Source organism: Mus caroli, unplaced genomic scaffold (genome assembly GCF_978045245.1).
Source record: "Mus caroli unplaced genomic scaffold, Mus_caroli_1 scaffold_1, whole genome shotgun sequence".
Lineage (NCBI taxonomy): Eukaryota > Metazoa > Chordata > Mammalia > Rodentia > Muridae > Mus > Mus caroli.
Window position 1 is genome coordinate 48,481,036 of NW_028227256.1, and position 243,793 is coordinate 48,724,828.

The 243,793-nt window shown below is 42.6% G+C and overlaps 1 protein-coding gene across 4 annotated transcripts; it reads right to left on the minus strand.

Moving 5' to 3' along the window:
* Positions 1-77,300: 77,300 nt before the first annotated feature.
* On the minus strand, positions 77,301-242,722 carry Myo1b (myosin IB). Of its 4 annotated transcripts, none has more exons than XM_085837047.1 (31): positions 242,524-242,722; positions 210,094-210,237; positions 193,190-193,305; positions 163,454-163,548; positions 152,591-152,695; positions 148,722-148,768; positions 141,603-141,666; positions 129,241-129,339; positions 126,802-126,905; positions 125,207-125,354; positions 124,830-124,948; positions 122,119-122,205; positions 121,434-121,499; positions 112,240-112,344; positions 109,845-109,907; positions 107,454-107,654; positions 106,190-106,416; positions 104,094-104,294; positions 102,199-102,292; positions 101,076-101,225; positions 98,648-98,716; positions 96,844-96,930; positions 96,490-96,576; positions 94,652-94,738; positions 91,688-91,762; positions 90,294-90,428; positions 88,098-88,204; positions 85,558-85,690; positions 84,787-84,939; positions 83,318-83,445; positions 77,301-78,625 (listed from the first exon to the last, which is right to left on the minus strand). In XM_085837047.1, the coding sequence occupies exons 2-31, from the start codon at positions 210,226-210,228 to the stop codon at positions 78,502-78,504; spliced, it is 3,411 nt and encodes a 1,136-aa protein (XP_085693173.1). In that variant the 5' UTR covers positions 210,229-210,237; positions 242,524-242,722; the 3' UTR covers positions 77,301-78,501. The 4 variants fall into 4 exon arrangements, with proteins under 4 accessions (XP_085693173.1, XP_085693176.1, XP_021032261.2 ...); XM_085837050.1 differs by lacking the exon at positions 242,524-242,722 and adding an exon at positions 222,457-222,563; XM_021176602.3 differs by lacking the exons at positions 96,490-96,576; positions 242,524-242,722.
* Between the last annotated feature and the right edge of the window lie 1,071 nt (positions 242,723-243,793).

A 243,793-nucleotide genomic window follows, 5' to 3' on the forward strand; every position in this document is an offset into this window, starting at 1 on the left:
AAGCAGACAGGAACTGAAGAAAAGGTAACTAACCAAGTAGTAGACATAGAATAGTTTAAATTGTTAAGTAAGTTATGAGCTAGCCAATGAGCCAAAGCTTATGGCCTAGGCCTTTATTAATAAACATTGAGTCTCAGAGTCATCATTCCAGAAGCAGTACTGGGAAAGGAAAATCCGATATAATATACTTAACAGGAATAAGACAAGATTCTGTCCCAAACCTTGAAATTCCCAGAGACATTTTAAAGTTGGTCTTTTAAAATCAAAGAGTCCCTTTGCAACACAGTATTCATACCTATTTGCCAAGTCAACCTTTTAAAAGGACCACAGCCAGGCTGGTGAGATGGCTCAGAGATTAAGAGCACTGACTATTCTTCCAAAGGTCCCCAGTTCAAATCCCAGCAACCACATGGTTGCTCACAACCATCTGTAATGAGATCTGATGCCCTCTTCTGGTGTGTCTGATGACAACTACAGTGTACTTACATATAATAAATAAATCTTTAAAAAAAGAAAGAAAGACCACAGCCATCTCCCACAAAGCCTGCTTCTCCAGTTTGTCTCTGTCCCAACGACCTCTCAGCTGGCTACCCAGTCCCTGTTTTCTCCTTTGTGGCTCATTCTCCAGACATTTTCTTCAAAGACAACTGAAGCTGGGCGGCCTGGCCAGCGGTTTCCCACTGGTCTCCTGGCTTGTATATGACCCCAGACTTGATGAGTACCATCCCCAGTAGAAGTGGTTGAAGTTCAACCTACATGTTTGACCTGCTTGTGCTATTTCTGTGTGCCAGCATTGGCCTCCTTAACAGCTGAGTTAGTCTGTAGTTACCAAGAAACTTTGCTTTTCATGTTGCTGCCATGGAAACCATACTAGACAGTGACTGTGACTGTGCCCTGAGAGGGAGCTGTTCACATTAAGCCACCTCCTTTCTGAGGTACTTAGACTTGGTTTTAACCAAATGCTGGGATTACAGACATGTTCTGTCTCTGGGGATTGAACCTAGGACTTCATCTATGTTAGGCAAGCACTCGAACCTATATAGAGATGTTCAACAGTTTAAAGAGTATCCTTAGAATTAAACATATCAGAAATTTTCTGATTGTGCCCTGAGGAACCTTAAGGGTCTAGGAGACGTATCTAAGATGGCATTCAGGCAATGAAGAAGGAGTTACACACACACACACACACAGAGAGAGAGAGAGAGAGAGAGATGAGCTAGCTAGCTTGACGTGTTGTGAATAAGAATCTTCCTCGCCTTTCACACATAATTATCTACCAGTGCTCTTTAGAACAGGGTTTCTTTACTTTTCTTTCCTTTTCTTTTCTTTTCTTTTCTTTTCTTTTTCTTTTTTCTTTCCTTTCCTTTCCTTTCCTTTCCTTTCCTTTTCTTTTCTTTCCTTTCCTTTTCTTTTTAACTTTTCCTCCTTCTTTTTATTAGATATTTTCTTTATTTACATTTCAAATATTATCCCCTTTCCTGGTTTCCCCTCCGAAATGCCCCTATCCCCTCTCTCCTTCCCCTGCTCACCAACCCACCCACTCCTGCTACCTGGTCCTGGCATTCCCCTACACTGGGTCTTAGAGCCTTCACAGGACCAAGGGCCTCTCCTCCCATTGATGACTGACTAGGCCATCCTCTGCTACATATGCAGCTGGATCCATGAGTCCCACCATGTGTATTCTTTGGTTGGTGGTTTAGTCCCTAGGAGTTGTGGGGGTACTGATTGGTTCATATTGTTGTTCCTCCTATGGGGCTGCGAACCCCTTCAGCTCCCCAAGGGTCCTTTCTCTAGCTCATTCATTGAGGACCCTTAGAACAGGGTTTCTAATTTCTAACTGGATACAGCCAGTTTCAAACTAGGCTTCCACAGAGCTGCTCGGTGGTTTGCAGCTTCATCTTTATACTTGCTGTTTAACCAGACAAGTCACTATCATTTGCATTATCAATATAGCATGAATCTGTGTAACACTGGTAAGACAAAGAAGCCAGATCCTCTCAGACCCCCTGAGAAGCCCTGGCAGACCAGCATCTGGAAGCATTCAGACAAGCAGTAGTGGCGAGGCATGGTGCCCAGGAGACAGGAGGGCTGCAAGCAGGAACTGGGTGGGGCTGGAGCTGCCTCTGCTACAGACAACTTTCCAGCGCAGGGCTCAAAGCCCTTCTCCTCAGCTCCCGCACTTAACTACCTGCCAATTGCCCAAGACTCATTTCTTTCCTGGCTTCTGTCAGCTTCAACCAGAAGGAAACTGTTAGGCTTGAGCCAGAACATTGTGCTGAGTGGTAGCAGCAGTGGCAGCATAAGGCGAGGCACAGGGCAGCAGCCACCCACAGGCAGCGCTGCCAACGGCAGGATGGTGGGAATGGCTCCTGCTGCTCTGCCTGTGAAAGGACAAACAATATTCACAAGTGCTGCTTATTCCTGAGTGTACAAAGAAAATTCTACTTGTGTGTGTGTGTGTGTGTGTACACAATTATGTGTCCCCATGCATATAGAAGCCAGAGGTCAACCTCAAATGTCACTCCTTAGGACACTGTCCATTTTTATCTTTAAGACAAGGTCATCCATTCAACTAGGCTGGATGCCAGTGAGTCCCAGGGACCTTACCTGTCTGCCTCTCCACTACTAAGATACAATGGTATACTTCCATGTTATTAATTCTTAATTTCAGTGTAAAATGTGCTTAAATTCAGTGTGAAATATTACAATTTCTCAGTAGCCAAATGGTATAAGCAAACCACAGTTCCCATTGACCACTGAATGGATAAGCAAGATTTGATGTTTATGTTCAATTGGATAGTATTTGGCTTTAAAAACAGAAGGAAGTCTGAAATATGCTACAGCACCCACAGACCTAGATGACATAACACTACGTGAATATGGCAGTTTACCAAAGGACAAGTATGATACACATCCATGCAGTACCTGGAGTGACCATGTCTTAGAGTCAGAAAGTATACAATGGTTACAGGAGTCTGGCATAGGGAAAGCCTGGAGTGTTAATGTCTAGTAGAGAAGATTACAGTCTGGGCAAAGAGAAAGCGTTCTGAAGACAGGTAATAGGGGCACCACACAACAATGTAAAGATTCTTGATATCAATGGACAATATACCTAAATGATTAAAATGATAACATTTTACATATGCAATAACTACAATAGTATTATAGACATTGTTTATTAAGTATACCAATCATACTGGTCAGTATAGCAAATAACAAAAGCTTATATAAGCTTCTGAGTTTAATATATTGCCAATATTTTGCCATTTATACTTTTTTTCTTATGAAACAACAGCACATATGAAACTAAACCTTCCCTCCTTGTTCCACACCACTCACGGCTCTTTCTTCTTCCTGTATTCATTTTAGCATTTTACTGTGTAATAATAACACATACTAGTACTATAAGAAGTTAAATTAGACAAGAAATAGATAATATTTTTGTAATTTTCTTTTTTGTTAACTCAAGAAATTTCCCCACATTCCTCTATGTAACTCATTCATTTTTTTAAACCCCAGAATCTTATGCCATTGTTTGAATCCCTCACTGTTGGTCATTCTGGTTGCTGGAACTCTTTTCTGTCAATGAAAACGCTATGTTGAGCATGCTGCTTGTGAGCCGTGCGTGCATATGAGGGAGCGCCCCTGCTATGTAGTCTTAAAGTGAGATTTCTGTTCTATACAGGGACTCCGGTTCCACTGCACTGCATGTTCATTCCCAATTCTGGGTCCACCTTCACTGACAAGTCTCTGGATCCTACTCTTCCCTGCACCAGACATGGATGTTGTCCTGCCACTGCTCCATCTAAGGGTATAAAGTGTGCATCCTCAAGCAGCAAAACTGAGCTGGTGGGTGTAAAGTTCCTGGAATTCTGCTTTCCTATGGGATAGATACACTTTTATACTGTATTATACTGTAATCTCTGGAACATGATGGCAGTGAATGCTGTTCATTTTCTAGCACAATGTCTTGTACACAACAGGTAGCTAAGTATCTGCTAAAGAATTGAAGGGGCCTGCTCCCAGAGCTGATCCTGTGCCACAGTGCTCCATACTCAATTACCATCGGGAGAGAGCTGGTCTCCCAGGAGGGCAGACACACCTGTGAGCACAGGTAAGACCACCACTTCTGCTCAAATTCCTGGTCCAAGAGGGACCAAACCAGAGCCATCAGGACACAGGAACCAAGGAATAACCAGGGACAGGATCCTTCCAGTTTCCATCTGCACCCTGGAGCTGGCCCTGTGTCACACAGCTCTACATACCAAAATTCATCCCAGAGAGAACTGGTCTCCCAGGAGTACTGACACACAGGCTTGCAACAGGGACAAGCCACAGTCAGAGACAGCAATACCAGCTAACACCAGAGATAACCAGATGGTGAGAGGCACAGGCAAGAACAAAATCAACAGAAACCAGGGCTATTTGGCATCATCAGAACACAGTTCTCCCACCAAAGTGCTCCCTGGATCCCGCAACACATGAGAAAAGCAAGACTCTGATTTAAAATTACATCTCATGGTGATGATAGAGGGCTTTAAGAAGGACATAAATAACTTCCTTAAAGAAATACAGGAGAACACAGGTAAACAGCTAGAAGCCCTTAACGAGGAAACACAAAAATCCCTTAAGAATTACAGGAAAAAACCGGGCGTGGTGGTGCACGCCTTTAATCCCAGCGCTCGGGAGGCAGAGGCAGGCGGATTTCTGAGTTCGAGGCCAGCCTGGTCTACAGAGTGAGTTCCAGGACAGCCAAGGCTATACAGAGAAACCCTGTCTCGAAAAACCAAAAAAAAAAAAAAAAGAATTACAGGAAAACACAACCAAACAGGTGAAGGAATTGAACAAAACCATCCAAGATCTAAAAATGGAAATAGAAATAATAAAGAAATCACAAATGGAGACAACACTGAATATAGAAAACCTAGGAAAGAGATCAGGAGTCATAAATGAATCATCACAAACAGAATACAAGAGATAGAAGAGACAATCTCAGGTACAGAAGATACCATAGAAAACATTGACACAACAGTGAAAGAAAACGCAAAATGTGAAAAGTTCCTAACCCAAAACATCCAGGAAATTCAGGACACAATGAGAAGACCAAACCTAGGGATAATAGATATAGAAGAGAGTGAAGATTCACAACTTAAAGAGCCAGTAAATATCTTCAACAAAATTATAGAAGTAAACTTCCCTAACCTAAAGAAAGAGATGTCCATAAACATACAAGAGGCCTACAGAACTCCAAATAGATTGGACCAGAGAAGAAATTCCTCCCATCACATAATAATCAAAACACCAAATGCACTAAACAATGAAAGAATTTTAAAAGCAGTAAGGGAAAAATGTCAAGTAACATATAAAGGCAGACCTATCAGAATTACACTAGACTTCTCACCAGAGACTATGAAAGCCAGAAGGTCCTGGACAGATGTCATACAGACCCTAAGAGAACACAAATGCCAGCCCAGGCTACTATACTCAGCAAAATTCTCAGTTACCATAGACAGAGAAACCAAGATATTCCATGACAAAATCAAGTTTACACAATATCTTTCCACAAATCCAGCCTTACAAAGGATAATAGATGGAAAACACCAACACAAGGCAGGAAACTTCACCCTAGAAAAAGCAAGAAAGTAATCTTCTTTCAACAAACCCAACAGAAGATAGCCACACAAACATAAAAATAACATCAAAATTAACAGGAAGCAACAATCACTATTCTTTAATATCTCTTAACATCAATGGACTAAGTTCCCCAATAAAAAGACATAGACTAACAGACTGAATACAAGGCAGGACCCAGCATTTTGCTGCATACAGGAAACGCACCTGAGTGTCAAAGACAGACACTACCTCAGAGTAAAGGGCTAGAAAACAATTTTCCAAGCAAATGGGCCCAAGAAACAAGCTGGAGTAGTTATTCTAATATCAAATAATAGCAACTTTCAACCAAAAGTTATTAAAAAGGATAAGGAAAAGACACTTCATACTCATCAAAGGAAAAATCTACCAAGAAGAACTCTCAATTCGGAAAATCTATGCTCCAAATGCAAGGGCACCCACATTCATAAGAGAAACTTTACTAAAGCTCAAATCACACAATAATAGTGGGAGACTTCAACACCCCACTCTCATCAATGGACAGATTGTGGAAACACAAACTAAACAGAGACACATTGAAACTAACAGAAACCGGGTGTTGGTGGCACACACCTTTAATCCCAGCACTCAGGAGGCAGAGGCAGGAGGATTTCTGAGTTCGAGATCATCCTGATCTACAGAGTGAGTTCCAGGTCAGCCAAGGGCTACACAGAGAAACCCGGTCTCGAAAAACCAAAAAAAAAAAAAAAAAAAAAAAAAAAGAAAAAGAAAAAGAAAAAGAAACTAACAGAAGTTAAATGGATTTAACATGTGTGTGTGTGCATGAAACATTTCATTGTAAAACAAAAGAATATACCTTCTTCTTAGCACCTCATGATACCTTCTCCAAAACTGACCATATAATCGGTCACAAAACAGATACAAGAAGATTAGAATAATCACATGTACCCTATCACATCACCACAGACTAAGTCTGGTCTTCTATCGCAACAAAAACAACAGAAAGCTCACATACATACGGAAGCTGAACAATACCCTACTCAATGATAACTTGGTCAAGGAAGAAATAAAAAAATTAAAGACTTTTTAGAATTTAATGAAAATGAAGGCACAACATACCCAAACTTATGGCACACAATGAAAGCAGTGCTAAGAGGAAAACTCAGCTCTGAGTGCCTCCAAAAATGAAAGAAAGAAAGAAAGAAAGAAAGAAAGAAAGAAAGAAAGAAAGAAAGAAAGAAAGAAAGAGGGGGGAGAGAGAGAGAGAGAGAAAGGAAAAGGAAAGGAAAAGGAAAAGGAAAAGGAAAAGGAAAAGGAAAAGGAAAAGGAAAAGGAAAAGGAAAAGGAAAAGGAAAAGGAAAAGGAAAAGGAAAAAAAAGCATACACTACTAGCTTAACAGCACTCCTGAAAGCTCTAGAACGAAAAGAAGCAAATACACCCAAGAGGAGTAGATGGCAGAAGACAATCAAACTTAGGCCTGAAATCAACCAAGTAGAAGCAAAAAGAACTACACAAAGAATCAACAAAACTAGGAGCTGGTTCTTTGAGAAAATCATCAAGATAGATGAACCCTTGGCCAAACTAACCAGAGGGCACAGAGACAGTATCCAAATTAGCAAAATCAGAAATGAAAAAGGAGATATAACAACAGAAACTGAGGAAATTTAAAAAATCATCAGATCCTACTACAAAAGCCTATATTCAACAAAACTGGAAAATCTGGCTGAAATGGACAATTTTCTAGACTGATACAAAATAGCAAAGTTAAATCAGGGTCAGATAAACTTTCTAAACAGTCCCATAACTCCTAAAGAAATAGAAGCAGTTATTAAAAGTCTCCCAACCAAAATAAAAAAAATTTTAATTAAAATAAAATAAAAATTTAAAAATGCCCAGGACCAGATGGATTTAGTGCAGAATTCTATCAGACCTTCAAAGAAGACTTAATACCAATACTGTTCAAACTGTTCCACAAAATAGAAACAGAAGGAACACTACCCAACTCATTCTATGAAGCCACAGTCACACTGCTTTTTCTCCCTTGGAGATGGAACAGTTTCTGTCTAGTCAGGAACCTGTCACAATTTCCTTTCATAGAGGACTTCATAAGAGATTTTTGTCCTACTTCTATCATGTTTAATGTTCCAAATAGATTTTTTAAAAAGATTTATTTATTTATTTATTATATGTAAGTACAGTGTAGCTGTCTTTAGATACCCCAGAAGAGGGCGTCAGATCTCATTCCGATGGTTGTGAGCCACCATGTGGTATCTGGGGTTTGAACTCAGGACTTTTGGAAGAAAGACAGTGCTCTTAACCACTGAGCCTTCTCTCCAGCCCACCAAATAGATTTTTAAAACTGGTTGAGTGCATTTTACTTTTAGCTTCAGAAGATATCATGTATATTTAAGAGGCACTTAACTATTATAAATTATTTTGATAACTTAAAAAATGTCAATACTGAGTTGTATGTTTTAAAATAAAGTTTAATAGTTTAGTGAAAAAAGAATAAATGCTAATGTAAACCAAAGAAAGAAAGAAAGAAAGAAAGAAAGAAAGAAAGAAAGAAAGAAAGAAAGAAAGAAAGAAAGAGAGAATTGAAGGAATTTCAAGCCTTCTGAGAGGTGTTATAGTAAATATTATTTAAAACCTAGCAGTCAATGCTGTAACTGTTCCTGACATTAAAGTTCATGAAAATCAAACATTTTACCTAGGACACACGGTTAAGAAGTGAAGGGACCTGGGACCAAATTCTGGCCAATCACAAACCCAATTCCTACCCTTCACAGGGCATCCTGCTTTTCCTCAAAGCTCAGCCAGAGGACAGAACAATATATAGTGTACCGAGGACTATTGACACTTTGAACAGCTCTTTGTTGTAACTTAGCTACCTCGACTTGATTAAGTCTCTCAAGGAAATAAAAGCATCTTTCAATGTTGCAAGGCTCCCCCCTCCCTTTGGAAAGTATCAAAAGCATTCATTTCCAGCCCTTGTATTAGGAAAAAATACTCCTCTTTAAAGGAAAGCTGTGGCCAGCTGTTGTGGCTTCCGGCTCACTTTCATCCTCAGTGTTTTTATGAACTTACACATCCAGCTGCCATAATGTATCTCTTCTGGATGTCTCAAGATCATCTGAGATGCACTCCTGCAAAATGGAATTCTAAGTCACCACCTCTCCCAAGTCTGACTCATCCACAGCCTTCCCATCACCACAGCTGCATCTCTGTCAGACTGTCCTCTTAAAAAAAATCTCATTGTTGGCCTTATTTCCTGGGCCACTGGGGTCTTGTCCAGGAAGTCCTTTCTTGTGCCTATAACTTCAAGTTTTTTCTTTATTTTTTTTTTCCTCAACAGTTTCAGAGTTTGATCTACTTGGAGTTGCTCTGTGCAGGGTAAGAGATAAGGATCTAGTTTTGAGACAAGTAATTTGCAAGATAGCTCAGCAACCTGGAACCCACCAGCATCAAACTGTACACACACCCCTTTCCAAACAAAGTAACCCATAATAACCCCCTATTAACCGCTTTGTGGACAAACACATGCTGGAACAGATCCTAGAATTGGAGGTAGTGGGCCAATCCAGCCTGGAGTGGTTTTACATGCAGGTAGGTGTTCCAGGGCAAATTGTCCTCTGAGTGAACTTTTAGGGGAAAACGCTTATCATGCCTATGCATGTCTGGACATGCATATGATTAAAATCAGATGCTTCGTGGGAAAGGACATGTGCAGTAAACAAAGGCTTAGGTAACCTAAGCCTATCAATCCAAACAGCAAAGCACTCTGCCTAGCAACCTTCTGGGTAATAATCAGTTCATCTCTAGAGAGCCCGCTGCTGCTCTCTTGCAAGCTGTCTTACCCTGCACTTTTGCTTTGCTTCTGAAAAGAACTCCTCCCTGCTTTGCTATTTATGTCTACTTCTTCAATTCGTTGCAAAAGATGCCCAGGAACACTTAGTCCAGACAGAACCTGAGGGTAGTAATCTCATTCCTCTACGTGTGGATATCCAATTTTCCCAACACCAGTTGTCAAAGAACGGTTGTTTCTCGAATGTGTATTTTGCGTAGCTTTCTCCCTGTGCGTTTGCATCTAGAATGACTCTGTCCCTTTTGTCTACCTGACTGATTTTTTTACCAGTACCACACTGTTTTCGTTACTGCAGCTCCATAACATGACTTGAAATGAGATATGAAGATGCTTCTGGGATTTGTTGTTGTTGTGTTCTCAAGATTGCTTTGGCTTATGTTTTTATCAATTAATTTTTAATATTTTTAGGCTGGGTGTAGTGGCACATGCCTTTAATGCCAGCACTCAGGAGGCTGAGGTTAGCCTGATCTTTCTATCAGGCTACCTATTTCTCTATGCTGATTTTGTTTCCTGCCACCTTGAGTGTTTATCAGCTCTAGGAGTTTTCTGCTAAAGTCTTTAGATCCTCCTACCTGTAAAATCATAACATCTACAAATAAAGATATGATACTTTGACTCTTTTCTTATTTATAGTCCCTTTATTTGCTTCTCAAGGATAATAAATGACAAATGGGACCTCATAAAACTTAAAGGTTTCTGTACAGCAGAGGGAACAGTGAATCCTATGAAGCAACAGCCTGCAGAATGAGAGAGGAATCTTTGCAGAGAATTAACGTCTATACTATGCAAAGAACAACAGCAGCAACAACAACAACAACAAAAACCCGCACTGAGCTATAAGTAAAACAAGCTAATCAGTGCACGGGCTAATGAAACAGACAGTTTACAAAATGGAAATACAAACTGCCAGGAAACATATTTGTAAAAATGTCAACTGTGCTATCAGGGAAATGCAAACTGAAATTATACCGAAGTTCCATCTTACTCCATCAGAATTACAGTCATCTAGAAAACAATGAATGCTGGCAAGGACACAGAAAAGAGACCCCTAACAAATGCTGGAAACCAGCATGGGGGCTTCTGGAACAACTAGAAATAGAGCTTTTGTACAACCCAGCTATGCTGCTCATAGGTATTTACCCCAAAGACTCCAAGTCAACAAGTCACACAGACAATTGCTTATTGATGCGTATTACAGCAGAATGCATAATACTAAGTTTCCTACCCAGTCTAGGTGTCCAACAACTGAGGAATGGATAAAGAAAATGTGCTATATTTACTCAATGAGATTTCTTTTTCCCCAGTCATAATGCAGAATGAATTCTTCATTCTTCATTCAATTCATGTCATTTGTAAGAAAATGAATGGAACTGGAGATCATCATTAAACAAATTAAGCCAGTCTCAGAAAGATATATCTTGTTTAATTTTTCTCACCGATGGTTCTTAGGTTTTAGATAGCCACATAAAATCACTTAGGTTTATATTAAATGAACAGAGAAGTGAAATTATCTACAGGAGAAAAGTAGGTTCACCAGAGGGGGAGAGGCAAGGAAGACGGTAAAGGAAAATGGGGCTGAGATATGTATTAAATAATTAGTGTATACAGGGCCATATATACTCAATACACAGTATGAGCTGGGCTAGGGATTCATGCCAGAAGATCTCCCTGGCCCATTAGAATTGTTCTCTCCCTTTCCCCCAGTCTTCAGCATGTGCAAGCACTGAGGTGGGTTTCTTCTCCTCAGCAGTAGCCCGGGGCTTTCCTCCATAGCCAGTGGATTCAGGGCTGTGTACACCCAATGCACCCATGCTGCACCCTCAGGAACTTTTTCCCTTTCCATTCAATATCTGCAGCTTGTACACAGTTCTTAGGTCATGGAAAAGAGATTCGTGTGTTCCGTTTTATTTACTAATTTTCCCCCCTGATTAAAAATAAAAGAACCTAAGCTTGGCCTGCATTGCAGGATGAGGCAGGAGGAGCAGAGTTCTGCCAGATGGAATCAGGGAGGAGGAGTCGGCAGTTCTGTTGACAGTGTGGAGTGTTCATGAGGCAACTGAGTTGGGGAACAGTGAGGAGTGCATACAGACGGTAGAGAGATGGAGTCCAAGCTTCTGCCCGGTCTGTAGAGGGCTAAAAAGAGCATTACCCCCACCCTATCCCACCCCTACTGTAGAATTAAAGAAAAAAGGAAGAATTTTCTTAAACTAAGTTGGGGTCACATAGAATCCAATTAGCCGATGATTTAATTAGTCTATGATTTAATAAGAAAAATACTGGTCCTAAGGAGATGAGACCTAAGTACTGGCTCTAGTCATCAGGGAAGAGGTCCTGGGTGATACACACAGATAGAGGAATGCAGATACAATGCTTAGTAAATTGTCAAATGCTAAATGTGGAGGGGGCAGAGTATTGTAATCACACACAAGCTCTGTCCCACAAACCTCCACCCTGTGAGAAAATTTAGGGATAGGACGGATGACTTAAGCCGGTTTCACCTAATGTTGGATGAAGATAGGGTTGCCATGCTGGGAAGACCAGAAATCCTGAATCCTCTTGCCCCAGTAGCCTCAGGCTGTTGCTGAAAAGATGAAACCCAGTCAGTATTTGCATGTGGGGAAAGACTGTGGGGGGAGGGAGAGAGAAATCCCCCGGGGTACTTGAGATCTTTTGAGTCTGGGGGAGGGCCATGATACCCCTACACACACACATACACACACACACACAGTACAGACAAGGCCTTCCAAAACTACAGGCAGTTTGGCTGCCAATGGAAGGAGAGACAGGAACACTGAAAAAAAAATATTATTATTGGGGCTTTACACCTTCTGCTCTTGGAAATGAATACATTGAAAGCGCCTAGTGGGGAAACCCCCACTCAATTCCCGATTCGGAGTGAACCCAAGAATCACGAACAGACAACCATCTTGATGTAAAAACATGAGGTAGTTTAATGGCGGAGCTCCGGGTCAAAACGCAGGAGACAGTGGTCTCGAGCTCCGGGTTGAAACATATCTCACGCAGGAGACAGTGGTTTCGACCACGAGGCTTGGAAGCTAGGGGTTTTTATAGAAAAGGGGCTGGGGCTGGGGAAGGAATTGGCACGGTTTCACATGATTGGTCCATTTAAACAACAGCAGCCTGTTTAACATTTAACTTAGGTCAGAAGGGCAGGAGATAGGGAGGCACCGTGTCAGTCCGGCATGTCATTCTCTTTATCTTTATGGCCAAGCAGCCTCAGGAATGTCTTAACGACCGGCTTGCCCAAGCATGTCCTGGCCTGTTCTGCTATGTTCTCAGCCCCAGGTTTCAAAGCTCACAAACAACTCTTTGGGCTATTTGACATAAATTACATGAATCACAGGTCTCAAGTTTTATTTTCTTTCAAGATAAGGCACCTCTTGGGAGAAGTATTTGCAAAACATACATCTAGTGAAACCTTTATAAAGAACACTCAAAATTCAATAATAAGAAAACAATTATCTAATTTATATTTTTTTAAAATAGGTTTTAAAAAAGCTGAGCAGACATTTCATATTCAAAGGAATTTAAGGGTAAAGTCTGAGAAGGCTAGGGTGACTCCATGACAGGCTTCCAATTGGTAGTTCAGGAATCTAGGCACAAATCTCTGTTTTCAAGAACTGGGCAAGTCCAGGCAGCTTCCATGCCACCTGGCCTGATGCAAAGGCAATGGGTCAGCAGCAGTTTCTGTACTTCCTCGGCAACAGTTTCCAGACTCCCCCAGCAAGAGTTTCCAGTCCCCCAGGCCCCAGCAATGGTTCTGAATGTCCCTTGAAATAGAGCAAAGATTAAGATAGAGGTCACCTACCCGTCCCTGGAATTCCCCTACTGTGCTTTAAATCAGGCCTTCGATCTCACTCTCTATTTGGGGTCTCTCCATTTTTGTAGATGGTAGACACCAACATGCTGAACTTCTACAGAATAAAACACTCTTTGCCTTTACATACGATTTGAGTCCTGGGTATCACTCTTCAGTGAATGATGGACCCTTACAAGTCCACACACATAAGAAACTACATAGCAAGCATCAGGGTCACTGGGAAAAGGCAGCATAAACATACCATGAGTCAGCACTCCACACTACTCAATAATGGGTGTTTAAATCCTGCCAGCAGCAAGTGTGGTTGTAAAACAACAAAAGGCATCCACAGGGGTGGGGGTGGGGAGAGGCAGCACAGGGCACCCACATTGAAAACCTGCTTGTTGGCATTTTATCCCGTGTTTCAGCACCTTCCCATGGCTGCTTCCCAAAGAGCCATAAAAACTATGTTCACATGAAAATCTATATGCATATATTAACTGGTCTTATTTAAACCATTCATGTAAAAAAAGAAACACTTGTATGTGTTACTTTTTGTCACTGTTATTATTCTGTTATTGTGATAAAATACCATGGCCAAGGCAGCTTACAGAAGACAGAGTTTATTTAGACCCACAATTCCAGAGAAGTAAGTCTCTCACAGTGGGGAAATGTGGCAGCAGGCACTCATGATGACTAGAGCTGGAAGCTGAGGGCTGAGAGCTCTTATCTCAAATCACAAACAAGGAAGGAGGCTTGAAAGCTCAAATTCTTCCCCTGTGATGCACTTCCTCCAGCAAAGTCCTGAAGTAATTGTTGTCTCTGAGGCTTACTTCCTCAGTCTGATAACCTAGGCCTAATCCTTGAAACTTCTATGTTCCATATAACCTTATCTAGGCCTAGAATGTTTTCACTCTCTGAGGCTTACTGCTAAACAAGCTCACCCTTTCTAGTTCTTCCTGAACTCTGGCTTGCTGGTCAACTCAGTTGATTTTTCTCAAACTCTTCTCCAAGCTGACTGATTCAATCTGGCTTCTTTCAATTTCTTACTGTATTGCTCTGCTAGGCCTTGTACTAACTTTGGCAATATGTTTTAACTTTCAGGCTCCAACTTCATTCTCTGGCTTGTTCTGTCTTCACAGCTTTTTTTTCTCTGCAACCTGTCTCTGTACAACTATCCCAGTAAAACAGCCCCTTTCCTTTCTCTCTCTGCACTGCTCTTTCTTAAGTAGCCTCTTTTTCCTCTCTTCATAAAAGCTGGACATGTCCTACTCTGTCAAATCTTTCTCTGATTTGTCACTTTGTCTTCCACTCAAGTAAGCATCACTTTAAAACATGGGTGCTTCCTTCTACAAACTACCTTTACCTTCATTGTCTGGGATTAAAAATGTGTTCTAAAGGTGTGCCTGTATCTAGCCAGAGGGATTAAAGGTGTGTGCTAAGGACTGACCCACACTACAGCTAAAAACAGGTTTGTTTGTTTGTTTGTTTGTTTGTTTGTTTCAGTAAATAGCACAATCTCAGTGTCTTAATTGGGGTTTTATTGCTGTGAACAGAAATCATGACATGACTAAGGCAAGTCTGATGAAGGACAACATTTAATTGGGGCTGGCTTACAGGTTCAGAGGTTTAGTCCATTATCATCAAGGTGGGAACATGGCAGGAGCTGAAGGCTTCATCTAAAGGCTGCTAGCAGAATACTGGCTTCCAGGCAGCTAGGATGAGAGTCTTAAAGCCCACAACCACAGTGACATACCTACTGCAATAAGGCCTACTCCATATCTACTCCAAACCTTCTAATAGTGTCACTCCCTAGGCTGAGCATATATAAACCATCACACTCAGGGTTCACAGTATGATCAAATGTCCTGCAAAATCTCCTAAACATCCCCAAATAGTGTCACCAACTAAGAATGAAGTATGCAAATGTCAAAGGGTATGGGACTCTAATTTTCTTCAATGTGAAGAAACTTCTCTGTGTATCCCTGGCTATCCTGGAGCTTACTCTGTAGACCAGGCTGGCCTTAAACTCAGGGATCTGCCTGCCTCTTCTTCCTGAGTGCTGAGACTAAATGATTGTCCCAATGAAAGAACCTAGTGGGGAAACCCCCACTCAATTCCCGATTCGACGTGTACCCAAGAATCACGAACAGACGACCAACTTGATGTAAGAACACGAGGTAGTTTAATGGCGGAGCTCCGGGTCAAAACGTATCTCACGCAGGAGACAGTGGATTCGACCACGAGGCTTGGAAGCTAGGGGTTTTTAAAGAGAAGGGGTGGTGCTGAGGGAGGAATTGGCGCAGGTTCATGTGATTGGTTTACTTAAACATCAGCAGGGAGGAATTGGCGCGGTTTCACATGATTGGTTCATTTAAACATCAACAGGCTGTCAGAAGGACGGGAGATAGGGAGGCACCAGGCCAGTCAGGACATGTAACTATGGGTCTGTCCGGGCATGTCCCGGGCTGTTCTGCTATTTTCTCAGCCCCAGGTTTCAAAGCTCACAAACAACTCTTTGGGCTATTTGACATACATTACATGAATCACAGATCTCAATTTTTTATTTTCTTTCACCACCACCACCCAGCTCAAGAAGAATTTTTTAAACCTGACTCACATGATGAAATACTATTCATCAACAAGAAGGGACCATTGCCACAAAGCATTCATTTCAGTGAGTAAAGCTACATGCTATAGAGTTCCTTCTAAATTTTGGCTACATTCTTCGAAAGGTAAATTTAAAAAGACTAAAGCTTATAAGTGGTACTCAAGGACTGTGATCAGGCAAGTAAATGGCTAAAAGAAATGCAATTGGATTTGGGGTATAACAGAAACATCCATGTCTTGATGTGGGGGTGGTTATACAACAGGAGTATAACTGAGAATTTCTGGGTAAAGCTCTCTGCACAGGCGCACGAATGACTATGAAGAGTTTGGGATGCCTTTGATCTGACAGCACAATTAAAATTTCTTTAGAGCTAATTTTGACCACCCCTAAGAACCATCCCTTGCCCTCCTTTATATCTGACCTAACAATCTGAAGAGCAATGAAACACCTTTGATGTATTAACTCCACAAAACCCTATTCCCCATCATTGGAGGACTAAGGTAAACCACAGGTTTGTAGTTGAGTCTCCTCTGCCTGCTGGAACTTCCCACTCAATGTTTCGACCTATGTACTTTAACCTAGCCTTGCTTCATGACTTTCTTTGCTCTGCTACTATAACACTTCATGAAAACACTTCCACTTTGAACCAAGGAGTCTAGCTCTGTATTTTCCAGGCCATGGCCACTCAATTTTGTATTCTGGAAAAACTCTCTCTTACTCCCTTTGAGGTGATAGGTGTGAAGGTTTTTTGTTGTTGCTGTTGTTTGTTTGTTTGTTACATCAGCATAGCAATTGGAAAAGTTCATAAAACTGGGTGAATTCTGCTATATATAAATTGTCTTTGTCACTGTTCTATTGCTGTGAAGAGACACCATGACCAAGACAGTTCTTATAAAAGACAGATTTAACCAGGCTTGCTTAAACTTTAGTCCATGATCATCACGGCGAAGGCATAGGAGGAACATTGTGGGACTCATGGCACTGGAGTAGTTAGTACATGAGAGCTAAATCTTGATCCCCAGAGAGGGGGAGGGGGAGGGGAGGGGGAGGGAGAGGGAGAGAGAGAGAGAGAGAGAGAGAGAGAGAGAGAGAGAGAGAGAGATTGATTGATTGGATCTGGGGTCAACTTTTAAAACCTCAAAGCCTACCCTTTCTCCAACTTCATCCTTTTAATCCTTTCAAACTCTGTGGTTCTACTCCCTAGTGACTAAAGACTCAAATGCATGAGCCTATGAGGGTCATTCTTACTCAAACTGCCACATGAATTATGTTCAATATGTATCTGACTTCTTTTAAAGAGGAAAACATGTAATGAATAGCAAGATACAACCCAGGATTTTGACATTCTAAGTTCCTGGGTTGAAAAGCCTAAAGAATTCTTAGAGTAATGTCTGAGTTACTTTTCATCCTCACATACCCCAGCTCTTACAGCATAAATGACTTTGTCTGAACAGCAAAGCAGAGATACAGGAGCAGGGGGAGGTGGAGTGCTACATCCTTGATGTATCATCCCTTAGCTGATGTCACGGCAGCCTTCCATGAGGAAGGTGGCATGCAATGCTTGGGAGGGAAGTTTGGGATGACATCTAGTTTGGGATGACTCTGTTGCAGAAACAGGGCATGCCTTGTTATGGAAAACTACCCAAGAAAATAACTCTCAAATGCACATAAGCAGACACTGAGTTCTAAACTTTCCAAGGAACCCAGGTCTCCATTTGTCCAGTCCATACCACCAAGCATAATAGCATCAAGCCTTGTAGCAGAGGTGCAAGCCAGCTCCACATGTAGATCTGTTGTTGCTTCTCTGCTTTGTAAATTCACAGATCACTGAACATTTGCTCAACTGCAAGTTGGAAGACTCTCAAGGTCTATCTACACAATTGCTCCCAAACATATCAGTGCTTTACTAGGGTTCACGATTTACTTGTTTCTTCCCTGTGTTTAGTTAACAGGAACCCTAAAAGAACTAGCTCAACTCTTTTAAGTATAAAGATAAAGAGGAAGAATTTTGATGAATTCAGTTTTGACTTGAAAAATATGGTCAGCATCTCTCTCTCTCTCTCTCTCTCTCTCTCTCTCTCTCTCTCTCTCTCTCTCTCTCTCTCTCTCTCCCTCTCCCTGGAATCTTCCAGAAGGAAGCTTGCTCAACTTTGAGCACCAAGTAAGCAAGGTCCAGGCGTGTCTGCTGCATGCTCAGCACTGCTCCCACGGCAAGGCTGCTCTATGACTATTTTTTTAAATGCAGCCCCGTGTTTCCCATACTTTCTTTGATCCACAAATTTGTTCTTCCTCTAATGTTTATTTAATTGCCTTCCTATCAGTGTTCTCAAGAATTGCTGATTCAGCTATTTTAAAATATAAATACCAATTTTCCCAAAAAGAAAAATCGTTATAAAAATCACTTGATGTGACCTTTGTAGACTCTCTTTTTCTTCCACCACCTAGAATTCATCAAGGCTATGATCAGTTAAATAGTTTTCAAATTTGGAGGACCCACCTTCCATCCTCACCTTGAGTATCAGAAAACTCACACAAATGATATTCTGATTTCTTACTGTCATTTCGTGCTTTTGAATGACAGCGGGAAAATAATGAGAGAAACCATGAATTTTACACACACACACACACACACACACACACACACACACACGAGCACACCTTGAAAGTTCAGCTAAGCATTGTCCCCTTTCCATTGATTTTTACCACTTTTAGGTCCCAAAAGGGTCTGGAAATAGAAACTGTCAAAATAGACAAAGAAAGTCAGTGATCAGGTCTGCAGGTCAGTCAGACAGCAAGGATGTTGAAAGTCCTATAGCCAAGCTCAGTTATTTAGAAGGCTGTAAAATAACCCCCATAGGCTCATAGGGAGTGCCATTATTTGAAAGGTTTAGGAAGTGTGGTCTTGTTAGAGGAAGTATGTCACTTGGGGTGGACTTTGAAGTTTCTGAAGCTCAAATCAAGTCCAGTGGCTCACTCTCTCTTCCCGCTGCCTGTAGATCCAAATGTAGAATTCTCAGCTCCTCTCCAGCACATGTGATATGTTTTGTAATTCGGCAGCATGGTACAGTGTGAGGGGATGCCTTAGCAGACCCATGTTGAGGCACCCCCTTGCCCCCCAGGTACCAGCCATACTAAAATGAAATTTATTGGGGGCGTGGGAAGGGAGGATGAGAAGGGAGTGGAGGCGGAAAAAGAAAGGTCAGAGAAAGGCAGAAACGGTGAGGAGAGATGGGGAAGAAAGGAAGAGACCAGCTAGGAACATGTGGGGAGAGAAGGGGGGCTCGGGCAGGGGAAGAAAGAGCAAGAGAGAGAGGGGGAGGGGGAGAGGGGGGAGGGGGAGGGGGAGAGAAGCAAAATAGTTCTTTTATAGCAAGCCAGGCTGGTACCTGGCTGTCGCTAGGTAACTGTTGGGCGGAGCCTAGAAGAAATGCTAATACCGCGTCTGCCTGTGTGCTCCATGCTCCCTGCCATGCTGATAATGAAATGAGCTAAAAACTCTGAACAGTAAGTCAGCCCCAATGAAATGTTTCCCTTTATGAGAGTTTCTGTGGTCGTAGTGTATCTTCACAGCAGTAGAAACCCTAAGACAGGGATGCTAAGGAGTATGTCCAATATACTTCAAAGAGGAAGGAGAGGTAGGACACCAAGGATGTAAAGCACCCAGCTTTCCTCCTCATCTGCCTACTTCATCCTTTGCCTCAGGGTTGGGAGCGTCAAGCTAAATTTCAAACAGGAGTTCACTCTAGAGTAACACTTAATGGCAACATGCAAGCCATAGTGAATTGTGTGCACACTCACAAGCACTGAAGCAAGGGGAAGTTTTAAAAGACAAATGAGGAGGATCACACAAATTGCTTTGATACAAAGAAATCTTGTCTATAGGTATAAATAAATAAAGGGTGGTAAAAAGTCAAATACCTAATCCATAGCAAATGTCCTTAGATGAACATTTTTATATGTGAGCTGGGAATGATTTTGTGCAAGGCTGTGGCTCTGCAAAACCCTTGGTATTTTTTTCTTGTTTTCATGCACAGGTGCAGGAGAGGCCCTCCTGCTGAGTATTCTGACTTTATTTGTTTGTTATTTTTTCACAAATGACTTCATTTTGATTCACTTTCCCAGAACTTTCTCTTTCTACCTTAGGGATTCTGTTGGCAATAAATATTTGCACGTGGTGTGGTGAGAAACAGTTCTGTCCTCTGCTGTGATGCCCCACTGTCTTTGTGAATTACACAGAGCAGGGAGAGGCCTGTGAATTGGATGAATAGCTCCAGGCTCACTGTCCCTGGAGATTCAGGGTGAATCCCTCCAGATTCAGTCAGGGGCCAGGATCACAACGTTAAGCACTACAGTAGACCTTCCACAGTGTGGGAGGGGCTGAGTGAGTATGTGCAAGGGTGAGGTAAGGGATAAGAAAAAGAGTCACATCCAGTCATACAGAGTAGACACACTCAGAAAGTGACCAACAGTGGCAAGATCTGGTCTGGGGAAAGCCCTTGGCTCGCTGCTTTTGTAGGTCAGTAGCCTGGTGTCTCCAGGGGTGCCTGGGAAGCTAGCTGCAGCTGGGCAGCAGATCCAGCAATGTGGAGAACTAGATTCAGAGCAGAGCAATGCAAGCTCATTTAGCACACGGGGCCCTGAAAAGGTTATCCCTGAAAAAGTAGTCCTGTACATTTTCTTTCTTTTCAAATCATGTGTATCTTACTAACCCTAGTCTAACTCCATAAAGAGGGAGACTTGGAAAACAAGGATCTAGGCACAGTCAAGTTGCTAAAGCATAAGCCACCAGAGTCCAGATAGCTGGCAGGCTGAAAAGTTAGGCCTCCTTGAAGTCCCTCTAGTCATCATGGCCAGCCCAGTTCCAGCCCTGCATGGCTTTACAAGTGCCTCCAGCTCTCTGGCCTTTGTGATCCCATTTCTTTGCAGAAGAAAATGAAGAATTGTCTATTCACGATGTCATTGATCATCATATTTCCACAACAGTGTCAGTGGCCTGCCATTTAGTGCTCTACTGGACACCAGCAGATGGCTCCTGTGTGCCCCCTTAACTGCTTCCGTGCCAGAAACCCTGGACTCAGAGATATCAGTTCAGACCTAGCTGAGCTCAGGATGTCACCTCAAGTGAATTGGCTCCCTTATATGCCTCAGTTTCCCTACAACTTAAAACAATGATGGAGGATGCTTCATAAGAAACTTTCTCGTTCAAATATTCCATAACTGGACCTCTGTGGAAACTTTATGTCTGGGGTTGCAAGTCAGCAATTGCCTGGAGAGCAGGAACTTCTGCCAAAGAAAACCTCCAGCGGGTGGAAAAGAAAAGGCATCGGGCGGTTCCTTCCCACCAGCAGCACCACATTCCGCTGCTGCCTCAGAATGCTGCTGAGTCACTTACAGGAACAGCCTCCTTTCCCAGCTCCAAGCTGCTGCTGTCTGGGTGCAAGCTGAAGTCTCTGTGGTTGCAAGACACAAAATCAGAGGGCCAGCAATAAAAAAATAAAAAATAAAAAGGCAACATGCCTTTTGTAGCTGGTACACTAAGAACTAGTCCCTTCTCCAGAAAGAAAATCATATTTATGGCTTATGAGATCTCAGGTGTTTCATCTCAAACTCATGGCTTCAGAAGATTCCTTATTTTCCCATTGGGGGAAAAAATGTAGATATTTTCATTTTAGTTGTTATTTTCAGTTGTATTCATGGCTCATCTGTGGTACTCGAGGTTATAACACATGCCACGTGAACAGGATCCTATCGGTGATATACCCTAATGGTGATCTATACCCTTTGGGCATGTTCCCATTGTTCAATTGTAAAGCACTTTGATGGGCCATGCTTTACCCCAATCTTAGTTCTTTGCTGGGCTGAATATAATAAAGACTCACAATCCTCTGTCTGGAGTTGCTGTACGAGAAGTCAGGAGAAGGGTGATAACCCCACTGCTTGTGGAGTCCTTTGCCTAAGTTGGTCCCTGCTGCCTGATTTCGATTTGAGAGGCTGTATAAACGACACTGTGTAGACTATAAAAGGAGCTTGAAGAGGATCAAAGGTTGAAGAGAAATGGAAACACAAGTGGTGTCTTCTTCAGAGTGAGCGTAGTAGCCTCGGCGAGAGGGTGGTGGCTGCATAGAGCATCGCTGTCATAATTTTGCCATGGAAAATCAAGGGTGATGCTGATAATAGAGGTGTGATCCTGAGAATCCAAGATGAGGACAGGAGAAGACAGGAATACAGAAGGAAAGGGAGGAGGCACAAGCTGCGCACGGTCTGAAAAATGCACCAAGATGCTCTCGGATGGGAGTTCCTGCTCCGAGCCTGGGACACAGTGTTTCCTCTAAGACATCCCAGGGGAGAGGGTGAGGAGTGGGAAGCTTTATTTCAGAGAATCCATTTCCCTTCCAGCTCCCAAGGGGTGGTGACATTTGAGCTTTCCTTAAAGGCCAGATTGAGGGAGTTAGTGAAAAGCCAGAGTCTGAGGCACGGTCGATCGATCGATCGACTCCCTACTGCTTGTGCCAGCCAGGCCTGGCTGCGGCTTACCTTCCTCTTCTGTAAAGCTCGTTTATGAGTACACCTATGGAGCATGACAACAGAAGCAGCAGCACTCTATTAATAAACGAGCAGAAATTCCCATTCCTCATAGCCTGCCTTTAGTGGACTAGAATGACAATGGTAATACCTATCCCATAGAGTGCCATGTGTCAGGTCTCAGAAAGGACAATCTTGTCCCAGCTCAAGCTGGACCATAGAAAGACTTCTGTAGGGTATATAAAAACAGTGTTCCTCAGAAACTTGTAAAATGTTTCCCATCCACCAAAAGAAGTCATTTTCTTTGCTTCTGGCAGAAGGGACGTGGCTCTCCACTAACATATCCCTGTGGTTGCATCTCAAAGCCCATGCTGGCCTCAGGCCCCTTCACAAGTACCCATTATATATTTCAAAGCACCCCCCCCCCGCCCCCAGCCTTCTGGCCCTTCTCACCTCCTTGTGTACCCTGAACTCCCAGGCCTGCTCCAGTGCACAGGTTTCCCTCCCCAGCAGCTACTTATCCTCCTTATAACCTACCTATCTCTGCCAATTCTCCCTCCAATCCTCTTTTCCCACTGATAGCCCAGTCATGTCCAGTCTGCTTCTTTTTCTTTCTTCACTAGACTCTCCCAGATGACTCTGGGTGTTTTCTTTTCTTTTCTTTCTTTTTTTTCTTTTTCTTTCTTATTCCCAATTTAACAAACCTTTCCCCCAATCACGGAGCAGCTACTTGGTTTTTTTCTTTACTATGACCCTCGCATACATGGTGAAGATTAAGAAGTAATATGTCAAATTCACAAACTAATGATGCATTTCATAAATGTTTAACAAACACTGGTTGTTATTATTTACTGGGTAAAAAAAGTTGAAGGCATTGACATCAAAAGTAGGAAAGAATTTAGTGATCTAGAAAATAACAAGCAGTTAATTGAAGGAGGGATTGAGGAAATCCTGGGGGTAGCAAAGGTGAACAGCAAGGCACATGGGTTATTGGCAAGTGTTCCTGACCACATAGCCTGCTTATCTCAAGAGGTAGCAGGATTCAGGCTTTGGAGTTTGAATCTCAGATCAGTTACTCAGTAATTTGCTTAACATGCACTCTTCAAAAAGTAACAAGCTCTATATGCCTCTTTTCCTTATCGTAAAATAGCATCTTAATTAGGGTTTCATTGCTGTGAGGAACATGACCAAGGTAACTCTAATAAAGGACAATATTTAACTCGGGCTGGCTTACAGTTTCAGAGGTTCAGTCCATTATCATCATGGTGGGAAGTATGTCAGCAGTGCAGGCAGATACGGTGCTGGAGGAGCCAAGAGTCCTACGTCTTGATCCAAAGGCAGCCAGGAAGAAACGGATTCTTCCGCAGTGAGCAGAGACTGAACTCTAGGAGCCCTCAATACTCACCTACACATTGACGCTCTTCCTCCAACAAAGGCAAGATTCCTAATAGTAGCACTTCCCATGGGCGAAACATATTCAAACCACCACAAATGGAGATAGTGAAATGTGCTTTGCAAAGTTGGTGGATGATGGAGTGAGTTAACCTTTGTTGAGTCCCATAGCCCTAAACTCAGGAAGCATTTAATAAACTAAGCTGCCATTAACCACCCCATTGTCTTCCTTAACTCTCTAATTGTCATGGTGCTATATTAAGCAGTATTTGATTCTTGCTCCTGACTTGCCTTCTATTCTTAGCTTGAATAGTTTTGTGTTTGCCTTTCAGTTCTAATCTAAAGTTCTCTTTGTAAAGTGTCACTGCTGCCAGGATATAGCAAGAGTCACCCATTTGGCTTTTCTTCTGTAAAGTGTCTTTTTCTCCACTCACAAGGCAACAAGAATAATTTTTTTCAAATAGCACTGTCCACAAGTTTGGAATCTCTGCTGCCTACTTTATATCCAAGTTTCTTTTGTCATTCAAAACCACTTCATTAATGTTGCTTTTCCTAAGCATCTCCACAGCTACACTGTATTCTACATTACCCCCAGGATGGCAAGCTCAAGTGCAAGGTCAAAAGAGGACCCCAGTTACCAAGACATCTGACTGCCATCTGCAGCAAAGTGGTTGCTATCAGCCGGGGTCTCATGAGGAAGCAGATGGTATGCTCAGATTGGGTAATTTAAAGACAGTTAATGAAAGGCCTATTTAATGCAAGGACTGTATACAAAGATATGGGCAAAATTTAGTGAAACAAATAATGGAGAGTAAATACCTTAGAACTTGTAACAGTTGGAAGCCATTATCACCCACTAAGCATATAGGTTCAAGGGCAGGGTGGAGTCAGCACAACTCAAAGAAAAGTGGTTGCATGGGGAAAACTGTGTAATGAGAACTGTGACCATCAGTAGAGGCATATGGACAACCCATAGAATGCAGCAGAGAGAGAATTAAGATAGGAAATAGTCTCTCTTGACATTCCCTTTGCCCTCTACTTTTCTCTGAGTCTAACTAGAAGCCAAAGAGCAAGGCAACCTTTAGAACAGCCCCTCCACCCCCCAGGACAGTTTCTTGTGACATAGGCAAAGATGGAAAACTATAAAGAAAGGATTGGGAGGATAAAACATAGATATTGGGCATAATTATAAGTATAAATCTATGATGGCCTTGCAGTTTACTATAAACAGCCTACCTGACCACTACTTAGAGTTCTCTAATGGAACAAAACTGATAGAGATAGGAGAGAGAGAGAGAGAGAGAGAGAACGCTTTATTAGTGTGACTTACAGGTTGAGTCTGAATAGTCTTACAGGTCGAGTCTGAATAGTCTGTCAATGCCCATCTCCTGAATAAAAGCACAAAAATCTGTAGTTTTTCAGTCCAGGAGACTGGATGTCCCAGCAGTCCCAACCTGGTGCTAGAATCCCCAAGGATCCCTAGAGAGCTTCTGGCTTTCATTGGCATCCTGAAGTATTCAATAATACCAGTGAAGGAACACCTTGGTACTAGGATAGATAAACTTGCCACAGAGAGTGAGGGCAAGCCAGCAAAATGCAAAAGTTTCCTTCTCCAGTTCTTTCATGTGTACTGCCACCAGAAGGTGTGGTCTAGATTTAGGGTAGATCTTCCCAACTCAATATCCAACCATCCATTAATCCAATAATACAATCAAGAAATTCCTCATAGGCATGCCCAAGGTGCTTGGGTTTTAGTTGATTTCAGTTGTAGTCAAGTTGACAGCCAAAATTAGCTATCACACTGACCAAATACAGGACCATTCTGTGAGCCTGGCCCCCTTTACCTCCAGGCGAGTACCCTTCTCCCCTAACTCCCCCCTCCCCAGCCTTTGTCACCAAGGTCAGTACTTGTTCCCAAGTAGTTTTTTGTGAAAATAAGAAAGCCACTTTACTTTCTTTTTTTTTTTTTTTTTCATGGTGTTTTCAACTTATTTTCGAATGTGTGAGTAACAACAAAGAAGCCAGTGCTTTGTATGCAGACACTCCCCCTCCTCTGTGTGTGTGTGTGTGTGTGTGTGTGTGTGAGAGAGAGAGAGAGAGAGAGAGAGAGAGAGAGAGAGAGAGGGAGGGAGAGGGAGGGAGGGAGAGGGAGAGAGGGAGGGAGAGGGAGAAAGAATTAATGAACATGATAAAAAAAATCCATTCTGGGGATATACCAGTATTTACTGCATCAATCTTTCAATTTTTTGAAGGCTTAACACTTTTTTTTGATTTTTAATATTTTTATTACATATTTTCCTCAATTACATTTCCAATGCTATCCCAAAAGTCCCCCATAGCGCCCCCCACTTCCCTACCCACCCATTCCCATTCTTTTGGCCCTGGCATTCCCCTATATTGGGGCATATAAAGTTTGCAAGTCCAATGGGCCTCTCTTTCCATTGATGGCCGACTAGGCCATCTTTTGATACATATGCAGCTAGAGACAAGAGCTCCGGGGTTCTGGTTAGTACATCATGTTGTTCCAACAATAGAGTTGCAGATCCCTTTAGCTCCTTGGGTACTTTCTCTAGCTTCTCCATTGGGAGCCCTGTGATACATCCAATAGCTGACTGTGAACATCCACTCCTGCGTTTGCTAGGCCCCGGCATCGTCTCACAAGAGACAGCTATATTTGGGTCCTTTCAGCAAAATCTTGCTAGTGTATGCAATGGTGTCAGCGTTTAGAAGCTGATTATGGGATGGATCCCTGGATACGGCAGTCTCTAAATGGTCCATCCTTTCATCACAGCTACGAACTTTGTCTCTGTAACTCCTTCCCTGGATGTTTTGTTCCCAATTCTAAGAAGGTGCACAGTGTCCACACTTTGGTCTTCATTCTTCTTGAGTTTCATGCGTTTATCAAATTGTATCTTATATCTTGGGTATCCTAAGTTTTGGGCTAATATCCACTTATCAGTGAATACATATTGTGTGAGTTCTTTTGTGATTGTGTTACTTCACTCAAGATGATGCCCTCCAGGTCCATCCATTTGGCTAGGAATTTCATAAATTCATTCTTTTTAATAGCTGAGTAGTACTCCATTGTGTAAATGTACCATAATTTCTGTATCCATTCCTCTGTTGAGAGACATCTGGGTTCTTTCCAGCTTCTGGCTATTATAAATAGGGCTGCTATGAACATAGTGGAGCATGTGTCCTTTTTACCGGTTGGGACATCTTCTGGATATATGCCCAGGAGAGGTATTGCTGGATCCTCCGGTAGTACTATGTCCAATTTTCTGAGGAACCACCAGACTGATTTCCAGAGTGGTTGTACAAGCTTGCAATCCCACCAACAATGGAGGAGTGTTCCTCTTTCTCCACATCCTCGTCAGCATCTGCTGTCACCTGAATTTTTGATCTTAGCCATTCTGACTGGTGTGAGGTGGAATCTCAGGGTTGTTTTGATTTGCATTTCCCTGATGATTAAGGATGTTGAACATTTTTTCAGGTGTTTCTCTGCCATTCGGTATTCCTCAGGTGAGAATTCTTTGTTCAGTTCTGAGCCCCACTTTTTAATGGGGTTATTTGACTTTCTGGAGTCCACCTTCTTGAGTTCTTTATATATATTGGATATTAGTCCCTTATCTGATTTAGGATAGGTGAAGATCCTTTCCCAATCTGTTGATGGTTTTTTTGTCTTATTGATGGTGTCTTTAGCCTTGCAGAAGCTTTGTAGTTTCAGCCACTTTACTTTCACTTGAAGGCAAACTATTAGAAGAACTGATTTTCCTAGAATAAAAGATTATTTCCATCCACTGACTGAAGAATGTTTCTTATCACCGTGAGGCCAGTCTACAACAGCAGCATTGTGAATGAGCCCCTTTCTTCAGAAGGACAGTGTCTTACTTAGGTTTCCATTGCTGTGAAGAGACACCATGACCAAGGCAACTCTTATAAAGGACAACATTTAATTGAGGAAAGCTTAGAGGTTCAGAGGTTCAGTACATTATCATCAAGGCAGGAAGCACAGTGTTGAAGCATCCAGGTAGACACAGTGTTGAAGGAGCTGGAAATTCTACTGTGTCCCACATGGTTAACAGGAGGCTCGAAAAGCCCACCCCTACGGTGACACACTTTCTCTAACAAGGTCACCCCGCCTAATAGTGCCACCCCCTGGGCCAAGCATATTCAAACCACCACAAAGAGTATAAGAAGCACTCCTAAAAACAGTACTCACGGTCTTGAAGTGGGTCTTTAAAACACACTGCAAATGAAGAAAAATCTCTACAAGAAGAATCTAACATTTGATCTTAAGTAAAATCAATTCTGCTCAGTGAATGTGAGGTGCCAGAAGAAAGAATCAGAAAATCTGGAGATAGAGAGAACCATCTTTAAGGCTCCCACATAGTCTAATGGGCACTAACCCCTCCCCACTAAAAACAAACAAAACCCAGAAGATAACTGAAAACTATTTGAAGAAATCATTGGCGAAATTTTCTTACTGTGACTGACAACACCACAGATGTCGTGATATTTGTGTGGCACACAGCCTCCACCACTATCCAAGGTGGCTGTGGGTTTCTAACTACTACCACTATCTCCATCTCTTTCTTCAGCATCCTCTTTCTGAATTACCTGCTGGTGTCTTTTTATCAGCACAGCCTAGGCCCTCCGAGTGCATGCACCTTACCTACTGCTTACACTGCCTATGCATGTACCTTTATCTTTAAATATCCAAAGAGACTCATGAATACTGCAGGATGTAAAGCTGCTGACAGAGCTACATGGAAGAAGAAAGAGATGGCACTCAGGGAAGACTGATGATGCTGTGCAAGAGGAGATCACCCAAGGTCAAGGAGTCCAGCAGGTGGAAGCATGCCAAAAGGATATTCCAGGAAGAGAAAGGCAGAGGAGACACCCCAAGTAGTATGTCCATGTCAGGACTGGGTGGTGGGAGAGTAGTACTGTGTGAAAGGGCAGAAAACAGAATTGTAGAGCTTCATGCTGTTATCTTCAAGGGCCATATCTTAGGATTTCAGTCTGGGAGTATTACACACTACCTTCTTCTGAGCTATCCAAGCCCCAGCCCAGAACTCGTACTGTCTATCTCATGTAAGAACTGTTTGTTTGTTTGTTTGTTTGTTTGTTTGTTTGTTTGTTTGAGATTGGGTGTCATATAACCTAGGTTAGCCCTTTGGTATGTAGGATGACCTTCAATTCCTGATCCTCCTCACTCCAACTTTCATAAAGCTTCGCACGCAGTTTCAGAAGGGCTTTTTATACACCTGAGGCTGAGATCCTCTGGTCTGAAACCTGAGCACTGTGAGTGCTAAGGTTAAGCACCAGGGTCACTCAGGGATAATGATGTCATTGGCTCAAGATTAAAGCCAATGACACGGAGCATGAGAACCCAGGAAATTAATGAATAGAGCCCATTTTACACTAATATGCTTATTTCATACTTTTTTTTTGTTACTTCCTTTACACACAAAATGTCATTTCAACTTAACCATACAGGAAAAAAAAAAAAAAAAAAAAAAAACCTGAGACACAAGGACCCAGTGTTGCCCTGATGGTACTAAAGCAAAGGTTTTAATCTACTTCCATTCAGTTCCAAAGCCCAGATTTTAGTGTGTTTTGAGATAGTCTCATGTATCCCACACTGGCCTTAACTCACTGTGTGGCCAAGAATCCTTCCACCTCCATAGAGGACATCACCACGCCCTGATTTACGCAGTGATGGTGTTCATGTGTGTTAGGCAAGGACTCTACCAAGCCACATCCTCCGGTCCAAAGCTCAGACTCTCAGGCAATCATGCCTCTGCAAAGCTCAAGGTTAAATGTGACATGATTATTGCTGGCCACTTTGTTCTTTGTGTTTAACATACGTAAAGAATCAAATGAGAATGCACTGGAGAGTATATAGAGCAAATCCTAAGAATTTTCATTTTAAAATCCACAAAAGGTTTTAATGTTTCCATCTTAATATACTGAGGGAGGGATAGAATAAGCAGAGAAGAACAGAAGAGACTAAAAATCAGCTAGAAAGTGTCCACTTAGCTTACATGGTGAGGTGAGACTCCTGAGTCCTCCTGTAAATTCTTAGGAAGGACAATCTGAGGTTTTTTGAACCACACAAGGCCCAAGGAAAGTCAGAGCAGTAATATGATAACGCTTATAGACAGAAAATGGAAGTAACTACATACTTATTTGGCTACAGTTCAGTGTTGTGCCTTTGAGATGAATGAACTGGCTTTGTTGTTGTTATCTGGCTGAGCTCAGTTACTGTAGTTGACTGCTGTTGGCCACTTGTTACACTTGTTACAAGACTGAACTCCTAGTTAGGCTTTCACTTAGCCAGGTACCACGCTAGGCTCTATTCAGCTACTTGAGAACTGAAATTCAGAGGTAACCTCAGGCTTCAACTGAAGGGTCTAATAAACCACGGATAAACATTTCTGAGCTTTTGAGAATGTGCTTGCCAGGATATCCCAGGGTTTATATAGGTTAATTCCACCACAATTTGTCTTTGTATTTGGTAATACAGTTGTTTATAGAATTGTGTACCCTACTTTAAAGGATTGCTATATGGAGGAACTGGAGATGAGGTGGTCCTGAAGCAATAGGGCTGGACAGGGCTTTGAGGGGCATGGGAGGGGAGCAAGACTGGATGGGAAGTCGTTCGGAGTGCTAGAACCCCCACTTCAGAATCCTGACTGAGGTGTATTGGCAAGAAAACCCTAAGGGCCAGAATCTTGATGTCTTTGATCAGTTGCTTTTCTGAAAAACGGCCCTCCCTCTGCCTGGCCGGCATATGCAAGGTTGAGAAACCTTATTTAACGCCTTTCATAAAAGCCTCCCTCTCTGTGCAGCATCTGCTTCTGGTGAGCAAGAGATTACATAGGGGTTATGCTGGCCAAAGGACCTGCCAGCTCCCGGCTCTGTGGGGAGATGACTTCAAAAGGGAGAGGCTCAATTAAGGAAGCAGTCTTTCCTTGTTGTGGCTCGGAATTTCATTTCCAGCGCAGGCTCCTCTGGCTGATGATAAGAAGCCCTGGATAAGAGCCTGCTTGTCGCGTCAATGGCTTCCTTCCTGAGCAGTGAGAAAGAGAGGAAAAAGAAAGATTAGTCCAAGCATCAAGCTCCCGATTTAGTTTCCCTTCCGAAAAATCAACCCATCAATCAATAAGTACAAAGAGCCTTTTAGCATCCGAGGCTGTTTGGGTTTCTCCGTGTGCGTCGCCCGGCTCTGTTGTGTTTTATTTGTTAAGGTTGACCCTCTGCGTTGTGGGCCATTGTACCCTTTTCTACAGAAGGCGCTTAATGGATTAAAGCTGTGGTCAATGAGAACCAGATTCATGACAGTCACCTTAGAACTTAGTGAATACTGCAGCTGATTTTTATTGTCTTCTGTTCTTTCTGTGTGTTTTCTATTCCCCTCCTCCTCCAATGGATTATTTTTATGAGACAGGAACATTAAAACCCTAGAGAGGTCCATAGTCATTCTTTCACAGAATAAAAAGGGGGGGGTGCTGAGAGATGGCTCAGCGGTTAAGAGCACTGACTGCTCTTCCAGAGGTCCTGAGTTCAATTCCCAGCAACCACATGGTGGCTCACAACCATCTGTACTGGGATCTGGTGCCCTCTTCTGGTGTGTCTGAAGACAGCTACATAAAATAAATAAATATATTTTTTTTAAAAAGGGGGGGCTCCCTCCTCTTCACGATCCATCTGCTGAGGATGGGGGTGTGTGTGTGTAAGATCTCAGTCCTTCCTTAGACAACTGGAGTGAGGACACAGTACCAAGGAGGCACCAGGCTCTTCTTCCGAGGGTTTCTCTTTCTGTTGCTGATGTTGTGAATGAGTCCTCTGTGGATGTTTGAAAACAGCACTGAACAATTCTATTTGGTATAAATTTGAAGGTTTTGTTTTTCCTTCAAAATACAAGAAAGCCTCGATTGAAATCGAGATTCAACTCTGCTTAAACATCTGTCAGTGGAATCCCAGGCCAGCCCATACTTGACAGAGATAGGATTCTCACTGGTAACTCTCTCAAGGAAAGAATTATGCTATTTGCAATGGTTTTCAAGTCTCATTGACAGTCCTGTATTTGATTTACTGTGCTTCAAGATCACATCTTGCTCATTAAAGGGGAAAGCATTTGCAACACTGGGTTCAAGGCATTATCATGGTTTAATATATTATAAATTCAGAACTAAAATATTTGTCTCATTTACAGAAAGCACACCGCTGGGGAGGGGAGAGAATCAGAGTTGTCATGTCAAATCAGTTCTCAAAGTAGAAAGACTTAAATATTATAGAATATAAAATAACTAAAAATTCAAAAACATTTTTGTTAAGCTGTCCAGACAGCCTAAAGCAAAATGAAAATCTATTCAATTCAACAAATATTTATTGACTAGCTATGCTAGATGCTTCTGGGAACACTAATAAATTAAACATGAACAAATGCCAGGTTTTACATTTAGATTCAATCAATTGCATAAATCCACAAAACATGATACATGGATGGATTTACTATATAAAGAAATTTAGAGATTGCCTTTGCTAAAACTCACTGATTTTCTCACTTGTGTATATAAGGTAGCTAACATCAAGATAAAACACAAAAACAAAGCCTAACATACCAGCCTTCATCTTACATTTTCCCTGTCAGACTTGTGCTTAACTCTACACACAAGCATGGTATTGCTCAAAGAATGTCTGTCTGATAGCTGAATTGTCTTACTGTCTTTAGATAAGAGTACCTGAGGTACTTACTTTTAGCCTCTACAATGTCTAAATCCAGATCCCCATCACCACCACAAAAATACTCCAATGTCCCCATGGTCCTAAACCTATTGGTACCTTGGAATCCAGGACCACCAGAGCCTCATAGACAAATCACCCTATTGAGGCCTCACCCAGCAGGAACACACATCTCACAGAAACCAGCCATAAGTCTCAAGCCATGAGCAGCCACGAGGACTTCTTCACACTTTTCAGAACCAGAACAAAGACAATGACCAATCAAGCCATGATTTGACCAACACTGCTTAGTTGTGTGTATTTCTTGGCCTCTGACCCAACTTCCTCTCTATTTAAAACTCACGACTGTCCTTGGAGTCATTGAACCTCTTTGACTAAGTCCTTCTCTCCTTTGACCACTATTAACTAACTCTTAAATATTATAATGGCATGTGTGGCTAAGCCTAGTCTGTTGGGATTCCTAGAGCCCTAAAATTCTGATAACAAGTAGGAGTGTATGGGGAAAAGAGCCTTGAGCCAATTTGCAACTGGGAAGCAAATAGATTATAAGGGCTTGTGTGGTGGTTTAATATGCTAGGCCCATGGAGTGGCACTATTTGGAGGTGTGGCCTTGTGGGAAGTGTGCCACTGTGGGTGTGGACTTTAAGACCCTCCTCCTAGCTGCCTGGAAGCCAATCTTCTCTTCGTGGCCTTCAGATGAAGACGTAGGACTCTCTGATCTCCTGCACAATGCCTACCTGGATGCTGCCATGTTCCTACCAGGATGATAATGGACTGAACCTCTGAACCTGTAAGCCAGCCCCAATTAAATGTTGTCCTTGCCTTGGTCATGGCGTCTGTTCACAGCACTAAAACCCTAAGATAGATTGTCTGTATCAATCACACACAACATCTGAGTAACCGGACCCTGCTTCAGAATTGCCACTCTGTGGTACAATATACATTCTAGGCAGAACCATATACTACCCTACTACTTAATGTAGACTGCTACACAATAGGATCCATGCTGAAGGCACATATGTGGTTGAGGGTCTTGAGAAACACACTAAAGAGGAACAGGTGAGGGAATACAATGTATATAACCTTGAGTTCTCATTTAGTTTGGGAAGCAAGGAATCACAGAGCCTTGTAGGCTAAGATGCAGTCTAAACCAAGGGTAGATGATTGGTGAACGAATATGTGAGTCTTGTGTCCTCTAACTCTCATCTGGGTGCAGTGTTGTTCTTCATTCACCTGGTGTTTCTCAAAGATGAGATTATTCATGAGCAAATGATAATGTCCAAATTATTCCCTAGCTTATCAACCACATTGGACCAAACACAGTTTTGAAGTATTGTAGCACAACTGATTAATATTGCCTCAGAAGTATAGGGGAATACTAGGGCCAGCAAGCAGGAGTGGGTGGGTTGGTGAGCAAGGGCAGGGGAAGAGGGTATAGGGGGTTTTCAGGGGAGAAACCAGGAAAGGTAATAACATTTGAAATGTAAATAAAGAAAATACCTAAATAAATTTTTTAAAAAGCTCTTAAAAAAAAAAGAAAAAGAGTAAAAAAAATTGCCTCAGAAATGCATGTCATGCTGACCATAAAGATAAGCATGTTTCTAAAAAGGAGATCAAAGTTAGAGATATAAATTAAGAAGTCACCACTTTATCAACATGTACATAAGTCCATGAAATCATTGTGCACTTGAATATAAAATTCAGATCAAAGTGGACACTTGGGTCCAGAAACCCACGGCCTTACTTTCCCTGCTTCAAAAGAAATTGGGGTCTAAGAAGCAGTAAAGGGGAGTGAACTTCTCTGAAGTTTGGCTAGATCTGAGGAGAGAAAATGTCCTATTTTCTTTACCTTCCCTTGTAGCAGTGAAAACGGTTATAGACTTCAATACCACACCTACAAATAATTACAACAGCAACATGGCAAGATATCCCCAATGGTACAATGGTGACATTTATATCTCCAGGATACCCAACAGCTGCCTAATTGGATTTAAGGATTGCTCAATAGGAGGGAGTTCATGCCTAGTACTGTGAACCTAGCTAATTACCCATGGCTGGTGAGGCCATGGAACTCGGAGGAGAAACTACGACTACCACTTTCCTAAAACAGTTTTATTTCTAGTCGCCTTCTAAATACTTATCCTTATATCTATCCACAGGTAAGTGTGGCCCTTACCCTTAACCAAAGAATCTTCTTTTTATAGCAGATAGAGACTAGATTAGATTTTATTAAATAAGATCCCAAACCAATGGAAATACAGAGGACAACTGACCGTGGTGTGCCCAGCCCCACTGGATTCATTTACAACACAACTCGTATACCTAAGGCTCCAGGAATATGGCAGAAGAAGGAGCAGAAAGACTGTAGGAATCTTCTTAGATAGGACAGGCACACTGTGTAGGAGGCACAGAGGTCCTTGTGCTCACAGATAAGCTCTAGAGAAACCTGGAATGTGAAACACACAGGGTTGTCTCTTCAAGGGGAGAGATAATATAGCCTGGGTTCCACCCAAAAGTTTGAGACCGGAGGTGTTTAATAGCCTACTAGGCTACTTCTGTGCTATCTGTATGACCAAGACCACAGGAGAAACCTCCCCCAAGACCCTTAAGACGTCATTTGTATTTATTCTATAGAACCCAGGTTGATGAAAGACACTACATGTACTTTACAAAGAGTTTTGACATAGTCGTACCTTGAGCTTTCTTGTGCCCATGGGACTGGGTTGATTATCACCAGGAACCTTTTTTCCAAATTATGCTGTGCTTAAATATTAAATATTGTAAAAATACAAAAATAAACTGTCTTGTGTCAGACTCTCAAAGTTTGAACCAGCACCAGCTACTGAGTCATACAGGATCAGACTCTTCTTGCCTCCCTTGGATTAACACTCTGCTGGCATTGGTGGTCACAGAGAACTGCACAAAGCAGCATTCATAAAATCTCAACAATGTGGAAGCCTAAACAAGACCTGAACAATGACAATACCATTCCTCCTATGTCAACATGGATGGGGGAGATCTCACAAGGCTCCACTTCTAGACAAAGAGGTATTTGTTAAGCAACACTTAATGGAATCAGCAGGTTGAATTTATATATTTCTATCTATATATACATGTAATGATACTTGTTAAGTGGGATAAAGGAGTGGAGGGTGGGTGGACCTGGGAGGAGTTATCGAGGGGAATGGAGGTAGAAAGATGAATATAATCAAAATACAACATGAAATTCTCAAAGAATTAAATTCTAAAAATCAAATACAGGACTGGAGAGATGGCTTAGTGGTTAAGAGCACTTGCTAATATTGCAGAGGATAGCCTTGCCATGCATCAATGGGAGGAGAGGTCCTTGGTCCTATGAAGGCTCAATAGATGCCCCAGTGTAGGACAGGGAGGTGGGAGTGGGTGGGTGGGTGGAGGAACCCCCTCATAGAAGCAGGGGGAGGGAGGATGTGATAGAGTGCTTCCTGGAGGGAGGAAAACCAAGAAAGGGGATAACATTTGAAATGCAAATGAAGAAAATATCCAATTAAAACAAAACAAAACAAAAAAAGAGCCCTTGCTAGTCTTACAGAGAACGCAGGTTCAGTTTCCAGCACCCATATCAGGCAACTCATAACCCTGGGAAATCCAATGCCCTTTTCCGGCCTCCTTGGGCGTGGCCAGTACACTGTGTCCATAAATACACACAGGCAGAAAAACATTTGTACACATAAAATAAAGAAATCTCTTTTTATAAAAAAAATATAAAATTCAGAAAAAAACTTCTCTGCAACTTCAGCCTCTAACAAAAGAAAGAAGGTGTAACACATGACAACACACTCCCAGCTCCAGTCAAAGGGAATTGGGCTCTTCCTCAAAACATTGGCAAATAAATATATACTCAAGTGTCTTTATTTGAAACAAAGCGCTTAGAGTGTACACCAAGCATTTGCATGACTTTATATTTTAATTAACTCTTTAATTCCTGTTAATTCCCATTCTGATTCTACAGGGTAACAATAATCCTACGATTGGCTCCAGTAGTCGCATACTCAAAATCCAGGAGGAAGGAGAGTGGATAATGGGGTGTTTCAATAATAAGTATTACAGCTAGGGGATCCTTCAATGGGGACAAGAGGCCTGGGACAAGATCTAGCCAAGAAATCATTGTACTTTAGTGTCTAGTAAGCACTAAAGAGAACAGTATGAGGGACCTGAGTGAAGCAGTTAGGTAGGGTTTTCCAGGACTGCTAGTAGACATAGGAGAGAAACAGGGAGATGGATCAGAATTAGAACTCATGAGTTATGCAAATAGAAGGCAACATCCAGCTCATCGAAGGTCCCATGGAAGGTAGGTGGCTTGCTGTCCGCCCCAGCTGCTGTTAACAAGGTACAGGCAGCTTTGGCTTCAAGCTGATCTCCAGAGACAAGTGGGTAAGAAAAGCCTCAAGGTATGACTTGACCCAATTCCAGAAGCAGGAACAGGAGCCAGTGCTGGTTCTCACTGGGAAAGAACTTGACAGGAATTTCTACTGTGTGGGTTAGCCTTGTTTTCCTAAGTCATTTGAAGTAAGGAAAGATAAATATTCTCCCTTTGGGACACATTTTCCAGTCATGACTCCTTTTTCTACACTTATGGGCAAGTCCATACATTTTCCAGTGCTACCAGGCCCAGGGAGGAATTCTAATTCCTCCACAAACATTATATCTCAAAAGCAAACCTTACATATCTACCTTGTGCTTAATCATTGTCTCTCAAATCAAATAAACCAAAGGCTATGACAATCCTTACTGGTTCACTAAAATAAATGCTTACTGTTTCAGAAAAATACCATGAAGCTGGCCAGAAACATTTGTACAACAGAGCTCTAACTTAAAAATTTTCCTATATTTATGATTAACTTCCTGGGGTTCTATATTTTCTTAGACAACTTAACTAGTTATGAATAATTAAAACTCAGTCAATTGTTACTTTTTAAAGATATCTACTTACTATGGATCAGAATTAAATGGTGACATAGAATTTAAATGCCTCTATTTCAATAAGCAGGTTTAATAATCACTTTGCTTCATTTGCTTGGACAGATATTAACCTATATTAACCTTTCAAGCTGTGCATCTTGCTAACACCTAGTTAGTGCTCCATGAAAGCCACATTGCCATCTATAAAACAATGTGATTATAATAAATATGCAGGAATCATTTGGAATTGCATGAATATGACCTCATAGTTCTGAAGACTTCTGATAAGTTCAATCCAATAAAACTTCAACTTTAATTGAAACTGAACTCTTTTTTTTTTTAAATGTGTGAATATGTGCATGGTATGTATGTACAGGTAAACAGGCCTGTGTGCATGCACAGAAGCCAAAAGAATGTATCAAGGGTCCTTCCTGCTCTGCCTCTCTCTGCCTTCTTCCCATCAGACAATCTCTCCATGAACCTAGAGTTAGCCTGATGTGTTGTGGATTGTCCTGGGGCTGTTTGTATTCTGATGTTAATTCTGCTTCCTGAAGAGGGGCTGTCCCCCTACATGGAGCAGATCACTTACTCAGGTAATCCCATGTGAACTTTCTCCTCATTTTAACTGGTCAAATAAAGGCTAGAGTCTGTGATTGGGCAGTGGATGGGAAAGGTGAGACTGGAAGTTTTAGAGAAAGAGAGAAGAGAGGGAGGAGAGATGACAAGACTGGGGAGGTGAGTGGAGAGAGAGAAAGATGGAGGAAAAGGAGGTAGAAGATGGAGCAGAACCACCACGTGGCCTGGAGAAGTGGCAATTAGCAAGAGATCTCACAGCTGGGGAATAGAGTAGTGTAGTAATATATCTGCCCAATCTAGGCATGCCGCTTATAAATATTATAACTGAGTCGTGTGTTCTTTGAATGGGCATATTGGGATTGGAGATTTACCAATACAAAATCTGGCTGGTACTAAATATTAAGGCTGTCTGGTGTTTTCAATTTGGGACAATTTAGGTGGGCAAGACAGAGGGCAAAACCATGTTGCCAACTGCCAGGGCAGTTGGTCAGTCTGTGTCCAGGCATTTTCAGGAAGGACAGGACAGGTGTGGGCAGCTTAGCAAGCTAGCCACAGGAATCAGGGTGAGATGGATGGAGGTGGAGCCAGTGGTGGTGTGATCTCAGAGCTAAGTTGTGAGGGGCTGCAGCACCGAGTAAGGAAACCAGGCAAATTACACTCAACACTGATGGACAACAGCTCCAGTTGTCCTCTTGTCTCCACTCCCTCCAGTGCTAGGGTTGCAAGTACATGCATAACCACAGCCAACCTGGGTGCTTGGAGGTTGAACTCAGGTCCTCTTGCTTGTGCAAGCACTCTTACCTACTGAGCTATCTCCCCAGCCTCACAATTAAACTTTCTTAAACTGGTAAAGTTAAAAATTTTTCTTTGTTCATTGGTTTTCTTTTCCTTTTTCATTAATTGATTTTCTTTTTCCAATATTAAGCACATCTAAGTGTTGCAGGATATTTGATCACATTGTGAACCCTAAGATTGTGAACTAGAAAACCTATGTCTTCTTGTGGCGTGGCTCAGTCCTAACACAACTTTAACCCATGAACTTTCTGTAAACAAGAGCTAAGTAAAGTCAAAGATTGGTCAAGAGGTGGAGCAAGTAACCAGTTGACAGGGAGTGAACATGTGAAAACCCAGGGGAGATAAAGGAGGGTCTTTGAGTTGAAGGGTATTTTATACATCATGGAGAAGGAGAAGAGTGTCTTTCCCCTCTGGAACATTGGCAGAGTAGGAAGGTCAGCTGGGTGTTTTCTGTGCTGCTCTGAGCTATCAGGCTTTCATCCCAGCTGTTAGCTCTTGAGTCTTCATTAGTAAAATCAAACATTTGGGATTTTGCTGTTTTAAAAACATCTAAGAGTTGTTGGGTTGTTGTAGGATATAAAAACAAGGTTAGACGTGATTATTTGGAAGCTTAAAACAAGAGTTTAGTGTGAAAACCAAGTACCAATAAAATAGTACATTTCTAAACCAAAGCTGTTGCTCAATGAGTATCATGAATTCAAATAGGGAAGGCCAATGACATAGTTCAGAAGTGAATGCTGTTGCTGCTAAACCTGAAAACCTGAGTTTAATTCCCAGAACCCACATGGGAAGAAAATAACTGACTCTTGTAAGTTGTCTGACTTTCACATAGTTGTTGTGATATGTGTACACACTCACATACACAAGCACACACACATACACGTGCACACATGCACATACTTTTTAAAGATAGAGATATCGTCTTTAGTCAGTGTACAGGCAGCAACTCAGAAAATGAGGGCTTGAGCGGGGTCTTGGGACACATTACATTAGAATCAGGAATGTAAGAAGCACAGGATAAATGAGTGGAAGTGGGGAACAGAGGATGGAAATGAGAGAAGTGAGGAGTAAACGTGGGTATGGAAATGACTGGCTTTGTCCACAGAACTTTTACAAGTCCAGTGTGTCTGGAACCGAGTGCTTGAGACAGGCAGCTGGCAGTAGTTAATATGCTTTGGTTGAGTTTAATTGCAGCCACACTGGGGAAGAGTCTTGAAAGCCAGCCTGTAGGTAATGGAAAGACTTTGAAGTTTCTCCATCAGGGCCTGGGAGCATGAAATTACATCTGAAATTCAGGCTGTAGTTCAAGAATAACAAGGGCCTGGCTTGTGACAGATAGCAATTGGTCCAGAAAAGTTGACCTATGTACCAATTTATTGAGGCAAAGTGAATCCCTAGATATCTTCTGGGGAAGGAGTCATGATGCCTAGGAGAAAAAGGAGTCTCTGTTGTGATGGCTTTCTGAATGATGAGATGTGGGTTGAAGTGTTAGGCTTATAGGGAAACTCCCTAAGAGGGAGGGTCAGAGCTGTATGCTTTCTTACTCCTTTCAGAAAAATGGAAGAGCTACTTAAAGGCATGAAGAAAGTCTAGGAAATTTACTAAGGTCTGGCTTTGCTGATGTTGAGCTACACAACCAGTCCCAGCACACACTGCCCAGCTCGCAATATGGGGTGAGAAAATCTAATGCCCATTTTGTTCAAGCCACTGTTACTCATTTGTTATCATAGATAGTCAGTGCTACCTGAATGTCATTCTTCACCTTAATTTTCTTGTCCTTTGTCCCCACCCCTACCCCTGTCCTTGCACTTTGTGCTTCAGAAGACAAAATATGGTTCATTGTGTCAACAAGTCATGTTGTATTAGTGGTCTCTAGAGGATCAGTTAAACAAGATGCGTGTGCCTATTATGAAAATCTATTTGTTGTATTCAATTATGTAATGGGGTTGGGGAGTCCAACATTGGCCATCTGCTGGCAAAGAACCAAGCATCTCCTAGTTATCTAATAGGAGAAGTAGTCCCATCCACACCTACCACCTGCCCCACATACCCATCCACACCCTCACTGAGAGCTGCAGACACTAAGTCCTTCCCCTTGAAAGTCTCACAGCCAGCTACACATTCATCAGAAGGGGGCATACAACCAGATGCAGACTGCCTTCCTCCAACTTCTCATCTGGCTGCCTGCCACGGACTGGACTCAATTGGTCTCTCACCCTGCAGGAGAATCAGGGTCCAGGTACTCAGGTGTGCAAGGAGCCGGTGAAAAGTGACAAACAGACACTGACACAGAGAGTATCTGTGTGTGCTGTATCTGAATGTAATTTCTCAAAGCGAGCATCAGACTCATATTACAGAAGAAAACAAAGAAGTTAGGTGACACATCAGCCAAGGTACATTGAAGTTATCTTATGTATAATGATACAAAACAGATAAATGCATACATAAACACTGACAGGAACTAGGCAGTGTTTACTAGGCAGTGTTTACTAGGCAGTGTTTACAACTGAGATAAAAGGCGGTCCTTTCTAAAGTCAGCCCTACTAGGAGCCAGGTGAGGATTTCACACCCTAGTCACAATTTATGCTATTCCTCTGATCCTCGTGAAAGCTTGCACCAGGGGGTTCTGCTCTTGACCTTTTCATGAATAATGCAATACAGTAGTTTCTCCTTAAACCACAACCCTCCTTCTTCCTAGGCCATTGTAAATTCTTGCATATGGGAGTGACTCAGCTGTTATTCTAAGTTTACTTTGTTGAACTAGCCCTGAGATTTTTAGCTCTTATCCAGTAAAATACTGCAAGAAAGCATGCAAGACCCTCCATACTATCTCAGGGACAAATCTGGTTATGGGATACCAGAGACTCTCCAGGAGACAAGTTTCCATGAAACTTTTTGCCTCAGGACTGAGGCCAAGCTTTTGGACTTGCCACGCAGACTTCACTGGAGTGGGTGTGGCAGCTGCCAGCCCACAAGAAAAGGCAACCCACATTTAGAGTAGGTCCCACATGTCAGTCATCTCTGGAAATGGCCCCAAAGGCACACAGGGGTGCATGTCACCAATCCTTAATACCGTTTCATCCAGCCAAGTTGACAACCCAAGCCAACCATCATGTCTACCTCACCTTCTGGTCCAGTGTGTTGTTCTCTTTATCTCCTTTCTCAACCTCTTATGTTAATTCCCATTTAGCTTTACAGCTTGCTAGTGATGGCTCTGTCAAAGCGTGTATCAGTCTCCACAAACCAAAAGGAAAACATAAAAAGTTATTCTGGGAATGTCTGGCATTCAATATGCTCCTCACAAAAGAAAGGCCCAATGATACCTCATGCTAGGTGTGTATATCCAGGTGAGCTTTCCAAGACTGCCTAATGACTGCCTCATAATCCAGTGGGAGTTGCAGAGGCACTGAATTTCACTATTCCCAAGAAAAAGCCTTTAACTAATACAGTTGAAATGAAAAATGAAAAACTTCATTCTTATTCCTCAGAGCCTTGCTCTGATATCTCCATTCAAATACGGGCAGACTTGGCCTATCCCTTTTCTGTTGTTATTTAAATGCGTACTTCTCTTCATCACGCTAAAATGTAAAACTGACAGATCCCACCCATGAGTTTATCTCGGTTACAACTTCACAGCAGCTCAGGTACTGAAGTGCTTGCTAGGTAGCCCTACAATCCAGAAGTGGTGCTTTTGAAATCTTTATGCTAATTGAATCCTGAAATTGAACTCCTTTCACCAACCCAGAATCAGAAATTAATGTAAATTATACACAAGTTGTATTTATTCATCTTACAGAAGCCGTGTCTACTATATAGAGCTTGGCAGGCATAGGTGATATATTAGTGATAAAATCAAATGGGATAATATAAGAGACAGAATGAGTTTAACGCTGGTGGGACATGTCAGCCCTGAAGCTAACATTATCAACAGTTTTGAGCTTTGAGGTCAGAGTACATTTTTATATGCAATTTATGTTACATTGAAAGATAGTAACTTTCTCTTGGTTGCATTTTCTTTGGAAGTGAGAAGGGAGGAGTCCACAAAATTGCACACATGCTTTCTGCCATTGCAGTTGACTTATTAGGCCCTTACATCACTCAACAGAGAAAATACATGCCCTGTGTGCTATCAAATAGCTACTGATGTTTGTGACACAAAAATTAAAAAAAAAAAAAAAAAACAACAGAACTCTACTAAATGACTCTAAAAGGACTCAAAAAAGCCCAAATAATGTCTCCTATCAGACACCATAGCAGGTTTGCCATGAAGATGATGCATGCAATAAAGTCCAGTGGCTTTGCAGGCCTTGCCACTGGGGGTCAGCTGGAGCCACAACACGCTGCATCTGGGGTTCTATTTTTAGGACTAAACCCAGTAAGATTTCTATTTTGGCTATGAAAAGGCCTTTCTCTCATTCCCACTCATTTAAGTTTTTATAATACAAGTACAGTTACTTAGTAAAACTTTTTGAGACATGAGAATTCACTCAGAAAGTCATTCCATGGTAAAGTATCTTTTTGGCATCACTCTTAATGAGCCTACTCTCCACTTATGCTGCTCTTTAAAGATGATGAAAACTGGTAGGAAGGAAATTAAGAGAAAGAGAGGGAGGGAGGGAGGGAGGGAGGGAGGGAGGGAGGGAGGGAGGGAGGGGGAAGGGAGAGATTGGATTCTTCAGAACATCTGTGAGAGGAAGCCCCTGGCAAGCAGCACAGAGCCACAGGAAGCTAAAGGCCTTTCTTTGCAGCTCTCTCTTCAGATGTGCAGTCAAGGAGGCTGGATTCCTAGATCATCCTCTGTTTGGTGATGCTGAACAACAAGACCCTAGACATTGAAAACATATTTTCTGATTTGGCGGTTTTGGATTGTCACAAACATTACAGCTCCAGCCCAGAAGAGTCCTAGGCTTCCTCTCCTGGAGTCCACAATTTGCTGAGATAGTTTCCAGGCATAGGGCAGGAGAGGTCAGTAAAAACCAACCAGCTATTGTCTAGAAACAATAGGAAACCAAAGCCTGCCAAATGCTACATATTCTATCATCTACCTTGTTCTCTTAATAAAAGTTTAATATCTTAAGTCAGGTGAGATTTAAAATGTATTAAATTTTAAAATGTGGCCAGAGGAAACAGAAGTTTCTGGTCTAGAGTCTGGGGTTATATAATATTAGTATTAGACCACTTATACCATGATATTTCCAATACCTAGGACAAAATAAAATATGCCAGCAAGGTATGTTTACTCCTGACCTTCAGGCAAGAGCTACAACTGTAAGTCTTTATCACAGAGACGCATGCATATCAAAGGAAATATGTTGAATTAAGAGAGGGGCATGTGATGGTTTGTATATGCTTGGTCCAGGGAGTGGCACTATTTGGAGGTGTGGTCTTGTTGGAGTAAGTGTGGCCTTGTTGGAGTAGGTGTGTCAATGTGGGAGTGGGCTTTAATACCCTAGTCATAGCTGCCTAGAAGCCAGTCTTCCACTAGCTGACTTCAGATGAAGATATAGAACTCTCAGCATCTCTTATACCATACCTGCATAGATGCTGTCATGCTTCCACCTTGTTGATGGACTGAACCTCTGAAGTGTAAGCCAGACCAATTAAATGTTGTCCTTTATAAGACTTGCCTTGGTCATGGCGTCTGTTCAGAGCAGTAAACCCCTAAGACTGCATTTCTTCAATAGTGGAAAGGGAATGCTCTCAGAAGATGGCCTATGTCTCTGGCCTGACAGTGTTTAATTACCAAACAAGTTAGGGCCTTTGGGGAAAATTCATACATTAGAGGTACATTAATCCTACTAAGTCACTGAGCATCATTAAAGGATTGACTGTCCCCAAATATTTTAATTAGTCTGGGGCCTGAAAGAATATAGCCATGTCTAACATAGGGCCCAGATAGCTGGAGAGTTGGCCTTCCTGGCCCCCTGCCTGTGGAAATCAGTATTTGTCTAACCTTGGAGGTTGCATATAGTAAAACACTGGCAGTGTGCACTTTATCAGGACTCAGCACAAAGGGTTCTAGCATAAGGCCAGCATTTCAGCCTTTTTCACTAGTTCCTCCATGAGGAGCCTTTTTAGACTTTTGCTTTGAATTGCCACTTCCTTCACACAAAATAGCATCAATGAACTAGGATATTACCACCAGGTGAGAACCAAGCCACACACCATTTTCATATGGAACTTACTGTCTATCTATATCATAGTATATTTATTATTGTATGTTCTGTTATAATGTTGTATATATTATGTCATATGTTACATATATACTAAATGTATAAAATATCATATAATTTGTTATATATTGTATATAATATTACATATACATGTATGTAATCATTCCATATGTACATATGTAATACACTGAACATATGTATTATACTGTATAATATACATATGTATGTGTACATACATGTATATGCAATATAATATTATATACAATATTATTATAGATATAGCATATATATGTAATATGATATGTATTAACATGCCATTAGATCAGGTTGGCACTGCTGATACTTAGGGCCAGATACATTTTTTGCTGATAGGCTGACCTGCATACAGTACAAATGTTTATAGCAGCCTACACAGAGAGATGCTTTCCACCCACTTGCTGCCAATAGCCCCACTCTCACCTGGAGTAATGAAGGATATAAATTAGGAATCAACATTAGTTTTATTGCTTTGTGATTTTGTTTGTTTGTTTGTTGTTTTTTAAGTCTAAGCTTCATGTAGTCCAAGCTGGCCTCAAATTTTCTATGAAGCTGAGGACACCCTTGAAATTCTGATCCAAAGTGCTGGGATTCTAGGCATACATTACCACACCCAATTTATGTCATGCACGACTCGGAATGCAAGACTTTTGCATGCTAAGCAAGACCCGGCTGAGCTGAATTCCCAGCCTACATTACTTCAATCAACACACAATAAACAAGAAGGAGGCGCGTGGAGGTGTAAAGAAAGTTAGAATGGCACTTTTGGCAAAGTGCAGAAGCGATGGTTAAAAACAGAAACTAAAAGAAAGGCTGGGCTAGAAAGTGAGACCGGGAAGGCAAGGGTCTGCAGGGCCACTGCAGGGAATGTTGGGAAATCAGACAGAGGGACCACGGAGGTCATGGCCCTCAGATATTCTGCCCACTCTCCCCTTAGGCCTCTCAGCAGTGGCCTGGTGACAGTTTATTGGTTTGTTTTACTTGTAATTCTGTGGATTTTTTTTTCCCCTGATGTTTAATCATTAGCTCCATTTCTCTTAGCTGTGGATTTCTGGGAAACCATTGGCAGAACCTGTCCTGGTTGAAGCGGAGTTGCTAGGCAACCAGACCTTGGCATATAGCTGGGATACCAAAGTACCTGCCAATCCCTGTTGTAATCCACAAAATTCATCTTCTCCTAGCTGACTCTCAGCAAATTAAGAAATGCTCTAGACACTCACTTGCAAATAGCCACACCCAGACCATACCCTACCCCACAGTGTTGTGTTATTTGTGTGAAATGTATCACAAAATTTTATTTGAAAATAAGAAAAAGAACTTCTTGGCTTAAAATAAAAACCTTAATTTTTTTTGAGAAAGTATTTCTCAACCACTCTATGTGCATATGAAATTATGAAAAATACTGACAATTAAAGAAGTATAAAATAACTCCAAATAACAGCTCTCATTGCTATAAAATAACTTCTGAGTTCCTGACTTCTGTAGTTATTCATGCTTTGCCTAAAACTTGTCTTATACAGATTTTCAAATTCCAGCTCTGAATTATTGCTCTACATTTAGGCAAGGCATTAATAATTTGTAGTATGACTTTGGATTTTATTATTATTATTATTTTGTTTTGTTTATATTTTTTACCTTTTCTAATTGGATATTTTCTTTATTTACATTTCAGATGTTATCCCCTTTCCTGGTTTCCCTCCCTCCCATAAACACCCTGTCACATCTTCCCTCCCCCTTCTTCTTGTTTTTTCAAATTTTTTATTAGATATTTTCTTCATTTACATTTCAAATCCTATCCCCAAAGTCCACTATACCCTCCCCCTTCCTGGCCCTGTCATTCCCTTGTACTGGGGCATATAATCTTTGCAAGACCAAGGGCCTCTCTTCCCAATGATGGCCGACTAGGTCATCCTCTGCTACATATGCAACTAGAGACACAAGCTCTGGTGGGTACTGCTTAGTTCATATTGTTGTTCCTCCTATAGGGTTGCAGACCCTTTTAGCTCCTTGGGTACTTTCTCTATCTTCTTCATTGGGGGCCCTGTGTTCCATCCAATAGATGACTATGAGCATCCACTTCTGTATTTGCCAGGCACTGGGAAAGCCTCACAAGAGCTAGCTATATCAGAGTCCTGTCAGCAAAATCTTGCTGGCATATGCAATAGTGTTTAAAAACCTTAATTTTAAGGCAGTGTTAAATGCTAAAGAGTATCATTTGCCAAGCAGGACTGAGAAAAGAGATGTAGACACAAGGAGGAATACAAAAATTACTATCCATCTGCTTTAGAGGACCCTGAGGATCTGGTGACACCCTTCGAAAATAATGGGTTTAGTGAGAGGAATCCCCAATCCTGCTGACACACCCACCCAAGTCTGGTATCCAGTGGATGAGCACCAAATGGGGTGGCCTGTTCAGATATGTGGGATAAGATGTTGTCTCTACCATCAGTGCTGGAGGACACAAGACCTCAGCGGGAATGTGGAAGGATGGAACATTTGTTTCCTTCAAAGGGAATGATCAAGAGATGATTGAATGCACACAAGGAGAGAAGGTATTTCATCGACCTCTAGACATCATGATGTGCATACACATTTACTCTTTACAATCGGCTGGAGGGGAAAATATGATTTAGCTTCAAATGTCTATCATCTAGGATGGGGGCACTGCAAATAAACATTATATTTCTCATCTTGTATAAGGCTTTTTATCTAAGTTCTGGTTAAGAGAAGTATTTCCTGGGCAACTGAGACCGTTGACCTCTGCCTCTCCTTGCTTCTGTCTGAAGAGTTAACAATGGCTGGACAGGGGCAACTATATTGCATTATAAGGTGTCCATAGACATGAGAACCGAATCATAAGAAACAAAAACATAGAGCGCTATACCTGCTCTGGGCCTGCTATCACACTCATAAGGGAGAGAGAAACAAGCCACCATGCTTGAGTTTCCATTATTTGGGGTTCCCTGTCATTCTCAGTTTTACCTAATTCCCAATAAAGTGAGCCGAGACATAGCGATACATAGCTGTCCTAGTTAGGATTTCTACTTCCCTGATGAAACACCATAACCAAAAGCAAGCTGAAGATAAAGGCTTTGTTTGGCTTATGCTTCCACATCACAGCTCTTTATTAGAGGAGGTCAGTGCAGGAAGTCCACAGGACAGTAACCCGTAGGCAGGAGCTGATGCCATGGAGGCGTGCTGCTTACTGGCTTGCCCCCCATGGCTTGCTCAGCATGCTTTCTTTTAGAACCCAGGACCATCATCCCAGGGATGGCACCACTCACAATGAGCTTGGCTACAGCTGGATTCTATGGAAGCATTTTCTCAGTTGAGGCTCCCTCCTTTCAGATAACTCTAGCTTGTATCAAGATGACATAAAACTAGCCAGCAGAAGTAACTAATACAGTTCAGAATGTTCTTCATTAAGTGTGAGAACCCATTTCCTTTATACTCTATGACATTTAATTTATCATATACATTTAGAGATAAGTGATAGGATAAAGATGTCATTGCTGTTGTCTATTTCTAAGACAAAAAGATATAGATTCCCGTGACAGTGGGGGGTTGGGAGACTTTCTTATTGACCCATACTTAATCTGGAGAAATCAACTCCATTATTGAATTTATTTCTTGGGTGAGGTATAAAATGCCTGGTACAGGATGACCCAATTTTGTTTGATCTTTTTGAATAAATGTCTAATGATCACTTCCCAGCTATTGTTCATGCACTTGGGAGAAAGTAATGAAGACAGAACTCACACAGAAATAAATTACACAGAAACTCCTGCCTTCAGACAGCACTGTAAATGAAAAGATAAAAAATTATTAGTTATTAGTGACTGTCAACTGATAGTACCTTAGGTGATGCTAAAGAAAATTAATGAAAGAAAGGGAGTCAGGATGGCCCAGTGGCAGTAATGGCAGCAGTGGGGAAGAAAGGTGCATTTCTGTTTATTTTTTTAGATTTATTTCTGTTGGAAAACCCTGCTAGTATGGTCACAGTCCACCATATCTGGATAGCTCTCCAAGTCTGGAGCAAAATAGACTTCTTTTGTCAGCTGGGCTTCCTTTTCTCTACCTGGCCTTGGTGCAGATTGTCTCTGAGCACAGATGCCTGACCTTATTTGGAAGATGACTCTGTGCAGAGCTCCCTGCAAGTGCTGCACGAGTCAGCACACAGGTCTGCTTTTTCCTTCCCCATATGATAATCAGATACTGCATTCTGACCAGTCAGCCCTTTCCATGAGTACTCTTATACACCCTACCCCTGGAACAATAAAGCAGAGCTGTTTCACTGGAGCTGACCTCTGGAGTCAGAAGTTCTACCATACTTACACCCAAGGAACCCTGCCCACCACTTCTGCTCCCTCCACTCTCCATTGGTGGCCAATGACCCCCAAGGAAAGGGAGACCCACAGTTTCTTTTATTTTATGTGTATGGGAGTTTTGCCTGCCCATTTGTATGCTTACCATGTGTGTGCCTGGTACCTGTGGAGGTCAAGAGAGGAGGCTGGACCTCTTAGAGCTGCAGTTACAGATGGTTGTGAGACATCATGTGGGTGCTGGGAACCAAACCTAGGTCCTCTGCAAGAACAAGTGCTCTTAACCACCTAGCCTTCTAACCAGCCACACACTTTAATTTTTTATGAACACAGAGTCCTAGTATGTGTTGCACTGGGTATCTATTTTTTTTGGGGGGGGGGGGGCGTTTTCGAGACAGGATTTCTCTGTATAGCCCTGGTTGTTCTGGAACTCACTTTATAGATCAGGCTGTCCTGGAACTCAGAAATCCGCTTGCCTCTGCCTCCCGAGTGCTGGGATTAAAGATCACCGCCCGGCTTGACTGGGTATCTTTTTGCTTCAGCTTTATCAACTTTGGGATTAAAGGCATGGTACCACTGCAACTACCTTCCTCCCTCCCTCCCTCCTCCTTTCTTATGTAATGGTGTTAAAGATTAAACCCTGGGCCACTGTTAGCTTGACAAGTATTCTATCACTGAGCAATATGTTTGCCTGACAAAATTGGATCCAGAATATGCAAAAGCTGCTGCAAATTAGATATAAAAACACAGACAGCAAAACAAAAATATACACATACACGTACATACACACAAACTCACACAAATAAACACACACACACAAACACATGAAAGCACATGAACACACATATATACCAAAATCACGCCCATAACAGACATACCCATACAAACATTCACATGCATACTCATAAATACACACACATATAACCAAAATACATACATATAGACAGATACATATACACATATCCATATACAAATATAAACATGAACATACATAGTCATATGCACATTCACACACATACATACATAAACACACACATACATACACACATATGCATATACACATATAAAAACACACACTATATATACACATATACACATGAATAGACACAGATATACATAGATACACATAGATATAAAAACATAAGCCAGGCGTGATAGCACATGCCTTTAATCCCAGCACTCGGTAGGCAGAGACAGGCGGATTTCTGAGTTCAAGGCCAGCCTGATCTACAAAGTGAGTTCCAGGACAGCCAGAGTTATACAGAGAAATCCTGTCTCGAAAAATACCAAAACAAAAAACAAAAAAAACAAAAAACAAAAAAAAAAACCCAAAAACCAAAAAACATAGATACACACAAGCACACACAAACACAGATAAACATAGGTATAAAAGCATACATATACACACACACATATACACTACATAAATGTACACACTTATACACACATACATACATATACACACATACATGAACACAAATACACATACACTTATATGTGCATACACAGATTTACATAAATACATACAAACATATACACATATAACAGAGACATACATATGCACATGTACACGCATACAACTGAACACACAAACACACATACAAATATACATGCATACATACACACATATACACACATATGCTCACATTTATACAAGTTCATACATGTGCACATGAACATAAATACATAAACACACATGTTCATACACTCATACATGCACACACAGATGCATACATGCACACAGATGCACACATACACACTATACTGCCTGGTTTTCTGTTAACTTGATGCAGGCTACAATCATCAGAGAGGGAGGAACTTCAGTTGAGGAAATGCCTCCATGAGCTCCAGCTGTAAGGCATTTTCTCAATCAGTGATCAAGGGTGGGAGGGCCCATTGTGGTAGTGCCATCCCTGGGCTGGTGGTCCTGGGTTTTATAAGACAGCAAGCTGAGCATGCCACGAGGAGAAAGACGGGAAGCAGCACCCCTTCATGGTCTTTGTATCAGCTCTTGCCTCCAGGTTCCTGCCCTGCTTGAGATCCTGTCCTGGCTTCCTCCAGTGTTGGACTGTGATCTGGAAGTGTAAGTTGAATAAATCCTTTCCTCTCCAACTTGCTTTTTGGCCAGGGCATTTCATTGAGGCAATAGGAACTCTAATGAGACACACACATGTATACATATGTATACCTACACACACAATACCTATGGACAATGAAATGCATACAATATGCATATATACACAGAAATGCACACAGAATACACATACATACAAACATCTACACTCATACACACACACATATATATCCAAACACATATACATACACACATATCAACATATAAATACATATACAAACATATATGTATATACATGAGTATATGTTTATGTGAGCATTTATGTGCATGTATGTTTGTGTATATATACGTGTATGTGTATTATGTATTGTGTTTGTGTGTATATGCATGTATGTATATGTTAATGTATTTGGATGTACTTTTATGTTAGTATGTTTTATTGATGTGTGTATGTGTATCTATGTGTGTGCATGTGTGAGTATTTTTGCATTTATATTGTGTTTATATATGTATCTTTATGCACATGTATGTATGTGTGTGCACATGTGTGGTTATATAGGTTATAAATGTGTGTATCTGGCTGTATCTTTGTATGTATATGTTTGTATATATGTATATATGCATGTGTGTATATGTATATGTATGCATATATGTGTCTGATTGTGTATGGTATTGTACATCTGTATTCACGTATATGTATTTCATTGTGTGTATATGAATATGTGTATACATATGTTGAGTATGTCCATATGTGTTTGTCTGTTTATGTTGTACGTATACATATGTGTGTTGATGAACATATATGTGCATATATGTTTTGTGTGTGCATGTTCGTATATGTGTATGTATGTGTATATGTGTATACATATATGTATGCATATGTGCATGTTTATGCATATGTTTATATGTATGTATATTTTATATGTATTTGCATGCATGTGTATATTTATATGCTTATGTGCATATGCATATGTGTTTGTGTGTATACTTGCATATATATGTACATGTGTATATTTCTATATGTAAATATGGACATATATGTGTTTGTGTATATATATGTTTGTGTATGTGTGCATTTATATGCATAAGTTTATGTATGCATTTGTGTGTATGCTTATGTGTGTACTGTGCATATGTGTATATATGTCTATGTGTATTATTGTGTATATTTAGGTATGTGTTTACATGTGTACATATGTATATGTGTCTATATATGTAGGTAGTTGATTGTATATTTGTATATGTGTGAAACTGTCTATGTATACATATTTGTGTGTATGTGTGTGAATGTGTATATTTGTGTGTGTGCATTTATATGTGCTTGTGTGTGTATACATGCATATGTATATGTGTATATATACATGTGTGTATATATATGTCTGAGTTTGTAGGTGTATATATACATATATATATGTATAATTTGTATGTGCATGTGTATGTAAATCTATATAGATGTGTTGTGTGTCTATATGTATTTGTTTGTGGATGTATTTATGTGTGTGTGGTTTTGTGTGTGCATGTATGTATATTTGTGTCTACATGTATTTGTGTGCATTTGTGTATATGTATGTTTGCATATGTGTATGTGTGTGAATCCATGTGTATATATGCATGTGTGTATATATATGTCTGAGTTTGTAGGTGTGAGCTGCCATGTAGGTGCTGGGATTTGAACCCAGGTTCTATGGAAGAGCAGCCAAGACTCTTAACCTGTGAGACATCCTTATAGCCCACCATAATCATTTAAAGCATTAGAGGCCATGACTTTCAAAGGGAGCAGAAGAGACATAGCAGGGATTGGGAATAAAGGAAAGAAGGGAGGAAATGATGCAATTACAGTGTACTTCATAAGAATGTCATAGTGCTGAATATATCTTGAAAGAATCAAATTCTTGTGGATTGGAAGTGATGTTACTAAAGTTATTTGGATCAGAACCTGTGTTCCAGTGGTCGTAAGAGCCATGCTTTGTCATTCATTCTTAATAAGTCTATTAAAAATGTCATATTAATAGTGAAAAGTAGAAAAAGAAGAATTCTTTAATGTGGTATTGGAAAGAGGAATAAAAAGATGCCATGACCCCAACCCATGCCAAGTCCATCTTTGGGTCCTGACATGGGCTTTAGGTTTAAGTACAGGGCCAGAGATGTGCTTAGTTAGGAGTTTCAATCAACATGTGGTGCCACACATTACTGGGTTCTCCTGCAAGGTGGTCTGAGCTGTTAGAGCTAGAGAGTTCTCTCCAAGAGACACATGTTTCCTCTACCTGGCTTCAGGCATCAGGCTCCTCCCCCCAGCCCCACAGGACATTCCTGGGGCAAATTGCAGTTCCTTGGGGTGCCCTGCTCAGTAGTCTGAAAATAGAAGAGAGGGACATGAGTAGTGTTCCTTTAGATTATCCTCATGTTGGTCAGGATGGTCACAGTGGCATAAGAAAGGCAAAAAAACATCAAGGAAGATCCATCCCCAAACTGAACCAAACCAATGGGAAAGGAACAAGGAACCATTCATTGAGATGGGAAAGCTGTGGGTGGAGAACATTTGTGGAGGTGGGAAAAAGGAATTTGTTCTGGGACAGACATCTGAAATGCTTGTCCACCATGCTAGGGGAGCTTTTGGTAAGCCATTACAATATGTATCTGGAGAATGGGTTGCAGACAAAAACTTGTTCGTTATCAGTTTATTCAAAGTCATGATGATGCTGAAAATTTAACACAGAAAACAGACTTGGGGACATTCTTGATTAAGACCTTCATGCTCTCTATCTATGAGCAGCATGTTGATCTGGGTTTGGCCCTTCACACACTTGTGTGTGTTCCCCAGCTAATATATTTACCCTGACTTCAAAACAAAAGAACCAAGCCTTTATCAAGAGTCTTCAGAACTCAAGGCACCATCTCCAAGTATTGACAAGGCTAGCATTAACATGTCTATAAGAGTGCACCTGGATGATAGGATTTAGCAGACAGTATAAACAATGCAATAGTCTATCTTGTCAGGCTGCCTAATTGATTCATAGGCATTTATTGCCCTGATACATTATGAAGCCGGTTTACATACTGCTAAGCAACATCTTTGCACAGGAAATCACATAAGTGTGTTTTCTCACCGCTTCTGTGAGGCCAAAGGACCACGTTTATCGCTGCCTTGTTTACTTGCTGTTTAAAAATAAGCCTACTGCTCATGAAAGGTCTTGCCACAGATTGGACGAAACTTAACCCAAAGTCTCTGAGATGTGAGCTTTGTTATGTCAAATGACCCCTGTGAGTACTGTCTTCCCAAATCAAGCAGTTATGGAAAAATTTACTCAGTGTTTTGATTGTTTTGCTCCCTCTCCATCTTTTCCTTTTAATCTCATAGTAAAATAAAATGCTAATACAGGGAACCACTTAAAATAAATGCATGGAGTGGTGCATTATTAAAACCTCAACTTCCTAAGTCACAAATCTGTACTTCACCATCCCCCGATGTGCTTTAGTGTACCTCAACATGATCCCACCCCTCCTCACATCTAAGTGACCCTGGAAGGGTTCATGGAACCAGCAGTCCCTGAGTGATCTGTGCCCATTATGCTAGACATAAAATCTTCCCTTCACACTTGTTTCCTTGAGGATATTAACTACATTACTCCATGGTTTATTTGCATGAGGCCTTAGCGGCCAAAGAGGTAATGAGGTTGGGGATATAGATCACTAGTAGAGCATCTGTCTAGGATGCATGAGCCAGCAATGTGGGGAGCAGAGAAACCACAGGTCCTGAGTGAAAGTGTGCTGTTTACATAAGGGCCTCATAACCTCAGACCTAACAAAATGGCAAAGCTTTCTCTCCAGGGTAAGGTTCAGAGGAATGGTGTACTGGCTAGTTTTGTGTCAACTTGACACAGCTGGAGTTATCACAGAGAAAGGAGCTTCAGTTGAGGAAACTTCAGTTGCCTCCATGAGATACAACTGTAAGGCATTTTCTCAATTAGAGATCAAGGGGGAAAGGCTCCTTGTGGGTGGGACCATCTCTGGGCTGGTAGTCTTGGTTCTATAAGAGAGCAGGCTGAGCAAGCCAGGGAAAGCAAGCCATTAAAGAACATCTCTCCATGGCCTCTGCATCAGCTCCTGCTTACTGACTTGCTTGAGTTCCAGTCCTGACTTCCTTGGTGATGAACAACAGTATGGAAGTGTAAGCCAAATAAACCCTTTCCTCCCCAACTTGCTTCTTGGTCATGATGTTTGTGCAGGAATAGAAACCCTGACTAAGACAGAAATTGGTACCAGCATAGTGGGATATTCCTGTGATCTGACCATGTTTTGGGGAGGACCGTGGAAGGACTTTGGAACTTTGGGCCAGAAGATCCATTCGTTGTTAAGAGCTCTGTCAGATGTTGTGTAGGAGCTTGGAAGATAATGTTGAGAACAGTGCAGAAGATGGAGGCCTGGCTTGTGAAATTTCAGAGGGAAGATTTAAGACTCTTTTCAGGGCCATTGCTGTTTTGATTGTGAAGATTCTGTAGTTTTGGTTAGCTGGGGCTGAAGAATCAGCTGTGATTAACAAGATATCAGGACTACTAAAGCAAAAACTTTGCATTACTGGGACTATTGATGCTGGTTAGCTGGAGCTAAGAAATTAGTGGTGATTAAGAAGAGACCAGCATCAGGTGACATCTTCTGGGAAGTATTTTCTGAAAACACAAAGAGGCTGTGTTCCAGAGATAGCCAAGGTTGTACTCCTGTTGCAATGGGACTTGGTAATGTGTAAGGATCACCCAGGTGGTACTGGTTTTGAAGGCATGAAGGGGTCACACAGAACAGCTGAGGCTCGGCACTGTGAGAGGCCATGGTAGGCCATTGGTGAAGGTGCAGCCTCAGTTGCAATTGACTGCCCAGGACTGAAGGGGTCATGCAGTGTTTTGGAGATGCCAGTACCATGAGATGACCACCAAGAGCAGCAGCAGCAGTGGAGTACAAGCATCTGGAGCCTAGAGGATGACACGTGTGCTACAAAGGGCATGGCTGGAGAAGTGACCCAAGCCCTTGGAGGAGCCCAGAAGATCATGACTTGGATCCCAGACATTGGACAGTTGGAGATTGATTTTTGCTTTTGATTGTGACTGTGCCCTGATATTTTCCCTCTTGAAGGAAGAAACTATTTTAGTGGAGCCCACAGTTAAGAGACTTTTAATTGTAAAAAGACTTTGGATTTTAAAAGAGATGGATATTTTAAAGATATTGAAATTTTAAGAATATGTAAAGACTGGGACGCTTAAAGTTATTTAGACCTTGGAGATGAATAAGAATGTGAGGGTTGAGGCTTACTAGTAATGCGTTTGTGTGTCAAGTTGACAAGGGGTCAATTGTACTGGCTAGTTTTGTGTCAACTTGACACAGCTGGAATCATCACAGAGAAAGGAACTTCAGTTGAGGAAATGCCTCCATGAGATACAACTGTAAGGCATTTTCTCAATTAGAGATCAAGGGGGAAAAAGGCTCCTTTTGGGTGGGACCATCTCTGGGCTGGTAGTCTTGGTTCTATAAGAGAACAGGCTGAGCAAGCCAGTAAAGAACATCTCTCCATGGCCTCTGCATCAGCTCCTGCTTACTGACTTGCTTGAGTTCCAGTCCTGACTTCCTTGGTGATGAACAGCAGTATGGAAGTGTAAGCCAAATAAACCCTTTCCTCCCCAACTTGCTTCTTGGTCATGTTTGTGCAGGAATAGAAACCCTGACTAAGACAGATGGTAAGTATGCTCAGAAAAGGTCTACGACTGCTTTCTCCTTTCACATATTTATAGCCTGCAGACTGCCCTACAGTACTACTCCTAGTGAGATCAACTAACCTTGCCTCTTGTTCAGCTGTACACCATAAGCCCTGCCTGGGTTCCAGGCTTGCTTTGGTCATGGTGTCTGCTCACAGCAGTAAAACCCTAACTAACGCAGAAGTTGGTACCAGGAACTGGGGTATTGCTGTGAACAGCAAGTTACATCCAGCCTCTCAGTGCTGCAGTTTCTCCATCAGAGAGCCTAGTCCTCCACTAGCAGTCTTCAGATAAAGATGTAGAACTCTCAGCTCCTCGTTCACCATGCCTGCTTAGATGTTGCCATGCTCCCACCATGATGATAATGGACTGAACCTGTAAGCCAGCTCCAAATATGTGTTGTCCTTTATAAGAGTTGTTTTGGTCATGGTGTCTGCTCACAGCAGTAAAACCCTAACTAACACAGAAATTGGTACCAGGAACTGGGGTATTGCTGTGATAGACCTGACCATGCTTTTGCTTGGAACAATGTGAATATTGAGATTTTGGATTTGAAAAACAGTGGAATGCTTTAAATGGGGCTTAATGGAGCATCCTAGTAGGAATATGGAAGACTTTGTTGCTGAGAGTGGTTTAACTGTGCAGACCTGGCCCAAGAAGTTTCAGAAGAGAAGAGTTTCAGTATGTGGCATAGAGACTGTTTTTGTGGTCTTTTAGAGAAGAATAAGGCTGCTTTTTGCCCTTGTCTGAAGAGAAGCTTAAATCCAGGCATGGTGGTACATGCTTTTAATCCCAGCATTACAGGAGACAGAGACATGCAGATCTTTTGACTTCAAGGTCAATCTACAGAGCAAGTTCTAGGAAGGCCAAGCTTAGGCAGAAAAGGAGTTGGAAAACAGAAAGCTGGAATAAGGAGGGCCATGTTCCAGCCCCAGCAAGCAGCAGAACACCGCAGCTTCAGCCATGTGGCTATGGTTTTAGAGTGAAAAAAATAAAAGCAACTACTGGGACAATTGATGCTGGTTAGTTGGGGCTAAGAAATTAGCTGTGATTAAGAGACCAGCATCGTTGAGGTGAAATCTTCTGGGAAGTGTTTTCTGAGAGCACAAAGAAGCTGTGTTCCAGAGATAGCCAAGATTGTACCTTGTGCTGCAGCTGTACTTGGTTAATTGAAAGAGTCACCTAGGTGGTACTGGTTTTGAAGGCATGAAGGGGTCATGAAGAGCAGCGGAGGATTGACACTGTGAGAGGCCATGGAAGGCTATTGGTGAAGGTGCAGCCTCAGTTGTAGTTGATGGCCCAGAACTGAAGGGGTCATGAAAAGGACTTGAGGCTTGGCACCATGAAGAGAGCCTATGAGAGGCTATTGGTGAAGCCTAGTTGCAGTGGAAGACTGCAACCAGGAGATGCCAGTACCATGGGATGATCACTAAGAACAGCACTGGCAGAAGAGTGGATGAAGCTGAGCTTAGAGTGCTACAGAGGGCAGAGCTGGAGAATTGATGTCATCCTTTTAGAGGAGCCCAGAAGATCATGTGCGGATTCCAAACATTGAAACAAGAAGCTGTAACATTGAAGCTGCCTTGGAGACCCTAAGATTTTCGATATGCTAGAGTCATAGGATATCTCCTGAGGAATGCTGCTAACATGGAGTGGAAATTTGTTGTAGTCAACAAAAATGAAGAAGGAATTGGAGATCTGAAAACTGCTTTGATATCAGACATAGTGATGCAGAGTTTGGAGTTTATCCAGCTGGTTTCCTGTCTTGCTTTGGGGATCACAGTTAATTGATTGGATGGATCTTAGAAGATACTTTAAACTTTGGAATTTTAACATTGTTGCTACTACTATAGACTATGGGGACTTTGGAATTTAAACTAAATGTACACTTTTATTATGCTATGGCTAGATGTGGCCCCCATAGATTTATGTGTTTGAATAATACTATGGGGGTCAGGGAGTGGAATGTCATGGTTTGAATATGCTTGGTACAGGGAGTGGCACTATTTGGAGGTGTGGCTTTGTTGGAGTAGGTGTGTCACTGTGGGTGTGGGCTTTAAGACCTTCATCCTAGCTGCCTGTAAGCCAGTATTCTGCTAGCAGCCTTCAGATGAAGATGTAGAACTCTCAGTTCCTCCTGCACCATGCCTGCCTGGATGCCACCATATTCTCACCTTGATAATAATGGATTGAACCTCTGACCCTGTATGCCAGCTCCAAGTATATGTTGTTGGTTTTTTTTTTTTTTTAATAAGATTTGCCTTTGTTATGGTGTCTGTTCACAGTAGTAAAATCCTAACTAAGCCAGCCTCTTTCCCCTTTTCCTCTTTCTCCTTCTCTTTCTTCTTCTTTGTTGATACTTTTCTACAATTTTCTTGGTTGGCTAGTCCAGGCCAATACTTTCAGGATAGATGACTTTTCAGTATTGCTTTCAAATCTGCTTTTAAAGGAAAGTTCTTAAATTATTCAATAATTTATCTTCTTTGATTATCTTCAGTATTTAATATATCATCTCAATACTTGTATCTTCATATCTTTTTCTCTCTTTTTTGAAATATTTATAACTTGAACTATTTTCACTTGAAACAATTTCAGAATGCTAAATAAATTATCTTTAAAAATTACACATACACAGACTCAGCTGCCGTGTTTGTGGTCCGTGTTGTCACCAGCAACAATGAGGAAGGCCATGATCCGAGCTCCTGCTGATTGTAGAGAACAAGGAAGCTACTTTGGCCGTGATTTGAATGACTGCAGATGCACAGCTGAGGAAGAGGGACACAGAAGGCTTCTGTGTCATCCTCAACCCCATCCCAGATCCCCATAAAAGTAACAGCCTAAAAAGGAAGCCATCAAAGAGAACTCTTAAAAACAGTGATAAGAATGCTGATGTGTAGCTCTTCACAGCGGATAGCCTCTGGTTGAGGTGTACGTGGAGAAGGACTGAATTTTCTTTTGGGGGTTGGGCCACTGGGAGTTCGACCATGCCCTGGTTAGTGTATGGACAACACAAAATGAGCTGTTGTTGTTGTTGTTGGGGGTAGGTCACAAAGGGGCGGTGCAGACATGGAAGTGTGCAGACAAGGTGAGTGTGAAGGGCTGTACAAGGCAAAATACCCAAAGAATCAATAAAATATTTTGTGAAAAAAATTATAAAAATAATACTCAGGGCTCTGGTGGCGCCCCAGCAGAAAAAAACACTCAGGACCACTAGCCCACACATGGTGCTCAGCGGCACGGAGCATGGTACTCATTTATTTTTTAATTTTTAATTTAAAAATCCTTTCTCTCTGTCTCTCACAGCTGTACTGAGAGACCATATCTTTTGGGTTCAGACCCCATCTTAAAGAGTCTGACCTAAAGTTTAACTCAAGTTAACTAACAGGTCGGTACCTAGCACCCCAAGACCTGTATCTAACAGCACCAGTTTCCAGACTATTTCCCAACAAATCTGCACCCCCAGGTTACAAGCCTGCCCTTGGCACTTCACTTCCTAACAACCACCAATCAGGAGGAAAACAGAAGTTAAGTTTATGGTTTGGCTTCCAGCACCAGCCCCCAATCAGATGGGTACCAGGCTAGATATCCCCTTCTTGCCTCTATAAAAGCTTGCCTAACACTAGGCTCAGGGCTATACCTTCCTGCTATGTCAGGGTTGACAGAGATCCCAAGCTGGAGCCTGAATAAAGAGACCCTGATGTTATTGCATGGGATCAGCTCCTTGGTGGTCTTTTGGGGTTCACAAATGTTTCCTGGCACAACAGTGCATATCTGTACAGGTGGGCATGCCTATGCACATGTGTGGATGCCAGAGAGGGTGTCAAGTGTGCTGGGTCACCCCCTGCCTTCCTGTTTTTGAGGCAGAGTCTCTCTGTGAACCTGGACTAAGCATTTGCATCAACTTGCTTGTTGACAGGCAGCAAGCCCCAGTGATCTTCTGTCTTCAGGGCAATGGTGAAGGGGTTATGGGGTTCAAATTCAGGGCCTCATGCTCATGCAGCAAGCACTATAAATCACTGAGCTACCTCTCAAGCCCCAGATATTTACATATTTTTAGGTAGAAAATATTTTTTTTTCTCAATTTTAGGTAGAAAACAATTTCTCAGTTCAAATGTTACTATGATATAGTCATGATGTCTAATAGCCATGTGAGGCAACTGGGCTGGGTTAGTTGAGATTGGCTTTAAGAATACAAAATACAACTTGCATTTTTAAAAAACAGTTTCAATTTGTTGCTCAGGTGTGTCTCAGTCCCGTGGGCTCAAAGTATCCTCCTGCCTCAGCCTTTCAATAGCATGTGCTCCATACTCAGCTAACAAGTAAAATTTGAACACTTGACACCAGTAAAAGAGCATAAAACACTTCAATTTTTACATTCATTCCATGTTAAACTAAGGGTGTTTTTTTTTATAGTTGTCAAGTAAAATTATTAAATATAATTGATTGTATTTGATTACTTTTTAATCTGGCTACTAATAAAAGTCTAATTACACACATGATTTGTATTTTATCAATAATACATGTTATGTTTATTATACTGGGTATAGTTTCAGTAGGACAAAATTTTGTGGAAAAAAGTCACTGGCTTGTTCTAATTAATTTCTTATAATAATAACACTTTATTTGGACTTTGAACTTTTCCTCAGAAATGCAAGCTTATTTGGGGGTTGGAGCGGGGGTGTACATTGCTTTGTCCTGTCATTTTTAAGGGCTGGCTGGAGCTTGGGTAGTTTAGGAAAACAAAACGTAAGGTGAAAAGGCCTCTGGGTAATGTGGGTTCTAAGGACACAAGATCAGCACTTGGTGTTCAAAAACTTCAGCAATTTTCCCAGCTCACTGCATTGTGGGAACAGTTTTTCCAAGGAATAAATACTCTATTTTTAACATTTTTATTATACAACTTGTCACAGGCCGTCTCATGAGACTACCAGCAATCACTTTCAAGCCGAATCCAGCTGCAAACAACTCCCTGCGTTTGACCAGTGACATCTGGCCCGAGTCCCCTCCCCCTCCCTGGTGGTCTTGATGTTTCTGCTCTGAAACTCCTTTATCAAACCTACAGCTCTGGGAAGGAGGCAATGCCGTGTCCCAGGCTCCCTTTCTTCACAGACTACAACCCTTTCATGTGCATTCCACAGACATCAGACTCCATGATTGTGTGACATTGTCCCTAGAGGGCTGACATAAATATGTTGGTATAGAGAGAAAAGCCAGCCAGTACTTTCCAGCTGAATCCATCCTAGCCCTTGCCCTGAGCACAAACTTCTAATTCAGGCTCAAGTTCTGAAGAGACATGGGCTGCGTGAGTCTTAATGCCCAGGCACCCATTCAATAAAAGATGCAAAAACAGTGATCTAGAGGATTCCAGGGTCACCTCTCCTTACCAAAGTATCAGACTTCCAGAACAGTTAGTAGTTGAACCCTAAAAGCACACTGGTAATGTTGGTTACCTAAAAACAAAACCATGGTAAGTTCTTTTCTAAAGGGAAGAAGCATTTAATGACAAGCTGTTCTAATATTGTGTTTCCCAAGTCACCACATAGGTCTCTTTAAAACAGTCTATATGAGCCAGACTTGGGGAGGCTTATCAGCATCCTAGCAGTCTCGGGTGGAGGCAAAGAATCAGGAGTTCCCAGCCTTGGCCAACTAGTGAGACACCATATCAAAAAGCATAAACATGAAAAATAATCTATCATCAATCTTCTCTCTCTCTCTCATCTACTGTCCTATTCACCTGTCTTCTGTATGTCTGCCTGTCCATCCATTCATCTATCCATCAATCTATAAATCACATATGAGATAAAGGTTCAGAACAGTACCTGTTTGCATAGTAGAGAGCAAGAGCTTGCTTGATACCTTGGTTCTTCCACATTTCATAGACACATTGTCCTTTTTATAGTCCACACGATTGTATAATATTTGTTAAAAGATTCTACAAGGTCAATTGCCTAATAGAACTTCATGGTGTAGAGAGGTGGAATATTGCATCCAAAGGCAAATTATCTTGGCTATCTTTAATTCCCTCGATAGCCATTCATTGCCCAGCTCTGTGTGTGTCCCAGCATTGTGTGGCTATTATGGAAATCCTTTTGGGATACATTAACTTAAACAGACCACTAGCTTTTACCAACCCCATAGCAAAGACTGTAATAGATCACATCTGAGGTCTATAGCCAAGAGCTCCCACTTTGCCGTATTTAACCTGTGGGAGGTTTCCAGCAATATTTGAAACACCTTGATTCATGAGATGTTTTTGTTCTATAATTATAAAAACTTCACAAGACAGTTTCTATGTTTTAACATGGTATTTGGGCTAACCTGAACCCATAGTTCTAGGTCCTAGTCACTTATATTTGGCTCAAGAACAGAACCTCCTCTTGTTCCATTTGAAGCAGAGCTGTTTCTCATTGACCAGTGGGTGTTCTGGTGCTCTTAGCAATGAAACCAAGACCCAAATAAAAACTGTTTGCCTTTGCAGAGAATACATTTGAAAATGTTAATTTAAGGGCTGGAGAGATAGCTCAGCGGTTAAGAGCACTGACTGTTCTCCCAGTGGACGTGAATTCAATTCCCAGCAACCACATGGTGGCTCACAACCATACGTAATGGGATCCGATGCCCTCTTCTGGTGTGTCTGAAGTGTACTCATATACATTAAATAAATAAATCTTTAAAAAAAGGAAAGACAGCAAAATCTTGCTAGTGTATGCAATGGTGTCAGCGTTTAGAAGTTGATTATGGGATGGATCCCTGGGTACGGCAGTCTCTAAATGGTCCATCCTTTCATCACCGCTACGAACTTTGTCTCTGTAACTCCTTCCCTGGGTGTTTTGTTCCCAATTCTGAGAAGGTGCACAGTGTCCACACTTTGGTCTTCATTCTTCTTGAGTTTCATGCGTTTAGCAAATTGTATCTTATATCTTGGGTATCCTAAGTTTTGGGCTAATATCCACTTATCAGTGAATACATATTGTGTGAGTTCTTTTGTGATTGTGTTACTTCACTCAAGATGATGCCCTCCAGGTCCATCCATTTGGCTAGGAATTTCATAAATTCATTCTTTTTAATAGCTGAGTAGTACTCCATTGTGTAAATGTACCATAATTTCTGTATCCATTCCTCTGTTGAGGGACATCTGGGTTCTTTCCAGCTTCTGGCTATTATAAATAGGGCTGAAAGGACCCAAATATAGCTGTCTCTTGTGAGACGATGCTGGGGCCTAGCAAACACAGGAGTGGATGTTCACAGTCAGCTATTGGATGTATCACAGGGCTCCCAATGGAGAAGCTAGAGTAAGTACCCAAGGAGCTAAAGGGATCTGCAACCCTATTGTTGGAACAACATGATGTACTAACTAGAACCCCGGAGCTCTTGTCTCTAGCTGCATATGTACCGAAGATGGCCTAGTCAGCCATCAATGGAAAGAGAGGCCCATTGGACTTGCAAACTTTATATGCCCCAATATAGGGGAATGCCAGGGCCAAAAGAATGGGAATGGGTGGGTAGGGAAGTGGGGGGCGCTATGGGGGACTTGTGGGATAGCATTGGAAATGTAATTGAGGAAAATATGTAATAAAAATATTAAAAAAAAAAAGAACTTCTCAGTCTGTTTATTGTCATGTATAAAGAATATATTATTATAAAAAAAAAAAAAGGAAAGACAATGTTAATTTAAGCAGGATTGACACAAATTAAGAAATACTTTAAAATGTCTGAGTGAATGTACATGGCTATCTCTCTTTTATCATCTTAAATGATAGTCTTGTTTTGACTATGCTTATAACTATAAGAGATGACAGAAAACAAAGAGCATTTATATTGAAGTGCAGCCTAGAGTCACCGATATTTGTAGCATGCATGTGTATTTTGTGCACAATGCAGAGATTTCTTTTTTAGGAGTTTTTACACATTTGTGCTGGCACTACTATGCACTTTGTGTAATAACCCTTACTGCGACATTTGATGGGTGAATGAATGCAACAGTTCAGAGATGGGGAGAAATATGGTATTTTCTATTAGCACGATTATGAGTTCATTTGTTTTGTTTTCAGAGTCTTCCTCTGTCGCACAGGATGGCCTAGAACTCAAAACTTCCCTCCCTCAGTTTCTTGAGAGCTGGGGTGACTCAGAAAAATATGATTTATCGGGGGGAAGTTCTTACAATGTGCCTTTGAGTCTTCTACAGGATCCATGTGGCTGGATGAAAGGCTTCTCCACCCCACTTTATCATGGACAATCTCCCACGTTAGCAGAGGTGCCAGGACAGGCAGCCTCCGAACTGAAGGAGGCTCCCTAGCGTGTTGCAGGGTCATAGCCAAGTTCTTGCTCTTGGTAAGACTGACAGGTACCTGAGTAGATGTTTATTTTTAAAGACCTGGTGGCTCTCGCTGTGTGAGGCCTCACTCAACACTTAATCGGGTTTTGCTTGTGTGGAAATCTTCTTTCACTACACAGATAAACTGTATTTCAAAAGAAGACATAATGCATCGCTGGAGAAGAATCCCAGAAAAGCTTTTAAAAGATTACCGGGTTCTCATACACATCCCCAGAGTCAATCTGTGTGGCTGACAGGTCCCATGTTTGCTGTGGCAGAAGGCTGGCAATAATACTGCTATAAAATTAGCCACGGAGAGAGAAAAATAATCTACTGTGTAAGGACTATTTAAATGAGGGCTCTGCCAATAACTTAGGGTAGAATACTTCTTTAAGATGAGGCCCTGTCCCTAAGTCAGCAAAAATAACCAAAAGTGTTCCCACTCGAGAGCTTCAGAGTTTTAACTAGGAAATTATAAAGAGATGGGATATTTTATGTATTTCCAAGGGTTTTAGAGGTTGACTGTATGTTTTCTATGATGTCTACTGTCAATGAAAATGGTATTTTTTTTTTTTTATTTAGTAGAGATACTTGAATCTATTCTTAAGTCAATTTGTCACTCTATGCCCAGTCCCTGTGATAGGAAAATCGAAGAGAAGAATCTTACTAAGGGTGTAAACATTTAAAGTCAGCTAAATGCTTGAAAGGAGTCACTTCACCACTAGCAATTTTTTTTTCTTTTTGCCAAAATGTTATTTAAAAAAATTTATATCTTCTGAGAAGGTGACAAGAGAGAAGGTTATTAGGAAGTCTGACCCTAGTGAGGAAAGGCCATAGGCCAAGCCCCTACATGAGGTGGATGGGGTGAGGAGATTGGGAGCCCATATTGTCCTGTGCACTTCACTGGAGGGGATGGCAGGGACTGGGGGGATGGAAGCTCATACAAATACTCGGGGTGCTTTGTGATTTAGGAGGGTCACACTGTCTGAGGTCAGCTTCATAGTTTAGACAAATCATTTTTATTGAGTTCTAAAACACAAACTGGAAGAATCAACATAGGGATGTAGTTGGCCTGTTTATTAATTAGCAACCGTGCGAAGGCATCCAACTGGCAGAGCCTTTGCCTCTCTGCTTCCTCCTCCTCCTCTTCCTCCTTTCCAGCCATGCAGTCACCCTCAGCCCTGCTTACCTGCTCACACCACATGCTCACTTCCCATCCGCACCATGCCATCAGTTCTTCGATCTCTCACCCATATTCCTGTCAACTTGTCAGAACTGCCTACAGCCACCGAGGCTACTTTGTGGAGAACCTCCAGTACTTCCTGGCGAGGAAAGGAAGCTTCCAGTTCTTCCCAGGAAGAAGTGATGACCCCTCAAGGGGTCAGCCTCCTGCCCTTTCCTAGTTGAATTCGGTGTGTGCACACCAATCTGTTACCATGGAGGGTTTTTTTTTCCCGTTTCTTAAAATATTCATAACTCAAATTGTAATATCAGAGGGACAGGATGTGTTGTTTTAGAAAAGGAATTCAAAAGGGCTGCGACATGTTGCAACACAGTTACACAAATATCTCCAGAACATCCTGATTAGATGCAGCTCAGATCTGCCTGTTCCAAAGGTGAAAGGCTACGGAATTCTGGATTCTTTTAACTGTGCAAAACCAACTAAACCATTAGAGAAACAGTAATGTGGCTAAAGAATAAAAGGCACACGGCTGTTTAAAAGCGTGTCGCTGAGGGCAATCTTATGACAGAGGCTGCTAAGTCAAGAAAAACCTTCCTCTAGCAAGGCAAGCTCCCAGGTTAAATGGGATGAGTTGCCACACCCGAGATTCTTCCAACTCTGATCCCTCAGCTCCAAAAGTGAGCGGAGGAAATGGCTCCCTTACAAACTTGAAATAAGGCACAGAGGAAACTGTAGATGACAGTCTTTGTCTTGGAGGCCCACAGCACCAGCCATGTAGCTTCAGGAACCATTTGTAGCTTAGGGGACAGCCTGCCCACCTGTCTATCCATAAGCTGTCATTCACACCAAGTGTGGAAGGACAGGCTTAACGTCCTAAAACTTTTAGCATTCCACTTCAAACCTTGGTTGCTGAAAAACGTTTGCAAGTGGGTAGCCAGTTTTGTGTAGTAGCCACACCTGGTCGTATTAACATTTTTTTTTTTTTCTGTAACATACTAAAGTAATAGCCTATGAGCACAGGAGAATGTAAATACATGTGCTACATATCAAATGTACCCTCCAGGACATGATACAAATATGTCTTTTGTTTCTTTTCCTTTTATCACATAGCTTCCAATTTCTTTTGTTGTTGTTGTTGTTTTGAGACAGGGTTTCTCTACATAACCCCATCTGGCACTGGAACTTACTACATAGACCAGGCTGGCCTCAAAACTCACAGAGATCCACTTGCTTCTGCCTTCTAAGTGCTGGGGTTGAAGTCATGAGCAATCATACCTGGCTCCAACTTCTCATTTAGACCAAAATGAACTGACCCCCTGGTCCTCCTGCCTGACCCTCTCAAATGTTGGGATTGCATGTGTTAACATCAGACTTGGCTGAGTGAAAAGCTTGCCATTTCTTTGAGCAGTATTTGTGCTGTTTGTTAATTTTTTTCCCAGGTGGAAATGGACTTGTCAGAGCCTCTAGCAATAGAGGCACAAATGTGGTTCTGACATGGGTGTAGATATGCAGATTAATACGATACGAAAATATTGTCTTAGATGAGGTGCCACCTTATTAGCTTAGAGAAAACTTCTGGAAGAGGAAAAGAACAAAAACTGGGGGATCTGGGGAGGGGGAGGAATCTCACTTTTCTTGAAGGCAGATTGTTAGCGATAGCCACGTTTTGAGAAGTTTCTCCATGTTGGTTCAAAGGTGGAGGTTTCCTAAAACTAGAGTAATCCCCATTTCGGACTCATCTCCTAGGTTCCTGCCTCTGTTCTCTGCTGACCCACTAAAGGCTGGACTTGAGAGGCGATGATCTATCCTGACCTTCTTTCCCTCACTGCTCACCATTCTTTGCTCACTCCTGGCAATGGACAATCTCCAGCCCAAAGGAACTATTCAACAGCCTGCCGCCATATTCTGTTCTGAAACTCTCCCAGCTCTGATTCTTACAAGGAAGGTCCTGTGTAGGACCTCCCCCACAAAATACTAAAAGCCCATGCTATCTTAAAGCTGCTTGTTCCTGTGTCTGGTCTGTCTTTCCTTCTGCCTGACCATTTACAGAAAACTTGCATTTTAAAGAAATTTGCATTTTGAAACATCTGCCAGGCTCAAAGAAAGGAAGTCAAATGGCCACCCTTGATTTGCCCACATTCTGGCAGAGGGAGGGGTGGTCCACAGGAATGGGCTTGTCCCTTAAATAGCTACCATGCAAAAGCAATCTGGAGAGAGGAGGGGAGGGCAGTTGAATTTCTAGATGGCTTTTTGGGAATAGTGTATTGGTGTCACAGTTAGGGTTGCTATTGCTGCGCAAAGACACCATGACCAGAAGCAAGTTGGGGAAGAAAGGGTTTCCATTTCCACTGTTCTTCATGGAAGGAAGGAAGGCAGGAAGGCAGGACAGGAAGAATTCAAAACAGGAGCTGATGCAGAGGCCATGAGGCCGTGCTGCTTACTGGCTTCCTCTACATGGCTTGCTCAGCCCATTTTCTTATTGAACCCAGGACCACCAGCCCAAGCTTCGTTCTAACCCTCACTCATAAATCTTGAATTAAGAAAATGCCTCCCCCACCCCAGGCTTGAGACGTTTTCCCAATTGCAGCCCCCTCCTCTCTGATGACTCTGGCTTGTGTAAAGATGGCATAAAACCCAGCCAGGACACTTGGATAAGGACAGATGAGGCCTGGCGAGCTCAGGAAGGACGAAGAGTTAGAATCAGAGAAGCGGTTAGTTGAGTCATTGCCCCATTCCAGAATTGCAGCTTTTGTTTCCACATTGGGTCCCACGTCTGCGCCTGTATTGTGTGGCAGCACCTCCCATCAATATGGAAAGGAAGTGGTATAGGCTCAGGGCCCAAGACCAAGTTCCAGCAGAAAGGAGTTTATTTGCCCTAGAGGGGCAGAAGGTAAGGAATAAGGGAAAAGGCAGGAGACAGGAGGCAGGGGAAGGGGAAGGGTTCAAGGGAGAGGGGGTATTTGCCCTGGAGAGCGGACAAAGGACTGTCTCTGGATAGAGGAGTCAGATGTGGCCAACAGGAAAATGGCAGTTTATAAAGGTATAAGGGGAAACCAATATTAGGATAAAGTGTTTAATTTAATTGGGCATGTTAATTAGGTTAATTAGGCGCTTTTGCTTGCTGGAGTTCAATACTTTGGATAGCTGGACCTTGGATAGTCAGCCTGGGGGGGAGGGGGGAGAGAAGTGGCCAAATAAGGAAAGAGACCTTGGGGGCTAGCTTTAGGAATGCAATGTAAAGGTTTTTAGCAAGGCAGAGGGAACTGGGGAGAAGGGCAAGGCCTGCCAGAGCCACATGCTCCAGTGGGCTAGTGTCCCATTCAACTACGCACTGTGAATTCAGAATGAACCCTTCCAAGTGTGAGTAGGAACAACTTTTCCTAATTGTCTATGGGGACTCTTAAGAGTGGAACAAAACCAGTTTAGTCTTGCCAGAGCCCAACAAGCCCCAGCAGCTATTCAGTACCTCTGGGCCTCAGTTTTTCTTCTCTGTTAAATGAAAGGATTGTAAAACACAGATGTTTCCTGGGTGTCTTTTGAGTTCACATGGTCCGCACTGTCTAATGAGTACCTTAAATAGTACTTGAAAACATTTGTAATACCATTCCCCACCACATTTAAATGTGAATTCAAGTGTACTTCAGTCTTGAACTTAGACAAATATAGCTAGGATTGGAAGGTCACTAATCCTTCTAATCCCAGCATTTGAGAGGCTGAGGCAGGAGGATCACCACAAAGTTCCAAGCCTATGGTATAGAAAAGGATCTTTTCTTAATAGAGGATATGTGCATGTGTCTACACATATGTGTGCCTGGCTTATGTTCTTAGCACAAAATGCTAAGAGCATAAGTATTATCATACGTGTGCTCATGAAGAAAATTAAATAGTACTTTCTACTAAAAATATTCAGCATGATCTGCATAGGTGAAAGTCTTCAGAATTCCATTTCACTAGCATTCTTGATACTACAAGTGAGTCTTGTCTGGGTGTTTTAAGATATATATTTTAAAATTATGTGTATTTGTATGGATATGCGCACTTGAGTACAGGTGCCCATGGACTCCAGAAAAGGATGTTGGCTCCACTGGAGCTGAAGTTACGGGATGCTGAGCCACATACGTGTCCTGGGAACTTAAGTCCTTTGGAAGAACACTTCACTGCCCTGTTTTTGTTTTGAGCCAGGGTCTTGACATGGAGTCTAGGTTGGCCTCACATTTACCATGTAGCCAAGCTGGCCTTGAACTCACGGAGCATCCTCATGCCTCAGTACTCTGAAGGGCTTACAGGGGTGTGCCACCACACCTGACTGAAACACAATAAATACAAGAAAGATGTTTTTCAGTTAACAGTTTAAACTGTTTTCAGTCACTAGACTTTTTTTTTTATTTTTCATCCATATGCTGAATCAAGATAGAAGCCTTGTCTCTTCCCAATGTGCCTTCATTGAGAGAAGGATTTCTACCATAAACACGAAATCTTGGCAATGGCAGACTTGCCATGACTGGGTGAAGTGAAATCTAAGATACAACTAAATATCTCATTCAGGGATTTGATCTCTCTCTCTCTCTTTCTTCTCTCTCTCTCTTTTAAAGAATTATTTTATTTACATGAGTACACTGTAGCTGCCTTCAGACATATCAGAAGAGGGCATCGGATCCCATTACAGATGGTTGTGAGCCATTATGTGGTTGCTGGGAATTGAACTCAGGACCTCTGGAAGAGCAGACAGTGCTCTTAACCGCTGAGCTATCTCTCTAGCCTCAAGGATTTGATTTCTAAAAGCAATTTCTTCCACAAAAAGAGTGGATGGAAAATAAATTATTTAATTCCACTAAAATAGAATTTCAATCTCTACATAAATCTAAAGTCATTACTAGAATGTACCGTGTTGTGGTAGAAAACAATGAAATGCCCAAATGGTTATCTCACAACTGTATATATAAAGATGGGTTTGTTTGGGGAGGTGAGAGGTCCCCCCCACCCCCCGCCATCTGTCTAACATGACTTAAGATAAGTGCTCCAACAGAAATGGTCCCTTAGACAGAGATGTGAATGGCGTGTCTACATCTGACGGATAAGACAGCACTTACAAATTCTTTTAAACAGGCTCTGCCTGAGTTCCTGGTGTGGTTTGGGGACAGTTCAAGAGAGCACACATGGCATAAACATCTGTGGAGATTTTTCCTGGTGGAAAGAACACCCCGGTGGGTGGATTTCCGCCTTTTTGGGGTTTCAGCAGTAGCTCGCTCTCAAGCACCCCTTCTCGGAATGTTACTGCATCTCTCTTTTCAGGGCCAACCCTAATTTGCACTAGGAAATAAAGACAGCTGTTCCAACGGGCCCGGGAAAGCACTGCCAACGGTATATCCCAATTATTGCCAACTTTTGTTTTGATCTCTGCATTCATCTGCCCATAATACTATCGCACAGTGAGAACTTCTGCCTCCAGAGGCAGGCAAAGCTACAAGGTGCAAAGGCACAGTCCAGCAAAACTACTTACATCCCAGGAACATCTCCCTTCTCTCTCCTTACAGCTTCCTAAAACACACACACTGCTCACGGGAGCGCTTTTACTTCTGTTTAAGCTGTGTGTGCGTGCTTTAAATTTGCAAATCCCTTATGTGTATAGAAACTTACTAAGTTCCTGACATCAGAGAGTATTGGCTAGTGTCTGGAAATGGCCAAGGCCCGCTTGCTCCCCTGTCCCCCGTGGGCCCTAGGACGATGAGTCTCTACGATCACTCTCCTTCAGAATCACACTGTCACATTCTAGGAGCTAGGATCAAGATGTACCAGAATGGCATCATCCTATTAATGAACGATGCTCGTTCACAGTGAGCTTGATTAAGGACGGCTTTCAGGGTTCTAAAACACGGGCTGCCTTCTGCTAGTCAATGCCAACCCCACCCCACTAGGCTTTTTTTCAGCATGAGTTTATACTGATGAAACATTTCCTATATGACCGACAATGACTTCCTAAGGCAATTCAATGTTATTGTCACATATGAAATAAACAGGGTTGATGCTTTCCTTCGTTTACAATTTGCCCTCTTGAAGAAAACAGGACATATATGCCCTTAAACACTACAATCCTACTTCATCTTCCCCTGTGGTACCCCTCCCTGCCCTGTCAGGTAAGTTCTCAAATTCAGAAAACCCCAGCATGCACAGTTAGTTTTATAAGGCAATTCTGAATTTAGCTAGCTCAGAATTGCAAAGCAGAGTGTGGCCTGTGTGATTAGTGAGACATAATTTGGAGATTTTTTTTTAAAATTAAATTAATTTTTTAAAATGTGTGATTAGTAGGAAAGCCAAAGAGAGATGTGGATTTCACTTCAGCAACCATCTGTTCTCATTTATAAGCCCAGGAAAAACAACTGTAATATTAAAAGACTCAGAAAACAACCTCCAAGGTCTCTCATTATTCACTTCCAAAGGAACTCAGCCTAAGAGAGCAAAGCAGACAGTTCAATCTAAAAACAGTATTCACGCACACTTATATAAGACAGTAATTTTAGGGAGACCTTATCTAAAATTGAAAATTAAACAATTAGTTCTACAGACAGACCATACGGAGTCAATGGGAAACCACACATATAAGAAATAAGTAAATCACACAAAGTTAGAAGGTGTTCATTTACTTCACAGAAACAGTTAATATCTTCCTCAAATTTCCCCCACTGAGAGCTCCCATGTTCAATTCCCTATGGCTTTTCATAATTTTAGAAGATGAACGATTCCTATTTCCTATATTTGAAATTATGTACATGATTTGTTCATTTAATTAGCATACTTGTCAGCTGTAATCCATTTTCCTGTCAGAACAACTGAAGATGACTAAGAGTTATGAACGCCCCTTTTAAAGGACTATATTATACAGTGACAATGTGGACACAAAACAACAGATGCAAGGATGTAGACACACGGTGTGGGGTGGGAAAGGTTGGCCTTTTCAACAAAAGGTGCTGCCTGCTGGGTATTCACTGTGGGTGGTGGGAAAAGCAAACACAAGTCTTGATAGTCTATACCATTAAAAAAATCAATTCCAACCAGATTGATGGCCTAAATGTCACAGGAGAAGAAAACATTGATAATCTTAGGTAAGCAAGTGTCTCTTAAACAGGAAACCAAGCTCTAGTCAGAGAGAAAGTAGCTGGTAATCAGGACTCCATTAAGAAGAATCTCGGGCTGGCAAGATGGCTCAGTGGTTAAGAGCGCCGACTGCTCTTCCGAAGGTGCCGAGTTCAAATCCCAGCAACCACATGGTGGCTCACAACCATCCATAATGAAATCTGATGCCCTCTTCTGGAGTGTCTGAGGACAGCTACAGTGTACTTAAAAAAAAAAAAAAAAGAAGAATCTCTGTGCACCAAAAGGCCCTGATCAGGCGACAGAAAAGTAACCACAGACTGTGAGAAGACATGTCACCACCAGGACCTCACCAAGACACAGGAAAACCGACGAAAATGCTTGACTAGGGATGACAAGCGGGGATCACCAGAGCCAGAATTAAAGACGGTCACTAAGCAGGCGCAGCAGCCCCTTCCCAGAGCAGATTCTTCAGAAATCAGCTTTGAGAGTCACTACAGCTCTGATCCAGCTGTTCTGAGGTAGTCAGTCAGCAGGGATCTGTGCACATACAGCCCAAAGTGCAGCAGCCAGGAGGTTAAACTGGGTCACGCACGCACGCACGCACGGACGCACGCACACATGCTCTTGCAGACCTCAGTCTTGTTGACCTCTTACAAGATCTCACTTGAAAATGGGAAAGCTTAATGTATTAAAAGACGACATTTCCATCAGTGGAGGATTTTGGTTGGGGTGAAGTTTCTGGGTGCTGTATCCCAGAGCCCGTTCTGAGTGTTACAGGCTGTGGTTACTTCAATGTGTACCTTTCTCTGTGTACGGCATTCCAAGAACTACTTTAAGCTAATATGCCCGATTTATTAATTGCTGAAGAACTCTCATCTCCAAAAGGAAAAAAACAAAAACAAAAACCCAAACTCGTTTAGACTTTTGCTGAATTTTATGGAACTGAACTGAGGGGAATCTGGCCACCACAACAGCGGAAAAGTTAATGAGAAAGCATGGTTATGGCTTATGCTACGTTGTGACTAATTCCACATCATTTGGAAATGATCTTCAAACCAGGAAGGAGAGAGGCAAACCCTCCAAGGACTGGAGGAAATGTGCTTGAAACAAGCCACCTTTCTCCTGCGTGGCTGTCGAGAGCAGAAAGAAGTGCTGACTCATGAGGTGTGCCTCCCTCCCGGGAGAGACAGAAGTGTGAGTTACACAGTTGTTAGGATCAGATGCAGAGGCAGCAGCAAAGCAGAAGACACAGCTCTTCAAAGAATCTTGATGACTTACAGCTGCACTGCACCAGGACAGAAGAGCCAAACGGTTCTTTCCGTCTTTTCCCTTCCACTCGTCTATTCCTGTTTAAGTGAGAATGCTGTAGTATTTACAAAAATGTAACATTCAACTTAAACACACAGGCTTAAACACTCAGAACACCTCAAGACCCCTTAAGAGACTCAACAAGGAAGCCACTTAGCCCTCCACTAAAGGGAAGACTTGTTACCTGAAATTTCACCAAAGCTATGAAATACCTTACCCATTATTTAAAAAGAGATTAAAGAATTATATTGTTCTAAAAGCATTTTAAGCTATGCTTTAGTTATCAGAATATTTAATTCCATGAGCTTTAGAGACATCAGCACACTACTGAAATGATATGAAAGTAAAAGCCTTCATTGTCTTAGATTACAGGAGAACCCTCGATGATGAGGGCATACTTCATGAGAACACTTGGGCTACTTTTTGCTCTGACAATACAAACCATCACCCCTGGAGATAAATCAGAGACATTTTAAAAGTCTGAAATAAATACAGGAATCATTTTTCTACAGCGCATCTATGTATCTCCACATTCCTTCCTCACACAGTGGTTGGCAGCAATCTGTAAAGAGTAACTCCGTTAGTCCACTGCCCACAGTAGCAACTATGCCCTGGATCCCTATTGTCTGGTTTCTCAGGACAACATCTATTAATAACTCCCAGGAGTTACTTCAGGGCTGAAGAAACTTCTGGGTGAGGCTCAGGAACAAGCTGGGGCTATGGGGCCTGGCCAGGGTGTCTCAGAATTTGAGTGCCACGACATACTTTCTCTCTCCAATGCAGAGATCAGTGACATTCCCTAAAGGGCCCAGTAACAGTGATGTGCCAACTTCTGCACAGACAACAGAGGTTTTAAATTTTGAAACATGACCTCATTGCTGGCCCCGCACTCAGAGACCCAGTGGCCTCTACCTCAAAGTGCTGGAATTAAAGGTGTGCACTGCTAAGCATGGCAGGAGAAGGTTTTAAAACCTAGAAAGTTGTGTTGATACAAGGTGACTCCAGTATTTTCCTTGGTGGTTCTCAGAGTTGGGGTTCTTTTGAGAAATAGTCTAACCCCAGGACCGAGGGATTAATACTCTAAATCGAAATTTTCTGAATATTTACTCTCATCAATCACTTTCATCGTCCCATGAACTGGGATTACTCTCCACCTTCATACACAAGGAAGCAAGGGTTTTCTAACACGTAAAGGCACAGTTCATATAGAGTGAGTTCTGTGTCCAAGAGAACTTGATAGAGCAATGTAACAGAAGACATATGAAAAATATCCCCCTAGTTCCCCTGTAAATAAGGTCTTCTAAGCCCATTCACAGTGTTGTTTAGGACTAAATAGAAACTGTTTACCTTTGCTGAATGCTACTGTTGCAAAGCACCCCAGTGAACCAATATGGAAATGTAGTGGGAAATTTTACCAAGCCAACTCATACTTTGGGCCCACTGCAATTAGGGTTCTACTCAAGAAACAACTCGGTGATGATGAGTGGAAGCTGGAGAAGGCAGTATGGGGCACCTCACAAGAAAGGACTGAGCCACTGTGAAGTGCTTGTCCTCTGTGGCGTCCCTGCTAGAAGGCAAGAATAACATGTCTGTGGGCGAACGAGCTTGGCATTTGTCAACTGAGAGGAAGACAGAATTACACTCTCCCTTGAAGCAAACATGCCACACAACGCAGAAGCAACCGAAAGGCTAACCTTTGGAGGCAGAAACTCAGCAGACAGATGGTGGTTTGACACATGGACAGTTGGTAGCCTTTCGTACTGACCAGGGTTTTTTGACTGTTGTAAGTATATTTAGCTAACTATAAGTATATGCTTTCAAAATACCAGTGATTAGTCCGAAGTTTCCATTTACCTATAGCAGGAATTATGAATTTACCTACTTTAGAAACTGTAAAAAATGATTCTATCCCTTTCCTGTACCAATAAACACGAAGACTTCGGAGAATTTCTTTATCAGAACTTTTTTTTTTCTTTTTAAGTACAAAAATCAAAAGAAAATCCCCAGAGAACTTTTTCATTGACTGATAGTGGTACAAAAAGATCAGTGGAAATCTGTTAACACAGAGACCATATAATATCTGAATGGAAATCCTTTCTGTGACACATCACTTTGACACTAACATATGAAAATAGCTTGAGATACAAAAATACAGTTGTGATCCAGCAAATGGCACCAAATTAGAACAATTTTATTATTAACATAATCCCAATGTATTTACATTATCCTCCCAAATAAGAAACAATTTAATTCCAGAGTTTAAAATGTGGTTTCCAAAATGAATCCTTATTGTTAATTTTGAAGGAAAAAAAAAAAAACAAAACCAAAAAGCCCTGAAAACTAATTCTAACTTAATTTTGATCTGACTAAAATACACACCTTGTACCAATCAGCTCTCTCATACCAAAAATGCATATTATAAATAAAACTTTCAAAAGTGATCTTGGATGTTTTATTGCACATCAAAGAGAAGATCTGCCAGTCTGAACGGCTCTCAGCCTCTTCTTATCATGCAGTTTCAAAAGCTAATGACTCTGGGTGGATACACTGTGGACATCCAGGGTCCTATCTCATGCTTCTCTGGAACAGGAACAAAGCATTCTACAGCCCTGCTTCCGTTACTTTTTCTAGAGTGAAAATGGATCTGAACCAATAAATGTGTATGTTTAAATGTTGGTTATCTCTTTTTCAAATAGATTTATGAAAAACAAACAAACAAACAAACAAACAAAAACAGAGGAATTCCACCCAATCATCTATCTCCAAACCTCTCAGGAGTATTCTACCCAATTACCTATCTCCAATCCACCCAGGACCTCTACTTCTCAGTGGGTGTACTGTTTATGTCACACTACCGGGTTCCTACCAGTGGCCGTCATTTATTGTCTCATTTGCCCCAATCTCTTCAACCTTCTTAGCTGTTGCTTCGACAGCACAAATCAGCCAGAAGGCAACAGCTTTAAAAATAGAAATCTCCGAATAAGTTCAGCACAGGGCCCAGCAAAAAGTAGGCATTCAATAAATATCTGATAACTGACTGTTAGCTCCCCTCCTATGCTGACATGTACTAGTGATTTATGGGTAATATGTGGGTTTAGGGTACACAAGTCTAGGTAACTAAGGAGAAAACACATAAACCATGGAGACAGACACTGTTAATTTCTATAATTCTGCCCAGGACAGAATGTGGACTTAGGAATGAACTATTCTGATAATTAAAACTCATTAGTCAAATACTTTTAATTGTGCCAAGAGGACGCTAGCAGTTAGCCTTTGGCAATTCCCAAACATACAGTGAACCCCAAATAAAACAAAGTAAAATTGCACTGTTACGAGGAAACAAGTCCGTGAGAGCAGAGAGGAAGCCTCACTTAAGGGACAGCGACTTCAAGGAGTCTGTTGTTCTTTCGTTTGCAGGTTGGCACGCTCCCATTTTTCTGGTTGCCTTGAATAAACTTCACACATACTTTGTCCTGTCTGAACTGTACCAGGAACCTAGAAGAGAACCAAACACACTCAGGCGCACACAAAAGTGGCAGTGGGGGGGTGGGGGCAGTCGAGGGACACTAGCTCTCCCTTTCTATAACAGACATCGACTGTGCTGGGTACTCATTAACCCTTTCCGTCCCATATTTGATGAGAACTGACTGCATTTTGCTCCCACATGTCATCAGCTAGCTGCAAGAAAAAGAAGCTCGCCATGTTCCAGTAGGGTAGGATAAGCTGACAGTAATTACTTGGTGTTTCAGTGGGGACATCAAGTAACTGTACACTAACATGCTGTAACCTGCTTTCCCTCATTCTTACATGGCAAAAAGTTGTAAAGGGTCAAATGAAATGTTCAACAAAGCAAACACATGAACTACAGAGAGCAAAGCCATCCACACACACCCTAAGCCAGTGATCTTTTCTTTCTTTCTTTCTTCCTTCCTTTTTTTCTTTCTTTCTTTTTTTTTTTCTTTTCTTTTCTTTTTTTTGTTTTTTGTTTTTTGTTTTTTTGAGACAGGGTTTCTCTGTGTAGCCCTGGCTGTCCTGGAACTCACTCTGTAGACCAGGCTGGCCTCAAACTCTGAAATCTGCCTGCCTCTGCCTCCCATGTGCTGGGATTAAAGGCATGTGTCACCACTGCCCAGCTCCCGGTGACCTTTTCAACCCATATCCTAATCAGCCATCAGGGGACCTTTTACCACATTCCCCTGGGGATGGAGGGCAAAGACAGCCCACACTACTGGTGCATTTCTAAGTGACTTATCTAACAATCGTGCAGTTGATAATACTGACATCTATAGCAACAGCAAGGATTCACGGCTCTAATGTATATATTAGCTCCAGTTAAGAGGCCATGCTTTATAAATACCATTTCCTGGGGTGAAATGTGTCACAGGCCTCTAATTCATATACTGTTTTATTTGTGTGTGTTCATGTGCACACTTGTGTAGGTGAACCACCAGCCCTGGGTGCAGTTCCTTGGGGTACTATCCACCTAGTTTTTGGGGAAAAGGTTTCTTACTAGAACCCACAATTACACTAAACTTGCTGAGCAGTGAACCCCAGGGATTCACCTGCCTCCCCAGTGCTGGGATTACAAGTATGAGCCATCCCAGCCATTCTATGTAGGTGCTGAGGACTGAATTCAGGGCTTGGCCCTTGTCAGCATTGAGGTAGGTCTCTAGCCCCTTGTACTGGCTGGTTTTGTGTGTCAATTTGACACAGGCTGCTGTTATCACAGAGAAAGGAGCTTCAATTGAGAAGATGCCTCCTTGAGATCCAGCTGTAGGGCATTTTCTCAATTAGTGATCAAGGGGAGAGGGCCCACTGTGGGTTGTACCATCCCTGGGCTGGTAGTCTTGGGTTCTATAAGAAAGTAAGGTGAGCAAGCCAGGGGAAGGAAGCCAGTAAGCAACATCCCTCCATGGCCTCTGCATCAGCTCCTGCTTCCTGACCTGCTTGAGTTCCAGTCCTGACTTCCTTTGGTGATGAACAGCCACGTGGAAGTGTAAGCTGAATAAACCCTTTCCTCCCCAACTTGCTTCTTGGTCCTGATGTTTGTGTAGGAATAGAAACCCTGACTAAGACGCCCCTCAATGTTGTAAAAGGACAACAGCATTGACCTTTCAAATGGGTTCTTGCTTTTCAACTCAAAGAAGAAAACTGTGATCCTACATTCTCCTATCAGGGATACGTCTCTAGTATATAATATTATTATTTTCTTTTTGAGACAAGGTCTCATTATGTAGCCTGGGATTGTCTGGACCTCACTATGTTTATTTCTCTGGCTTTGAACTCCCAAAGTTACAAGGTGCTATGATTGAAGGTATGAGTCAATGTGCATGCTTGGCTCCATATGTAATTGCACTTGTGTGCCTTCAAAAAAGCTTTCAAATTTAAAACAGACTCTAACATTTCATAAGTTTTATACTTTCTTCAAGCTCATGGGGCACAACTAAGATTCATTAGGGAAATAATGATAGCTAAATGTATTTTATACCATGAACCACACACTGTTCTTGGTCATTTACAGGGACTGAGCTTTAAGACAACTGGGGAGAGGTTAACTACTATTATTTATTTCCATTTCATAGAAGAGCAACCTGAAAAGCATTCTCCAGACAACAAGAATATGGATATATTATTCCCCAATGTTAATGGCATCCGGACTTTCAAAAGTAAAAGGAGTATGGGTTAGTCACTGTAACGACTTCATGCCACAACGTCCACATTCTGCATTTTTTTTTTTTTTTTTTTTTTGGTTTTTCAAAGACAGGGTTTCTCTGTGTAGCCCTGGCTGTCCTGGAACTCACTCTGTAGACCAGGCTGGCCTCGAACTTAGAAATCCACCTGCCTCTGCCTCCCATTTGCTGGGATTAAAGGCGTGAACCACCACTGTCCGGCTTGCAAGTGCAGTCTACACACAGGATTGGCTGTTTGGGCGTTTAAGGACTAGGAATTTTGACACAGTGGAGCCTCTCAGTGACTTCAACTCTCATTTTCACATCTGTGGAATCAGCAGGTAAGACTCAGCCAATTTATTCACAATGACCAAAGAAACCAGTTTTTTTTTCTTTTCTCTCTCTCTCTCTCTTTCTTTCTTTCTTTTTTTTTTTTTTTTGGTTTTTTGAGACAGGGTTTCTCTGTGTAGCCCTGGCTGTCCCGGAACTCACTCTGTAGACCAGGCTGGCCTCGAATTCAGAAATCTGCCTGCCTCTGCCTCCCAAGTGCTGGGATTAAAGGCATGCGCCACCACTGCCCGGCTTGAAACGAGTTCTTTTAAAGCAACCACTTCTACTTCTGAAAAGGCTATGAGGAAGGGCACAGTCACCGAACTGCGTGCCGTTCATGACAAATGCACTACACATCTGGCAGTGGGCTGGAGTCAAGCCATGTAGGGCTGGAAATATAGGACAAGCCATCTCTGCCAGGGCCTGAAAAGTCTGTGTCAATCTGAACTGCTGCATTAGGGAATTTCTAAGGCCTGCTTTGGCAACACCAGGGGTATGAAAGAGACTGCCTGGAAACTCTTCTCTAGGCTTCTTGGAGCATCTAGGGAAGGAACCCATGGGGGATATGAGAGGTTCCATGCACTGATCTGCTTTCATCAGACCAACCATTAGGAAATACAACAGGAGAAGGGTTATTATAATGGTATCAAATAACTGTCTTTCATGTGGCCACATTGTAAATCACTCAGAAGACTACTCACTTAAAAGCCTGTGACATCTACAATGTCACCTACTGTCTGGATGGGCAGAGCAGGGTTAAGTAATCATACTAGCGCTCCCAGGTGGGAACAGCCAATTGAGGGATCCTACTGTTGACCACAGCTGAGAAACACAAACAGACTGTCCCCTCAAAGCCTCTGTGCATATGGGGAGAAACCAGATTTTCAGAAGCTCGGACAAATGCCATATTAAAGAAAGATTTCCAAGTTTTGCCAAAGAAGTCTTCCTTTTCCCCACGTGCACTGTTACTAATGTCCCCAGGAGCATCTGTTTCAGACCAGCAGTGAGGGAAATGCTCAGGAGCAGAAACCCCACAGGGTCTGGACTCAGGGGGAAGCTCCTCTTTCTATGACTATAAGGCTACTCTATCCAAGTGATAAGGGGTGGTGTAGATCAGTATGGCCTTGAATGTACAGCAGTCCTTCTGCCTCTGCCCCATGAGTCCTGGGAGTATAAGCAGGTAGGTACTGACAGTCTTGCCTTGGAAAACTCTTAATTAAAAAATAACATCTTCTTGGGACATTAGTATCCAAACTTCAAATGTGGATGCAAAGATTTTAAAAGGGAGTAAATTTCACGTTTACACCAGTCTTAGTATTACTTACAAACTGTTGTCAGTGTGAAATGCCTTTTCTATAACTCTGGTTATCAATGTATGAAATGAAGGTTATTCCCAGTCTGACTCAGAACCACTCTTGCTACTCAGTATGCATACATGCAGCACGCACTGCCATAGCTGGGGCCTAAGAGAAAACCTTGCTCACACCTCTCCTGTCTTTCCTCCCATCACACTCAGGATCCAACTACTCCTATTTTCTGCTTATACCCTAGCTTAAGCAACATCACCTTGCCCTCGACAACACCTCTGTTCTATCCCAGCCTCTCACTCGAGGTAACTGCCCACACTGTAGCCAAAGCCGTCCTTCAAAACTAGGTAAGGCCACAGCTGTGCTCAAATCCCCTTGTAGTCTTTATCATTTTCAGCAAGAGCTCAACTCTACGTTTAACCAAGTTCTGTGTAACTGGATTCTACTTTTCTCTCCAGGATCTTCTCCCACAATCTCTCTGCCATAGATTGCTCTTGTCTGGGAACCTTTGGATCTGTCTCCCGTTTGTGCTGTACAGCACCTTTCTGCATTGCTGTCTGGGTTGCTCTCTTAGTTAATTTACAGCTGAGAAGTCTCCCCAATATCTCTGTCAAAGCAATACCCTACCTTTGCTTTCTTTTTCTTTTCTACACGCCCAAATCATGGTACCTGCTGATTATTGTTCTTTTATATATCTGTCTCACTACTTAAGTATAAAGCACTAACTACTTGCTTTGGTCAGTGTGACCTAGGGCTATCCTTCATCAGTCACACATACTGGACATACACTGCTCCCTAAAACAGTTGGATGAGACTGGAGAACCAAACTGCAACAGTAAAGCTGAAAGTCCGAAAGTGTACTACATAATACAAGGACGTACTCATCGGAAATCTCGATGTTGAGCTTCTGTTTAGTTTGGCTGAGAGTCGTGCGATACAGCTTGGTTGCCATTTCAATCAGGTGGTCACTGCTGAAGAGAAAGTCCCCTTTACTAGCCGCTTCTGAACCCTGCAAAGAAAGGCAAGACAAGGGTTAGGAGGAGGATGGCACACTGGGGACATCCTCTCAGATGAGCAGTAAGGACAGGACTGGTACATTATACATTATACAAGTCTGTTACCTAGAGACAGTCAGTGGACAGGAGCAGCCTTCTACTGCAGACCCCCTGGATGAGAAGCCACAAAATTCCTTTGTGGTGGGTTTACACAATCAAGTTGGAAGAGCACCCACCCAACTTATAACTCATTCTCAAAGCACACTGTTCAGAAATCACTCAGTGATTTGGTTTTTAAAAGTAACAGCAGGGACCAGTGAGATGGCTCATGGGTAAAAGCTCTTGCCGAGAAGCCTGATAACCAGAGTTCAATCCCTGGAACTGACATGGTGGAAAGAAAACTGACTCCTACAAATACACACACAACCAATAACTGTAAACAAAAAATAAATTTAAAAAGCAATCAATTTTTTAAAATAGAAGTAACAACAAAGATATTTCAAACAAATACCCAGGGCCCCCTAACTTCAGGTGTACAGGAGCCGCTGGGGAAGTAGTCTATGCAATAGAATTCTTCTGTGCATAGACTAGGCCGCAGCCATAGGCAGCAGTTCACCAATCTCCCACGGTGGTTTTGGGTGTAACGGGCTGAGAACAGCTATTGCATGATTTGGTATGTTTCCATTTAGATTTAGATCCATAGAGGGGTCGACAGACTAAGGTAAGCAAGCCTTTGGGTTTTTTCTATCTATATATGACTGATAGATGCTAACATTTATTTGGTACTGACAACTACACGACAATCCTTCTGCTAAGCATTTGTGTACATTGTTCATAAAGCCCCCTATCAATGCTATGAAGTGGATACAATTCAAAGATGAGATTAATGAGCAGTTACAAATAGCATGGCTCCAGTCATCAAAATAATAAATTTAGTGCCTACATTTCAACCTCACAATTTAAGCCAGTGAAAACGTAGGTTTAAAAAAAAATCATTGGACAATGTTTCACTATAGTTGCAGCCTTCGATAAACCACCAGTTATCAATGGATAAGAAGAAAGATGACATTTTTAAGCTGGCCTACAGAAGAAACACCAGAAGAGACTTAGTTTGAAATGTCTTTACGTTGTCATGTATTATTTTCAGAAGTCAAGTGAGCAAGCTGATAAAAATGTAGTTCAGTTACTGAAAAGCAGTTCCTGAGGTTTTAGATGTGGGTGAATATAGCCAAATTTGACAAGTCAATAGGAAGGAGCCTAAGTGGCAGGCCTAGTCAGGTGGGAGCATCTGCCCAGTAGCTGAGAAATCGGACACATGAAGAAGCCCATCTGTCAAGTCACCAGGTGACACTTACCTCCTTGAGGTGCACTGCAAAGAAACCATCGTTCTGGGAACTCATGGAGACCTTGGTCACATCCACCAGGGGGACCTCGGACTTGATCTGCCCAGACTTTTGGTCAGCAAGGAGAAGGTTATTGTTTGTTAAGAGGAAAATCCGAGATGTACTCTGAAACAAGAGAGAGAGAGAGAGAAAAAAAGTATGGACCAGTGACCCAAAACACTCCAAAATGGCCCAGAAATATAAACCTTTAGTTATTTCTAGAAATATATACTTTAATCTGCTGTCTTTCCACAAGCATACCTATGTAAACTGAGACACACATAAATAATGAATTCTTATACCTTTTTATGTATGTGTGCATATGTATGTTTGTGTCCACAGCTGCACACGTGTGGAGGTCAGACTATCTTCCCCCACTTATTCCCTCTCAGTGAACTGGGACCTCTCTGCTTCAGCCAGGCTGGCTAGACAGTAAGCCCCCAGATCTCCACCCTCCAGTGTGGGGTTATAAGAAAACACACCACACACCTGGCACTTTTATGCTGAAGCCTGGGATTTGAACTCAGGTTGCTGTCCTTACAGAGCAGCTGCTTTTAATCCACTGAGTCATCTCCCCTGATCTCATATTTTCAATTTGTGAGAATTTCAGAGAACAGAAATTTACATTTACAGGTAAGGAGCAATTCCTCCACAGTTAACTCTACTAGAGTGGGAAATGCAAATCGTATAATTCAGAAACAAGAGCAGGACTCTTTCAGGTCACAGGCGTGTTAGCATTTTTACCTTCCCATTAGCCCGATTAATTTTGTTCACAACCTCAGCAATAATGATCTTCTCTTCAATGGCATCTTTGAGTTTCTTATATTTTGGGTTCTTGTTGATTTCCAGGTAAGCTCCTTGGAATGGTTGCCCAACACTAAAGGAAATAAAAATTCTTGTACCTTAGAAATAGTTTCAGCCGGGCGTGGTGGCGCACACCTTTAATCCCAGCACTTGGGAGGCTGAGGCAGGCGGATTTCTGAGTTCGAGGCCAGCCTGGTCTACAAGTTCCAGGACAGCCAAGGCTACACAGAGAAACCCTGTCTTGAGAAAAAAGAAAGAAAGAAAGAAAGAAAGAAAGAAAGAAAGAAAGAAAGAAAGAAAGAAGGAAAGAAAGAAAGAAAGAAAGGAAGGAAGGAAGGAAGGAAGAAAGAAAGAAAGAAAGAAAGAAAGAAAGAAAGAAAGAAAGAAAGAAAGAAAGAAAGAAAGAGTTTCAAGCAGAAACACCCAATGACAGGAGATAAGTCAGGTCATCTTAAGGAATAGTTAAAAACTTTATGCCAAGTGACTTCAATGTATTTACACATTGTATTGCACCTGTATTAGACAAGTTAGAAATGAAACCTTAAACTTAGGTCAAATAGATTTTGATGTAGCCAGTGGAGGTTGGTTCATAGGGCTTTGATAAAAATCTTCTTACATGTACCGACTAGGAGAAAAACCACTACGTCACTCTGCCACAGGCGAGCCAAGCATGTGGCCTTGTGTGCAGGAAAGGGCACTCTCATCTGTAACAGAAAGCTAACAGCTACCCACACAGTGGGCACCAACACATGTAAACAAGGTAAGCCAATGAGAAAGTCCAACGTCATTACTATCACCTGCTCCAAAGACAAAGGTCATTTTCTTACACACAGAGAGAAAACCAATCACCCACTGGGAAGGACAGATCTACAGCTTGACAATCCTATTAAAAACAAAAAACCCTATCTTGTACTTGATTTTCCCACGGACCTCTGTAGACTCATGGCCACCTCACTAGGATGTGCCTGGAGGTGACAGGCACTCATGCAGAGCCAGAACCATTTGCTTCTGCTGAGAGGTCACTTAAATGCAATTTCCTTGGAGACCCTGTGACTCCCTCAGGGCAGTGTTAAAAGGCACCAAGAAACAGATGGCTGGCCCATGGGATTTCCAGTTTCATTTTTGAGTTTCTTCCTGGAAACTGAGCACAAAAGACTTGAAATGCTTGGCGTGTGGGCGGAGGCTCAGGGAAGAAAAATCTACGTAGGTGGTCAGCTCTTCTCAGCTCCCAGGACATTAGAGGCTGACAGCTCAGGCAATGCTGCTTTACTGAAGGGGGAGGCAAATTCTTCCCCATCTCCCACGAGTGAAGTGAGTGGGCCAACTTCTCAGACATACCTCCCCGACAGGATTTGAAGTTAGCTTTCTTTGTGTTCATAGTTAATCATGCTTTTAATAATTAAAAGTGCTAAGAGCCTAATTTTAGCCTGTTTCCTTGGTGATATATTCTATATGTTCGCCCCCCCCCCCCCCATTTTTGGAGTCTTCTATGTGAAGTGTTTAAGAAGTGTGCTGTCTAATTTAAGGACATATATTGATCAGCTGCTGAAGAAAGCACACAGCTTTCCCATTGGCTTAATCTGCACATAGTAGGCACATTAGATGATTTTGGATTTAGTCACTATGTTTGACTTAAGCATCCAAAAAGCTAATGGGAGAAACTGTACTCAAAATATTCAAACTCAAAGGGCCACTCGGCTCATGTAATCCCTCTAAAGGTAGACTTTTCAAATGTATATACTGATAGAAATAGTAGATATACGTGAAATGTGATTTGTATTTCTAGATCTTTCTGTAGGCAAAGCTACAAGTCACTGGAGATACTGGTATGAAAGTACTTGTTTGTAAAGACCAGATGAAATGGGAATGTGAGGAGAGATGAATGTAGGATACAGGGTAATATTTGCATACGCCAAGTCCTTTGTCAAGGACCGGACTTGTTAAATTTGCAATGTGTTTATTCTTTTCTTTTCTTGAGTACATGGCGTCCAAACAAACGAACTGAACTTTTGAACAGGCCACTGAGGTTATGACCAGCCATTTAGCAACCTAAGGACAGCATGGGCCCATGCTTATGTAACAAGCGGGAGTAATGAACTGCCTGCCTCAGGCCCTGGCCTTACTAACGAGTTTCTGATCTGACTTGATATTGGCAGAAAGATGCCAACGGTGATTACCGTTCAATGCAAAAAGAGCCTTGAAAACAGGGTCCTACACTGACAATCATGTGCATGCCCTCCTATTTACTAAACGATGTAAGCTAAGGTCACCAGAGCAAAACCAACAACGGTAATCCTTACACCTTCCATGGAAGCTGTGCCCAGGGTCAGGTGCACTTATACCCAATGGCTTCTGAAGTCATTCACAAAACTAAATATCACTCGTCTCTTACTAGAATTAAACTCCATTAGAAAAGATGCAGCTATATTTGAGAAAATGATAGAACACTGGCATTTTTGAGTAAGCACAACTATACGTACCTAGAAGGATATAAAGCCTTCTTGTCTTTGAAGAGTTCACTGGCCTCGAGCTTCTCTTCATAAATAAGTTTCTGCTGGTCTGTGAATTGATCCCTGTATTTTTTACACTGTGAGATATAAGAAAAACATACATGAAGAACCACTTACACAAACAAATTTTCACTTGCTTTTTTGTTTGTTTTGTGAGACTGGAAAGGGTCTCGTTGCAGAGCCACGGCTGGCTTTGAACTCACAGAAACCGCCCACCTCTGCCTCCCAAGTTCTGGGACTAAATCCATTAAGTAATTGTTATGAACCATTTGCATTGTAGAATCTGGGATGATTCCTCAAAATATAACGGAGCCTGAGTGGCCTGTGCCCAGGAAGTCTGGATTCATTCTGCTACAATGCAAATCCCTAAGGATCTCCATGCCTGAGGCTGTCACTTCCCAACATAGACTCACAGGAAATAGCATTGTATGGCACAGTTCAGCAATCCCACACAGCTTTTCACACCCCTCTAACCCGGAAGTGTGCACTCTTACTTTTTAATCCTACTGTTTTCATTTTTAAATGCTGGTAGTGACTGAACATGTCTGGAGACACTCAAATCCCAGCACTTCGGAGACTAAGGCAGAAACAGTATGAATTCAAGGCCTGCCTGGCCCACATACCAAATTTGAGGTCAGCTTGAGTGAGACCCTGTCTCAAAAACAAACAAGCACAGACATATGATAGTAGTCCTCTACCACACTGACTTCATGATCTACAATTATGTTATCGACAGTCTGAACACTGATGTCTCTTTTTAAGTTTATTTTTATTTCATATTCATGGGTGTTTGCCTGCATGTATGTGTGAGGGTGTTGGAGTCCCTGGAACTGAGACAGTTGTGAGCTGCTATGTGTGTGCTGGGTATTGAACCAGAATCCTCTGGAAGATCAGCCAATGCTGTTAAATGCTGAGCCATCTCTCAAGCCAGAAAAATCAACCATTAAATCCCCCCTACTACCACTTTATACTGTGCAAGAGGACCTGGGAATCTCTCAACTCTGATCCTGAGGATAAAGTGCAGGAGGTCAGGGCTGACCAGAGGAGTGGGACAGATTTTCCAAAGAATTGGACAAGAGGTAGGGTAGTGTCTTTGCTGAAATTACTCTAGGAAGAAATGAGGGTATCATGGGTGTCTCTCTCAAGGATAAGACTCCCTTCAGGAGTGAACAGATCTCTCACCCAGCTTCCACCCACAGGAGGAAAGGGTAAGCAGAGACAGCCCCACATTAGCACCTCCTGCTCTTATGTTTGTAAATGGTTTCCATGTCAGATTCAAAGGGGAAGCTAAGGAATTGAGAGGCTGTTAAGTCTGCTACAGAACAGAACTTGGAATCCATGAATCATGCTAATTAGCAATAATGTTCCTCTTACATGTGACCAAGGAGAGAACTGCCTGGGAGGTATAGTCACTAGTCATAGCCACAAGCCTTTCTAATACTGACTTGTAACATCTAATAATCAAATAATTCAACATTCCATATAACAACTAAGTTATTCAAAGAAAGTCCTGCCACAAGAAGAGGCAACACCAAGGCTTGCACTTTGGCAGAAAGGTTGGCCAGCAGTGGTATCTGTCCCCCACTGCACCTGAGTTCCCTCACGTCCACATGGTCCAAAGCTCTGTTCCCGTAAGAACCTCATAGTACTAAAATATAAGGCAAGATACAACAGATTTTTCAGCTTCCCCTAAGTTAGGACAGAGGAAGTTTTGTCCTTGAGGGACAGCAATGCTCACTTTCTGGCCTGAAGTGTGTATGTTAACACATGTATTTGTATATTTGTTTAATAAATCTGGTAAAGTAAATACATTCTAATTAGTAGGATTTAACTACCTTATCTGAAGAGCTTCAAAAATAGTTATTTCCATCACCTGCAGAGTTCCTTCAGACAGAGCGGGGAAACAAGAAAATCCCCAAGCACCTGAACCACTTGAAAGGTAAAAGAAAAACAAGCTGACTGCATCAGGAGCGGCTGGCACAGGCATTGCTTCAGCTCCTGCAGGAACTCTCACAGAAAGCCAAGTACAGAGGCTCCATCAAGGCAGAGTCCACAGACAGCCCTTGTCAAGGTGACAGATGTGTTAAGATCCAACTCTACATAGCAACCTTCAAACACTTAAACTAAGAGTAACCTCGGAAAAAAGTGAACCATTGCATAGTTTACCCTCCACAAGTGGAAGATCCTTTTTAGCTCCTTGTGAGTCGAATCCAAGAACAGGTAAGGTCTTGATGGCCAATTTTTATCTATCGGTGACAAGGAAGGCATTTTATTTTTCATTTCCAACAAGTATTTTTGCACCTGTATTGGGGTTGATAGAAAATACCCAATGAGGAAAATATACCAGAAAGACGGTGTGATGCATATTCGTGATCAACCAGATCAGTCTTTAAAAGAATTGATCAGTTTTAGTCAATAAAATTGTGTATCACCTTTGATAACTCTATTTAAATCTTTCAGACCTTCTAGGGGATGTGTGCGCCACCGAACAGTGATCAGGAAAGATGACTACAGATACAATTCCTCTCGTTAACACAGGTTAACACCTACACCGCAGTAAAGCTGCTCTGGGCAACAGGGAGCCACTCACAGGATGTGGCTACTTAACGCTTACATTTTAGGGAACTCTAAGTACAGCAAGCCCCTCAGTCGCAGTGGTACATAAACTACGTGTAGATAGTGGTCATTCTCTAAAGTTACAGAATATATTTGTCACTGTGGAAAGTTTTGGATGAGCTATACTACAGAACAAAATTGGTCCCTAACTTGAGATGGTTCAACTTGGGAATTTCTGACTTTACGATGGTGGGAGAGCAATGTGTACTCAGTAGAAACCACACTTGGCACTCTGATGTCGGGGTGCATCAGTGGGTACGGGGCAGGCGAGCACAGGGCTCAGCTGGTCACGCCATTGGGACTGGACCGTATGGCTAAACTGTGAAGCTCAGTAAGTTAGGTATGGTAAATGCACTCTTGGCATAGATCTTCTCAACTTATGATGTGGTTTACTGGGACACAACTCTTATCAAGTGACAAAGGGTCTAACGTGGGCCGGGCACTGACTGCAAAAGCCCTATGATGAAAAAACCTCACATGGACAAAGGAGAACCACAGAAATGACTCGTTCATCTTATAAATAAGGGGAGTCCTGGCTGACTGTAATCCACCTCAGGTAGGGCTACCTAAGAAGGCAGCTGCAGCCATGTTTACTCCCTGACGCCTTGCTCTCAGCAACCCATCTGCCAATCTCGCCCTCCAAATAGAGCCCGTAGCAGTTTAACAGGGCAAGAACCTGCCTTTCCTCACTTCACCTTCCCAGTTTTCTATGTCAAATAAAATAAACGCTTTATCAACTATATCAATCACAGACTGCCAACAGTTTTCACACAGTTCTACTTGAACTTGGAGAAGGGCGCAAAAGGCTACGAAAGTCTTTTTAAAGCTATGATTTATGTGGGGTTTTAAAGGTCATATTTTATTGAGTTGGTTAATTAAGTTATTGAGTCATTAAGTGGTTAATCTAATAATGCTAATTAGCCATATACATAGTATCAACTTACAATTCTTTGAAGTGTAAACTCATAGATTTTCTTTCCAGCATTTGCTCTAAAGAATTTCCTGTATTCCCTGCGTACCTTTAAAAGGAAGTAGACCGAGGGTTAGCATGAGGCCGGCAGGTGCTCACAGTGACGTAACTCTTTACAAATCAAAGTATAGAGAACATGCATATTTACAAATGTCCTTTCTAGATTGATGCATACTCAACCAGTGACAGTGACGGCAGAGGAAAAACAAACCGAGTGAACTGACACATTCCATCCTATTGGATCTTACACAGCTTCATGGTGGCCTGAGCCCCTTGACAGGAATAACTGCAAACTTCTCACAAATTGAGCACATTTTGTAAAATGTTATATAACGTAATTTCTCCTTCAGATGCTTTTGGGAAGATTATCTGAAAAACTAGATTGAAATTTCCAAAAATCCTGCCTAAAAACACAAGACTTCACTAGTGCACAACAGACATGAATGCGGCTAAAAATAAGAAATGTAGAAGCCTTTGGGCTATCATTATCTTTCATTAGAGCACATCAAGCGTTATACTTATTATCATGGTACTTAAGACATCCTGCCATTTTAAATATAAACTTTCCCAGAACTAATGTCAGAATCTACTTCCCATATTAATGTCTAATAACTAAGTAAGGTGTTTACAGAATTAATGAGTGATACCGTTAAATATGGAAGCTCAGGGGAACATATAAAATATTTATTATCACCTATTTATGAATAGGAGTTAGAAATCAGCAAAACATTAGTCTATCTGTTTATCTTGATGTTCTATATATTTTTCTCTAGCTTCCTTTTTTTTCTGGGCTTAAATACATATACTTAAAATATGTATACAACGGGAATCTGTGAAATAGAAACCTATGAGCCAAATTCAGTCTGCAGATAAATATTCTATACATGTGTTTTAAAATTCAAAACTTCACACAACAATTTAGGTTGCAGGCTTCTCTTAAAATGTTCTAAGCTCCAATAACAGTGATCCCCATTTCTATAGGACAGTGAACAGCAGTGGGTTTTGATGAAGAGATCTGCAGGCTCCACACTGCACATACCCAATTGCTCCTAACCAGTCTGCTGCCTTCCTCTTCTGTGCTACCTGCCTGCCTTAAGTGTTTGAGCCCCAGGCCGTTCAATACAACATAGAATATCTAAAGTTTACATTTTGACATATGCAATATATAGGCAGTCCTTCCTTTAATTCATGTGCTAGCTGCCATTTCTCTTTCAGCCATGGGATTGTTAGATTTATAAACATTTCAGACCTCCAGCTTATAAGGGTCAAGGGGCATAGAGAAGAAAGGCAAGTTAAAGAGAGGCCTGTTATGTGGGGCATACACTTAAGGCGTTGCGGGAGGTCTATGCCATGCAGCCGTATGTATCTCACGGTATCTGAGCTCTGTCAGCACATCTTCTGATATTCCACAGGACAGATGGCTGCTCCCCAAATAAAGCTACACACAGTGAAAACCTGGCACCATCACAACTTCTCACACTGGGGACCTTCCTGCGCATGAGGAATACTGAAAGGGTCCGGTTGTCCTTATTTATGCAAGCAAATGAAATCATTTCAAAGGATAAAAGTACTGCTCACATCAGTGTAACTTCTTTCCATGACAAAAAGGACAAATTTACTATAATCTTAAACTTCAAAAAATACTTAATCTTTTTCATAATAATAATAATAATAATGGAAACATAATGAGATGCTTCTGCTCTGTTTCTAACCGAAGGGGGATGAGTGACAGTTAGAGCAAGCCCGGTTAATTCTGCAGAAATAACATTCACCTTGTCTGAATTTCCACTACCACTACTGCACACTTCCAGTGCAAAGATAGTTTGAAAGCATACCCACGGAAAGCACCCAGAGATCAGGATGGGGAGCGAGAATCTGGGCTCGATACTGCCTGCCTCCTTGCACTCATGAAAACTACGATGCGAATTAAGACACAAATAAAACGGGAAATGTTTCCCTTTGCTTGGCTTCCAAAAAGAACATGTAAAGAACGTATTCAGAACTTGTCAAATAAAAACATCTGTTAAATGCATATTGAAGGTACATCTGAATTATCTCATGAATACTCAGAATAATCAAAGGATGAGCAACTTAACCTTTTTTGGAGGAACTTTCAGGGGAAAATAGAGATTATTGAGAGCAATATTCAGGGAGATTTCTGAAGGCTGCTAAGATGCAGAGTCAATGGCTTCTTAGCTCATCCTCAAATATGTAGAAGAAGAGTTAATGCTACTGGACTAGATCAGAATCCTAAAGGGGAATGGTCTGGAAAGGACTTTGATCACCTCCAAGGGTGATTAGGTGCCACACTGTGTTGGTTAATTACGGAGCAGGAAGACCAGATCCATCCCTTTCCTGAAGGGTTTCAGTGCTTGCAGCCAAATTTCCTTCTTTACCTGTGTGTGCTTTTTCTTCCCAAATCTATCACCTGCCTTCATCACACAGTCTCAAAACCTTGTAGTTCTCTCAACTTCATGATCTCTGTCGTCTCATTCACTCTGCTCTGTGCTGAGCCATGATCACTTGGAAGAAAGCTCCCACTCTGGCCCTTAGTGGGACAGCACAGGCAGATAGATGGGAACAAAGCCTGCCACCCTGACGCTGGCCACTGAGGTTGGAAGATCAGCTTCCAACTCAAGGACTGCATTCTGCCTCATGATTTAAAAGCCCATAAATAGATGAAATAAAACTCAGGAAACATGTCTAAGATAAAATATACTTACTGCACAATACTCATTATTTAAAGAGATTAAAATCACATTAAAATGAGAAAATTAGTGGGTAATTGTTTCTTGGCCTTTTTTTTTCCTTAACATGAAACAAAATTAGTCAAGATGACATGTCATAAGACTGCAGACAGCAGGAAGCGCCGCCAGTTTTCTTGGGTTAGTAGGTGCGCGAGGCTTTACCAGGGCAGGAGAAGTCATGGAGAAAGTACCTTCAGTCCAAGCCAGTAAGCCCAAATCACAGCAACTGCATGCTTACGCCTAGCCTCCTCCTTCAAGCGTTTCAACTCCCTCCGTGCCTAGAATGTTTTAGATAGTAAATAAGAGACAGCCCAATGCAGACCGCACAAATGACCAGAGAAAAGATCCCCCCACCAAACAGGAGAGCCATTATTTGAGAAGAACTGCAGCATAGCAGAGGAACACTCATTTCAACTCAAGGATCCGATGTGGAGGGGTACAGCGGCCTGGATTTCAGTGCATGGAGAGTCACTTCCAGGCAAGGTCAACTATGTGGCACCCAAAAGCATTGCATCCTCATTTCCTTTCCTCTTCATTCTCCCTTGTCCCAACTCCCTCTGCGGGTTCTGTCACATTTCCTCAAAGCCCGTAAGGCATGGTCTCTCTAGACTTGACTTTACTATGATGCTCTCTGATATTTTTATTTGGATGAATTGAAAAAAAAGAACTGTGTAAACAGCAATTTGGAAAACCACAAAAAGTAAAGGTTGTGCATGTGAAGTGCAAGCGAAAGAGTAAGGCTAACAAAAACACCGGCGTCCTTTCCGGTTTGAGCTAGAAGCAGGATGGAAAACTGAATTGCACTAGGGGCAAACCCAGCTCAGCGGCAGACTGCTTACCTAACATTCAGAAGGCCCTGGGATCAGGCCCTCACACTGCCCAAAACAAATACATTTTGACCAGGATCCGAAATAGTATAACACACTAAAAACTGAAATCAGGCAAAAATTGATAGAACTGTCAGGTTAAAAAGATGACTGGGAAACCAATCTCAGGCACGATGTTGCCCAAGACAGAGCAGGCCGGGCACTGCCTTTTGAGACATTTCATTCCTGAGACTGGAGAAGGAACAACAGGACCAGCATTTCTGCTGGTTCACTTCCCTAAACTGGCTAAGGAACTAGGCTGAGTTTTACAGACTTTGGAAAAAGCACAAAGGAACAATGTTGGTCAGTCTCTGGGAACCTTTCTGTGGAGCCTCCAAGGCTGAATTCTTCTCAAGAGATGGGCTTACAACGCTGACAGGGTAGGCATTAGTAAAAACACACACGACTTGGTAGAGTTCTGTGTTTCTAACACATTTTAAGCAAAGACGACTTGATTTTCTAGGTTAGAAAATCTCTTGTTCCTTGGGGTGTGTGAAATGCTCACAGAGCCCAGAGTCGGCCTGGGCCAGTGAGTTGCAGGGGGGCCTTTGTTTCTGAAAACAAACAGCAATGCTGACATTCCTGGGACTCTTCCCTGGCAAGTATGGCTAGCCTCACGTGAACACAGATTTCTGTGAAATCTCGGATGATCCTTCCCTGTACCCGTGACACCATTGGCTTACAGTCACCAACAGATGCCACATTCAGCCTGAAATGCAATTTCATTCAAGGATTAATTCTTGTAAAGCATGCGTTACTGGCATTATTCTGTCAACACACTATACAAACTGATTCAAACCCCAATTCAATGAACATTCTCCACATGCCCCCCCTGCATACAAGTATCCCTAAGATCTGGCCAGCATTCAATGATGAGAGACAGTGGGCACTAACCATGCAAGTTAATTTAGAGAATTAAAAAAAACAAAAACAAAAACAATCTATGCTTGAGCCTTATTAGTGATGTTATGTTTTTTGCTCTGTGCATGCCAAAGCTTCCACGGCATACTACTGTCTAGCACCCCCGTTTTTTTATTAATTTGGCTGCTAGATCATGCACTGAGGTACTACTAACTGCAGTCATTCATCCCTGCTATGCTAGAGATCAGGGTTGGTTCCTGCAGAATTCCCGGGCTCAGTGATGGGAAGTGTGCATCCAGTACCTTCGATCCAAGCCAGTAAGCCCAAATAACTGCAATAGCGTGCTTATTCCTAGCCTCGTCCTTCAGCCGTCTCAGCTCCCTTCGCGCCTGTGGTGCGTTTGAAAAGGAGTTACAGAAAGAGTTAAGGCAGGGAAGATTGCTGCTGCTTCCCAATGGAGACAGAAAAGGAGACAGACACCAGTCACCACCGATGCCGAACGCGAAAGCAGGTGCCGCCACCCACACCGAAACGCTGCAAAGAGCAAGAGGCAAATGTGCTCAAGCCAGTGAATCATTTTCTGCCTAAGTCTGAAGGTCTTCGGTTCTGCAGTTACCCCCAACTCAACCACACCCTCCTCAGGGCCTCTGGCCTACCTGGGTGCCATGCCAGTACGCCGCGATGGTGGTAGCTGCCTCCTTACAGCGCTTCTGATGCTTCAGCTCCCGCAGAATTTTTCGAGCCTATGGTAGAGAAATCATCCCCATGTACCCGTTTATATGTGTATGAGTGTGTGTGTATACTCACATACACACTCCCCCACACACACTCACACACACTCATACACACACATACACTCACACACACACACACACACACACACATATTAATTTAACTTACACACAATTAAATTAACTTAACAGTGAGTAGAAAATAGTTTCCAAAAAGGTAACAGTGCAAACGCACATGGCCCAGTGAGAAGCTGCTGTGAAAAGCAGTGCATGTCTGGAGACACTGGCACGTCAGGGTGGCCTTCCACCATGGGTGGGACATGATAGGGAGAATATGGCCACACCAAGGCAGGCTGCCATTCATAGAAGGTAGACAGTCATTCTCAGATGATGGCCAGAGTTCTATATGATTCTCCAAAAGTCCTCTACGTCTCTTTGCTCATTCTGTCAGAAGTCACTGTGGCTATCCTTTCAAATCAAAAGATTTTTGTTTCTTGTCCACACCAGTGATGACTTTTTAGTAGTTGCCCAAGCTAGGAAGGCACCTACCTGGCTTGGGAATAAGCTTTGGGTCCTGCCCTGGGGGTCTCTATCCTACAAACTGACCAGTCCCAGAGCCTACAGCCTACAGGTCATAGGCCACATTGACTTGGATAAGCCCTTAATCTGGACAAGGCCTATACCAAGGCCAATCTATGCAACTAGATTTGTAGCCCAGCCTGTACCATTTCAAGAAGCTGTAGACTGACCACAACCTCAAAGTATTCCTTTTGCATCTAAAACATTCTAGGTAGGAAAGCAGTCAGAAGAATCCTGGAGTAGGACTGGAGGGTTCTGGGGTCAGTAAACTTTTTCTGTAAAAAGTAAGATTAGTGAGGCCTTGAAATGGCAATAAAAGGAGAAGATTGTGTGTGTGTGTGTGCACGCGAGTACCAATGAAAGAGGAGGTCAGGAGAGGACGAGTAAATATCACAGCTATCAGACTCCGCTATTATGGACCATGGACCAAGAGTCTAGAATAAATCAACATGGTCATGTCTTTATGTATGGATATCAAAATACATAGTTCATATACTTTTCACATGCTCTGAACTCTTTTCTGCTTTTTGTTTACTATAAAAACATTTGTTTTTATATTTGTTTCACACTATCAAAACCGTTCTTGGCTTGCAGGTTGTATGAGCCAGAACACAGGCTGAAGTTTGCCTGTGGCCCAAAGTTCACTGACCCGTGAGCCAAGCCTTAGCTGGAAGGATCTGGAACCAGTGTAGCAACTGTGCCGGTGACCCTCTTTCCTCTTATGAGAGCCCTGGCTACAGCCAGGAGCCTTCAGTCATTATGAGGCAGCTGCAGGGGGTCATCACTGGAAAGATGTGTGGCTAAGACCCACAGGACTCAGGCAGTGGCTGTGAGACAGCTTTCTAGACAATATGCTTTTCTCAAAACCACCGGGCATGAGGATATTAAGATGATATACAGTGTTATTTCAGGGACTTCCTGCTTAGAGAACAAAGTCTTGAAAAAAAAAATAAAGCGGATTAGAAGGAAGCAGCCAAGACATGGTCACCGGGGTTCCCTGCATGGCCCCATACTATTTACTCTTTCCATGAGGCTGTTTACAGAACAGGTGGAGATGAGGAAGCTTCCCCTGCAGAGTGAACCTGAAGACGTCACCCTTTATGAAGATCCCCAGCTCCCACATGCATAAAGCACACTTACTGAAACTCACCTTCCAGCCCCGGATGTACGACTGAATCACCAGGGCTGAACTCTTTATCTGCTGATACCGCTTTTGTTGCTGCAGAATAAAGGGAAGCTGTGAATAGCTGTATCTGCATAGCTAAAAGGTAGACCTTGCAAGGCCAAAGAAGGGGATCTGTTCACTCTGAGCGGTGGATGCCTGATCATCCACAACCCTAGAAACTGAAAGGTTAGACAGTCCAACACTATTACAGTAAGTCTGCAGTCCACATGAAGGATGCCGATCTTCCATGCTGGGAGGCAGCCTTCCCCACACTGCCCACCATCAACAGAGCATTCTGAGTTCACCTATATGCTTTGCACCTACTTTTTGAGAGTAATCTCTTCTTGGCATCATTTTCACCAAGCACCTTACTGGGTCAGCCTACCTCTAACCATCAGGTTACTTTTAGATTTCCTATTCCTACTCTACTTCAAGTTGGGAAATCAGGGTATCAGTTAAAACAAAGTGTAGACAGAACCCTGAGAATGTGTGAGTCTAACTCCATCCTCACCCATGAGGACAGGCTGTGTCAAAAGTCAACAGTGTGAAAGGCACTCAACTACACTTTGGCTCAACAAGCTCCATGACCACTGGCCTTGCTATAGAGTTGATGGCTTAACACAGTGAAGCTGCTAGAGCACTCCCTAGAAAAGTATACCCTTCCTGTTTTTATTGGTTTGGAATGGATGTTGGGGAGTTGGCAACTCTGAGGAAAATGCAATGAATTTAAAAAACACTAGTCAGGCTGTTAACCTTTCACTGTGGCACATGATAGTTGGCTGCTATTCTCATGACATCTGAGAGCCTAGGCTTCATCTGGATCTTCAGAAGTATTGGAGAGAGGTAGGGAGTATAGATTTTGGCTTGAAATATCCCTCCAAAAAAGCTGAGCAAATCAAAGAGAGCAAACCAGTAAGCCGTACTCTTCCATGGCCTCTGCATAGTCTCCTGCTTCTGAGTTCCTGCCCTGTGTGAGTTCCTGTCCTGACTCCCTTTAATGATGAACTTGGGATGTGGGGGTGGAATGCTAAGTAAACCCTTCCCGCCCAAGTTGTTTCATTTACTGTGTTGATCACAGTAACTAGACAAGATACCTACTTTCCCTTGCTAAAGGTGAACTTTATCAAGTCAGGAACCAGGTTGTGGGTCCACTCTGCTAAGGCTGTTTGTAGAATTTAAGGCAGATTAATTCAGGACCCGTTCAAGCTTAAACTTTTTAATGACTCCAAAATAAGCAGTGATAAAAAGTCTTTCTTGAAGACAGGTTATCTGTTAGTCCTCTCTTTCTCAGGCAAACAGAAAAGAGCATCACGAATGTGCAAGGCTAAGAAAGCATCACGAATGTGCAAGGCTCAGAGAGACCGCAGCCACCAGGCAGAATGACCACCGTCTACTTTGTCTTAGCTGAATGGACACAAACAAATCCAGCCCTCGAGTGTAGTCATTCTATGACTTGGACTGTGGCTGTGATCTTCCTCATTAGAACAAGCAACTAAAGACCCCACTGAAAGACCAAGCACATTTCAAGCTTTTTATCTTTTAAATATATTAATGGTTCCCCAAATTTGGGAACGCTATTATGTATTTCACGAAACTATAGATTTTATCTTGATTTTGTCTTATGGAAAATGTCTCCTCAGAAGCGGAGGGAAGCGTGTACTAAATAAGACCTGGCTGCAAATTTAATACATTTTTTAAACTTTGCATAGAAGCATAGAATGAAAACATTCATAAGCTGTGCTCTTTCTTATCAATGCAATTCATTTGCAAGAATACAACCTAAATAAATTTACGTGATGGTGGCGGAGGTAAATCTTCAGGTCCTTCTCAGACCTGTGGGATGCCTCCGACAAAGCAGTCAACCAACTGATAATGTTTCCAAAAAGACGCTCTATATTAACTAAGAAAATGTAATTTATTATCAACTCCTCCACAGTAGGGCCAGATATCCGAGGACTAGTGAAAATGCAGTCCTTTAGCCAGACCATAGTTGTACTAAAAGAGATTTCCGGCACTCTAGAAGTCCTCTATCTTCAATGCTGCACAATGTACGCAGCCAGCCAGTCATTTTAGAGAAATGATCCCATCACAGTGAAAGGATATGACACAGTCTCCTCAAACCGCTGGCAAGACCAGCGATAGATTTCCTGCTACATGCTTCCTGGAGATCAGTGCAAAGTAGGCTGCAGCACCAAATCCACACTCTGGAAATGTTTAGGCGCAAATCCATGCTCTGCCACTGACAGCTATGGGCAGGGTACCCAGCAACTCGGTGCCTTGTTTTCCCATGTTAAAAAAGGAGTAACAACCATTTCCAGAGACTGTTGGGAAATTTTAGCAATGTAAGTTACAAACACAAGAGGCACTTAGAGAATGTTGAGAAGTGAGCCTCGGGTTGTAACAACAGACTCACCGCATATCTCCTGTACCAGGCAGCAATCACAACTTGGCTTCTTTTCATGAGCAGAAAATGTGTACGACATTTCCATCCTCGATAAATCTTCTGAATGAGAGTGGCCAGGTCCTCCAGCCGCTGCTTCCTTAGGTCTTCAAGTTGGAATAACTAATAAAAAAAAAACAATAGACAGACTTAGCCAAAGTCGTCTAAACCTAATGGTGCACATGAAAGGAATTTGCAGGATGTCGAAACCAGCTACTTGAATGATATATGCTATAGATCACCGATGCATGAGGTAAGTACTTTGATGGATTCATAGAAGATCCTGGTCAGTCTGGGATTTAGATTCTCAAGTAAAGCATGCTCAACCAGGAAAGCACTATTGCTAATCGGTCCACAGAGGGCCAGAAATGCATGCTCTGTGAACAGACACTGGCAGCCATTTTTTTCTTCAACAACCCAAGTATTTCTCAAGTTCTCTAAATGTCCACTATCACTAAATCATTCGTGATATTAATTATACTTTATGCCTACCTGTTTTATACAAAGACTCCCAGAGACTCTAAGGAGGTCCACGAATTTGATACACTTTGAAAACTGTTTCCTTCCATGTTTTTCCAGCACCTTGGGAGCTGGATTTCTAAAAACTACTGTGTAACGAAGATGCTGCAAACAATGATGGGTCCTTCCAGTTGCTACAAATTAGAATCAGGGAGGGAGGGAGGTTTGATACAATAGTTTTGTCTTCCTTTCTTTCTTTCTTTCTTTCTTTCTTTCTTTCTTTCTTTCTTTCTTTCTTTCTCTTTTTTCTTTTTTTCTTTTTCGGAGACAGGGTTTCTCTGTAAAGCCCTGGCTGTCCTGGAACTCACTCTGTAGATCAGGCTGGCCTCGAACTCAGAAATCCATCTGCCTCTGCCTCCCTAGTGCTGGGATTAAAGGCATGCGCTACCACTGCCTGGCTTGTCTTCATTTCTTAAGTTTTTTACAATCTATCAGATGGCTTTGGTGTTATACAAATACCATCTCTTACTTGCTCCAGCTCTAAGACACTTCACTCAGATAAATTTGATTGTGGTGCCTCGGCAACTAGGCCACATGCACGGGAGGGATTCAAGTTCAGAGTGTAAAGGTTACGTACTGTCCGTGGGTTTCGGATGAATATCTTGGATCTCCCGAAGGAGTACTCTTCCATAGGAATCTCTAGCTCATTAAACAGAACCTCCACGCCAGACCTAGAAGAGTAAACAAATTCCAAATCAATATTTTTCCTGAGTTACAAAAGTGACTTGACTTCATTTCATATCATATCATACCACATCTTTATCATTACCACACAAATAAGCTACATTTGAAAAAATGATGTTAGGGGTGTGTGCGCATGTGTGTAGGTCAGGGACAACTTGTAGGAAGTGATTCTCTCCTTCCATGAAACTTAGGTGGTCAGCACTTTACTTGCTGATCCATCTCTCTAGGCTCAACACCGCGACACTGTTTAGAGTCACCACTCTGCTGGCAATCATCTTCTTTCTACCAAAGGATTGAAGATTTGCTTCCCCAAACTAAGCCAAATTAGTAAACACTATAAAAGCAAATCTAGCTTCAGACTATATACTGAAAAATAGAGGTATTTCTTGATTTCATTATCAATACAAAATAAGTCAATTAATGTATCAGTGCGGGCCAGGTGTGTGTGTGTGTGTGTGTGTGTGTGTGTGTATGTGTGTATCACTTGTATGCTTGGTGCCTGTGCACACCAGAAGAGGGCACTGGATGTCCTGGAACATGAGTTACAGATGCTGTGACATGTCATACAGACATTGAGAACCTAACCCGGGTCCTCTGCAAAAGCAGAAAATGCTCTTAACCATCGGGCCATCAACTCAGCCCCTCTCTTGAAACATTTTAATATTCCTCTCATTCTGCAGAGGCCAAGCACAGCCCAAAACAGTGATAAGTGCCAGACCAATGAGACGCTACAGAACACAGGCTTCATGTAGCAGGAACAAGGCCTTGACTTTGCTTTCAACATCAGTTTCTAAAACTAGGCTGGCTCCACCAACCTGTGGACTGCCTACCAGACAGGAATAAATAATGTTCCTTGTTATAACATGTTTAGCACAATATCCTAGAAAATAGTGGTGCACAGAAACAATACCCTGCATCAGAAATCAGACTACACTTCCATCTTCTCTATAGCTCAGACTCCATGTCTCATCATCACTCAATCTCCTATGAATGGTTGGATCCAGCTAAGAATGTGGGCATAAGCTTGGCACAGCAAGGTGAAAGTCCCCACGTGCCTGTCTCACCCATGAAGCAGGTATGCTGGCCCTCCTGCAGTATTCAGACTTCTACAGCCCCTCACAAACAGCAATTCTAACTGCTGAGAGTGGAGATTTCTCACAGGCCTGATTTTCTCCTGTTAACAGCTGCTCTCTAGCACACAAGTTCTCTCTGAATGTGGACAACTCACAGGCAACAAGGAACCTCTGAAAAGAAGGCTTGCAGTGCCCAGTATTTTGCTCTGGACTACGGGGATCAAGCAAGACTCATGGCCAAGCTGTATTCTTCAGTACAGCTTGACAAGCACAATGCTGATACTGAATCCCACCTGCTTCTCAAGTCTACTGAAGGACTGAGGCACATAGAGCCACAGGTAAGACCTTTACCTCACCCTTCTGTTCTTTCTAGGAACAAATTCTCTTGGTGAAAAGCAGACAGCTGAGAATAGCCATTCAAGAGGTCTCTTCTCTAACTGTCTATAATCTACAAAGTTCACACATTATCAGTTCACCATGTGTATACCCATAACAATTATAGTCATTCAAGTTCCAAGTGCGGACTTCATATGTTCCATTTTAATGTCAAAGAAAATCAACACCTCTATAGCAAGGTGAGGATTACTACAATGGTATCCTAATGAAAGCAGGTTTCCAACTTTACATACAGGCACCAAACAAAACAAAATCAAAAACACAATACTACTTGGATATTTTAAAAGCTGATGACTGCAAGAGCCAGAGAGTTCCTTACCTTGCTGGACCCTTCCAGTGAGGCCACGTTTGTTTGCAAAGCATCTTGTATCTTTCCAGGCAAGGTTCATAGGCCTGCCTGAAGGCATAGCCTGCCCGTCTCACTCGAACGTTCTCCAAAAGACCCAGGTACCTGATCTGATGGCATACGAGACTCTCATTGAAAATGTGAGCCGCCTTTTTATCATTTGGCTTGATGCACCTAAAACATTTCAAGTATTTTAGGTTTTAAACTCTGCCAACGAATCTTACCCAGTGATGTACGTCTCATTATTCCACAGAAGCCATTTACCATTCTTGGAAAACCAAATCATTTCTAATTATTTCAAACGATTTCATAGTAAACTAAGAATAAATACAATATTGTATATACTGCAAGTAAAAAAAAAAAAAAAGAACGATTAAGAGATTCAGTGGCATTGATGATTGTCAATGACATTTTGTTGAATGAAAGAAGTTTGAAAATGATGTACACTACATAACCTGAATCAGTATTGCTGTTTCCTCTGTGAGGTGGGGACCCACACAGAAGACAGGAATAAGGAACCCTTTAAGATCATGGATATATCTATGTATGTGTATGCATATATTCATTCTCCCTGAGCCTAGCCACTCAACTAGAGTGGCAGGCCAGTGACTCCGGGAGGACCCTGACTCCCCAGCACAGGGATGCTAGGCAGCTCCTGCTGTGGCCAGCTGTTTTTATGTGGGTTCTGGGGAATTCAGACTCAGATAGGAATGGGCTAACACACATATGTACATATGAATGGTGATAAGGCCATAGAAGACAAACCACTATGCATTCCTGGCCTTTGTTTCTTTGTAACAGAGCTCTTTGTTGCTTAGGAAGGACACCATCCCCAGCCTCCTTTGCCAGTACTTGGTATAGTAATATGACCAAATTTTAGTATCAAAGCAAAACTAATGAGCTCTAGGTCCTTAAAAGGAAGACGTTTACTCCTCCCTCCTTCCATTTGGCTTAGCAGTGGCTGTGGGTGTAGACACGGTGTCATCCACCTTTGAACAGAGAGAAGAAGAATACACTTTGGAAATGGCAGAGCCACAAAACACAAGGAACTTTCCTATTAATTAGCACAGATCTCTTACACTGCAGAGTCCTTACACAGAAATAAATGCCAGACTTGTGGAAATCATTATTAGTTTGGGATCACATAGCAGCTATCCATATCCTGACTACTAAAAAACAACCATAGTTGTGGCTACACAACTGTTAAGTGATCTTTTTAAACACACACTGCACACAATTAAATCTTATCTGGTTCTGTCTTGGATGTTTTATACTTTTCCTTTTACTACTTAAATCTACTCTATTCATTAATTTAACAAGGGCAACAGGCAAATCAATGGGAAAGTCTACCAAGTTGTGAAGTCTCCTATACATACGCTGAATTGGTTACTGATAAAGAGACCAAGGACAGTAAATGGTAAGAGTTTAGCATGTCTGGAATCAGGCTGCCAAGATCCTAGCAGCAATCCTGGGAGGACCACCTCACAACCTTGGGGGACACATAAAAACCAGACAACAAAGCACTCCCCAAGGTGATGGTGCCAAGGTCAACATCACAATTATAGACTAACGGAACTGTTCACCTCAAACCTGTGCGTATCACTTCGTGTAAATGGCGGCTCGAAAAATGCGAAAACTCTACTCAACCAAGACCAAGGAAAGCAAATGATCAGAGACCGATTTTCAAGACATGAGATTTTCCTCCCAGTATGTGCTCTAACTTGAGTAATTCGAGGCAGGGTGATATGCTTATTTGTGTTTCTAAGTGATACAAATATCGTGTAAATGATACACACATACAAAAAAATGTCATTCACTCTGGTTTCTCCCTAACTGAAATTCCAAGGGCAAGGATCTGATCAGACAGCAAATCTCCTACTGCTTCGAGAGTAAGTACACTCTATAAATTCTAACCCTAGTTGAAACTTCCTAAGTCCCAAGCAAATCACATCTAAGATGACCTTAGAAGTTGGAAAAACAAAACAAAACAAAACAGAAAAAAACCTCAACATCAACCAAACCAGTGACACTAGGGGCTTCATGAATATGAACTCAAGTCCCAGAAGCACCTGATGTAGTTCGGGTTCTTGGTCTGCAGGTTTCTCATCAGCGTGGCCACAGACGCCTTGAACTGGGAGCCTGCGGTGGGAGGTCTCTTCAGGTTGACCTTTGCAGGATTTCCTTCAGGAAACAGAGACTTGATGAGGGAGTGGCCAGCCTTCCACATGGCTTGAGACAGGTCCCGGTACAGAAGGTCATTGTTCTTGTCAACAAATCCTTCCACCTGGTAGAGCACCTGTGAGTGATAGTGACCGCACACGGGACTCACTGCTGGCTCACGGCACAGGACAGTGTCAAACAATGACGACACCCAGACTCCAACATCAGAAACCCCAGTACACTTGTCACACACTGATACTAAGTTTGCTTCCAGCTTTGAGTTCCATCTCTTGAAGATGCAAAAGGAATAAAAATAAGGTCTAAAATGTCCTTCAGCATTTGTAAGAATAAACTCCAAAAATGCTAACATAACACTTTTAAAGAATGTTAGATGGTTTTTGGTATGGGTATATGTCTGAATTTTTTTTTTTTTTTTTTTTTTTGGCTCACATGCCAGTCTAGTCTGTTTCAAAGTAGAAAGGGTTCGGAAACAGATAACACGGGCATTTTCAGACATCCTAAGCAACAGAGAAACGGAGCAGGAATGTAGCTTTTAATACTATGGGCCAATGAAGCAAAACAAAAGGCATCCTGAAATCAAAGGCAATCCAGGATTATCTCATTTTGAATAAATGCATAACTAAGGAATTCTCCTGTGAAGCTTCCATTCATATTTATAAAGGTAGCAATAACTCCAATCAATAATCCTTTCGAATAAAAATTAGCCTACTGTTTAAACTGTTTTATTGAGATCAACTTCCTCAAATACAGAGGAAAAGAATTTTTAACTAGGTATTTCCCCCAGTTTCTCTCAAAATTTCAACTGAAGAATTCTTGAGTTTTGCTAAATGTTTTGTGCTTTTAAAACCTTACAGTAGGCCTTTCTTCTGGCTCAATTTACCAACCCTTTATCTGTATTATTTGATAGAACAGCTTAAGAGCTAAAAATAATAAAATGACATAAAGACACTTTGTAGTGTTCATTAAGACTGCTGGTTTGTTTTCCATCTTCTTGTGTTAACAAGACGTAGCTCACCGTGGTCCAGGCTCAATTACCAGTGAGCACTGGCTGCCCTCACTAGTCTCCTATAGAAGCTGTGCTCAGCACACCCTCTCCCAGGAGGCACAGGAGCCCTGGGGACAACATCGTGGGCCTGGGGTGCTCCCCTGTACCTTGCCAGCGTAATGCTGGATTCTGAAGCAGCTGTGGGGCAGGGTTGTGTCGTTGAGAAAGCGGGAACACTTGCTCATCCTGCTCTCAAAGTGCTGGTGGGTGGCACACACTTGGTTCAGCTTTTCCAGGAAGGTCTCATCTGTAACAGTGCCGGGTCTCAGGCACTCTTCATCCAGCATGGCCAAGATTCCATTTGTGTTCTGGGAGGAAAGAAAGAAAGGTGTTTCCTTCCTTCTCTCCTTCCTTCTTTGCTAAGCTGCTCTAATAATTAGTCCTAATCATAACATCAAACACAACTGACGTAATTACATGTAAGATTCTGTTCAGCTGTAACAGAAAACAGAATCACAAAGGCCCCCAGAAGGCAGCTCCTTTTCAGAGTGACCCAGATGTGTTAGGGTTGGAGTATCTACCTTTGTGTCTCCGTCCCCAACAGGACCCAGAGTCACCTCACCCTCAGTACAAAGGAAGTTCACACAGTCAGAAAAGTGTGTGTGGGCCTCAAATCCAAAACCCAATCGGAGTCACAAGCCAACATGGTAGAATGGTGTCTACTTCAAGCTACTAATTCTGGCTCCACCTCTTGTCTTCTATTTGCTTCACAGCTTAGGAAATACATTGGTCTCATGGTACCAGACTGTTCACAGATTCAGAGTAAAGCTGGGTTTCTGGGGGACGGGAGTAGTGCTGTGTTTTAGGATGTTGTTCTCATGATCATGCAATCCAGTGCTGTTCAAAACCATTTTAGAATAAAACTCTTGTTCAACATAAAATATCTAACTGAGTATTAAATATGAGTGAAACTTTACTTGTATGCTCAGACTCTGTGATCATATTTACTTCAAGAAAGGCCAGCCCTAGACTGAACCAGAAATCAGGAATCTTCTACTTTGCTAACAAAGGCAGTGCACTTCCTGTGACTGTCCCCAAGGCCCCTAAGTTGCAATTCCAGAAACAATCCAAGCCACTGACCCTTAACCCCTCCCACTTCCACCAAGGCAAAGGTCCTGCCCTCAGAAGGCTATGATCTCCTCTGACCAGCATTTACTCATTCCACACAAAACCCAAGGGAAGAGCAGGCCCTCAAGTATGTTCACTACATCCCCAGAATAGACATTGTTGTTCACTGGTGCTGGAAGGAAGCACTTCCTTTGAGCTCTGGGTTCTTCCATGAACACAAGTTTCTTCAATCATTTGTACAAGGCATTTTCTGTGAGGTAAGTGGGTACATTTACATGCACTGCATTTCTCTCCTTTAAGTGCCTGCTGTTTGTGAGAGAAACATCTCATCAGGAAAGGGAAACCTCCACAGCAGAGTCCTCAGGTAACAAAATTTGCTTGGGAAAAAAAAAAACTTCAGGAAATATATGATTTCTGGATTTGAGGCAAAAGCTTGGAATTCTTTATGTAGATTGACAACATTCCCCTCCTAATGCTGGCCAAAGTTTCCAAAACAAAGTTTATTTTTTATCAGGAAGGAGAGATGATTTGGATTATTTACTGCTTTCCATGCTCAACTAAGTCAAAGTTCATGTTTTCGAGAGTATCTTGCATATTGATGGGAAAACACTGGCCAATCGTGTAATTTCCACAAGAGTTGATTTGAGCACAGCATGTTTGTTCAACACTCAGGAGCAAGAGAGCATTCTGGAAACACAACACACATCTCCTGGCAGGAGAAATAAGCCATGTACGCTGTCTGAAAAGACTACATTAAGGTCAGAAGTACAAGCAACCAACCCTACGGCGAGCAGAGGGGTTTCCTGTTTCCACATAAATGTGGCTTCCGACAGGTAACTCACTACAAGAAACTATACCATGGCCCCAAACCAAAAACTTACAATCAAACAGCTTCCTAAAAACTGCCCAGTAATTTTCCCCATTTTTATACTTTTCAAACTCATACACACTCTGAAAAATTCCAGGTTCTTGGCCACACTCACAGCATCCTCTCATACACTGAATCAAACCAAGGCCAGAAATGACCTGCTAATGTAGCTCAGAGGTTTGTCCCTCTTCCCTCTTTCTACCCTAAACTCAATGGTACAGTAGCACTGAACTGTAGGCATGAAATGGGCACACTGATGTGTTAAACCCCTAAGTGTCTGCTCTGGTCAGCATACACAGTACACAAATGCTAGTGGCCAAGAGGCTGTGACAGGGTAACAATATCAGGGTGTCCTGGCTAAGTACAATAATAAAAGCTGTCCATGCCTTCACTCAAGAGTAGAGAATGAGTACATAAGATGACCATAAAGTCTTCAAACAGAGTAGTTCCCAACACACAGAGAAAAGTGTAAAATAGGGATGCTTAGTGTAGAAAGGCAGTGAGATCATTTGCACAAGGTTAATTATGCTACTAAAAATTCCTTTAATACCGAAGTACTCACATTTTCTATTAGGTCACAAATGATAGCATTGTTGAAGTAGTCAATGTGAGTCCATTCTATGTCCTAAAAACAAAACCGAACAAAATCAAATCCATACAGCAATGCTGCAGTGCCACCTGAAAAATGAACCGCTCCCTGCACCCCCCACCCACCCACATTTCACTCTTAATCCGAAGTTCTCTCTTTACAGAACCAGAGCTGTCAACATCATCTTCCAGTTCTGAAAGCTTCCTCAACACAGCAGTCCACCACTGACATGAACCGATTGAAGCAATTGCCCTTGACCTGCCCCAAGGCTGCTTCCCATTCCACTCTCCCATCTGTCACTGTTTCCCATGCACTTCATGGGCTCTAAGCCAAATATTTACTCAACAGGCCCTTGGGTCAATATTGCTCTGTATATACTTATGATGTTTATAAGGAAATAAGGCAGAACTTGATCCCAGCAACTAAGATCTAGAGTTTTTGTCATTCACGAGGCAAAAGTAATTTTAGAATTAATACTAAGTTCTAACTCAGTTAACTATTTCATATAAAAACAGCCCAATGTGGGGAGAAAGTGTGTACCTCCACAGAGCACACCATGGGAAACCTACCCACAGAGCCTCTAACACTAACCAGTGAGGACTGCCTTCCTTCTCTGTCTGCCTAACTCCATCTCTGGACACAGACATTAGTTTTCTTAGGAGAAGAAATGTAATTCATATAATAAGTGAGGAATCTGCCTATATTCTCTCAGAAGTATTTCAAGTTATCCATACATTAACTTCCTGGCAGTCTCTGTAAGATGAGAAGACCGGAAGAGAATGATTCTTGATTTTGAGGGTATTTATATTACCAGAATGTTGCCAGAAAAGCACAAAACTTTTCTGAAGTAAAATGACCATTCTAAAACAAACAAACAAAAAGAAATGTTAACAGTTTGGTTTAATGGGTTGTTTTACTAAGCCACTGGGGGCTAGCAATTCGCTTAGAAAAATACACGCAGGAGTGCATGCATGCCTGTAACATTGGCACTCAAAGAGTAAGGCAGATGGATCCTGTATTTGGGATATCTTCAGCTACATAGTGATATACCTGTCTGAAAACAAGTATCTGAGCATTCATATGTATTAACGTGCACTTCTATCTATCTATCTATCTATCTATCTATCTATCTATCTATCTATCTATCTATCTACTTACCTACCTACCTACTTACCTACATACATACCTATCAATCATCTACCTAAATTTATACGTCTGTCTGTCTATCTAACTATTCATCTTAGGCTGAGACAGGACTATCTTGAGTTTTAAGTTCATTGGGGTTACACTGCTAATTTTGTCTTTAAAATGGAATCTAGTGGACTGTTAAGATGGCTCAGGCTGAAATCAATCCCTGGAACCCACACTGTAGATAGAAACAGCTGACTCTCACAAGTTATCCTCTGGCCTCTGCATGCACCAGCGCATGCTCATAGCCGTATGTTTAAAATGTTTTTAAAAAGAAGGAAAACAGTTAATTGTATTCCTAAAATGTTACAGCAAATCAAAAAACAAAAAAAATATAGACATAAGAAAACAATCTCTCAAAAAGTATATGTTTACTTAAAAAAAAAATAAAAGAGTAAAACCAAGTTTGTGGTTTAAAATTGAAGATGAAAGGATTTTACAAACAATTATTTCTGGGTAATTTAAGATGCCATTAAATGAGATAGTCCTTAAACAACACCAAGAATATAGTGATCATATAACAAATGTTATGTATAAATTATGTTATAAATTTTTAAAATCAATTTTTTTTTAAGATTGAGCAAAATCTCTAAGAATTCTCAATCTCCCTGTAGTGACACTGATTTTTTGGTATACAGTTCTTAGTGTCAGCTCATTCATAACCTAAAACCACAACCACAGTCAGTACCCAAATTCCCTCTTGTCATACCATTCAAAGTCATAAAGCCCCAGCAACCACTGACAATGGCTTTCTACAGACAATCCATATACAGCTCTGTCACTTTAAGATGGATAGAATCGGGTTTTTTTCATTTAGCATGATTCATACGATCCATGCTGTGTGTGTCAATCACTCATTCCCTTTTATGTCCCAGTGCTAATTCAGTGTGTGCATCTAATTTATTTATTCACCTCCATTTTCTTAACACAGAATTATTTTACATAATTACACTGGAACCTAAGAGATCGAAGGACACTAGCTAGTATTTAATGACAACCTACTATGTACCAGGTACTGTTCTGAGCACTGGTAGAACAGACAGCACAGCCGCCATACACATAAAATATTTGAAGGCATAAAATATTAAACTTAGAGCATTACTCTTGGGTTATGCAGATGGCCTTCAAACACAGATTTTTAGTTATAATGGAGAAACCTCTTAGACTGGTTCAACCTTACCTCCCGAATATATTCCTCTTGCTCTTCTTTGAGGGTAAGTTCGATGAAGATTTGTTGAAGCTTTTCATTACAATAGTTAATAATAAACTGCTCGAAGCTGTTATCCTGTGTGGTAAGAAGGAGGAAATTCATTGTAACCATATCATTAGCTCTCCCTAAGGAAGACACTCAACACCTCAACCCATCTAAAATGCCACCCAGCACCCTTTACACTCAACTGTGGCCCCACGCAAGCTCCCAGGACAGACGTGCCTTGCAAGCACGTGGGGAATGGCTCATGAGTCAGCGTACAAAAGAGATATGCATGGAAGCCGCAGTACTTAAGGATGGGGAGTTTTAGATGGTAGAGAAGCATCCCATTTGTGGTTTAAATTTCCCCCTGAAATTCAGTAAAGACAGTGAGATCCATAATCCCTGTCAACAACTCCCAAATGGTTCATTCTCGGGTCTTCCTACCTCAACCTCCAACCAGAATCAGGTCCCTCACTCAACGACCTGTTTGTACATGTGTGCGCAGAGACGTACATGTATTGACCAGCTTCACATATGTATCTGACTGCACACTGCTTAAGGAGAAGGGCCAGGCATACCATCTTGCTCACTATGATTCACGCCATAGTATACCTTGTAAATATGGGACACACACAGAGCAAGTGAATGCACCAAATAGATCCATGGAAATCAAAGCATCAAGCCACGCCCTCAGCCGGAGACAATCTTTCTGTCCTCAAAAGTTCACATCGACACTCTAATCCCCCCCAGTCAGAGACAATCTTTCTCTTCTTAGAAGGCCAAATCGGCTCTCAGGTACCCAGGCTTCCTCTTCAGAAGTTCTGCCTCATATTAATTATCTCTTATCAATTCTCTGATAGAAGCTCCGTGATGAAATAATATTGAACAACCTACAGAGCTCAATGAACACACTGGAGGTTCATGCTTTATTAGAACTTTCCAGAATGACACAGATGTGGTGTTGAAGTTTACAGCCCATCTTTGCCAAGAGGTACTGGCAGTGGGCAAAAGAACACAGACTCCACCTCGGGTAAATGTGACTCTGCTCCCCCTGAGGCGGCCACGCCTGATCTAACAAAGAACACCTCAGCATGGGTAGTCTGACGCACATCATTCCCAGTGTGTAAGCAGAAGGACGGGCCTTTACATCTCTCTACAAATGACAAAAGCAAGCAAGTATCTAGAAGCTGATTTTTAAAAATTAGCTTTGGTCCTGCCTTGGGCGGACCTGAATGGGGTCACAAGAGAGCCTCTGACAATTTCCTTGTCTGGAATCTTGCTAAGGATTTGTAATCACCCAGAATGCAGTGATCAGAGGAAGCTTCTAACTCCAAGATGTAAACAACCCATAGGATTCCACAATCACCAACTAACCTCGCTGATCTAAGTTTAGTTAGGCAGCAACGTTTCTCAACATCCTGAAGGTTTTTACGAAAGAAGCAAGCATGCATTTTCACCTCCCCAGATGCCTTTTCACACAAACTCTTTAAAACCACAGTTAACAATTTTTATTAGGAAATAAAGTCAGTCCACTGCAGCTGCCAGATGTCTTTACTCTTTTAGGCAGCAGCACAGTCATTTCCTATGAGAAACATCAGGCTCTTCTGGTTTGGTAAAATATACCCTTCTATAATGCCATGATCACAAATAATAATAATAAAAAAACAAACCCAATACTGGAGTGCTTAATACAAGATGACCTCTCACAATGGGGAACAAATATAAAGAGCAAATCTTCTGCTTTAGAATCTGTGCTGAGGAAGCCATTTCAACCCAATGATGCTAAAGTTTCAAGTGTCCACTGATGAGGAGGGGAGAGAGGAAAATGACTCGTGTCCTTGGATACATGATGTGCTCTGTGCACTTTCCAAACAAGACTATGAAATACACAATGAACAAGTAAGAAACTGGAGGCAAAGCTTCACAATTACAACGCAGCTTATGGGTTGAATTCAAGCGAAACTATATTTGCCGTTAATCTTTCCTATTTTTCTGCACACAGCCACACAATTAGTCAGCAACCATTGGCTACAAAACTCGCAGAAACTGGAGAAGCTATTAGCACAGGCACATGCAACAGACCAGCACTGCAAACAGTTTATACTTACTGCATTCTGGTGCAAGGGGACAGACACAAAATGCAGTCAGTTCTTAATTAGCAATAGATTTTTCAAAGAGTTATTCACTGCTTTAAGTGGTGTCTGCAACACTGGGGCTGTTTTGGTTTTTGTTTGTTTGTTTGGTTGGTTTTTGAGACAAGGTTTCTCTATGTAGCCCTGGTTGTCCTGGAACTCACTCTCTGGATCAGTCTGGCCTTGAATTCAGAAATCTCTCTGCCTCTGCATCCCGAGTGCTGGGATTAAAGGTGTGCACCACCACCGCCCAATGAGGCTATATTTCTAATTGGTAGAAAACCTTAGATGAAGACACATCAATCTAATGGAGAGGTTCTGAAGCTGCATGTGGGATCACAACTGTGCCCCTGCTAAGGAAGAAAGAACTCTGCAAGGCGAAAGGGGCCAGCCGAAATGCTGATAAATAATAAAACATGCCCAGTCTTAGGGTTGCAGAGTCCAGCATTTCTTAATTCAGTGTAACATCAGTGTAAAGAAAATGTACATTGTAGGGTCAAGGTCTATATCTAACCCAAAGAGTAGGGGACAAAGGCATTTGGAGGATCACAGCAGAGTGACAAAACCCTTCAAGTTTCAGAAGAACCTCCCATCCATGACCCTGAGTGTGCTCTGCGGAATCATGCCGGCCTCCTTGTTCAAAACCACTTCAGATGGCAAGGCAACAGTATCCACCTAGAGATGGTCTAAGAACAAAAACTGAACTCTCTAATGATAAAAATCACCTTCCCAAGCCCCCAAACAAAACTAGACTACCCAACCATCAAAGTGGAAATTAAATTATTTTCCCACATTGAAATCAGCATCTACTGCAATGGAATTCTACACACTCCAAGGATTTTTTCAAAGAAGTACATTCAGGGCTTGTATTGAATGATCCCTTCCAGTGAAGCTCTGTCCAGACAGCTGTGGGGAAGACAGGAGAGCAAAAGGTTCCATGCTAACTCACAGTGTGTCCTGACTGTATACAGGGGAGCAAGCACCCTCTGTATAGGGGTAGAACAAACTAGCACTTTAAACACCAGGGCTTCTTAAAAAGTCTTGTAGACTCTGAGACCGTTTGACTGTGCTCGCAGAATGATTCACAGCTACTTTCTGCTCTCCAGTATCAACCACAACTGTTCCATGCAGCATGTTTTTGAAAGACATGTCCAGAGATATTGGCCTATTACACTATATTCTTTGCAACAGAGGCAGTTAAGGCTATCTTGTATTTCTAAAGGCAATTATGTAATTATAAAAAGTTTTAATCTTTATAAATAATAAATAGTAAAATTAAGAGGTAAATGAAAGAGACAACTTCATACCTGAATATTAAGGATAGGGAGATGGTATATTTTACAGACAGACATTATGTTCTGAAAACCAGGCAGTTCAACTACAAAGACCATGATTTGTTCAAGCAAAGTGTGCCATTAATGATATACACTGTCAATGTTTTTACAGGTCTGCTCCTCCCTCCAGGACAAACATTTGGCATTTGGATATAATGTATTCGGTGAGGTTTTATCTTTATATAATGAAGGCATGACACATGAAATGCTTCATTTATAGATAAACCCACAGCCTTGTGGGTGCACTTTAGAGACCTGGGACGGACATACCACTGCTGTAAATGCGTCCTAGCAATGGCATCCCTGTTGGAAAGCCTCAGGCAGCCCCCAAGTATCACCAAAAATATCACCATTTTGACAGAAGGGAATGTATTTATTCACAATTGTTTTTTAAAGCCACTATGCCCAGAAAAAAAGCCTCCAAAGCAATAATTACTTCTTAAAAACTGAACACCAGGGGAAAAAAAAACTTTAAAATGTGTAAGAAAAATATTTAATATTAGCTATTATTAGCTAATTTAGCTATTTCACCCTTCTAAACATCAACAAAACTGAGTAACAAATTTTCCTTCATATATGTAACATTTTTTTCTAGGTAGATAACAATCAAATACAGTAAGATTAAGGAAAAACAATTTAGGAACACAGTTTTTTAAAATATTTTTAAGTAAACTATGATTTTTAAAAACTATAACACATCATATTCATATCTAATTCACAGCCACTTTTTCATTTTTAAATCCGCTTCACCTTCTTCCTCAATCATGTGTTCTCTAGCACAGAGGGGAACTAGAATAGAAGGTACTGACTATAGCCAGAATTAATTGGAAAACATGTTCTATAACCACGATAGGGCAAGCGGTACAATTAACTTAGCCCTTGGCCTGGATGAGAATATTTCAGCTGTACAGGATATGACATGACCAGAAACTGAGGCCTCTAGGTTCTAGTGAATGTTACTGTTTAATTAAGTTTTTCCAGTAAACTAACTGCCAATTTAATAACTTCCTTCCAGATAAGCCTAAGGAAGATTTCACATTGTTCAATTTGCTTTTCAGTGTAATATAATTTTTTTTTAAGTAATAGCACTTACTTCTTTTTTCCCTCCATTTTATTAGTTCTTTGAGAATACCTTGTATGAACCAGGCATTTTAATAATATACACCCCACCTCCCCCTCCTCTCTTCTCCCTGGCTAGCCCATTTTTTCTTTAATGGACAAATTATAAAAATGTCTCAGAAATCAAAGACCAAATTCTGAGTTAAAACAATGTTCAAACGTAACTGTGTGGGGCATCTGGATATGATTTTCTTCCTTTGGAACGTGGATTTCCTATCCCACCAGAGTGTAGAGCTATACAATGTTTTCTTCCTTTGAGCTTCACCTTTCTCCATTTATGGTCTGTTAATCTGTTTTACACACTGACATCAGACCACATGCAGCCAGCAAGGCAAACTTATCCACCCCTGGCACGAAGTGCTTGTCAGGAAATCCATGTGTCATCATCCCAAGGCTTAATGCCCCCACTTCCCCCTCTGGTTAGAGAGGAACCAGAGAGATGAAAGGCTTCTACCAGCTCAGCTGAAAAGTGCATCCATGGCGACTGACAGGGCAGTCACTGAGGCAGAACTGGGCAGTTAGGCAATGCTCTGGACCTTACTGCACAGTTTTAAAGTAAAGCACACAGTGCTCTAAAAGGCAGAATCTTTCACTTCCTGAGGTCAGTTTTGACAAAGAACCACTCATTTTGCACTGATATGAATTATGAATACTTTGTTTACACTTATTCCTCCCACCGAAGCTTCCAGTACTCTTAAATTCTTAATTGGGTTTTCTGTGGTTAATACTGACATTTTCATATGTAATGCAATATTGCTGAAAATCTGAGAAAGCTTAGGCAAGTATCAGAGAAAGGTTTGTGAATAACTTATTAAGAGAAAAAAGAGAACATTTATAATTTAAAATAAAACATAGACAAAAATATCTAAAATTATATCAGCCAAATTTTCATTTTAAATGAATCCAAATAAACATATTTATAAAATAAAGACAAATGATTAAAATCATGCTAGCTGATGATTAAACTGAGAGATTTAGACAGAAAAATAGAGAAAACTATTAAGTACAATGCACAGATCCTGCCTCTCTCAAGGAATAGGAATGGAAATAGAAAACAAAGCAAATGGGTGCAGCGAGACAGCCTATAGCCCTGGCACCTGAGAGACAGAGGCAGGTAGAACTCTGTAAACTGAGATTAGCCAGCTCTACACGGACAGTTCCAGGCCATCCAGGAATCAAACTCAGCCCACCAGATCTTGGTGGCAGCTATGTGGTGGCAGCTATGCTATACTGACAGCCTGGTTTTTAAATACATTCATCCACTCCACATCTATTAATTAAAGGGGTCATCTATACAAAGGTCTTATTTAAAAATTGTACCTATCACTATCCTCTTTTTTTAATATTTATTTATCTATCTATTTATTTATTATAAGTACACTCACTGTAGCTGTCTTCAGACACACCAGAAGAGGGTATCAGATCTCATTACAGGTGGTTGTGAGGCACCATATGGTTGCTGGGATTTGAACTCAGGACTTCTGGAAGAGCAGTCAGTGTTCTTAACCGCTGAACCATCTCTCTAGTCCATCACTATCCTCTCAATCTAAGATATTTCTGGCGTTTTGAGCTCGTAATGCTTAATTTTTAAAAATGCACTTATTTCATGGAGAAGAAAACTGAACTCAATGATTTTATATGCCTGTGATGGTTCTGATTGTCAACTTTACACAATTCAGAATTACTGGGAAAGGAAATTCAACAAGGGATTGTCTACATTAGGTTGCTCTGTGAGCATGACTGTGGAAGATACCACGACTATGTTAATCATGGTGGGACCATTCCCTAGGCAGAAGATTCTGAGCTGTTAAAGAGAAAGCAAGTTGAGCACGGTCAAGAATTCATTGTTCTCTACTCTTGACTGTGGATGTTCTGTGACTAAATACTTCAAGTTCTTGCTACCTTGACTTCCTCATGATGATGATGGGCTACAACCTGGAATCACAAGTCAGATAAATTTTTTTCTCTCTTAAGTTGCTTTCATCAGGGTATGTTGTCACAGCAACAGAAAAGGAAGCTAAGACAGTGACTGACATTTACTGTGGGTATAACTTAATGGATTTACTCACTCAGATACTTTTGTTTAAAGAGTGCACTCATAACATGAGCTCCAAGTGTGCTACAGAGCTCCAGGTCAGTAACAAATCTGTCGATACGATTTGGGCTCAACCTTGACTGTACAGTGGAGTCACTGGGGAACTGTAGAAATACTGCTGCCAGGTCCTATGCTCGTGATTCTGGTTTGGTATCTAGTTCAATCTAAACATAGGAAATCTTGAAAGCTCCCTAGGTGACTCCACTGTGTAGCTAAGTTTTTGAGATATTCAAGTAGAGCATCCATCTGAAGAGCATTTAGAAACACAGTGCACAGATCTTCAGAACTAGAGTCTTGAGCTGTGACTGTGTTGAAAAAGTGACACTGTAACTTGCAGTAGGAAGGCAAAGTCCAGCAAGAAAGGTGTGGTGAAAAACCTGAAAGAAGTGAAATCTAAAGTACGTAGAGAAGATTCTGGGATTCTTGGAGGATAATTCATCCAGAACCAAGTTTATGGATGTTTTGCCTACTGACATTCAACTTCTGTTCTGATTAGGTACATAGAGAAAGGATACTATAAAATAATATGTTAATCAAGGTGGGAGGGCCTGCCCACTGTGGGTAGTGCCATTCCCTAGGCAGTCAGTTTTCTAACTTCCTGTGTGGGTATCCCCATCTTCAGCAGCAAAGACTTTCTTTAAAGTCTTAAAGCTAGATTGTAAATTCCAAGCAAATAACTAAATGTCTGCCTGATTTGTTCCTGGTATGTGGCTTACATCAGGCTGATCATCTTAAGTGGCTTGTGAGGTATAAGTGGTTTCCTTTGAGAGCGGTTAGGGCCCATTTTCTAAAGCTAATGACATCTTAGGATGCACTAGAGGGGAAGCTAACTGTATGTCTCAACATAACCCCATTATCCTATCAAAAATAGTTTCAATTAGGTCTGGTGGTGTATGCGCATAACCCCACCACGTGGGAGGCAGAGACTACTACCTACTCTATGTAGTAAATTCCAGGCCAACCAAGGCTGTGTGTGACATGGCATTAAGAATCTGACTTAGTCATAAGCAATAAATGAATGTGTACATAGGCTCTTTATACCCATGATGCCATGGCTAAAATTCTAAAAATGCACATGCTATTTATGAGCAATAAATTGTTTTCTAGGAAAATTAATGTAAATACACTATCTTTAATTTTATGAGCATCATTAACTGTAATAAATTTCTATTAAGATCAATGTTTACCCATCAGCCAACTCATGAAACTATTTAAATTTAGATCCGTGCTATACCAGGTAAGAGATCTTTCCCCCTGCCAATGGTAAAGAATGACTCTAACATCTGCCTACTTAGTAACAGTATCCTGAGATCTTGCTAAAGGAAATTAATTTAAGCACAGTGATTTCTGAATATACACAAGAATTTTCCCAATGCACAAACCTCAACCAACAAGAGACCTGCAGCTTCTTTCGTAGTTTTAGCCTAAAAGGCACCAACAAATGGGAACTGTGCTGAAGGCTGAGCATTCCTAGCTGAGGACGGTGGCCAGCATGCACACCTCCATCTAAACGCATCTCCAAACTGAACAGAATCTGGAACGGATGTAAGAACAGTGAGACAGGGAACTGGAGGCTTGTGACAACATTGGGGTTTTCCCAACAGGGAACCGATGAGTCTGGAGAGAAAAGTAACGAAATGACCTTGGTCTTAACCCTACTAGGAAAGGAAAGAAATAAAGAAAATATTGGGAAACCAGGGAGTTGGACCATACGTTTATCATTTAGCAGAAGTCAAGTGTGGTAGATAACCAGCCTAACTTTCTCATCTGTGAAATGGGAATAACAGCTACCTCCATGGAGCTGTTCTGAAAATTAAATCTGACAGCATACACAGTTACTATTGTATTCAGATAGCCCTACGATGCCAGAGCCCTGGCTGTCCTGAAACCCACTCAGTAGACCAGGCTGGCCTCAAACTCACAGACATCCTCTGGCTCTGTCTCCTGAGTGCTGGGATTAAAGGCATTTGCAACCATGCCTAACTTAAGTATAATGGTCAACCATTTAATTTGGAGCAAGCAAGCTCATTCTGAACTTCTGCTTTGGAGTTCATTGTTGTAAGATCACAGCAGGCATGGCATGGACAAGACCAAAGGTGGTATGGAATCCCATCCCTAACCCCTAACTCACAAGAATTAGACAGCTTTATTTAGGCGATGGAAGTCTCTGGCTTCTCCCTTCCTGGTGTTTTTTATGCTTTCTTTTTCAAGCAACCTATGAATGACTGGATGGCCATAGGCACCAGTGCTCATGTAACATGGAAGACACGTTATCACATAAAAATTTCAAAAGCCTCTAAATGGTGGTTCAGCACTTCACACACACACACACACACACACACACACACACACACACACACACACACACTATGGCTATACTTGCAAGGATCTTACTTTCAGATTCAAGGCACAGTTATTTATAATGAGTTGCCTATACAACGTGACTTCATTTCTAACTCTTCCACTTTAATAACAGTAGTACTCATTTTAAAAAAAACTTACCTCAAATATTTCAAAGCCATAAATGTCCAGAACACCCATGACCTTCTTTCTCACTTTTGTTTGTGCCTTAAAAAAAATATTTCAAGTTAATAAGAAAATGCAGTCATAATATAACACCAAGAGGCACAAGCTGTTTTGAAGTAAAACAATTGTTCAGTTGTTTGGTTAAAAACTTAGAAGATAAGAGTACCGGTGTGGAATCCTTCAGAAACTTAACAATAATGACACAGGCACCCAAGGACTTGGGGGTGCCTCACGTTATGAAACAAAAAAAAAAAAGAATCAACTCTGACCAAGCACAAAGCTTTTCATGGTCACCTTGTTCAATACCCAATGAAAATCATATTAACTCTCTCCAAACGTATTTAATGAAGATCATATAGGTACCTAAAAGAAAAAGTCATCTTTTCAGTGAAGTGTATACAACTACCTAAAAAAATGCTAGCTGCTCTGCAAAGACCACAAGACCAGTCTGGTCCCCAGTGAGACCCAGAGCACATGGTAAAGCAAGAGAAACAAAACCCCTGGCAAAGTTCAGTCTTATGCAAGATCGAGCTATCGTAAAGAATCACCCTTTAAAGTGGCGACTGAATATTTGCTGATAGAACGAAGCTTCTCTAATATAATGTTTGCACGGTGACTACCATTTATTTATTACAAATAGTGTCTTACAGAGATTCAATACCTTAATGCTTTCGTTGATACGATTTACCAACCATGAAAACAACCGGCTGTAGAGGTTTTTAGCCAGGGCATCACGGGCATAATAAGCCTATTAAAAAGAAAAAAGAACAACTTAACACTAACAAATGCTACAGTGCTTAATTTCTATAAAATATTTAAAATACTTTAAAAATATTTAGCCTGTGTATTTCAAATTTCTCCTTGATGGAATTTTTATCATATATTGGCTAGACAGTCAAACTTTGAGAGAATTAGGTAAAATTTTCACCCAGACTACATTTTTGCATCCCAGGAAATTAATTCCAATATCACAGAATGTTTTGCCACAAAAATATTCATCCTAGTGATATAGAGCAAAGGAAAACCAAGAGAGGATCTGAAGAATAGGAAAATCAACACCCATGAAAGAGATGTAATATAGTGACATACAGGAGGATCACTGTAGAGCTGAGCAAATGAACATTTACATCGAAGGTAAGAAACTGAAAAGTTGTATCCTTAATACAGTCATCCCCCCTCCCAGACACACACACTCATACAAACGAAAGGAAATAAAATAGGTCAGAATATAACAATCGATAAACTTCTTCAGTGACCTAACCCAGTTCTCTAATTGAATTGAATAAAAAAAGAAAGTATAATTGATAATATAATCAGGATAATATGTAGAATATTTCAAAAGATTCAGAGAAGGGAAGGACATTTTACCTATGGAGAGATACAAAGTTCCTGAAAACTGGGGCCACTGTACCCACCTCTCTGGAGGTATGGTCAAAAATAAATAAATTAATAATAATAAAAAAAAATCACCAGGCTGCCCAGGTAACTGAGTGTCCAAGTCTGAGATCCTCTCGCACATATTCTCCAAGCCCAACTTGCTTTTCCTGGCCACGTTCTGAATCCTGACCCAAACTTAACAGTGCAGCCGAGCCTGGCTCATCCAGGTCCTCAGGCTCCAAACCTGTCTTTCTTTTTGAAATACCATTCTGTCCATTCTTTATCCAAACCCTCTTCTCTCTCCACAAAGCTTTTCTCGGTCTCGATTTCTCTAATAGGGGCTCCTGTCGGGGCTTGTACTCTGAGGCATGCGTTCAATATCTTCCCATTAAGCCAACTGCTCACTATCTGACCGTGAAGAGTCAGCTGGCAATCATTTACAAGGAAAAGCACACGAGTTCCACTGATGGACAGGCTGCTATAATCCCAACCTCCATATGGCAAAGCATTTCCACAGCCTCGGAAACACAGAGAGAGTAAAGGGGAGCAGAAAGGAACAGAAAGAACAAATGGTTTCTACAGTGGCTGTGACCATGCAGTGGTTCCAGGGCAGCCATGGCTGGCTGCAAGGAGGGTGAGACCAGAAGCTACGGTTGACTAAACGAAGCAGGCCCGCACGAGCAGTAGTAAGCCATTTAATTCCAGCCCAGATCAGCACCAACTGGTAGAAAAATGTCCAACTTGCAGAGCATAGGGTTCACACCACAAGGGCCTCCCAGTGCCACTCGAGTGCATTAACATTATCATCCTACACACATCTGTGGAAGCAACCTAAATTTCTGCAGGAAGACTTCTCTGGCAGGTGAAGCATAGTGGAAGTACAATGTGGAAGAGAGTCCAGTTTGACCACTGGGGCTTCTAGCCTATTCTCTTCTCCTAAAACATGGAATCAATCCCCAGTCACTCCTCTTTTACCTTGAGTTAAGACATCAGCAATTCTGTTGCCTCTATTTTCAAAGCAGATCCAGCGAGACCACGCCCCCTGGTTCCAAGGCAACCATCTGTCTCTGGATTAGTGGGTGTCCCTCTCAACTGCCCTTATTTTCCCTCAGGCTCTGCTCTTTCCATCCAGCCAGAGGGACCCTTTGAAATATGAGGCAGATCATGCCCACTTCTGCTGGGTGCTCACTTTTCAGTCTGAATGACCTTCCTTCCTGCCTGCCCTGATGGACATGAATCTTCTTTATTCTGTTCTCCTCATTCTCTTTATCATTGAGTACTTAGCGCATGCTGCTTGCTAGAATAGCTTCTGTATCTATTTATCTAACATTCCCCTACCTTAATTTTCAGCTCCCTGAAAACAGAAACTCTTATCTGTTTATTTTTCCCTTAGTGTTTCCAATACGTAATGAGCGTAGTAAAAAATGCCTTTTATACATGTAAAAAGAGCTTGGTTAGAGTCTCCACGATACCCAAGACTGCACCTGATAACCAAAATCCAGTGACATCATTCACTCAAGATAATGCACACAGTCTTAGAACCCCATGATACTTACTGGACAAAATATAAGCAGAGACCACGAGCAATGCTCTGCACTGCACATCTGGAGAGACCCCATGACACCCACTGGACAGAATATAAGCAGAGACCAAGAGCAATGCTCTGCACTGCACATCTGGAGAGATGCCACCAGGACCCTGACTCAGAGAATTTTGTTTGAGACTAGTCCTGACCTGCAGCTAAGACACATCACACATGTGAGATAGGCTTAGGACTGTTGTCAAAGATTTAGAATGAGAACCTTGTGTGATGATCCTCAGCACAATAAGATACAACTTTTGTTATCCTAACAACACATATCTACCATCTTGCTCGCAACACCTAGAACAGTATGTGGAATACAGCCTGGCCTTGAGGTAACTGTCTGCAAACATTTCACATAAAAATACCACCACTTGAGCAAAGCTTTCCTCTGCATGTTACAGTTTACCTACCTGAGCCACATTCAGCGTGGTTGAAACTTTCTCCTGCTTTGCTTCAACTGTTCGGAAACTGAATGCTCTTTCTAAAACCACCTGATCGATGCTGGTCAACTCGCAAATTTCTTTTAACTCTGTTGGGGGGTAGAGAAGGACAGACTCTATAAGCTACTCATGATCATTATCAAGTCCGAAGCTGTTCTTCCTAAATCAAGTGTATAAACACGTATGAATCAGAAGGGTGAGAACTTCACTGTGGTGATATTTATGTTTAGTTTCACTAGTAAGTTCTTTGAAATCTATGATAAGTCCAAGGTTTGTTTCCTAGATTAGAAGCTGGGCAGACGTTCAAAGAAGGTTCCCTGAGCCAAACTGCTTGACCACTAACTTACCATTTTTATCTTTGATTTTGCTTTCATCCAAACCATTCACTCGTGATTCAGGCTTGAACTCGATGTTCCCCAGTTTCAAAACGGCTGCCACTACCTCCAGGACAGCCTCGGCCTCATGATCCTGAAAGCCCACGATCTGCATAGCATTCTGGAAGAGAGAAGCACCTGTTTGCTTTCTATACTTCTGTGCCTGTTGCTGTTTGGTTGTGGCTGTTTACTTGTTTTAACAAATAATGAAATTCAATGAATAGTGTTACAGGTTTACTTCTGGGGTAAAATAAATAAATAAATAAATAAGTAAATAAAACACAAAGCAATGATCTCGATAGGTGGATCCAAACTGTGACTTAAGAGCCTCCAAGGCACCATGCAGAGTTACTGTACACAGATAGGAAGACAGAAAAGGGCTGGGAGCTGAGCCTCAGTGCCCCTCCCCCCCCCCTTTTCAAATCAACCAGCTGGTTTCCATAGATGCCTTTTTTTTTTCCTTCACACTGGTCTTCTGTTTCTAGAAACAAAACCAAGCAAGATGTTTCTACAACCTCCAGCAATAGAAACAACGTTTCTTATTTTATATTCAAGAAACAACGTTGCTTATTTTATATACAAGAAAAACATTGGCTTGCAAAGGTGCAGTGCCCCAAGGGTGAAGGGGAGACACTCATTCATTCACAAATGTATACGGAGTGCCAACTATGTGCCAGGCAAAGTGGTTACAGAACTGGCATTGGACTCAGGTCTTAAACAAAATCATGTCCAGACTATTGCTTCCATATGCGGGTGTTTATACAGTTTTACACAATGGCATACTGAGAGATGCACTCTTCCCGAGAAGAGCTGCCATTATTATCTTCTGTATGTGTGTAAACTGTTCTACACAGCAGTGGGAGTAACGGACACTTTCTGTTATGGAAATTTCCAAACATATCATGAGTAATAAGCACAAGGGGAGGACCCCATATCCCTTCATTCACCTTTGACCATTAACGGGTGTCAATCTTGCTTCACCTCCTTCCCCTCCTCCCTGCCTGCCCCCAGCCCCAGCTGTCTCGTTTGGAAGTAAATCCTAGTTACCATAATGTCATCATGGGAGTCATTTTGAAAGTGTGTGCCACATAAAGAAGAAAGCAGAGTGTCATGTAAAAGTCGCTTCTTTTCTAATGAACAAGGAATGCAGATTCTTCTAACGTGTTGTCATTTGCTAAATCTGCTTAAAAAACGGGATTTTTGGCCTAAAAACACTTTCAAACTAACAGGACCCAAAGGCAGATTTCACATTTGAAAATTAACTCTGGCTTAAAAAAAAAAACTACTTAGAATTTCAGTACACACTGAGAGTCAAGTCCCAGGACAATAGATGAAGGCTCAATTTTACAAATGGTAAAGCATCATGCCCTAGTAAACTTGGCCTTGGAAACCTTATACGATTATCGAGCTAGTGTAAAAACCAAACTGATAAACACATAATGAATTCTTGGATGTATCTAGAACCTTGGGGAGCATAGATTATGATGTAAAGAAAACTGAACTGTAAGCAGTTCTGACTGAGCAGTACAGGGTTACCCATTTCAAAGCGTAATGAAGGCACTTCTTACCCTAACAGTTCTGAAATTGGCAGCATCATCCACACCATTAACTTTGGCAGAGTCCAGACTCAGATAGTTGTATCTGCTGAAATCCCGCTCCAGTTTAAGCTTGTCTGTTGAGTCATGCATACAAATTGATACATTATATCAATAAATGTACACCTCTTCACAATTTCACTTTTTACCGCCCAGATAAAATGTCCTTTGTGTTACGTATCAAGTCAACAATAAAAACTGACACGCAAAGATCAAAATTCACGTTTGTAACCGCTGCTGGGAGATACCGCAATGTAGGATGGGCAGGCACAAGGGAATGGAAAATGCCCTTCATAGAAATTGGCTTTGGATTCCTATGAATCTATTATTCTGGAGTAATAGATCCCCAAAGATGATAAGACAGGTTACAGACTCTGATCTTTCTGTGACTCTTTGTTGGGGGAACTGTTATTGACAGTCAGAGGCTCTCACTAGACCAATAGATTGCAAGGCTACAAAGCAGAGCAATCTTCCCACATTTATCCTTCCCACACTTTACTAATGTATGCATAGTGGGTGATTCAATGGGCTCTAATGTGCATTTGTTGATTACCAGTGAGCATGGTAGTGAGGGTCAACTTTCATTGCCAGTTTAGAATCACCTAAGAGACATAACGCTAGATGTTTTGAGGTTGATTTCACAGAGGGAAGACACACTGGAAATGTGGGTGGCGCCGTCTATGGAGCCCAGGGTAAACATCGTGAACACCAGGATTCACCTCTCTGAGCTCTCGGTCTGCCCAGATGTGAGCAGCTTCACGGCCCCATGCCTACAACGGCAAATGCCGCTGCCTTCACACCTTGCACCATGAGCCGAGGCAACCATTCCTCTCTTACATTGCTTCTCCCTCAGTATTTAGTCACAGATATAAGAAAAGTAACAAAATGGATGGACCTGGAGGGCATCATCCTGAGTGAGGTAACCCAATCACAAAGGAACTCTCACAATATGTACTCACTGATAAGTGGATATTAGCCCAGAAACTTAGGATACCCAAGATATAAGATACAATTTGCTAAACACATTAAACTCAAGAGAATGAAGACCAAAGTGTGGACACTTTGCCCCTTCTTAGAATAGGGAACAAAACACCCATGGAAGGAGTTACAGAGACAAAATTTGGAAGTGTGACGAAAGGATGGACCATCTAGTGATTGCCATATCCAGAGATCCATCCCATGATCAGCTTCCAAACGCTGACACCATTGCATACACTAGCAAGATTTTGCTGAAAGGACCCAGAAATAGCTGTCACTTGTGAGACTATGCCAGGGCCTAGCAAACACAGAAGTGGATGCTCACAGTCAGCTATGGAATGGATCACAGGGCCCCCAATGGAGGAGCTAGAGAAAGCACCCAAGGAACTAAAGGGAACTGCAACCCCATAGGTGGAACAACAATATGAACTAACCAGTACCCCGGAGCTCTTGTCTCTAGCTGCATATGTATCAAAAGATGGCCTAATAGGCCATCACTTGAAAGAGAGGCCCATAGGACTTGCAAACTTTATATGCCCCAGTACAGGGGAACGTCAGGGCCAAAAAGGGGGAGTGGGTGGGTAGGGGAGTGGTGGGGGGGTATGGGGGACTTTTGGTATAGCATTGGAAATGTAAATGAGCTAAATACCTAATAAAAAATGAAAAAAAAAAAAGAAAGTATAAAAAAGAAAAAGAAAAGTAACAAATGGAAGCGCTTGTCTCCGTGAGTGACAGACCTTCCTCAGCAATTCTTGTTTGAACTGTTGGTGATGTAGCTAGTAGCTACTGAATACTGATGATGTAGCCAATAGCTAATAAATAATTTCCTTGTGAACTCTTTAATTCTCTAAAAATCTCCAAAAGTCAGATTGTTAACTCTTGTATAGCTACAAATATCTTCCCTATGACTTAAAAAATTATTACTTATTTACTGTACATGTGTAAGTACACGTATGTATGTACACTCACTTGATCATGGCAAGGGTGCACAGGTGAATTGGTTTCCTTCTTAAACCAGGAGAGTCCCAGGGATGGAACTCAGGGAGTTAGGCTTGGAGGCAAGTGCTTTGCTCACTGAGCCACCTTGCCCGGCCCACTCATTCCCCACGCTTTTTAAATCCTTACTGAGAAAATTCTCATACAACTATAGACCTTTACTACATTTTACAACTTTCTTAAATTGTACAGTTCTCGATTTTGATTTTAAGTTTACAAGGAGCCCTTCTCCAGCTATAAGGCTTTAACACATCTGAGGCATGTGAGTTGGTTCTGGTGAGATAGAGAAATAGGAAAGAAATGTTAGGTGTGGTAGAAGCAACCAGAGCAAGGCGAAATGAAAATGTCAACAGGGAAAACATACAGACTGAGTGCTGTAGAGAATGCTTCAGGATATACTCTGACAATAAAAACCTAAGGCCAGAACCGCAGACTTACAGAGGAGCTCCTCAGAGGCGCCTGAGAGCAGCTGATAGAACACATGGAAGTTTCTTTCACCTCTTGGCTGCTTAACAACACGAGATTTCTCTAAAAGATCTGAAAGGAAAAAAAAAAAACCAAAATTAAATTGTATAAAATGTATTTTACCTTCATATATATATATATATATATATATATATATATATATACACACACACACACACATATTGCTTTCTCTCTCTTTCATTGGTTTCATACTAATAAAATAAAACAATAAAAGAAATTATATTTTAAACTCGACTTGAAAAAAGGACAACTCTACTGAAATCAACTAAATTACCAGATTAAGCAGTTACATCCAACAAGTCCATTCAAGATAAGAGCTTTTAATACTAATATCCTCTTTGTAATGGTCATATTAAACTCTTTAAAATGTAATGTTACAAATATAAGTACTGAAATACATCCATTCAGATCCACATAATTATAATGCTAAAAAAACCCAAGCCTCACAGTCCAGTCCGTAAGTGCTCCTTGGATACTATCTCGTTTATAAGGCATCATGATATTGCTGTGCACGCAGGCTCATCTGGGAACTCATATCTGACATCAGACCATCTGACCCAGGTGCAGCTCCTGGGCTCTATACTCACCCTGCACCTTCTAGAAGAATTAGAATGGGTTTTCTAGATCCTCAAGTTTTAGGATTGTGTATTATTTGACAATACATTTACCAACTCCAGATACTTTTCCATCTCTTAAACTTAAGGTCTCATCAAGTTTTCATATTTTTACCCAGAAATGAAAAATAAAAAATAAAAACCAAAGGGAGTACTTGTGACTGAATTACAGACAATAGTCTCCTCCTGCCTCAAATCCTGCTAACTCCTCACCAGATACACAAAAGAGGGTTTGAAGCTGGGCAGTGGTGATGCATGCCTTTAATCCCAGCACTTGGGAGGCAGAGACAGGCAAATTTCTGAGTTTGAGGCCAGCCTGGGCTACAGAGTGAGTTCCAGGACAGCCAAGGCTAAACAGAGAAACCCTGTCTCAAAAAAAACAAAACAAAACAAAACAAAAAAAAACAAAAACAAAAAAAAAGAGGGCTGAGCTCTGCTGGAAAGGGCCAATTTTAACTCTAAAATGCACCTTTATAAATTTACACTTCTAGCTATAAAACATTATAGCAGTGACATTCTAAACCATCATTTCCGTGTACTCACATTACTGGCACACCAAGTCCAAATCACATTGAAATCCAAATGTTATTTAATGGGTTTGAGGCATCTACAAGAGCATTTGAGGATGCAGGCTGAGGAGAATTTGACAATGTAGCTATGTTGAATGGGAAATATGCAGCACTCTAAATATACTAGGTTGTTTTTAAAAATGAAGAGACAGGACTCAAGACCTATACTAAGCCAACTGGAAAAACAAACAGAAATAGTTAAGCACCGAAGTACTAGGATGAAATCCTGCAGACCCTTTGGGTTCACTTCCAGCGGTCGCGAAAATTGAGAGACTGCAATGCCTCCAGACTGTGGGTGAAAAATAATGAAGACTTGACATTCAGAAAAGAAAAGGAGGGTAGAAAGTGAAAAGCACAGATCAGTGTGTAAATTAGGGGGAAAGCAGCCGAAATCTTCATCTTCTCTCAAGAAATGAAACGTCAAACAATTGAGTACACGTGAGTGCAGAAGAGGAAATGGTTAAAACTACAGTCTAGTTTTACTTGTCAAGCAGTCAAGCTTCTAAGAGATCAGAAGAACAGTACTAGAACAAAGAACCCAGGGGCGCACTCTTCACAGAGGAGCTAGTCCTGAAAGGAAATCGGCACTTCTAGGAGACAGCAACTGACTAGGTGGGAGATACAAACAAGGGCTGCATTCTGTTTTGTCCATTCCCACACCAGTTCCACTAAGCACCAGGAACTAGCCAGGCGGGAGCAGACAGGAAAGAAAGCTTGCTTCCTCTTGGCTTATCCACCATACATTAGTAACTGTGCCACACAAATCAACACAGAAGTCTTTTCAGGTGACAGGCTAAGCTGATGGCTCAGGGGATAAGGCACTTGACAAGCACGTATTAGAACCCGGGTTCAGATAGCAGGACTGCAAATAAAACTGGATGTGCCTGTGCATGTCTGTGCTCCTGACATCTCCAGTGAGACAGAAGGAGCGAGGAGAATCCACACAATCTCTCAGCTACCTGGGATTGCATCGGTGAATATGATAACCTGTCCCAAACAAAGTAGAAGGAGAGAATCAACTCCCCAAATCATCTTCTGACCTCTACACAGGCCCACATTCACACTCACACACACACACGCACACACACACACACACACACACACACACACACACACACACACATGTTCAGAGAGGAATGACAAGTTGCTTATGCTTATGAGGAATGACAAAGTGAGGGTGAGGAAGGCAGAGTAATTAACAACTCCAGCCTCTTTTCAGATCCCTAAGTGTTATAAATAAATAAAAAAATCTCCCTCCACAGTCTGCTGCTTGCCTAACGGTAGTCCCTTAGTCATGGGGGGCACGAGTGGTAGACAGTACCTAACGCATCATTTCTCATGTTTCAAGACATAAAATAATACCTTCAGAAAGCATGTGGCACATTGGCCACATTTTGCAATTATACCACACTGCTTGGTCTGGTCCCTGGCCCCTTGGAAAATGTTCAGAGAATGGAGAAAGTAAAACAGCCATGGCCTCAGATTCATTGCTGATACCATTGCTGAGTTAAAGACCAGTTGACAAAGAACGTTGACTGGACCTATTTGATCTATACGAGCCCGGACATGGTCAGTAATGATAGCTATTCTCAACCATGACTGATAGTGTATGTATTTAAAAGGAAAGGTATAGAAAGGAAGCAGAGGCAGGATTTCTACTTCCTTTCCATTAGTTAGCACATGCAGCATCTCCTGAAGTTAACCCTGAGCATCTCCTCTGAAGTTAACTCTGTCATCTCTACTTGACAGGTGAGAAAAGGAAGCTTGTGTCTCACAGTGGGAACCCAGAGCTTTGGTTACTGGGGATCATGGCTAAGCTCTGTAAGGTTTCAGGGAAAAGAAAAAGAAAAACCCTTAAGCATTTGGAAAATGCCAGACTTGATATAAAATCCCTGAATTCGCTAAGCAACTCCTCACAAAACTAGGAAGCTTTTACTACAAAGCAGTTGAAGGTTTTATGACTTACAATGCTTACTATATCACCCCAGAGCCTATTTCAGTTTCTTTATGAGTTTTCATGAAGTTATAAGCTTCTAGGTAGAAAAGTAATTAGAGGAGATGTTTGCCCCCAAATAATTTACTAATGCTTGAAACATTCCCTATTGGTGTTTTGTGCTAAATGAGCATATACCAGCACAAGGAAACAGCATGGAACCATAGCAAATAATTACTCAAAGTAGAGAATATACCCTCAGCTCACTGTAGGGACTTCTCACCTGACCATGGTAATTTACTTAAATATGCCCCAAATGACATGAAAACAGACCACCACCAGGTCTTCTGCCTGCGGAACTCCTGCCAGTACTGGCTGGTCCTCTGGTAGGGAGATTTAGAGAACTTATTACGAGATACCAGATACTGAGTATAGCAGAGCATGTGAAAAATCTCCAGATACCCCAACAGAACTGCACCTTGAGATGTAAAGTTTGACATAAAGCCACGTTATGTAGAGATAAACTTATTAGTTCAAGCAGAAAGAAATAATGGGGACAAAGGAATCCTGGAAGCAGAACTTGCTCTCCTCGCCAACAGGCCACCACCAGCTGACTACTGACACAAAGAATCTGGCCTTCACTTCAAGGGCCTTCTGAGTCTGAAAAATTACCAGCTAACCCCTAAGATGTTCATATGCCTGCTCATGTCTTAGAAATAAAACATCCATGATTGCACGCTCTGGAAGATGGAGGCTTTCAAAATAGACAAAAGAATCAAAATGAGTAAAAAAAGAATGAAAGGGTTGGAAAGGGGAAGGAGGAGGAGGAGGAGAAGGAGGAGGAGGAAGAGAAAATCTCATTATCCTGGGAAATAACAAAAGGATTAGGAAGCCTGGAAACAATGTCTTCATTTCACACATGATCTCTCCGTACTGAATGGGAAAGCAGAAGTTGCAGGCGCTGTCCCCGAGGCCTGCTCCTCTCCACTGAAGTGTCGGCTGCCCTTCCCTTCCAGTCACTGTTCAGATGGACAGGAGAGGAAGGTGAAGACCAGGTATTATTTATAACTGCCCTCCAAGCCACCAGGTGTTGTTAGGTCAGTACAGAGCATCAAAAGAGGAAGTGGTCAAGTTCCCAATGCAGGCTTCTGAAAGTATCACCTTCACCTGAGTTTTACCAGCGAGGACAGATAATGCTGAGAGCCCCAGAGACTCCACACCTTTCCCCCGGTGGTTCAAGATGAGCACTGAGAGAGAACGCCCAGAGTTTCGTCTCATGCACTCAGGCCCTGTCATTAAAGCAAAAGACGAATTCAAACTGCATGTGGTTGCAATAGAAGGAACTATCATTATTATTCAACTTTAACCATTTCTATCCTGTCTAAAATAATTGTCTGCCTCTTCTCCAACTACGCAATAACCAGGAACTGCTGAGCAGAACTCAGTATTTTCACTGGAAAAGGCAAAATATAAACATCTAGTAGGGGCATAGATTTCAAATAATTACAATTCCTTTAAAAACATGAAGACTGGAGATTGGCTCTCCAAGACTCACATAAAAGCCAGATAGGCATGGTAGACTGCTCATAATAATATCTTAAAATATCTTAAAAGGCAGAAGTCCCAGGACAAGATGAGGACTAGCCATGCTTGTGAACTCGGAGTTTGACTGAGAGAACCTGTCTCAATGAAGAAGGTGGAAGAACAACTGAAGATGAAGATGATTACACACACACACACACACACCATACATACACAGGGGAAAAAAAAAGATCAAAATGTGAATGAAGCCTGGCCTAATTTTACAAACAAGATTAATATGCTAGCCTAATTGTGTAATGATTTGTAGTCCTCCAGAAGGCATATTAAAGGCAGATACTACCTACAGGTAGGTAGATGTTCACCAGCTACCAAGAACTTGATGACTGATTGATCTATAAGGTTCTTCACATTCATCTCACACATATGGTGTCAAGAAACAAATGAGACCAGTTTCGTTGAGAATGTATTGGATTGGGCAGCTTCATTCCTAACCAATGATTTGCCATCAATAAGATCAAAAGTGGTATATAAAAGAATAAAGCTATATATGTCTTACACAATATAAAGAGTACAGCCACGTTGCATATACTGCAATGGTAAGAATGTACCATTACATTCTTAAACAATAAGCCACGAGGAGTGTAGTGGCTATTCCTGGTTGTCAACTTGACTTATTTGGAATGAACTACAATCCAGAATTGGAAGGCTCACCAGTGACCCTTATCTGGAGGCTTGGAGATCCTTATCTGGATCTTGGTATGGAGATCTTGAGCCATAGTGGCTATGGATTCCAGAAGATTAAATCTCCGAGTTTAAGGAGAATTAATCTGGGCTACACCTTTTATCTGGGATTAAAGGTGTGCTGGAACACACCAGCACACCTTTAATCTGGGCTACACCTTCTGCTGGAGACAATATAAGGACATTGGAAGAAGGGAGTCTAGCTCTTGCTCCTTCGCCTGCTTGCCGTGTGAGACTGAGTAACTGCTAGATCCTTGAACTTCCATTCACAGCTGCGACTGAACCATTGTTGGGAATTGGGCTGCCGACTGTAAGTCATCAATAAATTCTTTTACTATATAGAGACTATCCATAAGTTCTGTGACTCTAGAGAACCCTGACTAATACAAGGAGGCAACACATAAAAGCAGCAAACAACTGTACCATAAATTCACAAGAAATGCAAGAGGAGAGGAATCAAAAGCTCAAGGCCATCTCCACCTTCTGAGTAGGGCCACTTCATTCCTCTGCCTGCCTGTGCCTTGGGAGCATATTTCCCCAGGGAAACTCCCCAGCCTCACCTAATCCTTCCTCACTACTCCTCTCCAGGGCGGCAGGAGGGGCAACTGCACTGCAGGCCTAGGCATGAGGTGCAGGTGTGGCCTGTGCCCTTCTGTCCAGTGAGACACATGGGGCAATGGCCACAGGGAGAAGCCATGGACACTGGCTGCAACAAGCCTCAACGCTCCTGCAACTCAGTGTAAAATAGTAAAAAAGAATGGAGTTGCAGCTTGGTGGTACAGTATTTAGGACCATGAGGTGGTGGTACAGAATTTAGGATCATGAGGTCCTAAATTCAATCTCCAGGATTACCAAAAAATCAAACATATAGATAAAACTATACACTAAATCTGGAGCGTTACTTCTTAAATTATTCTAAAGCATATACTGACATGTTAGTGTGTGTGTGTGTGTGTGTGTGTGTGTGTGAGAGAGAGAGAGAGAGAGAGAGAGAGAGAGAGAGAGAGATAGGCCAGATTTATTCAGCTGCTGGTTATTCAGCAATAGATAGGTTGCCTCTATGCTTACAGACTATGTATTTGGTGGAAGGCAATGAACAAATTGGTATTTAATAATGGAAAATAAACATTCATTGAATGTTCACTACATGCCAGGCCCCAAACAAGCACTTTAGAGCCAATGAATAAGAGATCCTCACATAGCTAGACACTACTAATCTCACTTCAAGGATGAGGACATAGAGGACCAGAGAACTGCAGTAACTTGCTGTCTTTGAAGAGACACCAGAGAGATCATGTGATAAACAAGGAAGAGATGTGCTCATGAAGTAGATGCCCAAATGATGAAAGTGGACAGCCAGGGCTGTCTATGTCTCTCCAGTTAGTCACGTGAGGCATTATTTCACTAGGTTCCTGACACCCAAATGGGATGAGGGCAGCCAGAGTTTTCACCTTAGTTTAGGCATTAGATGGTTCACTTAAAAATAGAGACTATTTTCAGAGCAAATTCCTCTGTGCTATTCTTTGATCAGATAAAAACCCTTGAGATTTATATCATATGTTTCTACAGTCTAATTGCTTCCAAGCAGCACAGATTTAAGAAGGTGCCTGGGAGTATTAAAAGAAAGGAGGAGAGGGGGGAGCAGGAAGAGGAGGAAGAGGAGAGGGAAGAACAGGAGGAAGAGGGAGGAAGAGGAAAGAGGAGGGAGGAAGAAGAGAAAGAGAAGAAAGAGGAGGAGGAGGAGAAAAAGAAGAGGAGGAGGAGGAAGAGGAGGAGGAGAAACCTGGTTTCTCAAAGAGGAACCTAGTTTTGTAACTGTGGGGCACGAAAACATTAAATACAAGCACTGGGACTAGTATGTGACCAACAAGCCAACTAGGAACAAGACGCTCCAGGTGGGTGGAACATCTTCCATGTGTGTTTTATCTTCTCTACTAAAGAAAGCATTTGTCACCTTCCATTTTAATTACACCTCCTTCCTCACAGCACTGCCCTCAGGGATCTGTAACTTCAGGTGAGTTCCAGACCTAAAATTTTATTGCATATCTCTTTTAGAAAGAGGGAACTGTGTTGTTGTTGGCCTCTGTTTTCCACTTCCCAGGTATACAACTGTCTAGAGGGCTCTTGCACCTCTCCTAGGGTGATAATTTTAGCCAGTTAACAATTTGTGCTTTTACCAATGGTTGCTGGGAAAGGAAGCAATGTATATCTTCTACAAAACAGCAAAGTCTGTCCTCTTTTCCAGGCTGCAAGAAGCTACGTGTCATGGTCATGGCCAGGGTAAATCACCCACTGTTTTATATGCACTGGAGCCAGCCCAGCAGCTCCTGTGACCACCATGACTCAGCCCTGTCTATATGGGGTGAAATTTCCTGTTCTCTCTAAAGCAAAGGACACTCTTAAACACCAGGGTGTTCCCATTTCACCATTTTCTTGTGGGAACAACCAGTAACCAAGACCATATGAAATTTCATTCACACAGACATATTAATCTTAATGGAAAAGAAATGTTTAGTATTTAGTCTCCATGGAAACTGTAAGAATCTCCTGATTCTTGTGTCAAGGAGGACATTTCTGTTTAAAACGTGAAACGTGAACTTAAATTTCAAATCCAAAATTATTTTCTCATACTTATGATGAAGTAACCTTTAATTATCTTCATAGACTTGTCAAGAACAGTACTGACTGCATCATCCCAGAATATTCATCCGCAGGCTCTGTGATGAAAGGAGGAACCTAATGCTACCACCAATGTAATAACTAGTTAATGTAGTAACTAGGGTTAATCATATAATAATTATATGTGCCTTATAAAAAGAAAGTACTAAAGATTTGTCTATAGCTTGCCAAATTAAAATTAGTTGTTCCTAAAGATGGTGGTATTAGACTCAAGTCATCCCATCTCCCAGACAGCTCTCATCAGCTGCCATGCACTGCAGGAAGTCTGCCTGGGCAGCCTGGTAGGGGTCACAAACATTTGCTTCTGGTTACAGGATACGCACGCTGCACCAATGAGTACTTTGCTTCCATATTTGGCATATAAAATCATCTAATCTAAATTGCAGAATCCTACGCAATTTCATTTCATATTCGAACTTTCCCTTCAAGGCATTTTCCTCATAATGATACATTCTCACAAACATGCACAATCAAAATGAGTAGCACACAAAAGTACACAGTCAGGCAAACCAAAAGGAAAAGTTGAATCACGTAAGAACTCCAAAAGACCGAGGGGAAAGGACCACAGAACTCACTATCATTTCAAAGATGAGAGAATGATAGCCCTGTCTGTGAATTGTGATGAGACTTTTGTTTTAAAATTTAGCTACTTGGGGGGCTGGGAGATAGCTCAGCTGATAAGGTGCCTGCCACAAGGGCGTGACAACACAAGTTCAGATCTCTGGGACTCAGGTAAAGACCCCGACTCTGGGACATGCACCTACAATACCCTGGGGACACAGAGATACAAGAACTTTGGCACAAGCTAGCCTGTGGTCAAGCAAGGTCGATGAGCTCCAGGTTCAAGAAGATTTCATCTCAAAAAATAAAGTAAATAAAGATACTGACCTCTGACCTCCAAACGCTAATAAAGACATTGACTTCTGACCCTCATAAAGTCACGAAGAAGCCATAAGTGTTCTCATTCTTGTCCTTTCCTTCCTTCCCCCAACACACTGCACAAATTTGGCTACATGGTATGTTCAAATCACTCAAAACACCAATTTCTGCCCAGCTCTCTGCTGACCCTAGGGCTGATCAGGAAGAGCTCACAAGCAGCATGGGGTCCGAGGGTTGGGGGCTAACCATCTCCTCTTTCACCAGACCATGGCTCATTTCCCCCACTTTATATCTCAGCTTCAGCAACACATTTCACTTGTGATGGAGAGCTGGCTCAGTGGTGAAGAGGGCTTGTTGCTCTTCTGGATAATACAAGTTGGTTTCCTAGCCCCCCACACGAACCAGGTCACCTCACAACAATCTGTCACTCCAGCTCTAAGGAATCCAACACCTGCTTCTGGCGTCAGCACTCACATCTGCAGACGCAGACATACATGTATGTATATACAATTTAAATTCTTTTAAAAATAAAAATAAAAGGAATATCATTACTGTAACAAGCCACGAAAGGTGTTCTGAGCACTTAGACAGCTCTATCATTTCCTTATCTAATCTATATGTATATTTATTTTCATTTTAACAATTCCTGGAGCACTCTGGGGTGAGCCTGGGGGTCTGATCCTAAAACCAACCAGAGCACTCAAGAGGACAGCAAAGTAATGGCTGAGAGCACATAAACACCCGTGTTATAATCAATTTCCAAACAAATGACATCTAAAAATTTTTAAAAATCAAAAAAGGAGAAGCATCAGGGTAGTGTTGTGGCTCCCTGGCTCCAAGGCAATGAAGGCACACAATAGCCATTCAGAGGCACATGGCTCACTCCTGACAGTCTACAAACACTGGCTGGCCTGGGAGCTACTGAGCAGCCCTTACCCAGCCCCGCTGATTTCCGTACTCCAGCCACCCTCAGAAGGAGCTAATGACTCAACATTTTACTAACAATTTTTTTTTTTTTAAATCTAGCTATCCAGGAAGAGAGGTGACAATTCTCAAAATAACATCTGAGGTAAAGGTCTACTCACTTGTTGTATTAGATAAAGGTTCCTTTAAAAAGCTATTAATTTAGCTGGACAGTGATGGCACACCTTTAATTCCAGCATTTGGGAAGCAGAGGCAGATGGATCTCTGTGAGTTTGAGGCCAGCCTGGTCTACAGAGTGACCTCCAGGACAGCCAGGGATACACAGAGAAATCCTGTCTCAAACAAACAAACAAACAGACCACCACCAACAACAACAACAACAATGATAACAACAAATCAATTCTATTTTAGGGCTAAGGTAAAACTCAGCACACTTGCCCAGTGTGTGTGAGGCCCTGGGTTCAATCTTAGCACCACAGAATTAATTAATAACTTCCTTAGATTTTATTTTTAATCACAGAATATATTTTGTTACAGAAAAAAATCACCCTGGAAGGATTTTTTTTTCACATTAGATTAGCTTAAAGACCTGTGAGATATAAAAACAACAAATACTTTAGTAGATTTCTAAACAGTTTCCTAAATATAGAAGTAGATGTTCACAGTCAGCTATTGGATGGAATGCAGGGTCCCCAATGAAGGAGCTAGAGAAAGTACCCAAGGAGCTGAAGGGGTCTGCAACCTTATAGGAGGAACAACAATATGAACTAACCAGTACCCCCAGAGCTCATGTCTCTAGCTGCATATGTAGGAGAGGATGGCCTAGTTGGCCATCAGTGGGAAGAGAGGTCCTTGGTCTTGTGAAGATTCTGGGCCCCAGTATAGGAGAATGCAAGGGCCAGGAAGTGGGAGTGGGTGGGTTGTGGAGTATGGGGGAACAGGAGGGTATAGGGAATTTTCCAAGAGGAAACTAGGAAAGGGAATAACATTTGAAATGTAAATGAAGAAAACATCTGATAAAAAAAAATAAGATAAATTAATCTTTAACAACAATCTAGCCAGCCACTATGATAAATGAGTTTTGAGGTCTGTTTGGGTGAGACAGTTAAGATTCTCTCTCAACAGATGGTGGGGAGAGAGAGGAATGGTTGAGAGAGGGAATGGGTGAGTGGATTCAGGATGGAGCTTTGGAGAGAGACTGGAGAGAGGGCCAGAGCGCCAGGAGAATGAATGGAAATTGGCGCCTGGAGCAGAGGGGAAGCAGCTCTAGGACATGCCAGAGACCAGGGATGAGGGAGGCTCCCAGGAATCTATGGGGGTGACTTTAGCTGAGACTCCGAGCAGTGGGCATATGGAACCTGAAGTGGTCACTTCCTATAGCCAGGCAGACCTCCACTGGAGGGATAAAGACACCAACCCGCCCACAAGACTTTCCAACCCCAAATCTGTCCTGTCAACAAGAAATGCAGGGACAAAGATGGAGCAGAGACTAAGGGAATAACTGACCAATAACTGGTCCAACTTTAGACCATCCCATGGGCATGCACCAATCCCTGACACTATTAATGATACTCTGTTATGCTTGCAGACAAGAGCCTAACATAACTGTACTCTGAGAGGCTCTACACATCAGCTGACTGAAACAGATGCAGAGGGCCACAGTCAAACACTGAGTGAAGCTCACAGAGTCTTACAGAAGAGTTGAGGGAAGGACTGAGGGACCAGAGGGGATAAGAACCCCATAGGAAGACCAACAGTATCAACTAACCTGGACTGTTAGGGTCTCTCAAAGACTGAACCACCAACCAAAGAGCATCACAGGCTGGACCTAGACCCCCCTCCCACCACCGCCACACATATGTAGCAGATGTGCAGCTCAGTTTTTACGAGGATCCCCCAACAACTGGAGCAGGTGCTCTACCTAAATCTATTGCCTACCTGTGAATCCATTCCCCTAAATGGGTTGCCTTGTCTGGCCTTAATGGGAGAAGATGCACCTATCCCTCCAGAGACTTGATGTATCAGTACCCAGGGAGAGCTTCCACACTCTCAGAGAAGGGTAAGGAGAATGGGGTGAGGGATTGAATAAAGTCAGGGACTGGGAGAAGGGGGACAGCAATCAGAATGTAAAGTAAATAAATAAAATAATGGAAAAGGGAAAAAACTCAAAACACCAAAACAATATATATGTATATATGCATGCATACATTATGTAAGGTATATATGTGCATGCATACATACATGTATATACACATCTATACCTTACATTATATCACAAAGCAATTTGGAATTCAATGGCTAAAATTTTTTAGAAAAGTAAACAGACCTCTTCTCACCTCTTCAAGACACAGTATTTAAATTTTTCCCACTATTTTAAAATGCTTGTTTTATTATTCTCAACTGGCTTATAAAGAGTCAAGTAAAAATACTCACAGTTACTTATCACTCCTCCCAGCGGATCGCCTTTAAAGTCAAATTCAATATCCATGTATTTGCCCTGTCAAAGAAAGACTCTGTAAGTTCATCTCAAAAGCCCGTGTTTTGGAAAACAGCACACCGACTCATTTTTAGTCTTTTGTTTCAATGTAATTAAGAAAAGGTACTTCATATAAGCATGACTCAAAGCCATGTGCCTCCGTGAATAATTCACACTGTATACCCTAGTCCTAGAGCCCACCAGGATCGTGGCTGACACACATGCACACAGACCAGCACACACATGGAGGGAGGGGGACAGGGGTGCTCCTTTCCATCACGTGATTTTTTTTTCCACTTCAGACCGTTTTCAAATCAAGACTAAAAGTGTTGGTATTTTGTCTAAACTCCACTCCCACAGTTCCTGGCAATGGCCAGGTAGGCTTGGCCCACTATAAAAAAGGCTGCTTGGCCCCTCACTTCTTTCTTACTCTTCTGTCTCCTTTATTCTTGCTTTCCACTTGCCTTCCCCCCCCCCCATTCCCCATTCATGGCCGCCCTCCACTTCTCTATTCTTTCCTTCACTCTGCCTTTCTCTGCCTCTGCTACCCTCTTAACTCCCCTCCCCATGCCCTAAATAAACTCTATTCTATACTATACCAGTGTGTGTCTGGTCTCTCAGGGGCAAGGGATGCCTTGGCATGGGCCCGCTGAGACACCCCCTACCCTCACACCCTGCCAGAACATATTCATATAGCTCTCTCTTTCTCTTTCTCCCAAGATTTATGTATTTTATGAACGTCAGTACACTGTTGCTGTCTTCAGACACACCAGAAGAAGCATCGGATTCCATTACAGATGGTTGTGAGCCACCATGTGGTTGTGGGGTTTGAACTCAGGACCTCTGGAAGAGCAGTCAGTACTCTTAAACTGCTGAGCCATCTCTCCAGCCCCTCTTTCTCTTTTTATAGTCACAACAAAAAGCACAAGTAATAGTCTTGGCAGAGAAACTGATTGGAAAGATAAGTTATTTCATTTCATAGGCGAATGTGTTAGCCATACAAACTCTGCATCAGGCAGTAAGTGAACGGCAACACTCCATGTTCCCATCTGCTGTAACCAACATGCAATGATGTGGTATCACAAGCTCGGAACCAAAGACTAGTTATTCCTTTTAGTGGCTTTTGACCTACACTGTATAGAAATAGAGAGCCCAGATTCACATTGCATTTCATAGACAGTATCTTAAGTTGGCTGGAGCTTAGCATTGTGATGTTTATGGTCAGTCTCTGATGCATCACTGAAGAGTACCATAATCATCAGAATACCATGGCAGTTGCTCTGTGTTTGGAAATGAGTATATTTATTTTATTAGTAAAAAGTTTTTTGTGTGTGTTTTGTGTCATGTGCTACCTTAATCATAGTCAAATAGACACTTTGTATATAATTTTCCCTAAGAGTTACATTAATTTTCAAAATGTGATAGGAAGGGTGAAAAACTATGACCACATGGCACTTAGTCAACAACACAATTTGTGACTTTTTTTTATTAGCTTATAGCCACTCCCTGAGGTCTCCTCTTCCACTGCCATCTATCCTTTTCATATCATCATGTGCATCAAGCAAATGTCTCCAAATCATTTCTTCTAGGTTGACAAAGGCAGAGGGGGAAAAAAACAAAACAAAACAAAAAACTAGACACCATCTCTGCTGGGAAGGAGCTGGCAGCCTGGTAAATAGGACATAGTGGTAGAGAGACAAGCTGGCTAGAGCTCATGGATACACATGGTTATTCAAGGTGGGAAGAGAAGGGAAGAAGTGAGTTCATAGTTAATGCAAAGGGTCTGAAGTTAGGTGGACAGGAGTTAGGGAACAGAAGAAGCAGGCACAAGGACCAGCTCTTGTCATGACAGTGAGGGAAGCTTTCAGCGTAGAGAACAAACTCAGAGCACTGTGACCTTTTTACATTCTCCTGATGTGACCCATTGTTCCTGAAGGCTACTAAACAAGGAGGCATGATCAGATTCGCCACTTTTACAAGCTCACCTGATTAATGTGCATTGGACTAGAAAGGAGCAGGACCAGATGCAGTGGTATCAAGGGACCAGGGTATCAGGTGGCTGCACTGATTAGGGGAGAAATGTTGATAGCTTCCAGTAGGAGCAGCAACAGATGAACACAGAGAGCTAGCCAGAGTGGCAGGGGCAGGCTGGGGCTTGACAGAGAGGCCCTCCAGAATAGAGGGAACACAGGAGGAAAAGCAACTAGAGAAGAGAAAAGAAAACTCTAAAAGAGGTGGGCTAGGGATTGACCTCCAAGGAGGAGATACCCTCCCACAGGAGTCCTTGGGCACAGGAGGCAACAGGATCCAGACAGCAGGTGAAGGGGCTTAGTGAAACAAGAGTTGGAAATCTTCCAAGGTGACATTGTGAGTGTAAAATATTCCCCACAGCTTGATGTTTGAACATTTGGTGCCAGCTGGTGGAGCTCTTTGGGAAAGCTGTAGAACCTTTTGGACACAGGGACCAGCCAAAGGACAGATGGCATAATGTCAGAGATCATCATGGATGCTTCTTAAACCATAAGCCAAAATAAATCCTTCCTAAGTTGACTTTGTAAGGTATTTGGACACCAAAAGAAAAACAAAAACAAAACAAAACAAAAACCACTGCAGATGTATGTAGGGACACACACACACACACACACACACACACACACGCAAGTATAGGATTCAGTCTGAGGGCCTGGTGACTTCTCTGAAGAAGCTGTCAGACAGTAAATGGCAAGAGTATAAACACTGCAGAGAGGAGAACAGGAAGCCAACTACCAGTGAACTGTTGGATAGCTGTTGGATAGCCGTGCGAATTTCCTCTCTGAAGAAATGGCCCTAAGGCAGCCACACCCTCACAGCTCATCTAAAGCTGGGTTCTGATGATGTCACTAGTCTACTTGGAAATGACTTGTGGCTTTCTGTAACTTAACAAAAAGTATAGGCCGCTAAACTTGATTCTCAGCATGCTCCAGTTGGAAGCTTAGTCCGTGGTCTTAACACCCCTTCCACACATTCCAGCAACAAACTATGGTAAACTCAGGCCCAGGCTTCTTCATGGTACCCAGCCAATCTTTCCTGTTCTCCAGAGGATTTCTGAGTCCATTTAACACTATCTTCTATCATAGAATCTTCTCTAAAAGTCCATAAAACTTCACATGTAGCTTTCTGGGAACCTTTAAAATGCATGTACTATGTCATCACTAGCTTTAGATATGCCCAACCTCCCCAATGAGTCTATACGCTTCTTAAGGAGAAGCATTCACTGGTTGAGTGTTTTCTGAGTGTCTATGTTGCCTGATATTTCCAAGACTTTTAACATGAAGTGATGTTGAGTTTTGTCAAATGCTTTTTCAGCATCTAATGAAATGATCATGTGTTTTCTTTCTTTGAGTTTGCTTATGTAGTGGTTTACGTTGGTGGATTCCATATATTGAACCACCCCGCATCCCTGGGATGAAGCCTACTTGATTGTGGTGAATGATGGTTTTGATGTGTTCTTGGATTCAGTTCTCCAATATATAATAAGGACACATGCTCCACTATGTTCATACCAGCTTTATATATAATAGCCGGAAGCTGGAAAGAACCCAGATGTCCTTCAACAGAGGAATGGACACAGAAAATGTGGTACATTTACACTGTGGAGTACTACTCATCTATTAAAAACAATGAATTCATGAAATTCCTAGGCAAATGGATGGAACTAGAAAATAACATCCTGAATGAGGTAACCCAATCACAAAAAAACACACATGGTATGCACTCACTGATAAGTGGATATTAGCCTAAATGTTCAGAATACCCAAGATACAATTCACAGACCACAGGAAGCTCAAGAAGGAAGACCAAAGTGTGGATACTTCAGTCCTTCTTACAAAGGGGAACAAAAGTACTCATGACAGAAAATATGAAGACAAAGTGTAGAGCAGAGACTGAAGGAAAGGCCACAGACTGCCTGACCTGGGGATCCATCCCATATACAGTCACCAAACCCAGAGACTATTTACTGTAGATGCCAACAAGTGCTTGCTGACAGGAGCCTGATATAGCTGTCTCCTGAGAGACTCTGCCAGCGCCTGACAAATACAGAGGCAGGTGCTCTCAGCCAACCATTGGACTGAGCATGGGGTCCCCTATGGAGGAGTTAGAGAAATCACTAGAGGAGCTGAAGGAGTTTGCAATCCCATAGGAAGAATAATAATATCAGCCAACCAGACCTCCCAGAGCTCCCAAGGACTAAACCACCAACCAAGGAGTACACATGGAGGGACCCATGATCCTGCCACAGATGTAGCAGAGGATGGCCTTGTCGGGCATCATTGGAAGGAGAGGGCCTTGGACCTTGGACCTGTGAAGGCTCGAAGCCCCAGTGTAGGGGAATTCAAGGGTGGGGAGGCGGGAGTAGGTGAAGCAACACCCTCACAGAAGCAGGGGACGGGGGAAGGGTTAGGGGGTTTCGGAAGGGGGACCAGAAAAGGAGATAACATTTGAAATGTAAATAAAGAAAATAGCCAATAAAAAAATAAAAAGAGAGAAAGTTATTACCAAGGTATCATTTGAAGGGAGACATAAGTAATACAATATACCACCCAGCATGTACAGGTCTAGAGAGCACCCAGCATGTGCAGGTCTAGAGAGCACCCAGCATGTGCAGGTAGAGGTAAAGAGGCACAACAGAGGCTTGCTGGAACCTGTCTGCAAAGATCACTCCAGCTACATGGGAGGTGTATACATACTTATAGTAAAACACAGAAACAAATCCATACATTTTAATTTTTTTCCTGGTTCTTTGAGACAGGGTTTCTCTGTAGCTTTGGCTGTCCTGGAACTCAACCTGTAGACCAGGCTGACCTCAAACTCAGAAATCCACCTGTCTCTGTCTCCCAAGTGCTGGGATGAAAGGTGTGTGCCACCACTGCTGGGCTAAAATTCTTATTGAATGGTAGCACATGCCTTTATTACCACCATTCGAGAGGCAGAAGCAGGACTATCTCTTTAAGTTCAAGACCAGCATGGTCTTCAGACAGAGTTCTAGAACAGTCAGGGCTACACAAACAACAAACAAGCAAAAATCATAATGAATGAGAGGCTGAGGCTGGACAAAACCACTTTCTAACAGTGCAAGTGCCACCTGCTTCCCTCCAGAGCCGATCCAGCTTAGCAGTCTGCACACAGTAGATGTTTCACCCACTGCTGAGGCAATAATGCTAATAAGTCTCTTTCTTAAAAGAAAATAAAAAGGTTCCAGAAGTCAAACTAAAAATACTGGGGCATATGGGAGACACGAGGTGTGTCCTTGAATGTACTGGTTACAAGTGTCAGCTAGGACCAATGTGTCTTAATTACAGCTCTGTCAGAGTTCTCAGTAAAGTGACCAACAAACTCATTCTAGGTTAACCGACCTGAACATAGTCAAGGGTACTGTCAAGCAATATCACAGTCACACACAAAATAGCATAGAGTCTAATTATAAAATTACAACACATATTTGGGTGTGTTATTAATCAAGTCATAGATGACAAAGCAGAGAAATTACTAGAAGGTAGGCATGAAATGATTTAATCTAATCAAGTGTTAATCTCAAATCCTAATACTCATAAGAGGATTTCTCTAAAGCTATTTAATAAGATAAATCACCTACCAACACATTCACTGGCTCTTAAATTGCACTATAATGATCTTTTAAGCAATATAGTTTTCTGCCTTTGTATTGCCATGGTCACATGTATTTGTAAATATCTTTACAAGTGCATGTACACACAATTTACAAACAAAATTAAATTTTATCACATAAAGAAGCCCAACCAATGGAATTACTTCACTTCAAATTCTATCCATGCAATGAGATTATCCATGTTACCATACAAGTAAATGCCTAGATCAAACTAGTTATAAGGGCTTTACAGGCTGATCCGATGGGAAAATTCACAGCCTTGGGTTTAAGTACTTATTTAGCTTTCTACTTTCTAAGCTACAAAAACTATCTCCACAGAGACCATTTCTTTATGTAAGCTTTGGACAACTGTGTAAGAAGGCCAAGAGGGATCTGAGGTAGGGGTAAGGAAAATCTCTGGTAGAGAAGCATCAGAAATTACCAAGGGCATGAGCAATGGACAAGAGGATTGCTAAAGTCAACGATCTTTTACTACAAAAAATTAGTTAAACCACAGAAGAAAAAAAAATCTCAAAAATCCCTTCATGGGGTCAGACCAAACTATACAGATGTATAATCCCACCTACTCGGGATGCTGAAGCAATAGAAATGAGAGAGTTCAAGGCCTACCTGAGCTACAGCATGAGTTCAAGGCCTACCTGAGGAACTTAACAAAACCTTGTAACCAAAAGAATCAGAGAGGAGAAAAAGTGGGGTACTACAAGGTATAAATTAGCAGGCACAAAGTTTCCAGCACTGCAAAAAAAACAAAAACACAGGTAGTGTTTGTATCTTTGTGAAAATCAGGGGCCTGAACTGAGGTGGAGGGCCAAACTTGCCAACGTGCAGTCACATGCTGGACCCTAACAGGAGTGGAGGCTGGAACAGCAGCAAGGGCCAGACTCAGTCAAGACAACACATCAATTAGCTTCAGTTTTCAGTACTCAGCTCCCCCAGGCCCCTGCACTTACTAAGCCTAGTGATTTTATTGCCAAGACGTTTTAAAATACATCCCATCCTCTCTGAGGTCATCAAATAAGAGACAAAGGCGACAGAGTATGCAAACAACACTCACTTGATCTTTCTTTTTTATTGAATTTCTGAGTCTTAATTATGACTTCTAAATACCAAACTCTAGATGAGTAAGAAATGATTATAAATAGCCTTCTGTAATTTTTTGATTAAAGACGAAGAGAAAACATGATAAAAATACTTTGCCACTAAAAAAAAAAAAAAAAAAAAAGAAAACTGAAAAGAAAAGAATCTCAGAAAACAAACAAAGAACTTTTATAGAACTTACAGTGGTCTCAACTGGGGCTGGGTGCCTCTTGGCTTTAAAGATGTGTGTATTAAGAAATATTAAACATCTGCTTGTTTAAACACACATGGACTAAATATTAGTGTTAGCACTTAAGCTTATACAAATACTTACGAATCTAGATGAGTTGTCATTCCTCACAGTCTTGGCATTTCCAAAAGCTAACGAGAGAGAAACAGATGCATCGTTAAAGCTGATAGAAAAAATAATACTGAGCAGAAACATAAAGCAAGTGTAGTACTGGACAGGAATAACCCTGGAAGCAGAGCTTGCAGTGATGGCATGTCTACACACAATTCCCACGCAAATAGATCTAGCAGAAATTTTAATAAGTTTCTTAAACGTCCCTCAGTGGTTAGAAATACACAGAAAGAGAGCAAGTCCCGGCGTTGGATCCTGGCATTGTTCCGAGCACTGCTCTAAACTTAATCTTGCCTAGGTTTACACCGATTAACCCCTTTCCACAGGAACCTAGTGGGCAGCGAGCAGGTGCCTAGTCCTCCGCCAAAACTACCACTCGGGTTATTTCAGAAATCATTTTCTATTCTTATAGGTTTGGTGCACGTGGGTGAGGAATATAGATTGCAGGAGGCATGTGAAACTGAAAACCGTTTAATTTTGAAATAAAGCTATTTATGTAAATGTGATTACATAACTACAGTACAGTAAGAACTATACTGAGAGTTGGAAAATGAGTCATTTCAAATAAGATAAAAATGATACAGACTTTGGTAGCTCATGCCCCACAGGCAGACCTATATGAAACTTTCTAGAACACAAAGTGACCCAAAATGCACAGCCCAAGTCTGTTTCTATCTCAGTTGCTTCCAGAAGACCGATCCGCCCTGGGACCTTTGAAATGAGGGCCCAGGAGAGCTGCGGGGTGGTTCTGCCCTGGTCACAGAACGGTCCTGTTTAACACAGGTGACAGCGTAGTTGTGAGGTAAATGGACTACTTCACCAAGCCTGTGCACAAACACTCACAAGCCAAGCTGGGGTGATGCAAAGGGAGAACAGAGTGGTGTGAGTACAGGTCACATGAGTAGAAAGGCTCCCTGTGGACGCCCCAACAGAACATCTCAAACCCTGAAGGGAACCCAGGCCAGCCCAGTACACCCTGGAAGACACAAAACTCTGCATTTCTACAAAGGCCCCCTCCAACCCAAGCTGTTTTGGTCACACAATTGAGACTAGCGGCATCATTCCTGAAGATGTGGTTAAACAAAATGAATAAGAGGCTAGATACCACATTTCCGAAGCCTCCGTGGCTTCATCAAGTTAAATGAGGGTTGGGGTGACAGGGAAGTGTCACAGAGCAAGAGGAAGTACTAGGCTAGCCAGACCTTATTTCAACAAACAAACAAACAAACAAACAAACAAACACCACATGGCTGGCTCAAGATAGGTTAAGTCAAACTTTACAAAGTCAACAGAGAAGGTTCCTTCTATTTAGCGGTGCTTGGGCCGAGTATGGTTTATTAAGTTCCTGACACCAAACGCTCACTTCAGAAGAAGATAGGCTGACATGCCGTACACTGAGAGCAGAAGCACTGGAAACACTCACCAAAGGAGGAAGAGGGGATTCTCACAAAGTCACTGCCAGGCAAAAGTCGTCTGTGAACGCAACCCTGATGACAGTGGACACCTGACCTGGTCACCATTAAACTGTGACATTTCCCATGCTTTTATGGGCTAGTCCTTTATGCCAGGTTTGAAATGTAGACCTGCCAAGTCAAATAATTAGAACAGGCCTAAGTCCCAGCTCAAGATGCTGACACAAAGATCACTGTACTGTGGCCTGACAGTCAGGAAGGAGCGAAGGGCTGCTCCAGCACTTGGTTCAGAGCCCCATCTGCAAGCCATAAACCATCTTTTCCTCAAACAAGTCTGAGCTGCATATTACAAACACAACCCTAAACACTCAAGTCTTTTCCTGTGAGCCTGGAAACCTGAAACAAGTACTCCATTATAGAACACCCGAGACACATTCCACAGTTGTTGGTTGGTTGGTTGGCTTTTTTGTTTTTTGTTTTTTTTTTTATAAAGTTCGTTGTTCTAAACGTTCATTTACAGTAGCAGCTCCAGTTAAAAAGCAAAGTGTTCCCATAAAAGATAACACACACCCACAGTGGACATTTCTTCCATTTCCTGCACTGCAGCCTCGTTTCAAATACCACCAAATAAAAAGATCCTAGTCAAAAATGCAAGCTGCGGCATTCCACTACGTTGTTGCTTTTAACCACAGCATTCCTAAAATAAGCCTGTGCAGAAATCAGCTCATGCAGAACACATAACCTAAAAGCAAAGGCAGGAAGCAAAAGGGCCAGATCGCAGATTAGTAAAACGTAGTGATGCCACTTCTTACAGACTCTACCAGTTAAGGTACTAAATGGAGGAGAGATCAAACCGTAATAGCCTATTGGGCTCCATGCCTCCCCTATGCTGCCAGTCTGGCTTGTCAGTGGGCACAAAGCCATAGTCACTGCTCAGAGTTCAAGATTTCCCAGAGGAAAGGAAGGGTCCAGGCAGAGTAGAAAAGGCAACAGGGAGGGTTTGTGACCCTCCATGTCAAGGGTTGCCTACCAATCCCAAGATAGCACTGCTTTCGTTAGCCTTCAATCTTGTCATTCTGTGCTTGGAGCAATGGGTTGAGCCAAACTATTCCTCTAGCCCAGATTCTAAAAGTGTGCTTTTGACTCCCTGGAGGACAGTGCCAATGTTTGGAGATTGTCTTTTATCCCAACAGGTACAAGGGTGTAACTGACACCTGGCAAGCAGAGGCCATAAATGCTAGAGCAGGCCTCCCACTCATAACAAAGACATGCCCAGCACAGCAACTCCAAGGCTAAGAAATCCAACTGGTACTCCAACTGTGTTAGTCACAACACTGACACACTTATACTATAAGGCAAATTTAACAGCCTCTCTCCAATAAGGAAAAGCTGGAATTTCATGATTTAAAAAAAAGATTTACTGAGCTTTTATTTTATGTGTATATATATATGTGTGTGTGTGTGCACGCGTGTATACATACAGACACCACATCCATGCCTCATATCTGCAAAAGCCAGAAGTAACTCTGGAATCAGAGTTACTGACAGTTGTAAGGGGCCATGTATGTGCTAGGAACCAAACCCAGGTCCTCTGCAAAAGCAGCAACTATTCTTCTCCAGGATCCTAATTTCATTTTTAATGTAAGCACGGCTTATACCAACGGTAAATGTCATTCTCCATCTGGTGAAAGAATTCATCTCTTAATTCATTCTTGATGATGGGCCAGTGTGCTTGCCCCTTTTCCTCATTCATATGTTAAAGCTCTAACTCTCTATGTGACAGAATCGAGAGGTAAGCTTTTGGGAGGTACTTATGTGTATGGAGCATGGAGAAGGGACACCAGGGAGCTCACTTCTAGTTTTGTTCCCAAGAAACACCGAAAGAAGAGCTTACACACCAAAAGAAGAACTTACATGAATAAGGTGGGAGTTGTCTCTAAGATGAGAGAGGTCTACAAATGAAACCTATCTTAGTAGGATTTTGTTCTTAGATTTCTAGCCTCCAAGAATTATGAGCTAGTTACTGGATAGCTAACAGCAAAGCTTGAGAGAACTAGATAGCATTTGGGCTTTCTTCAGTCCTTGATTTCCATGACAACAGACATAACCAGCCACAGGCATTACCATGAATAATAAAACATCACTGCACCATCAATTGCAAAAACAGTCAATTTCTTAAAAGCAAACCAAAGTAAGTTAAATAAAAATGGAATGGCAAAAGTATTTTTTTTAAGTGGGAACGTTTTTTTTTTTTTCCATGAGTAAGCTATTGCCTCTTTTCAGGACTTGAAACAAAGCCTCACAAGGCTTAATTCCTCTATAGGCTTTGGCCTGAACGGTGTCCCCTTCCCTCCCTGAACACTGGGCAGTTGAAGTGAACTGAACACAGTTTGCTATTTGAATCACAAGGACCAAACATGAAATCCTTACCTTCCAGGACAGGGTTGGACTGGAGAAGCTGTTCCTTGACCTGATTAACTTCTGCTCCTTTTCCGCACACTGCAGCGACATAGGACATGACAAGCTTGCTGGCCTCTGTGGAGGGAAACAGCCATGTTACTCAATTCTAAAGAATCTTTGAATCATATTTAGAGTGGGGATTCACTAGCTGCATTTCCAAACATCTTTATTGTTGGGTAGACACATGTTTTGGAAACTTTTTCAGCTCTGCATTTTAAACTAATATATCATCAATTTAGTTAGAATATGGCTTACACTTGAAGCCTATTTCTGAGCTGTTAAAAACAAAAGCTAAGTTACATGGTCAACAAAAATCTCAGAAGACTCACATTCAGAGTAATCAAATACATACATCTATGTTCTGTTTGTGATTCAAGCCAAAAATAACTTGGGCATCTATACATCTTTGCCAAATGTATTTCTGAAGTTTAAAAGAACTGCTTTCCTTCAAAATAGTTTCTGAGTCAAATCAGTTTGTTCACAATTAGGTCAGGCTGATTACTCTTCAGCTCCAAAAGTGAGCAACTATTGGGGATTTACAATCTTTCTGGGGCAGTCATCTGCATACATTTTATAAGTAACTCTGAAAGTCAAGCTGATGAAGAACCCATCACATAGAGCAGAAAATACTTAGCTAACATGATTTCTTAGGGTTTCTCATGACCAAGAAGCATCACACACCATCACAAAACCCATAACACTAAATTCCAAGGGATAGCATATCAGCATGTGTTCAAAGAGAAGGTGATTCAAGGCCAATGAGTGTGGGTCCCCAGCAAGGGAAATACAGTGAAGCAAGTGTCCCTATCAGAGGGCGTCTTAGAGCTTTTCTTATGCCTCTGCATGTTGCAGAACTCCAAAGGGGCTCTAGAATGCTATATAGCCTTCAAGTTTATTTGCCATGGCGTCTTTTCATGTGTCTAGTTCCAATAATCCATGGTCAACATCTGGGAAATGCTCAACTAAGAGCCAGCAAGCAGAACAAACTACGCTGGTCTGGGTAGTCAGGGTATGCACATCTAGCATTGTTTCACATCTTTATTTGGTACCACTATCAGTGGATAGGAGGCCCTTTTCAGGTATGTGATGATGCACCTGCAAATGGATGAACTAAGGCTACCCTGGCATGGCTGTTTCTTATGGAAAGCTTTAGATAGGTTATAGTAACATCTCCCCAAACTGAACAGCATGTGAATGTGCATGCGGATGCCTGAACAATATAAAGTGTCAACTAACAGCAAGTAAGAACCTCCAAGAATCTACATAGGTCATAAGGCTCTGGTGTCCTTTGGGAGTACCAGTATTTATGGCATAACGAAAGAAACAAACTGGAGGAGTCTTAAGAACTATTGGTAGAGGGTGGATACTAGAGTTAAATCTCAATCCAGTTTCCTTTCTGGGTAATCCAAATGGATCCATACAAACTCTCTAGTAGTCTGTGATGATCCACTATTGCTACCTCCTTTTAACCACCATAGAAGTACAATATCTTTTTAACTTTGCAAAATCTAATGAAATAGCCTTTATTCAAAGTCCCTGTGTGGTTTAAATAGGAATGGCCCCATAGACTCGTGTATTTGAATGCTTGGACAACAGGACCTGGCACTATTGGAAGCTAGGACCTTGTTGGAGTAAGTGTGTAACTTTGGGGACAGGCTTTGAGGTCTCTTATACTCAACCTCCACCCAGTCTGGTATACTGCTGCCTTCTTCTGCTGCCTGAGGATCAAGATGTAGACATCTTGGATCCTCCAGCACTACGTCTGCCTGCATGCTTTCCCACCATGTTTACCACCTACCACTGTGATGATAATGGACTGAACCTCTGAAACTGTAAGCCAGCCCCAATTAAATGTTTTCCTTTATAAGAGTTACCATGGTCATGGTGTCTTCACAACAATGAAAACCCTAAGACAGTCCCCAAACATATATCCCATTATTCTCAGGGATTCTGTACACTGTCTGTATTTCCCTTGAGTCTTTAGTGGCCAAGTTTCTCTACTCTTGATCTGAACTCCTCTTTCTAGATCTGATGGATGCTGCTGGGTCTTGGGCTCTGCACAGGATCTCTAGAAATGGTGTCTACACCTACAGTCACTGTCATACAACACATTTCCTGGTGCTTCTTCATTTTCTGTCTCCAGAGTACCATTCATTGCCCCACTACATACCATTACACTTATATACCAAGGATTGTCTCCTTTTTTGAGATAAATCTCTGGTCCTTCTTCTCTTTACAAAGCTAGCAAACTGAATCTATTTATAGCAAAATAACTCTCTTAAAACAGAATATGCTTTAAATAAAACGGTAAGTTTTCTGTTAGTTAAACAGTTATGAGCAGTTAGTTATGTTAAAATCAAACATAAAAGGTCCAGGCTGCTTTGTTTATTCCAGTAACTGGAGCTTTCTTCAGTCAAGCCTCAAACTTGAGACTTAACCACAATGGCTCCTCTGGAAATCCAGTTTTGGTCCAGATGAAGCTGGGGAAGAAGGAAAGGGGATGGAACAAGCGCCCACTGGTGATACTGGACCCGATATGGCCTCTTGGAGCTTATGGATGGCCCAGAAAGAGGCAGGATTGAGTCTAGAAGCAGTTCTTGTGGCATGTACATTGGGTTTACATCACCTATTCCAATGCACATAAACCAACACAACCTATTGGCAGGTAAAGATGGTTTAATTCAATGGAAAATAGGTACTTTTACTGGCTTTAAAATATACTTAAACAATCCAAATAGCTTTTAAGTATATTTCAAGGACATAACTCAAGTTTTAAAGACTTATTTCTAAGTTGGTAGAAAGTATCTATGCTCACAGTCTTAATTTCCTTAAGGAATTCTACTACACAACTCAATTTAATAATTCATTTCTAGAAACAGGAATTAAAAATAATTTTTTTCCAGGAGGCCAAGGAGAAGGCTCAGTGGTTAAAAATGCTTGCTGCTCATGCCCAACAACCTTGGTTGAGATCCTTGTAGCCCATGCAGAAGCCACAGGGTAGAGGGTAAAGGGTAACCCCTGGAGTTGTCCTCTGACCACGATACCATGCCCTCACACGCAAAGACATGCACAATTTTTTTTCAAATAAAGTCATGCTGACTAAAAGAGACACTAACTCCTAAATTTTTTTCCACTGACATAATATCTCATCTTTAGCACAAGTAGTTCATGAGACAGCCTCTATTTTTAAAAAACACTAGTAAACGTAAGGACAAGCTACATGGCTGTGTTCTATGAACATTCCCATGCCTCTCCACGCTGGAAACAGGGGATCATGCTTATCACATGAGGCATTCAGCTTTCTTTCCTTTAAATTCTAAAGTTTGAATAAATTTGAATCTGTATTCAAATCTTTATGTATTTATAAAAACTAAATCTTCATGTAATGACCCCTATAAAGGAAACATATACTGCTAAAGATAGGGAAGATTTGGATATCACCTGCCAGGGTTCAAAATCTACTTTTTAAATTACTGACTGGCAAGTCTACAAATACAGAGTCTTAAACTTGGCAAAATGTAGCCACACAGCTTAGAATCAATAAAGATTGCATCATGTTATCTAACCCAGGCGTGTTCAAATTTATGTCTACATGAAACTTGAACCTGCAGTTCTGTTAGCAGCTAGACAAAATATGATTTTCAGGACCAAATCTCTTCTCAAACACGGTAGAGCATTTAAGGTTTAGCACATATTCTGCATTCCCAGACAGGTGACCAATATATAATAAGATACTTCTAGCTCAGGATATCTATCCCATAATTAATTCCTACAAGAAATGAAAAGAGCTTATAGATAACTCATTCTGGAGACTTTAAAGGCCTATAAGTGGGGCTGGAGAGATGGCTCAGCTGTTAAGAGAATTGACTGCTCTTCTGAAGGTCCTGAGTTCAAATCCCAGAAACCACATATTGGCTCACAACCATCCGTAGTGGGATCTGACACCCTTTTCTGGTGTGTCTGAAGACAGCTACAGTGTACTTACATACAATAAATGAATGAATCTTTGGGTGTGAGCAGGGCTGGGAACTATAATAAATAAATCTTTAAAAAATAAATTAAAAAAGTAAGTAGATTAATAAATAAATAAATAAAGGGCTATAAGGGTAAAAAATAACTAACTTGTCTGTATTCATTGGCCTTGGGTTTGAATAATATTATTATATATGTGTCCCATATCCAAAGTTAAAATGAGTTTACATTCAATAAATTTTATTGAGAGAGCATTGTATAATGGTGGTTGGTGGAAAAAAAAAAACTAAAAAACAAAAAACAGACACGTGATCCTGAACATGGAACTCCCTAAGGCATTAAAACCTCTGCATGTTCACCAAATGGGTTTTGCTTGGATTCAGTCTCAAGAGTGGGTAGATGGGCTATAAATATAACCAAACTTACAAGTACAAGCTTTTGGTCACAAAGCTTTAATAAATTTGTGTAAGAGTTAATAAACATCTGCAAGAGTTGCATTCACAAATGCACGTAATAGCATGCCTGTCACATAAAGTCAAATAAGTCTCACACACACACACACCACACACACACCACACACACACACACCACACACACACACACCACACACACACACCACACACACACACACACAACACACACACACACCACACACACACACACACACAACACACACACACACACACACACACACACCACACACACACACACACACCACACACACACACACACACACACACACACCACACACACACACACACACACACACATACCACACATACACACACACACACACACACACACACACACACACACCACACACACACCACACACACACACACACACACCACACACACACACACAGAGTTGGGGATGGGGTTCTGATATATTTATCTACCTCTCTGTCCTCCTGATTAAATTTTCAAGACCCAGCTGTTACAAAGGTCTGGCGTTTGAGAGACATTAAGAGTATGAATGCCTGCCAGGTGGTGGTGCACACTTTTAATTCCAGTACTCAGGAGACTGAAGCAAGTAACTCTGAGTTCAAGACCAGTCTTCCAGGACAACCAGGGCTATATAGTGAGATCCTGTCTTAATAAGCAAGCAAACAAGCAAACAAACAAGTAAGAACAGCTCCACCAATGAAGCCATGTTCATTGAAACGAACTTTCTGCTACTTAGAAAGACATCTCCTTCAGAGTCCCCAGGGCTTCACAACCCAGCTACAGCATATCTAAACTAACCAGACAGGAAATACATCAATGAAAACAAAAGACAAGAATTTTTTTTTTTGATAAGAAATACAGTCATGGGGTCAGCAAAACAGCTTAAAGGTGCCTGCAGCCAAGCCAAGTAACCAGAGTTTGCTACATGTGATACACATGTGGAAGAAGACTCAATCCTCACTAGTTATTCTCTGACCTACACATGTGTGACATGACACACGTGTCACACACACACACACACACACACACACACACACACAAGTAAATAAAACATAGAAAAGGAAGAGAAAGAGAGATTTAGGCTTTACTACAAGAGGAGTATGCCTTGTAACATTTTCACTGAAATAAAATCTCTTGAGAGAGCCACAGACTCTGTGGTGATTCATATAAAATACATGTGTCAGCAAGAGGCAGAACAGAGCGTGGTGCATCTTGGCCCTGAGCCTGCTTAGTTGTGCTTTTCCAGCATGGTGTTTTCAATGCTTAAGTCAGAGCCTCATGGCTGCAGTCCAAGAGCTATCACACATATAACTGGACCCAGGTCATTTAGGGGTTTAGACCCAAAGGTCTTGATGAGCAAGACAGGCTCCAGAACTCTGTGAGCAGACAGCTGATGGTTTCCTAGAACCTGATGGAACTGTAAAGCCAGCAACTGAGTAACTTTGAATGCTTGCTTCTGTCAGGACAGTGGTTTCAGGTGCAGAATGTACCTATGTCCTGGGAGGTGTTCTGATCTGATGGCTCCATCATGTGCTGCCTCCTGAAGCTTGAATAGTCTGCCACGAAGGATCTGAATCCACAGGAGTGAACTCCAAGTTCCCTGCCTAGAAATAGCTGGGCACTTTTAAAAGGCATGATGAATTTTTTATTTAGCACAGCAGTGATGAATTAAACAGCACCCCCAAAGCACTCAAAGAGTTCATGCCTCTCCCTAAAAGCCCATATTATATGACCCAGTAGCATGAGAGCATCTCCGGTGTTTACGACGAATAACATCATCATCTGCCAAGGGGGTTTTATGGCCCAGTTAAATTAATTACTTCATATAAAATAAGCCCTCTGACACTGCATGGCAGTTCTCTCTAAACTACTAAGTATAGATTCTAAATGAAAACACTTTATATAATGTACATTCTAGACTCTTTGTACATGGCAATTCTATTCCGTGCTGTGTACCTACTAACAAAAGTTAAATGGCTGCATGTGTGTAGAACTAAAATTATTAAACTTGTGAATATGATGATTTCAAATGTAATTGGGCTTCTCTTCTCCTTCCCAAATTCCTCATAATGCAATCTCTATATTTAATTTCTATCATTTCATTTTTCATAAATAATTCCATGAAACAGAAACTTTTAAACACACACAAACCCCGGGGCTTTACTGCATTTTAGAGTCTAGTAACAACTTAACATCATACTCAAACTGGAGGCAACTTTTCTATGACCAGTTTTGAGAATATAGAAACACAGAGAAAGATACAAAGACCACCACAACCTGGGTCTCCACAGGGACTGGGTGTAAGGAGATACCAGTAAGATCCATGAGAAAGGGGCTTAGAAGTTAGCGCCTACCAAGAGTGCAGCTGAGTGGGTATGGACACCAGCTGCTCTGGAGTACAGAGCCACCTCTCCACACCACAAGGTTGGTGATAATGGACAGCTGAAGCTCAACACCTCAAAAACAGGCCATATGCTTCCAGTAACCTCAGGGCAATGTTAAAAGATGATCCAAGGACCCGTCCTGCGGAAAGCCAGCCAGCCTACCTACCACTCCATGCCAGGAGGTTTCCCAGAGGTGTAGTTGTGATAGTCTGTTTTGTATATGGGTGCTAATGTGAATTATTAGAGTCCATGTGTTTCTACGTCTCCTTTGTTTTAGTAATACCAGCTTCTGGCTGAGCAGCACCTATGTTGTGTGCTGCAAATATGACAGTCCTGCAAAGCCACACTCTGTTTCCAGAACCTTAGGAAGAAATCCATCCAGGAGAGCAGAAATGGAAGGACTAAAGGTGACAGTCAAGGCCATGAAGCCAAGATGGCAGCTACTAAGCAGAAAAGCACAAGAGTCCCTCAAAAGTTCAATTAGAACAAGAACAACAAAATCGTGAGAACAAAGAAAGAGCCCCATGCAACGAGGCGCTCGGCTGATGGGATGAGGTGGTTTTCTTCTGCTCTTTTTCTTCTTCTCAGAAAGTGTGAACAGCAATCTTCTGAATGAAGCAGCACCATCCACCTCTGCTCTGTGTCTTAAAAGAGTCACAAGCCTACCAAGAGATGGAAGCTGGCTTCAGGAACACGTGGCAAAGTTAACAGTTCTGTGAAGGATGCCCTACATTGCTGGGGCTAATTAAGAGACTGCTGACATCTTAGAAATATGCTCAAAGGAGGTGAAGAGGTGGCCAGGACCGACTGAAGTGACCACAGCCCACTTCCAAATGACTCACTTAAGAACAAAGTGATATAGTCGGAATACTTTTTTTTTTTTTAAGGCATTAGTCACAAAGAAAACTGAATAAAGAACTCCTTCCAAGAGAAAATAGAAAGGAAGCTCTGAGAAATGAACAGGTGGCCTGCCGGACATAATCAAAAAGGACAAGATGAGAGAGAGAGAGAGAGAAAGAGAGAGGCATGAGTTATAGCTAGATTACAGACCCCTGCTGTAAGGGCTACCTCACCACCAGATAAAGACAACAAGCAACTAAACCAGCATGCCACACGAAAGTGTCTTATGCTTTTAAAGCTATAGAAATAAATAAGCAATCACATCAACAATAGCTCTGTGTTGTTCACCACCACTTACACTGGCCATCCTAAAGAGACAGGATACTGTGGTAGCTTCTAGGAATTAACTTCGTCTTGTGTGAAAGAATTAGAAGCAACACATAAAGAGCAAGTCATCCCCCCACGGAGACTCTTCAGGTTAAAGTTCCCATATTCTAAACAGCCAAGAAACAATGTTTATAAGAGAGATTGGGGTAAACGAAGGGAACAAGAGACTCCTTAGAATGGCTATGACTAGGACTAGGGAAATCACAGCTGGCAGCTTGGACTCGAGGCTCCATGTGAACAAAAAGAAAGGAAGAACAACCTTGTATGCGGTATTTTCCTGAGACAGACTGATGGGAATAGACATGGACCTGAATGTAAGGTACAGGAGAAGATGGTATTAAAAATACTGATAGGTATACCTCCAGAACAAGGTTATGGCACAATATGGTCTAATTCACTGAAGTCAGAACGGTAAGGAGAAAAGGAAAACCAAATCTATTCTACATCTGGCTAGTTTGAGATGGGTCAGAACCGTTCAGGTGCACTTATCCTGTAGAAATGACATATATCAGTTCAAAGATTAAATAAGCAATGCCAGTGCAAGTACAAATGCAGAGGACATTCGATTAATTAGAACCTGAAACTACTTAAGGAGAGACTACAGAGAGAGGAAGATGTCCAACACTAAGCAAATCAATCAATTAACTTCTACAATTGACCTTATAAATAACTAAAATAGCTAACTCTGGGCAATTTCTAGGAGAACTGGTACAATTATTCAAATATAGACATGAGGCTAGCTTCTCAAATTGAACAATGAGATTCATTTAATCGCTTGGCTACACATAGACAGAAAACATAATTCCTCCTTTTAAAAGACTGCAGAAACGAGGAGAGGGGGACCTACCCAAGGGGTAATATTATATTAGTTCAGTGCTCAAAAAGAAGTACCAAGACAAAAAGATTCAGGTTTAAAAACAGATTGGAGATAAAACTCAGAACTCTAAAACTATATTACCTACATTCAAAAATCCCAGCCCTGCTGTAACTCACTGTAGACATTTAGTGTAGAGGTTTGGTACTGTAGAATCACAAGGAGAAAAGACTGTCAATGGATTGTCTGGAGCAGGTTGGCTGGGGCTACATCTCTGAGAGACTGTCTTATGTTAACTGAGATAGAAAAATATGCCCACTGTGGGTGGTACCATTCCCTAAGCAAGCGGAGAAGGCAAGAGAACACAGTCATGAACTATATCTCTGTGGATATAAGATAACCAGTTCTCTCAAGCTCCCAGGACTTCCCTGTTATGATGGACTATAACCCGGAAATCTGAGCTAAAATAAACCCTTTCTCCCTTAAGGTATTTTTATCGCAGCAACAGTAAATGGAACAGAGATGTTCAGGAAAACTACTGAGCCATTTTGTGTTTCAATTTCTCCTCAAACGCGCAGAGTAAAATAACTACTGCCCAAATATGATAGTAACTCTGAGAAAAGGCAAAACAAGGATGTGCCAGTTCCTCAAAAGTTCAATCAGAACAAGAACAACAAAAATATGAGTTTTGTTTGTTTGTTTTATAGATGATTTTTCATGTAGGTTTGAAATAATCTTGTCCACCAATGCTAGCTTGAGGCTGGGTATGGCAGTGAACACTGAAATCCTAGCACTTGGGAGACAGAGGTAGGTGAAGAAAAACTTACTAGTTGAACCTGTTAAGTCAAATACAGTATTAAAAGTGTCCCATCACCACAAGGCGTTTGGCTGCCCATGTGGAGGATTTTACATGGGATGGCCTATGACTAAAATCTCTTCCAACCTATGACACTACGCTTGTGCGACTTGGGGGTTCCTGCATATCTGCCCTTTCAGCACCCACACCCAAAGAATCCGTGCAGTATGTCTCCAGAGGGCTCAAGGAAAGAAGCTGGTCACTTATCTTACATTTCCCTGTTCATTACAGGGGGCTGTGAGTAAGGGGTGCAGGGAGTCAGATACAAGAAAAGCCATCCTGAAGCTGAGAGGAAAGCTTTCAAGGCTGAGCTAAGATGGACTCAAGTGGCCGCACAATTGTGGGAAAGTTTCTTTTCTTGATCAATGAGGACTCAGAAAGTGTTAAGTCTAGTCACTAAAATTACATACAAGATGGAAACCCAGCCACATTTCTGCATACTCAGAGGAAGGCCAGTTATGAGAGTCTTACCTGTAAGCATTTTACAGAGAAACATGAAAATCCCACCCTACCCCAAACCCCTTTGCCCTTCTGTTTTAACAAACAAACAAAACTAATGTCTGCTACAGTTTTATCCTTTCCGAGTTTGGGTACAGAGAATAGTATTTCCAAGTCTTTCCAGAATAAAACCATTTCCTCATTCAGGACCACACTGAAATCCTTTTATTAGAAGCACAGCCTGCCCTTGCACGCATGGGTCAACATCTACATAATCTCAGTTCTTTAGGATCAAAAGACTCTAGAGCAGTGATCCTCTACCTGTGGGTTACAAACCCTTTGGTGTTGGGGAAAAGAGGATCAAATGACCCTTTCACAGGAGTTGCACATCATATATTTACATTGATATTCCTAACAGTAGCAAAATTCCATAGTAATGAAAATAACTTCATGGTTGGGAGGAGCTGTATTAAAGGGTCGCAGCTCTGGGGGATTGAGAAACAGTGCTGGGACTTACACTGGATGGCACTCTGATCGTGCCTTGACCCCTCCTCCATCAAGACATGCTGTCCACAGAACACCAACTGTGGGCATCAGCCCCTGCCACAGCAGCTGTGGACACCTGGCTCCTTTCCTACTGCCATTCAGCAGCATCTCCTTCCAGAGAGGACAAGGTCAGTTGGGTGGTGGTCTCACCTGTTTTTCCTGCTCCACTCTCCCCAGTAATGAGAATGCATTGATCTTTATCTTGATCACGGAGGGATCTGTATGCTTCATCCGACAAAGCAAAGCTACAAGAAAAAAATGTGGGAGGATTCAGCTGGTTAATATATGCTCATCGGGTACCTCTGGGTATTCTAAGGGCCTCTGGGATTTGCTTCGAAGCACAGGTAAATCATCGCATTTTATTTCTTGCCAACTTTTAAAATAAACAAGTCAATATATCCATCCTTTCTGGCCCACTTACCTTTCCCCATGAATTCTCTACTAAGCAAATAACACTGATTTATTTAGTTTAAAGTGAAATTTGATTTATCTCTCCTGCACGTGTGGGTGTGTGCACACCCGCGAGTACAAGTGTTTCTATTAAAATCTAGGTAATTCAGAGAGCCAAGGAGAAGATGTCACATTGCCATGTCCACACCTGGGTAATATTGAGATTGTATTGTTCAGGGCAACACTCAAGCATTTAGAAATAATGAGAAAGCATTATCAATTTATGGAAGCATCAACATAATAATAAAAAATATTTTTTCCCAAACATTAGCAAGACACATTCAAATACCACCCAGTTGTGACTACTATGAACTTCACAATCCAAGATGGAACTTAAGACCCACTGGCTATGTGGAGTTCACCAAGGTTCTTGGCCACTGCCTGGCGCTCAACTTCTCATCTTACCTTATGATAACAGAACTCCCCTATCAAGACACTGAGGCTAGTCCTCCTGTTGGTCTGTCCCTCCTTGAGTTTTACTAACAAGATAAATGTCCTCTTTCATTGAAAAAGAAAAGAAAAAACTCTGAGCAATATGATAAATACTTTTGCCAAGTTTCTACTTCTCATTTGTTAATACATTATTTACTGAGAGTTGACATTACTTTACTGAAAGTGTGTCAAAAACAAGCTGGGAATATAAAATATTCAGCCTCTTTTGTGAGTTCTAAGTGGAAAGCAAAGAAGAAACAAACATGAACAGCTCATGCCTCCTGATAATGTGGAGAGCAGCGCCAAGCAAGACAGCGACCCAAGAGGGTAGGGACTGGAGTCGGAGAAGAGAAATTCTAAGAGGTGGAAAATTAGTTCCAGAGAATGAATTTGCAAGGCAAAGAGCTTCTGAGCATAAACAAAGGCCAGACCAGCAGGGAAGCAGGCTGACACAGGCTTCAGGGGCACTTCCATGATGCTGGAGGGCATATGGAAGGGGACCTGAGAAGGACTTCACAGGGTCCCAATAAGGAACAAACACATGCTGAGGTGTCTTGCTGCAGGAATGAATATACGTGGGAGTGGAAAAGGCAGGACTGGGAGCTAGGAACAGCTCCATTTACTAGAATGTTACTCATTTTAAATCTCACAAGACTGGCACAAACAAGGATGTACCTTCATACCGCCAAAATGAAATGACAGAGACCACTGACCCAGCCTCTGACTTTGGCTGGGTCACAATGTGACAGTGGAGCCTGGAGAAAGCAAGCTGGAGGCAGGGAGGCTAGGCACAGAGGAGTTCAAACATAGTCTAAGCTTCCATATCTTATCTCCTGCTAGACTGTTGTGTGGTACCAGAGGCGAACCGCTCTTACTTTGTAACCTTCAGGTTGACTTAGCTGTGGCCTTGCATGTAATAAGTAAACTAAGCATACTGTTGAATAAATGTATGATTAAAAGTAAAGAGAAGCAGGCGTTATTATCCCCTTCCACAATATAAGCTCCTGCGTGGTAGAGACTTTCTAGCCAATTAATCCCTGTGTTATGTACACAGCTTTAAATCTAATATGTAACATGACCAGTGCAAGACAGGATGAATGCATGCGTGCACTGTCTCTAACAATGCGGGAGTGAGCTTCATAAAACACATAAATATCCAGTCCCATTCTCTCTGTGACCTTCATGCACGAGAGGAAAGGATTGCTTAGACTTTCCTCCTCACCTGTCTCCCCTCCCACAGCTCCAACTTGCAGTTAATAGTTCAGAGACGTCACTTACATCGTCTTGTTTGGCATGCAAGGCGGGAAAAGTATATTACAGTGACTACATAAGAAGTTTTCCAACCACACAGATTTACTGAATATTCTCTTGGATTGTTGAATGCAGGTGGTTCCAGGACTGGATTTAGCTTTGTTTCTATAATATTATTTGAGCACCAAATAATGAAAAATTACTTCAAACAAGAATAACAGCATTTGGCCCATAGATGCACACACATAAAACGTTGGGGGAAATGACTAAGTAATTCTGCCAGGGGTTTACTGTGGGCAAAACACCAAAGCTGAACACTTACTTTTTTCTGTCTGACCAAACAGGAGTATAATTATCCCTTGGTACCTATGAAGAATTTTTTTCTCCCAGCATCTTCTGACATTCCTCTTCCCGACTCTCCCTGGCTACCCAAATGGTGGATGTTCAAGCCCCCTTATATAAAGTGATGTTGTATTTCCAAATAACCCCTGCACAGCTCCTGGAATACTTTAAACCGTCTCTGGAGGACTACAACGCTTCCTCCAATCCTAGTGCTACAAATAGCTGTAATATGTAAGAATGGCGAAGGGAGACGTCCGCACATGTTCAGCGCACACATAATGTGCTTTCTTGGTATTTTTGATCCAAGGTTGCTTGAGTCCATGGATACAGAAAACCAACAGTACTTAACTGCTTAAGGACTCGATTCATCAAATGGCAGGCGTAATTTCAGCACAGATAAAAAGCACAAAAGGGATGTTTCTTTTTTTAAGATTCTTGAAAGTGACTGATTTCTAACTGCCATGAAAATGTACCAAAATATTTGAGCACTTTAAAAGCTGTCTTGCTCTAAGACACACCCACCTCAAGTCACAATAACGCCACCGCTCTTAACTCTTACAGACACAGAGCTCCACTTCTTTAAATGACCAAAAGAATGCCCCCAAAGAACACAATCTCCCTTTTGGACGTACTCCTCTTCCTCCCTGGCAACTCTACACACACCCATCCCCAAGGCCACCGTTTATAAACTAAAGCCATATGCCAGGCCTCCCAACCTCTCTATAATTAAAGAACCTAAATAAATCCTAGGGAAGTTTCAGCTAAAAGCAGTCATGATCCACATGCTTCTCATTATTCTGTGACGTGTCAGCATTATTTACCACACACAAGGATGAGCCATTATGACTGAACGATGATAGCACAGGGAAAAAGCATGATTTCTGCCAGACCCCAAGAAAAGCAGCTGAACCTTAGGAATGAGGGCAACCTGGTATTCCCAAGACTTTGAGATCAGCTACCCAGCTGCTTCCTGAGCACCAAACTTTGCCCAGCAAGCACCAAGATACCATCCTCCACTGTGCATTTTGAAACAGCTCTGACTATTACCATGATTCCGTTTCAAAAGTTTGGTTTGGGGCTCATCTGTCATTTTCTGCGAGGGTAGAATGGTGGGGTTGCATGCTGCAAAGAGCCCAGCTGGTATTTATGTCCTTCCTCTGCCTTATTTCTACTCGAGAGTGCTAATCATAGTGGTGTTGCCCACATGGTCATCAGGGGAATGGCGGGGCTTCCTTCTCCACACTCTCTGCTCTCCACCCTGCCATTTCCTTGCCAAGTTTGTTTCACCTCAAGTGCAGAGCAGAAAAGAAGACTGGGCTACTCGCTTCACCATGACACCACCGATACCCAGGCACCGATGCCCAAGAGTAGCCCAGGTTTCAGTGTCTCCAGCTCTGCCCAAATGGGTGGCTGGAAAACACACCCAGTCTGTTCCGAGCACTTGCAGTTGGATGGCTCCCTTAACTAGGGTTTAACAGAATAGAATCTGTTTCAGAAAAATCTCCTGAACTCAGATAAATGCACCATCCAGTTTCAAATGCTCATCCTCCAAGGCTCTCAAACTGGCACCCCCACCCCCCTCCATGTGATCCTGAATCCCAGAGTATTTCAACCAACCCTAGGGAATTCCCCTTCTCAACGCAGCCATCTTCAAATAGCTCAGACTCAACATTCTCTTCTAGAACTAAAATCTCGATGGTCTCTTTCCCTTTCTAACTCTAGTTCAGCTCTGACATCTCAGTGTTTCTAAACTAAGTTACCTCCCCCCACACACACACACAAAAATTTACTTAAAAATGCCTAAGGTCCATCTGCTAAATCTAACTTCATTTTCAGCCTGATCAAGATGCAAGGCAGACTACAAGAAGACTTAAAAGACAAGGAAAAGGAGAAACTTGGGGGTTCTGTTTTCTGAGGAAGAGTCCCTAAGTTGGCTTCCTTGTAAAGTACTTTGTAGATAACTACATTCTACAAAGAAGTTAATTCCGTATGGCTGACTTGGCATAGGCCAAAGTGCAATTAAACTGTTAAAGGCAAAAGTGCCAACACTGTAAAGTTGAGGCTGTCCCTTATGATGTGCTAGAATGAATCTGGTGGACAGTTGGAACACTGATTTATAACAAGGTGATTTTCCCAAGAGGGTAAACATTTCTGACCTTACAGTGCAAGACTGTTAAGTATATGAAGGTGTTTCCTCATAGCTACCCTGGTTAGCGGCCTAACAATCCAAGCTTCAGCGCAAGAAGAGACAAAGATCAAAGTAAGCCTCCCTCAAAAGAAATGAGGAGAGGCAAAATGTCCAGGATGAAGTGAAAAGGAAGGAAAGGGCAGGTGTGGGGTGTGGGGGCCTCAGCACAAGGGCAGGTCTGAGGCAGGTGTAGGGTGGGGGGGCCTCAGCACAGTGTCCTCTAGCATGGCACTGTAACACTGAGTTTGCGACTCTCAGAGTTTAAGGAGGTCTATCACAAATCCCCAAACCTCAAAATAATGCCAAGTTACAACCAGAATTTTCAAAAATTATTTTCTTTAAAACCTGGGTAAGAAAAAAGAAAAACAAAACCAGAAGGAACAGAGAACAATAACTGAGGGGTGGGGGCGGCTCAGCTGGGTGTGCTTGCCGGACAAGAGCATGGCCCTACAGATGGCGACTGAGGGCAAAAGAAACTCCATGGAATCTGAGAGTAACCCAAGCAAAGACTCCTGGCCATCTTCTGTAACCAGGCAAAGTCCAAAGTGGGGGGTCTGGGACATCAACTCAGCCATAAGACCCTTCAACCAACAGCTGTCCTGCCTGCAGAGTGTGCTGGGACCAGAGCCTAGCATCATCCTCAAAGAGACCAGAGAGACTTCATCCAGCAACTGATGGGAACAGATGCAAAGGACCACAGCCAAACATTAGGCTGAGGCTGGAAGTCCTGCAGAGGAGCAAGAGGAAGAGCCAGAGGGGTCAGGGACACACTATGAGAATACAGCCCACAGATCAACCAACCAGGACTCATGAGAACGTGAGAGACCAGGGAGCCTGCATGGGTCTGACCTAGGTCCTCTGCGTATATATTATGGCTGAGTAGCTTGGTGTTATTGTGGGAATCGTTAACAGTGGAAGCAGAATGGGGGCTTCCCCTGACTCTTTTGCCCACTTAGGGACCCTTTTCCTCCTACTGTGTTGCCTTGTCCAGCCTTGATGTGATGATATGTGCCTAGTCTTATTGTAGTTTTATTCCATTTGGTTCATGTCCCTGGGACTCTGCTCTTTTCTGAGGAGGGGAGGAATATGGAAGAGAAAGGATGTGGGGGTGGGGGGGGAGGGGAAGGAGGGGAAGCCACTGTTGGAATAGAAGAGAAATGAATAACAAAAAAATAATAAAGATTTAAAAAAGCATGCATCCCGGAATTGGATTCCCAGCACTACATAAACCAACCATCCACGAGACGGTCACTCTACCACCTTATACCCTTATGGGACAGCTTCATCCTTACGGTGTTAATACTGTTGCTTTGGACAGTTTTTACTGCACTATGGCCTATGCCAGCACAGCCACGCAAGAGGTGAAGACAGCAGGATCAGCTCAAGGCCATCCTCCTGTGCACAGAGAGTTCAAGGACTGCCTGCAGCAACATGAAACCCTGTCTCAAACAAACACAGAAGGTAAACTGAGTCAACCGCATGGCATGTGAGAAAGGATACAAAAGAATGAGTCAAGACATGCTGCCCACAGGAATTATATTTTTAAAAGAACTGCTTTTGTTTGTTTTGATTTTTTTTTATATAACAACTATACCTTCCCTTTTCTACATCTAAACTCAGAGAAAGCCCCAAACTGCCACCCCAATAGAAGAAAAGTATCATACCGCAGGACAACAAAACACAGTGGCACTAAAATATATTTTTAAATGATCTATATCTATAATTTTCTAAAGTATTTTAGCTCATTTAACTCCTAAGTTCATATACATTCATAGCCTAAACATTCTTTGGGCTGCATTCTAGCTGGAAAAGTTGTGTCTCTACTGGCCACCAAATAGACACAATATCACTATAATGCGTCAAATGAAGACATCTGTTCTGTACTGACAAGGGCAGAACACGAAATGAAAGATTAAAGGTCCAGCTTCAGAGCAGGACACGGCACACGGCTCGAGGCGTCTTCCTTTAGACCCATGCTGGCATCCAGAAAACACCCTCCCATCACCACACCCATTAACCTCAGTGTTCACAGATTTCATGTTATCTTGTCACTCAAAAATAAATGTTAATCTTTACAGTCAGGTGTGACCACTAAGAGGACAGAATCACAGTAGGTCACATGGGTTATATTTCAAGGCATAAAAAAAATCCCCACATGACTTGACTGCACACTCTCATAATTGAGCACTGGATTTAGTAAGCAATGCTTTCTATCTTAAAAGTTCACATGCTGGTTACCAAAAAACAATCCAACTTGACTAAGAGTATTAATTCAGAGGTAGATAGCTTGCTTAGCATGCATGAGGCCCTAGGTTCAACTGCCAGCACTAAAATTAATTAATTAACTAATTAATTAATTAATTAAATGGGTGTTCTTCTTTTGAGATCTTAGAAATTTTTATTACAATGCCCTTAGTACAAAAATGTCTAGGGTCATATGCAAAATCTTTGGATCCCATTATCAAAATCATAATGGAGACCTACAGTTCATTGAGGCTCAACAGACTGGTCTGAGACTCACCCAACAGAATAAACACCATGAACACATGTCCTTCTACCAGACAGAGACAGCGATGATGGGGGCTAGATGGTGGGCTGGACCAGTGATAGTTCTTTTCATAAGTGACTGCAAAAGCCAGGGCTGGAGATGGCATCAGGAAGCAGATAAGAGACTTGGGGAGACTAAACCATCCCAGGAAGGAAAAAGACTGGATTCAGCTTTGAAAGCCATATAGAAGAAACTTCGGCCTTTGTGGCTTGGAAGCAGCATTTTGGAATTTAATGGTAAACCGGATGTGCAGCCAAGGACTACATTCAGAAAACTTGATCTGTTCTAAAGTCTAGGGCACCAACATGCTACCACAGGGCAAGAGTCCTCCTCCATAACAGCATCCTTCCTGGACTTGGAAAGAGGTCAAAAGAGACTCAGTTTCACTTCTTTCCCAGTCTTTGCTTCTGTAGAGAAGGCAGTGAAGCATGGGTGGCCTGTCTCATTCCTTAATCACTAACATGCAGGTGTATGCAGAGGCAGGGGCAAGGTCATTTACAAGGGCAGGGTCCCTGGTGTGCTCACTGGGGATGAGTGGGGACTCTGAAGCCCTCCGGAGGCCTAAAAAACAGGAAAAAGTCTCAAAGCCCAACAAGTGATGGTAACAAACATGGCAATGTACATCCAGAAAACAGAGAGGAAAAAAGTGGCTTTGGCTGGGGAAGCGTGGAAAACTGCAAGATCTGAACCCTAAGCCAGAAGCAAGGCCAGAAGTCAGGAGGAAGCAGAGGAAATTATGGGGGCTAGGAGGAAATTATGTTATTTCCCCTCTCCAAAAATGAGCAAAACACACATGACTCGGAGGAAAGAACAAATACACAACCGGGGCTCTTAATTCAAAGCCAATTAGCCCTTGGGTATTTTTAGTATCTCTTCCAATAAGGAAATTCTAACAATCGTCTTCTATTTCCCAATTCTCATTAAAATAATCACATCCACGGGAACAGCCTTTCCAGCTCCAGGTAAACACAGTTTAAACAAATTTTTGGCACAAATGTGCCAGAACTTTAAATGTATTATTTACCCATTCATTCCAAGTCGACTCCTTCACAGCTAGCTTCTATGACCCTATTACAGGCAACTGAGTCCTGGAGACTTATCCCAGAAGAGTCAGTCTAAAGACACTTCCTAACCAAACTCTTATTAACTGGAGAACACACTGGGCTCTCAGACCCACATCCCAAATGTTTAGGTTGTTCAGAAAAGCAAGTCCTTCACGGTTCCACATTCCAATATAAACTGCTTTGCACCGGCTGACTCTGTGGACGCTGTGCAGCTGCTTGGTCCAGAGGACATAAGGGCTCAGACATCACAGCTTCACATTAGCCAGGTGGGCCACAGGGAGGCCATTCGGGAGGCAACACTGAGCTGAGAGACCCAGCATACTAAACAGGTACAAGGAGATCTGACCATAGTAATCAGAGATTTGGGGTGGAGGACATGGTGTTTGAACTAGGACCCCAAATACACGTGGGTTTTTTTTTTTTTGGGGGGGGGGGTGGTTAAAAAGTGCTCAATAGCGCACGCCTTTAATCCCAGCACTCGGGAGGCAGAGGCAGGCGGATTTCCGAGTTCGAGGCCAGCCTGGTCTACAAAGTGAGTTCCAGGACAGCCAGGGCTACACAGAGAAACCCTGTCTCGAAAAACCAAAAAAAAAAAAAAAAAAAGAAATACAGTTGTAAAAGAAAATTAGCTTCGGGGCTTAGCTCATCTGTTAAGCCTCTGTGATCGGAGCGAGCCCTGAACAAAGTCTGAAATGTAGCAGGTGCTTAGGGAAGTGTGCCAGAACAGACACCAACTAGAGCTGACTCACTTTATATCAGGATTGAAAGAACAGGTAAGTAGCCTCTTCACAAGGTCCCATTAGTTCTATCCCCCAAATCATGATTCAAAGATTTCTACAAAGATGTATGTGTTTTGCTCAATCACAATGAGGAGCAGTAGTAGCACGTCTCAGGATTTCCCAGGCAGCCAGAACTAGGTTGAAGGGAAAGAGGACAGCTCAAGAGGCTCTCTCCAACACACAAGGTTTTATATTCATCTATACAAATTAGGATGCAAATCTGGGACACATCATTTAGACTCCCATGTCTTAATTTTATAGAGAAAATAGATTGGAGTTGAAGGATGGAGTCAGAGGAGTGCAATTAAGACTTGGAGAAAGAAGCTAGGGTCACCAAACAATGAGGCTCCAGACTCAAGTGGCTTCTGATGTGGACATGTCCTTCTAAAAACTCTCACTTCCTTTCCTTACTTCAGAGTGCTAAAATGTCTACATATCAAAAAGTCTACCATATAGGCATAAGTAGACCTCAAATGCCACAGACACACCCTGCCTGCTTCCCTGCAGTTTCCCTCTGCCATGCAGGAGAGATTCTGTAAAGAGAAACAGGCACTCCGTCCTGGAGAGTCTTAGTGATCCTCTTCTCTGCACCCTAGCTAAGGACGGCGAGCAGGTTAGGAGTACAGCCATGCCTAACGATCTAGAACAGGCACTGCAAGACTTACTGTGAACACATGAGAGTGTTCTCACACAGAGGGCCTCAAACAGTTTTTTGCATGGTGTCATACACAACATAAAACTCCAAAGTGAACCCAAATACACAGTTCTGGAATATCTGCATGAAAGCTTTAGTCACAGTACTATGCATAAGTAGCCTTAAGAAAATAACTAGAAATATTGACATATCAGATTGCATATATAACTGAGAGAAGACATACTTGGATCTGGAAGTAGATAGGCAAACTGACCATGCCATGACTGCATCAGGAGATAGCATCTGAGAAGAAATCTGGCCTTAAAGGCCTGTGAGAAACTACCTATCCACTTAACCTATACTAAGATTTCAGAATAAAGAAAGTCCTGAAAGCTAGCAACAATCTGACCAGAACAGTGCTATAGGAACAAAAAGCCCTGGTGAAGAGCAGCCTTACAACCCTGAGGTACTCCAGAGAGGCATGCAGTATATGCTATGCACAGTACCTAGGAATGTTCCTGTTCCAGAAAGGAACCTCAATGCAAATTTATGCCCTCAGAACAGAAGTTCCCAGAGCGTATAACCAGAGAAGTCAAACTAGCAAAGCCACCTCATCAGAACCCAACCCAAAGGAGCTTCGTTTCTACCTAACACGCAAAGACTGTAATGCAGTCGCTAGCTGCACAGTTCCTTTCCTGGACCCTCTCCCTTGAAGTCCCTGCCTTGCATTCATGCTCCGTTCCCTCGCCTACACCCTCTCTATATGTCTACCTACTATACCTTCGGCGTATAGTGTCATCAGTTAGGAAGATTTGTTTACAATTTCTCTTTCTCTACACAAGTTCTCAGCACAACATATTAAACAGAATAAATTGCTAAAATGATATCTGACACATTCTTTCATCTTATTAGTAAACAGAAAATTTTATTTTAATTTTATAATTATAATAATTTTATAATAACTGCAATTATCTTAAAGATGACCACAAACGGTAAATGAAAAGAAATGTTATTTGGGCCTCCATATGTAAGTACGACTCATGTGTTCAGAATCAAGAAACTTGATAGACTTAAAACCCTTGAAGACTAAGTGTGATAGCACTGGCCTGGTAATCACAGGACTTGGGAGGATGAGCCAGAGGATTGTAACCTCCACATCAGCTTAGGTTACACAGAGAGTCTAAGCTTAAAAGCTTAAGCGAAAGAAGAAACCTTTAGAGAAGTGGGCCTCTATTTTACTCCCTCCAAATAAATCACTAAAGTAGTTTTGAGGGGATTTGGCAATTTTCACTAATAGAAATGTCTATCAATGCTGTTTGAAGTCAGGGGCAAACAGTCACCTAAAACCTACCTGCTCAGGGCAATCAAAATATGGTGATGTTTGCACCACTGACATCAGTGGTCGTCACTAGACTAACTCTTGAAGTAGAAGGCAAAGGCTGTTAGAGCCACCTTCAGGGCTAGCAGATATCATACGGTACCCCTTCTGTACCTCTCAGCTGAGAATGCCTTCTCTGAGCACCCCACTTAACCCCCCAAAATAGAGTCACTTCTCCATGGCCCTCTTGGACAAATGATAACTTTTAACCTAATCTTTTCTAGCCAGTATTTATCAAGTGACTGCAGCTCTGGAGCCACCCAGTTTGAGAGAAAATGTGAAGATGGCAACAAGACTGCCACCCCCACCCCCACCTCTCAGACCCCCAGGTCCCAAGGTCTCATTTTGTCATTCAAATCTTCTTAAAAGCTGCCTATTGCAGTTCTCCAATGCTTTCCTCCAGATGGAAGCCTCCATTGAAGGAGAACAGGAATTACACTGTTCTCCCAGGAAATCACTGGGATTTGCAGAAACTGGCACTTGAAATTTCTGCTGGAAAATGTACTTATACATCTTCAAAGACTCACTCCAAATCTTTATGATGACTCCTGGGCACTGCCTAGAAAAGCTGTGGTGGTGGTTCTGGCTCATGATGGCCAGCATCCTTCTTGCCACTGAGACCTGACATGCTGCCAAGTCCAATCAACTTAGTGGCACATCCCAGAATAGGAGCACAGGACTCTCACCAACAGCAAGATCAGCAGCAAGAAAGAGCAGATTTAGAACAAAGCCACCTGTCTCTGAACACCAGTGGAGGGAAAGCCTCTCTCAATCCTATCAAGAGTCATATGGAAATACACGCATGCACACAAGCACACAGACAAACATGCATATACTACCCACATGCTTGCGAGCGAGCACACACACACACACACACACACACACACCCTGATGTATATTACCAACACTACTGGGATAATATTCGTCTTAGTAGTAACTCCAGCATGCCTACAGAAGTGCTTGATTGCCAACCAGTGCTGGTCTAGAAAAAACAAAGCTGCAATATATCATGCAAGGACCATGTCCCTGCAGACAACAGGAGCCATTTACCCAGACAAGTCTTCATCTGCCTCATAAGTTACAATAAAATGCCACTATTATTCAGTGTGACCTGCATTTGACCTGGGCATGGTGTTGTGCACCTCTAGTCCCAGCTATTCAGAGGACTGAAGTAGGAGGATTGTTTGACCCGGGAAGAAGTTTGAAGCCAGTCTTGACTGTCATAGTAAGAGCTCATCACTGAATGAATGAATGAATGAATGAATGAATGAATGAATGGCTGTCTTTTACTAACAGCAGATTACAAGTACTCTATGCCCTTATCTAGAATACAATCTTCAGGGATCTACAGACTTGTTTTAAATTCCAAGAAGAAAATAAACATAAACTGAAAACTGTCACAGATTCCGCAGCTGGTGGAAATACAGTGATCTATGTATTCCTTGCATTCTTTAATCAACTAACTGTCGGTATGCCACTGGAATGCGTCTACAGACACATCAGCATCCCATAAGAACCCTTTGCCTTGCTTCCCTTCTAGGCTCTACAGATTCAGAGGCATTTGCGGTGGTTCAACTGGGAAGCCCAGAGCATTTGCAACTGGGAAGCTGAGATCTATCTGAACCAGAATCTTAGATGCTTCTCCATCCACAATCCTGGGCGAGTGGACCCCTCCCTCCCATGTTCAGACTGCTCTAGAGCTTCCTTACATAGAGAAGCTGACTTAAACTTCTCATAGACTTGCTTTTTCCAAACTCTCTCTGTATGGAAACTTCAGTGTTATATTCCTGTGTTATGACATTACTTTCTACAAGGAAGTTATGGGAGGTATTCATGATGATGTCCTGCCCTGTCATATTCCCCTTCATATCGACCCATATTTTCACAAGGAAATGCACAGGGTAAGTCCAGTTACTACAGAGAACATCATGGTACTAGCTTTCTCTTAGGCCTCAACTGTTTTCTACACCCCCACTGCTCTGACTTTTAAAGGCTATTTAACTTATTACATTAACTGTAAAATTGTAAGTTGTCTTCAATCAACTATAAATGAGATGATAGAATAATTAGTCAAAATAATTGATACAACAGGGACTACATGTCTACATGCAGATTTATTTTCTTTGGGGAAAGGGAGAATAATAGAGGATGGATAAATGGATAGACACACATGTCTACATTCACACACACACACAGGCTTACCAAAGAAAGAGTCTACACTTCAAAAATTAGCTCATCGCTAAGAATTTGGAGACCCTACTGTTCTGACTGGCATCATAGAAACCAGAAGACTCAAGGTAAGTCTACTGAGATGGACTCCCCTGTCTTCTCAAAGCATATGTATGCTCTTAATTATAGCCATCACCCAACCACTGGAAACCACCCACCTCTTGTACAACTCTCCAGTATTATTCTCCTTTCTTTCTTGTGTTTGTTATTGCTTGTTTGTTTTCCAGTTCCACATTCAGGGAACTGCACAGGGGGTTGCATCTGGAGTCAGACAGACTTCGGAAAAAAACACTTTCATGATCACAGTATCAGCCTGGCTGGGTAAGCATTCTTTTTCTTTTTTCTTGACCAGAAAAAACAAAACAAAATTCTTCTGTGGTCCTTTCTAACAGTTTTACTTCTCCATCATCTGTGTTTGACTACAGCCATATTTGGAAAGGAAAATTCAATTTATGCTGTCCTTAAACACAGCTTTAAACTCCCAAGTGTAGAGAAAATTGACTTTTACATATTCGCCATCCGTCTGGGAAGAGTGAGATCTCAATTGCACTGGCTTCAGTCTCCAAGCTGGTTAGAACCATGGTGCCAAAATCCCAGACAAGATCAGCACCTAACAGTCTAGAAATCCCAATGGAAATACTTGTTCCAAGAAAATCAATAAGGGATTTGTGCCAAAACCAGATTTACTACAGAAATGTATCAAGCATTTAGTCACATCTTCAAATAATAACATAAGGTTGATTTGTTCTATACATAGCAGATGTGACGTTGCTAAAACCCTTCGTTCCTAATAAACCAAAGTCAGCACTATCTATTCCGAACAGTAGTGTGAGACAAAGAGATAAGAGCGGAAACATGGAAAGTGAGCCGATGGTTTTATTTCTGCAAGAATATATTCAAATGAGATTAAAAGGGAAATACGAAAATACACTGTGATTACAGTTATAAGAAAAAAACTGAAATGTTTTAAGAGCACAATCTTACTAAAATATAACATTCCTGCTCAGGCTAAAATCTATGCTAAAGCTTTTACATGGCTCCTATGAGCTGAGTTAACAAACACTAACAACAATGCACTAATGAAGTAAGAGGCAGGAGCTGCGGTGAGACACTATATCTCACTTTGCACTCCTCTGGCTGGCACAAGGGAAGATTGGTTCTCAGCCTCCTCTGCAGGTAGAGTGAGTCTGCATGACTATGCACAGGCCAATGAGGAAGGCCCAAACGAGCACTTCTCTTCCCCCCTCTAGTAGCCTTATAAACCAGGTGCTGCCATTGTGATATAAGCAGGTTGGAAGAGAGCCCGAGGACAGCTATGTGACACATATCAGACTGGGCCAGCATCTGGAAACAAACTTATGTCCTGGCAAGCCTTAGTCACAAGCTAATTCCTTTATCACGCCCCTCCCTTATACTCCATTACTAGCTCTCAAGCACACTATAATCTTGAATCTTCACTACAATAGAAATTTGTTGGCAGTCAGAACAGACTAGCTGAACATTAAAAGCAAATATTTCCTGACTATATTACCATATATCTAAAAGTAAGGCACATGTATCCCATGGGATATTTTGGGGAACTGATACAAAATATTAGAATTTTTATTAATCATGACTTAAAGGTTTGAATTCATGTTTGTATGTGTGTCTCATAAGGTACACAGCGCATTAGAACACTGGTACTGGACCACGTAACAACAAGCATACTGGACCATGTAATAAGCGTACTGGGTTCATGTTAAGACCAGTGATCACGAAGCAACTATGGAAGGGTAGGTAACATGTTATCCTGGCTTGGAGCTTTTTACTCTTTTTTGTTTGTTTGATTTTCAAGACAGGGTTTCTCTGCATAGCCCTGGCTGTCCTGGAATTCACTCTGTAGACCAGGCTGGCCTCGAACTCAGAAATCCGCCTGCCTCTGCCTCCCGAGTGCTGGGACTAAAGGCGTGCGCCACCACACCCGGCCTAGGAGCTGTTTACTCTTGTAAAAGCCCAGTACATAAATAGAGAACACTGAGATAGATCAGGCATTGTACAATAAAGAACTGCACATGTACCGAACAATTCCATTTCCAAAGCCAGACTCTCTACCTAGGACATATTTTAATTCTTGAAGTGATATTCATGATCACTGTTATCTGTGTGCAATCATCAAAGAAAAACGTCCCTAAGTACAGAGAATGATAAACAATTTCCAAGTTGTAAAAATCATGGTCCCTTAACTATATGCCTGCAGGGCAAAGTTGGCCGTTTCCCACCCTAGACACAATGCTACTTAGATGAAAGCTACGTTAGGAAAAGGAAGCAACGTTCAAAGCAGTAGATATTATTTTCTGTGGCTTTTAGAAACAATGCCCAGAAAGCACACATGCAGATTTCCACACTTCCTTCTTCCTTCTCCTCAAGGCTCCAGGTAATGAGTAACCAGAGAGCAATGACTCACTAAGCTAACGTCATCTCAAATAGCTACATGTGCTCAGCTTACAAATTATACCTTTAGTGCCTTTATACTTTAGCAATGTTTTTCTTTAATAAATCTGTATGGCCTTGGGTGAGAATGTTCCATTTGAACTGTCTTGTTTTACGCACTGTTCTATTTATACGAGCAAAATGTGTGTGTCCCTGCCAGCCAAGGCAGCTTTACACACTGTCACTACCTAGCTAAAGGTGACAGAGGGCACATGGACAGGAGAGCATCTTCTGAACCCAGAGCAGTTGGTGATGCCTACACTTCCCCCACACAGACGTCCATCCTGGAAAGCAGCCAGCTCCTCCCTCTGCAGATCCTTTCAAAGTCCACACTGTTACAGTGGACAGAGGAAAAATGCTTAGTAAAAATGATGTACTTCCTACCTTAGTCCTCTAGTGCTAACTTTTGTAAAATTAAGCTAAGCCATTTATAAGGCTTAGGACATTCTTTTTAGCCTTGACACCCACCTCCCATGCATCCAGGTGCTGGACACCAATACCCAAAGAGAAAAACTTCATACACACAGCAAGCATTACCTTTGTAGAAGCCATTCAGTATATTTTGCATCAAATGTTGCCCCTCCTGAATGATATTATTATCCATCACCAATATCAGCTAGAAAATTTGTCATAAAACATAAATGAATTAACATGCTTACACTTATAAGTTACTTGCAAAATAAGCCACTCATCATTCATTCATTAAAATAATACATATATACATATTGGAGCACATTCAACAAGCCTAAAATTTTTTCTAGTTGGTTCACCTTTCATTCATGAAAATATTACATACATACATGTTTGAGCATATTTGACAAGTCTGAAATTTTTTTTTCCAGTTGACAATTGTGTTGAAAGTAGGCAATTCTTTCCAGACTTAAATTGTAATTTCAAGTAACACCTGTTTCCAAACCCCACTCACTCCTATTCCTTTAGAGTAACCATCAAAATACTTCAGTCCTCTCAATGACGCAAACATATGGATATTTTAAATGTTTTAATAAAATTAAAACTGGTTCTACATGGAGTTACCAACTTAACCCAAATAGCTTTTCCTAACACCCTGGCTAATGTGTGCCATTGTGTGTGTGTGTGTGTGTGTGTGTGTGTGTGTGTGTGTCTGTTAGTCAGGGTTTCTATCCTGCACAAACATCATGACCAAGAAGCAAGTTGGGAAGGAAAGGGTTTATTCAGCTTACTCTTCCACATCGCTGTTCATCACTAAAGGAAGTCGGGACTGGAACTCAAGCAGGTCAGGAAGCAGGAGCTGATGCAGAGGCCATGGAGGGATGTTCTTTACTGGCTTGCTTCTCCTGGCTTGCTTAGCCTGCTCTCTTATAGAACCCAAGACTACCAGCCCAGGGATAGTCCCACCCACAAGGGGCCTTTCCCCGTTGATCACTAATTGAAAAAAATGCCTTACAGCTGGATCTCATGGAGGCATTTCCTCAACTGAAGCTCCCTTCTCTGTGATAACTCCAGTTTGTGTCAAGTTGACACAAAACTAGACAGTACAGTGTGTGTATGTACTTTTCCATTTGTATTCCATACAGCTAGTTCTTAAGCTATAACAGCCACCTATTCTGAGAATCCCTTAAGACTCTATGCATGTAGCACTTCCCAAGTCTCTGAACACACTATTTGTGAGGGGCTCAATTCCTTCCTTATTTCTAAACATGTGCAACTGGCTCTCTGTGCTCACAGGTTTTCTAGTCTATGAATTCAACCAACCACCAACAGAAAAGACTTGAAGGAAAAACTACTGAATAGGAACAAACATCCTTGCCATTATTCCCTAAGTCCTACAGACTAATAATGGCTTATAACACATTCATGATGTATTAGGTTTTATAAGCAATCAACAGATGGTTTAAGATGATTTAAAGTAAGTGCAGGGTAAGGTGGGGTTATGAGTCCATGCTGCATGTCTTTTTTTAGATGGACCTGAGCCTTGACATCTCTGGGTATCTTGAAGAGTTCTAGGGCCAAGATCCCATGGATACACCAGAAATAATTATATGCTGTTCCATTACACTGGCAATACAGCCGATGCTGGCCTCCTGCTCCAGCTCTCTGCTTGTCTCCCAACATCTTGTCCTCACATTCTAAGGACTGGAGTGATGTTTTCCAAGGTGTACAGCAGGTAGCTTCTTGCCTCACCTCACAATTTGACAGGATAATCCTTGAAAACAAATACATGCCTTCTACACAAATTTTCTAATAATAGGCACCCAGATGCACTCATTCATCTACAAGTGTTATGTTGTGTTTGCATCACACCAGGCATTGATGAACTTGCTATGGATGTTTGGATATGCAAAACAAACTTCCCTAACTCTCTTGGAAATGGCACTCTAGCACGAAAGACAAGCAGTAAATGAATAAGCAAATGAACGCATGGTGCCATGACAGGGATGACAAACCGAAGAAAAGGAGGCTGCTGGACCATGAGAAATGCACAGGTGGGACTGCAATCTTAGGTGGTACATGAACAGGCTACTCTGGTGAATGAAATATGCCCCAACTGAAGTGAGAGAAAATAATGGTCACTTCAGTGAGGAAGGGCAAGGGGAAGAGCACAGGTTCCCATGACAACAAGGAGGCCAGTGCCCTGGAGAAAGGAGCTAAGAGACTAGACTTGCAGGGACACAGCAGCCCAACACCAGGGAGCCATACAGAAGCATAAATAGCAACAGAAACTACCCGCTGAGCACCTGTGGTAAGCATCACTCCAGCCCTTAGCACGGGAGGATGAGTGTACTGGCTAGTTTTGTGTCAACTTGACACAGCTGGAGTTATCACAAAGAAAGGAGCTTCAGTTGAGAAAATGCCTCCATGAGATACAACTGTAAGGCATTTTCTCAATTAGTGATCAAGGGGGAGAGGCCCCTTGTGGGTGGGACCATCTCTGGGCTGGTAGTCTTGGTTCTATAAGAGAGCAGGCTGAGCAAGCCAGGGGAAGCAAGCCAGTAAGGAACATCCCTCCATGGCCTTTGCATCAGCTCCTGCTTACTGACTTGCTTGAGTTCCAGTCCTGACTTCCTTGGTGATGAACAACAGTATGGAAGTGTAAGCTGAATAAACCCTTTCCTCCCCAACTTGTTTCTTGGTCATGATGTTTGTGCAGAAATAGAAACCCTGACTAAGACAATGAGACAATGAGAAACAATCATGGTGATGTGAGAGATAGACTGGGAAGACCGAATGATAAACTGGGTGTGGGGCCAGGGTGGGGGAGGTGTGTGTGAAACAGTCAAAAAAGGTTTGGGCTGTGAATAATCAAAGGGTGGTACTGGCACCACCCACGGCCAGGAAAAGGAAAGGGAACAGTGCCATCCCATGTCTGGGCTATAACATGCTGAAGTGTGTAATGCCTTTGAGAGCTGGGGGTACGCCAAAGAGCTGAGTGCAGTCCAGCTGTCTGGAGCTGAGCATGAAGATCTGTAAGAGTCTGTAAGAAACAACACCAGAGCACAGCAGGCATTGGCAGCCCTGTGGCTCTTCTAAGTGGTTGTCTGAGAGGACAAGTAGCAGAGCCAAGCCCCACCGAGACAGCAACTAAAAAGAAGATCCATCTAGAGCCAGAGGGTGGGAAAACAGGAGTGTAGAAGCCAGACTTAGAATCATTGTATGAAGTTTGTCACACTGCCAAAGACAATGCAAGAGTTATCACTATATCTGACAACATGGAGGTGGCAGGTGATCTTAAAAAAAAAAAAAACTATTTTTGTGCTGGCAAGATGGGTCAGTCAGTGGGTAGAGGAGTTTGGTGTCAAGTCTGATGACCTGAGTTCAAACCTCAGGACCTACCTACACAGTAGAAGGAAAAGACTGCCCAAACTTGTCCTCTGGCTTCCACTTGTGTGGCATGGTGTGTGGCATGGTGTGTGTGTGTGTGTGTGTGTGTGTGTGTGTACAAGTACATGGAGTAATTTTTAAATAAAAGAATAACTACTTTCATGAAATAGAAAAAAAAGTCAGTGGCTTCAGTCAAAAAGAATACAGGAAACCTAGGGACAAGTAGGTCTAATTGTCTCAGGCTTATGATAAAGGAAAGCAAAGAACTGGCCTGATAGCTAGGAGGTGTGACCAGAAAAGCACGGATACAAATGCTGGCAGGAGGTGGGGAAGGGCTCTAGTCGGCCCTGCAGCAGAGAGGGGTGAGAGTCCTTAAGGCTTTGAGAAGTGGACCGGACAGTGCTGCCCAAGGAGGAGCTGGGACGCTGAGTCAAATGCTTCAGGGAGCAGAACTTTTGAACTACTTTTTAAAAGAAGCTGGCTGCTTCGGATTTCTAGAGCACCATATCCAGACTCTACAAAACGGTTTTGAGTTCAGGAGTCCAGCCGCAAACACCTCAGGATAGGCTTTCTCAGGCTGCTTGTGGGGGATGCACCGACATGTACGCTCTGGTCCTTGCCTCAGGTCCCAGGCACTCCTAAAACCTTCGCAATTTCCTGAGTCCTAAGAATGTCTCTTATTATTCATAAAAAGCCCTCTTTCACCCTTACCTGAGGTATGCTAGCAGATGACTCACAGCGGTGTAGCCTCAGGATGGGGCTTGAAGTTGTTCAGCAGAAAAACCCAGCCTGCCATTGACGGTGAAAACCTGGGCCCAACCTACACCTCCAAGAAGTGGGGGGTAAGGGTGGGGTAGGGGAGTGTATCTAGAGATCAGGTCATAAAAAGCTGGGCAATGAGATGGCCAGGGGTGTGGAGTGGACTCCAGCTGGCAGGACACGGAGGGACAGGGAAGGTGGCATGCTGGAAGAGCACAGGTCCAGTCTGGCCAGGAGCGCTTCCCACGTGCTTCTCTAGTCAGTGTTTTCGCATGCATCTTTTCTTTTTCATATATCAGTACGTGTTAAGTGTTTCCCTGAGTTCTGAGAGGCTTTAGAAGATTCTCAAAACAGAAAGGGGTAAGGTGACATTTATGGATATAAATGTGTGGCTACGGGAAACGTGGTATGATCCGGGAAGACACTTACAGATGGCATCTTAAGTGGGAAAGTCTTGTTGGACAGTCTGGAACCCACAAAGTCAATGCTATTTCTAAGCAGCTGAGTGTCAGAACTGATTGGGTTGCTAAATATCCAGTTAGTATTATAGAACCTAATGGTGTTTAGGGAAAAATCACACACTCTGGTGTCAGAAATGGTACTTAACTCCACACCTACAGTTAGACATGGGAATTCCATAGGGATCAACGGAAGAGACAACTCAACATTGCACTTTAAGTGTGACAAAGGAACAAGACAACACACTCTGTATGTTGTTAACCAACCGTCTTAGGTACAAAAGTGGGGGGAAGGGGAAGACAACCATCCTCTTGCTTCCTCAACAGTGGATACTCAAGAGCCAACAGGTTCCAACTTCCGACAACTGAACATGAGTTTTTTTTAAAAAACAAAACAACTCCCTGGAGAACTGACATACAACAGAGAGATCAAATGCCACCTAAAACCTCTCAAGAAGATCTGCACCCCTGTAAACCCAGAGTGACTCACAGGGATCCAATCCTGGGAATGGAAGTTTCCATCTGCATGTGGTATATGGTACTTAGCAGACATCCAGATAACATGCTGAATGATGGAGTCAATGCTGCTCCCTATGGCTTGAGAATGCCCCGTTCTTGGCCTTTTGTTGTTACTGATTTAGTGGTGTCTCCTGCAGCAACTCTATATTCTTCACAACAAACTCATGTACACATCTGCAGACCTTAGCATATACTCGGGATGCTAAGTCATGTCTACTGGGAGAGAGTTCAAGTCTTTCCACTCAGTGACTGGATTCCTCGCAGGCTAGAACTGACTGGAACACACACTGGAACATACCCTGAACAACAAGCCCTCTTCTTGGGCTGTCATAATGGAGCCTGCTCCCCCTTCACATGGGTTTCAGCTCCTGTAAACCCATCTCAACTCAACTCTTAGACCTGAGTCTCCCAAGTGCAGACCCCAAACTCACTTTGCTCATCTCCCCAAAATGGATCAGGGTCACTGTTGGCCAGCCCCTACCCTGACAAGTTCCAATTCTATCACACAAGGCCTACCTACAGATCAGAAGAAAATTTCTTTGATGAAAAACAATGGAACCCCCCTAATACTGTTCAGGGAGGGCTTCCTGAGAGTCTTCTACCTGCCTCGATGTCAAGGAAACAAGGAGCTAACCCTTTCTGAGGCTGGGGCCCTTTTCCCAGACTGTGGTAAAACTTCCCAAGTCCCATCAGAGACCAGCAACATTGACAGGAAATAGTCTGTTTTGTTGGGAACCAAACTTTACCTTTGAGATTTTATCACTGAAACTATCTCTAGGCTGCAGGTGAACATCTGATGTATGCTCAGCTTTACAAACAGCCTTTAGATAAAGCCTTCCAAATGCCAGATGAGCATTTGACAAGAAACAATAAAACGTCTCAACAGGCATCTACAATTAAGGTTAGGACTCTGGGACTTCCTAGACATACTAGAGAGTTTCTACTGACAGATACATTCTTACATCACTATAATTTTTAAGACAAAAGTATCTGGTTGGTATCCCATTGACTTGAAAAGCTTCAAAGTCTGAAAGAACAAATAATTAACTGTGGTCTTCCCTCTACCCAAACAACATCTCTGAAAAGAAACTGTTTGAAAAGTAGCTCCAGGCAGGACACCGAGATGGCTCTGTAGCACTTGCCAGCAACCCAGATGACCAAGTTCAGTTTCTGGAGAGAACTGATTTCCTGGAAGCTGTTCTCTGACTGCCATGCCATGCCTCCCCCTAAGTAAAAATAAATAATTGTAATTTTAAAACTAAGTAGTTCCAGGAAGGTAGCAGACACCTGGGGGAAAGGTCTGAGATTCAAAGTGAGAGTTCAATTTGTAGAGCATTTTGTAGAAGCGGAATATGCATCAGGCCAGGACGCCTGGCTGTGGACCCAGCCTCAGAAGCTCTTCCGCTAGCAGCTGACCTTTGAACCATGGCCACTGCAAAAATTGACGCTGGAACTCTGAGGAGATTTCCGGTTGTTCTAAACCAAAGATCTCCAAAGATGGAAGGCAAACATCGTGTCTGCCTTCTCTCCCTCCTATGACCTACATACACCACCATGTATAAATGTTAAAGGCTGGGTGGGTTTGGACATTTTCAAGATGGTGTTTCTATGAGCGAGACGTTAATCTGAAGTGTCTAAAACAGAGAGTGAGTCAGCACTCGGATTCCATCCTGCACATGTCATGCATGCACGGCAGAGACACAGAGCCAAACCTCCACCCAGAGTCCCACATACCCGTTCACACAGTTTCAGAGAATGTGACCCCAGAGATATATACCATAGGGCTACCACTGAAAGTCATCTTTTTTCTTCTTTCACTAGAATCTCGTTCCCTTTCCTCTTCCCTTTCCCCTCCTAGCTGGTGGCGTGCAAGATTTCAGCCTTTGAGTACATTAAGTCAAAATATTATCTCCCCAGTGAAAATGAGAATTTTGTTCTGTTTGTTGCTGCATCCCAGCACCTCAGAGAGGGCCTGGAGCACAGTAAGTGCTCATCAAATATTTACTCAGTAAATGAATAACATTTCTAAAGCGGCTAAGTAGACAGTGTGATAGACGGGAAAGGACAAACATCTTCCTACATATAGTGTAGAAGGCACTAGAACAACTAAAGGTTCAATTGCTCTGAAAGGAAAATGAGGGCAGCAATAATCACCTGACCCATGCCCACGCTCCTCAAGAAAAAAAAATCTCTCTCTATGCCACTTATCCAACCAACCAAAAATACAGGTCGTACCCGAGAGTTCATACTATAAAGACTATCACAATCACAGCTTTCATGATGTGCCATAGGAAAAATATTGATCATGTAAAAAGGACAGCGGCCAGGTCTCTTGCAGAGGACCCTTAACCTAAGCTCTGTGTGCCCAACTTCGTCATCTCAACATTCTGAGATATGATCAGAATGTTCTTGATAGCATTTACCTGGCTCGCCTGGAGTGCAATAGAATGACAGGCCAACCGAGTACTCAGGACACACAGGCAACCTTGCTATGTCATTCTGGAGGCATGCGGTCCTAAAGACTCAGTTTGATGCAAACAGGGGGGTCAAAGGTCACAGAGACCTGTCTGTGTGACTGACACTAGCACCACCTAAACTCCCCCAACTAATGACTTCTGATTTTTTTAGGTGAGGATAATAAGAAAAATTTCAAAGCCTTAAATCATTTTTTTCTAAATTTTCAAATTTCTACTTACAAAATGGAAAGATGGCTTACCTCAAATAGTGCTTGCAAATCTTACTGTGATATGAACAACACAACTTTATCCCAATTCAAGAAGGATGTGATTCCAATCTGTCCTGGACTGTGCCCATCAGGGCGGGTTCTGGCAGTAGCATGATACAGACTGCCTTCAAGAGGCTCTTGGGCAGAATGAACAAAATGAACCACCTAAAAACACTCAGGGTCAAGGGCACTATAAGAACATATTGCCTTCTGATAAAAATGGAAATTTCCATTATGGTTCATGACATCTGACTAAATGCCCCTGTCTTAGTCGGGGTTTCTATTCCTGCACAAACATCACCAAGAAGCAAGTTTGGGAGGAACGGGTTGATTCAGCTTACACTTCCACATTGGCAGGAGCTGATGCAGAGGCCATGGAGGGATGTTACTGGCTTGCTTCCCCTGGCTTGCTCATCTTGCTTTCTTATAGAACCCAAGACTACTAGCCCAGGGATGGCACCACCCACAATGGGCCCTCCCACCCTTGGTCACTAATTTAGAAAATGCCTTACAGCTGGATCTCATAGAGGCATTTCCTCAAGGGAGGCTCCTGTCTCTGTGAGAACTCCAGCTTGTGTCAAGTTGACACAAAACCAGCCAGTACAGCCTCCCGTATCCTATAATTGTTTTCAATTATATCAGTTATAAGATTAAGCAAAGTGGGATATATAACAAAAAAGAAACTCCTTTTGCTTTCTAGTTATTGAGCTCTTAAAGGAAGAGCTTCGGGAGCCACGGAACAGGATAAATTTCCTAGCTTACAGAAACTTCTCATGCAAAACAATGGCACTTTGAGCTGAAAAGGTGGCTCCGTGGTTAAGGGCACACTGACTTTTCTTCTAGGAGACCTGGGTTCAATTCTCAGCACCCAACTGGCAGCTCATAACCATTTCTAAATCCAGTTCCAGGGGATCCAGTGCCTTCTTCTAAACTCTATGGGCACCAGGGATGCACATGATACACACGCGTGCATGCAGAGGAGACCCTCAAACACGTAAAATAAAATAAATTTAAAAGAAAAAAAAAAAAAGATAAGACTGGACACAATTGACCACAGAGAGGGCAGGTAGTATGTAAGGTCCCATGGGCAATTCTGATAACTCAGGAAGAAGGTCACACAGGGTCTGACCATGAAGTAGGATTTAACAAAAACCACAGGGCACAGGTAAGAGACTCACGGTCTGATTACAACAAATCTGCCTGATTGTGGGTGAGAGATGGCATCAACTAAAGCAAAAGTCCAGCGAATCTGGTAACTAAATCCCTATGGGGAGTCCATCCCTGTGCTGGTCCAGCCCAGTGGGAGGAGCCAAGACAGCCCAAAGCATTCCCTCTCTGAGGTCTGAGGGGCTTCTCTGGGGATCCGGCTACTGAGTCATCTGAAATATACCAAGACCTCCTTAGAATGCCATTTAAAAATGATTATCAAAGAATTTTAAAATTGCAATAGAAAGGAAACCACATCTCCTGAAGCTGCCACCCAAGAACCCAATGCTCAAAAGTGTAGCTTTTACCTAAGGGGAATGGCACCTCCCTTCAAGGGAGCTGCATGTTTAAGGGACCAAACATACCATAAATGCAGCAGTAAAGTGTTTTCAGAAGGATTTGGGGTAAGAAATCCTATTTTATCCATGTATATATTTCTTACATGGTATGTGAATGTTGTTTGTATTTCTCTGTGTAGCCCTAGCTGTCCTGGAACTCACTCTAGACCAGGCTGGCCTTGAACTGAGAGACCTTCCCTGCCTCTTCCTCCCATACGCTAGGATTAAAGGTGTGTGCCACCACCGCCCAACGGGAATGTAAATATTTTAACTGTTTGAAATTTGTTTTAAAAGATAAATCTGAGACATTTTCAAACACAAGAATCAGAAGAAAACACTTTTGCAGACAGTGAGCTCAGATTCTCAAATGCAGCTTGGGGTAAGTTCACAGATAAGTGGCCAAGCATACCACCCCATACTAACAGCCTCCCCCATTTTCTTTTAACTTTATGATAATATATGTGTGTGTGTATCCTGTGGGGCACAGGAGGAATGCATGCCAGGGTCTATGTGTGGTCAGAGGACAACTCTGTGACATCAATTTTCTCCTTCTACCTCATGTGGATTGTAGGCATTGATCTCAGACTTGTGTTGGTGCTAAGCCATCCCATTGGTCCAAACCAAATTCTAGAAACAATTATTATTAAGGAACATCAAAGTCCAAAGTCATTTTATCACCCTGCAACACAAAACTATCTGAGAACAGCAGCCTGGTTTGTAGTATGAAGCCTGTTTCAAGATACTGTCAAAAACAAATATTCACAAGGAATTGTGGCAAGATTCATACATCAAACGAAGTGGGAAATGTCCCAGCCTGGAGGGGGAGGCGGTATTTAGAAAAGAGCATATGATAAGGTTGGCAAAGAGCCTCACATCTTATTATCCTAATTACTCTAATACTCTCTCGTCTACTGGCAGCAGCAGTCCTTTCTTACTGGGTCATGGAGTATCATGCAAAGCCCTCACGTATATGAAACTATCTAGGTATCAACTAGGTATGGCTCCCTCAACACAAACCTTAAACCAAAAATACTTCCCCATTGGGCAGAGAAAAAAAAAAACCACTTAATTTCTCAGCGTTAAAGATTCTTCTAGTGGTTTGCTCAAGGCTGTAAGAAGTTCACGAGTGCAAGCTCTAGGCAATGGACCTTCACTGTCACATCCCCTGCCACATTCCAGCCATCATGTAAACCACACCTAACGTGGCAGAGACTCCCTGAGTAAATGTTCAACTGTTGACTGCGAAGGAAACAGCAGACCCAGCCTGAGGCAGAGACGAGGTAAGAGAGGGTCTAACACCAGCTAAGATTTGAAGACAGCACCAGAGGTGCTCTAGAGCCAAGGGAGAGCAAGCATTGCAGGTGTGGACTCAAAGCATGCAGAGATGCTGTGGTGGGAATGAGCAGGTACAATGAGTGCGAACATAGGAAGGCAGCCAGACACAGGGAGACAGGATACGGCACGTGTGGAATCCCTCGGTGCTGGTGGTGCTGCTTTCCAGCAGGATAGCAGTGCCACGCTGTCCCCTCCAGAAATGGTTCAGAAGCACAAATTAAGACAGACAGTCCTAGAACACCCATCTACCACATCAAAACATTTCCAATGGAGAGATTTAAAACTGCAGATGGAAATGTGGCTTGAGGGGAAGGCAGTGGATGTAACCTGAGGCATGGTCATAGCTCCTAAAGGAGGGTATGAGGCACAAAGAACACAGGCAACCCTGAAGAAATACACAGCAAAAAGCCCGGTTGAGAACAGTGTGGAACTCCAGATGTAGGGCAGGTACAAAGCCCACAAGGTCTCCGCCACCATCAGATGTAACAACTTCCCTACTGGTAATAGCACCTCCCTCGAAGTATCATTTTGGAAGTGAGTTATAATGGAAAGTCTTTAGGGTAATGCCAGCACACACACAGTGCAAGTCTCAGGCTGGACCAGCTGCTCTGCTCAGTGTCGTTACAATTAAAGTAAAAGTCTGAGGTCTGCAGCGTAAAGGATAACCAAGAACGAGCACCATTTGCAGTTCCATATCCATCATCGAGTGAGCTATCTATTGCAGTATGTAAGAACAGCCCGTGGGAAGCTGGGCTCGCAAAGCACAGGCTTTTCCCAGTGTGGCTTTTTGAACATGTCTTTTGAGAATCTGGCAGTCACTCCAAGCACCGTACTTTGAATATGACTTCAATACCTAAGACTTAAAACAAACATTCAGGCACTAAATAAAATGAAAGGGGTCTAGAGGAATGATTATAATTATAAAATGATAAAAGCAATTTCAGATTTTTCCCCCCCTTAGGCACAGTGAGACCAGATCATTGGCAAAACCTACTTGATTTCAGTTTTTAGTATCTATTTTCACATATTTAAATATTACATTTAAATATCAAATATTAAATTTAAATGTTAAATATTAAATTTAAATATTATATCCAAACAGCCCCACATGTCCCTGTGAGCTGCATCACCAAGAGAAATCAAAATACACAACTAGATAGTGAGATAGACAGTTCACTAGACAGATATGTGTGCATACATATATGTGTATACATATATATATATATACACACACACACACATATATATATATATTCCTTATTATAAGAGCTCATTTTTCATCAAAAGGAGTGAAAAATAGAGGTGATCTTTAACCACAAGAGAAAACACAGTTAAGGCTAAAGTTCTTCTACTTTAGTACTGAGCATCTTGGCTCCAGCACACTGTCCCTGTGAGCAGACAGTCCTGTGATCTGCACTGTGTGGGTTGTACAGAAGCATCCCTGTCCTCTAACGACCAGCAGCTCCCTCTTACCTACGAAGTGTGACAACCAAGTGTCTTTAGACATCATCAACATCTTAGTCACCCAAATCAGCCCTAACTAGAGATACTGCTGAACACCTGAACCACAGGACCGTAGCTTCGACGACACTCTCAAAAGCCACACTACTACCACCACCACTACCCCAATATCCCAATGACAAATTAATCTTTTCCTCAGCCAAGACATTCTCTAAACTATTTCCACATCAGCATTTCTGCTCACAGTGAACACTGAACACACATGTTTATTTATATGCATCTCATGATGAGCTGGGGTTGTTTTCAACAATGCATATATTTTTGATGAGAGGGCGACAGTGTTTTGATAAAAGCTAACCGTAATAACAGCAGCGATCACGGCACAGCCTTGCAGAACCCTTGACACCTCTCTAGACACCTTTGTATACATCAGTCCTGGGCCAGCATCCAGCAACAGCTCCTGGATATCTTAAATCTACATGCGACATTTTATCACATACAAAAATTCTATCACATCTAACAAATCACCCCTTTGCAAATCACCACGAGTTATTTAATGCAACTCGAAACAGTAAGAATTCCAGAGGAACTCACATACCCATGGAGGAGGGGCAGGAAATGTCTCTGCTCAGGCAAAACTAAAGAAGTCTGAGGCTCATTACACCACTTGGCCCAAACAGGATCTTTCTCTTTCTTTTAACTCTCCACAAGAACATAAAGGGTGAACAGATAGATTCCTTTTGAGTTTAAGTGAGCAAAACATAACTAGAGCAATAAAAAAGTTTTGGTGCTTAAGGCTCCACTGAACCTGCCTTATAATTTTTCTTTCTTTCTTTTTTTCTTTTGCAGACCTTTTTATAAGGGTAATTAAAAATCTAGTAATCCAGGTCTGTATTGATCCATCAAACATAAGAAAACTTTCATAAGTTTACTTCAGTCATTCAGAGTAGAAAACAAAAGCCAAACACTAGTATAACTCAACACTTGAAATCTTTCTTAGCCCCAAAAGACAATGAAAATTGTCTGGTTTCTGGTTGTTGGAAAATAGCTGGACTCTGGTTTTTGTTGTTGTTGTTGTTGTTGTCGTTTGGTTGGTTGGTTTGGTTTGGTTTTGGAGACATGGTTTCCCTGTGTGGCTCTGGCTGTCCTAGAACTGGCTTTGTAGACCAGGCTGGTCTTGCCCCTGCCTCTGCCTCCTGAGTGCTGGGACAAAAATGTGTGCCCCCACTGCCTAGCCGATGGACTCTCATAAACAATGTGCACTCCTGTTTTATGTACAAACCTCACCAGCTGCTGCTGCTCACACAGACTCTGCAGCAGAAATACTTTACACACCAGTATTTGCCTTAGTTTTTACGGCATTTAACTATTAACATCTACATATTTTTCCCTGATCTAAAAACCAGAAGAAGACAAAGAAAAGAAAACATTTTCCCGTGATTTGAGGAGGCAGCTGCACACATCTGTCAATTATGCGCTAGAGCAGAAGAGAAAGTTAAGAGTTTGCTAGCTGTACTTACATGTGAGGGCTCAGTTCATAGAAGTTTCTATTTCTGTAATCTTCCACTTTCTCCGGCGAATAAATGGGCAAGGACCGGTAGGGGTTAACAGATATAACCACGCTCCCAATGTATGTCTGCAAATAAGAGAAAAAGAAAGAAATAATAAATAGGCTGACAAGTACACGGGATGCATTTGACCCTCTCCAAGTTCAGTGTGATATGGTTTCATCCTTGTGAAACTAACACTTGTCCTTCACCAGTCTTACATTTAAGAACACTGTGCCTCTCTGAACCCAGGTGGCCAAGAAAGAGTGCATGTTCACTCTTCTCACAAATGAAAAGCACAAATTTATAGATTGAAAATATGCTTCAAGATAAATCTTGACAAAACTTTATGACTCTGGACACGAGCTCGCCAAAGCCCTGTCATGCTTGCCAAAATCTTGTAACTACTGGTAACTGTAAGCAGAAGCCACCCTCTCCCAGGAGACTCTTACGGCTAGTGCCTCCACTCACTGTTATCATTCTGCTTCAACCTAACTACTCAGCCCATGCCCATACCTAGGGTAAGGACGTCAGCACTGCCCCGCTACAGCCTGCTGTCTACTAGCAGTACAGACCACAAGCAACTCAGCATTAGATCCACACCCTTGGAAATAAACAAACATCAGAATTTCACACTATATCTAATACACTTTGGTAGTAGAATTTACCTTCACTTTCCAATGGAACATATGTATAATGTTGAATTTACATTTAATGTTAAATTTAAATGTACTTCTTGAGGGGTCAATGCTGTGTTTTCATGGATGCTAACTAACTCCAAGTTGCAAACTAAAACTCTCTTCCTTTATCCTTCAACCTTCCATCGCTGGCATGTCCAGTAAGACTGGTTTAGTCCATTTTGTGCAAGGCTACAATACCACAGGCCATAGCCACTTAGTAAACGCATCTTGGGAGCTCTAGTTTTCTTTAGTTTCAACATCATAAAGACAGAAAGAAGAAAAAAATTGCTAACTATATACACAATAGAAAAGGAGACCAGTGAAATAGGCCAGTCAGTAAAGGCATTTGCCATTGAGACGTGAATTCTATCCTTGGGACCCACATACATCAACCAACCTAGTACAAGTTATCCTCTGTCCTCCATATGTGCCCCACATGCCATTGCATGCATACACACATAGAGAGAGACAGACAGACACACAGACAAACACACACAAATAAATAATAAAATATAACTTTAAAAAAATGTTTTAAAAAGGAAAAATATTTGCCTAAGATGAGAGTAGGGGTGTGACCAGCCCAGCACCCTCTCTTTTCCAATGTCACCAGTCAACAGTTAACATTTCTAGAAGTTCTCCAGCACTGGCACCACTGAGACCCACGGGGATGAAAATTAAACAAAATAAAAGGCAAAGAAACAGGAGGAACATTTTGCAATGCCTTTATATGAGCCACAATGAGTTGAATGTAGGAGACCTTTCCCACCATGGGAAACAAAACGAATCATTTTCTGTATGTTCCACCAATATGAGCATCATCTAACCAAAGGCAGAAAATGTACCACTATATGAGAACCTCCACACAGTGTGTGTTCCTAAATTCTGTTGTCAGGACTCAATTAACCTGGCCCAAAAGAATGACCACAGGTTTCCTAGTCCCAATCAGACAAGAGTTTCTCAAAGCTTTTGATGTTTGTCACACCAGAACTCTCCAGAACAGGTGCACGAAGATGTCCAAAATGGGAAAGTGAATGGCTTCTAACAATTACAGTTACACCACAGAAATGAAAATGTGGCTACTGGTCACAGCTTTACTCTTTACTGAACAGACGAGGAGCTCTCTTTGCAAGGAAGGTACTTGCATCTTTCTCCTTTTGTAAAATAAAAATAAAAGAAGTATACAGATGTGCTGCCCGCAGAGAAACCTGCTCTCAACTGCGCTGGCTCTTTTAAGCCAAACTTTTACAATTGCTGAGCTGTGATTAAAAAAAAAAAAAAAGAAAGAAAGAAATCTGCTGCCTGGCATTCCTACAGAAGAACAAACTGCTGCCTCAACATCAAAACCCCGCTAATGACAAGAGAATTTCACCGCATTCTGAATTAGCGGTGCTTCTTCTGTCCCCAGCTGTGTCACTACCAAGCAGAACAGGACCCACCAAGGTGGCTCAGTAAGTATCTTTCACTTAATGACTGGCTCACACAGGCTCACAGTCATCACTAGGAAAGTGGGTGATATAGTCCATTACTCTTGTGTGGACATGCAACACCAAATTCACTATATGCAGCGGTCACTACTTCATTAAGCCTGTGGTCCATGTGTTGTCAGTGAACAAAGCCTTAAGTCATACCCTTCTCTCTAGCTTCCTGTCCTACTGAAGGGGCTATTACAAATATAGTCAGAAAAAAATGTTTTCTACCTGCATAAATATCTGTTAGGAATCAGGCACCTCCACGGCCAACCCCAAGGGACCTGGTGACAATGGGACAATTAGACACCTTCATGGTCAGCCCCAAGAGACTCAGGACAATAAGTCAGTCATCACTAGCTGCCCAGAGGGCCACCACACATTCCCACTGTCTCCTCTACAGTAAGTCCTGCACACGCACCATGGCCGTGATAAAAAGCCGTGCATTCCTTCCCCCTCTTCCTTTCTTCCCTCCCTCCAACCAGAGGAAGCCCCATACCCTCTTACCCCTTACTCTCTCCCTTTAATAAACCTCCCAGGTGAGACCTGTTGCACAATGTGAATCTATCATTAGCAGTCCCATCAATACCCACTTGGAAACAAACAAGGGGAGTGTTTCAAAGGGAAATGCTCATTTCCCCAACCTGTGAATCTAGACATGGGTTGATCAAAGAGACATTAGCAATTGCGATTCTGGCCGAGATTTGAAAACCATGTGTGGACTGGGATGTGCCCATGTCTGTACAACTATCCTGTTCTCTAGATGTGAATGAGCTTGAGCGATCAATGCAGACATCACGTGGGGGAGCAATGCACCCTGCCCTACAGCCTGTGCTATAGGTGTTATGAGTGAGCCACCCCAAACCATTACCCCACTGATGGCACCAGATACTTCAACCATACAAATAATACCAGATGAGGACAGCAAGATACGCAAAGCTTAAGTCTGAATTGCTGTTCCAGAGAGCTGTGAGCCAGAAGATTGTCATTAGCCATTAATTTCTGAAAATGGCTTGCTGCATCACTTCAGTAACTGATACAACAGCACCTCCAGAGAAGGGGCCAAGCAGGACAAGACATAGTAATCTAAGCAGGCATCAAAGCAGCCATATTACTCCCATGTCACCACTGAGCAGGATCCCAGCCTGTGCACCATCAAACCAATTAAACAAACAAGCAACAGTCAAATGCAGGAAAAGGAGACTTATGGGAAGAACAACAGAGTCCAGTGAGGAAGGCATGCTTGCAAATGCACATAAGTGCCTGCTCCCTTGCATTCTCACCCCCCCACACACACACACACAGAGTGTCCCCTCTTTAGAGTCTTAATAGGAGGGTATTGTTTAAAAAGAAGATAGATTGTCCCGGCCGAGAGGAGCCCAGCCCATACCATTGTTTGGGCTTGATCTCTCCTGCAGAGTTGCCTGACAAGTTCTTAGGGCAGTGTGAAATCTCTTTCCTGGAGACAAATTTCTCCTTTTGAAATCAAGCTGTGGCCTTCTCCCAGCATGAGATTCCTGTAGAAACTGCAATTTCTTGGGGACAATCATTTTAATAGACAAAGGGAAGCTCACATGTGTCTCTAGAATAACCTCATCTCTGCCAGGCTGGCGACTTTCATTCCACTTCAGGACTGCGGCCTCTAGTCTTGAACTTCTAAGGTTTGCTGTCATTGCTGTTGGTGGGTCTCTCTTCCTTAAAGGGTCTATATACAAAGACTTCAATATCCCCATGGTAGCAGTAGGAAAAATGAAATCTTCACTCACAATCCTTCTTCCTTGAAGACACACAATATAGCCCTGGAAGCAGCTGACTGGCTGGGGTGGACTGACATTCAACTCTGGTTTTAGGCTGCCCATCATATATACACAGGAAATGCAGTTCATTTCTACATCAATGAACACTTGGTCTTAAACATTCTCACTGGCATTTTGTTACTGCATCAGACCCTCAAAAGACAGGACGTTCATTTGCCAAGGAGTCATTTCCTTGCTCACTGCCCCATCCTCCCAACCTCAGCACCAGCAGTCAGTGGCATCAACATTCCATCCACAAGGCACTGAAGAGCTCCTCTCTTGTCTGTGTGTGAACCTCCAGCATGTAGGATAGAAGTAGGGAAAGAGGAGAAGAAAGAAAAGGGAACAAGACAGAAAAAGTAAAGAGGAAGAACAGGCTGGACCCGAGGATAAAAGGCACACTCAATTAACAGTTTCTCTTTCACTTCTCCTGGGGCAGACATTAAATCAAGAATGGGCAAACATTCCGAAGTCACAACCATCTCCAGCTGCATGTCTTAAGAACTTCTAGCCCTCCAAACAGATGCCCTGCAAATAGCACATACAACCTAAGGGTGCTTCTTGTGACTGCAGGAAACTGACCTCTCTTCAGGAGGACAGTGGGTCTTCCAGCAGCCTTTCCTCCACAGATTGCAGTTCAGAGCCTGGAGGAGCCCTGAAATCAGAACTTAGGACACAAAGGCTATTCCTATTCCACTAGGAGTCCTCAGAAACCATCTCAGTGACCTGGGGGAGACCAGCCAGCCACAACTTTTAAAGAGATCCCAGGTGAACTCTGGCATTCTAGACTTAGATAAATTTATCTGCGGTCTGGGGGTTAGAGATCTGACTCTACTGTTATACAGTGGTCAGTAGATAACTACATAGAGTTTACATCACCATAACACATGAATGCTTACAGAATGCTTACACACTTGGGCTTGGTGCTTTGATATGTAATCTCATTTAATCCTCAGATCTTCAAGGGGGAATTAGTAGTAGTCCCTCTGTATACAGGAGGAAACTGGGGTAGGGAGAAGCTAAAAATGTGCCTCGATTTACACAAGACTGAAGATTTACAGGAAAATGTGGAGCCAGCTTTATACAACACTCCAAATAGATTAAAGCACAACCAAGGGAGTATGATGGAGAGCCCTGAGTGGAGAGCTCAGATGCCTGCCGATGGTGTGGGTTCACATCTAAGCATGTTCGTCATCTGACCCTTTGCCTCTCAGTGACTTGTGACTTCAGAACTGCTCTTGTACTGCCTGCCTGGAAACTCTAGAGACTGATTCCTCCCTCCTCTCCTCCCTCCTCCTCTCCCCTGCTCTCCCCTAGTCTCTCCAAACTCCTCCTCCTTCCTCCCTTTCCCTGCCCTCCCCTGCTAAGGATGTGATCCTAGGCTTAATTACTGGTTGGGTAGCTTGTCTGGAGGGAAGCCACACTATTTAGTCTCTGTCTTCCAAAGATGCTTCAGTCTGAATAGTGTTTCCCTGCATGGCTACAGTTCATTTACCTGTTTCCTGTCAGTGCCCCCTTGGGTTACTTCCCTGTCAAGGCTATAGAGAGCAAGGCTGCTGTGCGCAATGATGTACAGATGCGTTTTAATCCCCAGTAATGCGTGCTTTAGAAGTAAGTTAGGAGACAGCTAACCGGGTGACTGCCCCCTAAAAACCAACCTCTCAAATGCCATTTCTTGCTCTTGCTTTTCCAAAGTCAACTTCCTCCTGTAGACCTGCTGTGGCCTCTGCCTTTCTTGGATATTCTTGGTCCTTCTACAGGTCACAGGGACCTTTCTCCAATCAGACCTCAGACCACGAGTGCTCACGTAGACAGTAATGAGTGTCCTTTCATCTACTTTAGTGCCCAGATTAATTAGCTTGCCCCCATCTTTTGTTTGTTTGTTTGCTGGGTAGCCCAGGCTAGCCTTGAACTTCAGTTCTGTATATAGTCCAGGCTTGCCTTAACCTCCTACTTGTCTCTGCCTTAGCCATGCTAAGGCAGGAATTTAGGCTTGTACCATCAGAGTAGTTAGCTATGGAACTTTGGTTTTCTGAAAGCCTCTGCCGAGGAATTATAATTCACATGATGCTTTTAAAAATTGGCCTTTAGGAAATGTGTTGCTTGTTTATTTGACAGTTAAATCAGTTTGGTTATGCAGTCCTGTGATGGGCCATTCTTGAGTCTTGGCCCATCCGGGCTTTGAACCATTCCCGCTTGGGAGTTAAAAGTCACATGTGTGGGTTTTGAAGCCACTTTAGATTAAATAGCACTTCAGCTATGTAACTGTTTTATCTGTTAACTGACACCTTCCTGGTTTATTTATTTTTGATGTTGAAATGATTATTATGATTATTTTTTTTCTGTTAAGATAAAAAATGTTTTTCTTGTAACCTGAAGAGTTCTTTCCTTTCTTCCTTTTGTTCGTTTCTGGTGGCATAAAGAATTCAGCATCCATAATCTGGATGGTCCAGTGGGAGGCTTCTGCCCAAGAGAGGAGTACTTCCGTGTACAAAGGTTGAAGATATAATCCAGAGCTCCTGGGCTTACAGTTGTTGACTGTATAGTCTAGGGAGACAGCTGATTCCTGACTCCTCATCTGAATACATTTCTACTGACTAATATGGCCATTTGTTGCTGTATTCCTTTCTTGGTTCTTGTGACCATTAAGATAAGAACCTGTGACCACGTCATGTGAGTTTACTGATATCTAAGTAAAAAGCTACTGAAGTGCATATTATTTGCCAGCATTCTGAAGTACCTGTGTTGAGTTTTTAAGGATCTCCAAAGACATGCAAAAAATAATTAAAATTCCTTCTTAAGACAATGAAGAGGCTGAGTAATAAGCTTGTGGTGATAGGGACGGGGCACAGCTCTGTGGTGCTTCTTGCTGCTACCTGAGAAGTTCATTTCAGAGAACTCCACTTACACACACCCAGGATTCTTGGCTTCATCCCAGAAGAGATTTTCAGGATAAGCTAGTATGTGTAGCATTATGGTATAATTGTGGCAGGAAGGAGTACCTTGGTGGGCCCATGCCAAGGTGTCCCCCCCATCCACCCGTGACACCAGAGGAATTCCCTGAGGAATCTCACCATGCAACAGGCCTAGTATAAAGAATACTTATTATGGGAAGGGTGAGAATGGGGACCTGGGAAGGCTGGGAACATAGCTATGAGGGCAGAGAAGTGGGGAGAGAGAAAGAGGGGACGGAAAGAGAGAAAGAGAGGAAGGTGCAAAGAGAGAAAGAGGCTGATTGGGAACACGTTGGAACAAAGAGAGAAAGAAGATGGTGAGAGAGAGCCTGGCGGGGCTGCGACGCAAGCTGTTGCTAGGTAGCTGTTGGGCAGAGCCTAGTAGAATTGTTTGTAACCTAACATTTAGAGTTAGAATTTATTAAAAAACAGATTTTAAGCACAAGGATTAAGAGAAAGAAAAGTTCTCAGCTATAAGGTAAGACATCTGGGAGGGTGGGCGTGTGCTTTCCAATGTCACTGCTTTTCCGCAGGCAGATAGACACACTCCAGTGGGTTTAGAAGGTCTTTAAAGGGTGCCAAGGAAGATGAGTGAGAGTAGAGAGGCACCTCCCAGGGTTTGGTTGTGGGTGAAAGCCTAGATGGTGGAGGGGGATGCAGGATGTAGGATATCCTCACTGTAGACAAATATGTTTGTTTGTGAGATTCCCAGAAAATATCCAGAGAGCAGTGAGACCCTACCCAAATCCATATTGTGTTCGAGTCATAAAACCCAATATGTTGCCATTTTAACATAAAATATCTCTATAAAAGAGGAAATATCTGGGGCTGGAGAGATGGCTCAGTGGTTAAGAGTACTTGGTCTTACAGAGGACCTGAAAGAGGACCTGGCACAATCTTCTGGCCTCTAGGGCACCAACACACATATTGTGCACATTTGCAGAGGTATACATACCATATCCATAAAATTTTTAAATAAATATATATATGTATATATGTATGTATGTGTGTGTGTGTGTGTGTGTGTGTGTGTGTATTAAAGAAAAATCTTTATTTTGGTAACTTTCTCAACAGCAATGGTTACTGTTAGAATTCTTGCTTTTCCACAGGCAGGAGGCTTCAACCTGAGGGTTGCTCTACAACAATGCTACCCAACCAGTAACTAAGACCTGAGTTCTTAGCAGGGGTAGCGTGGATGGAGATGGATGGAGATGGACAAGGGAGAGAGGAAAGGAGGAGACGGGGTGGGGTGGGGTGAATAATCAGTCTCTAGAGTTTCCAGGCAGGCAGTACAAGAGCAGTTCTGAAGTCACAAGTCACTGAGAGGCAAAGGGTCAGATGACGAACATGCTTAGATGTGAACCCACACCATCGGCAGGCATCTGAGCTCTCCACTCAGTGCTCTCCATCATACTCCCTTGGTTGTGCTTTAATCTATTTGGAGTGTTGTATAAAGCTGGCTCCACATTTTCCTGTAAATCTTCAGTCTTGTGTAAATCGAGGCACATTTTTAGCTTCTCCCTACCCCAGTTTCCTCCTGTATACAGAGGGACTACTACTAATTCCCCCTTGAAGATCTGAGGATTAAATGAAAACTACATATCAAAGCACCAAGACCACAGCAAGTATATAAACAGTACCTATTATGGTGGTATAAACTCCACATGGCTCCACTGGAATCTACTGACCACTGTACAACAGCCAAATCAGGACTCCAAGCCCTAAACCTCAGCAAAATTCACCCAGTAGTCCTATAATGCCAAAGTCATGAAGACTTTTTCAAAATGGTCTTTGTATACAGGAAATGGCTGCGTTGCCAGGCGAGCATGTGAGATAAGTCTAGTGAAGCTAATACTAAGATGACAGCAAAAAAAAACAGTCCTTGGAATTGTCAGAAACAAAAACCACTCACTTCATCGTGAGGGATCCTTTCTCCTCTGGGGTCTTGGACCCTGGGAATTTGATCACAGGACACAAACTATTATGCACCACATGCCATGAAATGGACATCTGTGAGACTTCCCCAATGCTCTTGAAGAGATACTTTGTCTTTGGGGTTTTATTAGAAGACACAGTATGATCTACCAAATGTTTTGATTGTTCTTTATTTCATTCAAAAACTGTGCAAAATGATGTAAGTCAAAATTATAAATGTGAGGTAAAGAACAGATTTCAGTACCTTTCTGGTACAACAACAAAAAAATGTGATCCAATGTATGTATCTGACAGTTCTACTCTCAGAAACATATTTGTGAGATATATATATATATACATAACATATATAATGTACTATATGTGTTTTTTTAATGCATGAGATACTACACACACACATACCACATCACTAATAATGCCCTCTTTTTACACATGAATTAACTGGAGACACAGGCTGAAAATGTACCCAAGGTCTCACAGCAGTGGTAGCCTCACACTGACTTCCTTGATGCTACGACAGCTGTGAACTGGTGTACACACACCTGTTACACACACAGCCCCATCTGCACCTATCACAACGCTACAGGAAAATCAGGACACAAGAAACTGGTTATGTCCCCAGTTCGCTGCCTGCCCATACTTTCTTCTAAACTGTTCTATGCACTCGCAGCAGCCAAGTCAGCTTCACAGACTCCTCAAAGCCTGCTTCCTCACCGCCTTCATGATCCCTCAGAACCTCGCACACCACATCCTGCTTGTTGTTTTTAAGTTTCCAGTATTTCTCAGTTCACTATTTTATCCAGTGCCTTAAGTCACCAGCCTCAGATTAGATGTCTACAAATAAACTAAGAGGCCTGCAGATGACATCCAGGCCTGCTGGTCTAGCCTACCATCACATCATGATCTTTCATTCCTGGGCTGTCAGTCATTTCAGACTATAAATTAAAGAACTATATATGAATCTCATGCCACATTTAAATACCAGCTAAAAATATCAGCTCAGGCTGCCTTTAATTTAGAGCAGGACAACACCCCACTGCCGTATCATCGCTGAGACAGATTCTGAAAGGGGGCGGGATCTTCCAAATATATACTGTTCTCCAGACCCAATAAAGCCCATCGCAAGGGTTATGTGGCCCCGGTGGTTAGGTTCCCTTCTTGCCACGAGTCCTGAAAACAGTATTGTGTGGCTAACTGGAAACAGGAATACAGTGAAAATAAATCTGTACAATGAAGACAAAAGCAAGAGCAAGTAGGGAAGGCAGAGGTTGGGAAGAAGAGAAAGAGGCTACTCGGCTGGGGTGTGTTCCCCAAATCTGCATGCTGGAAACTGGACCTCAAATGTGGTCAAGTTGGAGGAACCTTTAAGGGTGGGGCACCACCCTCAGAAGAGATTCATGTAGTTCCCACAGGATGCAAGTGGAGATTACAAAAAGTACAACCTAGCCCCAGAGTCTCCTGTCTTCTGTCTCACCAAGTGGTCACTGGTATTTGCTTGCATACAGACCTTCCCTCTTCTGTTTCTCCACCATGCTGTGATACAGTCAGAAGCTCTCACCAGGACAATAATGCCATGCAGTCTGAACTACAAGCAACATTTGTCAAATACATCTTAATCACAAACAAACAAACAAACAAAAACACCCTAAAACAAAACAACAAGTAAAAATAATACAGTGTTCAGTTACAACAGAAGAAAATGGAAATACAATCCCACCACCTGCAATATATCCCACTCCTACTATGTGTCAGTCATCCGTGCAGGAACTCAGTGAGATCATTATCAAAATACCCATTTCATAGATGAAAGAACTCAGTCGTGGGCAATGGTACAGATGGTTGTGCGTGACAAAGAATAAAAACTGCCATTAAAATTCATCTGCTCTGTAGATAAAGAAGGAGATTTGGGTCTAACTGAACTGGCCCCATGTGTGCTGAGCCCCATGTGTGTGTGCTGAGCCCCATGTGTGCTGAGCCAAATGCCTTCTTCTTCTACCTTGTGTTCATAAAGCAGAAGGACTATGAGGAGCTGCCGGTCACTTGCAGGCCACATAATATGATGAACAACACTCTTTCCTTGAGATGTTCTAGGCTTGGTTTTGTTTTGTTTTGCTTGGGGGCGGGGGAGGGGCGAACTCAGTTATCTTCTTGATTGATGTATCTCTGCTTTGACGTATAGGGACCATGGCATGATAACCTGTGACTTGAGAACCCGATGTACCTATCCCATATCTGATAAGTTCATGTCACTGCACCACTGAGTGCTCTGTCAATATATGGCAAGAACACTGATTATCAAACCCACGATTCCGCTAGGTCACTTGGAAACTGCCTCCTTTCAAAGCCTATACAAATTTCTATTTCATATATAACTAGGAAACTAAACAGGCTTCCATATTAGTGAAGTCACTGATATTCATGTAAGGTCAACAGAGCCATCATTTGCACATGACCTTGACCTCCAGCATTGAATTTCCTGTTTATAAATCCCAGCTCCATTTTATACTCACAGTGTGAGCATGGAACAGACACTGGGCCTCCCTAAGAATGTTTTGTCATATGTAAAATGAAAATGTTACAGCACACAAGACTCTCTAAGACCTAAATGAACTAAAACATAAAGGGTCTAAAGTATTCATAGTGGTTTTGGACTTTTTTCAGGTCTCATAGACAAAAAGTGGCAGAGCCAGACCTCAAGTCAGGCCTCTGCTCCAGGGTGCCCGCCCATCAAACTGCTTCCAACATAGGTCTTTTCTGATGTCGTCATGTCCTCCAAATCTAACTACAGATGTAGCTTCAACCAGAATACTTGAGTTAAATGATTATAAATACTTATAATATTACACAAATATTGCAAGAACAATATAGAACCTGCAACCTGAAATAACTAAGACTGGCAGATAACAGACAACTGTGTATCGGCCCGGTTAAAGATTTTCCAGTTACCTTGGGTTTTACGAGAGTGTGGACAGATTAAAAACTGACACATTATTGTCAAAACTGTCTGTCTTCCTAAAGCATGCAAGCGATGGACTGTCCTCAAAATCAGACACAACATTCCTCTACACCTCACAACTGAAGTTCCTGGCTCGATCTAGGCTTCAGTGTTGTATTGGCATCCAAATTCCCAACTGCACACACAATTTGCTCTCCACCTTTCCCAGGAGCCACCCACCCACCCACACTGCAGTCTAGGCATGCACAAGATCAGGTCTGGGGTGGGCTCTCCCCATCCCTTCCCTACTTGGTGTAGGCAGAAGTAGAAATGGCACTGAAGATTAACCTTGTCCCACACAAACCTCAATGGGTCTGGGATGTCTGAGGAAAGAGAACTTCCAACTCTAAAACCAAAGACGCATCCTTCTTTAAGTGATCATCTGGCAGACTCTGAAACAGTGCCGTAATCAGTATTACTTCTGGAAATCCGATACAAGAAAACCACATTTCCATGTTACATATGCCTAAGCTGCCTGGATGTTTTTCAAAAGCATATCGCTTTTGTATAAGAAAAAAAAAATTAAGACTTTAAAGAAGAAATTGTGAAATTACAAAAACCAGGAGGGCAGTTAGCTTGTAAGAATAGCATTGAGCTAGGCTTTGAGTGCCAATTCTGAGCTCTGTTAACAAATTAAAGGTCCGAATTTCAGATTCTCATTCAGTACAGGGCAGAAATTCCCTGAGCTAAGTCACTCACATAAATAGTGAGCTCTTCTGATGTAGACAAACAATAAGACGATGAAAAACTCAAGCTGTTATATAACAAAAGGAGACATGTCATTTATGGCAAACAGCATCTCTAGAAACGTGTTAGATCCACATGGCATGAACTACCCTGTGTGACATGTGTTAGATCCAAATAGCATGAACTTCCCCGTGTGACACATGTTAGATCCACATGGTATGACTACCCCATGTGACATGTTAGATCCACGTGGTATGAAATAGCCTGTATATAAATGAGAAGTATACAAATGTGAACCCGTGTTATTGTTACAACATTCAAAGCTAACCAAATATCCAGTACTTTATAGTTGAGTGTTAGAGAAGTGTCTGGTCCCATTCCATTCCTACCTCCAGAGTTTTTAAAAATTGAGGCAATTTGTACTAGATTTTCCAGGCTGCCATTTTTACATGTGCAATTAGTTTAACATAAGATCTTGAAACTGGGCTAATTCAGACCTCTATATGTAGATGATCCCCAACCTGACAATTCAGACAGAAAACAAACTAAATTTACTGCTGAGCACCACAAATACTTCTGCCAACAGACAGGCACCTTGCTTCTTCACTTTCCACAACTGGTCCTCCCTGTTCTTACCTAAATTGCAGCTCTCCTGTCCCCGGACAGAACCGCAGTCCTGACCAGCCACTCTAAAAACAGAACATCCGACCTCAGGTCTGCCTCTTCCTCCATCACAACAAAGCCCACAAGAGACCGGCCCCAGCTGCAAGCTTGCCTGAGGGTGGGGGTGGAGGGGCCGGAAGGGCTGACAAAGGGCAGAAAGAACTTAGACCAGCAGAGCTTGGGAATGTCACAACTAGTATTTCCCAGCCACTGACCCCATACTGAGCCTCTGCGACTAAAAGGCATGGCCTGCAGCTGGTCCCAGCTTGAACTGCACTCTGCCAAGAGCGAGGAATAACAGCAACAGCCTCTGACCCTGCTAGCTTCTAACTGGCCAGTCCAATTGTTCCCTCTATCTCCCACCACTTGATATTCCCCTATCTCCCACCAAACAAGCCCAAAGCCCTGACTTGGAACGACAGCTGAACCAGTCGCTAACACTGATGTTCCAGGGGCCACAGACATGAGCCAGCATGTTACTATTCAATCAGTGTGTCAGCCCCCTTCATATGGTATTCTTCGGGTTGCAAGGAGTTACATCAAAATAAACCCACTTGTTATGGAACAATAAGTAAAGCGTTACGCTATTTTGGATGCAAGGTGCTGGCGAAACCTCACTGTATCATTAGACTTAATTCTGCTCCAGATCCTCCGAAAAATCTATTTACCCTTTTCTGCATCAGAAGTTCACAGCAAAAAAGTCTAGGAAGCATGCCCCTGGGTGCGCAGGCAGCCTGATACTCATAACAAACCCCTCCTGGGGAGCACATCTTCTATATGACATCAACGTGGCCACTCAGCGCTTTCTCGGCATCCATCTTCTTTCACTCTCCCTAGTTGTTGACCTGTGTTTGCCTGGGTATCTATGCCTCTCACACTCTAGAGTCAGCTGATTCTGAGAGTCTGTGACTGCTGTAGCAAATCACATCCAGAGCAAAGTACCTCTCAGTTCTGTCAGAACAGACACTCTGGGGGCGGGGGGGGGGGGGGTGCGCTGAAAGGGAGAGGGACACCAGGATGGAAAACAGAGGTCCCCAATCTATGGCTGAATCACACAGGAAATTGCTCGCACTGTGATCACAAGTCTAGGCCAACTTTCTGGTCACTGCCAGCATTGTCAGTATAAAGTTAACATGCTTACAGGATGGCTTATCCCAGGTAGTTAATTACCAGAGGAACAGAGTAAAGCTATACGTGGACACAACGGATTTCAACAGCATCTTTCTAATTCTGAGAGAGAATTAGAAAACACACACACACATAGTATGATGACGATGCTGCGGACATTTTTAACTTAAGCTAAAGTTCCAAGCCAAACAATTTTACAGCACTCCATGAAGAAAAGAAAAGCAAGAATATTATCAAAATAAGAGCCAGAAATAGGTTTCCTACAGTAGGGTATATGGTGTTTGAGGCTGGGAACCATGATAACCATATATCACACAGTTCTTGCATTTTTTTTATTGCAAAAACAATATATGCTTAACTTACAAAATAGAGATGGAATTCTCCTGCACTGTATTCGGTTAAGAAGCCTTGCTCTATGTGGGCATCAGTAAAGCATAGTCAGACGCACTCATAAATGTCCTGAGGGAGCAAGAGAACGCTATCTGCATTACTCTAGAACCTGCCTTTTACCACTGGAAATACAGACACCATTGTCATCTAACATGACATGTTTAAATGCATGGAAGGGAGAGCACACAGCTCACAGAAGAGTAGCCATCAAGTATCATGGAAAATGACTGATGTCAATATCTACAGCGAAAGTCAACTTTCTACTGTCATATAGCCAGAAAGGGCATTCAAGAAATAGTTTAGAAAATAGAATTAGCTAGCGCTGAGACCCAGACATTTTGTCTGCTAGATCCACTTTGTTACGAGGGAGACTGTTTTATTTTTAGTGGCCACAACAAATCAGGTATTCAAATGCACAGAATGCCCTTCTCTCCTAGTTTCAATTCATCTAAAAGGGAACTGTGCTGCTTAGAGCCAAAAAGAAAAACGATCGGCACCATTAGTTAGGATATAATTGATTCCTCCTGTCTGAGTCTCAGAGACCAATGTTTAAAGGCCATCTTTCATTTGATATCAGACCATCTTTCATTTGATATCAGACCATCTTTCATTTGATATCAGACCATACTTTCAATTAAAGCCACAGAATGGCCAGGCTTTCCCACCTGAAGCCATCCTGCTACACCAAGAAGGGAAGTGACACCAAGCCAAACAAGGCCATCCCCCTGCTCCACAGTAGCATTCAATGCCCTTTCCATTTGGATCAGCATCTTAAGGAGACCGAACTGTTACTATCCCCAGTTTAGCATTCAGTTAGCAAAGAGATATCCTAGAAGCGGGAGTCACAAGTCTCCCTTTACTGTGAAACTTCCAGATGAGGACTTATTCACACACACAAAAAGTAATCAGTGAGAGCTTCCCTGCAGCTGCCCTGAGTGCTGTGGTCTGAGTGCTTCTGTGGTCTGGAGGGGGAGTCTCTGGGAGGTGAACAGGTCATGTGCTGAATCCACAAGAATGTGGTTAGTGCTATGAGCCCCACGGGCATCCCCTTTCCTCCTGGGAGGACACAGCAGCATCTGTATCCATCAGCCAGGAGGTAGGCCCTCCTCTCAGAACCTGCTAGTCCTTTCCTCCTGGGCTTTCTAGATTACAAGAAATAAACTTGTGTCACCTACAAGATAGCATTTATTACAGAGGTCCTAAGGGACTAAGAGAGTTGACTACATAGAAGAGATAGCTTTGTGTGACTAATAATAATAATAATAACAATAAAGCTTATAATTTTCCATCTAAGTTCTAGTTTGTTCTACAAAAGTCAAAGCTTTGCTAGTTCTCACCTTTAGGTCTCTCCTTCTATTTATTTCTAGTTCCTCCCAACACCAATAAAGAAAAATGCTTCCTGTCCCTATAATGCAACTCATTCTGATGTCCAGAGCACATTTTTTAAAGAAGAAAAGAGCTCAGAAGCAAGGCAAAAATCTATTCCACTACCTCTGCCCAACCGATTCTGTTTGCTTCTAGGCCCCTCGCATTGAAAATCAATACCCCATTTCATTGGTTGAATTCACACTACACCTTTATGTCCACAAGTGCAAGGGCTGAAGATAAATCTATTTTTTTAGCTCATGTTTTTAATATATTTGGAGAGCTTAACACCGTGACACTGTGAAGTCCCTTTTCAGGAATCTTGAAAACATACATTTGTGTACTAGTGGATATGTTTACAATCTGCCTTTTCGTGCCTGCCATCATACCAACAGCAACCATAATGATGCCGATCTCCAGGAAACGTATGCTAATGTAGCAATCTACTGCAGTCCGTCTATAGACAAGTATCAGGAAGGTTCCAGTCTTTCCTGATAGCTCACGGCCCTGTTTTGGTGAACAACTTCTGAGTGATTCGTGTTCTAATCCTCCGAAGGTATCCAAGATGGCAATGGATCTCAACGCTGTCTGAACTGACGTCCTCAGAGGGAGAAACTGAAACACCGCCCTTGTGCTAGTGTGACCTCAACCCATGTGCAATATCTTGCATACAGCTAGTGTTTAAACTTGTTGGGAAATACTCACTGGACTTATCAGTGCAGTGCCTATGCCAATCTAGTAGACTCTCGAAACTGTCTGAACACTCAAGAACAAAGAGCAAAGAAAGCAAGTGAGAGGCAGAAAAGCCTCCACAGACTCACATATATCTCATTGTGGTCGAAGCGCTTCTTCAGGTTGTCGATGAACGTCTCCTCATTGAGCGGCTCTAAAAGAACCATATCTCCAACACCGATCATATTGTCCAGAAGTGAGGATTTCACCTCCATTTTGGCCATGGTTTCCAGCTGGAAGAAAGAAGAAGAAGTCAGGTCTATGAGCAAAACTTTCAGATGAGTTCTTTTATATGACCAGAGAAATGACCTCTACCTGCCTAGCAATCCAAACTGCTGAAGTTGCCATGATGCCATCCTGCTGCCAAAACAAACCTATGACCCATCCATCCTCCCAGGCAAAGTCCATCTACAGAAAATGCCAACTGGAAACCAAAGTCACTGTTGCCCTGTGCCATCTCTATCGCCAACCAAAACTGGCACACTCCAGAAGAATCTCTTTCCAAAACCACCTTTGCCGCCAGCCCTTGCAGAGCGATGTCAGACTGGGCCTTGTATGAACCAGCTTCCTCTAAGATGACAAGCCTCAGCTTTCCAAGATTAATTTACAGTGCATTTCTCCAAGAAATTGCGTTTTTAAATGATGCCAGTAACACTGACTGCTCACCATACCAAAGGGCTGTACGTTCAGTAATGAACTTAATCCTCACAATAACTCCACTAGAGATGTGGCTAACTCCATATTAATATGAGCTATCCTGGGCTGGGGAGATGGCTGAGTGGGTAAAGGACTGGCCACCAACCCTGCTGACCTGAGTTCAGTTCCCAGAACCCACAAGACGGAAGGAGAGCCAACTCCTGTAATTTCTCATCTGACTCCTGTGCACACATACCCACTCAAGAACATATTGATTTTAAAATTTGTATGAGGAAACTGAGCCAGTAAGATGCCACAGTGGGTAAAGGCATTTGCCACCAAGCCTGACAGTCTGAGTTCAATTCCCAGGGCCTAAGGAGAAAAGAGGGTCTCAGCAATTGTCATCTGATGTGCACATTACCCGGTAGCACACGCTCACCATGTCACCCAGCCAAACACAAAAGTAAATAAATGGTTTTTTTTAAGTGAGAAGAAAACTTGATGCTCAACTTGTTAATACTTATAAACACTTTGTATGTGGTGTTAAAGAACCCCATAGCATGGCTGGCATAGTGGCACATGCCTTTGAAAGCAGCACTCAGGAGGGAGAGGCAAGCTTTATCTCTGTGAGCTTGAGACCAGTGTGGTCTACATAGTCAGCCAGAGCTACATAGTAAAACCCTGTCTGGAAAACAAACAAACAAAAAGAATCCCATGGTTATCTGGATACTGTAGCTATGGGAAAGTCTCATCCCAGGTACCAGGCGCTAACTTACAAAGAGCACAACCCACGGGTAAACAGGCTGCCTAGACAGTGCAACCTGCCAGGAGTCACCACTGTAGTCTCAATTTTCATCTTGACTAGCCAACCTCACAGAAAAAAAAAAAAAAAAAAAAAGTTTAAGCCATAATGACTAGATCCAAATACTACCTTCCCTTCAGCTCAGTGGGAAAGGCTACCCACTTGGAAGCAAAGGCGCCCTGGAACCGTGGCATTCACAACTTGTATGTAGGATGCTACCCACAGCTCACAGAGGAATGCTAAACCAACAGAGACCCCAACTTCCGTGCTGTCAAGAAGACCAAAGTCCCTTCAAATGTCTTAACCAAGGAAAGGGTGTGGCATCTCTTAGGTCATGCACGTTTCGTTAGCGTTCCCACTGCTAGATGCCTTTACTGTCTCATTCCCAAAAAAAGTGTCTCCAGGGCAGAAGTCAAGCTTAAACTGACATCAAGTTACTAATACCCACAACATGTGTGGATATTATAAATATGTATGCAAACCCCTGGCACTAAGTGCAATGTTCACACTTGATTCTTTCCATATGGAGTGCCCACTTCACACTAGACCATAGGAAGATCTGCTTGCTTAAATCTTAGCAATAAGTAAATCCTCATCTTCTGGTGTAAACAGCCAAGAAGACCCTTAGAGGCAAGGGAAAATCCATCTTCTTGAAGTTATAAAGAGAAACAGGAAGACCTAGTAACTCACTGTTATTAATTACTTGCAGTCAATAGATAGCCACAAACATGTCTGTTATTTCTGACTCTGTTTTAAAAAAACAAAGCCAAACAAAACAACAAACAAACAAACAAAAAGGCCTTGGAAAGCCAAAGAAGAAACTATGAAAGAACTGAGACTTTCTCCAATACAAGAGAAAGGTTCAAGAGAAAAGATCCTTTTTATTTTATTTATGTATTTACTAATTTATATATATATGATTTAGTTTCAGGGCGAGCACACCTAGAATAACTAGTCCCAGGCACCACTAAAACCCACCAACCGCAGAACAAGGACCGGCTCCTGCACTGAGGTAGGTCAGGCTCCGTTGCAGAACCGAGCAGGGGCAGGTGGGGGGTGCCTGCCATTTTCAGGGACTGAACAGCAGCCAAGAGACCGCCACTGCAGGACTGGGAGCGCCCAACTCTGTCACAATAAATTAACATTTAAATCAAATCTCAAATTCTCAGACTCATACAGTGCCAAAACCACTCTGGGTCTGTAAACTCATTACACCTAATTTGGCAGGTGAGGAAAGAAGAGGGCTTAGGGATTAAGGGAGAAGTCAGCTTGAAAGGGTTTGCAAAAATAACCATCTTATACCAGGAACTTGAAGGAGCAAAGTGGCTGAATGGGAGCTCCGCCCTGGGTGGATTTCTGAATATAGTCTATTTATAGAAGCAGCTGGGAAGACAACACCTGCTGGCTGCAGGTGATGGTAATTAAGCAGCCAGCCTGCCGCCACACTAACTAAGCCTGCTTCACCATCTCTGCAACCTCAAGTTTCAAGGAAGTCTACAGTCAGCCAGCTTTGGCATTCTATCCTAACTTTATAATCATACACAGGTACAAATCAATTCGGAAAACTGATAAAAACTGAAAATACAATTTTTGCAAAATATACTAATAAAACAAACCAAACTGAAAAGCCAATATAAAATTCATTTCGATAGAAGACAAGTTTGTCTTTTTGGCATCGAAGTTCCGGGGGCATGACATCATGATGGTTCCCATCATAGAGGCAAAAGGAGAACACGGGAAATGTGGTGGGAACCCTTCTGTACCTTCCTACAAACGAACTGCACCTTCCTAAAAACGAGTATCAGCATCACAGTTCTGTCCACCTCTGATGGGCAGGCTTGCAGATTTGACACTTGGGATGGCTCAACCACCCCTGCTCACACCAAACAGGCTAGTCCCAGGGGAAAACCGCACATGGAGGAGGCAAGGCAGGAAAAGTACTGAAAATTACTAGTGAAGGAATGAATCCTAGTGACATCATAAGTCTCTGGATCAAAGTGCACTCATTCCTCATTCCTCAAGGTTTCCATGATGTGAGCCCCTTAGCTCTCTTAACTATTTGCACCAGAAGGCATCTTATGCTGAACCAACGAAACTGGTGCCAGAAAGTGGGATGTCAGAAGCAAAGGCTCGACCTAGCTAAGGCACGGGGTATGAGGTGGAGGACACAGAAACAGCACATCAAAGAACAACAAGATTTGACTGCTATTACTGGAATCACCAGCAGAGCCATGCCTTTGGGACTCAGACCTCATACCTGTAACATTAGAAGATCTGAATACAGGAAATTCAGAATACCAGAGTCATGTGTTCATGAAAATGGCCTTTCTGAAAGGCACAAGGGAAGAATTTTCTACTCAGAAGGGTCACTGTGCCTGCCACAGCCCAGCCCAAGCCTGTTTGGCTTCCAGTGCTTAGAAAATAGGATAAGCCCTCCCACCACCACACTCTTTCCAGTTCTCCATAACTCTCAACCAACCATCAGCCAAGACTGACAGCTCTCTGCAGGGAAGGAAGGAAGGCCAAGAGGCAAATTCTCAGGTTAGCTTCCTGAGGCTTGGTGGTATGTTCAGTGTGTATTACAATCCATGGAAACAAGTCAACCTTGAAAACAGTTCCATCTTTAAGGAATGATAGTGCAACAGTCTAGCTGGGAGTGATACATGCTTGCTTGACCCTTACCAACAACCAGCCGTCAAGATGTCTAACTCACAAGAACTGCTTAAATATAGAAGCCTCGCAAAGACTCCTCCCCAGTGTTTCCCTCGGAGGAGGCCATTAAGTCAAATGACAAAAGAGACCTTCTCAGAGAACAGTGGGGTCAACACATTTTTAGCCATGCAGAAAAGAGCTCCGTCATTTTCTCTGCAGCATTTTCTTTTCCTACGTGTAGCTATGATAAGAAAGGCGTATGTGTAGTCAGGCAGCTCCTGCTCTAACAACGTTAGGGCGGGACAATTTATAGACTGACTACATCGCAAGACCCTATCTCAAACAACAAACCGACCTGATCCAAAATAAATAAGCTGTTTGTGTGAGGTCAAGCTGATCTCCACAGTAGATGTGGGTCTTGCAGGCACTGTTGGCCGCTCAGTCCTACTCTTACTTGTCCCTGCTCTACCATGTAGGGAGTTCCCAGCTACAATGACTTTTGTAGGGAGTTAATGCCAGTTTTCTGGCAGATCTACATTCTCCCAATCCTAGAAAATAAGCAGGAGAAGGGAGCACAGCTTGTGCACATGCACCTAACCCTCCTGGGAGTGCGGACAACAGATGGTCAGGGCCAGGACTGTAATCATCACAGCAACGTGAAGACCACGCGGCCCCTTCAGCAGCATAGCTTCTGCTGCTCAGCTCTGGCCTGTCCTTGCTTCCTGCCCACTGCATCCTTGTTGATCTGTGACCTCTTGCAATTCTCGATCTGTCTATTGTTCAAACCAAATCTGTAGCTAACGTAAAATTCAGTGTACCTAATGCAGAGTACCTAGCCACTGATAGATTTTATTATTTTATGAAATCTAACCTTCCTCCCTAGCATGAGGCCATCTATAAGACACAATGACTGGGGGACCTTCTGAGGGGCCACAGGAAGCAAGGCCCCTGATTCGCAGGGTAATTGAGCCAGCAAGCAGCCCACTAACTAGCCAGTGCCAGATGAGCCCATGGCTGTGTGAGCTCTTTACAGCCACTGTCCATGTATATGAGACTGCTGCTTTCTCCCCTACCTGCTCTCAAGTACTTCTAAAATGACTACTGCTTATTTCAATGTTACCAGCTTGTGTACTGGAAACCTATAGAGCACAAAACACAATTAAAAATATTAAAAGCATCATTTCAATCTGTCTTCAAACCCCCCCAAAAAAGAATGTAGGATAAAATATCCTGAAGCATCTTGGGACCACTGTAACCTACCAACAGTTCAACAAACTAGTCTACCCCATCACTCACCCTACATCACAAGCTACCTACCATGCAGCTCACCATAACTATGAATATTGCATATACCGGGCAGTCATCCCTCTGCCTGTCAGCCACATACATAGATGAGGACCAAAGAACATGGGAAGTACATGAGCACTCCACCATTCAATATCAAAACAATAATACGGAAAGCTATTCCAAATCAATAATCAATCGTTAACAAGAAATGGAGAACATGCAGAAATAAAAGGTATCTTATTTCCCCCACAATGAATTGAAGTCCTCAGCGTACCACAGGCCAGCAACAATGAATACTTTAAGCGGAAAACACTTCTTCATTTGAAAGAGCATGAACAAATAAGAGCTGACATCTCAATGAGTAACAAGAATATTAAGTCATAGTATTTTAAATCTGAAACAGCCTCTACAGCAAAGCCAAAAACAACTTACGAGTAGGAAAACACTGAAAAGTTATCTTCTGCTTGCTAACTCAAAGAGGAAATTTAAAACACCATAGAGCTTTAGAATTGTATTGTAGCAACTACATTGATCCCATTGTAGCATCTTTAGATCTTGCGCCAGCCGCAGTAGCTACAGGAGTACTTCCTAACAGCACCAATGTCTTTAACTGACTCTGGTTCTACTCATTAACCTACAGTGGCCCTGTTTGCTGGCCATTTCAGCTCTTCAGTGTAAGAATCATGTCTTATTCCTTGGTATTTCCCCAAAGTCTATGGCACTTCCCCATGTACACGGCAGGCAGCCAATAAAATACAAACAACAGACACAGATGCAAACCACTATTAACGCCTGATTCATACAACAATGGGCATTCTCAGCGGCCACTGTACAAATTTGGTCACAATTAGGAGGCAGAAGAATGATAAGAGCTTCGAGCCACTGGAGGATTTCTCCAAAAATCATAATACCAACAATAGGACAGGAAATAAAACCAAGCACGTAGCTCCAAATGAAGTCATTAATGCCTTTGAGAATGACATGGGAAACACATTTAAGATAGAAAACTGGGCCAATAGGACGAAATGCCATGAACAAAATAACTCTCATCAAATCAAAGGCAAGAGAGAGACCAAAAGAGAGAGACCTCGAGGTTCAGAACCTAACAGGAGCAAGCACTAAGAACTGGAATTTCCTTCTTCAACCTTTTCAAATAGCACCAAAAATCATCTGGGGGTGGGGGTAGGGAGTGATGGTGGACTAAATGTCCATTTTATTCAGTTAGAGCGACACGTACAAAGCTTATCCTGATAAGAGACTGGCACTGTATGAACGGTTAGGGACACAGGAGCAATCATAGAACCTCCCTCCCCTCCCCCACACCACTCCCAGAAGCCAGAGTTCAGCAGGAGCAGCAACAGATGTCAAAGTTTTAACAGCACCCCATGTTAAAGTTTTTTGGTGACATTTATTTCGTGTGCACATGAGCGTGCCGGGGCACACTTGTAGAGCTCAGGACAACGGTGCGAGTCTGCTCTCTCGTTTGACCACGTGGGCCAGGAATGGAACTCAAATAAATCATCAGAATTAGTGGCGAATGCTTCTACTACTCACTGAGCAACCTGACAACCCAAACTGTCCACTTTTGACATTTCAAATGACCTCTCTGATGACTAAGAGAAGTATGTGCCCACTATAGAAAAGAGAAGAGAAGAGAAGAGAAGGGAAGGGAAGAGAAGAGAAGAGAAGAGAAGAGAAGAGAAGAGAAGAGAAGAGAAGAGAAGAGAAGAGAAGAGAAGAGAAGAGAAGAGAAGAGAAAAAGAAAAGAAAATGCAGATGACCAAGAAATTAAAAAAAAAAACTCAAATCAAGATGCTTACTTTGGCCTAAATCCTTAATTTACTAGAATTCTTATGAAAAGCTAAACTCATAAATTTCATTTATATATATTTTACTTCAAAAAAAGAAACCGATTTCTTGGCAGAGAACCCATGCCCTCACAACTCTTTTGCCTTCCTCATTCATTTGCTCTCTTGAAGCCCCTCCACGCTAAGACAAACCCCACACAATACCCAGCATGCCAACACTTCTAATGGTCTCCAACAGCAGCATCTTCATCCAGGCCACAGCTAACTGGGCAATGCACTCTGGTCGGAACAGTGCTGGCTTCCATGGGCCTGGGACCAAGCCACCCAAACCACAGTCAAGAGGCTGCAAGCACTGACGTAGAAATTGGTAGAGATGCTGAGAACAAGTCATTTAGGGGAGCCTTGCAGAGGCCACCCTTCTGCAGGAAAGACTGACTCCTGAAAACAGAACACGTGGGGCAGACAGAAAAGCTTCAGATGTTGGGGTAGTTCCAGTTCTGAGCCTCAGGAGGTTCAGCTGAGCTTCTTGTCTTAAACATGGCCTGGCCTGATTTAACCCAGTGTGAGGAGTCATTGATCCTAGGTAGCACACTCCAAGCAAGCCAGCTGTTATGGACTGAATGCTTGTGTTCTCCCACCTGAAGCTCTATTTCCCGGTTCTGAGGTACTAGAGGCCACCAGGAAGGACATAGGGAGATTTTGTCTTTATAAAAGACATAAATGTGAGGGGACACCAATGTTTCTGCAAGCCAGCAAGAGAAGACGCAGCAGAAACCAAATTTTGAACTTCCCAGCTTCCAGAGCTATAAGAAACAAATGTCCATTGCTTAAGTCAACTCTGTCTACAGTGGACGTCACAGCATCTCAGGCACTGTGACACACCAATCAATAATACAGAGTGAGTGTATGTCCCTGCTCCTCCCCTGAGAAAGACAGGCTGGCACTCTGGATGCAGACAGGTCCTGGCACATGTAGTTCTTTAAAGAGCTGGGTTTAGTGGACACACAACCATAGGGGTGATTTCTGTTGTTCAATGCATGTGAGAAAGAGGGCTGACATACATTTGTGACAAGGTTCAGACCATGCTAATTTTCACTCCTACCAACATGCTTGCTAAAAGAGATTTATATGTGTAGTGTCTATCTCCTGTATTTATGTCACAAATTATAGTTAGCTGAATTTCCAGTCTTTTATTTCACTGGTAAAGCCAATACATGGGAGAGAGGCCCACTGTCGGCCTTTCTCCAAGGTCTTCTGCTAAGACTACTGAATTGCTGCTCAGGGGCCTTTCATTAGAGTTCTAGGGAACAGGCAGCGAAGATCAAATAGCTTTGAACAAGGCCTGAGAGTAAAGAAACAACACTACAAATGTAAGTCCATCAGCCAACAGCCCTGTGTAAGGGTACGGCTGTGACATTACGGTTATCTCAGGGTTAACACCCCAGAGGGTGTCTCTGCAAAACCAGAAGTGGACAGAATCACCACTGACCAAGGTCAAGGTTGGTCTCCACCTGAGCAGGCAAACCGGCTTGATCAACAAGAGCTGCCTAGGAGCCAATGTCCACTCGCTCACTCCCAGGCAAGCCGTGGGGACTGGAAAGCAGCATCTAGACTTTGCAGTTCATAAAGAGATGGAGGCTTGGGAGGCAGGGAGGCTGTTTCTAGCTGTGGAAAGCAAATATGACTAACATATCATCTAGACTAATTAGAAGGATTCTTGAGGTGCCGGAATAGTGAAGGTTTTAGATTACCAACCACCATATCTCCACCATTATCTCCTGATGGAAGAGAATGACTCGGCGGAGAGTCAGGCATCACATCCCAGGCCAAACCTCCCTCCCGACAGAAAAAGCACTGGCTCCAAGAGGGTTGCTCCTCTGGGAGAGTCAGGAAAGATGGACCACTCTAAGGGGCTTAGAGCCTCCCTGCACTTGCAGTAGTTATGTGCACACCCTTTGAGCTGAGTCCTAAATTGCCAAGCTCTTCACAGCAACCCAGAGGTAAGATGTTGTCTGTCTCATTGTGTATTATCCAAGTCATGCAGAAATAGTTTACCTGGCACCTGACCTATAGATAACGCAATGCAAGGTCCTCTACAAAGGTCATGCTCGGAAACAGTAGAATGATGTTACTGAAAAGAGACTGTGAAAAAAAATTAATACTTCAATGAGTTTACAGTTTTGTGTTGGGCCATACTCATAGCTCTCCTGGGCCACAGCTGGCCCACAGGCTGAGGGTGAGACGTACCAGGTACAAGGAAGGACCCCAGATGCATACTGGTACAGTCTGTATATCCATCTGAAGCTTGGCAATGGTAAAATCAGACTGTAATCCAATGGAATTCATGTCTGGAATTCCAGCTTCTGGTCCCCAAACTCAGGACGAGAGCAAGGTGTACACAGATTGGCAGAGAAGATATGCAGCAGAAACGGCTTTCTTCTTTTGACCTTAAGAGCACACATGCTCTTCCACCGGTCTTTCCCCAAGAATGTCCTGGTACCTAATCTAGTCACCTCATTTGCAAAAGACCTCTTCCATTCTCCTGGAGTCCTACCCTGAATCTCCGTTCTTCTCTCTGCCAACAAACAGGATCTAGAATCCCCTAGAGATGAACTTCTGGAAGTGTCAGAGTGGGAGTTTCTGGTTTTGGTTTTATCAGACACACCCTACCTGTGTGGTACCATTCGAGAGTTGGGGGTTCAAGACTTAGCTGGGTGCCTGCATCCCTCTCTCTTTGCTTCCTGACTATGCGTACAGTGTGTCCACCTCCCTCACCATGCCATGACTTCTCTGTGACAGTCTGCACACTTGAATGGTGAGCCAACATAAATGCTTCCTTTTTTTTTAAAGCAGCCCTTGAAACTTACTTTGTGACAGCAGCAAAGTAACTAGCACACAATCCCTAGGAGAACGCAGAGCCAGCACCAGGTCCCTACTGTCACTTCCCAGAGTTAGGTCCACTAAGTCATGTCAGGAACTTCAGGAAGGAACATCTCATCAAGGCTCACCAAACAGCCACATCCTGTCCTTCCCCCCTTTGTTTCCTCACACCCCACCGAAGCGTCCCTCGCCTTCCACAAGCCCGGGAGATGCAGAAGACATCTGTGTTAAGAGGGAACCTGTAATCATGCTACACAACTCACAAGAATCAATGAGCTAACGTCTGAAGGGCTACGATCCCTGCGGGACAAGGTAGCCAAACACCATAAACCGCTGCTCCATCCAGAAACACAAACTCAGCTGTACGAGGGAATGTGCTAATTATAACTCTTAGACTTCTCAATCCATTACCTCAAGGCGAATAAAAAAGATTCCAAGGAGTCAAATGTTTAGATTGGCAAACCGTGGGACCCCAGTGTGAATGTAAAACTGCTCAAATATAACTGGCAAGCTGACAGCTCTCATTGGCCCCTTCGGATCCACAGGTGCCAAGAGCGCCAAGTAATTATAAAACTGAGTACAGCCTTCGGGAAAACCAACTGCCCTTCCAAAAGAATCCACTTACTAACCAGAAGGTACTAAGCTCATTTTGTTCCACCGGATAAAAATCCCACCAAAGTCCTCTAGTGCCCTGCCGGCCCTCTCCCTATACTTACACCACCTGTCCACTCAAAGCCTGGACCACTGAATGCCAGAACAGTGCTCTACCGCTAAGCTATATCCTTAAGACTTCTGCCCACTGTACTACTTCGTCAGAGCATTCAAACCCAGAAGATCCAAGGTCCACCTCCAGTTCCGTGTGCCCGTGATAGCTCAGGCCTAATGCTACCTCTCCAAGCCTCAGTTTCCCCACAAAACTACATACCACAGTCTCCCCAAGTTTGTTCCTATAGTCTCCTGTCCCTGTTTCCATCATTGCTGACATGATTAATTCTAGAGAGGCTGATTTCCTTCATTTGGGGAATTCTAAAGAATGTTCTTAAAAAAAAAAAAAAAAAAGTCAGCATATGCCAGTCCACAAAAATCTCAATGTCATTTTCTCAGAAGCAAAGGAAAGCAGCTATCTGTTTCAGACTCATCATGAAAAACATGTATTAAAAGTCTAACTACAGACACCACAGAAAGATATGCATAAAATAAACAGGACAGTCCAGCACGCAGCTCCCCAGACATACACGGATTCTGTGTGCTTACAGCTATCCACACAATCGTCGGCTACCTTTAAAAATCCATCTGGTTATGAAAGAACTTAGTTATGACATCAAAATTCCAAATTAGTAAGTCTACATATTAGCAAAAGTACATCCCTTGAAAGTGCAGCTTCAGTAATGGCTCTCTGTAGCTGTGGCTAAGAAAAGTCCTTAGGAAAAAAATTCAGAAACTCCCTGAGCAGCAAGCTACTGAAATAAAGTCTAATAAACTATGTAAACAAAGAGAGAGATGTTTATACATTTACATTAGGATCTCATGAATGTTTATTAGCTGAGAAGCGATCAAACAAAAATAGCTAGGATGTTCCCCCAAAGACCCCGATAATATAAATTCAGAGGGCAAAGCTACTTTGTAACTTGAAAAGAATTAAAAATAAAAAAAAAATTTGCTAACTTGCTACAGTGTATTGATTCACATAAAGTTGACTAAAATCAACAACCACATTAGAATTTGGAAGCATTTTCTGTATCGATTTCTGGGTCCTTTTTCCTTGCAATGGTAGGAGTGACACTCTATTTAAGAATCAAAGCTATCACGACTCTCACTGAATGCACTCTGCTCAATTTATGAAGAGCTGAGAGACAACAAATCAGTCTTTACAGCACGCCATAATAATTTTTAAATGATGCCAAACATGTTTCCTAAAACCTACGTTTACAACACATCTACCTACAAATGTTAACTAAATTTGAATGACAGTTCACTTAAACTTCCAACCAACGCAATGCAATGGCAGGACTTCCCCTAAATGTCGTCATTCACAGCCGCCAAAGGGCCACTTGTACACCTCTCTCCTCGAACAAAGCATACCTATTACTTTATACAAAAATCCACCTTAGTCAGCTTGTCCATGCAAAGAGCCATCCAACCTGTGTCCCTGGAGGACACAGAACAAACTGCACCGTCAAATCTAGATGGGGAAAAAAAGTTCACTTCCTCTATAGGTACTTGGTCAGAAAGCATTTTCAAAACACATGAGATTGTGAACCAAGAAATTAAAAGGCTAAAACCTTAAAATTTACAGTTCTACTCTTTACATGTTTCATAATATGTGGTTAGAGAGATGCTGAGAAAATCAGTCACTTTGAACTAAAGTAAGAAACTAAGCTGCTTACCAACTTTTCCCCTCCATTGTCTTTTCCACAGACTTCACCAGCGCTTTAGCACGCGGTTCACACAAGAGGGAGAGACAAACACTCGTTGTAACAGAGAGAACACACTAAATACAACAAATAGTTTGCACACAGATAAGAAGAGGAAAGTGGGTCAGCACCAGGCTGGCAGAGGTAGCCAGAGCATCTACCCAGGGCCGACCTGCATGATGAACTGCAGTGCACTGACTGCTGTCGAACACCACTGCCGAGCACTGCTGCTGAGCAGCACCTAGCCTGCTCAGAGCACATAAGAGCAAGAATCTATCCACCGCTTCCCAGGCATTTGCAATCAAGCTGGGACAATTACAATCAACAGTGTGCACGCCACACAGCCTCTTCACCTCAAGATGAGAAGGAATATGGGGATTCGATTTACATTTGCAATTACCAGTCGAGCAGTTGGCATGGCATAGGCCGATCGATCAGAGAAAGACAACTTAGGGCAAAACCTGACTGGATGACCTGGATGACAAAAGATGACATGGAATGTGAACACAGAGAAGGACCCTTTAAAGCGGTAAGCGTAAAAAACGTTTAGCAAAGAGCCACTACATAAAAATGGCAACAGGGGACAGCTATGTACAGCCCTAGTGGACAATGCAGCAGAAAATAAAGGGATCCTGAGGCTAGACTGGGAGTCTACCTAAAGAACGTATACCTGTCAGAGTGTTGGGAGCAGGAGAGAGCTGAGAGGACTATGACTGTGTCCACACTGCAGTGTTACTAATGACAAATCACGGTGATCTCAGTCTGAGAAAATGCTACATACAGGTGATAGAGAGCCACCTAAGCACCTCTGAACAGATACGGGAACTGGGAAGCTGGGAAGCTGGGTTGGTCATCCTTCTGTTAGTGTAACAAAATGCCTGAGGTAATCCACTTAAAAGAAGAAAAGGTTTATTTGGGCTGCTCGTTTCAGAGGATTTGGTCCACGTTCGCTTAGTCCTTATTAGAGCGGTGCATCATGGCAGAAGTTTGTGTTCACCTCATGGTAGCCAAAATAGCTCTCCTAAGAGTGTCTCAGGCTGGCAAACAAATGGTTAACACATGGGCTTTGGGAAGACATTTCAGATTTAAACAACAGTCTAGACAGCAAAAAGAATGTTTAACTCATCATTTGGGTTACTTGTGCCGAATACTAACTAACGGAGCAAGGGCTGCTTGGGATAGCTGTTCGGATTACACACTACATAAAAGCAGGCAAGTCAAGGGGGAAAGAGGCTCTAACTAAGGGGCGGTGGGGGCATATCGCAATCTAGCATCAGGGACTCCAGCTGGGGCTCCAATCTAGCAGCTTGAGAATAAGAACTGGAGTGAGATGAAATAGAAAATGCACAGAAGAAATTAGACAATTAAAATCTGGGAAACTTACCAATGAGAGGGAGCAAGCCTGGCCAAACCAGAAGACCTTCCTCTCTCCCTCCTTGGACTACCCCCTGAGCTCTCCCCCACCCCCACCCCCACCCCGAGCTTCCCCCCCCACAACTCCCCCCGCCCCTCTCCACTGTGGCTCCACTTGGGCTGCAACGCACTACATAGCCCAGGCTGACCTCAACCTCCCAAGTACTGGGATTATAGGTTGTGCCAAGGAGCCTGGACAATTAAAGAATAGAGTGTCAGCATGCTATTCAGCTAAAAGTAGAACTGGCCTTTCAAAACTATATCCGGATGTATCTACTCAGTTCCAAATGTATAGTCACAAGTGCTCAAGTCACTGAGGCACAAAAATATCACTTCAAATCCATAGCAGAGCATAGTCAGGAGCACACGGCCACATGTCATGCCATAGCTGCGCACATAAAGATTCAAAGAATCAACACATCCACTGCTATTGGAAAATAATTTTGAGTTTCATACTTCAAATTTTTTTCACCTTTAAAACTGCCAGCAGAGATAAACATTGCCCTCAAAGAGAATTTTACTCTAGCAAAGACTATAAAGGACCTTAGCAAAATGTGGACATCCCTGCTCTAAGCAGTCAAATAGTAAATCCATTTATAACTGCTCCACACTTACAGATCAATGTCTCAATGTCTTGAAAATAACATGATGTTTAGCACTATCGTAGAGCATGTGCCTATCCTGTGTGAGGGTCTCAGGGTCAATTTCTTATACTGGGGAAGGGGGGGGGGAAGAGGACTCAATTCAGATGACATAAGGTTGGGTGAATTTTTAAAAAGCTAAGACCTTCCATGTAGAAATAACATTAATGTATTTCAATAGACTACTGGGTGAAGAAAACGACCTACACTCATCGTTACGGTGTGCTCCAATGAAAATCCATGCTAAGTTTTAATTGCCCAATGTATTGATGTTGAGAAGCAGTGGCCTGTTGGGAGATGAGGAGGTGATTAAAAAATATCAGTGTGCTTCTCCAAAGACTGGCTTAGTCCTGCAAAGAGTGGGTTACTACCCAGCAGGACCACTCATCTGGTTCCTTTCCCATGTGGGCCCAGATGTCTTCCATTGTCTACCATAAATCCAGCAAATGCTAATGTGTGCTCTTGGCTCTCCAGAATGATGAGCTGACATAAGCTTTTAATTACCCAGCCTCCACTATTCTGTTACAGTACTGAGAAACACTCTAAGACTCACATACATCAGAAATCCCCCATTTCTAGGTGAACACATACCCATCAAAATCTAAGCAACTTAATGCCTATGGTCTACACCTACATCAACCCTGATTCCTTTGTTAGCATGCAATGTCTGTAGGTCCAGCTCAGCATCAAACAGGGTCTTAACATCTACATAGCTTTAATCCTCTACGCCATGTACGTGAATGTGTGTGTGTTTATGTATGTCTATGTACATGTGTCCATATGTGTGTCTGCGTTCATGTGCCTGTGTATGTGTCTGAATGTATATGTCTGTGTACATGTGTCTATGTCTGAATGTATGTATGTATGTATGTGTGTGTCTGTGTACATGTATCTGTATGTGAGTCTGTATAGTCTGTGTGTGTGCCTCTGTTTATGTGTCTATGTATATGTGTGAATGTATATGTCTGTGTACATGTGTCTGAATGTATGTATATGTGTGTCTGTGTACATGTATCTGTATGTGTGTCTGTATAATCTGTGTGTGTGTCTCTGTTCATGTGTCTGTGTATGTGTCTGAATGTATGTGTGTCTGTGTGTGTGTCTCTGTGTGTGTCTGTGTGTTCTTATGGATGTCTGTGTGCCTGTATGTGTCTGTGTGTCTTACACACATATGTGCACACATACACACACATATGTATATATATATATGTATATGTATGTGTATATATATGTATATGTATGTGTGTATATATATATATATATATATATATATATATAGAGAGAGAGAGAGAGAGAGAGAGAGAGAGAGAATGTATGTCAGTTTTAACACACCCACTGAAATAATTCCGCCCCAGACTCTATTGGGATTACAACCCACTCAGTCTAATTTTAACTAAAGTGGGCTCCTGAAAAGAAAAGGAACTCAAAACCAAACTCTGGAGGAAAAAAATTAATTTGTGAAACACAAGGCAAACTCAAATGTACATTTTGGCTGAACCTTGACCTAAAGTGATATTCCCACTGTGCTTTTCCTTTAAACCACAAACCAAGGGACACAGTAAGAAAAGCCAAAAGCTCGGCGTCCCATGATCGCTCCGTGCTACCATCAAATACAATTTACCACAGTTCAACTCATGTAAATTTCACAGCCGGGACACTGAGCATTTCGCCATAAAAGGTGGAGTTGTGACTTAAGTAGATCAGGAGAACACAGGAGAGAAGCCCAACGAATGTGCAAAGTGTGGTGCAGCTTTTATTTCTAACTCACACCTCATGCGACATTACAGAACCCATCTTGTTGAACAGCAAGGAAGAGTATGATGCCTGCTTTTGGTCATAACCTACTGTTGCTAATAGTAGGCACTTCTGTTCTTTATTCTTCCTTTGCCAAAATGAGAGCTATACCCTTTAAAGTTATTTTTCTGGAAGGTAATGTAAACACACATTCAGAGGCTAATTTAAAGAAAATAAAACTTAAACACCAAAAAGAAGAAGAAGAAGAAGAAGAAGAAGAAGAAGAAGAAGAAGAAGAAGAAGAAGAAGAAGAAGAAGAAGAAGAGCCGGAGACAAGAGAGATGAGGTGGAGTTCGTGGAGGTATAGGCAGGGAGAGGCAGGTGGGCCACTGGGTTCACAGTCCATGTATGCTGGCCATTATTCCTACTAGCCTTACTTGTCTTAGTAACTCCTCCTCAAGGTTCACATAACGAAGCCCTCGGTGCCAGTACCATAAAATGTGATGGTCTTTGGAAAGAGGATCTTTCAAGTTAAAGGGGAGGACTAGAGGAGACCCTTACAAGAAGGCACAAGACACTGGAGAGATGTCTCAGCAGCTCAGAGCACTACCTGTTCTTCTAGAAGACCTGGGTTTGATTCCCAGCACCTAGAGAATGGCTCACAACCATTCGAAACTCCAGTCCAGGGGATCTAATGCCCTCTTCTGGCTTCTGTGAGCACCAGGCTCACAGATGGTACACAGACACACGTGCAAACAAGCATCCATACACAGAAAATAAAATGTTTTGTTTTGGTTTTTTTTAAGTAGAGGTGACAGATAAGACAGATCAAGGGATGACCTAATGGAAACAAGGCAGTTGCCTGTAAGCCACTCAAAAGGCGTTAGAAGAGACCTTTGGGAAGCCTGCTGACATTTTTGGTCTTCAACTTCTAGCCTCCAGATTACGAGAGAAAAGGTCTGTTTAAGCTGCTCTGTGGCATTTAGTTATGGAAGCCTTAGCAAACTGACACAACATTCCACAGTCCCTTCTAGCAACCGTCTGTCTCTTCACCCATGCCTAAGGTTTCTAGCAGTCTACCTTGGGCAGGCACTGACCTTCGTAGAAACTTGTCTCTGTGTCTCTGTACAAGCCTTAAAACCATCTCAAAGTTTGTCACCATGCCTCTGCAGCCCACCATTACCCCACTCCTTATGACCACCCTTTCTACAATATGACTATTCCTTCAAGACTTACTTGTCTTGGTAACTCCGCCTTCCTCTACTCACAAAACAACGTTCTCCAGAGTCCTGCCCTCCACCTCCTCTTCTCATTCTATGCTCTAGTCAGGTGTCCAAGGCTTAACCCCAAATGCATCTACAGCCTGAAGCACACCTGGACATCATGATAGCTTTTCCTGGATCCCAGGTCCTGACTACTGTACAAGCTCCAGCCCAGCAATTCAACAGTGTTGAAACTTCCTCACTGCCTGAATAAGCTACACAAACCAAAATGAAGCCCCCCCCCCAATCCCGGTCTGCGCTAACATCACTCAAGCCAGAAATGAGTGTTTTACTACATTCCTTCCAACTCCCCGTGCCCCTCCCATCCACCTGCACCATCCAACCCATGATGGCAATCTTCATGAAAACCTTTGCAGTCCTCTCAGTCTTGGTCTCTATTGGTAGAAAAATCAGCTAAAATCTGAAAGAAGTTAGTTACCAAAAAGGTCACCCACCGTATTATTTATTTATTTACTTATTAAAGTATGGAATAGCTTATTTAGGGCATGGGGAGGGGAGTTGAGGAGGAAGTAGAGACAAAGTAAGGGGGGAAGGAGGGAGGGGGAGGACAGGAGGAGAGGAGGAGGAGCGGCTGTCCATAAACACTTGGAGGGATGAGGGGAGGGGAGTGGGGAGTGAAGGAATAAAGAGGGAAGACAGTAATAGCTCACAGTATCATTTATGGCAGCAAACCAATATAATTGGAAAATAAAGGACTGTGCCGAAGAAATTATAGTGCCCAATGGAATACGATGTGGCCATGAAATGTATTTGAATAACTGTGCATTCCCAGCACAAAGAAAAGACATGGTCGTTACATATAATACACAGTGTTGCCTGTATTAAAGCATCTCACGGTATGAACTTGCTCAACTAGGTGACAACTCAATTAGTTGACAACAATACAACATTTTAAAACTAGGCAGCAACAGAGAAAACGTCTTCTATGTTTACAATTATATTTCTAAATATAAACATACGAGGTTAGAAAGTTCAGAAGTGACTATAGTTTTCATTTTAAGGTAGGATGATTAAAAAAAACAACAACAAACAAACAGAAAAACAAATTCAAGATCAGGTTCAATGATGACTCTGAACTCCTGACCCTCACTCTGCCTCCTAAGTGCTGGGCATACAGGCGTGATAAACTACCAGGCCTACCTTTATGTAGTGCTGGGAATAAAACACAGGGTCTCCTGAATGGTAGATAAATATTCTACCACTCTATTAATCCCAAATCATCCCTACCTCCCTCTCACCCACCTTCATGTTCTTTCTCTCTCAATGTGCAAAATCAAACCAGAAAATGAAAATAAATTTTAAAAAGAAAAAAAAAATCAGAAAAAATTTAAAAGGCCACTTCAAAGAAAGTCGGTCAGTCAGTCAGTTTTGTGTTAGCCAACTACTCATGGGCATAGGAGTTACCCTGGAGTGTGGCTGGTTGATATTCCTAGTGACAGCTGGTTGGGGCAGGGCTGGTTAGGGGCCGGGCTTTGTGTTCATGTCCCTTTCTCAGGGCCCAGATTTTATCTGGCTTGTGTGGGCTGTCACAGTCTCTGATAAGTCTCTTTTTTTAACTCTACGTTCCAAACTCTATGTGAGATGTTCTTAAAAACTATTCTCTAATATAAAATATCCAAAAGCGTTCTAATAATCCCATATTCTATGAATGGCTCGGGGACAAGTTGGAAGTTTACTAGAGAAGTCCTAAATTCTTAAATCCCTTTGACTGACCTTCCATTTCCCTGCTACATCTGCAATAATCTCAATACAAATTTTCACAAGACATAATCTGCCCTACACCCAACTATTCTTGAAAATTGTCAGTGTGAGACACTCAAAACTGACTCTTTCTAGAAATCCAACTCTGCCCAACTGAACATAAAAACAATGCACAACTGCAAAGCTGGAGCACCAGCCAAGGCTGCTGACAGCTCTAGAAACAAAAACTAGCCAGACACAAGCCGGGGCTAAAAACAACGGTTACGGTGGAAGAGATCCCTCAGGAGGCAAAGGTGAACCAGGTAGCCACTGGCCACAGACTGTGTGCAAAAGGAAGGAACCTAGTAAGGAGCTACACTCCAGGGCCATCGAATACAAGACAGGAGCCACAGAACTGTACAACTTGCCTCTAACACCCTCCCTACACCTAGGTCTTGTTTTCTAATTGCCAAGACAGACCCAGCATCAAAGGAGAATCCACGATGTCACTGGGTCTCCTCAAGGCTCAGGCCTTAGCCTTGCCATGCCCAACTTGAACTCGACACCACAGAATTAAGAGTACAGAAAAATCAATCTGCAAGATCGTGCCAACTCCATGTGTCTCTATAACACACCAAGCATCACTGACAGACACCCCTGTGCCTCTGCCATGCTCAAAGAGATGTCAAGAACCACTGTGACGAAAGCTTTGAAAAGCAGCAAGCCCTAGCTATGTCCACACTATCTACCCAGATCCTGCTGCAGTTGCTAAGACTTCCTAAAACAGAGAACTAATGCAAATAATTGTTATATTCAACGACTGCAGGATAAAAACAAATTACAGAACAAGATTTTTAGAAACAGGCCGTACTTCTGTTTATTTAAATGCCCACCTCAAGTAAGCAACTCTCCCCTGATGCCAGGCAACGCAGGCTCCCCAGGTACCCTTGCGGCCTGATAGGATTACTTTCAAACTACCTGTAGATAAACTTCTCAGGAAAAACCACTTCTCCACGCACAGTTACAGAAAGGGAGAAACACAAGGAGGGCTGAAAAGCTTGGTGAAGTCTCCATGAGAGAAATTAAAAGCAATGAGGTTTTGAGGAAACTTATCAGATTGGCATGGTTTCCTTGTGAAAATGCATTGGGTAACTTTCCAGAATTCTAGTCTACTAGTATGGAAAAGTTCAAATTTTCTTATACATACACAATGGTAATGCAATGGAGACAAACCCTAAGTAAATAGGCAAAGAGAAAAATTCATGCCCAGCATGCCCTTGACCACCTCTTTCAGAGTCCAACCCTGCAAGGAAGGCTCTGGGTGTTTTGGGAACCTTAGGCTTAGTTCATAACTTCTCTTGCTGAATCTAGGTATGCCTAAATAAAAGGCCACTTGGTTTGGAAGGTGAAAAGCATTTTACCAGGTGGTAAGAAATCAAATTTACTCCTTGAGCATGCACCTCAGACCTGCATGACAGCAAACACAGGGAGAGAGGTGGGATGAAGAGGAGCGGCATCTAAGGGGAGATGGAACAGAAGGGAGCAAAGGAGTGGGGGGTGACTGGGAGTCCTTCAGGGAGCACAGAGACAAAGAGGGAAAAGGACACCAGAAGCAACTCTCAAAGAGGGGCTCCCAATGCACACAGCCCTTCTGCTAACATTGGGGTAGCTTCTGTTGAGGCTGTTTGGACACAGTTGAACACACCATTGCATTTCTGCAACGCCTAGACACGCCAGGAAAGCTCTGTACCAGTGAAAGTTGCCAGCACCAGGCTGTCAGTCAATCCTTTTGCTCTCCTTCACCATGCAGCATCTGAGCTAGCTCGGTTGCTCCTTTTTCCAGTAAGTGTATTATAATCAGTGGTCAGGGGAAAACCAATAAGGGGGGTAACAATACAAGAGTTGTTGCTCTACTGTCCTGACAATCACTGCCAACCTTTCTTCCTGTGCCATTTTCATCTTACATACGTGCCCAAGAAGTATGTCAAAGTCTCTGTTAGTCATAAATTATGCACATGGCTTGGATTAAACAGATCTCAATATCCCAGGGAGGAGTGAGTGGCCTTAGGAATCCATTCTCAAAAAGACTGAACAATAGGAACTAACAGAGTTCTTGCTTTGGGCTGGCACTACACATGTGTGCACACATATTCCTCACACAATCCCTACTACAGCCCAGAGTCTGTTACTACTCACATTTTGCCGATGAGGAAACAGGCAGACACAGACTCAACACTAAAGCACAGACACAGGCTAGCAACACTAAACACAAAAGCCAACGTTCAAAGCCAATGCTTATTTGAACCCTGCACCAGCACACCACACTGTTTTTCACTCATAAAGCTCAGATGGAGTTGCCCCAAGTGCAAAACCTTGACCAAACAGAGCTGCACTGCCACGTGAACAGGGTGCAAAGACCTCAGGGGAATACAAATCCCTCTCCCCCTCCACCCATCCTGCTTTGGGAAGCAGACTTGACCTCTAAGCAAAGACAGCTACTTCCCTGGATGCTTGGATGCCCCACAGAAGCAGTCAGTAGAAGGGCAGCAGCAGTAAATGTTCAACTAATGATGGAGCTTAGTCCCCCCAAAACCCATCAGAAGCTTAAATATCCTGAGCTGAAACTGCATCTAGTCTACCTTGCCTGGGGAACCTCACAACACAGCAATGCAGGACACTGCAGGTTTTAGTTCTCTAGCCTGCAGCCCATGTTTGCTGAGGAAAGTTATGGCTCCCATCCTGCCCGGCATCTGGACAGAGTAACAAGATAAATATTGTTAGCTGGAGAAAAATCAAACTCCAAAGTACAGTTCCCACTGAATGCATATTGCTTTCACACCATCATAAATTCAGTCCATGAGGTAAGAAATAGGGGCTGTCTGAACGAAAAGCATCGGTGGCAGAAAACCTAGAAGTAGGGTGTCTATTCCACCACAAAGGCAGCCCTTTCCCTATTCAGGCAGCTTGTTTGGGAGAGAGGCATACTGACCAGAAATAGGTCGGCTTACCTTAGGTGGTAATTCCAAAACTCACCAAAGTCAGAACTTGACTTAAGTCCATGATGACTGGTGCTACCCTCGACCCATCATGCACCTGAGGACCCCCACCTCAGGGCTCAGCAGTCACCCTTGGTTTAATTTACTTTTCGCTCTAATATATGTGGATCTCTGAGTAGACAAGAAGAGGAGAGAGGAAGAGGAGGAAAGAGATGTAGTGATCTGTATTCCTCTCTACAGCCAATGTCTCCCATGTGCGCTCTCGAGCTTGCTCTTCCATGAAAGTACAACTATACCTTCTCTGTTCACGATTCTGACCCTGTTATGGTACCCACGACATAGAAAGCATCCGAATATTTGATGACTACATCAAAATGAATGCATTTAAATAACTAAAAGTCACCTTTCCTTACTTCTAAAAGTATATCATTTTAAATTAAAATGAATTGTGACATTCCCAACACATGCTCAAGTTACTTCCTGCTCCACTGAAAGCCACCTGACTTCCGGTCCCCACAGCAAGTACATATGAGAAGACATTTAAATCAACCAAGAGCTATCTAATAAACAAATAAATACCCAGTCAATCCCTTCTTGATACACCAGAAACAGCAATCACAAAGGCATTAAACACTGACCACAAGAGCCATAAACACCCTAGAAAATCTAACAAAAGATGAGAAAGACTTTCACACATAAAGTACATATTAAATTTCACTGGAAGGTTGTAAAAAACCTAAGTAAACAGAGAGGTTTATCAGGTTTGTGGCCATAAGCCATAAGACTATAAAGCCGTCCATTCTCCCTGAATTTCTATTAAGATGCATGCAATTCCAGTAACACAAAACTGAGGGTGGAGCGAGGTGGGTGTGGGGAGCTCCCAGCGAAGTTGGAGAAAACACAGGCAAGTGACACAGACACTCAGCTGCGTGTGGCGCTGATACAAGTATAGAGAATGCTATGAATCCAGTAACTGCACTATGATAATGCTTAGCGTTATTTTTACCATATGATTGCTTCAAATATGGTCTCTTCTCTTAAGTTCAACCAGGGCGCACTGTAAACTCAAAAGTATAAGAACACCATGAATCTGGGGTAAAAACTGGTAAAGAAAATGGGGAAAGAACTGGATACTCTTAAATGTGTTTAGTGGATGGGGCACTTGAAAGAAACAAGCTGTTTTGTTTTGTTATTTTAAAAAAAAAAAAAAAAAAAAAAAGCTGGGTGTGATAGCTGGGTGTGGCACACAAACCTGTAATCTCAAAGGAGGGAGCAGAAAGATCCCGGTGAGTTCAAGGCTAGCCAAGGCTACAGAGAAAGCGTGTGTGTGTGTTTGTGTGTGTGTGTGTGTGTGTGTCTGCATGTGTGTCTGTGTGTGTCTGTGTGGTGTGTGTGTGTCTAAAGAAGGAAGGAAGAAAGGAAGGAAGGAAGGAAGGAAGGAAGGAAGGAAGGAAGGAAGGGAGGGAGGGAGGGAGGGAGGGAGGGAGGGAGGGAGGGAGGGAGGGAGGGAGGGAGGCAGGCAGACAAAAAGGGCATTATGAAGTTAACAGGATGAAGCATATGCAATTCATGCAGGACATATTCTCAGCAGCGTCAGAGAGCCATGGATCTGAAAACGTCCAATGAAGTGACAACAGCAGTTGTGTAGAAACAGGTTCTTCAAGAGGGTACCGGAGGCATCAGGCAGACGTGTGACAGCCACAGCTCCTTCTCAGAACTTCAATGCACAAATCCACAAAGGCCAGGAGGTCATCCCGAAAGGAAACTTACTTCAAAGGAAGCAATTCAAATGAAGTAGTAGCAACATTGGCCAAGGAACCCTCTTTATGTAATTTATGAGAGTCATTTTTCCCACTCTGCTGCTCTTTTTGTGGAACAAGCTATTTGGGGCAAGTGCTTTTAAAAGTCTAAACCAGAATAAAGGCTTCAGGGTTCCAACAGAGAGCGCAAGCTGAATTCAGCAATGACCTAGGTGGATAAAAGGTCGTAGAAAACAGAGAAGTGGGTGATAAGGATGCTTTTTAGTAAAAACAGTCAAGCTAAGCACAGATTTAGATGGGTCTGGGGGACAGTGAGCCATCTCCACAGGAAAGAAAACCAGCACTTTGTGCCTGGCCCTGTCTCAAGTACGGCCAACATCCTTTCATCTGCATCTCTGCAGAACTTGGGGATTCAAAATCAAAATACCAACTCCACAAGTTCTATCTTTAAGGAAGGGAAGAAACATAGAGCTTATAAGATAAAAATAAACAAGTCAAGATTAACTTCACTAGGCCTGAAAGGTGTTTTAAGAAACTGCCCTAATAATGGATATTCAAGACCCCCTTGGACTTGCATAAAAACCTACATGGGAAGTCCCACTGCACTTCCGTCCCTCAAATGTCACAGAACATGAAAGGAGGAAGCCCTAAGTCACAACCCTTCATGGCAGTTCGCGTGCTTCTATGACTACTTCTCCGCACCCTGGAGATGTCAGGCAAATGAGAACTTTTTCCTATGTGGCTCACCCTGTCACGTGCACATTCATAACTATGGTTCCTCTACTTGAAATGTAAGTGGATTACATGAGGACTGAAAAATACAGCTAGCAATGCAAACTGGCGCAAACCCAATGTTATGAAAATTAAGCTACTCCTCAAGGCAGCTGGGCTCTGGCTCTAAAGTGAATGGACGCTGGCAATGCTTTTGAAGCTCTTTCAAGGAGGAAGAAATGGTCGGCTAGGATGCAAGCATGTTTCCTATCTAAACATGGCAAAGAGCTCTGCAGGGGAGAATAGCACAGAATTTAAAGGGAAGGAGCAGGGAGGGGAGATTACACACTGGGAACTGTGAGTGGGGCGGTAGGAAGCACTCAATCAGTTCTCTGGGGGGGAGGGGCGTGGGGGGGAGGGGTGTGTGTGTGTGTGTTTAGGTCTCACTGCTAGAAGGGGCATAACAGGTCCATGACACATGTACATAAGGCCAATAACTAATAATTTCTTCCATTTTCTTTCAATTTAGCTTTCTAAAAGTTACTTAAAGATACTAAATTCTAAACTGGGAAATGGTGGCACATGATTTTAATCCCAACACTCCAGAGGCAAAGGCAGGCAGATCTCTGATTTTAAGGCCAGCCTGGTCTACAGAGTGAGTTCTAGGACACCCAGGGCTACACAGAGAGATCCTATCTCAAAACAAACAAACAAACAAACAAGGAACAAAACAAAACACAAAAGAATGCTGAATTCTTAGGCTGGATAAGATCAGGACTCAAGAGTTTGTCCAAAGAATCTCAAGTTCAAGGCCAGCCTGGACTAAACAGTGGGTGAGACCTTGTCCCATTTAAGACTAGGGGCAGTGGATACCCAGGTGATTTGGGCTTGCTGCTGCTCCCCTCCACTCCCTGCCCTTACGCCACCCCACCCCAGTGCTACAGATTAAACTCAGAGGGGATCTAATACTAGGCAAGGGCTCTACCTATACCACAGCCCCAAATATTTTTATTATATATTCACGGGAAATCTGTGTGGTAGTTACATACATGCATCCAGCATGAAGGACAAAATATTAATTGCCTGAATTTCTCTTTTGAAAAAGTTCAAAACTTACAAAAAAAAAAAACAAAAACATAACCCTAAATTTTATTTTCATGTTAATGGCAAAACTCCATCATCTCCAATCTCAGAGCACCTAGCGCCCCTGAAAAACCCAGCTTGATATCCTCTTAGGCTTGTCTGTGCTAGAAGGAAAGACAGACACCTGACTGCCTGTCAGGTGCAGAAATTCTACTAGCCCCCCTTCTCCCCCCCCCCCCCCCCCCCGCTTTCTCCCTCAGTCTCTCAGGCCAACCTCTGCAAGGGCAGACACACACACACACCATTTCACACCATATTACCCTGTACTCACTATGACTACAGCACACTGTTCCCACCTACACTGATGGCCTGAGGCCAGCTGAGCTCCCAGGAAACTCCTAGACAGCGCCCAGTTCCCACAGAAAGATGTGGGGCTGTGGGCTTTGGGGAACTGACAAGAAAGATCACCAGCCAGAGCCTGGCTTCTCAGAACCAAGTCTCGTAGGGATAGGAATCAGGATTGGGGAGCTAAGCACAGGATTCAGAAAAGCTGGAGAAAGCAAACCATTTTCCTAACTACAGGCCAGCCAGGGCACACACAGGAGGCCAGGCTCTAGATGACCAAGGACACAAGCAAGGAAGAAGGAGTCTCTCTCCGAAGTGGTTGCTCCCTCAAAAATCCTCAAAACTCATCCCTTGGAAGTGGTTCAAGGCTAGTAAGAGAGTTCAGTTGGTGAAAGTGCTTGACACTCGAGCTCTATGACCTAAGTTTGATCTCTGGGACCCATGTAAAGGTGAAAGAGAAAACAAACAAACAAAACCCTATGCCACATAGTGTACTCATGCATGCACTTACAACAGCATAAACCATGCACTTCCTGAAAAATATCATGAACGGCCCGTTAGCACAACTAGGTGAACTAGGAAGGTAATGGTTAGCATCAAGTTGACAGAATCTAGAATTACCAAGGAGATGGGCCCCTGGGCATGTCTGTGGGGATTACTATGATTGTGCTGAGGTAAAAAGACCCATCCACTGTGTGGGTCACTCTGGCTGGGATCCTGGACGGTGTGAGTGGGAAATGTGAGACCAGCAGCAGCAGCAGCAGCAGCAGCAGCAGCAGCAGCAGCAGCAGGCATTCACTGCCCTCTGGCCTTTGACTGTGGGGAAAATATATCCAGCTGTCTGGAGCGCCTGTGGCCCTGAAGTCCCAGCAAAGAATGACAAGTACCTTGAAGTGTGAGCCAAAAGGAACAATTTCTTTAAGTTCCTTTGTCAAGGTATTTTAACACAGCAACAGGAACAGAGACTAAGACAGAAATATCCCTCCTTTATGGACATTTCTGGTTCAGCACAGCCTTTAAAACACAAATACACCTGAGGTAGTGGTGAAATGACAGTCCCAGTGAACTCAGGACATAAGGATGCTGGAGCTAAGACCTGACAATTACCCATGTGTTGCTCACTCCTTCTCACACGAATTCCAAGGATTGGACCTCAGGGTCCTGGGCCTGAATCATCTAGAGGGAAACAAAGCCAAGGATGGAGCGGGCACCTGTGCCACACTTCCTTCCTCTCTTCCCACTTGGTTATTTTCAGCTTCTGTCGGAGCAGCATGTATTGCCTTGGCCTTGATCGCCGCAGCTGTCACAGCCATTTTCTTCATCACAACAACATCCACTCTCTAGGCAAATCCATCTGCCCTGCTACACTGTCCTTGGAGACACAATGGATTTCCTTTATTGCTTTTGAAAGGTGTCAAACACAGGGTCTCACTCACATCAACTGGGTGCTTAACACAATACGAACTGATGAAGAAAGTACCCAAAACTGTCACAGGTGACCAAAGTCTGAAAGGAGTCTGCTGAGCACCTTTCTCCCCATCCCCCAAGCACTGCTTCAGTGCTGGTCTGTAGAAAGATGCTCACAGACAAGAACTCACATATATTGCCTGTCTTGGAGAATTAATGATGTGAAGAGACAGACCAAAGTCGCTGGTATGCCATTGACCCTGGAGACCAGATAGTATCCTGGGCTGAAATACTTAGACAGGGCACAATTTACAGTCTCTAAATTCTTATCGTAGGAACTAATATGTATGTATGCATACACATATTATATATATATATATATATACACACATATATGTGTGTGTGTGTCTGTGTGTGTGTGTGTCTGTGTGTGTCTGTGTGTGTATCTGTGTGTGTGTGCACTATAAGTGGAGGGATGTCATTTTTTTTTTACCTGCCCCAGGAGCATTCTGAGAAGACCATAAATAATTCACTACAAATCTCCATCCTGTACTTGGTGGTTACTCTTGGGCCAAGGTCTGGTCCTTCTGCCCAGCACCACTCTCTGTTCCAGCCCAAGGATACAGGTCACTTCTGTTCCCCTTTTATACTGATGTCTAAACTAGTTCACTTCCCAGTAGGGAAGGACTAAGTACACAAATCATGTGGAATGTGTGTTCCCACAGAGCTCAGTAATGTGATGATCTCAGAGGATCCAGCGGAGGAAGACCCTTGACACTTCTCTAAGGAAGAATGTCTTCTGTAAAGAGCTCTTGCCAGGAGCACGGGAAGCGTGTGCTGGGAAAATCCTCAGCCTGCGGCTGCCTGTGCTTCCAGCTCTGATGCCCCACTTCCTCTCTGCATCACATTCCTCCTGGGTCTCAGCTGAGGAGGAGCAAAGGGCAGTGTTCTCAGAGGCCTTAAGAGAAAAAAGAGCCAAAATGGATGTCAAGAAATAGGAAATACTATATATAAAGTCAACTTCTAGTCTACCAATTTGAAATGTTTTCTTTTTTTTTTTAAAAAAAGAACTTAATTTTAAATGTTGGCCCCCCGAAATAAAGTTGTTTCATTGAAGCTTATGTAAACTGGGTGTGGTGGCATATGCCTATAATCCCACTGTCCATGGGATGTAAGGATGGCAAATTCCAGGCCAGCCTCGGAAAACACCAATAAAGGGAGCTAGAGACACATTCCCTTGGGAGAGTGCTTGCCCAGCATGCAGGAAGCAACACCTCTGAAAACCCAGTGAAGCAGTAGGAAGCAGAACAGATGTTCAGGGCCATCCTCAGCTACATAGTGAGTTCTAGGCCACCCTGGCCTACATAAGACCCTGGTGGGTTGTTGTTGTTGTTTTAAGTATGCTTATAAACTTTTCAAATATTGCCATTTTAAAGTCGTGGTGCCACTTATCTGGCCTGCCAAAACTATTCTGCAGTGGCTTTAGGAAGGATCAACTATAATGCACATGAAAGTGATTTGGAATCTGCAAAAAGCTAACCAAGTAAATAGGCAAATTATGATTATTCATAAGATTTTTGCTTTATGTGTTTGTTTGCTTGTTGTTGGAGACACAGTCTCCCTACATAGCCCTGGAACTCAGTAGTCCAGGCTGGTCCCAAACTCACTGTCTGCCTCTGCCTCCAGATAACTGGAATTAATGACATAGCGCAATTATACTGTGTTTAGTTAGAATACTGACTTTAGGATTGAGCACTCAAGACTTCATTTCTGTCCCTTCCTGGATACTGTACAACTATAATACAAGAAGCAAAGTACTAAGCAAGGAGCATTGGCTCACACCTATAATCTCTCAGCACGTCAGAGGCTAAAGCAGGCGGATTATCTTGAGTTAACAGCCAGCCCAGGGTATATAGTGATTTCTAAGACACTCTGGGTCACAAAGACCTGTCTCAAAACAAAAACCAAAAAAAAAAAAAATTTAAATAAAAATGTAACTGGGCCTGGTGGGTTGTTAGCCCTAGATGTGAAAGACAGGCAGGATGATCAAGAGGTCAAGCAATCAATCTCAAGCTCCATAGTGAATTCTAGGCCAGCCTGGGCTGACACCTTTGGCCACGTTGTTTTATTAAAGATTAATATAGTGATGATGCCTATAAAATTCTACACATAATAAACCTACTAAATGGTAACTATAATTAGTGTTGGCCTATTTAATTCATATGTAAATGTCTAGCTATTGAAAATAGTGGATCAGAGGAGGGAGACAAACCTCACCCAAAGCAGATCAAGTGGTACCAGCATGGATATACAAGAGGATGTTACAGTGCTCTTAGACAAATGGCCATCTCACTCGAAGCCCACACCCTTCCCCAGGGAAGTCTGTCCATCCCTGTTGCTTTGCATAGCTCCGTAGGGAAAGTTGGTGTTAAACACCAGACTTGACAAAGTGATGACTCATCCCAGAGGGGGTGCAGCGGAGTTGCCAGGCTTATCACACAATCCTGCATCCACTGGGACAGCCAGAGGCCAGAAATCAGCTATTTAAGGAGTCTCCCATTCAGAATTCCTGCAGCAGCAGTAATGCCCTAGCCCTTTACATTTTGTTGATGTATAGACCAAAGAGCACTTGGGAGGACTCCAATTGAACTCACTTAACAAAACAACTCCCATGAATGAAAAGCCTAGAACAGTAGGCTAACAACAAAAGAGCGTGTCCATGGCCAGGCAGTGTGACAGTTGTAATGGCACACAACTTGACATCTGGACACGGTCCTGCTACAACCTCACTCACATCATGATGGCTTCTGAGGACATGTTCCACTCCTCTACAGCCTGGCTTGGAAGCGAGACCACATCCCCCCTCAGAAGCGGACAAGCCCTCGGCAGGCGGGCGCTTGCGCAGCTCTTTTCCATTACCACTTAGTGGGCACAAAACATTTTTTCCCCCAGAGTAAGCTCCCAATTCGCCTTCTAAGGTTAAAAAGCTTTCAGCTTTGGTTCCTCTTGACAGCAAATGACCAAAGTGGTGGTTTCATGGTGGCCCCTCAGCTTGTCCAAAAGGAAACACTGGTCCCAGCCAGAAGGCTGTAAGTTATCACCACAGTAATTCTAACCTGCATTGGACTTTGGGTCTTTTCCATCAGAGTCCCACAGGCTTAACTATGAACCTGGAAATGTCAGCCTCCCCTCCCCACCCCACCCCCAGTTTTGCTTGGAAACCTTGTTCAGAAACACCCATAGCTTGATCCCCCAGGCTTGCTCCCACTCCCAAAGTCAGTTTATCCTTCTGGAACTCTTGATTCCAATCTAGGACTGGGTCACTTTAACAAACACCCAATTTTACTCCTAAAAACAGAGAGAGAGAGAGAGAGAGAGAGAGAGAGAGAGAGAGAGAGAGAGATTCACTGTCAGCCAGGGTTCTCTCTCTCTTACTTCTGTAGGCTCACAGGAAAGCCCAGAACACTTGAAGCCATGACTCCAGTACAAAAACCCACAATGAGTGTCGGGTGGGTCTTTTCTTTCTTCTGGGACCAATGAAAAAGAATCTTCAACTCAGTGTTGCATCATCTTACTCATTTATTTAGCAATCTGATTTCCTGGTGCTTCCCAGGCCCCAAATGTTCTTGGAAAAGCATCCTAACTGTACTGTATGATAACGGAGAAAACTATTTTTTGTCAAAAATGGTTCTATACTCACCTAGCAGGGTGTGGTAGTGCACACCTGTAGTCTCAGCTCTTAGAGGGCAAAAGCAGGCAGTATCTCTGAGTTTCAGGTCAACCAGGGAATAAACCATGTCTCAAAAAGTTTTTGGTTTTTTTTTTTTTTTCCTTTTCTTTTCTTTTTAGACAGGGTTTCTCTGTATAGCCCTGGCTGTCCTGGAACTCACTTTGTAAACCAGGCTGGCCTCGAACTCAGAAATCCGCCTGCCTCTGCCTCCCAAATGCTGGGATTAAAGGCGTGCACCACCACGCCCGGCTTTGGGTTTGGTATTTTGTTAGCCTATCCGAGCCACAATAAAATCCACAGATACACATGCACACATATATCCTGATTCATTGCGAAAAATATTTCAAAACAAAACAAAAGAAGCCCTCTTCGTCCGTTATAAATAACAAGATCTGCCTTCAGCAAACTCCCATAGCCAGAGCCTAGAACTTCAAGGAAGAACAGAACTTGCTGCACCAATTAGTGCTAGGCCGTAGTATGAACAAAGCACCGCAAATAAACTCCACAGGCCTTTAGACAGAAGGTTGTGTTTGTAATTAACTCCAACGCACTCTCATTACCCCCTCCCCAGAGCTCCACCCAGCCCAGCGCCCTCCAGGGCTCCCGTTCCCAATCTGGTTTCCATTCGAGCCCCGCCCCCTTCCCCTTGCCTCTCTGGGACTGTGAATCAATCCCATCCCGGGCAGGAAACGGGACCCGGGGCAGCCCCCTCCGCTGTGGCGGAACAAAGGAGCGGAGCGCAGCTGCACTCGCAGGGCGATCCATCGGGTCCCGTCGCCCCTCCGGGTGCGCCGCGGCCGGGGCACACCGCACCTGAACCCCACGCCCCAGGACGCCCCATTGTTCCACCTCCGCCTCCACCTCCGCTTCTCCTTCCCACAGGAAGCCATAAGCTTGTCCTTCCACAGAACCCGGGGCCGGGAAACTCCAGTGGGCCAGAGGGATGGAGGGGGATGCGAGTGGGCCCGCGGGAAGCAGGGCTCCCCAGTGCCCGTAGGTAGGAAGCCAATAACACGAAGTGAGAGAACAACTTAGTTTGTAAGCCCCTTCCCTCTCGTGCCGCCCCCGAAGCCACACGGGGCCGCGATCACCCTCGACGACCTCGAGCGCGCGTGGGTTCACGGTGGAGTGCCTCCGCGCCCCACAGGAGCGCCCCGGGAGCTGATGGACCCGGGATTGCAGGCTGCGGCTGAGCCTGGGGCCGCGCGCACAAAGGCACGGGCGGGAAGGGAGCCGGCACGGGGGAGTGCATCGTACCTCTCCCGGCAACCGCTCGGCCACTCCGCCTCCGCGTGCTGCTCGCTGGCCGCCGCCTGGGGAACGCGGGTCAGATCCGATGCGGGGCTTGTGCCACAGTTGCTGCGGGGGATCCCGCGCCGCTCAGCCGACCGTGCGTTCCGTGCACCCACACCGCGTCCGCCGGCTGGGCTCCGAGTGCGCTGGCTTGAGGCGCGGCGGCGGCGCGGCCACTCCCCTCTCCCGGCGGGGGCGGCGACCTCACCGCCCGGACGCGCCCCTCGCTCCCTGGCCGTGGTTCACCCAGGCGCGCAGGCCGCACAGCGCCCCCCGGTGAGCACCCGGCGGGCGGGGACACCCAGGAAAGAGCGCTGGCCCTTCACCTTGGCCACTGCATGATCCGCGAACTGCAGACCAGAGATGCCGGGCAGAACAGCTGCAAGAGCCTGGGCGCGAACCCCAGCAAAGAGAATATTCTTCTCCACATTGCCTACCCTCCTAGGTCCAAGTTTGGGTGCCCAAAAATATCACAAAATGACAATTTAATGAAAGAGAAAATGGCCTGCCATGTGAGGCTTTTATTGTCTCTGTCACTGACATGCATATTGAATATATCATTAGGTACTGAGCAATGACTGGCAATCACTTGGCCATGGTAGAGGGTCTGAAGACTCAGGACTTCTCACTCCATGTGTCCTCACCACGCTGGGATTCGGGACAAGCCACATGACCCTGGGTCTGGCTTGTTCCTGGAAGAGGTAAGGGTGTTCATCAAACTTACTCATGGGGTGAGGTGAGGATTACTTGGCTGGGGTGTTAAAAGCACGGCAGACACAGTAATTATTACTCATAAATCTGACGACTTTATCCTATAATGAAATAAATCGCCATAAATGGGGCCAGGTTTAAGTGCACTGACCTATATCTGGATACTGTCACTGAAAGGAGGTGAACCAAAGATTTCCAACCTTATATAGTCACTCTGTCCCGCCAGCACAAGAACCACAGGCCCCAGGACTTCTCAGAGGCTACCAAGACCCTCCTCTACAAACTGACCTGCTTGGAATTCTAGCATCATTGACTTAACCGGCCTCAGTTAGGTCTTCAGTCGGAGTGATAATGGTATAAGCTAACATATTTTGAGTAGTGGGTACCATTTTATTTAATCTTCACAAAAACCTGTGAGGTAAGTTACTTTTTTATGTTTGTTTTTGAGGCCAGGACAAACAAAGTCTGAGAGTTCTTCCTTCCAGCTTATATACAACTATGGAGAACCTCCACAAATTCTTTG

What these genes read in the sequence shown, in the direction of transcription:
- Myo1b (XM_085837047.1), bottom strand. Translation starts at nt 210,228, where the DNA reads ATGGCCAAAATGGAGGTGAAATCCTCACTTCTGGACAATATGATCGGT. An exon ending in GAGTGGAGCAGGAAAAACAG is followed by an intron (nt 152,696 to 163,453) that starts GTGAGACCACCA and finishes TTCCCTCCACAG; the next exon opens with AGGCCAGCAAGCTTGTCATG. An exon ending in GGGAGGAGTGATAAGTAACT is followed by an intron (nt 129,340 to 141,602) that starts GTGAGTATTTTT and finishes TTTTCCTTTCAG; the next exon opens with ATCTTTTAGAGAAATCTCGT.